Source organism: Ostrea edulis, chromosome 5, assembly GCF_947568905.1.
Source record: "Ostrea edulis chromosome 5, xbOstEdul1.1, whole genome shotgun sequence".
NCBI classification, from domain to species: Eukaryota; Metazoa; Mollusca; class Bivalvia; order Ostreida; family Ostreidae; genus Ostrea; species Ostrea edulis.
Window position 1 is genome coordinate 3,651,790 of NC_079168.1, and position 255,486 is coordinate 3,907,275.

Consider the following 255,486-nt stretch of genomic DNA (forward strand, 5'->3'; position numbering starts at 1 on the left):
AAGAATCTGAATCACTAGAAGGTAACATTACCATTGAGGAAGCCTCCAATACTCTTTACAAAATGAAATCCAATAAATCCCCAGGATCCGGTGGTTTTTCTCCTGAATTCTTCAAAAATATTTTTGAAATATATTGGTCTTTTTGTAGTTAGATCTATTATTTCTGGGTACAAGAATAACAGTCTCTCCATTACACAGAGTCATGTTATTATTACACTTGTCACCGAAAGGGGACAAGCCATGACAATATTTAAAGAATTGGAGATCAATTACTTCTTTATTAAATACTTCTTTTTTTTTTTTTTTTTTTTTTTTTTTAATAAAATTGCATCGGGCTGTATTGGTAATAGAATAAAAAGATACTTGGACAAAATAATTTATCAAGATCAAACAGGTTTCATCCCAAGCTGATTAAAATCAGATCCTTGACGCGCTCCTCTCCTTTTTTGTCGCTACAATCTGAACAAAATCAGCTCTCTATTTTTATTGTTTGCTAGCGCCTCGGTTTTCTATTTCAAAACATCTCTTAGCCTCGGCTTTTATATTTCACTCAACATTTCGAGATCGAGGAGGTTATCCTGCATCATCCACGAAAAAAAGAACTATTTATTTCTATTCTACGACGGCCCAGGAATATACAGCCGATTATTTACATATACAGTTACGAATTAGGTCACTGTGACGTCATGGCAGCTTCCGAAAAGGACAAGACTTAACATGTTTTTTGCTGACGAAAAAGTGAGATGGTAGGGTTTACTCTATTTTGAAAAATATTTCAAGAATATAAATTCTGCCACGGTTATTGCAAAGATCGAAGGAATGCCGCTGTCATTATTCTGCGATATACTAACTAATGATGAGAAAATTGATACACATCTCGCTTGCACTTTGTGTTTTGCTAATTCAATAATAAATTCGACAACTGTTAATTCAATTCTATAATCATGAAAATTAATCAATATGCAATGTATGGTCTAAAACAAATTTATAAGTGACTGAAGAACATTTCTCATTCAATGTAAATCCTCCCGACACGGGTTAGAATAGGTCGTCAGTATCCCTTGTTTGTCGTAAGAAGCGACTAAATGGGGCGGTCCTTCGGATGAGACCTTAAAAACCGCGCGAGGTCCAGTGTCACAGCAGGTGTGGCACGATAAAGATCCCTCCCTGCTCAAAGGCCGTAAGCTCCGAGCATAGACCTAAATTTTGCAGCTCTTTACCGGTGTTATAGAGCTAGACTCCCCCCCCCCCCCTCATAGTGAGATTTCCCCCGAAAATCTGGCTCTAAAGTGAGCCTTCCCCCCTGGGGGGAAGGCTCACTCTAGAGCCAAACTTCCCCCCAGAGCCAGCCTTCCCTCCGCGGAAGTCTGGCTCTAGAGTGAGCATTGCCTCTGCGGAAGTCTGGCTCTAGAGTGAGCCTTCCCCCGGTAGTCTCGTTCTAGAGTGAGCCTTCCCCCCAGCAGAATTGCTTTAGAATAAACCTTACCCCCAGGTGAAAGACTCACTCTAGAGCCATGACACCCTCTTGAAGTCTCGCTCTAGAGGGACACTCCCGTTTTCTTCCCCTCCTGTGCAAACTATGAAATAAATTTTACTTTATTGGACATGGAATTACCTACCTACCTACCTACTTACTAACCTCTCTACCTACCTACCTACCTACCTACCTATCTGAAGTTGTACACGTTTAAAAGCATAACCGATATTCGTACGCAGATGAGAAGAAACATAAATTCATTTTTCAAACTTCTAAAACTAACCAAGGCATATGTATTGTGTGGGTCAAAGTTCAAGGTGTATGGGTCAAACAAAATGACTTATCAGTTCCAATGTGTTTTATTCACCGTTTTCTTCTCTTGAGTTTAATGAACGACGTAAGCAAATTCATTTAAAGCCCTGATGAAAAGGTCATGGTATCTAAACAATCTCCATAAAGTGATAGTAATTTACCTGGAATAAATGAAAGGGGAAGTCCTGCTATGGGGGGAAGTCTGACTCAACAACTAGTGATAGAGTAGGTCTTTCCACGTGGAAGTCTGGCTCTAGAATGAGATTTCCCCGGGGGTTTTCCTGCTCTATAGTGAGCCTTCTCCCAGGGGGAAGGCTCACTCTAGAGCCAGGCTTCCGGGAGGAAGTCTCATTATGGGGGAAGGCTCACTCTACAACACCGGCAATGGCGAAAGTTTTCATACGAGTGAAAAATTCTCGAGCAATATAAACAATATACAGTCAATCAATATTTAAATTAATCGTCTGCATTCCGAAACTTCAGACATATGAGAATTTTTTTTAAAATTTTGTTACATTTTGAAAAGATGATTATAAATATGTACGTGAACTTGATCAATTTAAACTTTAAAAAATCTTAGATTTTTTTTCCTTCAAGCACATGTTTTGAATCATACACGAAAAATATTTCACTGACCGCTGGAGCTCAGTAGAGCGATCGCTTTGTGGACGAAAATTCGTGAGTTCGAGCTCCGTTTGTACCATGGCCTCCTGAAACCTAAGTCGTAAACATAGGAAGTAATTTCTCCTTCGTCATACGCTCGGCATTTAGAAGTGAGAGTCAAGGGTCTTTCGGATATAACCTTAAAATTAGAGGTCCCGTGTCGCGACAGGCGTGAACACGTCAAATAAACCTCAATGAACTTGTATGTAATTCGTCAAAAGCAATCAATCATTCAATCTTTAAAAATGAACCAAATTTTGAATTTTATTTAGATGAACACAACATAATTTAACACATACTAGAAAAGCTTTATTGTCTGAAAATCTAAAAAAGAATCCAAGGTAGTTCTACTAAAATTGTAATGGCTACTATATTGAAAGTTATAAAACTCCAAGTCCATTATCTCTTTAGTATTGGGAAATGCGATTCCCAGTCCAGCAATAGACCTTCTCTGTCTTTCGTTTACTGTGGTGCCTTTGACCACCACTGAACTTACAGGTGAAATTCCTGACGGAGGCAAAAGAATCTGGAACGTGTGTCTTTATGGGCAAAAACAATTTAAGGAGGGAGGAATGTTCTGGTTTGGGCGATATGGAGCGTGGATATTGACCTGGATAATTCAGTGGTTAGAGCACCTGACTAGAAATGCAGTGATCTCTAGTTCAAGTCCACGTCAAGCCATTATTTTTCTGCTTTCCTGTTACATATTGTAAAATATGTTGAAGTTTGTTTGCTGAACTGTTATGATTTTTGCTTTAAACATATCTACATGTTTACCCGATGAAGACATGGGGCTCACATTGGGTGTAAACGGTCGACAGCAGATGCTTACTCCTCCTAAGCACCTGCCCCCACCTTTGGTATGTCTAGAGTTCCTCATTTGCCGAACCCTTTATTTTGTATTCCGTTTAGGAGTTTTGAGATTGATCACTGTTTGTTATCTTCACCTTTCATTCAGACTAGCACCAGCTACGCAGCAACAAACACTGATAATATTGTTCTCAGTTTATACAAATGGGTATAATATTTGATTTACAAATGTTCAGCTAACTTCGAAGTGAATGATTGTCTGTCAAGGAAATTCCCTGGATATTCGAGATACGAATTGGATAGAATCACTTCTGCTAAGTCCAGCGGCATTTTGTGTGTCGGATATTTCTCAAGAAGAACAAGACTAAGAACATTTTCTCCGGCTCGAGAATAGAACGACACCATGCGTGCCATGTTGAATTCAAACATACACCAATAGGATTGAAGAAAATGTGACGTCACAATACACACAGTTCGTCTGCTATTCTGAATGGCATTCGATATATTGTCGGCAATGGCTGTGCCTGGAATAAAATCTCTGCTATGGAAGCACACTCTAAGATTACTGTTTCTTTCCAAATCGTTGATGACGTCAATTGCAAAGATTTCATTTTCCGCTGCATATGAAATAAAAGCGTCATACCTGTACGGTTTTGGGTCAGCTGTATCTGCGTTTGATTGTTTTACAGTGATGTAATACAGGTAGCGAAGGCGCCATCTAAACCGATATATGATCTTACAAATTACACTGATAGTAAATATCAAAATAACAGCAAACAATATGACAGTTAGAAGGGAATACTCTGCACATTGTTTGTGGAATTTCAGGAGCGTAGTGCTGTTTAGAGCGTGTTTTTCATTCTGAAAAACACATGTATAATTTTCAAAATTCAAAAACACGATATCGTTATGTTTATGAAGCCACATGATGAAATCGAAATGTTCACATCTGCAACTCAAAGGATTCCCATATAAGTTTACTTTTATCGGATGCGTGCCCGCTATTCCATCTATAGCTTCCTGAATATCTGTGGGTAGGGTCTCGATTTGGTTGTGAGAAATATCCAGGAGAGACAAGTATTTCATATGTTGAATCATAACTTCAAATTTTGTGATCTGGTTATGGGAAAGTCTCAGCTCCCTTAAATTGACCGTGGTCTGAAACATTTTACGTGGTAAAATTGTGATTTTATTTCGGGATATATTAAGAATATTTAGGCTCCGCAGGGATCTGAAAATATTCCCATGGATGTCTTTTGCAAAGCTATCACCTAAGATATTCTTAGATAGGTCTAGAAAAATTAGATTTTTACCATCTACGAAGAAATTTTCCTGAACTGTGGTGCAGAAATTGTTAGACATGTCTAAATGTCTCACTGGTTCTATTCCATACAGTGGAGTGCTCCATTCATACAATACATTGTTTTGAAGGGTCACATGAGACAGGTGTTTTCCAATCTTGTAAATATGATGACTCATTTTAAATTTCAAATCACAGTTATGAACATAAACCGTTTCCAATGACTGTGGAAGATAAAATGTATAGTTGTATGGATCAAAGTCGTACACCTTTGGCTCGGGTTCCCTTTGTTCTTGCTCAGTTTCCCCCGTAATACAATCTTTCTCTCCAAATCTACATGCTAAATACTCAGAATTTAGTTCAGGGATACGAGATTGGTAACTGAAGTCTAGAACTTTCATCGATTTCAGTTGACGAAGTTGAAAAGCATACAGTTCCAAAGTCAACTTGTTGTCGCTGAAATTGAGCACTGTTAAAGACTCAGGGAGTGTCGGTATCACATGAACGTTTAAATAGACAATTCTATTTGATGCCAGGGATAACGTTTTCAGACTGGTGTTTCTCAGACACTTGACGTGATCTGCAGTTAGGACAATACTAGGTCCGATTGGGCATTGAAGCTCGTCGAGGATTAGAGTTTCTATAAAGCTCTCCGAGAGATCACAAGAAATATTCTTTAACACTGACAACGTCAGTTCTCTGTTGCCAGAAACATCCAGATACCTTAACTGACTTCCATTAAGTGAGTGAGACTCCAGAACTTTAAGTTTGCACTTGGACATCCGTAATTCAATCAAATGTGGATACTCACGAATGTCGTGCCTCGTCAATCTGTCCAAGCTGTTTGCTGAGACATTTAGATACTTCAGTGTCTTCGGTAGATGTGAAGGAAACTTGGACAATACATTTATGGATAAGTCTATTCCAGCAATTGGATAAAATGAATTTGAGAAGTTTGGTGCATTCTGTAGATTCTTGTTGGAACAATCTGCGTAATATTCGCCCTCTATCGCTGAAATAGAACAATTACAATCACGGCTTGTAATACACGGATGAGCAAGTAACGTGGACACAATCCATTCCTGTACATATAGTCCAAAGACAACGGCAAAAAGTTTTACGGGCTCCATGAGATGTACGGGGGAATTAACATAAAAAGCTGGAAGTAATTGTTACTTTATAAAAAATGATGCAAAGATTGAGGAAGTTTCATCATAAGACTGAAACTATCAGTCATTTTGTTCACTAACAAAACAATTGATTGTGTCAATCACACGTATGATTCACATCTGAAAGCGATACTCATGCTTGCAACAATATTGAAGAATAGGTTAGTACATTACATCCTAGTGGCTGCAGACAAATTCACTATGTATCAATCTACACAATGTACGATCTCGGGAGCGGATCTGCCTATTGCTGTAAAATTAAACGATAAGGTTCTAGATTTTTTTCCGACGTAGATTACATAAAAACGTAATGTCAATGAGCATATCTGACAAGTTTAAGATATACTGAGTGAGTTTTTTCGTTCGTTATGTGTGGGGTCAAGGTGGTGAATTTAATCTGAAGAAATATTTTCTGTATACTAGACGTCACTCCGTTTACCTTATCAGTCTGGGGTAAGCGGTCGAAAGGGGATACTTAATCCTCCTGGGCACCTGATCCCACCTCTGGTATGTCCAGGGATCCTTATTTGCTGATTTCTGTTTTGTGTTGCTTATAGGAGTTGCAAGATTGGTCACTGTTCGTTATCTTCACATTTCATAGGGTTAAGCGGGCTCTCAGATTTGATTGAATTAGATTAGATATATTTCCATTACTTTCTCCTTCCAAATCAGGCCATTTTCAAGCATTACAAATTACATACATAATTGCATCATCGCTAGCCACTGTTACCAAGTCAATCTGAAAGACTAGAGTTGATCGGACAATTACATTGTATCTAAAGGGAGCTGCGTGGTTACGCATATTGATTGATTGATTATTGTTTAACGTCCCTCTCGAGAATATTTCACTCATATGGAGACGTCACCACTGCCGGCGAAGGGCTGAAAAATTAGGCCTATACCTATGTTCGGTGCTTATGGCCATTGAGGAAGGAGGGATCTTTATCGTGCCACACCTGGTGTGAGAGGGGACCTCGGTTTTTGCGGTCTCATCCGAGGGACCACCCCATTTAGTCGTCTCTTACGACAAGCAAGGGGTACTGATGACCTATTCTAACCCGGTGAGGTCAACAAAGAAGCGTCCATCAATTACAACAGCTAAATAGTGCCCAATTTGTTCTCAATCGGCAATCTTTATTTAAACGGATTATTCCGCTACGAGCACGCAATGACCTCCGAATGATTTTCTTTCCACTTCAAAAAAAATCACGGAAGCTCACCGATTGGTTGACCAATAAACATAAATCTTCCTGAAAAGGATGATTTTTTCTCTCGATCAAACAGCCACGGCATTTGACGTAGTGTAAACAGAAACAATAGGTGTGGATAGCGACGATGACATAAGTGCTAATTGAATTAGATTAGATATATTTCCATTATTTTCTATTTTGAAATCAGGGCCCTTTCAGGCATTGCTACACATAAGTGTGGATAAATGGGGCTTCAAAGAAAATTTACAGCATGGTAATTTATAATTACACTGGTTTGACTTTTTAAGAAACATGAAGAGTTAGATAAATATAATGCTTCATTGTATGTCGTAATAATCATTAAAGTAGTAACACCATGTATCCTAATGTGAAACAGAGAATTCAGAGTCATACTGTTAGAGGGAGAGATCAAAATCATGCGAGATGAAGATAACGAGCATTGATCAATCTTTTAACTCCTATACGCAATACAAAATAGATAGTTGGGCAAACACGGACCCCTGGACACACCAGAGGTGGGATCAGGTGCTTAGGAGGAATTAAGCATCCCCTGTTGACCGGTCACACCCGCCGTGAGCCCTATATCCTGATCAGGTAAACGGAATCATCCGTAGTCAAAATCAGTGTGCCAAGAACGACATAACAATCGGTATGAAACACATCAGACAGCATTTGACCCAATGCGAGGTTGTATCGACAAACTAGATCGTTATAACGATCTTAGAATTTGCGAAATGCTGACTTCAATGGAAACTATTGAAACCCTTGTACCATCTACTTGTTTTTCAGTAGCTTGCCTCGATTTCAAAATTTACCATACCCAGAACAAGCTCTTGCATATCGAATCAGTTAAGAGATATAAGAGATAGAAACACCATATGCAGGTGATAATGGAATATTGTTACATAAATATGGGAAGTTGACGATGGAGAAGCTGGACTAATCCCGTTTGTCATACAGTTGAGTTGTCAGTTTGCCGTTAATGTCTACTTTAATAAAATTTCTAAGTATGAAGCAGAAGTGGACGACTCTGTGATATCTTTTATTTCAAGCTCACAGGGATATATCGAATCGACACTTGAATGAAAGTTATCATTGTTAATAGTCGATATATATTGCGTACTCCTCCTAGGCAGCTGATCCCAGCTCTGGTTCACCGTGCTTTAACAATTAAATATTTCAAACTTCTTCATAACTACCATTGCAGTTCTTTTCAAATTTGGTATGAATCATCTTTGGGGCAAGGGAAACATAAATTGTAAATTTCAGAACTCCTACTCCCCTGGGGTCTTGAGGGCGAGACAAAAACTGTCAAAAAGTGGCAGACTAAATGCATAGTGATATAAAGAAGGAAAGGGTCTACCAAAATTGTAAATTTCATGAACCCCAGGGTAGGGATATGACCCCAGGGCGGGGCAAAACTTAGTACATAGTGTTGATAGTAAAACAAATAACACCTTCTTTAGTGCTATTAATACTAAATTGAAACTTAATGGATATCTAGAAAGAGCAGGTAGTGCTTTACCAAACTCTTAATTTTGATGATCCCAAGGGTAGATTATTTGGTATCAGGGTGGAGCGAAAATAGTTATTTTAAAATGTGTTAACAATGAGAACATTTTTAACTTCTTGATAACTACCATTCCAATTCCTTTCTTGTTTGGTATGAAGCATCTTTGGGACAAGGGGGACATCAATTGCTAATTTCAGAACTCCTGCAGCCCTGGGGCGTTAGGGGCGGGGCAAAACTGCCAAATGTTAATCAATGTTCCAAAAGCTTCTTCTCTAGAACCACTCATGTGTAAGAAAAACTAAATGCTTAACGATGTAGAGCAGGAAAGCCTCTACCCTAATGGTAAAGTTCATGATCCCTGAGGTAGAGATTCTGACTCCAGGATGGGACCAGTCTTGGTATATATAGTGTATAAGTTAAATGATATCTGTATTAATGCTATTGATACTAAATTGAAACTAAACAGATATTAATGAGTAGGTAGTCCTTAAACAAAAGTGAAAATTTCAGGATTCTAGAGGGTTCGGTTTCAAGCGGAAGCAAAATTATCATAGAGATTATTTTCTTTATCATTTAAAGGACTTCTTTAAGCTGTGATAAAATATTTAAACTAAATACATATTTAGGAAAAGCAGAAAAGAATGTACAAAAAATGATGAATTTCGCAACCCCAGGGTTTTGACTTTAGGGTGGGTCCTAATTAATGATATCATTTAATGATAGAACATATATTATATTATGTAAAACCTTTCATCCGTATTTGCCCTTTTGAGGTTATTGAAATTTAAGAACACATCTTGTTTTATACTGTTGCTGAATATTAGAATTTACCTTAGTTGTTTTTCAGAACAGGAAATTCTCTTGAGATTTTTAGCCCTTTGGACCAGCGATACTTTTAACTAGTACTCACGTGACCAATTAGGCCTATGGGTCTCTTGTTTTACACTTTAATGGACTAAAATAATTATACACATATGGTTTGAATCGAAGTAAAATGCTAGGTCAATAAATGTTTCTCCATATCTCACACCCATAGAGTAAAATAGCTTTTAATGTATTATCAAATACACGAAGAGATGTTTTAACATAGATAGTTAATTGTAATTACAAAAAATTCTGTATAACGGGATTTTCCGCGGGTCTACAATTTGGCGATTTTCTAGCTCAGAGGTATACAGCTAATTTTAACGGAATAAAATTTGGCCGACATGGAGTTCTAAACCACAAAATCTTATAAGCAGTGTAATGTTAATAACTTATCTGTGACACGTTTAAATTTCACCCTCATCAGAAACAAATGCCATAAAAACCCACCGCTGTATTTTATTTGAAACCTGAAGAGTGCTACATGTACCTATGACATGAAAATACTGTAATACGGAGTTATCTTTCTTGCTAAAATACGTATTATGATTGAATACATATTTGGGTGCAAAATCAGCCATTACAATTTTTAGCGATATGATACCCGACCACTAGATTAAGCCAAAATTATAATCACGCAAAAAACGGCTATTCAGTATTTCTGCAGTGTAAAATGCTTTCAATGCTCTTTTAGGCAAGTCTTCCTCAGCATATGAAAAAGTATATTGAGTCTAGAGAAAATCTTTAAGAAAAATAGATTCTAAAGCATGGTGAAAGAATCTAAAATTGCTTTTATAAAACTACTTATTGAATATGAGAAATTTAGTTTTCTCTACACTCATTTCCAGATTTCAATCATTGCTGAAGGGCTGTAGTTTATAAAATTTTGACCGTTTTCAATATAACAATATTTCATTATCAGGATACATACGACAGTTTACTACATTATAAGTCAGTTAGGGGTATATTCAAATTTCCCAAGCATGTCATTGATAAATAACACTTATTGTCGCTCTGCTTTACACCTTGTTTAATGTCAAAGTATTCATAACTTTTATTTCAATACAAGATTTGCTGAGACGGTACATACTTTTGATAAGGTTGTAAAATTTGGTTCCAATACATAGCCTTAGAAATTGTTTGTATGCCAGAATCAATAACTCTTTATGAAAGTCAACAAAGCAAGCATATATATCATACCTTCTTTGTCATTGCAAAACGTTTCGATGATATTCGTATAAATGTACTGAAATTAAAGATTGTCATGTTTTATTAAGAGATATTTTTCATGATTCAATTTTCAGATCTTGTGTGCTCGATATCAAACTGTTCTGTAAAAATTGTAAAATTTTGAAGGACCTAAACAAAATCAAAAATATCTTTCCTAAAGTATTGGATAGTCCTACATTAAGAAAATGATTTAAAAACCAGCATGGATATCCTTTAGACAGTACATCAGTGTATCATTCTTGTTAACAATATTATTATTGAGAGAGAGAGAGAGAGAGAGAGAGAGAGAGAGAGAGAGTAAATGTAGTGGATCCGGATCCCCTAGTCAACTCTTTGCATTTGAGTTTGAACAAAAAACGAGCCAGCTGTGTGTTTGGTTAATTTTCGTACAAGATACAAGGTATTTTATTAACCAATCAAAGGCACCGGAAGGCAAACAAAAAGAAATATGATGTAAGCATTATTTCACATAGAAATTCAACAATATTGCAAATCATATAACCGTAACCATCACCATTGTCTCGAGTGTTCATTATTAAATATGATTGTATTTGTGTACAAGTAGATGTTTATGCATGTACAAATCATATTTCTTCATTTAAAATGTTCCTTTCTATTTAATAACAAATAAATATAAACTCCATACACCTGCATGCACAGAAAAAATATATAACTTTATACATTGTTTCTTTTAATCTTTTCAAATATATCCCCAACAAACATAAAACTTCTTCCATGTAATTATTTAAGATCCATATTAGTTTTACAGTAGTCGTCAAAACAGGGAAATTTAAGCTGATTCTTGAGATAGTTTCCACTAATTGAAACCTCTAATTCTTATATTTTGAACAAACAAACAAGAAATGATGTTCGTCTTCAACATCCTGTATATCACATTGAAAGCATGATTTTAATCTAGGGTGATGTCCTGTACATGTTAAACTTATACAGTACCAATTTTGATGCACCAGATGCACATTTCGACAAATAATGTCTCTTCAGTAAATATGTACTCTTAACTGTATATCTTCCCTTTTCAATATTTAATTGATGTGCACAGTCTTCCTCCGATCGAAGTTATTAATAATAGTGTCCTCTTCCAAAGGTGCTCATGAATGCAGCACAAGTTCTTAACTTGCCATTGTTTGCTTCTCCTTTTCTTTCACCCAGAGTTATGTGTTAAAATATTTGAGAACTTCTTTTTAATGCAATAGAAACATTGCTTTGATACATCTATAATTTTAAGATCAGATAACTGATCTCCAACATAGTTTGGATGGATGCAAACCATAATGATTTATTTTAAAGACAGAGATTCTTTGACACTAAATATGCTTCCCTCAAAACGATGAAACTTGGGTTTTCTAGTCAAACCAGTTATTCGTCATGGTTATAATAATTTCATAATACAATGTAAATCGTACATTTAATCTGCCAATAATGTTATTTGCAAATAACATCAAGCAAATGAAAGATTCACGTAATGAAAGGTGAAGATAAAGAACAGTGACCAATCTCATAACTCTTATAATCATTGCAAAATAGATAGTTGGGCAAACACGGGCCCCTGGATACACCAGAGGTGGGATCAGATGCCTAGGAAAAGTAAGCATCCCCTGCTGATCACACCCGCCGTTAGCCCTATATCTTCATCAGGTAAATAGAGCTATGCGTAGTCAAAATCAATGTGTCAAAGACAGTCTAACAATCGGTATGTGAACAAGTCAGACAGCATTAGATCCAGTGATAGGTTTTATTTGCTAATTAGATTGTTATAACGAACATATCATTTGCGAAATGCTGACTTTAAACGAAACTGTTGGAACCCCTGCACAATCAACGTGCTTGTCATTAGCGTGCCTTGATTAAAAAACTGACCATACTCAGAACAAGCTTTTAAAAGATCTGGGAGCAACTTCTCTCTTGTATATGAACGGTATGGTATCTATTGGAATGTTGACAACCATGATTATTCACTGGTGGTGTTGGTATGTTGTTCAATATAGCATGCTTAGTTTAAGTATGCATTTGCTCCCAACATCTTTCATGTAAAGGATTTTTATTTATTTCTAACTATATCAATAAATATTCAGCTGATAACACACATCAACCCGAACTTTTGTTTACAACTAGGGCCTCTTGGTGTTTTCCAAAAATAAAGTGTTACGTAATATTCAACTGACGTCACGGGAAAATACCATGACAGAAATTTATGGTAGCTCAATCACAGTCAACACATAGGTAGTATTGTTTCAATATTTAACCGTAACAATTGTACTTTTACTTGTGATTTCAAAGTGTAATGTTGTCCCAAAATTAGTGTGCATTTTACTATCGAAACCCTTCACCTAGTTGCGTAACAGCAATAAGTTTGTTCTCAATACATTAATACAAAATTTGGTCTACAGGTGTTTTGCAAGCTGTGAAGTGAAGGATTCTTTGTCAACAAAATTCCCTGGATATTCCAGGTACGAATTGTACTGAATAAACTCTATCAAGTCCAATGGCATCTTGTGTGTCGGATATTTCTCAAGAAGAACAAGAATAAGAACATTTTCTCCGGCTCGAGAATAGAACGACACCATGCGTGCCATGTTGAATTCAAACATACACCAATAGGATTGAAGAAAATGTGACGTCACAAAACACACAGTTCGTCTGCTATTCTGAATGGCATTCGATATATTGTCGGCAATGGCTGTGCCTGGAATAAAATCTCTGCTATGGAAGCACACTCTAAGATTACTGTTTCTTTCCAAATCGTTGATGACATCAATTGCAAAGGTTTCGTTTTCCGCTGCATATGAAATAAAAGCGTGATACCTGTACGGTTTTGGGTCAGCTGTATCTGCGTTTGATTGTTTTACAGTGATGTAATACAGGTAACGAAGGCGCCATCTGAACCGGTATATGATCTTACAAATTACACTGATAGTAAATATCAAAATAACAGCAAACAATATGACACTTAGAAGGGAATATTCTGCACATTGTTTGTGCAATTTCAGGAGCGTAGTGCTGTTCAGAACGTGTTTTTCGTTCTGAAAAACACATATGTAGTTCTCAAAATTCATAAAAATTATGTTGCTGTGGTGTTGATGAAGCCATACAATAAAATCTAAATGTTCACACCTGCAGCTTAAAGGATTCCCAAATAAGTTTATTTTTATCGGATGCGTTTTCGCCATTTCATCTATAGCTTCCTGAATATTTGCTGGTAGGGTCTCGATTTGGTTGTGAGAAATATCCAGGAGAGACAAGTGTTTCATATGTTGAATCATAACTTCAAATTTTGTGATATGGTTATGGGAAAGTCTCAGCTCCCTTAAATTGACCGTGGACTGAAACATTTTACGTGGTAAAATTGTGATTTTATTTTGGGATATATCAAGAATATTTAGGCTCCCCAGGGATCGGAAAATATTCCCATCGGTGTCTTTCGCAAAGCTATCACCTAAGATATTCTTAGATAGGTCTAGAAAAATTAAATTTTTACCATCTACAAAGAAATCTTTGTTGACTTTGGTGCAGAAATTGTTAGACATGTCGAGATATCTCACTGGTTGTAATCCATACAGCCGAGCGTTCCATTCATGTAATACATTGTTTTGAAGTGTCACATAAGATAGATTTTCTCCAGCCTCGTAAGTAAGATGATTCAATTTGAATTTGAAACCACAATTGTGAATATAAAGTTTTTCCAATGATTGTGGAAGATAGATTGTATATCTTAATCTTTCAAAGTCGTATATGTTTGGCTCTCGTTCACTTCCTTCTCGCTCATTTTCCTCGGTAGTGCAATTTTCCTCTTTAAATGCACATTCTATATCCTCTAAATGTAGTTCAGGGACATAAGATTGGTAACTCAAATCTAGAACTTTTATTGATTTCAGCTGAGGAAATTGAAAAAGATACCACCCCCAATTCAACATGTTGTCACTTAAATTGAGCACTGTTAAAGACTCTGGGAGTGTTGGTATCACAAGATGGTGTAAGGAGACAATTCTATTTGATGCCAGAGATAGCGTTTTCAGACTGGTGTTTCTCAGACACTTGACAGAATTTTCCCTTAGGGGAATACTAGGCCCGACTGGGCATTGAAGTTCGTCAAGGATTAGAGTTTCTATTGAACTGTTCACCAGATCACACGAAATAGTCTTTAACACTGACAACGTCAGTTCTCTGTTGCCAGAAACATCCAGATACCTTAACTGGCTTCCATTAAGTGAGTGAGACTCCAGAACTTTAAGTTTGCATTTGGACATCCGTAATTCAATCAACTGTGGATACTCACGAATGTCGTGTCTCGACAATCTGTCCAAGCTGTTTGCTGAGACATTTAGATACTTCAGCGTCTTCGGTAGATGTGAAGGGAACTTGGACAGGTGATTTATGGATAAGTCTGTTCCAACAATTGGATAAGTCCAATTTGAGAAGTTCGGTGCATTCGATAGATTCTTGTTAGAGCAATCTGCGTACAATTCGCCCTCTATCTCTGTGAAAGAACAATTTGGGACGCGTTTTTTGAGACGCTGATCCGCCGATAATAACAATATAATCCATGATTGTAGTCCAAAGACAGCGGTCAATATTTTTATGTACCCCATTATATAAAAGGAGAAAGCATTAGTATGAAGAGGAGGAAGGAATTGTCATTTTATAACAGATGAAATATAGATTGAGGAAGTTTCACAGGTTATTTACAGCTCTCCCATAAGCAAATAATATCAGGAAGCGTTTGGATATTCAGTAACTCCTTTATCAAATCCAAGTACCTTATCGACTTAAACCGTATAGCTTGTCAACTGTAAGTTGAAATGTAGTATATTGGATATTCAGTAACTCTTTTATCAAGTTCCAGTACCTTGTACGACTTAAGCCATAAACCTTTTTAAGTTAAGATGTAACAAATGATACAAGCGGTCGCGATAGCTCAGTGGTAGAGCGTTGGTTACGTAACAGGGATGTCGTGAGTGAGTTCCGCTAGTACCATGTGAAAAATGCACCTTTTTATTAAATGACATCAAAGAAGAAGGACCACAATTTAAACTAGTCTTCTGTACTAATTGTGCTATCCTGTCTAAATAAAGAATTCATTATTAATTTATTATTATTATTATTATTTAAAATATTTGGCTTTTTCTCAACACAATGTTACCACACATTGAGTGGTATACTTAGAGGAACATAAAACCATTAAATCATATGATTTTATCAGCCATAAGTACAAAGTAACATCAGTAGTGTATGTCTCAATATGTCTCATGAATGTTATCAAATTATTCTAAAAGAATCCTTAATCATCTGATAAAATGTTAGAAATATGTCTCATCCTATCATCTCAATCAAATCTACTTGTATTTCTCGCCAATTTCAAGAACGTTCTCAAATAATTCGAAAACAATTCTAGATCATTTGATAATTCTCACATATTTGCCTCACAGCATTCCAATATTCTCAAATAATTCCAAAGGTATTCGCATTCGCTGATGAAATCTCAAAAGTGTATCATACTATGTCAATCAAATCTAACTGTATAATCTCAATATATCTCGCATTCTAAAGAAATATCAAATCGAATTAACCCCACTTAGACTTGTACATAATGTATCTTGTATTTTTAAAAACTGTTTATAATTATTAATCTACTAGTATCACACTTCTTAAAATACGTGAAAGTAAATTTCCTTTTCGCAAATTGTTTTCTTATTATACCTAGAACTTGTATTGTATTAATGTATCCAATCGATGGTGTTCCAGGTGAGGATTAAGGCCCTTTTCGTATCCACTGTACATTATGAATATCTATATATGTTATATAATATTAGGTAACAATTACTCTTTCTTTATACGACATAAAAACCCAGTAAGATCTCTTGGTCTTTAGTAGCGTAGCGCAGGGTAAACGATGAACTCTTTTGAGACGAGTTAAAATATCTTGCGCTATGGTTTTTTTTTTTTTTTTTTGTTTTTTTTTTTTTGCTTATATTAAACATTGAAATCAAATTTCTAAGTTTAACAGCATTGTCCCACCTAATGCAAGGTGAAGATAACGAACAGTGATCAATCTCATAACTCCTACAAGCAATACAAAATAGATAGTTGGGCAAACACGGACCTCTGGACACACCAGAGGTGGGATCAGGTGCCTAGGAGGAGTAAGCATCCCCTGTTGACCGGTCACACCCGCCGTGAGTCCCATATCCTGATCAGGTAAACGGAGTTATCTGCAGTCAAAATCAGTGTGCCAAGAACTGCTTAACAATCGGTATGAAACACATCAGACAGCATTTGACCCAATGCGAGGTTGTATTGACGAACTAGATCGTTATAACGACCATAGAATTTGCGAAATGCTGACTTCAATCGAGACTGTTAAAATCCCTGTACCATCAACTTGTTTGTCAGTAGCTTGCCTCGATTTAAAAACTGACTATACCCAGAACAAGCTCTTGCATATCGAATCAGTTGAGATATATAAACACCATATGCAGGTGATAATGGAATATTGCTACATAAATGTGGGAAGTTGACGATGGAGAAGCTGAAATCATCCCGTTTGTCATACAGTTGAGTTGTCAGTTTGCCGTTAATGTCTACTTTCAATAAAATATCTAAGTATGAAGCAGAAGTGGACGACTTTTCCCTGTGTTAATCTGTCTTCAGTAAAGAATGAAGGTCTGGGTAGTTGCATTGGTCTCGTTTCAAAGGCTAACCGACATGTTTCAAACGGACACAGCCATCAAGGGGCAAAATAATGATGATCTTTTCTGTGTTCTTAAAATTTCGCGATCAGTTAAAAGCTGATATAAACTTGGTCAAAATGGATGAATAGAAATGATAAATGTAGCGAAGTCGTGACTTTTTAAAATACAAACTTGAAATATTGTGTTGTGTATGTACATGTAGATCTACATGATTATATGTTTTTCAAGAACGTTTTCCCGACTTAATATCTGATTTAATTTGTAAAGGAATATATTGTGATATATGACACAATGACTATTCGATATTCAATTGTACAAAATTTCTGAATTACTCACAGCTCGCAAATACTACCGTAGTATCAACAAACATCGTTAGTCCGTTAATGGATGGGATCAATTTTTTTCTTCCATTTCTTACCTATGTTCTTTTCTGTTTGATGGGTAGGGGTGAAAAATTCATTGTGTATGTTGCTGCTCGCTAATACCTCTGTTAACGCCGGATTGTAAAACTTGTAAACCGTTAAATAAATCCTTTAAAAGGCCATCAATCATTTTATGACACAAAGATGGGGGATTTAAAATAATATATGTAGCTAAGATATTTTTTTAAATCGGGCAAATACATTAATTTCATCAAAACAAAAATTTCATAAACTTCTTTACAAGCAGTAAAATATTTGTTATAAATGTTTTGTACCACGAATTGATTAAGCTTAGGTAAATGTTTGTATAAAAGTTTACAAAGTGTTTCACAAGAATATTGTAATTCCGACACTATGAAAGCAACACCTATGGGCAGAGAATTTTACAAAATAAGCTATCACTGGCATTTTCACAAGAAAGAGGAGAGAGAGAAAAAACAACAGCTGAAGAACAAAAAAAGAGGTTTTACTGGAATAATTGCAAATGTAATTTTATCTTTTTACAGTTGTTTTCAGGGGGATGAAAACTTTAATGGGATCGGCTTATAAAATTATTTCTAGAGGTGACTACCAGAGTCAAAGTAATAAAATTGGAAAGGGTATATTTTTCAGAATTTGTTTTTCATTTTAGTTTTTTTTTTTTATATTTGTGAAACAAACTACTGTCACAATCGGTGGGGGAGAAGGTGTCAGACAATGGAAAATCCGGGGAAAGTGGTGGTACCCACAAGCGATTACTTGAATAGTTAAGTGTCTACGATTTCAAAATACGTACATGACTAAGTATATACATGAATATGTGACATATGAAGTTTACGAAACGATGGAACATGAGAATGACTTCCCGCTTTCAATAAAATTTCTGCTGCCCTAGTTCATAATACAAGATAAGCCTTTTGATTTTACAAATTAAATGCATGATATCAACTATGCATACAGTAGTTTACGTTCCGTTCCATTTTCCATTCCTCGTATTGGCAACACCTGATGATTGTTTTCAAAGAAAAAACTTTCAAACCTCGGGATCTCTTCCACCCCATACGGTTTTAATACACTGCACTACGCGTTACAAATCGTATTACAAAACATTTAGATGCTATTGTAGCAAAAGAATACTCTTTGTACTTTAAGGAAATATTGATGATACTGCGTCGCTATTTTGACAGAAGCGCAAATGCATGAGGAGGACATTGTCAATTTCTAACCAGAGTCATCGTTCCTTACACTATTTATTCTGGAGACTTCATAAATACACCGACAGGTGTCGTTGATTGGATGACCTTTGACTACCCTCCTAATAATCACTGGTGCATGCGCTCAGCGCTTAAAATGTTTGAATAGGATAAAGTCCGAAAACTGTCCAATCTGTGAAAGAAACAACTAGTATTCGCCCTTTGGTCCTCGAACATTTCTCTCTCGTACAGAATGAACAGTTTGCAGACTTTGTCCTTCACATGGATTAAATGTGGATATTAGGAAAATCCTTGTATAATAGGCATACAGTAGCATACTAGCATAGGAGTTATTGCCCTTGACAGCAATTTTTATTTTGAATAATTGATTGCCTATTGAAAATATAAACTTTTTCAGTATCAATAGTTTAGCAGACTTTTTTATGCAGTGAATAAAATTACTCTAAAAGATATATTTCTATCATGCGGAAAGTTTAATTTAATCTTTTTTGTAAAAACCTATAACATCACATGATGATCGATGAAGATTGAATGTTTCACTTTAAATATACCCAATGTGTCCCTCAGACACCTCACCTGAGCAAGTATGTTGTGAGCGAATAGTCATTTGGTCACACATTCCGACTTTGATTCGTATCCGAATACAAACTCGGGCTGCCCAATTGCAAGTCACATTCGAACGGAGAGAGATTCAACTCTTATATTAGTATTGTGACTTGAGAACTCTACCAAACAAACTCTGCCTAGTGTGGTTTGTTGCTTGGTTGTATATTGTTTAACGTATCGCTCGAGAATGTTTCTTTGATAAGGAGACGTCAAAATTGCCGACTAAGGGCTGCAAATTTTAGGCCTTTCCTCGGCGCTTATGGCCTAGTGTGGTAGCAATAGGTCGCTCTTGTAATGCCACTGGAAAGAACATTGACCTATTTGCCCTACGTAGACGGAGCGAAGACTATTTTAAACATCGTTGTATCAGGGACCTATTATTTTCTCGTAGTTGTGAAAGGCATCCAGGAACTTAAAAGACCAGTGATAGCAGTGACTTTGATATATATCAAATAAATGTTTCATTTTTGTGCATAGGAAATTGATTGAATTTTAATAAATATTTATTCATTATAAGGAAGAATAGTAAGGAGTAGTCCTTCTACGGCGATACTTGGCTGTCTGTGACAGAGATACACCGGAGTACAGCCACTCAACCCACAGTCTAGGTCATTTACACGTATTGTAGGCTCTCTTAATCCAGGCATAAGGTCAAAGTGAATCAAAATTACTCCTCAACTGCAGACGCACTTTACACACATAGAGTGAGTGTCGTTTTCTATGTTATCGTCCAACCGCCATCCTTGGGGTCCACCTCACGTTCGGTTCGCAAGACTTACATCTGTGTCATAATTGTCTTCCATCAGTACCTGGTTACTGCTAGAAAACTTAATCAATGAAAACCCATCGCAGTCTACCCGCAGTTAATTGCACTTTGTTCTCCATTGAGAGAGGAACGAGACGTAATAGACCGTGCGTATCCGGCAATGTGAAAACCAAATTCAATGACAGCAGAAAATCTAATCCCGGATTCTCAAGCAAATCCTTCAGAAGTCTGCTTTCGTTAACTCTTATGCCAAGTCTGACATACGCGTTCAAGAGAGTAAGCATGCGATCTATAAACAATTGAAAAATTAGACATATTTAATACCTGTTTCAATAATGTTAAAGGTAGTTTTTATCATTTTCCAGATATTTTGGAAAAAAGGTCCGTGGGATGTCCAGAAACATAAAAACAGTGTAAGATTTTGAATATCCCCTGTCATCTAAACCTACTTTCCTTTAACTGTCTTACTGCTTGTTGTAATTTTCAGATGGCGCCTTCTTTACCTGTATGACATCACTGTAAATCAATCAAACGCAGATACAGCTGACCCAAAACCGTACAGGTATGACGCTTTTATTTCGTATGCAGTGGAAAATGAAAACCTTTCAACAGTTTGGAAAGCATGATTTAGTAGTGTCCTTCCATAGCAGGAATTTTATTCCAGAAACAGCCATTGCCGACAATATATCGAATGCCATTCAGAATGGCAAACGAACTGTGTATATTGTGACTCACATTTTTTTCAATCATATTGGTGTGTGTTTGAATTCAACATGACACGAATAGTTTTGTTATATTCTCAAACAGGAGAAAATATTATTATTACTGTTTTGTCTTCAGAAATATCCGACACACAACATACCGATGGACTTGTTAGAGTTGATTCAGTGCAATTCGTACCTGGAATATCCAGGGAATTTAGTTGCCTGAGAATACTTCACTTCATAGCTTCCTCAACACTTGAAGACAAAATTTTGTAATGAGAACAGAATTATTACTGTTTGTCGATGGAGTATTCCAGTTTTTACGAAAGTTGGAGATATTTTCAATGCAAAGCGAAAAACCGAAGTAGTTTTGCAAACAAGTTTAGCACTCTCTTTTTCAACATAATACGGATGATTTTCATAGGAAAAATTTATTACATAAGTATGTTTTTGGTTTTGGGTAAATTCTTAATATCCTCATTAAACCCAATGTATAAATGTAAAATGGAGCTGAAAAATTGCCAAACACCTTTTATTCAGCTCTCAGGAATGTGTACTGATAATAAAATATATTTCTTTTTTTTTTAAATTGTTTTCACTTCAGAAAAAAAAAAATCAAAGTCCATGAACCAACTTTTTTTCCATTGAAAAATGTTACATAAATTTTCTTAGGATCTTTAAATGATAGATTAGAGATTTAAGAGTCATTCTCTGTAACCACTTAAACATTTATATAAGGGGTCCGGCACGCACTGTCACCGATTTTTTTCAAATTTGGCACATCGACTTAATCTGGCATAAGTAATGTAAAACCATCATAATTTGGTTGCTATGCAACTCTGTTGCCATGGTAACACGTGCATGCCATTCAGGTCACAAAAGAGTCAATTTTCGCATGAAAAATGACATTTTTCATTCAACTATACTGGATTAACCTGTTTGAGTTCTTATTTAATCATTATCAAATGATACTATATAGCATTTTTATTATTTAGTTTGATATTTAGTTAAAGGTTTGAATAATTCTGTTATATTTTCATTCTGTCTGGAAAAGAGGGTTGTTTGATACATTCTGAAAAAGCTAATTTAGAGGCAAATTTGAATGATGGATAAAAATTCCCGCATTCAGCTTGAAATCTATAAATGCTTGTACAACATACATTAGATATAGTACTATCATATAACAATGAGACATGTTTGGGAATCTATCATCTAAGCTGTGTTTCCATGGAAACAAAATGATGCATTTCGTCATGATATGACAGTATAGATGCATTTTTCAAAGTAATTCAAAATATAATTTTCTGTGTATTCAAAGTATATAATCTTAATAACCGATTGCTACTGATGTTAGATTTTAAATTTTAACAAGTGTAATATAAGAATTCAATTTGGTTGCCATGGAAACGAAAATTGCTATTTCTTTTCAAATTCGAAATCCATGCTAAATAATTTTTTAGACCCAAAAAAAAAAATGCTTTTATAGACAGATTCAACTGAAGTCAATGTTATAGTTGATACAATATTAATACTGATAGATAATTCATATTACATTGTTGCTATGGTAACAAAATATCATAAAACAGGAAACTTGATGTTCACATTCTTTTCAAGTAAATCTCATTTTGTTATACATCATGCATGTTCTTCAATCATAAACACTCTTAATTTGTAACAGATAATTAAATCAATGCATAGTTTTTGGTTTTTTTTTAATTTATTTTTTCTTCAAATGTGCATGATTTCTATTTGTGTATTGTACATATATCACATATTGCAAATGTATATCTTAAGAATTCATCAAAATAACTACCATATCTAGAAAATGCATATTTGAATATTTCAGTTATTTCAAACTATCATGTACATTTTTTCATCTTGCCAATCGAATTAAGTGTGACATTGAAATTGAATCATTGTTCTTAAAAATTGTTCAAGTTAAATAAACTAAATAAGATACATAAAGATTGTAATATATCATTGATTCATGAGGAATTACCCCCCCCCCCTCTCTGCAGTTCAATATTAGCTCTGCTTACTATGTATGTGCAAGAAATGTTACGCCAGTACCATGTATGAAATCTATTAAACTAACATTTTTTAATACATGACTTGACAATTTACAGTTACTTATGAGGAAGTATTTTGACCTTGACTCGTGACCTTGGCATTTGATTAAAAACAATTGAGGGCCTCTGTTTTCTAGAGTCTGGACGTTCATCATGGTCACTCGTTTAACGTATCTTTTTAAACATAGGTATGTGAATTATATTTCAACATCATAAGAAGACCTTGCTTGTAACTGTAAGATACAAATGATGTTCATATTGAAGTCATTTAGTATGCTGGGAAAGTCAATATCTTTAATATCTGACATCGTTGGAACCCACGGGTTGATTGGTTTATTATCATTTAACGTACCGCCGAAGAATTTTTCACTCATATGGAGACGTCGCCATTGTCAGTGAGGGTTGCAAAATTTAGGTCTATGCTCGGCGCTTAATTACGGCCTTTGAGCAGTGGGTTCCGATGATGAATATTTCATAATCGTATCCTATTATAAATGGTATACCTTTATTTTAGAATCATAGAGCCATTCTCTGTAACCACTTAAAAAAATTCGGCACGCATAGTCACCGATTTTCACGAAACTCACCTGAATGAAACATCTATATAACATATTCAAGAAAATATATTTAAAAATTAGATAGTGATCATGGTTGCTATGGAAACAGGTACAATTTTATCAAGTTTGGCCATTTTCTAGAATTTGGTAGTGTTGGCACAAAAGTTGAATATAAAAGATTATGAATAGTCTTAAAATTCTAATTTTCAAATTAAACTATAAAACAGATCCCATATTTGTCATTTAAGAAAAAAAAAATGAATAATGGACAATCCTAAGTGATTTTTATAATTGAACAAGTCTGTAAAATTGTGTTTAAATTCAATGGTTTTTATGTCTTAATAACTTTTATTCGCATCCACCTCAAATAAAGTAACACAAGTTTTTAAAACAACTAATCTATGTTCTTCATAGATCTAAACTAAAACTTTTGGGAATCTGCCTATTTCATACAATTTGAAGTGAATGATTGATGGGGGGAAATGCATTCTGTAACCAAGAGTTATTCCCCTTTGAAACTCTTCAACGTGATAAGGCAGTAAAATTACATAGAAACACATATGATATGGCGGGATAATGTCTTACTGCATGCTGACAGAAGTTTAGACGAAGACATGTGGCATTCAAAATATTCTCTCCACTCACCCACACGAAAGAAGAAGGTGTGAGAGACATATCTCCGAGTACCAGCGTTCTAGTAATACAGGTCATTATTCTATATACTTTGAAATCCATTCACAAGCCTAGAATTAATCAACTTGATCACAATCATTTGATGTCAAATGTTTTCATAGACATTGTGTACAATTATGGATTTCTCTATATCTGCCAATAGCATGGCACATATGATGCGCGTGCGTGCTAAATATTCACCCTTCAACTCGCCACTGCTTCAGTTGTATTGATATGACGTCAAAATGTAGACTGTGGCGTCACACATTACAGTACCAAGATCTACTTAGGCCTAATGCAGCACACTTTATTCTGTAGGGGATCGTATGACTAGGATGAAATTGAGATAATAAATGCAAAATCGTTATCATTATTTGTTTTATAATAGAATGAAATAATAGAATCATTAAAAAATTCTTCAATCTGACTGCAAGGTCTGTAATAATAAATTTTGAAAAAAAAGTTTTTAATCACCTCTTCAGAAGATATCTTAAAAGTTGAATAACAGATTTACAATAAAAATACAGTTATTACTGCAGTATGTATGTATTTTCATTCAGACACCATGTTACTTCCATAATTTTGTTCGTCATCTATATTCAAACTCATTTCAAATTAAATCCGTGCCATGGATTATCTTCTACTTGGTATTTCTATAAACTAGAAGATGTAGACTACTCAAAACCATAAACCAAATAAGAAATAAATTAATTTGAAATTTATTGGTGAAAGTAACACTTTGCATCCCAGCTCCAGAAACTTACTTACATAACTTTATATATAGTGTTCGCTCTTCAATGATTGTACATGATTTCATCTTCTTGGTCATACATTTTCCCTCCACTATAACATAATTAAAGTTAATCTAAATAGAGTGATAGAATTACACGCACAATTGCATGGATTCTATGCCACATTGACTTAGAAGAAACCGTACACCCGTTGAAATTAGTTTCATACAATTTGATTATATGCACATTACATGATAGTTATCTGAGCAATCTGAAATACAAAGAGTTATCAAGAGGTCTCAGAACCACTATTTTAAACTCCCTCGCACAAAGCAAGCCAAGTGTAAGCACAAGTGCCTAATCCGAACGATTACCACCTTCCGAACCAATGTAAGTGGGACCACGTTCAGGATTAATGTAAGTGGGACTACCCTTCTCCCTGTCGTCAGCTCCACCTGGTTTTACATTTACCAGACTGTTGCCTCTCATTGCCCCAAGGGTGGGGATACCAGGTTATGGGACTACTTGATCTTAGCCTACACTGTGGTACCACCTAATCCCCCACACAGGACATAGTTCTATACCCCAATTGTGATTGAACGCTTAAGTTTAAGCTACTCCGAAGGGTAGTTGTTAGATGTTTTATTGAAAAACACGTAAATCCCAGATTGAAAGTTGTTGAGAAAAATGTCGAAACCTGTTTTAGACAAATGGGTACCATAATTCCTAAATAGGAAAGTTTCTGAAAATATGATAGTTGTATCGTGGTTAATAAAACAGCCATTGACTTCCTGGGCAATAAACGTTTATATCCTTATTGACTGAGGCGTTTGTTATTGCTTTTAACACCTGCAGTAAATGTGGCACCATGCCAATACAATCTGGGTAACATTGAAGACAAATAATGCAGGTGGTACTGGGAAGAAGTACATTGTAGCTGTACATACAAAGTACACTGTCGATTCAGATGTAGTAAGGTCATTAAAGACTTATTGTATTAATACAAGTTTGGGTAGAGGTAAACGAAATAAATTGTCAGACACAGCCCTACCTAACTGGTCCCAGTGCATTCCCTTACGACCTAGCCACTTCAATGAAACAGGAAAATCAAGGTTATCTCCCCCCCCCCCCTGGTCTCTGGGTTGCTGTATGGTATCTTGCTCAAAACGGGGATTGAAGATTCAAGAATCCAAATTGTAGTAGTATCTATACGATTTGCATTAATTAACAGAAAATGAAATTAGTTTTGAGTTCTAATGAAACTTAAGTAGCAGTCCATGTAAGAATCATGCAGAATGAAAAATAGATAACACAGCTATAAATTTGATATTTCTGGAAAAATGACTAATTTTGAGGAAAATCGTATTTTTTTGTGATCCAATAAAAATGACTTTTTACTTGATGCAAGGCGAAGATAACGAACAGTGATCAATCTCATAACTACTATAAGCAATACAAAATAGATAGTTGGGCAAACACGGACCCCTGGACACACCAGAGGTGGGATCAGGTGCCTAGGAGGAGTAATCATCCCCTGTTGACCGGTCACACCCGCCGTGAGTCCCATATCCTGATCAGGTAAACGGAGTTATCTGCAGTCAAAATCAGTGTGCCAAGAACGGCTTAACAATCGGTATGAAACACGTCAGACAGCATTTGACCCAATGCGAGGTTGTATTGACGAACTAGATCGTTATAACGACCATAGCATTTGCGAAATGCTGACTTCAATTGAGACTGTTGAAATCCCTGTACGATGAACTTGTTTGTCAGTAGCTTACCTCGATTTAAAAACTGACTATACGCAGAACAAGCTCTTGCGTATCGAACCAGTTCAGATATATAAAAACCATATGCAGATGATAATGGAATATTGCTACATAAATATGAAAAGTTGACGATGAAGAAGCTGAAATCATCTCATTTGTCATAAAGTTGAGTTGTTAGTTTGCCGTTAATGTCTACTTTCAATAAAATATCTAAGTATGAAGCAGAAGTGGACGACTCTGTGGTGTCCTTTATTTCGAGCTCACAGGGATATATCAAATCGACATATGAATGAAAATTAAAATACTGTTGGAAGACCTAATCACGAAAGGCCACGAAGATATTGTCATTGAGGAACTCTAGCAGATTTTTTATTTCAACTTCAGAGTACTTTGCGTGGATAAGTTATTAACATTACACTGCTTCTCAAATTCTGTGTTTTAGAATTCCATGTCCGCCAAAATTTATTTCGTTAAAATCATTTGTATACTGATGAGCTAGAAAATCGCCAAATTTTACACCCACAGAAAAGCCCATTATACGGAATTGTTTGTAATTACAATTAAATGTTAAATCATGTATTTAATCATGCATTAAAAACTATTTTACTCTATGGGTGTGAGATATTGAGAAACATTTATCGACATAGCATTTTACTTCGACTCAAACCCTCTGTGTATAATTATTTTAGCCCATTAAAGTGTAAAAACAAGAGACCCACAGGCCTTATCGGTCACCCGAGTACTAGTTAAAAGTATCACTGGTCCAAAGGGCTAAAAATCTAGAGAGAATTTCCTGTTCTGAAAAATATCTACGGTAAATTCTAATATTCAGCAACAGTATAAAACAAGATGTGTTTTTAAACTTCAATACCATCAAAAGTGCAAATACTGATGAAAGGTTTTACATAATACAATATATGTTGTATCATTAAACGATATCACTAATTTGGCCCATCCTAAAGTCAAAATCCTGAGGTTGCGAAGTTCACCATTTTTTGTATATTCTTTTCAGCTTTTCTTAAATAGGCTTTTAGTTTTTATACTGTATCACTAGGGTTAAAGAAGTCCTTCAAATGATAAAGAAAATAATCACTATGATAATTTTGGTTCCCCTTGAGACCAAACCCTTTAGAATCCTGTAATTTACAATTTTGTTTAAGGATTGCCTACTCCTTCTAAATATCTATTTAGGTTCAATTTAGTATCAATAGCATTAATGCAGATAGTATTCAACATATACACTATATATACCAGGTTTGGTCCCATTCACCCTTGAGTCAGAAACTCTACCCCGGGGATCGTGAAATTTTCAATTTGTGTAGAAGACTTCCTGCTTTATATCGCTAAGCATTTATTTTTTCTAACACATTTGTGGTTCAAGAGATTTTTTGAAAATTGGTCCATGTTTGGCAGTTTACTATTGATGTCCCCCTTGTCTCAAAGATGCTTTATACCAAAATGGGAAGGAATTGGAATGGTAGTTATCAAGAAGTTAAAAATATTCTCATTGTTCACACATTTAATAACTGACTATTTTCGCCCCACTCTGATACCAAAACGTCCACCCATGGGATCATCAAAATTACAATTTTGTTAAAGGAATACCTGCTCTTTCTAAATATCCTTTTAGTTTCGGTGAATTTGTAATGTTTTCTAAAATTGTTTGTTTGTAAACATCAATCATACGTTGTTACACTCACTTGTAAGTATTATTATTTACATTTGAGACATTTCAAAAATAAGATAAACCTATATTTGCCAGTTCTCTTTGAATGTTTTCAGTCCAACTATCATTACAGGAAACTCGTTCATCATACCATGCTTTTAAGATAAAGTTATTTGATTGTAGTAATTCAAGCCAATACTTAAATATTCTAAGTTTCATTTTGATTGCTAGAGGAACTCTACCAAGTTCACAGTAAACTAAATTATAGCAGGTTTTACTGTTTACACCTAAAAGCTTTTTACAAAAGCCTATATGCACTTTCTCAACATCTCGAGCTTTATGAAAACCCCAGATTTCTGAACCGTATAATAAAACAGTGTTGATATAGGTATAAAAATTGTAACATTGTGTTTCTGTATTAAAAGGATGTTTTTTTCAAATTACTGGAAATTGAAAATAATGCTTTTCTCCCTTGTTCTGCGGCATGTTTCTGTGTTTTGAGGAATTTACCATTATAATTAAACAGTATGCCAAGGTAATTAAATTCATTGACAATATTTAAACATGAATTATCATCAGACCATGTCTCATCTTTAAGTTTTCCTCCATTCCTGAAAACAACAATTTTAGCTTTTTGTACATTAACATTTAATTTCCACTCATTGGTATATTTCTTCAGAGCAATTAACATTTTTTGTAAACCCTCAGGAGTTTCGAATATGATAACCATGTCATCTGCATACATTAAAAGGAATAAATGTATCATTTGAATATCGATACTTGAACAATGTTCCTTAATAAAGCTCATTTCAAAATCATTGACATATAAAGAAAAGAAAATGGGTGACAAAGTTTCGCCTTGCATTAAACCTGTGTCATTACAAAAATAATCGTCCCCAAAACCGTCATATTTTACACAGCTTTTAACATTATTGTACATTAACATACTGATATTGAATAACTTCCATTGTATACCTTCATTGAATATTTTATACCACAAATGAGATATATCAATTGAATCAAAAGCCTTCTGAAAGTCAACGAAACAACAATACAACCTCTTTTTACTGCCATTTTCCCATTCTATAACTCTATTATTTAAACTTGTAAACAATTTTCCGAAGCAGCTCACCAGAGAAATACCTCTATAGTTATTAGTTTCATTAATATTGCCCTTTTTAAATACCGGGACAATACAGCCTTTTGTTCACGACTCGGGGAAAAAGCCCGATACAAATATATCATTAAACAGCCTATGTAATATCGGTAATAATATATCGCTACATTTGGTAAAAACTTCATTCAAAATGTTTAAAATTATTGCTGTTACACACCTAGGTGAAGGGCTTCGATAGGAAATTGCAGAATGATTTTAGGTTAAAATTACACTTTAAATTCACAATTATAATTACAATTGTTACGGTTAAATATTGAAACGATACTACCTATCTGTCTCCGATTGAGCAACAATAATTTTCCCATATGGTAATTTTCCCTGACGTCAGTTGAATATTACATAACACTTGATTTTTGGAAAACAAGAGGCCCTACTTGTAAATAAAAGTTCGGATGCATGCGTGTTACTTGTACCAGCGGAATATTTATTGATATAGTTAGAAATAAATAAGATTCCGTTCGGTGTTGGAAGCAATTGCATACTCAAACTATACATGCTCTAACTGAACAACATAACAGTCATCAGCGAATAATTGTGGTTGTCCACATTCCTATAGATATCATTCCGTTGATATGGAAGACAGAAGTTGCTCCCAGAACTTTTTAAACGCATAATATATCTAAAACATATCGCAGAAAAATTCATATAGTTGCTGGCTATAGCAGATGGGCCAGTGTTTACGTATAATGAGGTTATCTATGCACATAAGTGAATTTTAAAAGGCGTCAGTCATTCAGAGTAGGGGTGATGTCAAGGTCACAATGTAGTATGAATATCTCCTTCGTGCATATTACATATATATATAAAATGAAGAGTGATTTGATATCATAAAGGAATAAGTTATAATTATTTGACAAGCATTTGACAAGAACTTTTTACATGTACATACAGCTCATCACTTGTTAACGGTAGTAATTAAAGAAGGACCAAATATTATCACACTTTCCTCACCATACAAGATACAAGATATTCTATATGAAAATACATATGTTCATACAATGGTTCTTTTACTGTTTTCAAAAATAAATTTTCCAAGCAAAAATGAAATTTCTTTCCTTTCATTATTCAAAATCCATATCAGTTTCTGAGTAGGCGTCAAAATAGAAAAAATTGAGTTGATTCTTGAGATGGTTTCCATCAACTGTAATCTCTCACTTTTATATTTAGGGCAAAGAAATAAGAAATGATGCTTGTCTTCAACCTACTGCATATGGCAATGAAAGTATACTCTTAACTCAGGGGGAAGTGCTTTATATCTTCCCTTTTCAATATTTGATTGATGTGCAGAAATGCGGAGTTTAGTTATACTCTTCCTCTGATAAAAGTTATTAGCAATGGAGAGGTAGTGTTCTCTTCCAAAGCTGTTCATGAATGTAACATCAATTCTTAGTTTGCCATTGTTTTGTTGCTCCTTTTCTTTGACCCACAGATTTATAAAATAATGTCTTATAATATTTGACAACTTCTTTTTAAACGAATAGGGACTTTGTTTTGATAAATCTATATTGCTTAGATCTATCCACCATTGTTTGGATAGATGCAAACCATGATGGTTGATTTTGAAGATAGAGGTTCTTTGACACTGAATATGCTTCCTTTAATAAGATAGAAGATGGATTATGTAATGTTTCGAGCCGAAACCAGTAATTCATCATGGCTTTGATAATTCGATAATACAATAGAAATCTTTCAAGTTCAGATAGAACTGCAAAATTAGTCGACTTTATCTGTACACCAAGGATGGTCTTGCAGGATTTATATGCAGAGTGTTGTGTACGTACATGTAGATCTACAAGATTATATGTTAAAGAAAGTTTTCCCGATTCAATATCTAACATTTACTGGAATAATTGCAATTGTAAATTCATCTTTTCACATTGTTTTCAGGGGATGAAAACTGCTCATTAATGGGATCGGCTATAGAATTATTTCTAAAGGTGACTACCAGAGACAAAGTAATCGAACTGGAAAGGTTATATCTTTTTCAGTATTTTTTCTTCATTTTTTTGTTTATATATGTGAATGAACATACCGGCACAATCGCAGGGGAGAGGGTGTCCGAAAAAGGAAAATCCGAGTAAAGGCAAATGCTTGAACAGTTAAATTATTACGATTTTGAAATACATACATGCATAAGTGTATACATGTATATATAACATATAAAGTATATGAAACAATGGAACATGAGGATAACTTCCCGTTTTCGCTGATATTTACAAAATGCGGATCACCCCATAATATCACCTACACATACATTAGTTTACGTTTCGTTCCATTTTCCATTTCGCGTTTTAGCAACACCTGATGATTGTTTACAAACAAAAAACTTCCAAACAGCGCGATCTCTTCCACTCCACTCGGTTTTTATATACTACGCTACGTGTTTCAAATCGTGTCACAAGACATTTGTATTATATTGAAACACAAGAATACTCTAAGTACTTTAAAGAAATATATTATACTGTGTCGCTATTTTCACAGAAGCGGAAAAGCATGATGACATTGTCAATTTCTACCCAGAGTTATCGTTCCTTACACTATTTATTCTGGAGACTTCATAAATACGCCGACAGGTGTCGTTGATTGGAGGACTTTAAACTATTCTCCTAATAATCGCTGGTGCATGCACCCAGTGCTTAAAAATGTTTTAAGTAGGATAAAGTCCGAAAACTGTCCAATCTGGGGAAGAAAAAACTATTATTCGCTCTTTGGTCTTCGAACAGTTCTTTCTCGCACACAATGGACATTTTTCGCATTGTGTCCCTCAGACACCACACCTGACCAGGTATGTTGTGAGCGAATAGCATTCGGTCATACAAGACGACTTCAGTTCGTATCCGAATACAAACTCCGGCTACCCAATTGCAAGCTCCATTCGAACGGAGAGAGTTTCAATTCTTATATGAGTATTGTAACTTATGAACTCTACCCAACAAACCCTGCCTAGTGTGGTTGGTTGGTTGGTTGTATATTGTTTAATGTTTCGCTCAAGAATTTTTCCTTTATAAGGAGACGTCAACATTGTCAGCGAAGGGCTGCAAAATTTATGCCTATGCTCGGCGCTTACGGCCTAGTGTGGTAGCAATACGTCGGTCTTGTAATGACACTGGAAAGAACATTGACATATTTGCCTTATTAACTCGGACACGAACCCATTTTGCCCTAGAGTAAACCTCACAGAACTTAGTGGCATGCAAGTCAGTCTGGCGTTGTTAGTCATTCAGATAATATTTGCTATTTGACTTGATATTTTGAAAATACTTTGAAAATGTTGGTGCTCAGAAATTAGAAATAACTACAACAATTCACCGGCGACGTATGGGGTGATTTTGATGATATTGATATCAGCTAAGTAGACGGGTACAGCCATGAGCGAATACCACTTTAACAAACATCGCTATATCAGGGACCCATTGTCTTGGACCAATTCCAATCTCGTAGTTGTGAGAGGAATCCAGAAACATAAGACCTGTGATAGAAGTGACTTTGATATATATATCAAATAAATGTTATCTTTTTGTGCATAGTAAATTGATTGAATTTTAGTAAATATTTATTCATTATAAGGAAAAGTAGTAAAGAGTAGTCATACTACGGCGATACTCGGAAGTCTGTGACAGAGGGACACCGGAGTACAGCCACTCAACCTACAGTCTAGGTCATCTACACGTATTGTAGGTTCTCTTAATCCTGGCATGAGGTCAAAGGGTATTCGAAATTACTCCTCGATTGCAGGTATACTATATAGGCTACCCGCAGTTGATTGCACTTCGTTCTCCATTGAAAGAGTGAGGCGTAATCAAAGGTGCGTATCCGGCAATGTGAAAACCAAAATCAATGACAACAGAAAATGTATTACCGGATACTCAAGCAAATACTTCAGAAGTCTGCTTTCGTTAACTCTTATGCCAAGTCTGACATGCGCTTTCAAGAGAGTAAGCATGCGATCTATAAAAAAAATTTGAAAAGTAAGATGTATTTAAGGAGGTATGCTACACCAGAGAAATTTGATGTAGATGAAAAGTGGAGGATATGTACAACAATATTTTGAAGTTGAAAACTTTCAAATTTACTTTATTTTGTCAAAAAATACAGTTTTAGCAGAAGGTAATATGAAGAAAAATTTAAAACCCCTCCTGGACTCTAACTTGCGACCAACAGTTCAGAAGTCGGTATGCTAACCTACTTCGCTACTTGGTTAGGTATTTAAATTGAAAAGGGAAAGTCAAATATTGCTGATATTAATTTTTCCTCCATGTTTTTAAAGGAAGTCAGCCATTATGACGATGTAGGGTACCTCCGTAATACCTGTTTCAATAATTTTAAACGCAGTTTCCATCATTTTCCATATATTTTGGAAAAAGGTATTTTCAACTTCATTCGTGGGATGTATAAGAAATATAAAAGCAGTGTAAGATTTTGAATAGCTTTTCCCTCTGTCATCTAAACCTACACTAGCTCTTTTAAGTGTCTTATTGCTTGTTGTAATTGTGTTATTTGCTATTAGTGTAATTTGTAAGATCATACGCCGTTTCATATGGCGCCTTCGCTATCTGTATTACATCACCGTAAAACAATCAAACGTTGAAACGGCTGACCCAATACCGTACAGGTATGACGCTTTTATTTCATATGCAACGGAAAATGAAACCTTTCAACAGTTTGGAAAGTATAATTTAGTAGTGTGCTTCCATAGCAGAGATTTTATTCCAGGCACAGCCATTGCCGACAATATATCGAATGCTATTCAGAATAGCAAACGAACTGTGTGTTTTGTGACTCACGTTTTCTTCAGTCCTATTGGTATATGTTTGGATTCAACATGGCAAGAAAGGTTTTGTTACATTCTCAAACAGGAAAAATGTTCTTATTATTGTTTGTCTTAAGAAAGATCCGACACACAAGATGCCGCTGGACTTGTTAGAGTTGATTCAGTGTAATTCGTACCTTGAATATCATGGGATTTTTTATGCTCGAAAATCCTTCACTTCAAAGTTTCTTTAATACCTGCAGACCAAATTTTGTATCCATATATTGTGAACACAATTATCACTGATTGTTGATTAAATATTCCAGTTTTTACGTAGGTCGGGGATATTTTCAATGCAAAGCGAAAAATCGAAATAGTTTTGCAAACAAGTTTAGCACTTTTTTACCATAAAACGGATAATTTTCATAGCAAACATTTATTGCATAACTTCATGTAAAATAGTACACCCAGGGAAGTTTATTTCTATCGAAATTAATCTCATACAATTTGGTTATATGCACAATACTTGATAATTATCTGAGCAATCTGAAATACAAAGACTTAACAACGGTTCTCAGAACCACTATATTTAATTTCTTTCGCACAAAGGAAGCCAACTGTAAGCACAAGTGCCTAATCCGAACGATCACCACCTTCCGAACCAATGTAAGTGGGACCACGTTCAGGATTAATGTAAGTGGGACTTCTCTTTGTCTTCAGCGCCACCTGATTTTACATTTGCCAGACTGTTGCCTCTCATTGCTTCAAGGGTGGGGAGACCAGGTTATCGGATCACTTGATCCTAGCCTACACTGTGGTACCACCCCCATTCCCTCCACAGGACATAGTTATCATACCCCCAATTGTGATTGAACACTGATGTTTAAGCTACTCCGAAGGGTAGTTGTTAGATGTTTTATTGAAAAACACCTAAATCACAGATTGCAAGTTGTTGAGAAAAATGTCGAGACCTGTTTTAGACAAATGGGTACCATAATTCCTAAACAGGAAAGTTTCTGAAATTATGATAGTTGTATCATGGTTGATAAAACAGCCATTAACTTCCTGGGTAATAAACGTTTTATAGCCTTATTTACTGACGCGTTTCTTAATGATTATACCACTTGCAGTAATAGGGGCACCATGCCAATACAATCTGGTTAACATTGAAGAAACAATAATGAAGGTGATACTTGGAAAAAGTACATTGTAGCTGTACATACAAACTGCACTGTCGATTAAGTTGTAGTAAGGTCATTAGAGACTTATTGTATTAATACAAATTTGGGTAGATGTAAACGAAGTAAATTGTCAGGCACAGCCCTATCTAGCTGGTCCCAGTGCATTTCCTTACGACCTAGCCAATTTAATGAAACAGGCAAATTAAGGTTATCTTCCCTCTGGCCTCTGGATTGCTGTATGGTATTCTGGCCAAAACGGGGATTAAAGATTCATGAATCTAAATTGTAGTAGTACTTAAAATATCTTTGGTAAGATGTGCATTAATTAACAGAAAATGAAATTAGTTTTCAGTTCTAATGAAACTTAAGTTGCAGTATACGTAAGAGTCACGAAGAATGAAAAATAAGTGGCGCAACTGTAAATTTGATATCTCTTGATCAATGTCTAATTTAGAAGAAAAAGGTATTTTTCACTTGATCTAATAAAAGTATGATTTTTATGCTGGAAATTTTCGGTAACTTTCAAATTCTACCATATCATCGGATCTCTTTGGAGTGAACAAGGAATACCACATATATTTCCCCAGATGACTCGGTCAGTTGTGTTGGATATAGGAACCCGATATAATCCCATATCATTACCATTCAAGATTGGCAATGTGCTTGTGAAGAAAAAAATTGGCTATGGGTTCTGGTGAAGGTAAATGTATATATAATATGTCTTATGGCGTGACCGCATTTACGGGCAGAGCAAAACGTATTGGCATTAGTATTTAGATTCATAACAGGGCAATGGTATCCCTAAGTTAGCACCTAACGGGTGAGGACAGAGCTACCTTTAGACATTTGATCCACCTATTCATTGAACGCGGGAAATATAACGCAACCGATGTAAAACAGTGTATGGTGACAGGATATTCAACGTCGGTGTTAAGAGAGAGACGTGGAACAATTGCGTTAATCGAGGAGTGATTACACATGATCAGGAAAATGAGATTTACAAGTTTTTCCGGATTTTATGTAACATCTCAGAACGACTTGAACTAGGGAAGACAAGATTCAAAATGGACAAATATATGTCGACGCGCTTGTATTCTAATAAACGCCATTTGGACCAAAATTTTCAAGTTTGATAGGTATGGTTTAATTTTTCAACAGTTATCTATATTTTCCTTTTAAACATGTATATACGTAGGGAGAGCTGCCCCCTCTATAAATCATAATTGTGCAATAATTACTCAAGATAATATATCATATGGTGGTGTGAGGGGGGTGTCTCTTGACCCTCATACCTTTAATCTACTACCTACATTATACTCCTGTTTGCTTTATTCTCAAACACATTGCAAACATTAACGTATGTGTTAATAAATCTAATTACTTACCCAATGGATAATTGTGATATTTTTGACCACGAATTAACTACATTTTTTGATAATCACCCATGCTGTCAGCAATACACTCTCGTGTCGTCACAACAACCCGACGTCAATATGACAACAAATGTTTCTGCAATGTCTGTTTTACTTGTTGTCTATACATTTTGGTCACTTGTGAATTTGATTATAAGGAAATTGAATTATTGACACCTCTGCAGGTGTACATTGACTGAAATCGTTTTACTGAAATTCCAGCTGTACAAGGAATATATTTACTGAAATTCTAAGAAGATTCCATGACTTGCTTGCCGTACAACTAACAACAGATTATGGACATGATTCCTGGAATTAGTACTTGAATGGGTCAGACTCAAATACATGCAAAATCATGTAGCAAAGGTACTAGTATGCATATCTGCTTTCTATATAAAAACAGTTGACATTGTAAATATACACATGTATATGTTTGATATACATTTATATTTGATATATTGTTGTGTTGTTCTATATATGTGAGTTGGAATATTAATTAAGTTTGCACCTATCAGTTACACCCATTGTTCGGTTGACAACGAACTTGGTATACTGATAAACCACAGAAAAAATATTCTTTTCCCTCGCTTGAATTGAACATTTAAGTCAGATTTTGTCTGTTGTCTGCTGTCTGCTTATAAACTTTTCAAATTTTCAACTTTTCCAGAACCACTGAGTCAATTTCGGTCAAGCTGGCAAAATCATCATTTAGGAAAGGGGATTCAAGCTTGTTGAAATAAAGGGTCATGCTCCTTTCAAAGAGGAGAAAATCACGAAAATGCAAAAATAGAATAGAGCCATTTAAAAGTCTTCTTCTCAAGAACCACTGACCAGAAAAATTCAACGAAAGCTTCCTTATATACAAATGTAGAGCAGATTTCGGGGATGTGGGGTAGGGGGGCCACAATAAGGATTAAAGTTTTAGGTGCAACTATATGGGAAAATCTTTATATATGGGCCAGGGTGACTATTGTAAGTGATGTTGCCCATGTTTAAAAAATCTTCTCAAAAACACTAGGCCAAAAAATGTTAACTTTTACACGAAAGCCTCCTTAACATACTGTAGACTCAATTGTGTTTAAATCATGGCCTTGGGGGTAGGGTAGGATCACCAAAGAGGATCAAAGTATATCGGAATTTCTTTTATAGATATACTTCTCAAGAAGCAGGGCTGTGTTTATACAAGCATCCCTAGTAACATGGTTAAGGCTATTGTATATTGCACTTTTAAGTTTGTTCAAATTGTGGCCCTGGAAAGTAGGGTGTGGTCACATTTTATTTGGGTATATGTATGGGACATCTTTAAAAATACTAATCTCAATAACAGAGGACCATGATAAGTCATATCAATATGCATGCATTAGCAGGTGTTCAAATTCATGTTTCTTCAATTAGGGGCCCTGGGAGTAGGGTTGAACCACAATTGGAGATTTATATTGGAATATTCAGGAAATTGATTAAAACAATTTTTAATTCACAGAGCCACACTAAATGAAGCATTCCTAAATTACATGTAAATTGTAACGTACTTGATAGTACAGTGTATCTTCTGGCTTAAATGGTAGTTGTTACAACAATATACAACTACGCGGCATTTTTCGTCATATTTAACATGTGTTCGTTATGTGGACTTGCTTTATTTTGTTATGTTGAAAGTTATGTGTCGTCAAGCAGGAGCCAGAACAGAAATTGTATGGTATTCTTGGCACACTGATTTTGACTACGGATAACTCCGTTTACTTGATCAGGATATAGGATTCACGGCGGGTGTGACTCTTCCTAGACATCTGATCCCACCTCTGGTGTGTCCAGGGGTCCATGTTTGCCCAACTTTCTATTTTGCAATATTGCTTATAGGAGTTATGAGATTGATCACTGTTCGTTATCTTCACCTTCCATGAGTATTGATAATTACAGTACCATATTGTTAACAGAATTCTATTGTCATAGACAGCAGCAAACATGTAAGTTTTATTCTTGAAAATTGTCCGAATGATATATTGTAATGTTTATTTGACTATGCAAAGGTTGAATTGTGGAAATAATCAGTGATTTTGTAAATGCTGTGCATGTCATTTTCAAATCGTTACTATTTTTAGTTTTGGAATGTTAAACTGTCGTGAATTAGATGATTTAGAATATCACAAATTATTTGTGCATAACGAACAAGATAAAACTGATTATCTATTGTTCAGTAATTGATACTATGAATAATACCGAGCGAAGCTCGGACGGGCCGAAGGCCCGTCCGCCAAGCAAGGCTCTAAAGGTAACACGTATACGTAAAATAAAAAATGAGAAAATCTAATCAAAGCCATTATGCTTTGTTCATTAGTTGCTTCTAGAGTTATTGTGTTTTAATTTAGAATGCCAAAAAATCAAGACTGACGTGTAATTTGTAATTCAAACACCCAATTTGTTAAAAATGAATGGTGTGATTATTATTGTTACAGTTTTTAGCCAATTATCAAATAGAAAAACATTAATACGACTAAATAAATAAGAATACACCATATACTTTCGGTTACTTTTTTACCATTTTGAATGTATTGGTTAATTTTGTTTAGTTTTAACAGTCTTTTGTTTTTTAATTGCAAACGGGATGTATTGTTGTTTATAATTGTTTGCTTTGAATATATATATATATAAATTTTTTAAATGAATCATAATCTATCGTACTTACGGAATTGTGATTATCACTTGGGATACGCTAATGACCATTTCATGCTTCGCTCGGTCCAACGGTCACGTCACACCGTATACATATTATACAATATCATTAAAACATAACAAATGGTTGTTGTACACAGCGTTCTCTAATTTGCGCATTAGTGTTCGATTTTCGGACGTGTAGTTTGCCCAATTCTATATTCGTAATACTGAATCGGATTTGTTTGTCACCGGAAACGCTTCACCGGAAGTGACGACAAAAGAGACTTGCGGCTCCTAAGTAGTGTGAGATATTATTAAAAACTCAGCTTTTTTGGGCCTAATTTAATCACCATGGGCAACATTTAAATCGATGTTGACAAATTTTCCAAGTTTTATATGTTTTCGCCACCAGTGCATACATATATAGCGATCTAAATACCCACATATAGCGAGGAAAGCGTGTATGAAATCGTCAATATTGCGAGTAAATAATGTTTATATGGGTCGCTGTCTACAAACTGTTTGGTAATGTTAATCCTTTATACATCTGTAATTGGTGCTGTTTTTATAAAAATAAACAGTGCAATTATTATTTATTTTTGAATTAGACAAATTATGATACATTACATTGTTGACAACTTGGCCATAGGCCAAGCTACTGTCACGTATGCATTTCGGAAAGAAGGAAAAAGAAAAACACACACAAATCAATAAAAATAATCAAATTCAAAGTGGAAATTACATTATTTAATTTTGATAAAGCTGCAATTTTATTATTATTTTTGAATTGTGATCTGCACGTCGTTAGGAAGTGGTAGCACGGCGTTATACTGACGCATTCAAGATATTACCAGTTCAATGAGGAAGTAATTTTATAATTCAATTTAAAGTTAGGAAATGTATTTATATAATCAAAAGTTCAATTATTTTGTATATTTAATTTTTTTTTCTAAATCTACCAGTTGGTAGAAAATGGAAGAACAAGTTATACCGGGTATGTTGTTACAAGGTGAGTGTCAGTTGATCCGAGTGTGTATTGAATTTGAAGACCAGAACAGAATTATGTTGTGCTTAGCTTCGATATATCTCGCAGTTTATCAGGGTCTCTGTCCAAGCAGTTTTTGAAAAGGTGACTGGATTTTCTTTAAGGTAAAGTACTTGCTCCAACAAACAATTATCAACATATCTTTTCTCATACCTTCCTTCGAAAAACACTCAGTCCAAATCCTTTCTAAAGACAACTAGTACACCCGAGCACGGCACGAAACATCTTAATGCAATATCATTTACAAGCTGTTAACGTGATAATTGGTTTTTTGTCGATTATATCTAATCTGTTTAAGAAATAGCTAATAGATGTTTTCAAACCCGAAGACGCTTATGACGTCACACATAATGGCGCGTAAAATAGCGAAAGTAAATATGCATATCGCAATGAATTTATTATTTTTTCGTTCGATGGAGGTATTCTACGGGGAAAAAAGACGACGGAAAACTGCATCATTGCGCGTATCGCATGCAAAAGTTTTCCGTCTTTTTTTTTTCGTGGAATATCTCCATCCAACGAAAAATTAATAAATTCATTCCTTATCATTTCCCTTTACCTCATTTAAGGTTTTGATTTTTTTTTAATTATGGTTATGACACACACTCTTATACAAGTATAGACCTGTAATCAATTTCTTCCTAGAATTCTTAACAATTGAAATAAATGTACTTTAAAACTTGAAATTTCTCACATTTATTTGGAGTACTGTAAAGTGATGTTGTCAATGGTAACCAAATAAGGCACTGTACACCTTGTCGATTACCAGATTTTAACAAAATTCTCAAAAAAGTCTTAAAATACATTGAAATGAATAATTATGACAAAAGAAAGTGAAACTGAAAACCTAACATGAATAGCTTTCTGTGTGGTTTTCTCGTAGACACGCACTTAATATTTTAAAACATTTATTTTATATGATAAAACATTATTTGATTTGAGTTGAATTAACGAGTTATTCTTGGACTACATTCTATGTCATTTCGAGATGGGCATAGTAATTTGTGAATACACAACTTTAAGAGAGAGAGAGAGAAAAAACGTTAGGCCTAATGGCGACTTCCACGAACTGTTGTTTACTGTTGAGCAAACGGGTTTCTTGTGGACTGAAGAATGCGGTTTTTAAAGGATGAGTTAGTGATAAGTCCTGCTGAGAGAAAATTTCTGAAATTTTGTTGAATGAAACTAGAATTAAGTGCAAAAAGTTCAATGTCGATGCTAATGGAAAACGTGGGATGCCAGGTAGGGTTCTCTTGAGGGTTGTCACGGCTTCCAGGTGGATAGGTGAGTGTTACAGAGGGTTTTTCGAGTTTTATCAGTGAATTCATATTGCGTCAGAGCTATTGTAACACCGTACGGAAGCCTCGTTTCGGTGCCCACTCATACACATATTATGTCGGAGTTCGAAACCATATTCGTTAAGGGCTGCAATATTGCAGTATCTCTGAGGCAGTGTGCGGTGTATCTGGTATTTGGGTTCGTGACATGAAGGAAGTTGTCGCAAGGTGCAAACTGGATTATTGTCATCTCCGGTTGAATACATTTAACTCTGAGCTCGGAATTGCAGAAGCAGACGTGTGTTCTTATATCGGGGGGGGGGGGGGGGTCGTTAAATTGTCATGTTTATTTCATTTTAATTAATCATTACTTACATTTAATATTTGTTTGGTTTTGTTTAATAAATTTACATAGATCGATAGAATTGTTAAGGTTTTCTTTTCAGGATTCCCTAATCTGTGTATAAATACAAAGCATCCAGAGGAATCCCCAACATTCCAATGCAAAGTAGTTCCGGCCATTTATGCTTTTTCGTTGGATACGATATTCCAATAATTTTTCAACCAATGAAACAGCGTGTAACATGTAAAATTAAATGATTTGAATTTCATCGCTTTCAAACTTGAAAGCTATCCAAAACATTTCATTTAAAACACATTTAAAATAGTTTTAGGCATGAAAAGAATTAATTTTGCTGAGAAAATGAAAAGGTTTAGAAACATGCGTTGTGTCCTTTAATAGATAAAACGTAGTCGATATATCAAAATGTCGCATTGAAAGCCACAGGAAGATATTTTTTCTTCTCACGTAAAAGTTTTTCAATAAATTGTGGTTCATAAGAATATAAAAACAGGTCTATATTCTTAAAGTTCAGATAACTGATCCAACATTGTTTGGATGGATGGAAACCATGACGGTTTATTTTGAAGATAGAAATTCTTTGATATTAAATATGCTTTCTTCAATAAGATAAAAGATGGAATTCATAATGTTTTAAGTCGAAACCAGTATTTCATCATGGCTATGGTGAATTAATAATACATTTTAAACCGTAGATTTAATCTGCCAATAAAATTATTTCAAAGCAACATCATTCGCATGAAAGATCCACTTAACATAATCAAATTACACGGAACTAATTAATTTAACAGGGTTGAACTTCCGCGGATGTATTGTTTCTTCCAAGTCCACGCGGCGTGGACGTCCGCGGAATTGTGCGTGTAATTTTATCATTCTGTTTGAATTACCTTTAATTCTGTTATAGTGGAGGGAAAATGAATCACACAGAGAAGATGAAAACGTGTAGAATTATTCAAGGAAGAACATAAAATACCAAGCATTGTAATACATGTTTGCCATGAAAACAGTTTTATAGTTATAGAAAACAACTATATGACATCGCAATCACAACGTACGAGTTCTAATAGTTATAACGTCAATATTAACCTTCATTTATGTGATCAAAATAAACCATCATGGTTTGCATCTATCCAAACAATGTTGGATCAGTTATCTGAACTTTAAAATATAGATCTATCAACAAAGTCCATATTCATTTAAAAAGAAGTTGTCAAATATTATAACATGTTATTTTATAAACCTACGGGTGAAAGAAAAGGGGAAACAAAACAATGGCAAACTATGAACTGATGCTATATTCAAAAACAACTTTGGAAGAGAACACTACCTCTCTATTGTTAATAACTTCGATCAGAGGAAGAATATAACTAAACTCCACATTTCTGCACATCAATCAAACATATTGAAAATGGAAGATATACAGGACTTCCCCCTTAGTTCAGAGTATGCTTTCAATGTGATATGCAAAAAGTCGAACATCATTTCTTATTTCTTTGTCCAAAATATAACAATAAGAGGTTAAAATTAATGGGAACCATCTCAAGAATCAACACAATTTTTTTCTGTGAAATTAATATGGATTTTGAATCATGAAAGTAAAGAAATTCATGTTTCCTTGGAAATTTTATTTTCAAAAACATTAAAATGAGCCAACGTATAAACATATGTATTTTCTTGTGCATGCAGGTTTTTGGAAGTTTATTTTTTGTTGTTACATACAAAAGAACATTTAAATGTATGAATCACAAGAGACAATGATACATGGTTATGATTATGCAATAAGCAATATTGTTCATTTTCTATAGAAATAATGTTTAGATCGTACTTCTTTTTATTATCAATGCCTTCAGGGGCACTTGATTGGTCAATAAAATATGTTGTATCTTGTGTCGCAGGGATAGTGTCAATATTTTGTCCTTATTTGATTACTACTGTTATCAAGTGACAAGATGTATGCACGTGAAAAAATGTTCTTGTCAAATGCTTGCCAAATAATTAAATATTATTCCTTTATGATATCAAATCACTTTCCCTTTTTATATATACATATACATGTAAGTAATATGCACGAATGAGATATTCATACCACATTGTGACCTTGAAAACCCCCTACTCTGAATGACTGACGAGTTTTAAAATCCACTTATGTGCATAAATAATCTCATTGTACATAAACAATGGCAAAGTTCGGGTGCAACTGCTATAGCCAGCAATTATATGAATTTTTCTGAGATGTGTTTTGGATATATTTTTGCGTTTAAAAAGTGCTGAGATCATCTTCTGTTTTGTATATGAACGGTATGGTATCTATAGGACCGTTGACAACCACGGTTATTCGTTATTTATTTCTAATTATAGCAATAAACATTCATCTGGTAACAAGCATGAACCCGAACTTTTGTTTACAACTAGGGCCTCTTGGTGTTTTCCAAAAATAAAGTGTTACGTAATATTCAACTGACGTCACGGGAAAATACAATAAGAGAAATGTATGGTAGCTCAATCACAGTCAACACATAGGCAGTATTGTTGCAATATTTAACCGTAACAATTGTACTTTTACTTTTGATTTCAAAGTGTAATGTTGTCCCAAAATTATTGTGCATTTTACTATCGAAACCCTTCACCTAGTTGCGTAACAGCAATAATTTTGTTCTCAATACATCAATACAAAATTTAGTCTACAGGTGTTTTGCAAGCTGTGAAGTGAAGGATTCTTTGTCAACAAAATTCCCTGGATATTCCAGGTACGAATTGTACTGAATCAACTCTATCAAGTCCAATGGCATCTTGTGTGTCGGATATTTCTCAAGAAGAACAAGAATAAGAATATTTTCTCCGGCTCGAGAATAGAACGACACCATTCGTGCCATGTTGAATTCAAACATACACCAATAGGATTGTAGAAAATGTGACGTCACAAAACACACAGTTCGTCTGCTATTCTGAATGGCATTCGATATATTGTCGGCAATGGCTGTGCCTGGAATAAAATCTCTGCTATGGAAGCAAACTTTAAGATTACTATTTCTTTCCAAATCGTTGATGATGTCAATTGCAAAGGTTTCATTTTCCGCTGCATACGAAATAAAAGCGTCATACCTGTACGGTTTTGGGTCAGCTGTATCTGCGTTTGATTGTTTTGCAGTGATGTAATACAGGTAGCGAAGGCGCCATCTAAACCGGTGTATGATCTTACAAATTATACTGATAGTAAATATCAAAATAACAGCAACCAATATGACACTTAGAAGGGAATATTCTGCACATTGTTTGTGAACTTCCAGGAGCGTAGTGCTGTTCATAGCGTGTTTTTCGTTCTGAAAAACACATGTGTAGTTCTCGAAATTCATAAAGACAATATTGTTGTTGTGTTGATTAAGCCATACAATAAAATCTAAATGTTCACATCTGCAACTTAAAGGATTCCCATATAAGTTTACTTTTATCGGATGCATGCTTGCTATTCCATCTATAGCTTGCTGAATATCTGTGGTTAGGGTCTGGATTTGGTTGTGAGAAATATCCAGGAGAGACAAGTGTTTCATATGGTGAATCATAACCTCAAAGTTTGTGATCTCGTTATGGGAAAGTCTCAGCTCCCTTAAATTGACCGTAGACTGAAACAGTGCACGTGGCAAGATCGTGATTTTATTCTGGGATATATTAAGAATATTTAGACTCTGCAGGGGTCTCAAAATATGTCCATTGATGTCTTTTGCAAAGCTGTCACCTAATATATTCTTAGATAAGTCTAAGAAAATTAAATTTTTACCATCTGCAAAAAAGTCTTGCTGAATATTTGTGCAGAAATTGTTAGACATGTCTAAATATTTTACTGGTTGTATTCCATACAACGTAGTGTTCCATTCATAGAATTTATTGTTTCCAAGGGTCACATAAGATAGGTTTTCTCCAGTCTTATAAATGTAATGATTCAATTTGAATTTGAAATTACAGTCGTGAAGATACAATTTTTCCAATGACTGTGGAAGATAAAATGTATAGTTGACTGGTTTAATGTCGTATACCTTTGGATTTAGCTCCCTTCGTTCTCGCTCAGTTTCCTCTGCATTGCAATTTTTCTCTCTATATGCACATTTAATATTTTCAAAATTTTGTACAGGTATACGAGATTGGTAACTGAAGTCTAGAACTTTTATTGATTTCAGCAGATGTAGGTGAAAAACATACAACCCCAAAGTGAACTTGTTGTCGCTGAAATTAAGCACAGTTAAAGACTCTGGGAGTGTCGCTATCACATGACAGTCTAAATAGACAATTCTATTTGATGCCAATGATAACGTTTTCAGACTGGTGTTTCTCAGACACTTGACGTGATCTGCAGTTAGGACAATACTAGGTCCGATTGGGCATTGAAGCTCGTCGAGGATGAGGGTTTCTATGTAGCTATCCACTAGATCACAAGAAATGTTCTTTAACACTGACAACGTCAGTTCTCTGTTGCCAGAAACATCCAAATATCTTAACTGGCTTCCATTAAGTGAGTGAAACTCCAGAGCTTTAAGTTTGCATTTGGACATTCGTAATTCAATCAAGTGTGGATACTCACGAATGTCGTGTCTCGACAATCTGTCCAAGCTGTTTGCTGAGACATTTAGATACTTCAGTGTCTTCGGTAGATGTGAAGGAAACTTGGACAGGTGATTTATGGATAAGTCTGTTCCAACAATTGGATAAGTCCGATTTGAGAAGTTCGGTGCATTCTGTAGATTCTTGTTAGAGCAATCTACGTACCATTCGCCCTCTATCTCTGTGAAAGAACAATTTGAGACGCGTTTTTTGAGACGCTGATCCGCCGATAATAACAATATAATCCATGATTGTAGTCCAAAGACAGCGGTCAATATTTTTATGTACCCCATTATATAAAAGGAGAAGGCATTAGTATGAAGAGGAGGAAGGATTTGTCATTTTATAACAGAGGAAATATAGATTAAGGAAGTTCTACAGGTTATTTACAGCTCTCCCATTGGCAAAAAAATATCAGGAAGCGTTTGGATATTCAGTAACTCCTTTATCAAATTCAAGTATCTTATCGACTTAAACCGTATAGCTTGTCAACTGTAAGTTGAAATGTAGTATATTGGATATTCAGTAACTCTTTTATCAAGTAGCAGTACCTTATACGACTTAAGTCATAAACCTTTTTAAGTTAAGATGTAACAAATGATAGAAGCGGTCGCGATAGCTCAGTGGTAGAGCGTTGGTTACGTAACAGGGATGTCGTGAGCGAGTTCCGCTTGTACCATGGCCTTATCAAACCTGAAAGGTAAACATATGTAGTGATTACCCTTTCGTCAAACGTTCGACATTTAGGAGTGAATTAGTGATTGTCACAAGTCTTTCGAATATAACTTTCAGCAAAGTACTGAAAGTACTGAGAAGCACTTGGCTTGGCTTGTGAGGATAATGGATGGATATAGAAGTTACTATAGTGCTATTAACATATTTTAAAAAAAATCAATAATTTGCTGCATTTCCTAAGGGAAGAAAACAATAGAATATTGGAAGTTTGGGACACATTTCTAAGCAATTATAAGTGCATGCTATACTAGTATTGAAGATGGGGGTTTTCCTATAAAACGTTTTTCATAAAATGGAAGAATGAAAATATCTTATAGCAATTTAGATTGTTGTTCGATCCAGTTCGATCCTTATTGTAAGAATGATTTATAACGTAATGGGACTGTTAAATTAATTAAATGACAGCATTTTACAGTGATATACATATTATGCAGAAAACGTTTGCTGGAATAAATTACAAACTCGTTTTCATATGTGAAAAATACACGTTTTTATTAAATGACATCAAAGAAGAAGTATATTTGGCTTTTCCTCAACACAAAGTTACCACATAATACCACTCAGAGGAACGTCAATAACCATTTATGCAGTTTCACCCCTCTAGAATCATAGATGCAATCTTATATTTGATCGTTGATTCTTCAAATAATATATCTTAGTAACAAATAAAAATGATAGAATAAGTATGTTGCAGTATTAATACACTTATCAATTAGCTCAACATACCAGTTATTAACGTCAGAAGATTACAGTTTTCCTGAAACAGCATTATCAAAAATTCACAAAGCTGGTTGTAACAATATAATAGTATTTATGAAACTGTTTCTTTAAAACAATATACAAAATGTTTGTGAAAAATAAAGGAAATTTATAGCATAATGGACTTGATAAATAAATTTATCAACAGGGGATGCTTACTCCTCCTAGGCACCTGATCCCACCTCTGGTGTGTCCAGGAGTCCTTGTTTGTCCAACTATCTATTTTGTATTGCTTGTAGGAGTTATGAGATTGATATTGCTCTTGGATTCAATTGAAACATATAATTGATTACTCACATATAACTTTGACTTTTGAAAATTCTATGGTTCACAAGATTTTTTACAATAACTATTGAAAAAGACTCAAACAAAATTTATGTTCCTGTCATGCATATAAAACTTATATGGTACCAATTTTGATGCACCAGATGCGTATTTCGAAAAATAATGTCTCTTCAGTGATGTTTAGCCTAAATTTTTGAAATCCGAAATAACAACATGCAACATAACATATAACAAAATAACAGCATAAATCTTATTAAATAATTGACATTGCAAAATCTTATGACGTCACACGAGGGTGGAAATACCTTAAGTGGAATGATAATATCAGCCATAAAGACAAAGTTACAAAGCGTTATTATAAGTGTATGTCTCAAAAATTTCATGAATGTTATCAAATTATTCTCAAAGAATCCTTGGTCATCTCATAAAATGTTAGAAATATGTCACATCATATCATCTCAATCAAATTTACTTGTATTTCTCAACAATCTCAAGAATGTTCTGAAATAATTCGAAAACAATTCTAGATAATTTAATAAGTTCTCACATATCTGCCTCACAGCATTCCAATGTTCTCAAATGATTCCAAAGGTATTCTCATTTGCCTGATGAAATATCAAAAGAGTAAAGTAATATCTCAATCAAATCTAAGTGTATAATCTCAATATATATCACATTCTAAAAAGGGGCTTCCGTGGCTGAGTGTTTAGAGCATCAAGCTCAAAATCACACGGCCTCTCACCTCTGTCGGCGCGGATTCGAATCCCACTCGCGCCGGTAAGTGAGAAAGTTTCCCAGTTTCTTTTCGGAAGGTCGGTGGTCTCTTCCCAGGTACATTGTATCTGGGTTCTCTCTTCCACCAATAAAAACTGGGCGCCACCAGATAACTGTAAAATTGTTGAGTGTGGCGGAAAACATCAATCAATCAATCACATTCTAAAGAAATATTAAATCAATTAATCCCACTTAGATTTTTACACAAAGTATGTTGTATTTTATAAAATTGTTTATAACTATCAATCTACTAGTATCACACTTCTAAAATACGTGAAAGTAAATTTCCTTTTCGCAAAAAAAATCTTAATTATGCCTAGAACTTGTATTATCTTAATGTATCCAATCCATGGTATCCTAGATGAGGATTAAGCCCCTTTTCGCATCCACTGTACATTATGAATATTTATATATGTTATATGATATTATGTAACAATAACTCTGTCTTTATATGACATAAAAACCCGGTACTTGAGGTGTCGTGGCCTTTAGTAGCGTAGTGCAGGGTAAATGATGAACTCTTTTGTGTATAATTGAAATATCTTGAACTATGCTTTCTTTCTTTTTGCTTTTATAAAAATTGAAATCAAACTTCTAAATTTAACAGCATTATCCCATCTAATATTTCCCCTTTTTCGATCTGTCGTCATTAAAGAATGAAGCTACGGGTAGTAAAATCTTGAATTGGCCTCGTTTCAAAGGACAGCCGACATGTTTTAAAAGGACACAGCCATCAAGGGGCAAAAGGATGATGATCTTTTCTGTCTTCATAAGATTTTGCGATCAGTTAAAAGCCGATATCAACCTGGTCAAAATGGATGAATAGAAATGATAAATACAGCGATGTCATGACTTTTTAAAAGACAAACTTGAAATATTGTGTTGTGTATGTACATGTAAAATGTATGTAGCTAGGATATTTTTTAAATCGTGCAAATACATTTATTTCATCAAAATCAAAATTTCAGAAATTTCTTTACAAGCGTTAAAACATTTGTTAAAAATATTTTGCACCATAGATTGATTAAGCTTAGGTAAATACTTGTATAAAACTTTACAAAGTGTTTTCCAAGAATATTGTAATTCCGACACTATGACAGCAGTATCTATGGGCAGAGAATTTTACAAAATAAGCTATCAATGACGATCACATATTCAGAAGAAAGGAGAGAGAGAAAAAACAACAGCTAAAGAACAGAAAAAGAGGTTTTACTGGAATAATTGCTAATGTAATTTTATCTTCTCACTGTTGTTTTTAGGGAGATGAAAATCCCTCATTAATGGGATCGGTTTATAAAATTATTTCTAAAGGTGACTACCAGAGTCAAAGTAATAAAATTGGAAAGGTTATATCTTTTTTCAGTATTTTTTTTCATTTTTGGTGGGTTTTAAATATATATATATATATATATATATATATATATTTGTGAATCATCATACCGTCACAATCGGTGGGGGAGAGGGTTTCAGAAATTGGAAAACCCGGGGAAAGGGGTGGTACCCACAATCGATTGCTTGAATAATGAAGTTACTAGGATTTTAAAATACGTACATACATAAGTATATACAGTCTACTCCGGATATAATGAAATTCAGGAGATCGACCTGAATTGTTCATTATATCCAAAGTTCAATATAACCAATGCTGAACTACACAAATATTACTACTGGGGGATTTATTTTAACTTCAATATAACAGATAGTTCAATATAACCGACTTCAATATAAGTGGAGTGGTCTGTACGTCTATGTATAACTTATGAAGTATACGAAACGGTGGAACATGAGGAACTTCCCACTTTCACTGAAATTTCATAACACAAGATAAGACTTTTGATTTTACAAAATGCTGATTACACCATGATATCAAACATGTTCCTTTCCATTTTCCATTCCGCATTTTAGCAACACCTGATGATTGTTTTCAAACAAAAAACTTTCAAACCGCGGGATCTCTTCCACTCCATACGGTTTTTATACACTGCGCTACGCGTTTCAAATCGTGTCACAAACATTTGCATGCTATTGCAGCACAAGAACACTCTTTGTAGTTTAAGGAAATATTGATGATACTGCGTCGCTACTTTTACAGAGGCGCAAATGCATGAGAAGGACATTGTCAATTTTATCCAGAGTTATCGTTTCTTACACTATTTATTCTGGAGACTTCATGAATATGCCGACAGGGGTCGTTGATTGGATGACTTTTGACTACCCTCCTAATAATCACTGGCGCATGCGCCCAGTGCTTAGAATGTTTAAGTAGGATAAAGTCCGAAAACTGTCCAATATGTGAATGAATCAACTTTTATTTGCCCTTTGGTCCTCGAAAATTTCTTTATCGCACAGAATGAACAGTTTTCGGACTTTATCCTTCACATGAATTGAATATGGATATTAGGAAAATCATTGTATAATAGACAATCCCCCGGGGGACTCTACAGCCCAGTATCTAAGTACTTCGTTACTAGCTTGAAAATACGGATGCATATTAAATTGCTGGGATAAAATATAGAAATTCATTTCAAAATTAAGGATATTTCCCTCATGCATAGCTCTGATCCTTGGATGAATTTGGCTCCAGTTTTTTGGCACTCTAGTTTTCCTTTTAGCTCTTACAACTTTTTTTGTCATTTCGAATTTCCAAAATTTCGGCTTCAGCATCACGGAAGAGACATTGTTGTTGATATGCGCATCTGGTGCATCAAAATTGGTACTGTATAAGTTTTACATACAGTAGCATACCAGCATAGGAGTTATTGCCCTTAACAGCATTTGTTATTTGGAATAATTGATTGCCTATTGAAAATAAACTTTCTCAGTATCAATTGTTTAGCAGACTTTTTATTTTGAGCAGTGAATGCAAGTTGAAGATAACGAACAGTGATCAATCTCATAACTCCTACAAGCAATACAAATTAGATAGTTGGGCAAACACGGACCCCTGGACACACCAGAGGTGGGATCAGGTGCCTAGGAGGAGTAAGCATCCCCTGTTGACCGGTCACACCCGCCGTGAGCCCCATATCCTGATCAGGTAAAATTCCTCTAAAAGATATATTTCTGTCATGTGCAAAGTTTAATTTAATAATTGTTTTGTAAATACCTCTTACATCACATAAGGATCGATCAAGATTGAATGTTTCACTTTAAATATACAGATTGTTTCCCTCAGACACGACACCGGACCAGGTATGTTGTGAGCGAATAGTCATTTGGTCACACAGGTCGACTTTGGTTAAAGCTGACATGAATTAATAAATACGTACACCTTTCTCATCTTATCCGCCATATTTCTCTCAGGTAGCCTAATTTACTCTACCCGTATATACCCCAAATGTGATTGTCACACCTGAGTGATTTTTCTAGGTGGACTCGACCAGTGCACATCTCCGATAGTAATATACAGGGAATGCGAAACAATAAAATAACATTTTAAAACATTATGCTTTGCTCAAAATTACAAAATATTTATTGTATACCAATGCAACATTCCGAAAGTTTAGATAATTTAGAAAAGATGCAAAAAAAGCTTTTCTTGCATACTTGCAAGTGCATGCAAGTATTTGCAGTTTATGAAATAAATGCGGAGAAATCATTTGCCAATTACATACTGATAGAATGGAATAAGCAAAGAGCATAAAATATATTATATTTATATCAATTCTTGCAACATACAGGTCCATGCCATATGCATAATATATAATGCACATAGTATATTCGCCAAAAAAAAAAAAATCGTATCAAATACGGACTTCTATTCAACAGGTATCGGAGATGTGCACTTACCGAAAATATTAGATTCTCTTTATTCTGATAAATCCACGAAACAAAATGATAAACTCCATTTGTATCTCGTTAGAACTTTACAACAAGTTGTCATTCCATTATACAGACTGCGACACACTTCACCCGTGCCAAATAGGGTGTATTCAATCGGGGGAGATGTCAGAGTCGAAAATTTTTCCTGTATTGAATGCTTGTCTGGTCGAGATTTTGCAGTTTATAGAAATCGGAAATCTAATCATATACACCGAGCATCTGGTTGGATATATTGCGTGCTCAATTCAAAATTTATCGATGATCATACACAAACTTGGATATACAAATAAGGGAATAATGATCGAAAATATACATCTGTTTAAAAATGCGGGTATTATATTTGCAATCCATAATAAACAGTTGATTACACAAAGACACATATAAAAGGAAATGTATAAACGAAAATATAGTTTTATTGTTTCTTTGGGAACCACATAATTATTTAAGGTCTCCGTATGTCCATATTCATTGATTGGACGAGAGAGAGAGAGAGATAGAGAGAGAGAGAGAGAGAGAGAGAGAGAGAGAGAGAGAGAGAGAGAGAGAGAGAGAGAGACTGTCCTACTTCGATGTACAATATATCATTTCACAGAAGGAAAGAAAATTGATCACTGATATAATGGTAAGCTTACAAGCATTAAAAATTTTCAGCTATTTAAAAATTTGTTATTGACAATATATTAAAAACTTACAGGAGTTGATGCTTATAATTGAATTCATTACAAATTTTTAAAAAAAATATCAGTTTGAACTGTGCATGTAGAAAATCCTTACTTTATATGTTAGAATAACGGAAAAAAGTAAATTGTCAAAAAAGTGGGGAGAGCAGACCAGCCCAGCCTCCCTGCCCACCCCAACCCCCTGTATACGTGCCTGAAACAACATCAATTCGTGTTGAAAGAAAGGTGCATATCTGCATTTCATTAAATTCCAAAGGAACTCGGATTTATGTGTTCCCCTATTGATTATTTTGTATGCAAGATTCGTTCCCTAATTTAGAATCATGCTTTCAGTCAGAGCAGAAATAAAATCATTTTGAAGTACATCTAGTTTGAATGCAAATGTGGGGTTCCTTCTTTTAATTTCATCAGACTCATTTGAACCCCCTCCCCCAAACTATGCAGCTTTGTTTTTATTGATATCTAAATCGGCATATGAATCCGGATGTAAATTATAATGTTTTTTCGTGATCATATAGATATGTTGATACATAGAAAATGTTGATACTCTTGCCTTTTGCATATCCTACCAATGCATTACAGTAGATTGACACTGTATCATATAAAAAAACATCAACACGAATTTTACTGATTTATGAATACTAACATCTTATCGAATACATTTGAATTTGAAATTTCGACGTACAGCGGTATGTCTATTTTCAGAATATATCCATTGCGCCAGATCTCCGTAATGAAAATAATCATTATGGCATGTTACAGAAACGTTAAAACACACATATGCTATAGTCCTGCAATGCATGCATGCGATTTTTCTGAATACATGTATTTATGTATTCGTGAATGAAGTTCCTACGCTTAAAACTATCTTGGCCTTTATGCATTTTGTTTTGTGATTTTGGTTTACCATTCCTTACACTGTGTAAATGAAGTAAAACTTGGTAAAGGGTGCAATTCTACACCATACAATTAGTATGCATGCATGTGTTGAAAAGCAAAATATACATGTAATAACCAGACATGTATCGTCATTTTTCATGGGGTGGGGGTACAACAGGAAGAAAAAAAATGGAAAATTGGATTCTTTAAAATTTCTTGCTATTTAAAATAATAATTAAAAAGATGAACGAAAACATCAATAAAATAAAACATAAAACCCAAACAAACCAAGATGTTTTATCCGATGTTCAAAGTACTAATGTGGGGGCGAAGGGTTACAAGAGACTTTTATTTAGACTGCCTCAATAATTTCCCCCTACACTTTATTTTCTTCCATCGTTGGGGGTGGGATGGGGTGGTTAGAGTCCTCTACTATGAGTGCGTCATAATATCTTCATTTTCTTAATTGGTGGCGATGTGTGTCTTCTACTATTATATCAGAACTTTCAAGCTGGGGTCAAGTTTGGGGGGAGGGGGTTGTCACCCAATATATTTTTTATTTGCATTACAAAATAGCGGCCTCTCACTTCTGTCGGCGCGGGTTCGAAACCCGCTCGCGCCGATAAGTAATCGAGAAAGTTTCCCAGTTTACTTTCGGAAGGTCGGTGGTCTCTTCCCGGGTACATTGTATCTGGTTTCTCTCTTCCACCAACAAAAACTGGGCGCCACCAGATAACTGAAAAATTGTTGAGTGTGGCGGAAAACATAAAAAAAAAACCAAATAAACAAAATAACAAAAAAGTGGATATTGTTATCAAAGGTGGGGGACAGACACTCTTGGCCCCTCCCCTTCATTCTATGTACCTTTGCACTTGACCTTTGTATTCGGGAGAGGGCCTACATATATAGGCTATGCCTGTTGATCAATCCTGTTGAGTTTCTCAATAAAATATGTTTAAATAAAAACAAGAGGTCCATGGGCTACATCGCTCACCTGAGTCACCTTGGTCCATATCAGAAGATTTTCCATATCTATTTGCATGTAAAACCGTAGTCCCTATTATGGCCCCAAACCTACCCCTGGAGGCCATGGTTTTTGCAAACTTGAATCTACACTATGTCAGAAAGCTTTCATGTAAATATGAACTTCTTTGGCCCAATGGTTCTTGAGAAGAAGATTTTTAAAGATTTTCCCTATATATTTGTATGTAAAACTTTGATCCCCTATTGTGGTCCCATCCTACCCCAGGGGGGCATGATTTCAACAAACCTGAATCTGCACTATATCAGAAAGTTTTCATATAAATCTCAGCTTTTCTGGCTTAGTGGTTCTGGGAAGAAGATTTTTAAAGATTTTTCCTATATATTTGTATGTAAAACTTTGACCCCCTATTGTGGCCCCATCCGACCCCCGGGGGCCATGATCTTAGCAATTTATAATCTGCACTATATCAGGAAGCTTTCATATAAATCTCAGCTTTTCTGGCTCAGTGGTTCTTGAGAAGAAGATTTTAAAAGATTTTTCCTATGAATTTGTATGTAAAACTTTGATGCCCCCCTTGAGGCCCCATCCAATCCCCGGGGTCCATGATTTTAACGAACTTGAATCTGCACTATATCCCAAAAAAAAAAAAAAAAAAACAACTTTGACCCCCTATTGTGGCCCCATCCGACCCCCGGAGGCCATGATTTTAACAATTTAGAATCTGCATTATTTAAGGAAGCTTTCATATACATCTAAGCTTTTCTGGCTCAGTGGTTCTTGAGAAGAAGATTTTTAAAGATTTTCCCTATATATTTGTATGTAAAACTTTGATCCCCTATTATGGCCCCATCCGACCCCCAGGGGCCATGATTTTAACAATTTAGAATTTGCATTATATAAGGAAGCTTTGATATAGATCTCAGCTTTTCTGGCTCAGTGGTTCTTGACAAGAAGATTTTTAAAGATTTTCCCTATATATTTGTATGTAAAACTTTGATCCCCTATTATGGCCCCATCCGACCCCCAGGGGCCATGATTTTAACAATTTAGAATTTGCATTATATAAGGAAGCTTTGATATAGATCTCAGCTTTTCTGGCTCAGTGGTTCTTAACAAGAAGATTTTTAAAGATTTTCCCTATATATTTGTATGTAAAACTTTGATCCCCTATTATGGCCCCATCCGACCCCCAGGGGCCATGATTTTAACAATTTAGAATTTGCATTATATAAGGAAGCTTTCATATAAATCTCAGCTTTTCTGGCTCAGTGGTTCTTGACAAGAAGATTTTTAAAGATTTTCCCTATATATTTGTATGTAAAACTTTGATCCCCTATTGTGGCCCCATCCAACCCCCGGGGGCCATGATTTTAACAATTTAGAATTTGCATTATATAAGGAAGCTTTCATATAAATCTAAGCTTTTCTGGCTCAGTGGTTCTTGAGAAGAAGATTTTTAAAGATTTTTATATAATTATCATAGGATCATGTCTCATCTTTAAGTTTTCCTCCATTCCTGAAAACAACAATTTTAGTTTTTTGTACCTTAACATTTAATTTCCACTCATTGGTATATTTCTTCAGAGCAATTAACATTTTTTGTAAACCCTCAGGAGTTTCGAATATGATAACCATGTCATCTGCATACATTAAAAGGAATAAATGTATCATTTTAATATTGATACTTGAACAATGTTCCTTAATAAAGCTCATCTCAAAATCATTAACATATAAAGAAAAGAAAATGCGTGACAAAGTTTCGCCTTGCATTAAACCTGTGTCATTACAAAAATAATCACCCCCAAAACCGTCATATTTTACACAGCTTTTAACATTATTGTACATTGACATACTGATATTGAATAACTTCCATTGTATACCTTCATTGAATATTTTATACCACAAATGAGATATATCAATTGAATCAAAAGCCTTCTGGAAGTCGACGAAACAACAATACCACCTTTTTTTACTGCCATTTTCCAATTCTATAACTCTATTATTTGAACTTGTAAACAATTTTCCGAAGCAACTCACCAGAGAAATACCTCTATAGTTATTAGTTTCATTAACATTGCCCTTTTTTAAATACCGGGAAAATACAGCCTTTTGTTCACGACTCGGGGAAAAAGTCCGATATAAATAAATGTATATCATTAAACAGCCTATGTAATATCGGTAATAATATATCGATACATTTGGTAAAAACTTCATTCAAAATGTAATCCTCGCTACAACTTTTGTTTAATTTAAGTTTACCCACCACCGTCTTAATTTCTGCTATATAGTAATCTCTCGATCCAATTCCTCATAGACTGCAGTTGCATTTGATGATACATTTTCAACTAATTCCTTGTTTTTTTTTAAACTAAACTTTTAAAATGCAGGTAAAATCATTACTACTTAAGCTTCTCCGTATATACATTGTAACATGTATATTTAACTGTCGAGAGACACGAATGAAAATAATTAAGTGTATCTTAAAATTGTCAGATATGCTCATTGACATTAAGTTATTATGTATTGCTTGTGGGAGTTATGAGATTATATCTCTAGATCCGCTCCCGAGATGGAACATTGTGTAGATTGATACATAGTGAATTTGTTTGCAGCTACAAGGATGTAAACTTCTAACCTATTCTTCAATATTGTCGCAAAGCACGAGTATCGCTTTAAAATGTGAATCATACGTATGATTGACACAATCAATTGTTTTGTTAGTGAACAAAATGACTTATAGTTTCAATTCTATGATGAAACTTCCTCAATCTATGCATCATTTTTTTATAAAGTTACAATTACTTCCAGCTATTCATAGTAATTCTTCCGTTCATCTTATGGAGCCCGTAAAACCTTTTGTCGTTGTCTTTGGACTATATGTAAAGGAATGGATTGTGTCCACGTTACTTCCTCATCCGTGCATTACAAGCCGTGATTGTAATTGTTCTATTTCAGCGATAGAGGGCGAATATTACGCAGATTGTTCCAACAAGAATCTACAGAATGCACCAAACTTCTCAAATTCAGTTTATCCAATTGCTGGAATAGACTTATCCATAAATTTCTTATCCAAACGCTTCCTGATATTTTTTTGCCAATGGGAGAGCTGTAAATAACCTGTAGAACTTCCTTAATCTATATTTCATCTGTTATAAAATGACAAATCCTTCCTCCTCTTCATACTAATGCCTTCTCCTTTTATATAATGGGGTACATAAAAATATTGACCGCTGTCTTTGGACTACAATCATGGATTATATTGTTATTAACGGCAGATCAGCGTCTCATAAACCGCGTCCCAAATTGTTCTTTCACAAGGATAGAGGGCGAATGGTACGTAGATTGCTCTAACAAGAATCTATCGAATGCACCGAACTTCCCAAATACGCATTATCCAATTGTTGGAACAGACTTATCCATAAATCACCTGTCCAAGTTTCCTTCACATCTACCGAAGACACTGAAGTATCTAAATGTCTCAGCAAACAGCTTGGGCAGGTTGACGAGGCACGACATTCGTGAGTATCCACATTTGATTGAATTACGGATGTCCAAATGCAAACTTAAAGTTCTGGAGTCTCACTCACTTAATGGAAGTCAGTTAAGGTATTTGGATGTTTCTGGCAACAGAGAACTGACGTTGTCAGTGGTAAAGAATATTTCTTGTGATCTCTCGGAGAGCTTTATAGAAACTTTAATCCTCGACGAGCTTCAATGCCCAATCGGACCTAGTATTGTCCTAACTGCAGATCACGTCAAGTGTCTGAGAAACACCAGTCTGAAAACGTTATCCCTGGCATCAAATAGAATTGTCTATTTAGACTGTCATGTGATAGCGACACTCCCAGAGTCTTTAACAATGCTCAATTTCAGCGACAACAAGTTGACTTTGGGACTGTATGTTTTTCAACTTCGTCAACTGAAATCTATGAAAGTTCTAGACTTCAGTTACCAATCTCGTATCCCTGTACAAAATTTTGAAAACATAGAATGTACATATACAGAGAAAAATTGCAAAACAGAGGAAACTGAGCGAGAAGGAAGTGAACGAGAGCCAAAGATGTACGACATTCATTCACACACCTATACAATTTATCTTCCGCAGTCATTGGAAAAATTGTATCTTCACGACTGTGATTTGAAATTCAGTTTGAACCATCGCATTTATAACACTGGAGAAAATCTATCTTATGTGACCCTTCGAAACAATATACTGTATGAATGGAACGCTCTGCTGCATGGAATACATCCAGTAAGATATTTAGACATGTCTAACAATTTCTGCACAAAAGTTCAGCAAGATTTTTTTGTAGATGGTAAAAATTTAATTTTCTTAGACTTATCTAAGAATATATTAGGTGACAGCTTTGCAAAAGACATCAGTGGAAATATTTTGAGACCCCTACAGAGTCTAAATATTCTTAATATATCCCAGAATAAAATCACGATCTTGCCACGTGCACTGTTTCAGTCTACGGTCAATTTAAGGGAGCTGAGACTTTCCCATAACGAGATCACAAACTTTGAGGTTATGACTCATCATATGAAAGACTTGTCTCTCCTGGATATTTCTCACAACCAAATCGAGACCCTACCCACAGATATTCAGGAAGCTATAAATGAAATAGCGGGCACGCATCCGATTAAAATAAACTTATTAGGGAATCCGTTAAGCTGCAGATGTGAACATTTAGATTTTATTGTATGGCTTCATCAACACCACAACAATATCGTCTTTATGAATTTTGAGAACTACACATGTGTTTTTCAGAACGAAAAAGTCGCTCTAAACAGCACTATGCTCTTGAAATTCCACAAGCAATGTGCAGAGTATTCCCTTCTAACTGTCATATTGGTTGCTGTTATTTTGATATTTACTATCAGTGTAATTTATAAGATTATACATCGGTATAGATGGCGCCTTCGCTACCTGTATTACATCACTGTAAAACAATCAAACGCAGATACGGCTGACCCAAAACCGTACAGGTATGACGCTTTTATTTCGTATGCAGCTGAAAATGAAACCTTTGTAATTGACATCATCAATGATTTGGAAAGAAAGAGTAATCTTAAAGTTTGCTTCCATAGCAGAGATTTTATTCCAGGTACAGCCATTGCCGACAATATTTCGAATGCCATTCGGAATAGCAGACGAACTGTGTGTTTTGTGACGTCACATTTTCTACAATCCTATTGGTGTATGTTTGAATTCAACATGGCACGAATGGTGTCGTTTTATTCTCGAGCAGGAGAAAATGTTCTCATTCCTGTTCTTCTTGAGAAATATCCGACACACAAGATGCCGCTGGACATGTTAGAGTTGATGCAGTGCAATTCGTACCTGGAATATCCAGGGAATTTTGTTGACAAAGAATCCTTCATTTCACAGCTTGCAAAACACCTGTAGACCAAATTTTGTATCAATGTATTGAAAAAAAAATTATTGCTGTTACACACCTAGGTGAAGGGCTTCGATAGGAAATTGCAGAATGATTTTAGGTTAAAATTACACTTTAAATTCACAATTATAATTACAATTGTTACGGTTAAATATTGAAACGATACTACCTCTCTGTCTCCGATTGAGCTACAATAATTTTCCCTTATGGTAATTTTGTGTGACGTCAGTTGAATATTACGTAACATTTGATTTTTGGAAAACAAGAAGAGGCCCTACTTGTAAATAAAAGTTCGGATGCATGCGTGTTACATGTACCAGCGGAATATTTATTGATATAGTTAGAAATAAATAAAAATCCGTTCGGTGTTGGAAGCAATTGCATACTCAAACTATACATGCTCCAATTTAACAACATAACAGTCATCAGCGAATAATTGTGGTTGTCCACATTCCTATAGATATCATTCTGTTGATATGGAAGACAGAAGTCGCTCCCAGAACTTTTTAAACGCATAATATATCTAAAACATATCGCAGAAATATTCATATAGTTGCTGGCTATAGCAGATGGGCCAGTGTTTACGTATAATGAGGTTATCTATGCACATAAGTGAATTTTAAAAGGCGTCAGTCATTCAGAGTAGGGGCGATGTCAAGGTCACAATGTAGTATGAATATCTCCTTCGTGCATATTACATATATATAAAAATGAAAAGTGATTTGATATCATAAAGGAATAAGTTATAATTATTTGACAAGCATTTGACAAGAACTTTTTACATGTACATACAGCTTATCACTTGTTAACGGTAGTAATTAAAGAAGGATCAAATATTATCACACTTTCCTCACCATACAAGATACAAGATATTCTATATGAAAATACATATGTTCATACAATGGTTCATTTACTGTTTTCAAAAATAAATTTTCCAAGCAAACATGAAATTTCTTTCCTTTCATTATTCAAAATCCATATCAGTTTCTGAGTAGGCGTCAAAATAGAAAAATTTGAGTTGATTCTTGAGATGGTTTCCATTAATTGTAATCTCTCATTCTTATATTTAGGGCAAAGAAATAAGAAATGATGCTGGTCTTCAACCTACTGCATATGGCAATGAAAGTATACTCTTAACTCAGGGGGAAGTGCTTTTGCAAGGTGAAGATAACGAACAGTGATCAATCTCATAACTCCTACAAGCAATACAAAATAGATAGTTGGGCAAACACGGACCCCTGGACACACCAGAGGTGGGATCAGGTGCCTAGGAGGAGTAAGCATTCCCTGTTGATCGGTCACACCCACCGTGAGCCCCATATCCTGATCAGGTAAACGGAGTTATCCGTAGTTAAAATCAGTGTGCCAAGAACGGCTCAACAATCGGTATGAAACACGTCAAACAGCATTTGACCCAATACCAGGTTGTATTGACGAACTAGATCGTTATAACGACCATAGAATTTGCAAAATGCTGACTTCAATCGAGACTGCTGAAATCCCTGTACCATCAACTTGTTTGTCAGTAGCTTATATCTTCCCTTTTCAATATTTAATTGATGTTCAGAAATGTGGAGTTTAGTTATACTCTTCCTCTGATAAAAGTTATTAGCAATGGAGAAGTAATGTTCTCTTCCAAAGCTGTTCATGAATGTAACATCAATTCTTAGTTTGCCATTGTTTTGTTGCTCCTTTGCTTTGACCCACAGATTTATAAAATAATCTCTTATAATATTTGACAACTTCTTTTTAAACGAATAGGGACTTTGTTTTGATAAATCTATATTGCTTAGATCTATTCACCATTGTTTGGATAGATGCAAACCATGATGGTTGATTTTGAAGATAGAGGTTCTTTGACACTAAATATGCTTCCTTTAATAAGATAGAAGATGGATTATGTAATGTTTCGAGCCGAAACCAGTAATTCATCATGGCTTTGATAATTCGATAATACAATAGAAATCTTTCAAGTTCAGATAGAACTGCAAAATTAGTCGACTTTCTCTGTACACCAAGAATGGTCTTGCAGGATTTAATATGCAAAGTGTCACATTTCAGTTTATTAAATAAGTTGTTCATAGTTACATTTTTATATTTAAATGGAAGTCAAAGGGTCAAAAGCTCTCCAAATTTCACAACCATACAGAAGAATAGGATCAATGGTATGATCAAATAAATAAAGGCTAATATTGATGTTACAACTGTAAGAACGTGTACGTTGTGGTTGTGACGTCATATATTGCGAAGCGCATAGAGGTACATTTAGTTGGGTTTTATAACTATAAAACGGTTTTCATAGCAAACATGTATTACAATGCTTGGTATTTTGTGTTCGTCCTTGAATAATTCTACATGTTTTAATCTTCTCTGTGTGATTCATTTTCCCTCCACTATAACAGAATTAACGGTAATTTAAATAGAATGATAAAATTACACGCAGAATTCCGCGGACGTCCACGCCGCGTGGATTTGGAAGAAACAATACATCCGCGGAAGTTAAACCCTGTTAAAATAATTAGTTCCGTGTAATTTAATTATATTAAGTGACTATTTCACTCGAATGATGTTGTTTTGAAATAATATTATTGGCGGATTGTAGAAACAATGATACATATTTTTACTTGATGTGATATAATCCAAACATTGTGGAGTGAGTTGAGTCGCCATATATACAGAAAGACTTCAGAAAGATTTGGTTTTAATGTGTCCAATATCATATTAGGTTAATTTCCATTGTGTTGTAATAACAAGATTATTAATTTTATAATCCTACATGTCAAGAACGAAACCTGGCTTTATTATTATGTCATATAAGATTAAAATACCATGTGGAAAAATATTCTTCAATACAAAAGTTTAAAATGTACAGCTTTGATAAAATGTGGACCAGATGAAAGTTTATTATTGATTGACTTTTTTACTATCTACTTTTCACTTGTGTTTGTTGGTATTTTATTCTCTCTCTCTCTCTCTCTCTCTCTCTCTCTCTCTCTCTCTCTCTCTCTCTTGTACGGCAAGTAACAACATATTTGATAATTCTATTAAAGAATGAATGAATCAGTGTGAGACAGTAGTATATGTATGTATATATGTGACAAAAATCGAATAAATTAAAAAAAAACCATTATTGGCAGATCAAATGAAAGGTTCAAAATTTATTATTAATTCATCATAGCCATGATGAAATACTGGTTTCGACTTGAAACATTGTAAAATCCATTTTTATGGTATTGAAGAAAGGATATTTAAGGTCAAAGAATTTCTGTCTTCAAAATAAACCTTCATGGTTTCCATCCATCGAAACAATGTTGGATCAGTTATCTGAACTCTAAGAATATAGACCCGTTTTTATATTCTTATGAACCACAATTTATTGAAAAACTTCTACGTGAGAAGAAAAAAAATCTTCCTGTGGTCTTCAATGCGACATTTAGATATACCGGTCAACAGGGGATGCTTACTCCTCCTAGGCACCTGATCCCACCTCTGGTGTGTCCAGGGGTCCGTGTTTTTCAAAGTATCTACTTCATATGGTATCATTTGAAGGGATCATTACATAAAAATAATCCATCATAGGAATTTTCAACATTTTATCTACTGCTTGATTTGTTGACATTCTTCATAAAATGATAAATATGGGCCTAGTCAAAAGTACTTTAAGAATAACTAACACTGAACACCTCCGCAATGTTTTGCTGATCTTGTTGTAAACCAATCACAACTTCTCGGCTTGTCGAAAAGACCCAAGAATGTGCTATTGGTTGTAGACCGTCGAATCGTCTATTGTGATGTAATGCCTTGTTCTTGGCGTTTCGTTCTGGACAATTCCATAAGACTGATTCAAGACGAAAATCACAGATTGAAGAAGCGAACAGGCATTTTATTTATTCAAAAATTATCGCAACTTATTTCTTCTGTACAAAATCAAGCATCGATATACAACAACATATTTACTTCAGGTTGTATTATCTTAAGTTGTCCTTATTGGGAAAAAAAAACCTGTCTTAGATTCACTAAAGAATGTCCATCACTTTACTCTCATTTTTACTATTTTAAGATAATTTATCGAAAAGGAAAGTAGATTTTTGATTAAATTTACGACAATAAGTGATCAAGAAAGAGTCTAGTATAGATTATGGACTTCACCTCACATATGATCCCAACTCTAGTATAACCAGGGGTCCGTGTTTGCCGAACTCTTTATTTTGTATTGCTTATAGGAGTTATGAGATTGATAACTATTCGTTATATTCGCCTTTCATATGGAACAATATTAAAGGTACAAGCAATAACCTATAGAAAGCGTTTCAGAGTTTATTGGCAAAAGGTTCGAATTTATACCTATAGATGAGTGAAAGAAAAGGAACAGCAAACCAATGGTAAACTAAGAATTTACGCTACATTAAAAAACAACAATACCTCTCTATTGTTAATGACTTTCATCAGAGGAAGACACTGCACATCAATTATATATTATATATTGAAAAGGGAGGATGTACATGTACAGGACATACCCCTGTGTAAAAAGCATGCTTTCAATGTGATATACAGGAGGTTGAAGATGAACATCATTTCTTGTTTGTTCAAAATATAAGACGTAATTAATTTAAACTATATTTATTCACAAAGTGAATGGGGTCGGGCAGTAGGCATAGCCTATTTAAGCCCTCTCCCTACATCAAGGTCAAGTGTGAAATGGAAATACATGGCACACACATATACAAATAAATAACATGTACACAAGAGAACAATCACATGAACGTAGAAATAGATGGAATAAGAAAGGTTTCGATAAATATGCACACATACATATGCACATATATACACATATAGAATGAGTAAATGAAAAGTAAAAGAAAAAATTGGAAAAAAACAACAAATAAAATGAAAAATATTGATACAATTTGAAAGAGAAAGAAAATATAAGATACTTAAAAGAACCATTTAGTTTCCAAGATATACTTTTGAACAATTTCAAAACATTTTTCATTGTATTTAAAACTTAAGCATTTTTCACCATATAATAGTAAATTCAGTGTTATAGGAACACAAAGTTGCATTTCATTGATGGACGAGATTAGCTTAGTTCTATGGTCAGCAAACTCAGGACATTTGAAGAAGAAATGAAAAGAATCGTCAGTATGGTGGCCACACCAATCACAAGTAGCACTATCTCGTAAGAAGTGGGATTTAAGATCTGCATTTAAATTACTTGCATTGTTTCTAAGTTGACAGTGCACAATGTTACCTTTACATTTACCAATATCAAAAGTTTATTGAGTTGTAAGCAATATAATTTATTCAAGGCATTTTTAAATGATGCAAGTGAGGGAATATTTCTAATGTGTATTGGCAGATCATTCCATAATCTGATTGCGGGGGGTAGAAAACTATTCATGTATGATGTGGTCTTAACTTTTGGAAGAATAAATTTGAGATTATCATCATTGTTTCTTAAGGTATATGAATGTTGAGGTGGTATATTTGAAAGCAATAGATCTTGTAGATATTGGGGAGCAATGCCATGTACTATTTTATAAAATAAAGTGAGTTAATTTATATGAAGTAGAGGTTTCAATGAATGGAAACCATCTCAAGAATCAATCGAAATTTTTCTGTTTTGACGGCTACTGAGAAACTTATATGGATCTTAAATAATTAAAGTGAGGAAGTTTTATAATTGCAGGGAAAAATGTTCGAAAACAATAAAAGAAACTTGTGTATAAACTTATATATTTTCATGTGCATGCAGAATTATGGACCTTATCTCTTTTTTTGTTAAATGCAAAAGAACATTTTTAAATGTATAGATATGATATGTACATGGACAACATCGGTCGCCTGAGTCACCCTGGTCCTTATTTAAAGATTTTCCCTATATATTCGCTTTGATCCCTATTGTGGCCCACCCTACCCCCTGCAGCCATGATTTGAACAAACTTGAAATCTGCTTAATACCAGGAAGCTCTTTGCAAGTTTCAACTTTTCTTGAGAAGATTGTTAAAGATTTTCCCGATATATTCGCATGCAAAACTTCGATCCCTTATTGTGGCTCCACCCAACCCCCTGTGCCCAAGATTTTAAGAAACTATCAGCCATAAAAGAATCCTTAATCATCTGATAAAATGTTAGAAATGTGTATCATCCTATCATCTCAATCAAATCTACTTGTATTTCTTGCCAATTTCAAGAACGTTCTCAAATAATTCGAAAACAATTCTAGATCATTTGACAATTCTCACATATTTGCCTCACAGCATTCCAATATTCTCAAATAATTCCAAAGGTATTCGCATTCGCTGATGAAATCTCAAAAGTGTATCATACTATGTCAATCAAATCTAAGTGTATAAGCTCAATATATCTCGCATTCTAAAGAAATGGTCAATCGAATTAATGCCACTTAGACTTGTACATAATGTATCTCGTATTTTTAAAAACTGTTAATCCACTAGTATCACACTTCTTAAAATACGTGAAAGTAAATTTCCTTTTCGCAATTTTTTTTCTTATTATACCTAGAACTTGTATTGTATTAATGTATCCAATCGATGGTGTTCCAGGTGAGGATTAAGCCCCTTTTCGTAACCACTGTACATTATGAATATCTATATATGTTATATAATATTAGGTAACAATTACTCTTTCTTTATATGACATAAAAACCCAGTAAGATGTCTTGGTCTTTAGAAGCGTAGCGCAGGGTAAACGATGAACTCTTTTGAGACGAGTTAAAATACCTTGAGCTATGTTTTTTTTTTCTTTTTGCTTATATTAAACATTGAAATCAAATTTCTAAGTTTAACAGCATTGTCCCACCTAATACTTTTCCCTGTTTCAATCTCTCTTCAGTAAAGAATGAAAGTCTGGGTAGTTGCATTGGCCTCCTTTCAAAGGCTAACCGACACGTTTCAAACGGACACAGCCATCAAGGGGCAAAAGGATGAAGATCTTTTCTGTCTTCATAAAATTTCGCGATCAGTTAAAAGCTGATATAAACTTGGTCAAAATGGATGAAACTTACTTTGTTAAACACCACTCTGATTCCACGCACAAGTACTCTGAAGTTGAAATAAAAAATATGCTAGAGTTCCTCATTGACAATATCTTCGTGGTCTTTGGTGATCAGGTCTTCCAACAGTCTGTTGGAATTCCCATGGGCATGAATTGTGTTCCTTTGTTAGCTGACCTGTTTTTATATTCATATGAAGCAGAATTTATTCAAAAACTTCTACGTGAGAAGAAAAAATCTCTCACTGTGACCTTCAATTCGACTTTTAGATATATCGATGACGTTTTGTCTATTAACAATGATAGCTTTCATTCATATCTCGATTTGATATATCCCTGTGAGCTCGAAATAAAGGACACCACAGAGTCGTCCACTTCTGCTTCATACTTAGATATTTTATTGAAAGTAGACATTAACGGTAAACTAACAACTCGACTGTATGACAAACGGGATGATTTCAGCTTCTCCATCATCAACTTCCTACATTTATGTAGCAATATTCCATTATCACCTGCATATAGTGTTTATATATCTCAACTGATTCGATATGCAAGAGCTTGTTCTGGGTATAGTAAGTTTTTAAATCGAGGTAAGCTACTGCCAAACAAGTTGATGGTACAGGGATCTCAACAGTCTCGATTGAAGTCAGCATTTCGCAAATTCTATGGTCGTTATAACGATCTAGTTCGTCAATACAATCTCGCATTGGGTCAAATGCTGTCTGACGTGTTTCATACCGATTGTTAAGCCGTTCTTGGCACACTGATTTTGACTGCGGATAACTCCGTTTACCTGATCAGGATATGGGGTTCACGGCTGGTGTGACCGGTCAACAGGGGATGCTTACTCCTCCTAGGCACCTGATCCCACCTCTGGTGTGTCCAGGGGTCCGTATTTGCCCAACTATCTATTTTGTATTGCTTGTACGAGTTATGATATTGATCACTGTTCGTTATCTTCACCTTGCATGATTAGAAATGATAAATGTAGCGAAGTCGTGACTTTTTAAAAGACAAACTTGCAATATTGTGTTGTGTATGTACATGTAGATCTACATGATTATATGTTTTTCAAGAACGTTTTCCCGACTTAATATCTGACATTTTAATTTGTAAAGGAATATGTTGTGATATATGACACAGTGACCAGTCGATATTCAATTGTACAAACTTTCGGGATATGCGGGAACGACCGATTATATTTGACGTTTATACACCACGGTCACGTGATAATAACCAATTGTAGGGCAAAGTTGACATCGATACATATGGTGTTTCGCTAACAGACGGTCCGTAAAGAGCTATGCGCAGTCCCACGATGACGATCCAAGTCATTATTGGTGCTTAGTACCTGGGTGTAAATTAGATGGAAGGGAAAATGCGCATTTAGACGCGTACCATTGGATGCAAGGCGTGAAGTTTTACCGATATCCTCAAGATATTCCCTAGATTTATTTCCCGCGCCGACTCGCATAATATAATCAATTGTATTATCCTATAAAATGGTTGTAGTGATTCCTTTCTTTCAAAGATAGCATTTAAATGCAGGAAATTGATAGCAATTGAAATATTCCATGTTTGTTTACTTTGTTGTTATTGTAATCCGGAAGTGACATGCCCTACAATTACGTTCAACGCGCGATAAAAGTCAGAGTGGATCCGTATGTCGAAAGTCCCGTATTGTACAAAATTTCCGAATTACTCACAGCTCGCAAGTACCACCGTAGTATCAACAAACATCGTTAGTCCGTTAATGGATCGGATCAATTTTTTTCTTCCATTTCTTACCTATGTTCTTTTCTGTTTTATGGGTAGGGGTGAAAACTTCATGGTGTATGTTCCTGCTCGCTAATACCTCTGTTAACGCCAGATTGTAAAACTTGTAAACCGTTAAATAAATCCTTAAAATGGCCATCAATCATTTTATGACACAAAGATGGGGGATTTAAAATGATTTATGTAGCTAAGATATTTTTAAATCGGGGAAATACATTAATTTCATGAAAACAAAAATTTCATAAACTTCTTTACAAGCAGTAAAATATTTGTTAAAAATGTTTTGTACCATGAATTGATTAAGCTTAGGTAAATGTTTGTATAAAGGTTTACAAAGTGTTTCACAAGAATATTGTAATTCCGACACTATGAAAGCAATACCTATGGGCAGAGAATTTTACAAAATAAGCTATCACTGGCATTTTCACAAGAAAGAGGAGAGAGAAAAAACAACAGCTGAAGAACAAAAAAAGAGGTTTTACTGGAATAATTGCAAATGTAATTTTATCTTTTTACAGCTGTTTTCAGGGGGATGAAAACTTTAATGGGATCGGCTTATAAATTTTTTTTCTAGAGGTGACTACCAGAGTCAAAGTAATAAAATTGGAAAGGGTATGTTTTTCAGAATTTGTTTTTCATTTTAGTTTTTTTTTATATTTGTGAAACAAACTACTGTCACAATCGGTGGGGGAGAGGGTGTCAGACAATGGAAAATCCGTGGAAAGGGGTGGTACCCACAAGCGATTACTTGAATAGTTAAGTTTCTACGATTTCAAAATACGTACATGCGTAAGTATATACATGGATATGTAACATATGAAGTTTACGAAACGATGGAACATGAGAATGACTTCCCGCTTTCACTAAAATTTCGGCTGCCCTAGTTCATAATACAAGATAAGCCTTTTGATTTTACAAATTTAATGCATGATATCAACTATGCATACAGTAGCTTACGTTCCGTTCCATTTTCCATTCCTCGTATTAGCAACACCTGATGATTGTTTTCAAGCAAAAAACTTTCAAACCGCGGGATCTCTTCCACCCAATACGGTTTTTATACACTGCGCTACGCGTTACAAATCGTATCACAAAACATTTAGATGCTATTGCAGCAAAAGAATACTCTTTGTACTTTAAGGAAATATTGATGATACTGCGTCGCTATTTTGACAGAAGCGCAAATGCATGAGAAGGACATTGTCAATTTCTAACCAGAGTCATCGTTCCTTACACTGTTTATTCTGGAGACTTCATAAATACACCGACGGGTGTTGTTGATTGCATGACCTTTGACTACCCTCCTAATAATCACTGTCGCATGCGCTCAGCGCTTAAAATGTTTGAATAGGATAAAGTCCGAAAACTGTCCAATCTGTGAAAGAAACAACTAGTATTCGCCCTTGGGTCCTCGAACATTTCTCTCTCGCACAGAATGAACAGTTTGCGGACTTTATCCTTCACATGGATTAAATGTGGATATAAGGAAAATCCTTGTATAATAGGCATACAGTAGCACACTAGCATTGCCCTTGACAGCAATTTTTATTTTGAATAATTGATTGCCTATTGAAAATATAAACTTTTTCAGTATCAATAGTTTAGCAGACTTTTTTATGTAGTGAATAAAATTACTCTAAAAGATATATTTCTATCATGCAGAAAGTTTAATTTAATATTTTTTTGTAAAAACATATAACATCACATGATGATCGATGAAGATTGAATGTTTCACTTTAAATATACCCAATGTGTCCCTCAGACACCTCACCTGAGCAGGTATGTTGTGAGCGAATAGTCATTTGGTCACACAGTCCGACTTTGGTTCGTATCCGAATACAAACTCCGGCTACCCAATTGCAAGTTACATTCGAACGGAGAGAGTTTCATCTCTTATATTAGTATTGTGGCTTGTGAACTCTACCAAACAAACTCTGCCTAGTGTGCTTTGTAGCTTGGTTGTATATTGTTTAACGTATCGCTCGAGAATGTTTCTTTGATAAGGAGACGTCAAAATTGCCGACTAAGGGCTGCAAATTTTAGGCCTTTGCTCGGCGCTTACGGCCTAGTGTGGTAGCAATAGGTCGGTCTTGTAATGCCACTGGAAAGAACATTGACCTATTTGCCTTACGAACTCGAACACGAACCCAAGTCGCCAATCTCACAGAACTTAGTGGCATGCAAGTCAGTCAAGTGTTATTAGTCAATCAGACAACATCTCTTATATATTTGACTGGAAATGTTTGAAAATACTTTGAAATGCTGCTCAGAAATTAGAAATATCTACAACAATTCACCAGCTACGCATGAGTGATTTTAAGGATGTTGGTATTACCTACGTAGACGGAGCGAAGACTATTTTAAACATCGTTGTATCAGGGACCTATTATCTTCTCGTAGTTTTGAAAGGCATCCAGGAACTTAAAAGACCAGTGATAACAGTGACTTTGATACATATCAAATAAATATTTCATTTTTGTGCATAGTAAATTGATTGAATTTTAATGAATATTTATTCATTATAAGAAAGAATAGTAAGGAGTAGTCCTGCTCAACCCACAGTCTAGGTCATTTACACCTATTGTAGGCTCTCTTAATCCAGGCATGAGGTCAAAGGTCAATCAAAATTATTCCTCAATTGCAGACGCACTTTACACACATAGAGTGAGTATCGTTTTCTATGTTATCGTCCAATCGTCCAATCGTCATCCTTGGGATCCACCTCACGTTCGGTTCGCAAGACTTACATCTGTGTCATAATTGTTTTCCATCAGTACCTGGTTACTGCTAGAAAACTTAATCAATGAAAACCCATCGCAGTCTACCCGCAGTTAATTGCACTTTGTTCTCCATTGAGAGAGGAACGAGACGTAAGAGACCGTGCGTATCCGGCAATGTGAAAACCAAATTCAATGACAGCAGAAAATCTAATCCCGGATTCTCAAGCAAATCCTTCAAAAGTCTGCTTTCGTTAACTCTTATGCCAAGTCTGACATACGCGTTCAAGAGAGTAAGCATGCGATCTATAAACAATTGAAAAATTAGACATATTTAATACCTGTTTCAATAATGTTAAAGGCAGTTTTGATCATTTTCCAGATATTTTGGAAAAAAGGTCCGTGGGATGTACCAGAAATATAAAAACAAGATTTTGAATATCTTTATCCTCTGTCATCTAAACCTACTTTCTTTTAACTGTCTTACTGCTTGTTGTAATTTTCAGATGGCGCCTTCGTTACCTGTATGACATCACTGTAAATCAATCAAACGCAGATACAGCTGACCCAAAACCGTACAGGTATGACGCTTTTATTTCGTATGCAGTGGAAAATGAAAACCTTTCAACAGTTTGGAAAGCATGATTTAGTAGTGTTCTTCCATAGCAGGAATTTTATTCCAGAAACAGCCATTGCCGACAATATATCGAATGCCATTCAGAATGGCAAACAAATCATATTGGTGTGTGTTTGAATTCAACATGCACGAATGGTGTCGTTATATTCTCAAACAGGAGAAAATATTATTATTACTGATTTGTCTTCAGAAATATCCGACACACAACATACCGATGGACTTGTTAGAGTTGATTCAGTGCAATTCGTACCTGGAATATCCAGGGAATTTAGTTGCCTGAGAATACTTCACTTCATAGCTTCCTCAACACTTGAAGACAAAATTTTGTAATGAGAACAGAAATATTACTGTTTGTCGATGGAGTATTCCAGTGTTTACGAAATTTGGAGATATTTTCAATGCAAAGCGAAAAACCGAAGTAGTTTTGCAAACAAGTTTAGCACTTTCTTTTCCAACATAATACGGATGATTTTCATAGGAAAAATTTATTACATAACTTTATATATAGTATTCGCTCTTCAATAATTGTACATGATTTCATCTTCTTGGTCATACATTTTCCCTCCACTATAACAGAATTAAAGTTAATCTAAATAGAGTGATAGAATTACACGCACAATTGCATGGAGGTCTATGCCACATTGACTTAGAAGAAACCGTACACCCGCGCAAATTTACTCCTGTTGAAATTAGTCTCATACAATTTGATTATATGCACATTACATGATAGTTATCTGAGCAATCTGAAATGCAAAGAGTTATCAAGAGGTCTCAGAACCACTATATTTAAACTCCCTCGCACAAAGCAAGCCAAGTGTAAGCACAAGTGCCTAATCCGAACGATTACCACCTTCCGGACCAATGTAACTGGGACCACGTTCAGGATTTATGTAAGTGAGACTACCCTTCTCCCTGTCGTCAGCGCCATCTGGTTTTACATTTACCAGATTGTTGCCTCTCATTACCTCAAGGGTGGGGATACCAGGTTATGGGACTACTTGATCCTAGCCTACACTGTGGTACCCCCTAATCCCCTACACAGGACATAGTTCCATACCCCCAATTGTGATTGAACGCTCAAGTTTAAGCTACTCCGAAAGGCAGTTGTTAGATGTTTTATTGAAAAACACGTAAATCCCAGATTGAAAGTTATTGAGAAAAATGTCGAGACCTGTTTTAGACAAATGGGTACCATAATTCCTAAACAGGAAAGTTTCTGAAAATATGATAGTTGTATCGTGGTTAATAAAACAGCCATTGACTTCCTGGGCAATAAACGTTTATATCCTTATTGACTGAGGCGTTTCTTATTGATTTTAACACCTGCAGTAAATGTGGCACCATGCCAATACAATCTGGGTAACATTGAAGACAAATAATGAAGGTGGGACTGGGAAGAAGTACATTGTAGCTGTATATACAAACTGCACTGTCGATTCAGATGTAGCTAGATCATTAGAGACTTATTGTACTAATACAAATTTGGGTAGAGGTAAACTAAGTAAATTATCAGACACAGCCCTACCTAACTGGTCCCATTGCATTCCCTTACGACCTAGCCACTTCAATGAAACAGGAAAATCAAGGTTATCTCCCCCTGGTCTCTGAGTTGCTGTCTGGTATCTTGCTCAAAACAGGGATTGAAGATTCAAGAATCCAAATTGTAGTAGTACCTATACGATTTGCATTAATGAACAGAAAATGAAATTAGTTTTGAGTTCTAATGAAACTTAAGTAGCAGTCCGTGTAAGAATCATGCAGAATGAAAAATAGATGACACAGCTATAAATTTGATATTTCTGGAAAAATTACTAATTTTGAGGAAAATCTTATTTTTTCTTGATCCAATAAAAATGACTTTTTACTTGATGCAAGGCGAAGATAACGAACAGTGATCAATCTCATAACTCCTATAAGCAATACAAAATAGATACTTGGGCAAACACGGACCCCTTGACACACCAGAGGTGGGATCAGGTGCCTAGGAGGAGTAAGCACCCCCTGTTGACCGGTCACACCCGCTGTGAGCCCTATATCCTGATCAAGTAAACGGAGTTATCCGCAGTCAAAATCAGTGTGCCAAAAACGGCTTAACAATCGGTATGAAACACGTCAGACAGCATTTGACCCAATGCGAGGTTGTACTGACGAAGTAGATCGTTATAACGACCATAGAATTTGCGAAATGCTGACTTCAATCGAGACTGTTGAAATCCCTGTACCATCAACTTGTTTGGCAGTAGCTTACCTCGATTTAAAAACTGACTATACGCAAAACAATCTCTTGCATATCGAATCAGTTGAGATATATAAACACCATATGCAGGTGATAATGGAATATTGCTACATAAATATGGGAAGTTGACGATGGAGAAGCTGAAATCATCCCGTTTGTCATACAGTTGAGTTGAAATCTTAATATATCTTAAGTTAGAACTGATTCGGTGGTCTTGCTTAGGACTATAAGATGTATCCTAAGTTTATCTTAGCATATGTCTTGCTCCTAAGGTGGCTTCCATAGCATTCATGTCGGTTGTTATGTTGTCCTATATCTGTGAGTTGGAATATTGATTAAGTTTTCACCTGTCAGTCAGACCCATTGGTCGATTGATAACAAAATTGGTTTACTGATAAACCACAAATCAGAAATTCCTTTTTACCTCACCTGGGTTGAAGATTTAAATGGGCTTTTGTCTGTCTGTCCGTCTGTTAGTCTGCTTGTAAACTTTTCAGATTTTAAACTTCGGTCAAACTGGCAAAAATATCATCCTTGAGAAGAGGGGATTTAACTTTGTTGAAATGAAGAGTCATGCTCCATTCAAAGGGGACATATTCAAGAAATATGGAATCATTTAGATTCACTGGGACCATTTTTTGTGGATTATTAAGATTTTACAGTTCCATTAGGATGCAATATGATGAATATGGTTTCTGGAAATTGAAACATTATATACATTCATTGTGGTTTGAAAGTGTGGAGGGATAAAGGTACCCATGGAATGTAAATTGTATCTCCACGAAAAGTAATTTCCACAGTAATCAAGAAATTGCAAAAATGGAGGATTGTTTTATCTCATCTGAGCTGAGAGCTCAAGTGAGCTATTATGACCACTGATTGTCCGTCGTCTGTCCGTCTGTCTGTATTTTCCTCTGTAAATTTTTAACAATTTCATGTTCCTCTCCTTGACCATTGGACCAATTTCAATCAAACTTGGTACACGTCATCTATGTGTAAAAGGGAACCAAGTTTGTACAAATAAAGGGTTATGCTCTCCTCAAAGGTGAAGTAATCACTAAAATGCAAAAATAGGGTGAAGCCATTTAAAAGTCTTCTCAAGAACCACTGCACCGGAAAAGTTGAAAATTACATGAAAGCTTCTGATATAAAGCAGATTCAAGTTTCTTAAAATCTTGGGCACAGGGGGTTGGGTGGAGCCACAATAAGGGATCGAAGTTTTGCATGCGAATATATCGGGAAAATCTTTAACAATCTTCTCAAGAAAAGTTGAAACTTGCAAAAGAGCTTCCTGATATTAAACAGATTTCAAGTTTGTTCAAATCATGGCTGCAGGGGGTAGGGTGGGCCACAATAGGGATCAAAGCGAATATACAGGGAAAATCTTTAAATAAGGACCAGGGTGACTCAGGCGACCGATGTTGCCAATGTACATATCATATCTATACATTTAAAAATGTTCTTTTGCATTTAACAAAAAAAAGAGATAAGGTCCATAATTCTGCATGCACATGAAAATATATAAGTTTATACACAAGTTTCTTTTATTGTTTTCAAACATTTTCCCCTGCAATTATAAACCTTCCTCACTTTAATTATCTAAGATCCATATTAGTTTCTCAGTAGCCGTCAAAACAGAAAAATTTGAATTGATTCTTGAGATGGTTTCCATTCATTGAAACCTCTACTTCATATAAATTAACTCACTTTATTTTGTAAAATAGTACATGGCATTGCTCCCCAATCTACAAGACCTATTGCTTTCAAATATACCACCTCAACATTCATATACCTTAAGAAACGATGATAATCTCAAATTTATTCTTCCAAAAGTTAAGACCACATCATACATGAATAGTTTCTACCCCCCGCAATCAGATTATGGAATGATCTGCCAATACACATTAGAAATATTCCCTCACTTGCATCATTTAAAAATGCCTTGAATAAATTATGTTGCTTACAACTCAATAAACTTTTGATATTGGTAAATGTAAAGGTAACATTGTGCACTGTCAACTTAGAAACAATGCAAGTAATTTAAATGCAGATCTTAAATCCCACTTCTTACGAGATAGTGCTACTTGTGATTGGTGTGGCCACCATACTGACGATTCTTTTCATTTCTTCTTCAAATGTCCTGAGTTTGCTGACCATAGAACTAAGCTAATCTCGTCCATCAATGAAATGCAACTTTGTGTTCCTATAACACTGAATTTACTATTATATGGTGAAAAATGTTTAAGTTTTAAATACAATGAAAAATGTTTTGAAATTGTTCAAAAGTATATCTTGGAAACTAAATGGTTCTTTTAAGTATCTTATATTTTCTTTCTCTTTCAAATTCTATCAATATTTTTCATTTTATTTGTTGTTTTTTTCAATTTTTTCTTTTACTTTTTGTTTACTCATTCTATATGTGTATATATGTGCATATGTATGTGTGCATATTTATCGAAACCTTTCTTATTCCGTCTATTTCTACGTTCATGTGATTGTTCTCTGGTGTATATGTTATTTATTTGTATATGTGTGTGCCGTGTATTTCCATTTCACACTTGACCTTGATGTAGGGAGAGGGCTTAAATAGGCTATGCCTACTGCCCGACCCCATTCACTTTGTGCATAAATATAGTTTAAATTAATTACGTCTTATATTTTGAACAAACAAGAAATGATGTTCGTCTTCAACCTCCTGTATATCACATTGAAAGCATACTTTTTACACAGGGGTATGTCCTGTACATGTACATCCTCCCTTTTCAATATATAATTGATGTGCAGTGTCTTCCTCTGATGAAAGTCATTAACAATAGAGAGGTATTGTTTTTTAATGTAGCGTAAATTCTTAGTTTACCATTGGTTTGCTGTTCCTTTTCTTTCACTCATCTATAGGTATAAATTCTAATCTTTTGCCAACAAACTCTGAAACGCTTTCTATAGCTCATTGCTTGCACCTTTAATATTGTTCCATATGAAAGGCGAATATAACGAATAGTTATCAATCTCATAACTCCTATAAGCAATACAAAATAAAGAGTTGGGCAAATACGGACCCATGGATATACCAGAGTTGGAATCATATGTGAGGTGAAGTCCATAATCTATACTAGACTCTTTCTTGATCACTTATTGTCGTAAATTTAATCAAAAATCTACTTTCCTTTTCGATAAATTATCTTAAAATAGTAAAAATGAGAGTAAAGTGACGGACATTCTTTGGTGAATCTAAGAGAGTTTCTTTTTTAATAAGGACAACTTAAGATAACACAGCCTGAAGTAAATCTGTTGTATATCGATGCTTGATTTTGTACAGAAGAAATAAGTTGCGATAATTTTTTAAAAAATAAAAAAATGCCTGTTCGCTTCTTCAATCCGTGATTTTCGTATTGAATCAGTCTTATGGAATTGTCCAGAACGAAACGCCAAGAACAAGGCATTACATCACAATAGACGATTCGACGGTCTACAACCAATAGCACATTCTTGGGTCTTTTCGACAAGCCGAGAAGTTGTGATTGGTTTACAACAAGATCAGCAAAACATTGCGGAGGTGTTCAGTGTTAGTTATTCTTAAAGTGGTTTTGACTAGGCCCATATTTATCATTTTATGAAGAATTTCAATAAATGAAGCAGTAGATAAAATGTTGAAAATTTCTATGGTGGATTATTTTTATATGATGATCCCTTCAAATGATACCATGATAACCAAAATCCCACTATCCATTTACTAGATATGAAATATGGTTATTATACATTGAAGACCTTAATAGGTAAAACGTAGTCGATGAAAGGTGAAGACAACGAACAGTGATTAATCTCATAACTCCTATAAGCAATACAAAATATATAGTTGGTAAAACATGGACCCCTGGACACACCAGAGGTGGAATCAGGTGCCTAGGAGGAGTAAGCATCCCCTGTTGACCGGTATATCTAAATGTCGCATTGAAGGCCACAGGAAGATATTTTTTCTTCTCACATAGAGGTTTTTCAATAAATTGTGGTTCATAAGAATATAAAAACAGGTCTATATTCTTAAAGTTCAGATAACTGTTTCGATGGATGGAAACCATGACGGTTTATTTTGAAGACAGAAATTCTTTGACATTAAATATGCTTTCTTCAGTAACATAAAAGATGGATTTTATAATGTTTCAAGTCGAAACCAGTATTTCATCATGGCTATGATGAATTAATAATATAATTTAAACCGTACATTTAATCTGCCAATAATAGCTTGTTTGTTTTAAATTTATTCGATTTTTGTCACATATATACATACATATACTACCCTCTCACATTGATTCATTCATTCTTTAATAGAATTATCAAATTTATGGTTACTTGCTGTACACAAAAGAGAGAGAGAGAAAAATAAAATAAAATAAAAAACCAACAAACACAAGTGAAAAGTAGATAGTAAACAAAAAACAATCAATAATAAACTTCCATCTGGTCAACATTTTATCAAAGCTCTACATTTTAAACTTTTGGATTGAAGCATATTTTTCCACATGGTATTTTAACCCTAGATGACATAATAATACAACCAGGTGTCGTTCTTGACATGTAGGCTTATAAAATTAATAATCTTGTTATTACAACACAATGGAAATTAACCTAATATGATATTGGACACATTAAAACCAACTCTCTCTGAAGTCTTTCTATGTATATGAAGACTCAACTCACTCCACAATGTTTGGATTATATCACATCAAGTAAAATATATGTATCATTGTTTCTACAATCTGCCAATAATGTTATTTCAAAACAACATCATTCGAATGAAATATTCACTTAACATAATTAAATTACACGGAACTAATTATTTTAACAGGATTTAACTTCCGCGGATGTATTGTTTCTTCCAAGTCCACGCGGCGTGGACGTCCGCGGAATTCTGCGTGTAATTTTATCATTCTATTTAAATTACCGTTAATTCTGTTATAGTGGAGGGAAAATGAATCACACAGAGAAGATTAAAACATGTAGAATTATTCAAGGACGAACACAAAATATCAAGCATTGTAATACATGTTTGCTATGAAAACCGTTTTATAGTTATAAAAACCCAACTAAATGTACCTCTGTGCACTTCGCACCATATGACGTCACAACCACAACGTACACGTTCTTACAGTTGTAACGTCAATATTAACCTTCATTTATTTGATCATACCATTGATCCTATTCTTCTGTATGGTTGTGCAATTTGGAGAGCTTTTGACCCTTTGACTTCCGTTTAAATATAAAGATGTAACTATGGACAACATGTTTAATAAACTGAAATGTGACACTCTGCATATTAAATCCTGCAAGACCATTCTTGGTGTACAGAGAAAGTCGACTAATTTTGCAGTTCTATCTGAACTTGAAAGATTTCTATTGTATTATCGAATTATCAAAGCCATGATGAATTACTGGTTTCGGCCCGAAACATTACATAATACATCTTCTATCTTATTAAAGGAAGCATATTTAGTGTCAAAGAACCTCTATCTTCAAAATCAACCATCATGGTTTGCATCTATCCAAAGAATAGTGGATAGATCTAAGCAATATAGATTTATCAAAACAAAGTCCCTATTCGTTAAAAAAGAAGTTGTCAAATATTATAAGACATTATTTTATAAATCTGTGGGTCAAAGAAATGGAGCAACAAAACAATGGCAAACTAAGAATTGATGCTACATTCATGAACAGCTTTGGAAGAGAACACTACCTCTCCATTGCTAAGAACTTTTATCAGAGGAAGAGTATAACTAAACTCCACATCAATTAAATATTGAAAAGGGAAGATATAAAGCATTTCCCCCTGAGTTAAGAGTATACTTTCATTGCCATATGCAGTAGGTAGAAGACCAGCATCATTTCTTATTTCTTTGTCCTAAATATAAGAATGAGAGATTACAGTTAATGGAAACCATCTCAAGAATCAACTCAATTTTTTCTATTTTGACGCCTACTCAGAAACTGATATGGATTTTGAATAATGAAAGGAAAGAAATTTCATGTTTGCTTGGAAAATTTATTTTTGAAAACAGTAAAAGAACCATTGTATAAACATATGTATTTTCATATAGAATATCTTGTATCTTGTATGGTGAGGAAAGTGTGGTATTATTTGATCCTTCTTTAATTACTACCGTTAAGAAGTGATAAGCTGTATGTACATGTAAAAAGCTTTTGTCAAATGCTTGCCAAATAATTATAACTTATTCCTTTATTATATCAAATCACTCTCCATTTTTTATATATACATAATATGCACGAAGGAGATATTCATACTACATTGTGACCTTGAAATCGCCCCTACTCTGAATGAATGACGCCTTTTAAAATTCACTTATGTGCATAGATAACCTCATTATACGTAAACACTGGCCCATCTGGTATAGCCAGCAACTATATGAATTTTTCTGCGATATGTTTTAGATATATTATGCGTTTAACAAGTGATGGGTGCAACTTCTGTCTTCCATATCAACGGAATGATATCTATAGGAATGTGGACAACCACAATTATTCGCTGATGACTGTTATGTTGTTAAATTGGAGCATGTATAGTTTGAGTATGCAATTGCTTCCAACACCGAACGGATTTTTATTTATTTCTTACTATATCAATAAATATTCCTCTGGTACAAGTAACACGCATGCATTCGAACTTTTATTTACAAGTAGGGCCTCTTCTTGTTTTCCAAAAATCAAGTGTTATGTAATATTCAACTTACGTCACGGAAAATTACCATAAGGGAAAATTATTGTAGCTCAATCGGAGACAGATAGGTAGTATCGTTTCAATATTTAACCGTAACAATTGTAATTATAATTGTGAATTTAAAGTGTAATTTTAACCTAAAATCATTCTGCAATTTCCTATCGAAGCCCTTCACTTAGGTGTGTAACAGCAATAATTTTTTTCTCAATACATTGATACAAAATTTGGTCTACAGGTGTTTTGCAAGCTGTGAAGTGAAGGATTCTTTGTCAACAAAATTCCCTGGATATTCCAGGTACGAATTGTACTGCATCAACTCTAACATGTCCAGCGGCATCTTGTGTGCCGGATATTTCTCAAGAAGAACAAGAATGAGAACATTTTCTCCTGCTCGAGAATAAAACGACACCATTCGTGCCATGTTGAATTCAAACATACACCAATAGGATTGTAGAAAATGTGACGTCACAAAACATACAGTTCGTCTGCTATTCTGAATGGCATTCGATATATTGTCGGCAATAGCTGTGCCTGGAATAAAATCTCTGCTATGGAAGCAAACTTTAAGATTACTCTTTCTTTCCAAATCGTTGATGACGTCAATTGCAAAGGTTTCATTTTCAGCTGCATACGAAATAAAAGCGTCATACCTGTACGGTTTTGGGTCAACTGTATCTGCGTTTGATTGTTTTACAGTGATGTAATACAGGTAACGAAGGCGCCATCTGAACCGGCGTATGATCTTACAAATTACACCGATAGTAAATATCAAAATAACAGCAACCAATATGACAGTTAGAAGGGTATACTCTGCACATTGCTTGTGGAATTTCAGGAGCGTAGTCCTGTTTAGAGCGAGTTTTTCGTTCTGAAAAACACATGTGTACTTCTCAAAATTCATAAAGACGATATTGTTGTGGTATTGATGAAGCCATACAATAAAATCTAAATTTTCACATCTGCAACTTAAAGGATTCCCATATAAGTTTACTTTTATCAGATGCGTGCCCGCTATTCCATCTATAGCTTCCTGAATATCTGTGGGTAGGGTCTCGATTTGGTTGTGAGAAATATCCAGGAGAGACAAGTGTTTCATATGGTGAATCATAACCTCAAAGTTTGTGATCTCGTTATGGGAAAGTCTCAGCTCCCTTAAATTGACCGTAGACTGAAACAGTGCACGTGGCAAGATCGTGATTTTATTCTGGGATATATTAAGAATATTTAGACTCTGTAGGGGTCTCAAAATATTTCCATTGATGTCTTTTGCAAAGCTGTCACCTAATATATTCTTAGATAAGTCCAAGAAAATTAAATTTTTACCATCTGCAAAAAAATCTTGCTGAACTTTTGTGCAGAAATTGTTAGACATGTCTAAATATCTTACTGGATGTATTCCATGCAGCGGAGCGTTCCATTCATACAGTATATTGTTTCGAAGGGTCACATAAGATAGATTTTCTCCAGTCTTATAAATGCGATGATTCAATCTGAATTTCAAATCACAGTCGTGAAGATACAATTTTTCCAAAGACTGTGGAAGATAAATTGTATAAATGGATGGATGAATATCGTAGATCTTTGGCTCTCGTTCACTTCCTTCTCGCTCAGTTTCCTCTGTTTTGCAATTTTTCTCTGTATATGTACATTCTATGTTTTCAAAATTTTGTACAGGGATACGAGATTGGTAACTGAAGTCTAGAACTTTCATTGATTTCAGCAGACCAAATTGAGAAGCATACAGTCCCATAGTCAACTTGTTGTCGCTGAAATTGAGCACTGTTAATGACTCAGGGAGTGTCGGTATCACATAAACGTCTAAATAGACAATTCTATTTGATGCCAGGGATAACATTTTCAGACTGGTGTTTCTCAGACACTTGACGTGATTTCTGGTTAGGACAATACTAGGTCCGATTGGGCATTGAAGCTCGTCGAGGATTAGAGTTTCTATAAAGCTCTCCGAGAGATCACAAGAAATATTCTTTAACACTGACAATGTCAGTTGTCTGTTGCCAGAAACATCCAGATACCTTAACTGACTTCCATTAAGTGAGTGAGACTCCAGAACTTTAAGTTTGCATTTGGACATCCGTAATTCAATCAACTGTGGATACTCACGAATGTCGTGTCTCGACAATCTGTCCAAGCTGTTTGCTGAGACATTTAGATACTTCAGCGTCTTCGGTAGGTTTGTAGGAAACTTGGACAAGAGATTTATTGATAAGTCTATACCAACAATTGGATAAATTAAACCCGAAATATTCGGTGCATTCTGTAGATTCTTGTTGGAACAATTGGCGTAAAATTCGCCCTCTATCGCTGTGAAAAAACAAGTAGAGTCACGGTTTATGAGGTTCTCATTCGCCATTGATAACAATACAATCCACAGCTGTAGTCCAAAGACAGCGGTCAAATTTTTTACGTATCCCATTATATGAAAGCAGAAGGCATTAGTATGAAGAGCAGGAAGTGATTGTCATTTTATAACAGATAAAATAGAGATTGAGGAAGATCCACGGTTTATCTACTGAGTGACAGCTTGGTCTTCCTTAATTGAAAATATCAGGAAGAGTTTGAATATTTAGTAACTCCTCTACATGTATCAAGTCCCAGTACCTTATCGCCTTAAGCGGTATAGCTCATCAACTGAAGTTCAATTTAACAAAAATGTAACAAATGATACAACCGATCGCAATATATCAGTGTTATAGCCTTGGCTTTGTAACCGGAATGTTGTGAGTTTAAATTCCCCTCAACAGTTCGGCATTTAGAAGTGAGAATAACAGGTCTTTCGGATATAGCCTTAAAACCGAGATCCCGTGTCGCGGTAGGCGTTGGCGAGTTAGAGAGCCATTATTGCTAAGTTCCTGTGGCAAGTTAGTGAACCATAACTGCTAAGTCGCTGATATGAACACAGGGATAAAAAAGTACATCATCACCCATAGCTGGCGTATATACCATCGCTTTGTCTACTCTAAAAATACACAACCATTAGTTATTCAAAATTTAGTGAGAAAAAACAGGATATGAATTTGATATATAAATAAAAAAGTTAATTCACCTCATACAAAATGGTCAGGACTACGAAATTTAAAAATTAGGAAGTCTTTAAAAGAAGGCAGGTTTTTAGTACATCGCTCTAAGGTTATTCCTGGCAGGAAAAGAAGTCTGGGTTTTTGTATACACAGGCTGGCATGATGTGCGCTATCCAGGGGTTTTGATACGGTGGTTTGGTACCTTTAGAAGAAATGCTGTTTCAAGCCTAAGTAATCGAGTTGGTGCATGAACATTGAGCAAATCCTGGAGATTGTCACACTCTTATTCCGTCAATTTAACTTCCCCCTTCATGTGTCCCTTTCACTTTGATCAATGTACCTATTGCTTACCTCAGACACTTCACTTTAACAGGTATACTAAATATTGTGAGCGAATAGTCATTTGGCAACTCATGGCGAATTCGATTCGTATCCGAGTACGAACTCGGGCTACTCAAGTTGCAATCGAACGGAGAGAGTTTCAACTCTTCTATGACGTATTGTGACATTTGAACTCTACCTAACTAACCCCGCCTAGTGGTTGGTAGGTTGAGTGTATATTGTTTATTTTTCACCCATATAGAGACGTCACCATTGCTGATGAAGTGCTTCCAAATTTATGTCTATGTTCAGCGCTTACAGACTATTATGGTACTCTTGTAATGACAATGCGGGTGTGTCAGTTTTCTAACGATTGGTATGATTGGTTGAAGAATTATGCATGGGAGTATGAAAAAACATTAGAATATTTATCCTACTACATGTAGCTCGGGCACCAACCAAAGTCGCCCCAGAGTAAACCCTTCAGAACTTAGCGTTATGCAAGGCAAAGATCACGAACAGTGATCAATCTCATAACTCCTAAAAGCAATACAAAATAAAACGTTGGGCAAACATGGAACCCTGAAAACACCAGAGGTCGGATTAGGTGCCTAGGAGGAGTAAGCATCCCCTTTCGACCGGTCACACCCGCCGTGAGCCCTATATATTGATCAGGTAAATAAAGTAATCCGTAGTCAAACTCAATGTGTCGAGAACGGACTAACAATCGGTATAAAACACATCAAACAGCATTTAACCCAATGATATGTTATATGGGCAAACTAGACCATTATAACGACAGTAGAATTTGCAAAATGCTGACTTTGAACGAGACTGTTGAAACCCCTGTACCATCAACTTGTTTCTCTGTAGCCTACATCGATTTAAAAACTTATCCTAAGCAGAACAAGACCTTGCGTATCGAATCAGTTAAGATATATAAACATCATATGCAGGTGATAATGGAATATTGCTACATAAATATGAGAATCTGGCGATGGCGATGCTGAATTCATCCCGTTTGTCATAAAGTTGAGTTGTTAGATTTGCGTTAATATCTACGTTCAATGAAGTATCTCAGTACAAAGCAGATGTGGAAGACTCTGTGGTGTCTTTTATTTCGAGTTCACTGGGATATATCGAAATATTGAAAATAATTATTGTTGATAAAACATCTTCATATATTTAGATGTCAAGTTGAAGGCGAAAACAAGAGATTTTTTCTTCTCATGTAGAAGTCTTTTAATAAATTCGGCCTCGTAAGAATATAAAAACAGGTCGGCTAACTAATGAGCATAATTCGTGCCCATGGGAATTCCAACAGACGGTTGCATCATGCTAGTCCATCGTTGTAAGAGGTCTATTAAAAGTTTACGTCTATGTCTACGTACTAAAGGTATAAAAATAACCAATTACATATACTCTGCTTTAGGTGACAACCTAGAATGATTATGGGTGAGTTTTGTTTGTAAAGACTAAAACCAGATCCGGACAAATAAGTTTTTTTTTTCTTTCGTCACCCTTAATTGATCTTTTTGTATTGAAACCAGTACAGGAAGGTTAAATATCCAGTTATGAGATTGATCAGTGTTAGATCTATATAAAATGGTGTGTTAGAGGATTTGCAATATTCTAATTTAACGACTATTCACAGTTAAAACACATCTCTTCAGCGGAGGAAAATGACAACAGTTGTTCAAGCTAAACATACCAATAAAATGATTTTGTAAACATCATGATGAAATTAATGGAATGTGTCAAAAACTTTGTAAAACATCCCAAAGACCCATTGGTTAAGGGGCATTTCTATGAAGTACGGTAAGTTGGTGTTAAACTTAGAAAATTCAAATAAAAACAGTTTAAAATCAATATGCTTGAGAAAATAAATTATTTACACCAAAACGATCTCAAGGAATATCGGAATCTTATTAAGAGATATTTCTAAAATCAAACAATATCTTTCTCTTCCTGGCTGAAAGATTTTGCTTTCTTAGGAGATCAAGTTTCTAAATTTGAGATTCGGAATGCTTCGATGAGTTAGGTTTTAACACCCAAAGTCAATAAAAGCGTGCAATTGAGGGTTTCAAAATCATGGTTTATCGACCATTCAAAATATATATGGTAACATGCCTTTATTAATGGTAAATATCTGTTGAACACTCACCTCAAATTGTTTCAAGTTAAGTATGACAGATTTTTTTTACAGTAGGTCAAAGTATGGTATATTTTTCGAGATTTTTCTCGCATGTAACCATCGTTACCGAGTCCTTGACATGATAATATGTAAGATAAACATTAATTTTCCATGTATTATTCCATAACTTGTATTGGAATTGACTGAGCATATATTTTTCTAATTTGCGAAAGACAATAAATACAGGTTTTCAAAGAAAATATTTAATCAACACAACAAGCAATTATCTGCTGTAAAAGTCAGCAATAAGATTTTAAGAGCGCAAAATAAACGACTAGATATCACTTTCAATATCTTTGAAATGGCAGAAAATAAAATTGATTAACAAATATTCTCGAACAGTTCAATATGTATGAAACATGAAAACAAAAGACTAGCAATAGATATAGAACGATAGCTTTTATGTATGTAAATGAAGTAGCGCTATAATTATGTAACGTATGTTTCAACACTTACACAACAGTACATCCATGAAAATATTATGCCAAAACGATGTCATCATCAGTTATTCTTTACGATTGATGTTGCAAAATCATAACGACATCACTTAATTCAATGGAAATACCAATTTTAATAGAAATATAACGTAGACAAGCAAAAAAAATTACCAAATGTGTCTTTTCTTCTGAATTTGTTAATTTGCAATAAATATGCTATTAAAACAAAAGTAAAAGATTGATGTTTCGCTATTCAAATGCTCATGATTCTTATAGAAATAACAGACACATGTTTTGAAACCTGGATTGCTCTTTGTTATAATAAACAATGAAAGTAACGTATATTTCTTATTTTTCCTTTCATTACTGTAAACACATCATTTCCATTCAAAAAATGGAAAGAAACATATTTACCCATTTCTAACAATCTGTTTACAATAATAATATAAAGAAAATGTTTAATTTCCCAACATTTTGATTAAATGTATACCGAATCTTATGTTTTTGTTGGTTATTTTGGATAACCTTTCCATAGAAACTGTCAGTATAATCCACCACGCGGTGTTATGAATGAATATTTAACGTGAACCTTAAGACATAGATGTCCCCTATTGATTTTGAGGTCAAAAGGACAACGGTTAAACTACTCTGGACATACGCTATTGTCCGTTGAGAAGTCTTTCCTTGATAGACATCAAACTTGAAACACTGGTGCCCCCTTATGAATAGATGACCCCCATTGGATTTCAAGTCACAAGGTCAAAGGTCATACAAAATTACTCAAATGACCAGTTGCTTATAAGTATTTTGAGAGACAAAACTTACATGTATCATTATGGTAGCCTTTGACCGGTAGTTAAACCTTTATTTTCACTGTCTATACAGACATTCTACCTTTTCAGTATTGCCACAAGGGGAGCATATAATATCATTTCTAAAACATTTTTTCATGGTTGTTCTTATGTTTTAATGCATTTTTTTTTCATGGTAGTTATTCTGTACTTCTCCTCTCACAAGCGCCATTTCTGAAAAAATAAATAAAAAATTAAGAACAAGTAGAATAATATTACGTAACGGAATTCCTGGTAACATACGTTACACTCAGATAAAATATTTTTTAATGATTTCTCTATAAGATTGCATAGAACAATCATCAGAGATTAGTCCCTTCATTTCTAAGATATATTATGAAAAGATGCTGAATTCTAGCAAATTGATAAATGTAGAGTTGCATAGTTACATGTATCATAAATAAGACAGTGGCAGAGAAAAACATGGTCTGTATTTCTTGCAGAGGATATCTGTATATGCTGGTGAATACGGGAACAATAACACATTTGTTTCTTCATAACATAGTTGATATTCAACAAACATATCGTTAATGATGATATTTTGTCAATATGTAGTTCAATATTTGATGTATAATCAAGCATTTCATTAAGTAGCATACGTTACTTTGAAAAACGTATGTTACCAGCGTTCTACTCAATGTAATTCTTACACCAGAGGAATTTCGAGATATTTGGAATACGATATACATTCTTTGATATCAGAAGAACAAATTAAGACCAAAACATTCCATCTGCTTAATCAATATTGTATATCAAACATTGCAGTTGTTGTAACAGTACTTACCGTAAGAGAAAATTAATCCTAATTCTCAAAGTTTAACACGTATTGACTTTCAAACTCAAATGTTCATAGTAGACATTCATGTCGTATACCACATCATGCAGACAGAGAGCAAATATACGCGGGAAATTGTGATATCATTCCTTTTAATTAATTTCTCGGTAACGAATGTTACATCACGAATGTTACATCTTGACACGTTTGTCAAATTTCAGACCAACCAATGACTTCTTCAAAAAAAATGTTTATATTTTCATTCTCTGTACACTACGAGATTTTCATAAAAGGGGTAACATTTGCTCTGCAAATACGTTTTCATAAAAAAAATTATTGTATCGTATGTTACATTTCTAAAATCAGAATGCAAAATTTTGAGAATAATGATGACTTCTTCTCAATGCCACATCCAAATATCGCTTGATGAATATTTTCCCAAAGTTTTTGAATATTTTAGCGCCAAAATAGATCAAAAACATAAAGATAATACGAAATCTTTGTTCGTACATTGGGTGTTTATTTGACCCTATGATCACATAATATAATCTGGCGACATGGAGTAATATATACACCACTGCTTAAAATCATACGCAAAAGGTGTTAAACTTTTATTGAATGAAAATTTAGGAAATACAAATGATATAAACGCAAAGAAAATTAAAAAACACGCTCTCAGATTTTTATATTTGCTTGTTCAATTTTAAAAATTGAGTCGGCGACAGTCACGTATGTTACAAAATTAGGGTATATACGCTTCCTACCAAGTTTATAAGTAAAGGGGAAATAAAAAGTATACCATGCCTAGGGATGCTATGGGTCCATGAATGTATAGCACACAAAATATATGATTTGATATAGCTTATTTTCTAATAAAGTGCCGGCGACATCGATTGCACTCTTTTATTGACTTTGAGTGTTAAAGTCTCTGAATCTGCAGTCAATGAGCTGAGTATTTCACAAATCATCAGGGATTGAAAGAACTTCAAATCATACGCTAATGTATCAACAAACTTCACTATTGAAAGATATGATTTAATTTTTGCCCAATTACTGGACAATATCCCATTGTGTTTTTTTTACAGGTCTCCATATCAAGGTGATCCAAACAACTATCGTGAAATTACTTTAACACATACAATGGATATTTTAGAATTTTCGCTCAGATGCATTTCTCTCTAAACATGATATGATATGTGACTGTTAACTTGAGTTTCTCAGATCTGTAAGAACTTATATCCATGTTAAGAAATATTATTGAAACGTTTTGTTATGACAAAGAAGGAATGGTATATGCTTGCTTTGTTGACTTTCTTACCGAATTATTAATTCTTGCTTAAAATACAAACTTTTTTAAAGGTAATGTATTGGAACCAAATTTTTACAACCTTATTAAAAGTATGCATAGTTAAAGCAAATGTTGTCTTGAAATAAAAGTAATGAATACTTTGAAATTAAACAAGGCATAAAGCAGAGCGATCATAAAACTTATATATCAATAACATGACTGAGAACTGGAAGATACCCCTGATACTAATATACTGGCTGATAATCGAACACAGTCTAAATTTGATAACCTACAGCCCTTTAGAAATGATTAATGTCTGGAAATGAATTTAGATAGAACTAAATTTCTCATATGTAATAAATCAAGTCGTTTTATTTCAAACAAAACTATTTTAAATTGTCTGACCATGCTTTAGAATCTATTTTTGTAAAGGTTTTCTTTACAGCCTCTGGTAATGTTTTATATGCTGAGGAAGACTTGCATAAAAGAGCACTGAAAGCATTTTAAACTGCAACAATACTGAATAGCAGGTTTTTTCATGGGGTGATAAATTCGGCTTATTTTAGTGGTCGGGCATCATACCCCCAATATTTGATAGTTAAAGTTGCACACAATATGTCTGTAATCATAATACGTATTTACAGACCCAATTTTAAGTTAACATCCCCCAAAGTTTACCTGTATCATGATCAATGATAAGCCGCTTGTTAATCAAACATTTAACGATAGATTTCCAGTGAAGTGACATCTGCAGCTACCCAAGAGAGGTGTTTTGATAACAATAATGATCAATAATTACCAGCATGCTTTAGATCGTGAGAAAGCCCAGGATATCAGAAATTTGATAGCATTGACCTTTCCACAACTGATATTTCCTCGTAATTCAAATTTTTTAAAAAGTCCCCCGGACAATGTGATATTAATGTCATTGTATTTTTTCTCCTTTATATACTTTTATTATGAATTGCACAATCAGAAATTAAACAATAATTTGCACTTTAATTTCTAAAACTTGTATATCCTATTCAAATAATTGCCATTAACAAGAGGCTCATGGGCCACATCGCTCACCTGAGTCACTTTGGCTCATATCTTAACATTTTCCATATATATTTGCATGCAAAACTTTAGTCTCTATTATGGCTCCAACCTACCCCTGGAGGCCATGCTTTTTTGCAAACTTGAATCTACACTATGTCAGAAAGCTTTCATGTAAATGTCAAATTCTTTGATCCAATGGTTCTAGAGAAGATTTTTTAAAGATTTTCCTTATATATTTGTATGTAAAACTTTGATCCCCCCTTGTGGCCCCATCCTACCCCCTGAGGCCATGATTTGAGCAAACTTGAATCTGCACTGTCAGAAAGCTTTCATGTAAATATCAGCTTTTCTGGCTGAGTGGTTCTTGAGAAGAAGATTTTTAAAGATTTTCCCTATATATTTGTATGTAAAATTTTGATCCCCTATTGTGCCCCCATTCTACCACCGGGGGGTATAATGTGAACAAACTTAAATATGCACTATATTAGGAAACTTTCATGTAAATATCAGCTTTTCTGGCTCAGTGGTTCTTGAGAAAAAGATTTTTAAAGATTTCCCCGATATATTTGTATGTAAAACTTTGATCCCCCCTTGTGGCCCCATCCTACCCGGGGGGCCAGGATTTTTACAAAGAAGAATCTGCACTATGTCAGAAAGCTGTCATGTAAATATCAGCTTTTCTGGCTCAGTGATTTGTTGAGAAGAAGATTTTTGAAGATTTTCCCATTATATTTGTATGCAAAACTTTGATCTCCCCTTGTGGTCCCATCTTACACCCGGAAGGGGGGGGCATGATTGGAACAAACTTAAATCAGTACTATATCAAAAAGATTTCATGTAAATATCAGCTTTTCTGGCTCAGTGGTTCTTAAGAAGATATTTAATGATTTTCCCTATATATTTGTATGTAAAACTTTTATCAACTATTGTGGCCCCACCCTACCCCCCTGGGGGGAGGAGCATGATTTGAACAAACTTGAATCTGCACTATGTTAGGAAGCTTTCATGTAAAAATCAGCTTTTCTGGCTCAGTGGTTTTTGAGAAGAAGATTTTTAAAGATTTTCCCTATATATTTGTATGTAAAACTTTGATTCCCCCCCTGTGGCCCCATCCTACCCCCGGGGGCCATGATTTTGACAAACTTGAATCTGCACTATATCAAGAAATGTCATAGAAATTTAAGCTTTTCTGGCTGGGTGGTTCTTGAGAAGATTTTTAAAGATTTCCCCTATATATTTGTATGTAAAACTTTGATCCCCTATTGTGGTCCCATCCTACCACCAGGTTCCATGATTGGAACAAACTTAAATCTGCATTATATTAGGAAACTTTCATGTAAATATGAGCTTTTCTGGTTCAGTGGTTCTTGAGAAGAAGATTTTGAAAGATTTTCCTTATATATTTGTATGTAAAACTTTGATCCCCCCTTGTGGCCCCATCCTACCCCCGGGGGCCATGATTTGAACAAACTTGAATCTGCACTATATCAGGAAATTCATATTAATTTAAGCTTTTCTGGCTGAGTGGTTCTTGAGAAGAAGATTTTTAAAGATTTTTCCTATATATTTGTATGTAAAACTTTGATCCCCTATTGTGGCCCCATCCAACCCCCCAACCCCCAGGGAGAGGGCGGGCATGATTTGAACAAACTTGAATTTTCACTATGTCAGGAAGCTGTCATGTAAATCTCAGCTCTTCTGGTCCAGTGGTTCTTGAGAAGATTTTTAAATTACCCAACCTTATTTTTACATTTTTGTTATTATCTCCCCTTTGAAAAGGACATGGTCCTTCATTTTAAGAAACGTGAAACCCCTTTACCCAAGGATGCTTTTGGTCATGTTTAAATGAAATTGGTCCAGTGGTTCAGGAGAAGAAGTCGAAAATGTAAAAAGTTTACAGACGGACAGACGACAGACGACGGACAACAGGCGATCAGAAAAGCTCACTTGAGCTTTCAGCTCAGGTGAGTTAATAATGTATGATAGCTTTATATTCATAAAAAGAAATTATTCATTGAGCCAATGAATGAGAATAAGAGAAAGACGGGGTGGGTATAGACTGTATGTCAGCTGTTAGAGATCACCATTATACAAATATTATGACCACATAAACTCTGCAGAAGGCCCTGTATACACAACACCCTGCATTCTTAACAATGACCATATATGAGCTACGCCCACGTCCAGTGATCCGTGAAGAAACCGTACGGAATTATTTTTGGGTCTTTAAGCAAGAAAGATAACTCAGTATTGCACTATTATGTCATAGGTACATGTAGCACTCTCAAGGTTTCAAAGTAAATATAGTGCAGGGTTTCTATGTTGTGTCTGACGACGGTATAACGTTTTATAGATAAGTCATTTACATTAGTATGCTTATTAAATTCTGTGTTTTAGAACTTCATGCCCGCGAAAACATATTCCGATAAAGTTATTTGTATACTTATGAGCTAGAAAATCACCCTTTTTTACGCCAGCTTCCTATACGGTATTCGTTTTGTTATTATAAGCAAATTTTAGAATACCTCTTACGACCATAGCATGTGTGAAATGCTGTCTATAAACGAGACTATTGAAACACATTTAACATCAACATGTTAGCCTGCCTCAATTCATAAACTGATAATACGCAGAACAAGCTCTTGCGTATTGAACCAGTTGAGAGATTAAAACACCATATTACCTGCATATGGTGTTTATATCTTTCAACTGATTCGATATGCAAGAGCTTGTTCTGCATATTGTGAGTTTTTAAATCGAGGTAAGGTACTGACAAACAAGTTGATGGTACAGGGGTTTCAACAGTCTCCTTTAAAGTCAACATTTCCAAATTCTATGGTCGTTCTAACGATCTAGATTGCCAATACAACCTATCATTGGGTCAAATTTTGTTTGACTTGTTTCATGCCGATTGTTAGGCCGTTCTTGACACACTTATAATGACTACGGATAGCTCCGTTTGCCTAATCAAGACATAGCGCTCAAGGTTGGTGTAATCGGACGACAGGGGATGCTTACTCCTCCTAGGCACCTGATCCCACATCTGGCATATCCATGGGTGTGTGTTTGCCAACTCTATATTTTGCACTGTTCGTTATCTTCATGTTTCCTTAATTCATAAAATATTCATTAAAATGATCGGAAAGAAATCTTCTGAAAAAAAATTACAACAAAACTACAATCGCCTAGTTTGATTCGATTCGTTTTCAGACAAATTGAGGTCAACAGAAAAGATCAATAATCATGGGTTGGGAGTAGGTACATACAATCGTTATAAACCCTAAACGCGCCAATTTGTAGTGGTGCAATTCCTCAGAAATAGTATTTTATATAGCGGGGAAGTGTATGACACACAAGTAACATAGAAAAAATGTTTACAAGAACAAAATACTGGTTTATGGGTTTTCCCCTCAAAATAATACTTCTTCCGAGACTTTTTCTTTAGCTCGCTCAGACGAATGTGCATACATGTAGTTATATCCACTTCCCCGGTGCCGGTGTCACACTTTAAGTGAAAAAACTTTAACATTCATTCGGAGAATTTAATTCGCATTAAACCTAAGTTAATGCGAATTAAAACTGAACCGCGTTCACACGGAAATTCTAATCAAAATTTACGTCGTGATTTGATGCGAATAAAAATTTACTTCGCATTAGCTCCGTGTGAATGCAAAGCGAAGATAATGCGCATTAAATGTAGACGCATGCGTAATGGCAAATTTGGGTCACATGCATCATACCCGTGGTCAGCTATATAAATATGTGTTAATGTTAGTTTTGTGGGAAAAACTAATCAAAATGATAATAATCACTAAAAACATATACAAACAGCATGTCATTAGATAGAATGTCAATTTGTGCCCTGCATAGGCATACTGAGTAATAAATATGGAAAGAATTCTTTTTAAATACGACAAAATTGTTTATAAAAAGTGATATGATTTTTCTAACAAATATGTCGCTCATTGTTAATTTGTTTGTACCATATGACGTCATAATAAACTTATAATACGTAAATAGTTATTAAGAAATGAAACTTATAATTCTTTGTTTGATGCATGTATCAAACGAAACATTGGACGGAAAACTTCATCAATGCGCGTAGTAGCGCATTGATGAAAAAGTTTTCCGTCCAATGTTTCGTTTGATACATGCATCAAACAAAGAATAATAAGTTTCATTTCTTATCATTTAATTATGTTTTTAAGATAGAAAAACAAATAGTTTCTCCCATCAAGAAGCTTGAATTAACGTTTTTGAAATGGCGCGTAGGAATACATATATATAAGAATGAAAACAACAACAAAACGGCATGGCTGTGCGTTCAGGTCAAGAATGGTTACTGTGCAGATATAAATGGATTATACGCCAAATTAAAAGTGCAATGGTTAAAAGCTGATTTAAATATAAAGGAAGATAACAAGTGGTGACTGGATTTATGCTGCATTGTGTTGGAGGAGACGTTGAACTAGCGAGTAAAAAGTTCAACACCTCTTCACCTATACAAGTTGAGGTTTGAGACATGTACATGTATGAAGAAACGAGTACCATCTGCCTGGTCTGCGACTCGACTGAACGTCTTCTTTTCTTAAATTCCTCTTGCAAAAGAACGGGCTCAAATCTATACGACTCCAACCTTAACTATTCGTGACTTGTCATGTTTACAGTGCTGCTGATGATATAAACCGGAACCGACGGTGTGACGTAATAAATTAAACTTCAATGGCCGCTCTCTTGGCGGCGGGTAATTTGAAATATAAGATACATTAATATTGATTTAATTGTTAAGCAAGGATTTTTGTTGTTAAAGACTGTAATTTATTATATCAATAAGTAATACTTTATTCATAAAGGCAACAATGTGGTTAGGGTTGCCTTTCAGAAATGAAACTTATGGTTCTTTATTTGATGCATGATGCGCATTGATGAAAAAGTTTTCCGTCCAATTTTTCGTATGATACATGCATCAAATAAAGAATTATAAGTTTTATTTATGATCATTTAATTATATTTTTGCAAATAGTTTCTCTCATCAAAAAGCTTGAATTAACTTTTTTGAAATGGCGCATAGGAATACCTATACGTAACAATGAAAACAACAATTAAAATGGGTGTGCGTTCGGGTGAGGTAGGCTAGAGTTACTGTGCAGAATTAAATGGATTATACGCCAAATTGAAGATGCAATGGTTAAATGATGAAATAGATATAAAGGAAGAGAACAACTGGTGACTGGATGTATGCTGCTTTGCATTCGAGACGTTGAACACTGGTTGTATCGTAGGAACGGTGGAATGCTACTCGGCTCCAGTGGCGGATTTAAGGGGGGCGCAGCCGCCCCCACCCCCACCCCACCCCACCCCCCACCCCCACCACCACCCCTACTAAAATTGTCAAATTGAAGGTAAATCGTGGTATCTTGTTTAGAAAAATGTACTAAACGATAAAAGAAGCAATACTTTCTTCCACTCCCGGAGAAATAAATGACAAAATCTTTTGATTTCTTGAATTACTTTATTGGGAGAACTTAATTTTTTCCAAAAAACCCTTAAAATTAGCGTCATTTCATTAATTTCACCTTATTGAAAATGATAGAAAATAGTACTAATGACTAAATAGGAGACATATTTCAAGCCCTATAACATCTGTAAAATCCAGGAGCTTCCGGGGGCTTCGCCCTCTAGGCCCCACCAGGGCTTGCCCCCCCCCCCCCCAACAACAACCCTGCCTCATAAATTAAAGTGGCGCCCCCTGTAACCGCAATTCCTGGATCCGCCCCTGGGCTTCATTTCAATATCAAGTAAAAAGTTCAACACCTTTTCATCTAAATTGCTCTCGTTGACTGAGCCTCATATAACGCAGTTCAATTTCATTAATATTTACCAGATCAAAAGTCGCTGCTTCCTCCGTCATGTTATCGAACTCGTAGAAGCAGACCATACATAGGCCTATCGTAATCTGTCTACTTCTACCAGTCAGTGTCCTACGTCATCAAGTTGACTATATTCTGACACGTCATCACTAGGCCTATGTCTTTTATGTGTGTTGTTTCTTTAAATTAATTTGTATTTTATTCACATCTTTGGTTGCGTTTATTTTTGGTAGCATCAAACAAATACATTTCGTTTACAATGCATGTATGGAAATTCCCGTTCTGTAAATAGCGCTAAAATTAGAACGGCCGTTAACGGGGATAATTCCAGGGAAAAGTAGTCCCGTGTGCTTAGTGCAGATGAACTCCGGACGAATGTTTTGTTTTGACATAGAAATCAAACGAATTTTTCATCCAATCAGCATCGTTGTTAAGTCATCACTTTAAAACTTATTAAATGATAGAGAAATCAAACGAATTTTTCAACCAATCAGCATCGTTGTTAAGTCATCACTTTAAAAGTTATTAAATGATTTATAAATTACGTCATGTGCAACAGTAGTCAGGGGAATGGTGAAAGAGACATTCGGATGTTTTAACTGGGCTCATGAAAAGCAATTTATTGTCTAGAATGAATGCTGGTCGTCAGAGAAAATAACAAGTAATTTCTTCAAAAACATGAAAAGAAACACGACAAATCTCCTTGTATGTAGATCGGTACCTTGTTAACAGATATAAAGTGTTTTGAATAATGAATTCTGTATAGTTGTACACAATATTCATTAAAATGTCAATAAAATAATTTTTAATGATATAATCTATTCTTTTATTTATTTCGTGCACCCTTTAATTTGGAGATGCATACGAATTTAATGTGCATTAATTTACTTCCCGTTAAATATTATCGCCATGTGAACGTTATTTAATTCGAATCAAATTAATGCGCATTATTTTACTTCGCATTAAAATTAATGCGAAGTAAAATTTAATGCGCATTTCTGTACATCTTCTTCAAACAAGGGGGTATGACTTACCTATTTCACAATTAGATGCCTCATGAGCAAGCCTTTCAATTTGACCTAGTGACCTTGATCTTGGACTTTGGCCTACTTTTAAATATATTTCACCTGGCGTTAGCTTGTGAACCACAGGAGATATAACTTTGATATTTCAAAATGGATTCTTCATGACCAAGCCTTTCATTTCTTACCATGACTTTTTACCCTGAACTTTGACCTAATTTCAAAAACTTTTAACCGTAGCTATACTCAGTGGCGGATTTAAGGGGGGGGGGGCGCAGCCGGCGCGTACCCCCCTAAAATTTTAAAATTTAAGGTAAATCGGGGTATCTTGTTTAGAAAAATGTACTAAACGATAAAAGAAGCAATAATTTCTTCCACTCCCGGAGAAATAAATGACAAAATCTTTTGTTTTCTTGCATAACTTTATTGGGAGAACTTAATTTTTTCCAAAAACCCTTAAAATTTGCGTAATTTTATTAATTTCACCTTATTAGAAATGATAGAAAATAGTACAAATTACTAAATAGGAGACATATATTTCAAGCCTTTAAAATCTCGGAGCTTCTGGGGGCTTCGCCCCTGGGCCCCCATTAGGGTTTCGCCCTCCAGACCGCCTGCCTCATAAGGTGGCGCCCCCCCCCCCCCCCCCGTAACCGCAATTCCTGGATCCGCCCCTGATACTGTTATATCTTTTAAAATAAGGAGGATATTGTAAGTAGGGCCACACTTCCCGGTGAACTATGTTGTCTTCTGACAACTCTCCTCACAAGTTACGATTGTACTTCCTATTGGTCTTAGAGAATCAAATATGAAAAGCGCTGTTGGGTTGTATACCAGCCAACTTTCCTTTCATCCTTTCAATAGAATTCAATATTTGGGTTTTATTTTACCTTCTTTATAATTGAACCACGTATCACGTCAATACCAAATACCTGTAATTCATAAAACCGTTGTTACCTCTTGTAAAATTTGGTCTCTTGTGTTATACTCAATGAATTATAGTTTTTATGGTTTAATGAAGCTAGTAAAAAATTCATATATACAGGTAGATCCTGCATTGGAGTCCATAGGTATTGCTAGTGGTGGATCCAGCGCCGTCACCCCGGGCGCACCCCCACCCTCTTATTTCATCAGAACTCCGTAGGTTGATGGGACTTCTCTAGTCTCCCATCAGGGCTTCGCCCTGGATCCACTGGGGGCTTCATGACAGCTCCTCCCAAATCCCCTAACTTTTTACAGAGCCTCCGTTCTGAAATTTCAGGATCCGTCATCCACTGTTGCATAGGAACATACCTTGTTAAGGACTGCCGATCCATTACATATTAACAAATTCATCAAAGATTATTCCGACCAAGCTATCACTACCAACATACACAGGCAAAAAGAATATTCCACATTTAATGTATTAATCTGTGGGGTGTTTGTATTTCCACAGACATTACAAAAAGAATATTCCTCCTTAATGTATTAATCTGTACGGCGTTTACTGTTTAATGTATTAATCTGTAGGGCGCTTGTATTATCACAAACATTACAAAAAGAATATTCCTCCTTAATGTATTAATCTGCAAAGTGTTTGTATCATCACTGACATTCCTCCTTAATGCATTAATATGTAGGGTGTTTATATCACCACATACATGACAAAAATAACATTGTATCATGAAATGTATACAGGTAATGAAAGGAAAAGGTAATTTGTTTAATCGATGAAAAGTAATATACAGAAAGACAACACATTTCAATGTTTACATATCATTGTATTAACAAACAACGTTCGCATTAAATTGAAAGAAAAAAGACAAAGATACTCCGATTAACTTTCTATACAAAGCAGGTCTTTTTGACACAAACGTGAATTCCATATGAGGAATTATAAAAATTGAAACGGCCCAGAATTATTATCATCAAGAAAGAAACATCTTATAATTGTTGTAATGGTGCCCAGTGCGTGGGCGGAATATCATTGCTCTCTGACATTATGATGCAAATTCTCTAAACAATTCATGTCTTCCATAGGACAGTTTTTTTATGCACCTATATGTGTATTGCAATTTTGCAATTCAAATTGCGTTCACTCATTCCAAAAATGGTGATGCTAATTGAAATGCACATTAGGAAAAAAAACTATTTCTTTAAATTTTAATTCTGCATAATATACGATTGGAATTTGTATCAAAGCGTTCCCAATGTGCATTTTCAATTTGCATAGCTCATTCATCTTGTGAATATAAAATCATTTCGAAGGTGCATTGGATGCTGACGCCCCACGTGTGACCGAGCATTTTAAATGATGTTAGTGATGTATTTTGTGTCGGTTTGTTTCCTAATCACGTGTCAAAATCACAGATGAAGTCAGTGAGTCTCTCCAAAGCTCTGTTATTCATATCGCAGGCGTACATCCCTCTGGTGGTGAGAAACGCAATGTCCACAATAGCTCTGAGGTCCCGGAATTTGTCCCCATACAGAAGTTTTTCGGAGGCCTGGGGTGGTAAGGCGTGGATCTCTTTGTGGTGTATCACAGCTACCACCACAGATCTGGAACCTTTAGAGAAAAGAAAGAAAATATTGAAACACTGTATGACAATTAAAACACCCCTCCCCAAACAGACTCAAAATACGAATAAAACTTCATTACATTCGGTCCAATTTATTCATTACATTTCGAAAAAAGTTCCGAATTCATCATCCACTGAAATATGATTTTTTTGATAAAAAGTTTATTTGTGAAGTTCTACATTTTCTTTTTTCAGTTTGCAGAATTTATACACGTTTAAACATGTCAATACCATGGTGATATTTGTAATTTTACAGCAGGTTGTCACACATACATTGTGGAAGACGTCGCATGAACTTGTACCGGGAGCTAACACAGGGGCTAAGCCCATTTTGGGCCCGAACACTGTGATACCAAAAATATAGATTTATGGTATCACAGTGTTCGGGCCCAAAACGGGCTTAGCCCCTGTGGGAGCTAAGATCACGCTGAAATTGACGAAACAAGCCACAAATATCAGACATTAGGGAGTTAGGATCACACTTACACGTGACATTTTGGAGAGCTTGCTCTACGTCTGTACCAAGCCTGGACGCGTTGATACAAAGAACTATAAGGGGTTTGTGGACGGGGACCATTTTGGCGTCATGTGTGGACATAATGTCCAGTTGTCTGTCCTTAATGGCCCCTAGGTGCTGCGTCAAGATTTCCTTTAGCTCGGATCTTACGGCAGTCGAAATCCGCTCATTCATTGACGGCGCATACATGTAAACTTGTACTGAAAATGTATGATCATACAATCACGCACTGAAATAATAAAGACTTTACAAATATTCTTTAATGAATAATATCCAAATGTTATAAATGTGTCTGTAAGAAACAGTCAATTCTTAAATCATATGAGTAGGCAATTTGTGAAATGTAAACCCGAGACAAGTGTTAAAAGGTAGGCAATTTGTATCGTTAACTGATTACATGTGTTGATAAAAATAAAATAATGGTATAAGGTAATAGTATATTGTATAGTGAATTAAATTAATAACACTCTGCTGTAGACTGCATTATATTCTTTTAATTTATGTGTTTACCACGCTCAACTGACTGAAATAAATCTCCCAACTTATAGGTTTTTTAAACTCCTTTTTATCACGTTTTCTCTCCTTTTTTTATCGCAATATTTTTATCCCTCTCCTCAAATTTTAAACAATAGATGAATAAATTGATTATGAACAGGTACAACTGTGCCTGTGTATCTTTATCGTGTAGTTCTCTCAGTTTAATGCAAAACAAAATATGTGTGCTATTTGAGGATCATTTGGAGAAACAACTAGATGTATACTATAACATCTTCAACAAAATGTATACCAACCTACCCTTACTATTAATAGAGTCGGGAAAGGGCCAAACACGATCTTATTAAAGATGACCTAACCTGGTTTTTTGCGAGAAGCCAACTCCAAATTCGTTATTTCATCCCGCAGCTCTTGGTTTTTATTCCTCAGTTTACTGGTTTCATTTTTCAGTTCTCCGTTTTCTTTCTGCAGTTTCCCGTTTTCATTAAGCAGTTTTGTGTTTCTTTCCTCCAATCCTCTGATTTTAGTCTTCAGCTCATGCTCCAAATGTCTGTTCCCCTCGTGTGAAGGTCGTGCTCCTTCCAGTAATTTCTCTACACTTTCCTTTCCCTCCTTTAGTTTTGTAATCTTGATGTTTTGAGATTCGACTTGTCTATGAAGAACTTGCTGAAACAACATGCGAAAGTTACTCTACTACATAGCTTTATAATTTTAGAAAGCTGGGATGTTTCATGTGAGTGTCAATAAAATAGATAGATAAAGCATAAACACACTACCGATGTTATAGATATTGGTCAGTAATTATTACAAAATCCTTAATTGTCTTTATTTTTGTAGGCAGGTACATTGTTAGGTGATTTCATTAGGATTATGAATTTGTAATGATATATTAACTAGTTTCGATGCTGGTTTGTATACAGTATCTTAAAGTATTGTTGGTGTAAGTGTAAACTTCTCTAGTTTGTTTCTAGAATATATTTTGTGCAAGTGATTGTACTTTTTTTAAAAATCATGTCCCATTCGAGAATTTTTCACTCATACAGAGACGACCCCAGCTGTAGGTGATGTGCCATCAATTTTAGAAAGGGTTCTTCAACGAGCTGGTCCAACACCTGCGGTGACATGGGGCCCCTGTCGTTTTGATGTTTTAGCCGAGAAACCAGTGACCTTCATATCTAATACCAGGTACTTATCATCACAAGAGAGATAATGCAATGACTTTATTCTCATAAACAAGTTTTACGGTGTTATATACAATACAAATCGGCATTTACTCATGTGTAGTAAACCTCTTAATTAACCCGGAGGTTGAACTCAATATAACTTGTAATTCCGTGGAGATCCGAGTTAGAATAGGTCCTCAGCACCCGTTGCTTGTCGGAGAAGGCGACTAAATGGGGCGGTCCTTCGGATGAGACCGCAAAAACAGAGGTCCCGTGTCACAGTAGGTGTGGCACGATAAAGAACCCTCCCTGCTCAAAGGCCAAAAGCGCCGAGCATAGGCCTAAATTTTGTAGTCCTTCACCGGCAGTAGTGACGTCTCCATATGAGTGAAATATTCTCGAAACAATATTCAATCAATAATATAACTTATAAGTTTACGTAATTTCAACAACAAAATTTTATCTGTTGAGTTAATGAGGTTATTATATTTAAATATTATTAGAATTTAAATGATATATTTCAGGTAAACAGAATTTTCGCATGGATGTAATATCGACAATACTACCTTTTAAAAGGTAATGATATTCATCCCCAATTTTATCTAAATCGCAAAATGTAAATTTTCTTTCCAATCGTGAAATATTATGTCATCTACCAGTTTCAATTGGTAGTTTGACATTACAACATCTATATTTACATGTACATATGTTTTTTGCATTTTTGTTTGGGAGGTGTTTGAGATAACTTTCTAAACGCGGTGTTGTTTTTAAAAATTCTATTTTTGATTGCTTTAGGCGAATTAGAAATATTTCTCTGCCATTTCTGTACAAATTGATCATACAATAATTCTATAAACAGTATTTTGTAACCAATTTACACTAGGGAATCTATGAGACAACCAAATCACAGGCACTTGTTTCTGTAAATGACTTATGACCTCTGTATACTAATAACAACACAAGGTAACTAGCTTCAAATGACACAGAATGGCACCCCCTGAGAATGTCGGCCTTTTGAGCTTCCAGGGAATATGCGATGCTATTGTATTTACTACCGTTGTATTGTACAATCATTCAACTTAAAAACCATGTATGACATGACTGCATTCATTGCCTCTTATCGCCGAAAACTGCAACAAAACATGGATTTTCCGTTTTATACCACGAAGTGCTATGTACTGATACCGCACAGAATGAAAATTGTATATTCGTTGTGTTGAAAAATAAAGTCTCATTGTTTTATTATCACAATAAATTGATACGATGTTTATTACCAAAAAATCTTGAACATATTGCTTTGTTAACAAAATAAAAATTTTGAATTGAAGACGCTGTACGCTATTTTTAGTTACTCAAAAAAACCCAAAGCTGTTCGTACGTTTCGGGATTTTACATGTCATCAGAAGATAGAAGCTAAGACCTCCCGAGTTGAGATTTAAAAATATTTTCGTGTCGGAATCATTTCTGATGAAGATAATAATGAAATTATGACTTACTGTAAATACAACTTCGTTAACTAGTATGAGAAATATTTCTGCCAATTGAATGTTTCATGCAGATCTATGGAAAGTCAGAGAAAATACAGATAAAAGATTATTTGGAAGTATGCAAAATAGAGCAAGGAAAGTTTTTTTTAGTGATGTGTTATTGACTTTGTGATATGTATTGATGTGGCAAGTACCTGTTGTTACATTGAAGTTTTATGAAACCCACCATAAGTACCAAGAACGCTGCAGGCACATATCAATGTTTTTCGGAGGCGACTGGCCAACCCTTAACATTAACTGTTATTTCCATGCATGCAAATGAAGATATATTGCGAGACTGACCCCTCCACTATTTTTGATAGTACTATGTAGTAGTGAATGAGAAGATATTAATGCATGTAAGCTTGAAAGTTTTGAATTGAAGCCCTGGAGCAAAGAATGACCCCTCTCAGCCTGAGGGGAAAAAATTAAGACAGCATTGACGAACACTGTGTGAACTCTGACAGTATTAGTACTTTTGAATGATTGTTAAACAATGTTATTTATTTTCATTGAGTGGTTAGTTTTTTATCTGTGTCAGAGTTAGACCCCTTTCTATATTTATGGTATCACAGAGTTCGGGCCCAAAACGGGCTTAGCCCCTGTGCTTTCTTCAATAACATAAAAGATGGATTTTATAATGTTTCAAGTCGAAACCAGTATTTCATCATGGCTATGATGAATTAATAATATAATTTAAACCGTACATTTAATCTGCCAATAATGGTTTGTTTGTTTTAAATTTATTCGATATTTGTCACATATATCCATACATATACTACCGTCTCACACTGATTCATTCATTCTTTAATAGAATTATCAAATTTGTGGTTACTTGCTGTACACAAAAGAGAGAGAGAGAAAAATAAAATAACCAACAAACACAAGTGAAAAGTAGCTAATAAACAAAAAACAATCAATAATAAACTTCCATCTGGTCCACATATAATCAAAGCTCTACATTTTAAACTTTTGGATTGAAGCATATTTTTCCACATGGTATTTTAACTCTAGATGACATAATAATACAACCAGGTTTCGTTCTTGACATGTAGGATTATAAAACTAAAAATCTTCTTATTATAACACAGTGGAAATTAACCTAATATGATATTGGACACATTAAAACCAACTCCTTCTGAAGTCTTTCTGTATATATGAAGACTCAACTCACTCCACAATGTTTGGATTATACCACATCAAGTAAAATATATGTATCATTGTTTCTACAATCTGCCAATAAAGTTATTTCAAAACATCATTCGAATGAAATATTCACTTAATATCATCAAATTACACGGAACTAATTAATTTAACAGGGTTTAACTTCCTCGGATGTATTGTTTCTTCCAAGTCCACGTGGCGTGGACGTTCGCGGAATTGTGCGTGTAATTTTATCATTCTATTTAAATTACCTTTAATTCTGTTATAGTGGAGGGAAAATGAATCACACAGAGAAGATTAAATCGTGTAGAATTATTCAAGGACGAACAGAAAATACCAAGCATTGTAATACATGTTTGCTATGAAAACCGTTTTATAGTTATAAAAACCCAACTAAATGTACCTCTGTGCGCTTCGCACCATATGACGTCACAATCACAACGTACACGTTCTTACAGTTGTAACGTCAATATTAACCTTCATTTATTTGATTATACCATTGATCCTATTCTTCTGTATGGTTGTGCAATTTGGAGGGCTTTTGACCCTTTGACTTCCGTTTAAATATAAAGATGTAACTATGGACAACATGTTTAATAAACTGAAATGTGAAACTTTGCATATTAAATCCTGCAAGATCATTCTTGGTGTACAGAGAAAGTCGACTAATTTTGCAGTTCTTTTTTTTTATCATGCTTGATTTTTAGACATTTACAATTACATCTACATAGATGATCTCACACACAAAATCACACACATGCAGACAATATCTTCCGTACAAAATGTTCTAAATGAACTAGTATTTGACAGCTACACGTAGGCATAATTTAAAGGTATTGAAATTATACATATCAATAAAATGATACTAAAAGTAATGATAACAAATATAACCTATAAAGCTTTGGTTTTTCATCACTTGTTATAAACAATATACATTTATTGCATGATAGTGAGGGAGATATGAAGATTTATTCACCCAAGAAAAATCATATTCCCCGAGGGCAACGCCCTGTGTATCTGAGACCCGCATATTTTCTCCCTTACGATCTATGGAAGTAGAATGACTTATTGTGACGTCACAATACATTTCGTCTACCTTTTATGAAAATTGCACGAGGCTGCCCAAGTGGTAAATATGATAGGGAGATGTTGTTTGAGAGGGAGATATGAAGTTTTGTCATCCCTGACACGTGACCGTCTAGACCAATCAGATTACGCGTTGCATGGAATTCTCATACTGAGGTATAATGATATCATATATTGACCATTTACTAAATATTTTGGATTTGCATCCAAACACATTTTCACAGTATTTTTCCATTTTTCTGTAGTACTTAAATAAATTCACTGCCTCAGAAAATGTTGACCTGATTCCTTGTGATCTGGAATAATATATAAACTTTTTTGATACTAATAAAAGAAAATTTTCTAAACAGCTTCCTTCTGTATTACCAAGAACGACTATTCTTCTTGAAATTTTATAACCATTTTCAATTGCATCAAACCATTGCTCAAAATCATTTCAAAATAAGTTGACATATACACATTTATAATGTATGTGAATTATTGTTTCTGCTTCACAATTACAAAATGTACACAAATTATTGTCTGAAAATTTAATTTTGTAAAGAAAGGAGTTGTTAGCAAGTATTCGGTATTTAAAGTAAATTATTTTTGTCTCTTTGTACATAAAGATGCATTTACAAAATAAAATTTCCAGTCTTTTCCTGAACTAGGTTCATCTAGTAAAGTTTCCCACTTATCCTGTTTACAGATTGGGGCTATGAACTCCTTTCCTTTCAATATTTGATACCAAAATTTAACATTGCATGTTGACAAAAATTTCTGTGCAATACATATTTCAATATGTTTATTATCTTCATGAATTTTACCTTCTTTCATGCAATGATATCTCTTTTGACTTTTGTAGGTATTTTTGATATTACATGAAAATAGTCTAAAAAGTTATTAATACCAAGCACTCCTTTTATTTCATTAAAACATCTAATGTTTCCATGTTCAGATACCAGGTCCTCTAAGTTGTTAATACCATTAACAACCCATTTTGTATAGAATGCTCACTTTTTACACAGCAAATGTTTGTAATATCTAAGCACAAGTAGGTTGATACATGTTCAGGATTTTTCTTAACCTTTACTAATGCTTTGATAACATCGCTCCAAAAATCATTATCAATAAAAACCACAAACTCTTAAAGATTTTCTTTTGTTGATTAAAAAATAAAATCTATATTCCTAAGGTTAAAAATGCAACGCAACAAATACTGCCAAGCACCTTCATATTTAGTCAGGTACCTATTAACCCATTTTAATTTGATATATAAAATTTATACGGTGCCAATTTTGATGCACCAGATGCGCATTTCGACAAATAATGTCTCTTCAATGATGCTCAACCGAAATGTTTGAAATCCAAAATAACTATGAAGTTTTAGAGCTATTTCAGGAAAAACCCGTGTGCCAAAAACGTGGAGTCAAATTCGTCATCTGAAAGGCGAATATAACGAATAGTTATCAATCTCATAACTCCTATAAGCAATACAAAATAGAGAGTTCGGCAAACACGGACCCATGGATATACCAGAGTTGGGATCATATGTGAGGCGGAGTCCATAATTTATACTAGACTCTTGCTCGATCACTTAATGTCGTAAATTTAATTAAAAACCTACTTTCGTTTTCGATAAATTACCTTAAAATAGTAACATGAGAGTAGAGTGACGGACATTCTTTGGTGAATCTAAGAGGTTTTTTTTAATAAGGACAACTTAAGATAACACAGCCTGAAGTACATCTGTTGTATATCGATGCTTGATTTTGTACAGAAGAAATAAGTTTCGATAATTTTTGAATAAATAAAATGCCTGTTCGTTTCTTCAATCCGTGATTTTCGTCTTGAATCAGTCTTATGGACATTTTTAGAACGAAATACCAAGAACGAGGCATTACATCACAATAGAGGCTTCGACGGTCTACAACCAATAGCACATTCTTGGGTCTTTCCGGCAAGCCGAGAAGTTGTGATTGGTTTACAACAAGATCAGCAAAACATTGCGGAGGTGTTCAGTGTTAGTTATTCTAAACGTACTTTTGAATAGGTCCATATTTATCATTTTATGAAGAATTTCAACAAATGAAGCAGTAGATAAAATTTTAAAAATTCCTACGGTGGATTATTTTTATGATTCCTTCAAATGATACCATGATTACCAAAATTCCTACTATCCATTTACTAGATATGAAATATGGTCATTATACATTGAATACCTTAATAGATAAAAAGTAGTCGATGAAAGGTGAAGATAACGAACAGTGATTAATCTCTTAACTCCTATAAGCAATACAAAATAGACAGTTGGGAAAACACGGACCCCTGGACACACCAGAGTTGGGATCAGGTGCCTAGGAGGAGTAAGCATCCCCTGTTGACCGGTATATCTAAATATCGCATTGAAGGCCACATAAAGATTTTTTTTCTTCTCACGTAGAAGGTTTTCAATAAATTGTGGTTCATAAGAATATAAAAACAAGTCTATATTCATAGAGTTAAGATAACTTATCCAACATTGTTTGGATGGATGGAAACCATGACGGTTTATTTTGAAGACAGAAATTCTTTGACCTGAAATATGCTTTCTTCAATACCATAAAAGATGGATTTTACAATGTTTCAAGTCGAAACCAGTATTTCATCATGGCTATGATGAATTAATAATAAAATTTAAACCGTTCATTTAATCTGCCAATAATGGGTTTTTTTTTAATTTATTCGATTTTTGTTACATATATACATACATATACTACCGTCTCACACTGATTCATTCATTCTTTAATAGAATTATCAAATATGTTATTACTTGCTGTAAAAAAAAGAGAGGGAAAAAAAACATTTAAAAAAAAAAAACAATAAACACGCGTGAAAAGTAGATAGTAAAAAGGTCAATCAATAATAAACTTTCATCTGGTCCTCATTTTATCAAAGCTGTATATTTTAAACTTTTGGATTGAAGCATATTTTTCCACATGGTATTTTAACCTTAATACAATATAATAATACAACCAGGTTTCGTTCTTGACATGTAGGATTATAAAAGTAATAATTTTGTTATTAAAACACAATGGAAATTAACCTAATATGATATTGGACACATTAAAACCAACTCCTTCTGAAGTCTTTCTGTATATATGAAGACTCAATTAACTCCACAATGTTTGGATTATATCACATGAAGTAAATATATGTATCATTGTTTCTACAATCTGCCAATAAAGTTATTTCAAAACATCATTCGAGTGAAATATTCACTTAATATAATTAAATTATACGGAACTAATTAATTTAACAGGGTTGAACTTCCGCGGATGTATTGTTTCTTCCAAGTCCACGCGGCGTGGACGTCCGCGGAATTGTGCGTGTAATTTTATCATTCTATTTAAATTACCTTTAATTCTGTTTTAGTGGAGGGAAAATGATTCACACAGAGAAGATTAAAACATGTAGAATTATTCAAGGACGAACACAAAATACCAAGCAGTGTAATCCATGTTTGCTATCAAGACAGTTTTATTGTTATAAAAAAAAACTAAATGTACCTCTGACCCCTTCGCACCATATGACGTGCCAATCACAACGTAAAGGCACCAGTTTTACAAAACAACTTACGACAAAGTCGCAAGTCTTAAATTGTATTACACTGTTATTACATTGAGTGAGTGAAGTAAAACTTTTCTAAGGCTTGATTTTCAACATTTTTAAAAAAAATATTTTGCATTTGGAGTGAATGATCTTACAATAAACTGGAAATTTCCAGTATGTAAAGTTGGCCTTAAGTCGTAAGTTCTTTTGTAAAACGCGCCCCTGGGTTCTTATAGTTATAACGTCAATATTAGCCTTCATTTATTTGATCATACCATTCTTCTGTATGGTTGTGAAAGTTAGGGGCTTTTAACTCTTTGACTTCATTTAAAGATAAAGATGTAACTATGGACAAAATGTTTAACATCCTGAATTGTGAAACTCTGCATATTAAATCCTGCAAAACCATTCTTGGTGTACAGAGAAAGTCGACTAATTTTGCAGTTCTTTTTTTTTTTTTTTTTTTTTTTTGTCATGCTTTATTTTTAAACATTTACAATTACATCTACATAGATGATCTCACACACAAAATCACACACATGCAGACAATATCTTCCATACAAAAATTTTTAAATGAACTAGTATTTGACAGTTAGGCATAATATAAAGGTATTGAAAATATACATATCAACAAAATGATACTAAAAGTAATGATAACAAATATAACCTATAAAGCTTTGATTTTTCATCACTTGTTATAAACAATATCATATATTGACCATCTACTGAATATTTTGGATTTGCGTCCAAACACATTTTCACAGTATTTTTCCATTTTTCTGTAGTATTTAAAGAAATTCACTGCCTCAGAAATTTTTGGCCTGATTTCTTGTGATCTGGAATAATATATAAACTTTTTTGATACTAATAAAGGAAAATGTTCTAAACAGCTTCCTTCTGTATTACCAAGTACGACTATTCTTTTTGAAATTTTATAACCATTTTCAATTGCATCAAACCATTGCTCAAAATCATTCCAAAATAAGTTGACATATACACAATCATAGAACATGTGAATTATTGTTTCTGCTTCACAATTACAAAATGTACACAAATTATTGTCTGAAATTTTAATTTTGTAAAGAAAGGAGTTGTTAGCAATGTAATTCATTAGTATTCGGTATTGAAAGTAAATTATTTTTGTCTCTTTTGTACCTAAAGATGCATATACAAAATAAAATTTCCAGTCTTTTCCTGAAATGGGTCATCTGATAAAGTTTCCCACTTGTCCTGTTTAGAGATTGGGGCTATTAACTCCTTTCCTTTCAATATTTGATACCAAAATTTAACATTGCATGTTGACAAAACAATTTGTACAATACATATTTCAATATGTTCATTATCTTTATGAATTCTACCTTCTTTCAATGCAATGATATCTCTTTTGACTTTTGTAGCTATTTTTGATATTACATGAAAATAGTCTAAAAAGTTATTAATACCAAGCACTCCTTTTATTTTATTAAAACATCTAATGTTTCCATGTTCAGACACCAGGTCCTCTAAGTTTTTAATACCATTATCAACCCATTTTGTATAGAATATCCACTTTTGTACACAGAAAAAGTTTGTAATGTCTAAACACAAGTAGGTTGATACATGTTCAGGACTTTTCTTAACCTTTACTAATGCTTGAATAACATCTCTCCAAAAATCATTATCAATAAAAACCACAAACCCTTGAAGATTTTCTTTTGTAAATTAAAAAATAAAATCTATATTCCTAAGATTAAAAATGCAACGTAACAAATGCTGCCAAGCACCTTCATATTTGGTCAGGTACCTTTTAACCTATTTTAATTTGATATATGAAATGAAAGAGGGTAGGTAAACCATGTTTAACCCTCCATCAATAATGAGTGTATTTCTTTTTACCTTTTCTGAAGAGAAAGTCGACTAATTTTGCAGTTCTATCTGAACTTGGAAGATTTCTATTGTATTATCGAATTATTAAAGACATGATGAATTACTGGTTTCGGCTCGAAACATTACATAATCCATCTTCTATCTTATTAAAGGAAGCATATTCAGTGTCAAAGAACCTCTATCTTCAAAATAAACCATCATGGTTTGCATCTATCCAATTTTTGTTCCTATTCGTTTAAAAAGAAGTTGTCAAATATTACAAGACATTATTTTATTAACCTATGGCTGAAAGAAAAGGAGCAACAAAACAATGGCAAACTAAGAATTTATGCTACATTCAGGAACTTTGGAAGAGAACACTGTCTACCTCTCTATTGTTAAGAACTTTTATCAGAGGAAGAGCCTAATTAAACTCCGCATTTCTGCACATCAATTAAATATTGAAAAGGGAAGTTATACAGGACTTCCCCCTGAGTTAAAAGTATACTTTCATGATATGCAGGAGGTTGACAACCGGCATCATTTTTTATTTATTTGTCCTAAAAATAAGAATGAGAGGTTACAGTTAATGGAAATCATCTCAAATATCAACTCAATTTTTTCTGTTTTGATGCCTTCTGAGAAACTGATATCGATTTTGAATAATGAAAGGAAAGAAATTTCATGTTTGCTTGGAAAATTTATTTTTGAAAATAGTAAAAGAACCACTGTATAAACATGCGTATTTTCATATAAAATATCTTGTATGGTGGGGAAAGTGTAATAATATTTTGTCCTTCTTTAATTGCTACCGTTAGAAAGTGACAAGCTGTATGTACATGTAAAATGGTCTTGTCAAATGCTTACCAAATAATTATTTTATTTTATTTTTTATATATATTATTCATTTATTTCCCAGAGCCTACTCTATAACAATTTTAAAATAACTAACTAATATAATAGGGCAGCTGCCAGGGATGGGGCCCTGACTAAGCTCCCTCAATATATAACAAAGTTTTTACTAAAGTACCACGCAGGGTACATATTAACTAATTTAGATGTACATTAATTGAATACATAAATTTCATTGCATGTCAGAGTAATATTGTCATAGTAGACATTTAAATATATAGGTTATACAGTATTCATATTGTATGATGATCAATGTAACAATGAGTTAGTAAATTACAACAATGCCATAATGTTAAATATAATAAAGCTAGGGATTTTCTTAAAACATAATACCACTCATGCTGCCTCAGGGTCCACACACACACAAACTAGAGTCCAGAGATGACCCTAGGGCAGCCTAGCCGGGAGACCATTTTCTCCCAGTAGAGGTGGATTTATATCATACGTAAAACTACATTTACATAATTAAATACATGTTGTACGTGAACATATCGATTACAAATAAATACAGACATATGAATAGTAAGAAATATATGTATATTAATTAAAAGTATGTTACAATACTGATAATGTCTCACACATTGATTTAATTTTATTAAAGTTTATCCGAAATTCCTAATATAATGTCTATATAATTCGAGTTATGAGTGTTACATTTCTTAAGTACTTTATGATATGTTAGCAATTCATATTTTATATGTTGTTTAACTCTTTCTTGTGTTTCATTTTTGCTCTTGAGTCTACATAACATTTTGAATTTGTATATACGATAAGCAATGAAAGAAATTAAAATATTAAGAACTGATATTTTGTCATTTGTTTCCTGATAGAAGCCAATAACAATATGTTTCCAGCTAATTTCAAATTTTAATGAGGAACTTATCAAATTCCAAATATCTTTGACATTTGAACAATCAAATATTAAATGTTTACAATTTTCTGTTTCATTTGGACATGAGTTGCATTTACTGCTTATATCTTGGCAGCATTTACTTAAGAATAAATTATTGCTGAGCAAGTTGTTCAGAAGTTTATAGTTGAACTCTGCAACCTTTTTATCAAAAATATTTGCAATTTTATGTCTATATATTTTTACCCATGATGATTTACACTGAATATGAAATTCTCTTTCATAGAATGACTGATAAATAGGTGTACGTGATTTTTTATTGCATAAAATTTTGTAAAAATCCCTCGCTTTCAGTACGGTAACAAACTATTAAACTTAAGCAAAGGTATTTCAAAAAATTGCCAAATAATTATAACTTATTCTTTTCTGATATCAAATCACTCTTTCTAATACATATGTAATATGCACGAAGGAGATATCCATACTGCATTGTGACCTTGAAATCGTCCCTACTCTGAATCGATGACGCGTTTTAAAATTCACTTACGTGCATAGATAACCTCATTATACGTAAACAGTGGCAACGTTCGGGCCCATCTGCTATAGTCAGCAACTCCATGAATTTTTCTGCGATATGTTTTAGATATATTATGCGTTTAAAAAGTACTGCGAGCAACTTCTGTCTTCCATATCAACGGAATGGTATCTATAGGAATGTGGACAACCACAATTATTCGCTGATGACTGTTATGTTGTTCAATTATAGCATGTATAGTTTGAGTATGCAATTGCTCCCAACACCGAAAGGATTTTTATTTATTTCTAACTATATCAATAAATATTCCGCTGGTACATGTAACACGCATGCATCCGAACTTTTGTTTACAAGTAGGGCCTCTTCTTGTTTTCCAAAAATAAAGTGTTACGTAATATTCAACTGACGTCACGGAAAATTACCATAAGGGAAAATTATTGTAGCTCAACCGGAGACAGATAGGTAGTATCGTTTCAATATTTAACCGTAACAATTGTAATTATAATTGTGAATTTAAGGTGTAATTTTACCCCAAAATCATTCTGCATTTTGTTATCGAAGCCCTTCACCTAGTTGCGTAACAGCAATAATTTTTTTCTCAATACATTAATACAAAATTTGGTCTACAGGTGTTTTGCAAGCTGTGAAGTGAAGGATTCTTTGTCAACAAAATTCCCTGGATATTCCAGGTACGAATTGTACTGCATCAACTCTAACAAGTCCAGCGGCATCTTGTGTGGCGGATATTTCTCAAGAAGAACAAGAATGAGAACATTTTCTCCTGCTCGAGAATAAAACGACACCATTCGTGCCATGTTGAATTCAAACATACACCAATAGGATTGTAGAAAATGTGACGTCACAAAACACACAGTTCGTCTGCTATTCTGAATGGCGTTTGATATATTGTCGGCAATGGCTGTGCCTGGAATAAAATCTCTGCTATGGAAGCAAACTTTAAGATTACTGTTTCTTTCCAAATCGTTGATGACGTCAATTGCAAAGGTTTCATTTTCAGCTGCATACGAAATAAAAGCGTCATACCTGTACGGTTTGGGGTCAGCTGTATCTGCGTTTGATTGTTTTACAGTGATGTAATACAGGTAGCGAAGGCGCCATCTAAACCGATATATGATCTTACAAATTACACTGATAGTAAATATCAAAATAACAGCAACCAATATGACATTTAGAAGGGAATACTCTGCACATTGCTTGTGGAATTTCAGGAGCGTAGTGCTGTTTAGAACGAGTTTTTCGTTCTGAAAAACACATGTGTACTTCTCAAAATTCATAAAGACGATATTGTTGTGGTATTGATGAAGCCATACAATAAAATCTAAATTTTCACATCTGCAACTTAAAGGATTCCCATATAAGTTTACTTTTATCGGATGCGTGCCCGCTATTCCATCTATAGCTTCCTGAATATCTGTGGGTAGGGTCTCGATTTGGTTGTGAGAAATATCCAGGAGAGACAAGTGTTTCATATGGTGAATCATAACCTCAAAGTTTGTGATCTCGTTATGGGAAAGTCTCAGCTCCCTTAAATTGACCGTAGACTGAAACAGTGCACGTGGCAAGATCGTGATTTTATTCTGGGATATATTAAGAATATTTAGACTCTGCAGGGGTCTCAAAATATTTCCATTGATGTCTTTTGCAAAGCTGTCACCTAATATATTCTTAGATAAGTCCAAGAAAATTAAATTTTTACCATCTACAAAAAAATCTTGCTGAACTGTTGTGCAGAAATTGTTAGACATGTCTAAATATCTTACTGGATGTATTCCATACAGCGGAGCGTTCCATTCATACAGTATATTGTTTCGAAGGGTCACATAAGATAGGTTTTCTCCAGTCTTATAAATGCGATTATTCAATCTGAATTTCAAATCACAGTCGTGAAGATACAATTTTTCCAAAGACTGCGGAAGATGAATTGTATAGATGGATGGATGAATATCGTAGATCTTTGGTTCTCGTTCACTTCCTTCTCGCTCAGTTTCCTCTGTTTTGCAATTTTTCTCTGTATATGTACATTCTATGTTTTCAAAATTTTGTACAGGGATACGAGATTGGTAACTGAAGTCTAGAACTTTCATTGATTTCAGCAGACCAAATTGAGAAGCATAAAGTCCCATAGTCAACTTGTTGTCGCTGAAATTGAGCACTGTTAAAGACTCAGGGAGTGTCGGTATCACATAAACGTCTAAATAGACAATTCTATTTGATGCCAGGGATAACGTTTTCAGACTGGTGTTTCTCAGACACTTGACGTGATTTGCAGTGAGGACAATACTAGGTCCGATTGGGCATTGAAGCTCGTTGAGGATTAGAGTTTCTATAAAGCTCTCCGAGAGATCACAAGAAATATTCTTTAACACTGACAGTGTCAGTCGTCTGTTGCCAGAAACATCCAGATACCTTAACTGACTTCCATTAAGTGAGTGAGATTCCAGAATTTTAAGTTTGCACTTGGACATCCGTAATTCAATCAACTGTGGATACTCACGAATGTCGTGTCTCGACAATCTGTCCAAGCTGTTTGCTGAGACATTTATATACTTCAGCGTCTTCGGTAGATTTGGAGGAAATTTGGACAAGAGATTTTTGGATAAGTCTATTCCAACAATTGGATAAACTAAACCTGAGATATTCGGTGCATTCTGTAGATTCTTGTTGGAACAATTTGCGTAAAATTCGCTCTCTATCGCTGTGAAAGAACAAGTTGAGTCACGGTTTATGAGGTTCTCATTTGCCATTGATAACAATATAATCCACAGCTGTAGTCCAAAGACAGCAGTCAACATTTTTACGTATTCCATTATATGATAGGAGAAGGTAGTAGTATGAAGAGGAGGAAATAATTGTCATTTTATAACGGATAAAATATAGATTGAGGAAGATCCACAGTTTATCTACTGAGTGGCACCTTGCTCTTCCTTAATTGAAAATATCAGGAAGAGTTTGAATATCTAGTAACTCCTATACATGTATCAAGTCCCAGTACCTTATCGCCTTAAGCGGTATATCTCATCAACTGAAGTTCAATGTAACAAAAATGTAACAAATGATACAACCGATCGCGATATCTCAGTGGCATAGCGTTGGCTTTATACCTGGAATGTTGCGAGTTTAAGTCCCCCTCAAATGTTCGGAATTTAGAAGTGAGAATTACCGGTTTTTCGGATATAGCCTTAAAACCCGAGGTCCCGTATCGCGGCAGGCGTTGGCGAGTTAAGAGCCATTATTGCTAAGTTCCTGTGGCAAGTTAAAGAACCATTACTGCTAAGTCGCTGATATGAACACAGGGATAAAAAAGTACATCATCACCCATAGCTGGCGTATATACCATCGCTTTGTCTACACTAAAAATACACAACCATTAGTTATTCAAAATTTAGTGAGAAAAAACAGGATATGAATTTGATATATAAATAAAAAAGTTAATTCAACTCATACAAAATGGTCAGGACTACGAAATTTAAAAATTAGGAAGTCTTTAAAAGAAGGCAGGTTTTTAGTACATCGCTCTAAGGTTATTCCTGGCAGGAAAAGAAGTCTGGGTTTTTGTATACACAGGCTGGCATGATGTGCGCTATCCAGGGGTTTTGATACGGTGGTTTGGTACTTTAGAAGAAATGCTGTTTCAAGCCTGAGTAATCGAGTTGGTGTATGAACATTGAGCAAATCCTGGAGATTGTCACACTCTTATTCCGTCAATTTAACTTCCCCCTTCATGTGTCCCTTTCACTTTGATGAATGTACCTATTGCTTACCTCAGACACCTCACTTTAACAGGTACACTAAATATTGTGAGCGAATAGTCATTTGGCAACTCATGGCGACTTCGATTCGTATCCGAGTACGAACTCGGGCTACTCAAATTGCAATCGAACGGAGAGAGTTTCAACTCTTCTATGACGTATTGTGACATTTGAACTCTACCCAACTAACCCCGCCTAGTGGTTGGTAGGTTGAGTGTATATTGTTTATTTTTCACCCATATAGAGACGTCACCATTGCTGGTGAAGTGCTTCCAAATTTATGTCTATGTTCGGCGCTTACAGACTATTATGGTACTCTTGTAATGACAATGTGCATGTGTCAGTTTTCTAACGATTGGTATGATTGGTTGGAGAATTATGCATGGGAGTATGAAAGAACATTAGAATATTTATCCTACTACATGTAGCTCGGGCACCAACCAAAGTCGCCCCAGAGAAAACCCTTCAGAACTTAGCGTTATGCAAGGCAAAGATCACGAACAGTGATCAATCTCATAACTCCTAAAAGCAATACAAAATAAAACGTTGGGCAAACATGGAACCCTGAAAACACCAGAGGTCGGATTAGGTGCCTAGGAGGAGTAAGCATCCCCTTTCGACCGGTCACACCCGCCGTGAGCCCTATATATTGATCAGGTAAATAAAGTAATCCGTAGTCAAACTCAATGTGTCGAGAACGGCCTAACAATCGGTATAAAACACATCAAACAGCATTTAACCCAATGATATGTTATATGGGCAAACTAACCATTATAACGACCGTAGAATTTGCAAAATGCTGACTTTGAACGAGACTGTTGAAACCCCTGTACCATCAACTTGTTTCTCTGTAGCCTACATCAATTTAAAAACTTATCCTAAGCAGAACAAGCTCTTGCATATCGAATCAGTTGAGATATATAAACACCATATGCAGGTGATAATGGAATATTGCTACATAAATATGAGAATCTGGCGATGGCGATGCTGAATTCATCCAGTTTGTCATAAAGTTGAGTTGTTAGATTTGCGTTAATATCTACGTTCAATGAAGTATCTCAGTACAAAGCAGATGTGGAAGACTCTGTGGTGTCTTTTATTTCGAGTTCACTGGGATATATCGAAATATTGAAAATAATTATTGTTGATAAAACATCTTCATATATTTAGATGTCAAGTTGAAGGCGAAAACAAGAGATTTTTTCTTCTCATGTAGAAGTCTTTTAATAAATTCGGCCTCGTAAGAATATAAAATCAGGTCGGCTAACTAATGAGCATAATTCGTGCCCATGGGAATTCCAACAGACGGTTGCATCATGCTAGTCCATCGTTGTAAGAGGTCTATTAAAAGTTTACGTCTATGTCTACGTACTAAAGGTATAAAAATAATCAATTACATATACTCTGCTTTAGGTGACAACCTAGAATGATTATGGGTGAGTTTTGTTTGTAAAGACTAAAACCAGATCCGGACTAATAAGTTTTTTTTTTCTTTCGTCACCCTTAATTGATCTTTTTGTATTGAAACCAGTACAGGAAGGTTAAATATCCAGTTATGAGATTGATCAGTGTTAGATCTATATAAAATGGTGTGTTAGAGGATTTGCAATATTCTAATTTAACGACTATTCACAGTTAAAACACATCTCTTCAGCGGAGGAAAATGACAACAGTTGTTCAAGCTAAACATACCAATAAAATGATTTTGTAAACATCATGATGAAATTAATGGAATGTGTCAAAAACTTTGTAAAACATCCCAAAGACCCATTGGTTAAGGGGCATTTCTATGAAGTACGGTAAGTTGGTGTTAAACTTAGAAAATTCAAATAAAAACAGTTTAAAATCAATATGCTTGAGAAAATAAATTATTTACACCAAAACGATCTCAAGGAATATCGGAATCTTATTAAGAGATATTTCTAAAATCAAACAATATCTTTCTCTTCCTGGCTGAAAGATTTTGCTTTCTTAGGAGATCAAGTTTCTAAATTAGAGATTCGGAATGCTTCGATGAGTTAGGTTTTAACACCCAAAGTCAATAAAAGCGTGCAATTGAGGGTTTCAAAATCATGGTTTATCGACCATTCAAAATATATATGGTAACATGCCTTTATTAATGGTAAATATCTGTTGAACACTCACCTCAAATTGTTTCAAGTTAAGTATGACAGATTTTTTTTACAGTAGGTCAAAGTATGGTATATTTTTCGAGATTTTTCTCGCATGTAACCATCGTTACCGAGTCCTTGACATGATAATATGTAAGATAAACATTAATTTTCCATGTATTATTCCATAACTTGTATTGGAATTGACTGAGCATATATTTTTCTAATTTGCGAAAGACAATAAATACAGGTTTTCAAAGAAAATATTTAATCAACACAACAAGCAATTATCTGCTGTAAAAGTCAGCAATAAGATTTTAAGAGCGCAAAATAAACGACTAGATATCACTTTCAATATCTTTGAAATGGCAGAAAATAAAATTGATTAACAAATATTCTCGAACAGTTCAATATGTATGAAACATGAAAACAAAAGACTAGCAATAGATATAGAACGATAGCTTTTATGTATGTAAATGAAGTAGCGCTATAATTATGTAACGTATGTTTCAACACTTACACAACAGTACATCCATGAAAATATTATGCCAAAACGATGTCATCATCAGTTATTCTTTACGATTGATGTTGCAAAATCATAACGACATCACTTAATTCAATGGAAATACCAATTTTAATAGAAATATAACGTAGACAAGCAAAACAAATTACCAAATGTGTCTTTTCTTCTGAATTTGTTAATTTGCAATAAATATGCTATTAAAACAAAAGTAAAAGATTGATGTTTCGCTATTCAAATGCTCATGATTCTTATAGAAATAACAGACACATGTTTTGAAACCTGGATTGCTCTTTGTTATAATAAACAATGAAAGTAACGTATGTTTCTTATTTTTCCTTTCATTACTGTAAACACATCATTTCCATTCAAAAAATGGAAAGAAACATATTTACCCATTTCTAACAATCTGTTTACAATAATAATATAAAGAAAATGTTTAATTTCCCAACATTTTGATTAAATGTATACCGAATCTTATGTTTTTGTTGGTTATTTTGGATAACCTTTCCATAGAAACTGTCAGTATAATCCACCACGCGGTGTTATGAATGAATATTTAACGTGAACCTTAAGACATAGATGTCCCCTATTGATTTTGAGGTCAAAAGGACAACGGTTAAACTACTCTGGACATACGCTATTGTCCGTTGAGAAGTCTTTCCTTGATAGACATCAAACTTGAAACACTGGTGCCCCCTTATGAATAGATGACCCCCATTGGATTTCAAGTCACAAGGTCAAAGGTCATACAAAATTACTCAAATGACCAGTTGCTTATAAGTATTTTGAGAGACAAAACTTACATGTATCATTATGGTAGCCTTTGACCGGTAGTTAAACCTTTATTTTCACTGTCTATACAGACATTCTACCTTTTCAGTATTGCCACAAGGGGAGCATATAATATCATTTCTAAAACATTTTTTCATGGTTGTTCTTATGTTTTAATGCATTTTTTTTTCATGGTAGTTATTCTGTACTTCTCCTCTCACAAGCGCCATTTCTGAAAAAATAAATAAAAAATTAAGAACAAGTAGAATAATATTACGTAACGGAATTCCTGGTAACATACGTTACACTCAGATAAAATATTTTTTAATGATTTCTCTATAAGATTGCATAGAACAATCATCAGAGATTAGTCCCTTCATTTCTAAGATATATTATGAAAAGATGCTGAATTCTAGCAAATTGATAAATGTAGAGTTGCATAGTTACATGTATCATAAATAAGACAGTGGCAGAGAAAAACATGGTCTGTATTTCTTGCAGAGGATATCTGTATATGCTGGTGAATACGGGAACAATAACACATTTGTTTCTTCATAACATAGTTGATATTCAACAAACATATCGTTAATGATGATATTTTGTCAATATGTAGTTCAATATTTGATGTCTAATCAAGCATTTCATTAAGTAGCATACGTTACTTTGAAAAACGTATGTTACCAGCGTTCTACTCAATGTAATTCTTACACCAGAGGAATTTCGAGATATTTGGAATACGATATACATTCTTTGATATCAGAAGAACAAATTAAGACCAAAACATTCCATCTGCTTAATCAATATTGTATATCAAACATTGCAGTTGTTGTAACAGTACTTACCGTAAGAGAAAATTAATCCTAATTCTCAAAGTTTAACACGTATTGACTTTCAAACTCAAATGTTCATAGTAGACATTCATGTCGTATACCACATCATGCAGACAGAGAGCAAATATACGCGGGAAATTGTGATATCATTCCTTTTAATTAATTTCTCGGTAACGAATGTTACATCACGAATGTTACATCTTGACACGTTTGTCAAATTTCAGACCAACCAATGACTTCTTCAAAAAAAATGTTTATATTTTCATTCTCTGTACACTACGAGATTTTCATAAAAGGGGTAACATTTGCTCTGCAAATACGTTTTCATAAAAAAAATTATTGTATCGTATGTTACATTTCTAAAATCAGAATGCAAAATTTTGAGAATAATGATGACTTCTTCTCAATGCCACATCCAAATATCGCTTGATGAATATTTTCCCAAAGTTTTTGAATATTTTAGCGCCAAAATAGATCAAAAACATAAAGATAATACGAAATCTTTGTTCGTACATTGGGTGTTTATTTGACCCTATGATCACATAATATAATCTGGCGACATGGAGTAATATATACACCACTGCTTAAAATCATACGCAAAAGGTGTTAAACTTTTATTGAATGAAAATTTAGGAAATACAAATGATATAAACGCAAAGAAAATTAAAAAACACGCTCTCAGATTTTTATATTTGCTTGTTCAATTTTAAAAATTGAGTCGGCGACAGTCACGTATGTTACAAAATTAGGGTATCTACGCTTCCTACCAAGTTTATAAGTAAAGGGGAAATAAAAAGTATACCATGCCTAGGGAGGCTATGGGTCCATGAATGTATAGCACACAAAATATATGATTTGATATAGCTTATTTTCTAATAAAGTGCCGGCGACATCGATTGCACGCTTTTATTGACTTTGAGTGTTAAAGTCTCTGAATCTGCAGTCAATGAGCTGAGTATTTCACAAATCATCAGGGATTGAAAGAACTTCAAATCATACGCTAATGTATCAACAAACTTCACTATTGAAAGATATGATTTAATTTTTGCCCAATTACTGGACAATATCCCATTGTGTTTTTTTACAGGTCTCCATATCAAGGTGATCCAAACAACTATCGTGAAATTACTTTAACACATACAATGGATATTTTAGAATTTTCGCTCAGATGCATTTCTCTCTAAACATGATATGATATGTGACTGTTAACTTGAGTTTCTCAGATCTGTAAGAACTTATATCCATGTTAAGAAATATTATTGAAACGTTTTGTTATGACAAAGAAGGAATGGTATATGCTTGCTTTGTTGACTTTCTTACCGAATTATTAATTCTTGCTTAAAATACAAACTTTTTTAAAGGTAATGTATTGGAACCAAATTTTTACAACCTTATTAAAAGTATGCATAGTTAAAGCAAATGTTGTCTTGAAATAAAAGTAATGAATACTTTGAAATTAAACAAGGCATAAAGCAGAGCGATCATAAAACTTATATATCAATAACATGACTGAGAACTGGAAGATACCCCTGATACTAATATACTGGCTGATAATCGAACACAGTCTAAATTTGATAACCTACAGCCCTTTAGAAATGATTAATGTCTGGAAATGAATTTAGATAGAACTAAATTTCTCATATGTAATAAATCAAGTCGTTTTATTTCAAACAAAACTATTTTAAATTGTCTGACCATGCTTTAGAATCTATTTTTGTAAAGGTTTTCTTTACAGCCTCTGGTAATGTTTTATATGCTGAGGAAGACTTGCATAAAAGAGCACTGAAAGCATTTTAAACTGCAGCAATACTGAATAGCAGGTTTTTTCATGGGGTGATAAATTCGGCTTATTTTAGTGGTCGGGCATCATACCCCCAATATTTGATAGTTAAAGTTGCACACAATATGTCTGTAATCATAATACGTATTTACAGACCCAATTTTAAGTTAACATCCCCCAAAGTTTACCTGTATCATGATCAATGATAAGCCGCTTGTTAATCAAACATTTAACGATAGATTTCCAGTGAAGTGACATCTGCAGCTACCCAAGAGAGGTGTTTTGATAACAATAATGATCAATAATTACCAGCATGCTTTAGATCGTGAGAAAGCCCAGGATATCAGAAATTTGATAGCATTGACCTTTCCACAACTGATATTTCCTCGTAATTCAAATTTTTTAAAAAGTCCCCCGGACAATGTGATATTAATGTCATTGTATTTTTTCTCCTTTATATACTTTTATTATGAATTGCACAATCAGAAATTAAACAATAATTTGCACTTTAATTTCTAAAACTTGTATATCCTATTCAAATAATTGCCATTAACAAGAGGCTCATGGGCCACATCGCTCACCTGAGTCACTTTGGCTCATATCTTAACATTTTCCATATATATTTGCATGCAAAACTTTAGTCTCTATTATGGCTCCAACCTACCCCTGGAGGCCATGCTTTTTTGCAAACTTGAATCTACACTATGTCAGAAAGCTTTCATGTAAATGTCAAATTCTTTGATCCAATGGTTCTAGAGAAGATTTTTTAAAGATTTTCCTTATATATTTGTATGTAAAACTTTGATCCCCCCTTGTGGCCCCATCCTACCCCCTGAGGCCATGATTTGAGCAAACTTGAATCTGCACTGTCAGAAAGCTTTCATGTAAATATCAGCTTTTCTGGCTGAGTGGTTCTTGAGAAGAAGATTTTTAAAGATTTTCCCTATATATTTGTATGTAAAATTTTGATCCCCTATTGTGCCCCCATTCTACCACCGGGGGGTATAATGTGAACAAACTTAAATATGCACTATATTAGGAAACTTTCATGTAAATATCAGCTTTTCTGGCTCAGTGGTTCTTGAGAAAAAGATTTTTAAAGATTTCCCCGATATATTTGTATGTAAAACTTTGATCCCCCCTTGTGGCCCCATCCTACCCGGGGGGCCAGGATTTTTACAAAGAAGAATCTGCACTATGTCAGAAAGCTGTCATGTAAATATCAGCTTTTCTGGCTCAGTGATTTGTTGAGAAGAAGATTTTTGAAGATTTTCCCATTATATTTGTATGCAAAACTTTGATCTCCCCTTGTGGTCCCATCTTACACCCGGAAGGGGGGGGGGGCATGATTGGAACAAACTTAAATCAGTACTATATCAAAAAGATTTCATGTAAATATCAGCTTTTCTGGCTCAGTGGTTCTTAAGAAGATATTTAATGATTTTCCCTATATATTTGTATGTAAAACTTTTATCAACTATTGTGGCCCCACCCTACCCCCCTGGGGGGAGGAGCATGATTTGAACAAACTTGAATCTGCACTATGTTAGGAAGCTTTCATGTAAAAATCAGCTTTTCTGGCTCAGTGGTTTTTGAGAAGAAGATTTTTAAAGATTTTCCCTATATATTTGTATGTAAAACTTTGATTCCCCCCCTGTGGCCCCATCCTACCCCCGGGGGCCATGATTTTGACAAACTTGAATCTGCACTATATCAAGAAATGTCATAGAAATTTAAGCTTTTCTGGCTGGGTGGTTCTTGAGAAGATTTTTAAAGATTTCCCCTATATATTTGTATGTAAAACTTTGATCCCCTATTGTGGTCCCATCCTACCACCAGGTTCCATGATTGGAACAAACTTAAATCTGCATTATATTAGGAAGCTTTCATGTAAATATGAGCTTTTCTGGTTCAGTGGTTCTTGAGAAGAAGATTTTGAAAGATTTTCCTTATATATTTGTATGTAAAACTTTGATCCCCCCTTGTGGCCCCATCCTACCCCCGGGGGCCATGATTTGAACAAACTTGAATCTGCACTATATCAGGAAATTCATATTAATTTAAGCTTTTCTGGCTGAGTGGTTCTTGAGAAGAAGATTTTTAAAGATTTTTCCTATATATTTGTATGTAAAACTTTGATCCCCTATTGTGGCCCCATCCAACCCCCCAACCCCCAGGGAGAGGGCGGGCATGATTTGAACAAACTTGAATTTTCACTATGTCAGGAAGCTGTCATGTAAATCTCAGCTCTTCTGGTCCAGTGGTTCTTGAGAAGATTTTTTAATTACCCAACCTTATTTTTACATTTTTGTTATTATCTCCCCTTTGAAAAGGACATGGTCCTTCATTTTAAGAAACGTGAAACCCCTTTACCCAAGGATGCTTTTGGTCATGTTTAAATGAAATTGGTCCAGTGGTTCTGGAGAAGAAGTCGAAAATGTAAAAAGTTTACAGACAGACGGACAGACGACAGACGACGGACAACAGGCGATCAGAAAAGCTCACTTGAGCTTTCAGCTCAGGTGAGTTAATAATGTATGATAGCTTTATATTCATAAAAAGAAATTATTCATTGAGCCAATGAATGAGAATAAGAGAAAGACGGGGTGGGTATAGACTGTATGTCAGCTGTTAGAGATCACCATTATACAAATATTATGACCACATAAACTCTGCAGAAGGCCCTGTATACACAACACCCTGCATTCTTAACAATGACCATATATGAGCTACGCCCACGTCCAGTGATCCGTGAAGAAACCGTACGGAATTATTTTTGGGTCTTTAAGCAAGAAAGATAACTCAGTATTGCACTATTATGTCATAGGTACATGTAGCACTCTCAAGGTTTGAAAGTAAATATAGTGCAGGGTTTCTATGTTGTGTCTGACGACGGTATAACGTTTTATAGATAAGTCATTTACATTAGTATGCTTATTAAATTCTGTGTTTTAGAACTTCATGCCCGCGAAAACATATTCCGATAAAGTTATTTGTATACTTATGAGCTAGAAAATCACCCTTTTTTACGCCAGCGCAAATGCTTCCTATACGGTATTCGTTTTGTTATTATAAGCAAATTTTAGAATACCTCTTACGACCATAGCATGTGTGAAATGCTGTCTATAAACGAGACTATTGAAACACATTTAACATCAACATGTTAGCCTGCCTCAATTCATAAACTGATAATACGCAGAACAAGCTCTTGCGTATTGAACCAGTTGAGAGATTAAAACACCATATTACCTGCATATGGTGTTTATATCTTTCAACTGATTCGATATGCAAGAGCTTGTTCTGCATATTGTGAGTTTTTAAATCGAGGTAAGGTACTGACAAACAAGTTGATGGTACAGGGGTTTCAACAGTCTCCTTTAAAGTCAACATTTCCAAATTCTATGGTCGTTCTAACGATCTAGATTGCCAATACAACCTATCATTGGGTCAAATTTTGTTTGACTTGTTTCATGCCGATTGTTAGGCCGTTCTTGACACACTTATAATGACTACGGATAGCTCCGTTTGCCTAATCAAGACATAGCGCTCAAGGTTGGTGTAATCGGACGACAGGGGATGCTTACTCCTCCTAGGCACCTGATCCCACATCTGGCATATCCATGGGTGTGTGTTTGCCAACTCTATATTTTGCACTGTTCGTTATCTTCATCTTTCCTTAATTCATAAAATATTCATTAAAATGATCGGAAAGAAATCTTCTGAAAAAAAATTACAACAAAACTACAATCGCCTAGTTTGATTCGATTCGTTTTCAGACAAATTGAGGTCAACAGAAAAGATCAATAATCATGGGTTGGGAGTAGGTACATACAATCGTTATAAACCCTAAACGCGCCAATTTGTAGTGGTGCAATTCCTCAGAAATAGTATTTTATATAGCGGGGAAGTGTATGACACACAAGTAACATAGAAAAAATGTTTACAAGAACAAAATACTGGTTTATGGGTTTTCCCCTCAAAATAATACTTCTTCCGAGACTTTTTCTTTAGCTCGCTCAGACGAATGTGCATACATGTAGTTATATCCACTTCCCCGGTGCCGGTGTCACACTTTAAGTGAAAAAACTTTAACATTCATTCGGAGAATTTAATTCGCATTAAACCTAAGTTAATGCGAATTAAAACTGAACCGCGTTCACACGGAAATTCTAATCAAAATTTACGTCGTGATTTGATGCGAATAAAAATTTACTTCGCATTAGCTCCGTGTGAATGCAAAGCGAAGATAATGCGCATTAAATGTAGACGCATGCGTAATGGCAAATTTGGGTCACATGCATCATACCCGTGGTCAGCTATATAAATATGTCTTAATGTTAGTTTTGTGGGAAAAACTAATCAAAATGATAATAATCACTAAAAACATATACAAACAGCATGTCATTAGATAGAATGTCAATTTGTGCTCTGCATAGGCATACTGAGTAATAAATATGGAAAGAATTCTTTTTAAATACGACAAAATTGTTTATAAAAAGTGATATGATTTTTCTAACAAATATGTCGCTCATTGTTAATTTGTTTATACCATATGACGTCATAATAAACTTATAATACGTAAATAGTTATTAAGAAATGAAACTTATAATTCTTTGTTTGATGCATGTATCAAACGAAACATTGGACGGAAAACTTCATCAATGCGCGTAGTAGCGCATTGATGAAAAAGTTTTCCGTCCAATGTTTCGTTTGATACATGCATCAAACAAAGAATAATAAGTTTCATTTCTTATCATTTAATTATGTTTTTAAGATAGAAAAACAAATAGTTTCTCCCATCAAGAAGCTTGAATTAACGTTTTTGAAATGGCGCGTAGGAATACATATATATAAGAATGAAAACAACAACAAAACGGCATGGCTGTGCGTTCAGGTCAAGAATGGTTACTGTGCAGATATAAATGGATTATACGCCAAATTAAAAGTGCAATGGTTAAAAGCTGATTTAAATATAAAGGAAGATAACAAGTGGTGACTGGATTTATGCTGCATTGTGTTGGAGGAGACGTTGAACTAGCGAGTAAAAAGTTCAACACCTCTTCACCTATACAAGTTGAGGTTTGAGACATGTACATGTATGAAGAAACGAGTACCATCTGCCTGGTCTGCGACTCGACTGAACGTCTTCTTTTCTTAAATTCCTCTTGCAAAAGAACGGGCTCGAATCTATACGACTCCAACCTTAACTATTCGTGACTTGTCATGTTTACAGTGCTGCTGATGATATAAACCGGAACCGACGGTGTGACGTAATAAATTAAACTTCAATGGCCGCTCTCTTGGCGGCGGGTAATTTGAAATATAAGATACATTAATATTGATTTAATTGTTAAGCAAGGATTTTTGTTGTTAAAGACTGTAATTTATTATATCAATAAGTAATACTTTATTCATAAAGGCAACAATGTGGTTAGGGTTGCCTTTCAGAAATGAAACTTATGGTTCTTTATTTGATGCATGATGCGCATTGATGAAAAAGTTTTCCGTCCAATTTTTCGTATGATACATGCATCAAATAAAGAATTATAAGTTTTATTTATGATCATTTAATTATATTTTTGCAAATAGTTTCTCTCATCAAAAAGCTTGAATTAACTTTTTTGAAATGGCGCATAGGAATACCTATACGTAACAATGAAAACAACAATTAAAATGGGTGTGCGTTCGGGTGAGGTAGGCTAGAGTTACTGTGCAGAATTAAATGGATTATACGCCAAATTGAAGATGCAATGGTTAAATGATGAAATAGATATAAAGGAAGAGAACAACTGGTGACTGGATGTATGCTGCTTTGCATTCGAGACGTTAAACACTGGTTGTATCGTAGGAACGGTGGAATGCTACTCGGCTCCAGTGGCGGATTTAAGGGGGGCGCAGCCGCCCCCACCCCCACCCCACCCCACCCCCCACCCCCACCACCACCCCTACTAAAATTGTCAAATTGAAGGTAAATCGTGGTATCTTGTTTAGAAAAATGTACTAAACGATAAAAGAAGCAATACTTTCTTCCACTCCCGGAGAAATAAATGACAAAATCTTTTGATTTCTTGAATTACTTTATTGGGAGAACTTAATTTTTTCCAAAAAACCCTTAAAATTAGCGTCATTTCATTAATTTCACCTTATTGAAAATGATAGAAAATAGTACTAATGACTAAATAGGAGACATATTTCAAGCCCTATAACATCTGTAAAATCCAGGAGCTTCCGGGGGCTTCGCCCTCTAGGCCCCACCAGGGCTTGCCCCCCCCCCCCCCCAACAACAACCCTGCCTCATAAATTAAAGTGGCGCCCCCTGTAACCGCAATTCCTGGATCCGCCCCTGGGCTTCATTTCAATATCAAGTAAAAAGTTCAACACCTTTTCATCTAAATTGCTCTCGTTGACTGAGCCTCATATAACGCAGTTCAATTTCATTAATATTTACCAGATCAAAAGTCGCTGCTTCCTCCGTCATGTTATCGAACTCGTAGAAGCAGACCATACATAGGCCTATCGTAATCTGTCTACTTCTACCAGTCAGTGTCCTACGTCATCAAGTTGACTATATTCTGACACGTCATCACTAGGCCTATGTCTTTTATGTGTGTTGTTTCTTTAAATTAATTTGTATTTTATTCACATCTTTGGTTGCGTTTATTTTTGGTAGCATCAAACAAATACATTTCGTTTACAATGCATGTATGGAAATTCCCGTTCTGTAAATAGCGCTAAAATTAGAACGGCCGTTAACGGGGATAATTCCAGGGAAAAGTAGTCCCGTGTGCTTAGTGCAGATGAACTCCGGACGAATGTTTTGTTTTGACATAGAAATCAAACGAATTTTTCATCCAATCAGCATCGTTGTTAAGTCATCACTTTAAAACTTATTAAATGATAGAGAAATCAAACGAATTTTTCAACCAATCAGCATCGTTGTTAAGTCATCACTTTAAAAGTTATTAAATGATTTATAAATTACGTCATGTGCAACAGTAGTCAGGGGAATGGTGAAAGAGACATTCGGATGTTTTAACTGGGCTCATGAAAAGCAATTTATTGTCTAGAATGAATGCTGGTCGTCAGAGAAAATAACAAGTAATTTCTTCAAAAACATGAAAAGAAACACGACAAATCTCCTTGTATGTAGATCGGTACCTTGTTAACAGATATAAAGTGTTTTGAATAATGAATTCTGTATAGTTGTACACAATATTCATTAAAATGTCAATAAAATAATTTTTAATGATATAATCTATTCTTTTATTTATTTCGTGCACCCTTTAATTTGGAGATGCATACGAATTTAATGTGCATTAATTTACTTCCCGTTAAATATTATCGCCATGTGAACGTTATTTAATTCGAATCAAATTAATGCGCATTATTTTACTTCGCATTAAAATTAATGCGAAGTAAAATTTAATGCGCATTTCTGTACATCTTCTTCAAACAAGGGGGTATGACTTACCTATTTCACAATTAGATGCCTCATGAGCAAGCCTTTCAATTTGACCTAGTGACCTTGATCTTGGACTTTGGCCTACTTTTAAATATATTTCACCTGGCGTTAGCTTGTGAACCACAGGAGATATAACTTTGATATTTCAAAATGGATTCTTCATGACCAAGCCTTTCATTTCTTACCATGACTTTTTACCCTGAACTTTGACCTAATTTCAAAAACTTTTAACCGTAGCTATACTCAGTGGCGGATTTAAGGGGGGGGGGCGCAGCCGGCGCGTACCCCCCTAAAATTTTCAAATTTAAGGTAAATCGGGGTATCTTGTTTAGAAAAATGTACTAAACGATAAAAGAAGCAATAATTTCTTCCACTCCCGGAGAAATAAATGACAAAATCTTTTGTTTTCTTGCATAACTTTATTGGGAGAACTTAATTTTTTCCAAAAACTTAAAATTTGCGTAATTTTATTAATTTCACCTTATTAGAAATGATAGAAAATAGTACAAATTACTAAATAGGGGACATATATTTCAAGCCTTTAAAATCCCGGAGCTTCTGGGGGCTTCGCCCCTGGGCCCCCGTTAGGGTTTCGCCCTCCAGACCGCCTGCCTCATAAGGTGGCGCCGCCCCCCCCCCCCCCCCCCCCGTAACCGCAATTCCTGGATCCGCCCCTGATACTGTTATATCTTTTAAAATAAGGAGGATATTGTAAGTAGGGCCACACTTCCCGGTGAACTATGGTGTCTTCTGACAACTCTCCTCACAAGTTACGATTGTACTTCCTATTGGTCTTAGAGAATCAAATATGAAAAGCGCTGTTGGGTTGTATACCAGCCAAATTTCCTTTCATCCTTTCAATAGAATTCAATATTTGGGTTTTATTTTACCTTCTTTATAATTGAACCACGTATCACGTATCACGTCAATACCAAATACCTGTAATTCATAAAACTGTTGTTACCTCTTGTAAAATTTGGTCTCTTGTGTTATACTCAATGAATTATAGTTTTTATGGTTTAATGAAGCTAGTAAAAAATTCATATATACAGGTAGATCCTGCATTGGAGTCCATAGGTATTGCTAGTGGTGGATCCAGCGCCGTCACCCCGGGCGCACCCCCACCCTCTTATTTCATCAGAACTCCGTAGGTTGATGGGGCTTCTCTAGTCTCCCATCAGGGCTTCGCCCTGGATCCACTGGGGGCTTCATGACAGCTCCTCCCAAATCCCCTAACTTTTTACAGAGCCTCCGTTCTGAAATTTCAGGATCCGTCATCCACTGTTGCATAGAAACATACCTTGTTAAGGACTGCGGATCCATTACATATTAACAAATTCATCAAAGATTATTCCGACCAAGCTATCACTACCAACATACACAGGCAAAAAGAATATTCCACATTTAATGTATTAATCTGTGGGGTGTTTGTATTTCCACAGACATTACAAAAAGAATATTCCTCCTTAATGTATTAATCTGTACGGCGTTTACTGTTTAATGTATTAATCTGTAGGGCGCTTGTATTATCACAAACATTACAAAAAGAATATTCCTCCTTAATGTATTAATCTGCAAAGTGTTTGTATCATCACTGACATTCCTCCTTAATGCATTAATATGTAGGGTGTTTATATCACCACATACATGACAAAAATAACATTGTATCATGAAATGTATACAGGTAATGAAAGGAAAAGGTAATTTGTTTAATCGATGAAAAGTAATATACAGAAAGACAACACATTTCAATGTTTACATATCATTGTATTAACAAACAACGTTCGCATTAAATTGAAAGAAAAAAGACAAAGATACTCCGATTAACTTTCTATACAAAGCAGGTCTTTTTGACACAAACGTGAATTCCATATGAGGAATTATAAAAATTGAAACGGCGCAGAATTATTATCATCAAGAAAGAAACATCTTATAATTGTTGTAATGGTGCCCAGTGCTGGGCGGAATATCATTGCTCTCTGACATTATGATGCAAATTCTGTAAACAATTCATGTCTTCCATAGGACAGTTTTTTTATGCACCTATATGTGTATTGCAATTTTGCAATTCAAATTGCGTTCACTCATTCCAAAAATGGTGATGCTAATTGAAATGCACATTAGGAAAAAAAACTATTTCTTTAAATTTTAATTCTGCATAATATACGATTGGAATTTGTATCAAAGCGTTCCCAATGTGCATTTTCAATTTGCATAGCTCATTCATCTTGTGAATATAAAATCATTTCGAAGGTGCATTGGATGCTGACGCCCCACGTGTGACCGAGCATTTTAAATGATGTTAGTGATGTATTTTGTGTCGGTTTGTTTCCTAATCACGTGTCAAAATCACAGATGAAGTCAGTGAGTCTCTCCAAAGCTCTGTTATTCATATCGCAGGCGTACATCCCTCTGGTGGTGAGAAACGCAATGTCCACAATAGCTCTGAGGTCCCGGAATTTGTCCCCATACAGAAGTTTTTCGGAGGCCTGGGGTGGTAAGGCGTGGATCTCTTTGTGGTGTATCACAGCTACCACCACAGATCTGGAACCTTTAGAGAAAAGAAAGAAAATATTGAAACACTGTATGACAATTAAAACACCCCTCCCCAAACAGACCCAAAATACGAATAAAACTTCATTACATTCGGTCCAATTTATTCATTACATTTCGAAAAAAGTTCCGAATTCATCATCCACTGAAATATGATTTTTTTGATAAAAAGTTTATTTGTGAAGTTCTACATTTTCTTTTTTCAGTTTGCAGAATTTATACACGTTTAAACATGTCAATACCATGGTGATATTTGTAATTTTACAGCAGGTTGTCACACATACATTGTGGAAGACGTCGCATGAACTTGTACCGGGAGCTAACACAGGGGCTAAGCCCATTTTGGGCCCGAACACTGTGATACCATATATATATAGAGAGAGATTTATGGTATCACAGTGTTCAGGCCCAAAACGGGCTTAGCCCCTGTGGGAGCTAAGATCACGCTGAAATTGACGAAACAAGCCACAAATATCAGACATTAGGGAGTTAGGATCACACTTACACGTGACATTTTGGAGAGCTTGCTCTACGTCTGTACCAAGCCTGGACGCGTTGATACAAAGAACTATAAGGGGTTTGTGGACGGGGACCATTTTGGCGTCATGTGTGGACATAATGTCCAGTTTTCTGTCCTTAATGGCCCCTAGGTGCTGCGTCAAGATTTCCTTTAGCTCGGATCTTACGGCAGTCGAAATCCGCTCATTCATTGACGGCGCATACATGTAAACTTGTACTGAAAATGTATGATCATACAATCACGCACTGAAATAATAAAGACTTTACAAATATTCTTTAATGAATAATATCCAAATGTTATAAATGTGTCTGTAAGAAACAGTCAATTCTTAAATCATATGAGTAGGCAATTTGTGAAATGTAAACCCGAGATAAGTGTTAAAAGGTAGGCAATTTGTATCCTTAACTGATTACATGTGTTGATAAAAATAAAATAATGGTATAGGGTAATAGTATATTGTATAGTGAATTAAATTAATAACACTCTGCTGTAGACTGCATTATATTCTTTTAATTTATGTGTTTACCACGCTCAACTGACTGAAATACATCTCCCAACTTATAGGTTTTTTGAACTCCTTTTTATCACGTTTTCTCTCCTTTTTTTTATCGCAATATTTTTATCCCTCTCCTCAAATTTTAAACAATAGATGAATAAATTGATTATGAACAGATACAACTGTGCCTGTGTATCTTTATCGTGTAGTTCTCTCAGTTTAATGCAAAACAAAATATGTGTGCTATTTGAGGATCATTTGGAGAAACAACTAGATGTATACTATAACATCTTCAACAAAATGTATACCAACCTACCCTTACTATTAATAGAGTCGGGAAAGGGCCAAACACGATCTTATTAAAGATGACCTAACCTGGTTTTTTGCGAGAAGCCAACTCCAAATTCGTTATTTCATCCCGCAGCTCTTGGTTTTTATTCCTCAGTTTACTGGTTTCATTTTTCAGTTCTCCGTTTTCTTTCTGCAGTTTCCCGTTTTCATTAAGCAGTTTTGTGTTTCTTTCCTCCAATCCTCTGATTTTAGTCTTCAGCTCATGCTCCAAATGTCTGTTCCCCTCGTGTGAAGGTCGTGCTCCTTCCAGTAATTTCTCTACACTTTCCTTTCCCTCCTTTAGTTTTGTAATCTTGATGTTTTGAGATTCGACTTGTTTATGAAGAACTTGCTGAAACAACACGAGAAAGTTACTCTACTACATAGCTTTATAATTTTAGAAAGCTGGGATGTTTCATGTGAGTGTCAATAAAATAGATAGATAAAGCATAAACACACTACCGATGTTATAGATATTGGTCAGTAATTATTACAAAATCCTTAATTGTCTTTATTTTTGTAGGCAGGTACATTGTTAGGTGATTTCATTAGGATTATGAATTTGTAATGATATATTAACTAGTTTCGATGCTGGTTTGTATACAGTATCTTAAAGTATTGTTGGTGTAAGTGTAAACTTCTCTAGTTTGTTTCTAGAATATATTTTGTGCAAGTGATTGTACTTTTTTTTAAAAATCATGTCCCATTCGAGAATTTTTCACTCATACAGAGACGACCCCAGCTGTAGGTGATGTGCCATCAATTTTAGAAAGGGTTCTTCAACGAGCTGGTCCAACACCTGCGGTGACATGGGGCCCCTGTCGTTTTGATGTTTTAGCCGAGAAACCAGTGACCTTCATATCTAATACCAGGTACTTATCATCACAAGAGAGATAATGCAATGACTTTATTCTCATAAACAAGTTTTACGGTGTTATATACAATACAAATCGGCATTTACTCATGTGTAGTAAACCTCTTAATTAACCCGGAGGTTGAACTCAATATAACTTGTAATTCCGTGGAGATCCGAGTTAGAATAGGTCCTCAGCACCCGTTGCTTGTCGGAGAAGGCGACTAAATGGGGCGGTCCTTCGGATGAGACCGCAAAAACAGAGGTCCCGTGTCACAGTAGGTGTGGCACGATAAAGAACCCTCCCTGCTCAAAGGCCAAAAGCGCCGAGCATAGGCCTAAATTTTGTAGTCCTTCACCGGCAGTAGTGACGTCTCCATATGAGTGAAATATTCTCGAAACAATATTCAATCAATAATATAACTTATAAGTTTACGTAATTTCAACAACAAAATTTTATCTGTTGAGTTAATGAGGTTATTATATTTAAATATTATTAGAATTTAAATGATATATTTCAGGTAAACAGAATTTTCGCATGGATGCAATATCGACAATACTACCTTTTAAAAGGTAATGATATTCATCCCCAATTTTATCTAAATCGCAAAATGTAAATTTTCTTTCACATCGTGGAATATTATGTCATCTACCAGTTTCAATTGGTAGTTTGACATTACAACATCTATATTTACATGTACATATGTTTTTTTGCATTTTTGTTTGGGAGGTGTTTGAGATAACTTTCTAAACGCGGTGTTGTTTTTAAAAATTCTATTTTTGATTGCTTTAGGCGAATTAGAAATATTTCTCTGCCATTTCTGTACAAATTGATCATACAATAATTCTATAAACAGTATTTTGTAACCAATTTACACTAGGGAATCTATGAGACAACCAAATCACAGGCACTTGTTTCTGTAAATGACTTATGACCTCTGTATACTAATAACAACACAAGGTAACTAGCTTCAAATGACACAGAATGGCACCCCCTGAGAATGTCGGCCTTTTGAGCTTCCAGGGAATATGCGATGCTAATGTATTTACTACCGTTGTATTGTACAATCATTCAACTTAAAAACCATGTATGACATGACTGCATTCATTGCCTCTTATCGCCGAAAACTGCAACAAAACATGGATTTTCCGTTTTATACCACGAAGTGCTATGTACTGATACCGCACAGAATGAAAATTGTATATTCGTTGTGTTGAAAAATAAAGTCTCATTGTTTTATTATCACAATAAATTGATACGATGTTTATTACCAAAAAATCTTGAACATATTGGTTTGTTAACAAAATAAAAATTTTGAATTGAAGACGCTGTACGCTATTTTTAGTTACTCAAAAAAAACCAAAGCTGTTCGTACGTTTCGGGATTTTACATGTCATCAGAAGATAGAAGCTAAGACCTCCCGAGTTGAGATTTAAAAATATTTTCGTGTCGGAATCATTTCTGATGAAGATAATAATAAAATTATGACTTACTGTAAATACAACTTCGTTAACTAGTATGAGAAATATTTCTGCCAATTGCATGTTTCATGCAGATCTATGGAAAGTCAGAGAAAATACAGATAAAAGATTATTTGGAAGTATGCAAAATAGAGCAAGGAAAGTTTTTTTTAGTGATGTGTTATTGACTTTGTGATATGTATTGATGTGGCAAGTACCTGTTGTTACATTGAAGTTTTATGAAACCCACCATAAGTACCAAGAACGCTGCAGGCACATATCAATGTTTTTCGGAGGCGACTGGCCAACCCTTAACATTAACTGTTATTTCCATGCATGCAAATGAAGATATATTGCGAGACTGACCCCTCCACTATTTTTGATAGTACTATGTAGTAGTGAATGAGAAGATATTAATGCATGTAAGCTTGAAAGTTTTGAATTGAAGCCCTGGAGCAAAGAATGACCCCTCTCAGCCTGAGGGGAAAAAATTAAGACAGCATTGACGAACACTGTGTGAACTCTGACAGTATTAGTACTTCTGAATGATTGTTAAACAATGTTATTTATTTTCATTGCTATAATTAATTGCTTGTTAACCTCTACGAGCCCCCCCCCCGCCCCCCTCCCCCCCGGAGGGCCCTTGATTGGTGAATAAACAATAAACATAACGTAATGATGTAACCACATAATATAAAGAGCTATCGACATAACGTAATGATGTAACCACATAACATAAAGAGCTATCAACATAACGTAATGATGTTACCACATAATGTAATGATGTAACCACATAACATAATGATGTAACCACATAACATAATGATGTAACCACATAACATAAAGAGGTATCGACATAACGTAATGATGTAACCACATAATGTAATGATGTAACCACATAACATAATGATGTAACCACATAACATAATGATGTAACCACATAACATAAAGAGGTATCGACATAACGTAATGATGTAACCACATAACATAATGATGTAACCACATAACATAATGATGTAACCACATAACATAAAGAGGTATCGACATAACGTAATGATGTAACCACATAACGTAATGATGTAACCACATAACATAATGATGTAACCACATAACATAATGATGTAACCACATAACGTAATGATGTTACCACATAACGTAATGATGTTACCACATAACATAAAGAGGTATCGACATAACATAATGATGTAACCACATAACGTAATGATGTAACCACATAACATAATGATGTAACCACATAACGTAATGATGTAATCACATAACGTAATGATGTAACCACATAACATAATGATGTAACCACATAACGTAATGATGTAACCACATAACGTAATGATGTAACCACATAACGTAATGATGTTACCACATAACGTAATGATGTTACCACATAACGTAATGATGTAACCACATAACGTAATGATGTAACCACATAACGTAATGATGTAACCACATAACGTAATGATGTAACCACATAACGTAATGATGTAACCACATAACGTAATGATGTAACCACATAACGTAATGATGTAACCACATAACGTAATGATGTTACCACATAACATAATGATGTAACCACATAACGTAATGATGTTACCACATAATGTAATGATGTAACCACATAATGTAATGATGTAACCACATAACGTAATGATGTAACCACATAATGTAATGATGTAACCACATAACATAATGATGTAACCACATAACATAATGATGTAACCACATAACATAAAGAGGTATCGACATAACGTAATGATGTAACCACATAATGTAATGATGTAACCACATAACATAATGATGTAACCACATAACATAATGATGTAACCACATAACATAATGATGTAACCACATAACATAATGATGTAACCACATAACATAAAGAGGTATCGACATAACGTAATGATGTAACCACATAATGTAATGATGTAACCACATAACATAATGATGTAACCACATAATGTAATGATGTAACCACATATCATAAAGAGGTGTCGACATAACGTAATGGTGTAACATAGATAACGTAATGATGTAACCACATAACGTAATGATGTAACCACATAACATAAAGAGGTATCGACATAACGTAATGGTGTAACATATACATGTATAACATAATGGTGTAACCATATCCTGGCGTTACCGGTTTTCGATAGTGTAATACAATTTTTACAAATTTGATATGTTCAGTGTTTTATTTCTCACCTTAATTCTATCTGTTCTGAACAATTGACCATATTTAATACATATATACTGTTTTTTGCGTAAAACTATCAAAATCCCGGTAGCATTTCAACTTTCTTGAGATCCGCCATGATCAGGGTTGTTTTGAGTGACGTCACCTATTTTCGATAGTAAGTATGGCGCGCTGTTAGTGTTAAAACAACATGAAATAAAGTCTTTTCTAGATTATTTTTTCAATCAATTTGAATATACAAAATAAATTTGAATTCATAATTAACGACATTAAACAAATTTATGAAGTTTTTTTTTTCTCTCAATTGATTGTGTAAAATTAATTTGCTTGCAACGTATTGCAGTTAAAAATGTTAAACACAATGGGGACATTTTATCTGTGTGTCTCTTCTGATCACCTTTTCCTTGACACAGAAAGAAAGGTGGACCCAATGTCCACAATGGCACTGTCCCCACCCTACAAACTCAATGTAAGGCTTAAACTTCAACTGTTCTGGCTCCAGTTTGTCACAAACACAACATCGTTCCTCATCTGCTATAGATTCCTCATCTGACAATGCAGGCAAAAGATGTGATTCAGAAGTAGAAGTGAAAACTGTTGAAGGACCTGCTTTCTCATTAGATGGTGAATATTTGCCTTTTTTCTTCAATTAATTTCCCCTTTCCTTTTCCCTTCCCTTTGATTGATTTTTCTGTTGACTTTTCATTGTAATCCCGAATTTTTTCAAACACTTCTTGTTCTGTGATGGCTTTCCCAGCAATGATGGTACTCAGATTTCTTCTTGGTTTCTTGGCCTTCCCAGCAGCTAATAGAACTTCTCCCCCACGTTTGTTAAAAAAACTTTCGGCTGTAGCTGAAATGTTCTCATCAGTGGTTTCAGATGTTGTTTGAGCATTGATGATGTCTGCCTTGCCTTTGTATACAAGAGATGGTAGAGTCTTGTTTTCACTGATTGATGATGAATTCAGAGGGTATATATCAGTTCTCCTGAAGGCTGATCTTAAATTCTGAGGACTAAGGGCTGTATCATACACTTTTCACACCATCCTGCACACATCATATCTTGTCACAGAGCGACCAACACTTTGGCGCATAAATTTGTGAGCTTCCTGCTGATACAAGGTCTCAAATGGCCCAAAACATCCAACATCCATCGGCTGCAAAAGGTGACTAGTGTGTGGCGGCAATACAAAAAGAATAATGTTATTTTCACGAGGCCATTGGATTAAAGATAAAGAAGTATGGCTTCTGTGTCCATCATACAAAAGAAGAATTGGCTGCTCTGGGTTCCTAGACTGGACATATTTGGTGAAGTGGTTCTTAATATAACTATTGAAAATGTCAGTATTAGAATAGCCTGTATCACTCATGGATCCATCACGGCCAGTAGTATCACCGTCAAATAGTTCCGGTAGCACTCGCTTACCTGGAAACATCAGATAGGGAGGAATACTGGATCCCAAAGCATTACCACACCCTAGTACAGTTATTGTTTGTGGTCTCTCAGAAGTCACGATTTGTGCTGGCATCCCTTTAGCTGAAATGATGTTTGGAGGCTTTGATCCACCAGTATTGATTCCTTTTTCGTCAGCATTGAATATATGTTGGGGTTTATCCCTCAGTCCATGTCTGTCAATGATAGTTTCTAGTTCTTCAAAGTACTTCTTGATGCATTCTGGTGACGCAGCTTTTGCTCGAAGTTCTGATAATCCTGATGGTTTCACGGCATGAAGTTCAGGCCACCTTTTCATGAAGTTGTAGTACCACTTCATTGTCAAGTCTTTACCCTTTTCTCTGATACCTAGATCTGCAGCATAATCAGATGCTAGATTCAACACTTCTGCCCGAGTGTATCCATATCCTATCTCTGACATGGTCTTCACATGCTCTACCATGTAGGATTCCTGTTCCTGTGTAAACAGTGGTGGAGGTCCTGACGAGACACACTCAATACTAATACGTCCATCTACCCTATCTCTTAAAGTTGTTAAGGGGACTTGAAAACGTTTGGCTGCACCATGGACACTCATACCATCTTTAACCGCCTGGAATGCATTGTCTAATGCTTCTGGACCATAATTCTTATAAGTTCCTCTCTGGACGGAAAATATCTGTAAACAAATAAACAATGAATTAATATCTGCAAACAAATAAACAACGTATCAATAAAAACAAATTTTAAAGCAAAGATATTTTTTTCAAAATGTATGGTAATATGACTATAACGCGCTTCCATAGTTTTTATTTTGAAGCGAGAGTTTACCCAAAGTGAGGCTTATCTATTTTTAGAACATAACGTTGAGTTGATCATCAGACGACAGCATATCTCGATTAGGCGTTGTTTTCAACTAAAAATGGTTGGGGTTTTAGTGTGATTTTTTTTTTGCATTAAGGAAACATGGCGTTTTCTGAACCTATGCATATAGAATTGTAGTCTTACCTCTCTGAAAGGCATAATTCTTGATATTTTCGGCTATCTGACACTTGTTGCTACTGACGCTGATTATGAGGAAAAAGTTCCGAAAAATGACGTCACGATTTCCGAATGATCGTTAAAAATAAAAACCTATCGAAATTAGGATACTATCGAAAACCGGTAACGGCACAATATATATTTATATTACGAATTGCATTTTCCTCTATGAACCAACCAATTTCAGCTCGCGGCACAATCCGTTCATATTGACTATGAACGGATTATGCAAACTCCCCGTCGAGGCCTCATTACGTCACCTACGAATAGACCTCTCAATCCTATGTGACGCAGTTCTGTATATTGTGAGTCCGCGATTATCACGCAGGCAAATAACACTAATGAAGTAGTTCGTAGTTAAAAGTTTGAAGATATTGACATTAAGAGCATTAATATAAAAGTATGAATTTTATTTTAAACATAAAATGATCAAAAGATCATTAAAAAGTAGGGAAATTCTGTTCAAATTACTGTGTAAATTAATGAACTTATTTGTTTACGTTCTTGTTTTGAAAGTTGTTTACGTTTGACGTTATGTTTTTTCGTCATTCTACAGTGACGTCACACAGTACCTAAGCACCTAAGAAATCGCTATCCCATAATGCCTAAATGGAAGAGTTTGGTTTGTAAGCAAACGAACTCTGGCGGAAGTTTGCGGATTATGAACTAGTTTAAAGCACGTGACTGAGAGAGCGTAATGATTTGAAAAAATACAACATGTGTTACAAAGATCTCGCAAGTCACACCTCGGATTAAGATTGTGAACTTACGTGGATTATCATCCCAACATATATAACGTAGTGATGTATAACCACATAACGTAGTGATGTCACCACATAAAGTAAAAAGTATCGACATAACGCAATTCCCAGCAGGCACGCGACGTTGTTTCAACGTTGAGAATAGGTTGAATATTGGTTGCAACGTTGAACAACTATAATTCAACGTTGTTTCAACGTTGAAGTTTCAACGTCGAAACCACAACGTTTTATCAACGGTGAAACAACGTTGAAGATATAACATATTTTCAACGTTGCATGTTCGTTGATATTTCAACGTTGAAAGAACGTTGAAGGTATGACATATTTTCAACGTTGAATGTTTGTCGATCTTTCACGTTGAAACAACGTTGAAGGTATAACATATTTTCAACGTTGAATGTTTGTCAATCTTTCAACATTGAAATAATGTTGAAAGTATAACATATTTTCAACGTTGAAATGTTTGTCGATCTTTCAACGTTGCAACAACGTTGAAGATATAACGTATTTTCAATGTTGAATGTTTGTCGAGATTTCAACGTTGAATCAACGATGATGATATAACATATTTTCAACGTTGAATATTTGTTAATATCTCAACGTTCAAACAACGTTGGTTATTCAACATTGAAAAAGTGACGCGGATTCAATTATCATTCAACGTTGTTTCAACGTCGAAACATCAACGTTGAGGATGTAACAAATTTTCAACGTCAAAACATCATAGAATGCACAACCTGTTTTAAAATTTGTTGTTTTGACATTTTAAAATGTATATGAATTTTCAACCTTTGGCTATTCATATATAGTTATTGTGTGTTTTAATTATTATTTAATTTACAACCAATTGCGTAGAACATGGGTAATTCTCTTGAATTTTTTCTCCTTTTCGAAATTCTTTTATTACTTTTCAGCAGTATGACTCTTCAGTTATACATTTGTAATCTATATTGTTCATATGCAACATTGTTTTTCATTTGTTTGAGTGTAATGTACGGAAACAATATTATGATTTCTTTTTCTTTATAAGCTTTGTAGCATACAAAGGAAGGTGTAGGGAATATTGCATATTTGTTAAATGGTTTTTCCAATCTTTTCAACCTGGCGATAGAGAAGACGTGTCTATTGTCGGACACCCCGACATAAAATTCTTTTTTTAAACTTAATTACTTAACCTTACCAATTTTCCCACTGGAAACAATTTTCGTTTTTCGGGTACCCCTCCCCCCTTAAAATCCTGCAGCAGGCATTTCACGAAGCTACCTTAAGACTAATACGCGTCCTTAGTATGTCTACACATCCTATTCCTAACTGGGAAGTCAGTTTCTCGAAGCTTTTCTAAATTTAGGGCTCGCCATACATGTAAGTTCATCCTAGGACAGCATAACACTTGTCCTAGCTAAAATACCATCCTACGTTTGTATAAACATGGCGACAGCCGCGAAATTGAAGCGAAAAGCTCGCAGAAACCGTTAAAAATATTTTTGTTAAGGACAACCCGCAAGATTGCTTAACTGTGAGGAAGTACAGACTTTCGCGGTTTTCATAGCCTCTGTCGTTTTTTTCTACCTCATGTAGTATGTAGAACTTGAATTTTCCCCAGTTGAACAATTTGGGTTCCTCCTCTTACTCATGATAATACACTAATCCGCACAACTCACAAATTAAATTCAGATCGGTTTGATTTTTGTCGGAAAAACGATTGTTTAATTATTGTTATTAAAGACCTTGACATGAGTACGTGTACGTAAGTCAAGGTATATTCGTTCGATTTCAAACTATCGTACACGAGTATTGCATGGCTCAGTGGTATTGCATTCATCGTGAAAAGAAATGATAATAAACTATTAAATTAAACACGCATGTATAGGTCCGAGTATCACAATATCTGTTTGTTTTACTACTTTATCAAATGATCTTAAAATTTCTTCGTTTATAACATATTTATATTGAATTCTCGGTATTTATATTACAAATATTCATATAAATGAATATGTCTTTTCTCTCAATGTGTGTGTCTAGTTTTGATTTGCTTAATCGGAAATATATGACGAATATCATGTGTATAAATACATGTAAAGGAGTAATAATAACAATAATCTGAAATGCTGATCAGAATAGGACTTGGTGAACTGATTCTGATGTGTGTTAGTTATTTTGTTATCAATACCCTTTGAAGAATTTATCAATCACTGTTATTCAGATCAAATTAATGTTTGAATTTATTTCAGGGAATAAGCAAAAAAAAATGTCCTAACATTGTAACTGCAAAAGCTAGATTAATATAATAAAAATAGAATTTTGCGTAGATATGCAACCAGGAAAATTAGTATCCATTTCATAGCGATACTTTCAACTAATGCTCAAATGACCGTTAAGGTCTTTGGGCCGCTTGTTACTAATTTGAAATAACAATATTTAATAATTTGTTATAGCGAATTGATAATTTGAAATATCTAAATAATTAATCAAATTACAAATTGATGATTTGTTATAAACACATTCATTGATAATTTGAAATAACAAATTGATTATCTGTTACAACAAGTTAGCATTGAGATAACAAATTGATAATGTGTTATATATAAGGCCTATATATGATTGATTTTGTATTGTTTAACGGGAGGATATTTCATTCAAATGGAGATGTCACCAATACCGGTGAAGGGCTTCAAATTTATGAATAATTGATTTGTTTTATAACAGATTGATAATTTGTTGTAACAAATTGCATGATGATTTGTTATATTCCAAATTGATAATTTGTTATAATTCAGATTAATGATTATATATATTATTTTACACAACAAATCATATGAATCTGTTTATAACAAATTATTAATTTCTTATAACAATGAAACGAAAAAGAATACTGCTGCCGGCCCTAAATATTTCCGTATGTTCACGAAATCATGTAATCCCTTCTGGGTGCTGAGATTTTTAAACGTGCGCATGCGCAAAGTTTGGCGGCTGAAGAGAAAAGGTGCAAGAAACGTGTTGGAGAAAGAAAGAAAGAATTGTGATATCATTAATTAGCAGTCAAGCAGTGATCGAGGATATATTTAAGGTAATTAACAGTTCTTTATATTTCCAAACTTTATATAAAATTTACCATGAAATAGTACATACTGTTAGGCCTACTTGTTAATGCTAAATTATATGTACATGTATATACTCCATCTGCACCTATAGACCTATATGCTCAGTGCTAAGGCGAGGGGATGCGAACAAAGTGTTTGGGGACGAAATAAAGGGATGGAATTGATGACACCAGTTGTGTGTGTGTGGTGGTTTTGAGGGGTTTTTTGTGTGTGTTTTTTATTTGCGATGATTTGTTAAGCTTATAAACGCATCAAATCCAAGTAGTTTTCGCAAGACGCATAGGGTCTTTATAGGCCTACATTTAGATAGGATTGCGCCTCAGCTGAGTAAATGATTTATTACCCCTTTGTCATCGATGTTGGATTCTTTTCATGGACAAAGCCTAACATACAAAATTCATGCCGAGAAAATCGACAATTTAGGGGAAGCGCAGTTACATGTAAAGATAAGCGATGGCTGCTCTGTCCGTGCATGAGGATGCGAATGATGACACCATGTGGTTTTATTGCCCCTTTTTCTTTTTGCTGGTCTTATCTCCAAAACTTGTACACTTTCCAAGGAATGTTTATTAAAACGACTATAAGGCATGGAGAATGAAAAGATACCAGGCAGGCACTACATGTACATACATAGAATTCGGGGGATGGGGGTCTTTTTTTGACAACATTCATTTTTCATTATTTCCACATACAAATAAAGATATATTTGCGTTACTGAGCAACGTTGATATCTGACGTTGAAACAACGTTGATATGTGACGTTGCTTCACCTTTCATATGAAACCAAAATTCAACGTTGATTCCACGTTAGAGAGTGACGTTGTTTCAATGTTGATTCAACGTTGAAGTGCCTGCTGGGAAGGCTGATTTACACTTTAACTTAAGGCAGTAACAGCGTTCCATAGTACGACATATTTTACCCGTCTTGGATGTAGATAAATCAACCTGATGACTTGTAATAATTTGTAGCTTATCGCCAGTTATCGCCAGAGTCAATAAACTGATTGTCGATCTGGTTATCATAAAACTTTATCATAAAACCATGGTATTTGTTGTAAGTCAGCGAAAAGATGTCAACATGGTGTAAATTTTATGCTCAAAATAAATAATTTTTGACGATATCGTTTCATTAAATCAACTAAATGTCTAAATGAAACAAACACCTGTACACACAGGCTCAGTTCTATTGAAGCAAATGTGAAATGGTCGTCCCGGCCCACAATGGACCGGGCCTACCTTAATCATGGCGATATACCTGTCCGGTGTCAATCTCCGAGATAAGGGTTTTGAGATCAGAAAGCTGCTTTTTGAGTTCCTGGTCAACGTCTTGCTTTGAAAAAAAAGATCCCATTACGATATGCCCACAGTTAGTCTGTATTTTCAACTTTCGCTTTCGGTTTTGTTTTGTTTTTTTACGGATTTACATGGGCCGTACTGTATTTTAATATTACAAACATTGACAGACTTCCAGTTACGATATTGTATTGTTTTGTGAAGGTTCTCAGACTCAAGTCAATGCATTGCATTTGAATTACTTTAAAAATCTAGGAAATATCTTATATAGATCGAATGCACTAACCAAGTGAGGTAATTTATTTGTACTTAGAGATTGACCAATCCAATGACTGACCTTTATATGTTTCGTGGCAATATACTGTGATAGACTGATAGATTCTCCATATATATCTAAATACTTCATTCAAATTACAAACGCTAAGTTTGAACTAAAACGTATTGAATTGTCTCAAACAAATCTTTAATCTCATCATTCAATTTGATGCTTTTATTTTCAAACACATTTTCTGTTTCTTTAAATTCTACCGTCACGGAAATTCTTTAGTCCATTTAGAAAATAATTTCAACCTTTCTTTTTTATTTCTACTTCATAAGCCCTACTTTGTTTCTTCCCAACCTTTTCCTTTTTTTTTTCTCTTGGGACATCTTTCCTTGAGAACGAAAAGTCGTATTTGAATATAGAGACATTTCCGCACATATTTCAACAACGAAAAATGGCTGTTTACGACGTAATTTATTAATTTGATAAACACTTTCTTATGAATATTTAATTCAATTAAACTGGTTTTTTTAAAAATAAAAATGAATTCAATTTATATCTATTTATCCGAAACATAACTTTACACACACATTAACTGTTAACATTGAGTAGATGTCGTAAAACATCACTTCCGACTACGACTTATTTATTAGAACTAAAGATAGAGATTATGTCACCATACAGTTCAAAATTGCTCTCAAACTCTTTGCAGTTATTTTTCTAGTTGAGAATAAAATATCTTCTGGTTTAAAGTAAAGTTTCTTGTTTATTTTTTTAACACGACCAGTCAGACTAGTAAATCGACATTTTACCCAACCGGACCTATCATTTAGTAGACTCAGTCGGTCGGACGTGCCTTAGTGTCAAACCCTGGAGATACAAAAACGCAATTGTCCCTCTTTAGCGAGATTAGCTGCAGAACTGTAGCTCTCTGAAAAAATAGTGTGACGGACAGAGCTACAGATCCACCCCTTATAAAAACCTTCGATTTACGGCGCACAAAAAACTGCGCACGGTTGAGGCCTGATATAAATAATTTCATATTTAATTCAATGGCCTAATTCAAACAAATACTATTCTTGATATGGTCAGTTTAATGTATACCAATGGCTAATATAATAAAAATTTACACTTTCATGACTTTTATTCGTATTTACATAGCTAGTCTATAATACATGTATACATCTTGTACCCACCGAAGCATTCAATAAAACACTGAACATACCTCCATCGCAGAAGAGCTGATATCTCGGAAGTTGCGTATTGAAATTACTTATTTACATTTTCAATGTAATTGATCCCATTCCTGCCTATGAACACCTCTTTTAAAGTGGGTAAAATTATACAAAATAAACCTATAGTTCTTTATTGATTTTACAGTTTTTCATTTGTGTCACCACAAAGAAAGAAATGTAGTTTAAATTGCAATGATTATTTTTGAGACATTTTATTTAATTACTTCACTGTGATTAAACAAGTTTTACAACAATCTCAGCATGCAATGAACATAGCTCATATCGTTTGATGTTCTCTTATGTATTTCTGAATGCAGGGCTATGCAAGATGTAACAAAAATGCAGTGAATTTAATCATAATTTTTATTTTCAAATATATTTAATATTATTCTACCAAACACAGTAAAATAAAAACAAAATATATTGGTATAGAAAATGTAATTCAAAAAATTGAGTATAATGATTTTATTCACTGCTGGTTGTCCTTCATTTCTTCAGGTGATATTTATAGAAAGGAATATCACGGGTAGCGTTTACTGATTTGCAAGAAAAACAATGAAAAGTGAGAGCACTTCTCTGGCAGTCTTTAAAACATCACTAGTTAGGCCAAAATAAATATATGTGTGTTTCCTATTTCACTTTTAATAAAAATATTAGGTAGTTTAGGTACAACATTTCATGTCTTACCCATCATCAATACATGTGCCTTATACATTGTACAATCAGGTATGTGCAGTACTTAAGTCAATCGGGTGAAAAACACAAGTGGTGTACCATGGGTAAATTAAGACAGAGGATCTGAAAGAAATATAACAGACTTCCTTGTTAGTTTCTGACTGCTGTGTCTATTTACAATGTCAGATGAGCTTTAAATTTAACATTTTCAAGGCATCCTATGGGTTATCAAATCTCGATATGTCATACAATTATAGTGTTAAACAAACTTTTTTGTGTTAGCATAAAGATTGACTTTGTGCTACTTTGAAAACTCCTCAAGAAAATGATAGTGACAATGAGCTCCAGGACTGAGGTAGACATTTAAAAGCCAGACAATGTCAAAACATAACTACCTGGTCAAGTTGGTACAATAGTATATAATAATTTTTTAATGTTTGTTTGAGTAGACCAAACAGTAGTTGGGTGACTTGTCATGTTAGTTGAGGTAAGTTTCTATGAAGTCACACATTTCGAAGAATTGCTCTAAAGTTGGAGTTTTCTTGCATTTGAAAATCCTTGAATGTGCATGATGAGAGAATTTTCTTCTTTCATTTAAGTTTGATCCGAGATGTGAAAAATCTTCACAGGAATAAAAATCAATATTAATGTAACATTATACTTGACATATTCTTATGTCCACTTTCAAATGTCATTTATTAATCAATATCATGGGCCTTTGCCAATTATTGTACAGTTATTGTGTTTCTTCCAATGATAAAATACATGCATTGTTATTATTCAGAGCTGTATAAAAGTTAACGTGATTCCCCTTTGAGGACTTAAAGAAGGATGGCGCATTACAAGGGTGCAGCATCGGAGGGTGGAAGAGCCCAAATTCTGTTGAAGAAACGTCAGAAAGAGCAGGAAGAGATTGAAACCAGAAAACGCAAAATAGAAGAGGAACTGAAGATCGGAAGCATCCAGAACAAGTTTGCTTCTCATTATGATGCAGTGGAGCAACAGCTCAAGTCCAACACAATAGGTGAGGCCTCTTAACTTATATATATTCCAAAAGCCAGGGTTTTCATCCACTTCCCTAGCAAGACAGACTTCAATCGGAAATCTCACAAAAACATTTAATATACTAGGTATACATACCTAACACATCCATTCCTTTTTGCACTCTTTTGCTTCCCATTAAAATTTCATTTACAGCTTTCAATTGTTACAAGTTTTCATGTTTCCTTCATTTATAGAACTGATGAAAAAAGTTGAGGTCAATTAAAACTTTTACTTCTCTAGAACCATTGAACCAAAAAATGACATAATGAGACGATGCCTCTCTTTTTACCTCTACCATGGAGGTAATATTTGGTCCGGTTTTTGTGTATTTTATGTCGACAAAATTACATAAAACCTAAAGGTTGACCATCACTGGAATTTCTGTGAGAGATTGGTTTTATGAATGTCAACTTTACAGCAAGAGTTGATTAAAATTTGGTGTACAACTTCATTCAAATAATGGCCGTTCACTAAGTGTTTCACCCTAGTGAGGGTCTGGTTTTGTAGTGAAGGGTCCAATGTTTTATGAGATTCATTGCTCAGCTTTCTGATATGGAACATGGGTCTCTAATTCATACTTACGAGTGCACTGAAATATACATTAATCAGCTGATATCAGAATACGCTATTGAAACTACACTAATTCATACTTACAAGTGCACTGAAATATACATTAATCAGCTGATATCAGAATACGCTATTGAAACTACACTATTCAAGGACTTACTGAAGGGATGCATGAAGACAATAGTATTTGCTTGAAAGTTAAACAAATGTTATACTCTCAACAACCTAATGTATATATTAAACTTAATGCAAAAATTTCAATTTGCAAGAAGAAGGTTCTTTCAAATTAAATTAAACAATGTTTATCCACCTATGATATTTAAATCCATGCAATTAATACTAGCTTTAATGATTGCATAATTGGGATTGATAAATTATGAGATACAAAAACAATTTTACCAGGTCTTGTAACACTGGATGAAATGAAAGCAAAACAGGAGGACGTAATTAAAAAGAGACAGTCACAGTTAGCCAAGAAAGACGCAGAAGCGAGACTCATAGAGAAAGAAAGACAGAGAAAAAAGAAGAAAGAACAACAAAAGGTGGGTTCTCAGAGAAAAATTACCATCAGTGAATTGTGCTGGTGAATGATGGTTGATTGCTTTGGCATTGCTGTGTTAGTATTTTGTTAGTGAATATTGATGATGAAATGTTGTGTTAGTATTTTGTTAGTGTACTCTGATGATGAAATGCTGTGTTAGTATTTTGTTAGTGAACACCGGTGATGAATGTTGTGTTAGTATTTTGTTAGTGGACACCAGTGATGAATTGCTGTGTTAGTATTTTGCTAGTGAATACTGGTGATGAATTGTTGTGTTAGTATTTTGTTAGTGAACACCGGCGATGAATTGCTGTGTTAGTATTTTGTTAGTGAACACCGGCGATGAATTGCTGTGTTAGTATTTTGTTAGTAAACACTGGTGATGAAATGCTGTGTTAGTATTTTGTTAGTGAATATCGATGATGAATTGTTGTGTTAGTATTTTGTTAGTGAACACTGGTGATAAAATGTTGTGTTAATATTTTGTTAGTGAACACCGGTGATAAAATGTTGTGTTAGTATTTTGTTAGTGAACACTGGTGATAAAATGTTGTGTTAGTATTTTGTTAGTGAACACCGGTGATGAATGTTGTGTTAATATTTTGTTAGTGAACACTGATGATGAATGTTGTGATAGTATTTTGTTAGTGAACACTGATGATGAATGTTGTGTTAGTATTTTGTTAGTGAATACTGATGATGAATGTTGTGTTAGTATTTTGTTAGTGAACACTGATGATGAATGTTGTGTTAGTATTTTGTTAGTGAACACCGGTGATTAGATGTTGTGTTAGTATTTTGTTAGTGAACACTGATGATGAATGTTGTGATAGTATTTTGTTAGTGAACACTGATGATGAATGTTGTGTTAGTATTTTGTTAGTGAATACTGATGATGAATGTTGTGTTAGTATTTTGTTAGTGAATACTGATGATGAATGTTGTGTTAGTATTTTGTTAGTGAACACTGATGATGAATGTTGTGTTAGTATTTTGTTAGTGAACACCGGTGATTAGATGTTGTGTTAGTATTTTGTTAGTGAACACTGATGATGAATGTTGTGTTAGTATTTTGTTAGTGAACACTGATAATGAAATGCTGTATTAGTATTTTGTTAGTGAACACCGGTGATTAGATGTTGTGTTAGTATTTTGTTAGTGAACACTGGTGATAAAATGTTGTGTTAGTATTTTGTTAGTGAACACTGATAATGAAATGCTGTATTAGTATTTTGTTAGTGAACACCGGTGATTAGATGTTGTGTTAGTATTTTGTTAGTGAACACCGGTGATTAGATGTTGTATTAGTATTTTGTTAGTGAACACTGGTGGTGAAATGTTGTGTTAGTATTTTGCTAGTGAACACTGGTGGTGAAATGTTGTGTTAGTATTTTGTTAGTGAACACCGGTGATTAGATGTTGTATTAGTATTTTGTTAGTGAACACTGATGATTAGATGTTGTATTAGTATTTTGTTAGTGAACACTGATGATTAGATGTTGTATTAGTGTTTTGTTAGTGAACACTGGTGATAAAATGTTGTGTTAGTGAACACTGATGATGAATTGTTGTGTTAGTATTTTGTTAGTGAATATCGATGATAAAATGTTGTGTTAGTATTTTGTTAGTGAACACCGGTGATAAAATGTTGTGTTAGTATTTTGTTAGTGAACACTGATGATAAAATGTTGTGTTAGTATTTTGTTAGTGAACACTGGTGGTGAAATGTTGTATTAGTATTTTGTTAGAGAACACTGATGATAAAATGTTGTGTTAGTATTTTGTTAGTGAACACTGATGATAAAATGTTGTGTTAGTATTTTGTTAGTGAACACTGATGATAAAATGTTGTGTTAGTATTTTGTTAGTGAACACTGATGATAAAATGTTGTGTTAGTATTTTGTTAGTGAACACTGATGATAAAATGTTGTGTTAGTATTTTGTTAGTGAACACTGGGGATGAAATGCTGTGTTAGTATTTTGTTAGTGAACACCGGTGATAATATGTTGTGTTAGTATTTTGTTAGTGAACACTGGGGATGAAATGCTGTGTTAGTATTTTGTTAGTGAACACCGGTGATAAAATGTTGTGTTAGTATTTTGTTAGTGAACACTGATGATAAAATGTTGTGTTAGTATTTTGTTAGTGAACACTGGTGGTGAAATGCTGTATTAGTATTTTGTTAGTGAACACTGATGATAAAATGTTGTGTTAGTATTTTGTTAGTGAACACTGGGGATGAAATGTTGTGTTAGTATTTTGTTAGTGAACACTGATGATAAAATGTTGTGTTAGTATTTTGTTAGTGAACACCGGTGATAAAATGTTGTGTTAGTATTTTGTTAGTGAACACCGGTGATAAAATGTTGTGTTAGTATTTTGTTAGTGAACACTGGTGATGGATGATAGTTGGTGGGTTTAGCTTAACAGAAAGGGTCTAATAACATAGAAAAGAATCTTTATTCATTAAAAAGTAAAATAATGATAATAGGAATATACATTTGAAAATTGGGAATTTTATGTAAGAAACATTCAATATACTTTACACTTTTCAGATTGCTAGTCTCTCTTTTGACCCAGATGAAGAGGAAGACATTGAAGAGTCCGATGAAGAGGAAGTCGAAGAAACAGGAAAGAAAAGAAGACTTGGTAAGTAAACAATTTTGATTCATTAAAGTTGTTGTTTGTAGAGATGATATGTTAAATAAAGCAAACTAGAACATTTGAAATGTTAATCCAGAACATCTCATATTAAGGTCTTGATATAATTACTACATACTAGTATATATGAAGTTTTTTAACCAAAATGTGAATGTTGACAGGTAAAAATCCAGATGTTGATACGAGCTTCCTTCCAGACCGAGACAGAGAGGAAGAGGAAAACAAACTCAGGTACATCAATCAAATGTAGATCAAAGACTATTTACTTAAAACATGACACACACACACACACACACTCTCTCTCTCTCTCTCTCTCTCTCTCTCTCTCTCTCTCTCTCTCTCTCTCTTGTGTCAAAAGGTTATAGATGAAGGCAACATACAGTAAATGAATACAATAGTTATTATGCAAACAGGCAAAAACCCTTGTGATTTTTCAGCTTTATATTTTGCAAGGGAAATTTCCCATTTGGCAGTGCTCTCCTTTCCTTTTTGTGATGTATTTATAATATAGAATAAAGTCAATTATTCAATGTCATCAATAGTAAATGTATTTATTATAGTTGTGTTGTATAATTATTAATTTTTTGTTGTTGTTAGGGAGCAACTTCGCCAGGAGTGGGAAAAGAGACAGGAGAGGATGAAGAATGAGGAAATCGACATCACGTACAGTTACTGGGACGGCTCGGGTCACAGGCGACAGGCACGAATGAAGAAGGGCAACAGCATTCAACAGTTCTTACAAAAATGTCTGGAGAGTTTGCGACGAGAATTTAACGACCTGAAAGTTGTCTCTGTCGACCAATTAATGTATGTGAAAGAGGATTTGATTATCGCCCACCATTACACGTTTTATGATTTCATTGTCACCAAGGCTCGAGGTAAAAGTGGCCCTCTGTTCAGTTTCGATGTTCACGATGATGTGAGATTGGTTAGTGATGCCTCTGTGGAAAAAGACGAATCGCATGCCGGGAAGGTGTGTTTAAGATCTTGGTATGAGCGGAACAAGCACATATTTCCAGCAAGTAGATGGGAACCATATGATCCGGAGAAAAAGTGGGACGAGTACACAGTGTCAGACAAAAACGCAGCCAAAATAACCGTTAAGTGACAGCTTTTATAACGGTTGTATAGTACAGTAAATGTGATGTTATTCATAAGAAGGATCGGAAATAAAGAACAGGGTGTATTGTGCAGTCTCATGACACAAAAAATCTTAAATTGATTTTATCTGAATCAGTTGAAAAGTATGATTCTGGATTTTATTGAAACTGTATTCCTTTTAAGAACTTGTGAATACAGCAACATCCATTACCATGAAAGATTGGGATTTATGTTCCAAATTATTTAGTATTGTCATGTTTTCAGTACAATATAAAATGTGTTTCATTTGTCATGATTTTAAATACATGTATATCTATGAAAATATATCTGTTCTGTGTTGTTGTTGGCAAAAATTTACAAAATCCATTCATACAAAGTACTCGTAATTCTAGTATAGATCTACAACACATCATATTAGTTTTCTTGGATTTTTCAGTTTTGATTTGCACATAATTATGTCACTTCCCTTCAGATTACTTGGTTAGTAAACACAAATTGTATGTTTTATTTGTCAGCTTCCAATGGCAGATTTGAGGGAGCGCAGCCGGCGCTCACCCCCTTAAAAAATTTAATTCAAGGTAAATTGTGGTCTCTTGTTTAGAAAAATGTAAACGATAAAAGAAGCAATAATTTCTTCCACTCGCAGAGAAATTACAAAATCTTTTGATTTATTGAATTACTTTTATTTGGAGAACTCTGAGTGACATTTTTTTCCAAAACCCTTAAGATTTACATCATTTCATTAATTTCACCTTAATATTAAAAATGACAGAAAATTGTAAAAATGACTTCATAGAAGACATATTTCAAATCCTATAAAATCTGTAAAATCCAGAAGTTTCTAGGGACTTCGCCCCCAGGTGCCTCCACCATGACTTCACCCTGGACCCACAGTCGATGGGCAACAAGGCAGCTCCCAGATCCCCTGCCTCATAAAGTTGCGCTCCCCCTAACCGCAATTCCTGGATCTGCCCCTGGCTTCATCACAAATATCAGAAATTATCAGTAAGTTGTGATAGATACAATGTGCATCTTTTCCGTTACTTAAATATTCATCTTTCTTACCTGAACTGCCTTTCTCAAACAGCATTTGAATGTATGAAAATTAATAAAACTTGTTGCATGTATAAAAAAAAAAAAAAAAAGAGAGAGAGATTTAACAGTTTGATACTGAATATTAATTTCTTGTTTGAATATGTAACAATCACATGTAATATCAACCCATTGCAATATATGGAATTTATTGACCACGTACATTGTACATGTCATATTGAATCAACTACAAACCATGTTATTAATGAAATAAGTGCATTTTTTAATTAATTTATAATTGATTAAAATTTCATATGCCTATGGTTTTATTTTTTAAACCACAACTCACTTTTATGATCTGCAAGCTTGCATGTGCATACCTCATTGACAAAACGTCAAAATTGTTTCATTTATAAATGGGATTCGTGTGCCTGCATGTGTGACTTATATACTCATAGTAACAGCTGATATAGAGATTTACATGAAGTATAACATCGCAATGGCCGCTAACTAATAGATCACAAATCTTTACATTTTGTGTTGGTTGCACAGGGCAGTCTCATACTACCCATAGTCCTCTGCGTCTCCGCACTTGTGTGCAAACGACCTCTGGCGGAAGTTTGAGGGCAGTCTAAACCTGAACACAGAGATGATCTGCGTATATAATTCTGTATGTAGTATGAAAAGGTAAGGTAACCGGAATAACCATTAGGACTGGTTCAAAATTTTGAAATATTTCATCTGCATTCGGAATTGTTGATTTCCGGAATTATAACGCTTCCCTTTACTTCATATAGACATTTTAAGATTATTGATCGCTTTTGTACTTCCGGTTAGAATTGATACTTAAGAGTACGGTAAGAAAATACTGAACTTAGTGAAAGTTCCCATGGAATTATATGTCATAAAAGATATACCGTAGTGCTTGTAACGAAATATCCGTTTATTTACCTAACCCTTTATATCTTTGCGAATGTGATATGTTAAACCACAGGCACCTGAATTAATGCCAATAGAATTTAGAAATCCAGGTGCAGGTGGTGAAACACAGTCAGGCCTAGTATATATTGTATACAAAATAAATTTGGTACATGCATCGTTGTAGACTGACATCAACTCCTTTCTCACAACCTAGCCGTTAATCTTGCTGAACTTTCTATTTATGAAAAATACAATAATTCTACTTCTCTTGATCTTTTAAATTTGCTTCTATCTATTTTTTTTAAATTTGGGTTTGTTTTAATGAGAAGTTGAGAACCAATGACGTAACGTACACTGATAGATTTTTTAAGCATGTTTTATATCTGTTAAGGACGACACGGAGCCAAAATAGTACACTACAGTGATCCCTATTTTTGCTTGTGCATTCATTGGACAATATTCCCAATCTGAAATTCATGCATCCTTCTGAAAGTGCTAAATTCATGCATCCTTCTGAAAGTGCTAAATTCATCACTGAAATACAATAAGAATTCATATGGAAAGTGTTGATTGTTCACTTTGTATTTCAGAAAGGTAAAATGCCTCAAGGAACAGAGATATGTATCTTGTCTGGTTAAAATATACTGTGAAAGGTCCAATCGCATCATCAAGGAAGAATTGGATTCAAAGGTAAAAATTGAATTACCACATTTATGGAGAAAAAACCCACAATCCGTTTGAATTGCTTTTCATGTTTTCTTAGTCAACTTCCATTAATTTATGATACTTCCAAGTAGTCAAGTACTGGTGAAGTTGACCTTGAAAATAATGACCAACAAAACAACATAAAATATAACTATATATATCATGTGGGGAATCAATTTGAATTACCTTGACCTGAGATACAATGACCAAGGTGATGTGTTAAGAGTACTTGTACACTTACTGACCAGGTGCAGATTGTCAGTCTCAACACCAGCCACGCATTATGATACTTTGGGAATAGGAAGACAAGCCAACACAAAAGAAATCAAACAGGCATATATTTGTCTCTGTAAAAAAGTAAGTATTTAGTAAACATGGTAAAGAAATTCACAAAGACTGTGTAATTGTCATGATTTTGAAACTTATAGTATACATGTAGTATTGCATGTACATGTGATATTACTGACCAGCATAATACATGTACATTTATATAAATGTTTTTATCTGATATATTCCCTTGTTAAAGAAAAATCTTCATTTGACTATAGGCCTCATAGCTGCATTGAAATTTCAGTTGCACCCAGATGCTAATCCAAGTGACCCTCAAGCACAGCAAAAATTTATCCAACTTCAAGATGCTTACAATATACTGAGTGACCCTAAGGAGAGAGCAAGTTATGATGTGCAGATGTACAAGGAGCTGCATTCAAGGGCAAATGTCAAACAAACATATACCACGTAAGTAAGATCAAGAATGACGTAATTTACGTTTGTTCATAAATATATGACACAGTACTGTAGTAAACATGGATAAAGCAGATTGAGCTTGCAAAGTCCTCTCCCATGCAAAGACCAAAGGCAGGCGTATTTTCAGATATTCTGTTAATAGCTCAGGTGACCTATTGCAACTGGTCTGTATCCGACATGCGTCGTCCATCGTGCGTTAACATTAATTTAACATTTTTAACTTCTTTTTGATAACTACCATTCCAATTCTTTTCAGATGTGGTATGAAGCATATTTGGGACAAGGGGGATATAAATTGTAAATTTCAAAAAAAATTCTTCTCTACTACTGCACATGTAAAAGAAAAACTAAATGCATAATGATGTAGAGCAGGAGGGTCTCTATAACAAACTTGTAAATTTCACGATCCCCGGGGTAGAGGTTCTGTCCCCAGGGCGGGGCCAGACTTGATATGTGTAAAACACTTAAATAACATCTTCTTTAGTGCTATTGATACTGAATTGAAACAAAATTATTACAGTGATTATTGTCTTTATCATTTGAAGGATCGACTTTTTGAAGTTTACTGATACAGCAACTCCGGGGTTTTGACTTTAGGGTGGGTCCAAATTAGTGATATCGTTTATTACGTAAAGTCTTTGTCAGTATATGCACTTTTAAGGGCATTGAAGTTTTAAGAACACATTTTTATGCCCCCGAGATCGAAGGGCCTATTGTTAGCTCACCTGAGCTGAAAGCTCAAGTGAGCTTTTCTGATCACCCGTATTCCGGCGTCCGTCTGTCTGTCCGTCCGTCTGTAAACTTTTCACATTTTCAACTTCTTCTCAACAACCACTGGGCCAATTTCAACCAAAGTTGGCACAAAACATCCTTAGGTAAAGGGAATTCTAAATTGTTAAAATAAAGGGCCAGGCCACCTTCCAAGGGGAGATAATCAAGAAAAGGTAAAAATAGGGTAGGGTCATTAAAAAATCTTCTTCTCAAGAACCACTGGGCCAGAAAAGATGAAATTTATAGATAAACTTTATTAGGTAGTGCAGATTGTAAATTGTTAAAATCATGGCCCCCGGGGGTCAGATGGGGCCACAATAGGGGATCAAAGTTTTACATACAAATATATAGGGAAAATCTTTAAAAATCTTCTTCTCAAGAACCACTGAGCCAGAAAAGCTGAGATTTATATGAAAGCTTCCTTATATAATGAAGATTCTAAATTGTTAAAATCACGGCCCCCGGGGGTCGGATGGGGCCACAATAGGGGGTCAAAGTTTTACATACAAATATATAGGGAAAATCTTTAAAAATCTTCTTCTCAAGAACCACTGAGCCAGAAAAGCTGAGATTTATATGAAAGCTTCCTTATATAATGCAAATTCTAAATTGTTAAAATCATGGCCCCCGGGGGTCGGATGGGGCCACAATAGGGGATCAAAGTTTTACATACAAATATATAGGGAAAATCTTTAAAAATCTTCTTCTCAAGAACCACTGAGCCAGAATAACTGAGATTTATATGAAAGCTTCCTTATATAATGCAGATTCTAAATTATTAAAATCATGGCCCCCGGGGGTCGGATGGGGCCACAATAGGGGGTCAAAGTTTGTTTTTTTTGGGGGGTTTTTTTCGGTTTTTTTTTTGGGTTTTTTTTTTATATAGTGCAGATTCAAATTCGTTAAAATCATGGACCCCGGGGATTGAATGGGGCCTCAAGGGGGGCATCAAAGTTTTACATACAAATTTATAGGAAAAATCTTTTAAAATCAACTTCTCAAGAACCACTGAGCCAGAAAAGCTGAGATTTATATGAAAACTTCCTGATATAGTGCAGATTATAAATTGCTAAGATCATGGCCCCCCGGGGGTCGGATGGGACCACAATAGGGGGTCAAAGTTTTACATACAAATATATAGGAAAAATCTTTAAAAATCTTCTTCCCAGAACCACTAAGCCAGAAAAGCTGAGATTTATATGAAAGCTTTCTGATATAGTGCAGATTCAGGTTTGTTGAAATCATGCCCCCCTGGAGTAGGATGGGGCCACAATAGGGGATCAAAGTTTTACATACAAATATATAGGGAAAATCTTTAAAAATCTTCTTCTCAAGAACCATTGGGCCAAAGAAGTTCATATTTACATGAAAGCTTTCTGACATAGTGTAGATTCAAGTTTGCAAAAACCATGGCCTCCAAGGGTAGGTTTGGGGCCATAATAGGGACTACGGTTTTACATGCAAATAGATATGGAAAATCTTCTGATATGGACCAAGGTGACTCAGGTGAGCGATGTGGCCCATGGGCCTCTTGTTTTGAATTGTTTTGGCACTACTATCAATTAAATGATACATGTGTATAACCCTTTTAAGTTTTTCACCACCAGAGGCATATACATGTTTCTGAAACATTTCTCTTAGTAGTCACAGCACAGAGCACATGTCTGAACAGGAAGTCATGCAGAGGTTTTACAAAAGACATCAGGAGATTTACGAAGAATGGGCCAGGAAAAACAAAAGTCAGTCCAGCACCAACACACACCAACATTGGAATGAGAACAGACAACAGGCATATGACGACCCCAAGGAGTGGTCTGGGCCAGGGAATTTCAATCCACATGACGAGGTGTCATTCAGAGTGTATCGGTATCTGAGTATGCTGTCTGTCGCAGACTTATTCCTCATCACTGCTTTTGGGAAGGTCATCTCTCTGTTCCTGATGATGTACCTTTTATATTCTTATTACAAAAAATTCTAGTGGCCATGATCCTTACAGTTTGTTCTTCAATGATTTTCATTTATTAAGTTATTGACATGTATGTTAAAACATACTATAATTTCTGTTTGACAATTTAAGTTTATTTAATAGCTCTGTTTACTATGATTCAAATAAAAATTTGTTTTATATATTTTGGACAAGATTAACAACTTGTGAATGTACATTGTATATTACAGGAAAATGTTATCATGTATATGTAATTGGTAACATATTGACAGGATACAATGTGTTGTAAGTGCCAAGTAATATATTTATAGACTTGCTTTGTATTTTGAAATTGTTGAATTTTATTTTGAATAAAAATATAAGTATAATTTTATCCAAGCATTATAATATACATTGCACCATGAAAATTGCATACCAGGGCTTTAATCTATGTTTACATTCTGCCGACCCTCATATCAGTCTTAATGATTTATACAATAGTAAGGAAAATCATGTGATACAATTGACCAATCAACAGATTGTTGTTCTTCTTACATTTTGGTCTAAATGCTAGCTGTAGTAAACAAAAATGTATGAAGACATTATTTTCGTCAATACAAGAAAAGTTTCACTACAAAGTAATGAGATTATTGAAATTCACAAAACAAACATACCTATTTCTAGCTTTCATGTCCAGTAAACCTAATGCGTACAAATGTACACAATGTGGTTCTAGATGAAGCCTTTTTTTACACTATATTTGACTGGCCCTTTAGCTTCTATCTATTGCACATAACAATTTTGGAAATTGATGGGAGCTGCCAAATTTAGTGGAGATTAAACTTGGGGATTCGAGAATGAAAGTTTGGCCCAAACGAAAGGCGAAATACAAGCACATTTCTTGAAAGAAGACAAACAATTTTTTGCTCAGTACACTACAAACTTTATATGACATTGGCCAAGGTTACAACAATACATAAGCTAGTTATGTAATTTTATATCATAACCCTGTTGTATTTAGATTAATGTTTCAGACTTTGATATTGTATCTGATTTCAATCATTCCATTTTTTATGTCTACTCCGAAGTCCTATACATTTGCCTGTGACATATGCATCTGGACACCATAAATTCTTGTGTTTAATGAAGAAGTTAAGATAACAGTTATCAATCATATAATTTTCACAAAGAATGAAAAATAATTAAGAGTAGGGCAGACATGGACCCCTGGACACACCAGAAGTGAGATCAGGTATCTAGGAGGAGTAAGCATTTCCTGTTGACCGGTCACACCTGCCTTGAATCCTATGTTTTGATCAGGTAAATGGAGTAATCGGACCTAATGACCAGTTGTTTAGTAAATTAGATGGTTCTAACAATCATACTTTATTTAACTTCAATAATCTACAGCAGACAGAATTTAATCATGAATACAAATTGCAGTCAGTTATTACTGTGTCGGCAGTTCACATTTTCAGTCCTTTGATTATTTTCAGTGCCGCATGAAAGAGAAGTTGCCTGATTTATATAGGTCAGACGTGGGCAGCATAAGTGTAATTTATGTGCGATACCTTGCAGTTTGCTGGCCATGTTCTATTTTTAATTACTCGAACTATCAGGTGGACATGATGTATGTCAGGTGGTTCTACTATCAATACATGTATACTAGGACATTCAGGTGGTTCTACTATCAACATATGCATACTAGGACACTCAGGTGGTGCTGATAAACAATGTTGGATGGTTCTACTATCAATACAAATATACTAAGACATTCAGGTGGTGCTGATAAACAATGTCAGGTGGTTTTACTATCAATAGATGTATACTAGGACATTCAGGTGGTTCTCCTATCAACATATGCATACTAGGACATTCAGGTGGTGCTGATAAACAATGTCAGGTGGTTCCACTATCAATACATGCATCACCAGGACACTCTTGTACTGATAATGAATTGGGGGTGAAGTTTTGAGTTACAGGTAACAATTTCAGGATGATGAGCAACTTCCTTTATAACCGTAAATGAAAAAAAAATAGATTCCTGTCAATTTAGCTTAAAGTTAGTGAATTAACGTGACAATTGATCTGTAAATCATGTGTTCGAAACTTGCAGGGGTTGTAATTTTTCCCCTTTGATTGATTTCTACTAAAACTGCATATTTTTCAATAAATAATGAGTAAACAAAGTAAAATTTATTTTATATTTTCTCCACTTTCCATTTATAACAGTTTTCTCTCATGTGATACATGCTTCTGTCAGTGCCGGGTGTCAGGGTGTTCATTGTCATCTACTGTCAGTGTCAGGGTGTTCATTGTCATCTACTGTCAGTGTCAGGGTGTTCATTGTCAGCTACTGTCTTCTGTCAGTGTCAGGGTGTTCATTGTCAGCTACTGTCAGTGTCAGGGTGTTCATTGTCAGCTACTGTCTTCTGTCAGTGCCGGGTGTCAGGGTGTTCATTGTCATCTACTGTCTCCTGTCAGTGTCAGGGTGTTCTTTGTCATCTACTGTCTACTGTCAGTGTCAGGGTGTTCATTGTCATCTACTGTCTCCTGTCAGTGTCAGGGTGTTCATTGTCATCTACTGTCAGTGTCAGGGTGTTCATTGTCATCTACTGTCTCCTGTCAGTGCCGGGTGTCAGGGTGTTCATTGTCATCTACTGTCTCCTGTCAGTGTCACGGTGTTCTTTGTCATCTACTGTCAGTGTCAGGGTGTTCATTGTCATCTACTGTCTCCTGTCAGTGTCAGGGTGTTCATTGTCATCTACTGTCTTCTGTCAGTGCCGGGTGTCAGGGTGTTCATTGTCATCTACTGTCAGTGTCAAGGTGTTCATTGTCATCTACTGTCTTCTGTCAGTGTCAGGGTGTTCATTGTCAGCTACTGTCAGTGTCAGGGTGTTCATTGTCATCTACTGTCTCCTGTCAGTGTCAGGGTGTTCATTGTCAGCTACTGTCTCCTGTCAGTGCCGGGTGTCAGGGTGTTCATTGTCATCTACTGTCTTCTGTCAGTGTCAGGGTGTTCATTGTCATCTACTGTCTTCTGTCAGTGTCAGGGTGTTCATTGTCAGCTACTGTCTTCTGTCAGTGCTGGGTGTCAGGATGTTCATTGTCATCTACTGTCTCCTGTCAGTGCCGGGTGTCAGGGTGATCATTGTCATCTACTGTCTTCTGTCAGTGTCAGGGTGTTCATTGTCATCTACTGTCTTCTGTCAGTGCCGGGTGTCAGGGTGTTCATTGTCAGCTACTGTCTCCTGTCAGTGCCGGGTTTCAGGATGTTCATTGTCATCTACTGTCTTCTGTCAGTGTCAGGGTGTTCATTGTCGTCTCCTGTCAGTGTCAGGATGTTCATTGTCAGCTACTGTCAGTGTCAGGGTGTTCATTGTCATCTACTGTCAGTGTCAGGGTGTTCATTGTCATCTACTGTCAGTGTCAGGGTGTTCATTGTTATCTACTGTCAGTGTCAGGGTGTTCATTATCATCTACTGTCAGTGTCAGGGTGTTCATTGTCAGCTACTGTCTCCTGTCAGTGCCGGGTTTCAGGATGTTCATTGTCATCTACTGTCTTCTGTCAGTGTCAGGGTGTTCATTGTCATCTACTGTCTTCTGTCAGTGTCAGGGTGTTCATTGTCATCTACTGTCTTCCTGTCAGTGTCAGGGTGTTCATTGTCATCTACTGTCTCCTGTCAGTGTCAGGGTGTTCATTGTCATCTACTGTCTTCCTGTCAGTGTCAGGGTGTTCATTGTCATCTACTGTCTTCTGTCAGTGTCAGGGTGTTCATTGTTATCTACTGTCTTCTGTCAGTGTCAGGGTGTTCATTGTTATCTACTGTCTTCTGTCAGTGTCAGGGTGTTCATTGTTATCTACTGTCTTCTGTCAGTGTCAGGTGTCAGGGTGTTCATTGTCATGTACTGTCTTCTGTCAGTGTCAGGGTGTTCATTGTCATCTACTGTCAGTGTCAGGGTGTTCATTGTCATCTACTGTCTTCTGTCAGTGTCAGAGTGTTCATTGTTATCTACTGTCTTCTGTCAGTGTCAGGGTGTTCATTGTTATCTACTGTCTTCTGTCAGTGTCAGGTGTCAGGGTGTTCATTGTTATCTACTGTCTTCTGTCAGTGTCAGGGTGTTTATTGTCATCTACTGTCTTCTGTCAGTGTCGGGTTTCAGGGTGTTCATTGTCATCTACTGTCTTCTGTCAGTGCCGGGTGTCAGGGTGTTCATTGTCATCTACTGTCTTCTGTCAGTGTCAGGGTGTTCATTGTCATCTACTGTCAGTGTCAGGGTGTTCATTGTCATCTACTGTCTTCTGTCAGTGTCAGGGTGTTCATTGTCAGCTACTGTCTTCTGTCAGTGTCAGGATGTTCATTGTCAGCTACTGTCTCCTGTCAGTGTCAGGGTGTTCATTGTCAGCTACTGTCTTCTGTCAGTGCTGGGTGTCAGGGTGTCCATTGTCATCTACTGTCAGGGTGTTCATTGTCATCTACTGTCTCCTGTCAGTGTCAGGGTGTTCATTGTCATCTACTGTCTTCTGTCAGTGTCAGGGTGTTCATTGTCAGCTACTGTCTTCTGTCAGTGCCAGGTGTCAGGGTGTTCATTGTCATCTACTGTCTCCTGTCAGTGTCAGGGTGTTCATTGTCATCTACTGTCTCCTGTCAGTGTCAGGGTGTTCATTGTCATCTACTGTCTTCTGTCAGTGTCAGGGTGTTCATTGTCAGCTACTGTCAGTGTCAGGGTGTTCATTGTCATCTACTGTCTCCTGTCAGTGCCGGGTGTCAGGGTGTTCATTGTCATCTACTGTCTTCTGTCAGTGTCAGGGTGTTCATTGTCATCTACTGTCTCCTGTCAGTGTCAGGGTGTTCATTGTTATCTACTGTCTTCTGTCAGTGTCAGGGTGTTCATTGTCATCTACTGTCTTCTGTCAGTGTCAGGGTGTTCATTGTTATCTACTGTCTCCTGTCAGTGTCAGGGTGTCCATTGTCAGCTACTGTCTCCTGTCAGTGTCAGGGTGTTCATTGTCATCTACTGTCTCCTGTCAGTGTCAGGGTGTTCATTGTCAGCTACTGTCTCCTGTCAGTGTCAGGGTGTTCATTGTCATCTACTGTCTTCTGTCAGTGCCGGGTGTCAGGGTGTTCATTGTCATCTACTGTCTCCTGTCAGTGTCAGGGTGTTCATTGTCATCTACTGTCTTCTGTCAGTGTCTGGGTGTTCATTGTCATCTACTGTCTCCTGTCAGTGTCAGGGTGTTCATTGTCAGCTACTGTCTCCTGTCAGTGCCGGGTGTCAGGGTGTTCATTGTCATCTACATGTCTGGGTGTTCATTGTCATCTACTGTCTCCTGTCAGTGTCAGGGTGTTCATTGTCAGCTACTGTCAGTGTCAGGGTGTTCATTGTCAGCTACTGTCAGTGTCAGGGTGTTCATTGTCATCTACTGTCTTCTGTCAGTGTCAGGGTGTTCATTGTCATCTACTGTCTTCTGTCAGTGTCAGGGTGTTCATTGTTATCTACTGTCTTCTGTCAGTGCCGGGGTGTTCATTGTCATCTACTGTCTCCTGTCAGTGTCAGGGTGTTCATTATCAGCTACTGTCTCCTGTCAGTGCCGGGTGTCAGGGTGTTCATTGTCATCTACTGTCTTCCTGTCAGTGTCAGGGTGTTCATTGTTATCTACTGTCTTCTGTCAGTGTCAGGGTGTTCATTGTCATCTACTGTCTTCTGTCACTTTTTTGTTATGTATGTAATCTCTTTCAACATGTAAATTCCTGATAAACACATAAAAAACGTGAAAACATTAATCAAGGTAAATACTAAGAAAATGTCCTGAAAAGTCGCCTCCGACGATTGTTTATGTTCAATGAAAGCATCCACAAGAAAAGCAAAAGGTCCGAGCATGTTGTTGAGTTTTTGATGATTGAAGGCGTGATGATGATGAGGGTAGTCCTTTCTATCTCCGTGGTTGGTGCTGTTTCTATGTTGTTTGATCCAATCATCCTTCTCTGGTTTCCTTCTCTGTCTGGCCCACTGACCATACAAATCCTCCTGTTGTCTGGCCTGACTTGACCACTGTCCATACTTGCCCTGTTCTGTACCCTGACGCTGCCAGTAATTGTAATCAGTGGTTTCCTGTTTATGATGAACGGAGTTCCATTGCCTAAATAAGATGTACAAATTGTGGTGGCTTACATTCCAACATGATTTTGTCAAGAAAATCTCCAAAATAATAATTTACGTCAATGACATTACAAAGAACACAGAACAATAATGTTAATGTCAAAATGCCATTCCGACTACTAAGTATAGAAAGCATCCATGGTTCTGACAAGAACAGAAAGTTCTACAAAATATGATATCAGAAAGATCAACACCTCCAGAAAATTACACTGAAATTTAATGTGAATATGAGATTTACAGCTTTACAAAGTTTCATCTTCCAGTTTATTTTGGTTTTAGAACTATTACATGGAAAGATTTGTGAATGTACAATAATGAGGACTAATACTTCTGAAAATTTATAATATCACACAGTCAATGTTAGGATTTGGGGGGATGCAAGATCAAAGGTGAAAATAATGAACAGTGATCAATCTCATAACTCCTATAAGCAATACAAAATAGAGAGTTGGGCAAACACGGAATCCTGGATATACCAGAGGTGGGGTCAGGTGCCTAGGAGGAGTAAGCATCCCGTTGACAGAGTCCTATATCTTGATCAGGTAAACAGAGTAATTCGTAGTCAAAATCAGTGTGCCAAGAATGGCCTAACAATCGGTATGAAATATGTCAGATAGCATTTGACCCAATGATAGTTTTTGACAAACTGGATCATTATAACAACCATAGATGTAATCTTTAAAATTTGTTTACTTTTGGGATATTCAAGTCATGCACTTAATTTCATACAATAACGAAAAAATTTATCAACTACGTAACAGAGGATTATAGCAAAACATGTATTTACAGTAAAACATGCTTATAACGATTGATTGATTGTATATTGTTTAATGTCCCTTTTGTGAATCTTTCCCTTATAGGCTTATAATGAACATGCTTATTATTACCAATTCATGCTTAATGCAGTGTTATTTCTTCCCCTTTGAGAGGAAAATAACGAAAATTTTATTCTATACAATGAAGTTTGGATATAACAAACTGTTTCATTACTCTGGTATCGTTGCAAACCATGGGTTATTGGTTTGTGAAAAAGAATGGAACAATAGCCCGTGGTTTGCGACTATGTGATCCTGGAGGTTCACTATAACTGTGTTTTGCTGTATAATAAAGTTTGGTTATACATGTAATGAACTGCTTTCCTGACGCTGGAGGTTTGATATAACAGTGTTTTACTGTATCATGAAATTTGGTTATAATGAAATACTGTTTTAATGAGCTGTTTTTTTTGCTGACACAAGAGGTTCACTAACCATGTTTTACTGTTTAATGATGTTTGGTTATATTGAACTGGTTTTTGCTGGCCCTGGTGGTTCATTTTAGCCTTGTTTTACTGTATAATGAAGTTTGGTTATAATGAACTGTTTTTTGCTGACCCTAGAGATTCTCTATAATCGTGTTTTACTGTATACAAATTAACTCTCATAATGATTAACAATAGTTATAATATTTCTGGCCCACTGGTTTAATTGAAATTATCAATCCTACTTTCAATTTCATATATATATTATCTCGCATTGGGATGAAGGGTGTGACTTTTCATTTCACAATCTTCAATACTTTATAGCCAAGCATACTTAAATTTCATAAAATACAGATAAAATGTATTTTACTTCTGAAGATTGGTTGAACACATTGTCTTTAGTTATTATGACATTGATGGTATGCAATCCAGAAAGCAAGCTCGTGTACTTCAGCTGTTGGGAAATAATGAACTAATCTTAATTTAGACGTGCATTTAGTGAGCTTACCTTCAATAATGCTTTCAGTGAGCTTACTTTGATTTGGGGTATGCCATGTAGATCTGTCTGTTATAGCGAGCTCTTTCCTTGGGGTCATTCAGCACCAGGTAGGCTTCTTGAAGGCGGACAAACTTCTGCTGGGATTGCGAGTCCCCTGGATTAAGATCTGGATGATACTGAAATAAAAATATGAATTTAATTAAAATGCAAATCTCAATATTACCCTAGGGGAAGAGGAACATCAAATTTTTTTCCAAAAGCTGAAAGTTGTTTTGCCACTTGACGACCAATCAGCAGTGTGTTCTGTATGTGTATTCCAGGTTCGCATTATGTGACCTTTTTGATTCTATTTGTTAACCTCTCTTCTTGTCTTTCAGTTGATTTAACCTGCAGCGTTTTGTGCTATATACTTTTATGTTGTTGCTGTGTGTATGGAGCGCCACATTAACATAAACTCAAATAATTGAAGATATCTTCAATTATTTGAAGATATCATCAAATGAATTGATCCACGCAACAATTTAATTAAAGATCTCTTCAAATAATTAATGATATCTTCAATTCTGAATTATTGTGCACATTAATTGAATTGATGATAGCATTTAAAATTCTTCAGCTGAATTGATGCATGCTTTAATTGAATTAATGATCTCTTCAAATAAATTAATGATATTAACAATTGAATTGATGAGCGCTACAATTCAATTGAAGAGAGCAATAATTAATATAATATGTGCGCATTAAATCAATTGATGAGAGCAATAATTGAATTGATGTGCGCATTAATTCATTTGATGAGAGCAATAATTGATCTAATGCACGCATTAATTCAATTATTGCTCTCTTCAATTGAATTAATGATATCTTTAATTCATTTGAAGAGAGCAATAATTCTTTCAGAGAGAGCAACTATACAATTAAAGATATCTTCAATTCAACATATCCACAATTGAATTAATGATCTATTTAATTTAATTGTTGCTCTATTTAAAAGAATTGATGCGCGCATTAATTCCTTATACAAAAACATTGTAAATAATTAAAGATATCTTCTTAGCTCTAAATTAATTATTGCAAGCAATATTTCTACAAAATTTATGCGTGCATTAAACCAATTATTGCTCTCATTAATTCAATTGATGTGTGCTTTAATTCAACTGATGAGAGCAATAATTGAATTGAAGCGCGCATTAATTCATTTGATGAGAGCAATAATTGATTTATTCAATTAAAGAGAGCATGGTATCTTCAATTATTCGAGTTTATGTTAATTTGGCGCTCCATATGTATGGAGCACCAAATTAACATAAACTGAAATAATTGAAGATATCTTCAATTATTTGAAGATATCATCAATTCATTTGATGCACTCAACAATTAAATTAAAGATCTCTTCAAATAATTAATGATATCTTCAGCTGAATTGATGCACACTTTAATTGAATTTTAAAATGATATCAACAATTGAATTGATGTGTGCTACAATTCAATTGAAGAGAGCAATAATTGATATAATGCACGCATTAAATCAATTGATGAGAGCAATAATTGATTTAATGTGTGCATTAATTAAATTATTGCTCTCTTCAATTGAATTAATGATATCTTTTTTTTAGAGAGAGTTACTATATAATTAAAGATAGCTTCAATTCAATATATCCACAATTGAATTAATGATATCTTTAATTGAATTGTAGCTCTCTTTAAAAGAATCATTGATGTGCGCATTAATTCCTTATACAAAAGCATTGTAAATGATTTAAAGATGTCTTCAATTGAATTAAAGAGATCATCAAATTATTTATACAGAGCTCTAAATTAATTATTGCGAGCATTATTTCTACTAAATTGATGCTCTCATCAAATGAATTGAAGAGAGCAATAATTGAATTAATGCGCGCATCAAATCTATTATTGTTCTCATTAATTGAATTAATGCGTGCATCAATTGAATTGATGAGAGCAATAATTGAATTGAAGTGCGCATTAATTCATTTGATGAGAGCAATAATTGATTTAATGCGCGCATTAATTCAATTAAAGAGAGCAATAATTGAATTTATGATATCTTCAAATAATTGAAGATATCTTCAATTATTTGAGTTTATGTTAATTTGGCGCTCCATACATATGTGTGGGATTACTTACTGGCACATTATACATGAGACAAAATGTTGTCAGTCTGTTATATTCTTCCACGTTCAACCAAACTCTTACAATGATCTCTGCATTACATAGAGTTTATAATAAGACAGACTATGATTATAATCAAGTGACCTTGACCTGTCTTAAATGACCTTAATGGAGGGTTTAAGACAAATAGTTTGTCAAAAGCAACCTTTGTGACAATTAGCATGAACATAGAAAGTTTCTTCTGTTGAATCCATCAAGAGCAAGTGATAAGGAAATGCTTTAATTCTTATAGCAGAGCTTTCAGTTTATAATCCAGTGGCAGATTTAGAGGACTGGTTACTGGGGATGCAACATTCCCTCCCCTTTGATAGAAAAAAGATTACAAAATGGTATATTTTTGCCATATTTGACCTTCAATCCCCCCTCTATCTTTTTATCAAAAAGGTACAATCTTTAGTAAAAATCCCCCACCCCCTTTGAAAATTTTCTGGATCTGCCCCTGTGTAGTCTATACATGACTTTTTGGGGGGGGGGGGGTGTTTCAATGATTATAATTTTGTATTTGTCCCCAAATGACCTTTTCTCCAAATTGCTATCAGCAACGGTTGCGACAGTAATTCACAGACTGACACTGCATGACTTGTGGATTCAGTGTTCTAACTAGTTGCCTACCGTTATATTCATTTATCCAGTATAAGATAAAAATTAAGTAATGCACATGTGCTTGAAAATTGTCATATTTGGGGTGGTGGTGGTTTTATAATGTATCGTTTGTGGTACTTTTGGTGTGTGTGTTTATAGGGGGGGGGGAGGTATGGTAAATAAAGTAGAAATTTTCCATTAGTCCCACACTACTAGAGTACAAACCTTTTTGCACTGGGCTATATAAGCAGCCTTTATCTCTCTGCCATCTGCGGTCTGCTTTATTCCAAGTATTTGGTAATGGGTTTTTGATTGCAATGATGCACATCTTCTAAAAAAAAACAAATCAAAAACAAACCCTTAGATAACTTATTATCTAAGCTGTTTTAAGGTAGTGATTGCATGGGTCATTGATAATTAATGAATCTATGAATTTTTTTAATTTTTACATATTTGTAGTTGACAGTATCTGTAACTCATTATGAAAGTATCATGTAGGGTTTTTACGGAAATTGTGACGCTACGGTTGTCATAGTAACCCCTCTTGTCAACTTTCTGTAATAAATGGCACAGGTGTTTCAGATGGTGTTTAAAAATGATACAAAAAGAGTAAGTGATACAAATTTTATATGTTAATTCACACTTTTTTATTTCTCTTAAGATCCACGTTACACAGTAGACTCCCTCGATTCCCTCTTAGATGACGATCTCAAAGTGGACGATGGGGATATTTGTAGCAAAATAAAGTGTTTTAAATCCATGTATAGTGTACTTAGGAAAGATATGATTAAAATAATCAGTATTGTTTGCTTAAAATGACGCGTTTACATAACCCGCGTTTCCTTGGCCTAACGGTTTCCCTTGGATATTAGGCTATATATCCTGACCAGAACTTTAGATTTATGTGCACTAACACCATATACATTTTATGAAATTTATAGCATTATATATTATTATTTTAGGTGGAAAGGATAACGCTTTAGCGGCCGGAAACCATTGCGTCTACAGACGGACGGACAGACAGACAGACAACCCGATTCCAGTATACCCCCCCCCCCCCCCCCCCCACAACTTGTTGCGGGGGGTATAATAAAGGTTTTCCCTATAATATTTATTTATATAGGCAAATTTTACTGTATTGTAAGTATTTCAAAATATATGTTCACTCAAATGTATTTAATGCATAAGTCTATTTAATTTCCTACAAAATTACCTTGATGTGAATTTGTTTATATTGAGAGTAATTAATGTATCACGTAATCAACAATTCTCAACATGGTATCACGCAATCAACAATTCTCAACATGATATCACGCAATCAATAATTAATTCTCAACATGGTATCACGCAATCAATAATTCTCAACATGGTATCATGCAATCAATAATTCTCAACATGGTGTCACGCAATCAATAATTCTCAACATGGTATCACGCAATCAATAATTCTCAACATGGTATCACGCAATCAATAATTCTCAACATGGTATCACGCAATCAATAATTCTCAACATGGTGTCACACAATCAATAATTCTCAACATGGTATCACGCAATCAATAATTCTCAACATGGTGTCACACAATCAATAATATTCAACATAATACCCATTTATTTTCGGAATCCATCCTTGACCTATTATATGTAATCTTTTGACCCAGCAATCAATAAATAATAGATTAAATTTGATCTGTCTCGTACTATAATAGGGTTTGTATAGTCATGATATTACTACATTTAATTTCAGAATATACACACCTTGTTAGAAGAACCTGAGCGAGGGATATCTTGCGTAACAGCTTACAAGGTACTGGACAGAAGCACTCAACCATAACTTAGGCGCTTCATCCCCGTGACATGCAGCATCTGCCTGACCTGCGATAAAACAGCTCTGATATACTAAAAACTACCTGTGTATGACATTCGTGAATATGATTGATTGAATATTAATGTTTAACATCCCTCTCGAGAATATTTCACTCATATGGAGATGTCACCATTGCCGGTGAAGGGCTGCAAAATTTAGGCCTATGCTCGGCGCTTATGGCCTTAGAGCAGGGAGGAATTGTGCCACACCTGCTGTGACAAGGGACCTCAGTTTTTGTGGTCTCATCCGAAGGACCACCCCATTTAGTCAGTTCATACGACAAGCAAGGGGTACTAAGGACCTATTCTAACCCGGCTCCCCACAGGATTTCGTGAATATGTCATTGTGGATGAAATTGATAGATCTATTCATTGTGCAGTGTATCAGCTAGCATCTGCATTTAGAGCATTACATGATTACTATGTCAACATGTTATATTATTTTAAAGATGCCCATGGGTGCATGACAATGATCACCTGAGTCATCAATAGAATATATACTAGAGGATATATAGTAAACCTGTATTGAAAATTTAAGATTTCATTTTGTTAGTTTCATTTCCCTTTATAAACCCCTCACACATGTATGCATACAGATTTAAGCAGAAATATGCCACACCAGAGAAATTTGATAGGGATGAAAAGTGGAGGATTGTATATATAACAATATTTTGAAATTAAAAACTTTCAAATTTACTTTACTGGTAGCCAAAAAATGCATGCAGTTTTAAAAGGAAAAAGTTTAAAACCCCTGCTGGATTCAAACCAGTGACCTATACAGTTCAGCGAATATTCGAACTCTGAAAGGAATATACAAATATTGCTGCATGATTTTTATATTTTCAAATTCATTCAATTGGTTTAAAAGGAAGTCGGCCATTATGATGATGTAGAGTACCTCCTTAGAGCTATATGTGCCGTATAAATCTTCAGATATTATCGTAGGAATAAGAAATATGTGTTTTATATTAAGCTAATAATAATAAGTTATATACTTTTTAAAATTTAACTATCGGATTAAAAAGTTATCAAGCTAACTTCCTACTTGTAATTACGTATTCTCCGAGCCGGATAGGGAATGCCCCATTTTCAAAATATTCATGATCACGTACGTGATGTTGCAAACGGAATTTGAAAGTCAACAATAATTACATATGGAAATGTGAAAGCGTGTGGACAGCTTGCAGGCTGTTAGCGGGGCACATTTAGCAATTTAATAAAAATCAGACAGAAACATTAGGGTAGAGAGAACCACTTAAAGCAATGGCAGGCAAGTTAAATATCATAATATTTAACACAATCTCACCGTACAACTACACACTGTAAATCTCCCATGGTGTTTCTATAATATTTTTCTCTTAACTAATGTGCTTGCATGCATATATCCAACGTCAATCCTTCATTATAAATATATATATATGTGTGTATTAAAAAATCTTCGTTTTCTCCTTACATTGCGTAGACCAGTACACCTTTAATATAATAGTACCCATATATAATTTGTGGAAATTTCAAATATTATTATAAACAAGTAATATAGTTTTTAACATTTGAACAAATATTATACTGTTTAATACAGCATGGGCACATATGAATTTAACAGTGCATGTTTAATCCACGGTGTTTTTTTTTTTTTTTATACAATCTGAGCAAACTGGTATATACTGATATATACTCTATATACGTACTACAAACAGATTTATACCATTTGCTCAGATTGTGCTAAAACGCTAGCTCAGTGATTTAATCAATATTTCATTATTGATACAAACAAATTTTGCGGTGTCTGTGGTTTTGTCAATGTATCTGACATAGGCCCCATATAATGAAATACAATAACCATCAAATCTAGGCATACATACGCTATACACCGGCCTTTATGACAAAAGCCTTACACAACTTGTTCAATCCGTGATTAATCCGGAAAGGTTTTAATTTTAGTCTTTCCCATTCCACTTCTTGTTATGGGTTGAACTTGCTCAAGGTTTCGAAGCTCATATCAAATAAGTTTCCAAATGAAAGTGCTTAGGTCTGCTGCTTTGGACATTTTATAAAGTAAGAATTAATTTGGATTTGACACAAAATCTTGAGAAATGAAGGTACACAAGTTTTCATTTATTAAATAGTTGTATAGATCTACATATTTTGCAATCACCGCCGTGCAATGTTCGATCAGTTGATGTTACACAATATCATGAATTTGTATTTGTTATTGCAGGTCAGTGAAGATGTTGACATAAATTATGTTTCATTCAACATGTTCAATAAAGAATCATGCACATACGTTTAAACATACTTCATGTTGGCAACTGGTTTCGAGGTAAATTGAAATTAATCAATTAAAAAGAATGCTGTATATTATGATTGTAAGAAGTATATTGATTATCAATGATTCTTGATATTTAGAAACAGTAGCTACAATACCAAAGGTGCCTGGATCAACAGGGCTTGATGCTAACTTTTTATGTCACCAGTCCAGCCGGACTGATGGGGTATAGTATCAACCAGTCCGCAGAAAAAATTACCAGTCCGACAGAGTTTTCCAGAAATAATTAAACATATTCCATTAATGTTATCAAAATGAAATTTAATTAAATATGCCTCAGACAATAATGTAACACTTATGTGGGATTTATAATTTACGAGTCAGATTCGTCTGATATCTACAGGTCGAAGTAGATATATGCCAAATGTGTGTATAAGATTCCATAAACTGTATATTTTCCAAAATGATGCTTTAGAAAATTAACCAGTCCCATCGGACTGACTAAAACAAATGTCAGTCAGTCCGCCAGACTTATAACCAGTCACAGACTGACGGGCATATGTTAATTTCGAGCCCTGATCAAGGATATTGTACCGTAACATATGTAAACACTGAGGGAAAATAATAATAGCCTTTATTATACCCCCCGAACGAAGTTCATGACCTCTGTATGACCTTGAACCTTGACCTCAAGGTTAAAATTAAAGGGTTTTTTACGATGGATTCGTGTCCGGGCTATAACTTCTTTGTTCTTTGACATTGGCATACCATATTTGGCACACAGGTGGATCACCATGAGATGATGTGTAAAGTACCATCATGACCTCTATATGACCTTGACCCTTGACCTCAAGGTCAAAATTAGAGGTTTTTTACAATGGATTTGTGCCCAGGCCATAACTTCTTTGTTCTTTGACATGGGCATACCATATTTGACACATGAGTGTATCACCATGAGACGATGTGTCGGGTACCTTTATGACCTCCATATGACCTTGACCGCAAGGTAAAACTTAAAGGTTTTTACAATGGATTCGTGTCAGGGCCATGACTTCTTTGTTCTTTGACATAGGCATACCATATTTGACACATGAGTGTATCACCATGAGACGATGTGTCGGGAACCTTCATTACCTCTATATGACCTTGAACTTTGACCTCAAGGTCAAAATTGATTATAGGGTTTTGACATAGTCATACCATAAGACATGGGTGTATCCCTGAGACTATGTGTCAGGTACATTCATGACCTCTTTATGACCTTGACCTTTGATCTCAAGGTCAAAATTATAGGTTTATACCATGGATTTGTGTTTGGACTATATCTTGCATTTTCTTCTACAAAGGCATACCATATTTTTACACTCAGGAAAGAGGTAATTTATACCTATTAACAACACCCTTTGGGAGATTGGGGTAAGCGGGGGGTAGTCTTAGTGAGTATTGCTCACAGTACCTCTTGTTTATCCAGGATAACACAAATTAGCATATAGCTAGTTTCCATTGTGGTCCTGCTTTAAAACATATACACAAACGAAAAATTACAATCTAAAATTATTATCTAAACATGAATATGATATAAAAGGAAAAGGGGGAAAATATAGCATAAGACACACCTAATTAGGGATAAAATTATTACCAAAATATGAATACATAACATAAAAGGAAAGAAGAAAAAATAGCATAAGACACACGCACATACAGTGCCATATCACAACTACATTTGGCAAATGTGAACCATGAAATGGGAAATGTGAACCATGAATAATTATTTCTTCCGATTTATGTTGTCTCTGTCTTCATTAGGCCAAAAAATATATATGTTGATTTACACTTTCCCTACCTACCCTGAAAATTTCTGCTGACCCAAACAAATTTTTTTCCATTCTCACAGAATTTGCAAATGTCATCACTACAACAAGAGTATATTTATTGACTTATTTATCAAGTTATTTATTATGCTCTAATACTAGACAAATTCTAAAACATCCAAAACACAGAAACAGTTTTTGTTTACAGTAAAGTGAAGATATGTATTGATTCATCATATAAATTTTATTTGATTACTAAATAATCGCTTCATTTTATGCATAGTAGAATACTAGATCATTAGAAAATTATTCAGCCTATAAAATTAGAAAGAAAAAAGAACTACCTACCTACCGACCCTTAAAAATTTTGAGGTGAAAGTGGAAACCAACATATATTTTTTTTGGCCTTTATGTGTGTGTGTGTGTTTAGCTTAAAACTAAATACGTCATTACCACAGAATGTTAATTTAGCCATGTTTTGCAGTACAATATCCTAACGCAGGTGCCTATGTACAATATTCAGTGGTCTTCTCCAATTTTTATAACAGACACATCGATCCACTTTAAACATCATTCCTATTGTATTTATATTGAAAATAAATATTGAAAGCATTGTTTTACTTTCAGGGGAAGGCTACAAATCTTTGTGATTTATTTTTGGATAGAATGAGCTTTCAGAGAACATTAATAATGTATAAACCTTTAAAAACAAACAGTTGACATTAAATGTAAAATTTATGAATTTTTAACTATCTTTGGTGGAAATCATTATATATCTGCTGGGAAGATACTGTTTCAGTGATTGTAATAACAACAAAACAATCACAACAAACAAACGAAACAAAGATTGAATTATTGGTGGATAAACAATTTTCATTTATTTTTACATGCTTTCATTAATTTGAAATGATTGTACAATTTTCAGACACTGCTTATCCTCATATTCAAGAACACATTATGAAACATTAGGACTGCAGAAACAAGCCAGTGGAAAGGAAATCAGAGCTGCATACATTCAGTTATGCAAAAAGGTATGTGGATCCAGTTATATCACTCATGTCTGCTTTCTTTTATTGCATTTTTTTTTAAACTTCGAAAAAATTTTGTATTGATTTTATATATTTTAAGATATATATATATATGCATTATATATTGCATTGTGATTATTTCACATTTAGAATTCATCATATATGTATATGTAAATTACATTTAAGAATAAAAAATATACTGAAAGTCGGGTATTAAAGTAGTTTAGTCTTTTTTTCCAGTATCACCCAGATGCAAATCCAGGTGACCCGCAATCGCAGCAAAACTTTGTGCAACTTCAGGAAGCTTACAGTATACTTACTGATCCCAAGAAAAGAGCAGATTATGATGTCCAGTTAAATAGAAATAATTTCAGGACAAACCGAACAGAGTAAGTCTGGCAAAACAAAACAGCTTCATGGAGAGCTACCAAACATGGTTTATTTATTCCTCAAGATGTCTAAATGTCTCATCCTCTGGATTTTACGCCTCGAGATGTTGAGATCTTACTCCTCGAGATGTTGAGATCTCACTCCACACGAGATATATAGATGTCTCATCCCCAAGACCTTACTCTTTGATGTAGAAACTGTGTGTTGGAGAAATTGTGTAACATATACATATATTAATTATACATGTACAGTAAACCACGATTACAGTGAATACACTAATAATAATAATAAACATGTTAAAGTAAACGTGCTTATAATGAATTCATGTTTACAGTGAAACACGGTTATAATGAACATGTTTATAATGAATTCATGCTTACACTAAAACACTGTTACAGTGAACATGCTTATAATGAATTCATGTTTACAGTGAAACATGGTTATAATGAACATGTTTATAATGAATTCATGCTTACACTAAAACACTGTTACAGTGAACACGCTTATAATGAATTCATGTTTACAGTGAAACATGGTTATAATGAACATGTTTATAATGAATTCATGCTTACACTAAAACACTGTTACAGTGAACACGCTTATAATGAATTCATGTTTACAGTGAAACATGGTTATAATGAACATGTTTATAATGAATTCATGCTTACACTAAAACACTGTTACAGTGAACATGCTTATAATGAATTCATGCTTACACTAAAACACTGTTACAGTGAACACGCTTATAATGAATTCATGTTTACACTAAAACACTGTTATAATGAACATGCTTATAATGAATTCATGTTTACAGTAAAATATGGTTGTAATGAACATGCTTATAATGAATTCACGCTTACAGTAAAACATGGTTATAATGAATTCATGCTTACACTAAAACACTGTTACAGTGAACATGCTTATAATGAATTCATGTTTACAGTGAAACACGTTTATAATGAACATGCTAATAATGAATTCATGCTTACACTAAAACATGGTTACAGTGAACATGCATATAATATTAAAATTCATGCTTACAGTAAAACACAGTTACAGCGAACACACTTATAATGAATTTACGCTTACAATAAAAGATTGTTACAGTGAACACACTTATAATGAACTCACGCTTACAGTAAAACACTGTTACAGTGAACACACTTATAATGAATTCACGCTTACAATAAAACATGGTTACAGTGAACACACTTATAATGAATTCACGCTTACAGTAAAACATGGTTACACTGAACACGCTTAATAAAAAGAATTCACACTTGCAGTAGAACACGGATACAGTGAACATGCTTATAATAAATTCACGCATACACTAAAAAATGACTACAATGAACATGTTTATAATGAATTCATGCTACATTCAAACACTGTTACAGTGAACACGCTAATAATGAATTCACGCTTACAATAAAACATGGTTACAGTGAACATGCTTATAATGAATTCACACTTACAATTAAACATGGTTACAGCGAACACGCTAATAATGAATTCATGCTTACAATAAAACATGGTTACAGTGAACATGCTTATAATGAATTCACACTTAGGCCAATTCAACTTAATTAGTAGATTATCATCCAGGGTCAGCAAAAAGTATGGGGCGGGTGGGAGGATTTTATTTTTTAGTTTTTATTTTCTGAGAAAAATATTAAAGACAAACGATTTTTTTTTTCAACAGATGTGCATCATTTAATGCCAGGTGGATATCAATCTATGCTATTTTCACAGATAAATTCCAGGTTAAGCTTTAATTTCAAACAGAATTATACCTAACTTCTTCAAGATTTACGCCTGTAAGAACGCGAGAAATTAAGAAAACCATATAGATCTATTTTCTTCACGTGGCTTTCCACGTTGCTATACCGGAAATGTAAACAAGAAGTGTAAATACCGGAGTCGGACATGAAAATATTCTGGATTTCGCAAGTTTTGCAAAATAAAAAAATTCAGGGCGGGCCAATTTTTGAGGGGCGGGCGGGGATAATAATCTATCAATTAAATTGAATTGGCCTTACAGTAAAACACTGCTACTGCGAACACGCTTATAATGAATTCACGCTTGCAGTAAAACACTTACAGCGAACATGCTAATAATGAATTCATGCTTACAGTAAAACATGGTTACACTGAACACGCTTATAATGAATTTACACTTACAATAAAAGATTTGTTACAGTGAACACGCTAATGATGAATTCACGCTTACAGTAAAATACTGTTACAGTGAACACACTTATAATGAATTCACGCTTACAGTAAAACATGGTTACAGTGAACACACTTAATATAATGAATTCACACATACGGTAGAACACGGATACAGTGAACACGATTATAATAAATTCACACATACACTAAAAAATGGCTACAATGAACATGTTTATAATGAATTCATGCTTACATTAAAACACTGTTGCAGCGAACACGCTAATAATGAATTCACGCTTACAATAAAACATGGTTACAGTGAACATGCTTATAATGAATTCACACTTACAATAAAACACGGTTACAGCGAACACACTAATAATGAATTCATGCTTACAGTAAAACACTGTTACAGCGAACATACTTATAATGAATTCATGCTTACAGTAAAACATGGTTATAATGAACATGCTCATAATGAATAAACACTTACAGTAAAACACTTTTACAGCGAACACACTAATAATGAATTCATGCTTACAGTAAAACACTGTTACAGCGAACATACTTATAATGAATTCAGGCTTACAGTAAAACATGGTTACAGTGAACACTCTTATAATGAATTCACGCTTACAGTAAAACATGGTTACACTGAACACACTTAATATGATGAATTCACACATACAGTAGAACACGGCTACAGTGTACACGCTTATAATAAATTCACAGATACAGTAAAACACAGCTACAATGAACATGCTCATAATGAATAAACACTTACAGTAAAACACTTTTACAGCGAACACGCTAATAATGAATTCATGCTTACAGTAAAACATGGTTACAGTGAACACAATTATAATGAATTCACGCTTACAGTAAAATACGGTTACACTGAACACGCTTTGAATTCGTGCTTTCAGTGAAGTGATTTGCAATTTTCATTCCCTTTAGTTTTGAAACATATTATGAACTTTAATACTGGATATAACAAATTCATTTATAACAAATCAAAACTTATTCATTACCAGCATTTTATTTAATTGTACAAGATGATGATATGACAACTGTGTACTGTTTTATAACCTCCTTTTTATTTCAGATACACTCGAAGTACAGGGTATCGTTCAGAAGATGATTTTGTACAGAGTTACTACCAACAGCGAGCTAGACAACAGAGAACAGGCGATATGTACAATGATTTATACGATGAAATGATAAGAAAAAGCGAAGAAGCAAGACGAAAGGCATATGGTGAATATTACAGAGACCAAAACAGTAAACAGAAAGCATATGAGGACTTCTACAAAAACCAGGAAAGAAGGCGGAGAGAATTTGAGAACATATATAAAGAATATTATCAGTATCAATCGCCCGGGTACATGCGAGGCAACCCACGGAGTGATTATAGTAGAAAACAACAGTACCACCCTCACCCTTATACCTCACCATTCGGGAATTTTCTCTTCACGTTTATATGGCTCTATATTGCTATCAAAATATTGATGTCATTAGTATGGAGTAATGGTATGCTGAATTTTTTTCCTGACCTTTTCTTTTTACTGTCAAATTACTCTTTCATTTATCACTTCTCTGTTACGTTTATATACGAGCAAATTTATTATTCAAATAATATGGAAACATGATTGTAATGACAAGGAGATTTTAAAAGAAATTTCCTATTGGGAAACATTTATTGATTTATTGTTATGTTTCTGACTGTCAGATGATTTCAGGCCTTCAAGCAAATTTGATAAAAAAGATTAAAATGTGATTTGATTTTTCAATTCAAAAATCAATTCAAACATTACATTTTTAATAATAAATAATCATACAAATGCATGTTCAACTTGTAGCCTAAATATACATGAACAACTTTTCGTAATAATTTTTTTTGCACCGTTCTGTTTTTATTTTTAGGTCACTCAGAAAGAGACAGATAACATAAAGGTACTATATACAATAAGTTGTATGACATAAAGGTACTATATACAATAAGCTGTATGACATAAAGGTACTATATACAATAAGTTGTATGACATAAAGGTACTATATACAATAAACTGTATGACATAAAGGTACTATATACAATAAGTTGTATGACATAAAGGTACTATATACAATAAACTGTATGACATAAAGGTACTATATACAATAAGTTGTACGACTGATGATGTTGACTTTATATATAGTAAAACACACTGATAGCGAAGTGCAGAGGACAAAAAAGTTGGATTCATTGTAAATGTAATTTGTTATATCCCATAAGATTATATGGTTTTGAATTGCAGGAAATGAAAATCACTGAATAAGCATGAATTGATTATATAAAGCATATTTGTTGTGACAAAATTTTACTGTATACTGGTTGGCATGTAGTGTTTATAACCCCGGGAACTGATGAACATCCCAGAGGTGAATGACCTGAATTATTCCAATAATAATGGAGACTCATTTATTGTCCCTTGAAAACTTGAAGCTTTGAAATGTTATAGTTAACTGAGTTTACAGAAATCATATAGACAAGAATTATATTTTATGCCCCATTTAACAAAGAGGGGGCATACTGTTTTGCACTTGCCGGTCTATCTGTAGACCAAGTCTTTTCCACTTAATATCTTAAGAACCCTTTGCTTGACAGACGTTAAACTTTGTACACTGGTACATCTGATAAAGGAGTAAATGACCTCTTGATTTTGAGGTCACATGGTCAAGGGTCAATCCACTCTGGACATAGGAAGATATTGTCTGCTCAATATATTGAGAAACCTTTGTTTGAAATACATCAAACTTGGTACATGGTAAGGAATAGATTAACCCTATTGATTTTGGGTTTGCATGGTCAGAGGTCAAGGGTCAAACTGGACATAGTAATATATTGTCTATATGCTTGATTGGCACCAATCTTGGTTCACTGGTACATCCTAAGAAGTAAATGACCCCTATTGATTATGAGGTCACATGGTCAAGGGTCAGTCCACTCTAGAAACAGGAAGATATTGTCTGCTCAATATCTTGGAATTGTTTTGGCACTAAATGATACTTGTGTATAACCCTTTTCAATTTTGCTCCACAGGGGCATACAGAATTTGTATGAAATAAACAAATTATGTGTTATAAAATATCATATTGTTTTTCTTTGTGTGCGTTACTTTATTTATAGTTTATATAATATTTCATTTACAGGGCAATTTTCAGTTCCAGTTGTATGGAATTTAACAGACTCGAAAGGACATCATGAAATAGATATTTTGTTCTGTTGTTATTTGATATTGATATATATATATATATATTTTGAATGTCTGATTAAATTTCTATTAAGTATGGATAGTCTGATGTTCTTCAATAAAACCTCATGTCTGAAGGACAGAAAAGACATATAAAAAAGCGGAAAAATCCAGCAAATTTTCAAACAACTTTGGGGGGGGGGTGTCATGTCACAGCACCCCCAAAATGGCGTAATATAACCTTTTTGATATTTTTTCCATTTACAATTCCATACTCCCCACCCTCACTCCTGGTTTGCCTCTGAAAAGTACACTAGTTAACTTGCATTTTATGATAAAGGATTAATTATACTTGCCTGTTTTCCCCTAATGAAACACATGGCAAACTGTTCATTATTGCGGCAGGAATATATATTAATTTGCTGCGTACACATATCATTTGCAAAAGAGATCTGTCGTTAAAATATATGTGCCTCCCAAAAAAAGTTTGCGTTATATAGTTCCGATTTATAATTTAATCAACATCATTTAATCAAATTCAAAGTCATTTTTTAATTTCAAATTATCAATATCGTGTCGAATTTCACTTTCATGTACATGTAGTAGACCATCGTCTCCAGAGAGAGGAACGAAGCGTAATCAACTGTGGGTTTCCGACGATGGTAGTAGACGTATTTATGATATTCTTTGTTATCAATAACATTTACCGTATATACCTGTCGAAAATACAATTCGTAAAACAAACGTAAGGTCAGTCCAAGTGCACAATGCAAGCTGGTATTACAAAACACTTTAGAAAATAATTTTGTGCATTCTTTTCTTTTTGAAATTGACAAGAAACCCTGTTTCCATGCACAGAAAATGGTGATAAAACCCAGGAGGTTATGGGGATGCCCCCCCCCCCCCCCCCCCCCCCCCCCCCCCCATGTACCAGGGTTTTGCCATGGACCCACTGGGGACCTCAGGTGGCCCCCAGACTCCTAGCCGTACATTGCTTACACTTTTTCTAGCTACGCACCTGTAAGATATTCAATGTATAACAAGTTGATGGAGCTGGGGGTTTCACCAGTCTCGATTGAAGTCGGCATCATTTGGTCAAATGCTGTCTGACGTGTTTCATACCGATTGTTAGGCCGTACTTGCTACACTGATTTTGACTACGGATAACCCCGTTTACCTGATCAGGATATAGGGCTCACAGCGGGTGTGACCGGTCGACAGGGGATGCTTACTCCTCCTAGGCACCTGATGCCTCCTATGGTGTGTTCTGGGGTCCGTGTTTGTCAAACTATCTATTTTGTATTGCTTATAGGAGTTGTGAGATTGATCACTGTTCGTTATCTTCACCTTTCATTAAGGTACACAGAGTGTATATATTCTGTTATCCATAGGCGGAATTGAAGGTATGACGATATTTCAAGGTTCTTTGGTTGTTAATGACGTACGTAAACCCAGCAACCAAATATATTACCACTCAAAACCGGTGTGAATTTACCCGCAGTCATCTTTTTAAACTTACTTCCTTTATTTGTATGCCCATGATAGCTAACTATAGATCCTAAATTCCTAATACAGCTTTTATTAAGTGCTATATAGCACATATATGCATGGTCATCCTCGACAGCCAAGGACTGGGCTCACGACCCACTCCGTTCACAAGGATTTCTAGCGAAGATGGTTTGCTGAGGTAATTTTAAAATTAGTAAATAACATAAACAAACGTGTATTTATACAGGACCCAATATTTGAATGTGAAATAACATATAAACAAACATCTAATTCGCTATGTCCTTATAAAGGACCAACGTAAAATAACGTAAACAAACATTTAATTCACTATGCCCTTATACAGGATTCAATACTTGAATATAATAAACAAACATTCAATTCACTATGCCCTTATACAGGATTCAATACTTGAATATAATAAAATAACAAACATGTCTGTAAACTGCAGTTGCGTGATAAAACTACAACACAGATTGAAAGTTCACTCAGCCGTAGAGATTTTCTGTATAAATTCAACTGAATGCAATTAACGGGAAAGCTATACAATAGAAAGTAATGCAATGGAATGTAGTGGCCCTGCAAAACATTAAATATCCCCGACTTTAGAAATATATGCATGATGCAGCAAACGTATCAATTGCAGTAAACATAAATGATATAATTATAATCTTCACAACACATATCTATACATGCTAAACGTATTTTCTCAATATAAAATATCTGAAACACTCTTAAATTTAATTTATAAAGTGATCTCTGCTGAACCTTCCGACTATTACAATTAAGCTATAAAATTAAAATTATTCACACTTTATATTTACACTAATTATAATAAAGGTATTTAATTTACCGAAATTATGGACTTTTGGTCGTTTTGATGTTTTATATCGTGTACAATTGTGTACTCTGCTAATCTAAATTGAACATGCAAATTGTTAGTTATAAGCAACCTGGATCCAAATAAATATCGCACCATATGAATGAAAGTTGAACATACCCAAATGCTGAATATATATATGTAAGACTCTACAGTGCAATGGTCGCTCCAAAGTGCGATGGTCTGCGTCAAAGTGCTATGGTTTGTTAACGTTACGGACGCCAAAGTGCGATGGTCACGCCAAAGTCCGTTCAATAACGTTTGTGAGGGTCTTTCAAAATAAAACCGATCGAAGAAATGCAACATGGACGACAGCAACAGCAAGGCCACGGTTTACACTGTTGAGGATAGTGAGAACGGCAAAGTACATTTGTTGTCGAACTATCTACTTCGCCCAAACATTCTTTAATTCATGATCATTTATTACTTTGACGTACACGTATTTTCCTTGGGGCATGCTATGATACAAAACATTCTATTCGATTTTGTGTTGGAAAATGTTGTGTTTAATATCACAACTAAATGATAATATAATATTAGTTCTTATTCTTATTTCTCTGCATGAAATTTGCACTGATATTTTGGTGAAACAACACACGGTTGGTTCAGTCTGTACCAAAACACTGTCTCGTTTACAAACCAATGGATTTCGGCGTGTCACACCATTGCACTTTGGCGTGTCAGATCATCGCACTTTGGCGAGAGTGTGGACCATCGCACTTTGGCGTGTCACACCATCGGGGTTTGGCGCAGACCATCGCACTTTGTGGAGTCCCATCGCACTTTGGAGTCCTACATATATACCAATGTTCACCAAACTCCTATTGGAATAGAATACTATTCTGCCTTTCTATCAAGTGGCATGGGACTGATTAAATATGAATAAAGTTAAAATCAAAATTGTAAAACTATGTACATGAAATTTCTGCTTCGCTCCATGTCCTTATGTACAGGAACCAATTTATGAATGTGAAATTACATATAAACAAACATATAATTCGCTATGTCCTTATACAGGACCAATACTTTGAAAGACATATCACAAAGGGGCTACTTTAAATAGTTAGAAAATGAGTCTGAGAAGATAACTAAAGACGGTGTGGGGTCCATGGCCCTGGATTTGCCTGTGTTTGAAATAAAACGGAAAACGTGCAAAAATCAAGCATTCGTTATCTTTCTTTTATGAAAGAGGCCCACAGGATTTATCGGTCACCTGAGTATCAAACTATTCTGATGCAAGGGCTACGAAATCAATAATAATTTGGAATCAAAAATTATTTTCCTGTTCTGCATATCTAAACTAAATTGTAATATTCAGCAGCTATACAAACAATTTCAAGATGTGCTGTGTTACACACACCCGCTCCCCGAAATTTAAATGTCCATACTAATGAAAAACTTTAAAATACATTATGTATTAGATTAACACTATATATGACTATTTTATGGACCCACCCTTGGAGGTAGTGTCAGAACCCTGGTGTTGTGAAATGTTTTTTGCTTTTCCTATATCTACATCCCTGACATGAGGTAGATAGGTAGATTAGTCCACAGACACTAGTATGGATACTATAGTATTTCACAAGTGGTCATCTCAAAAGCTGACAGAAGGTAGAAACTGACTATTCAGAACGACTTATGAGGGGGGTCGGTAGAGAAATAACATATTTTGGATAAATTATTGATTCTGTATAAAAATGATTTCGAGTCATTTTAGAAGCGGGGAGGGGGGGGGTATGTACAAGCTATCCACACTTCAGGTGCCTGTGGTTTCAAGTACCTGGTCTGATATAAATTGAAACAAGAAAAAAAAACTAATATATGATAAATAAAGCATAACGACAGCTCTCGGGAGAATAAATAGGACAGCCGATAGTTTTTACAATCGATCCGGAAATGTCATATTGTGACAGGGTTTCAATTTTAGTGTCCATCTTATTATATCCGGTTGCTGTGTCCTGTGTTTCATAAAATGGTCAAAGTCATGGTCATTTTCGTTAAAAATAGACCCAGCTCTTGTTTTTCTTCGATTGTACAGTTGCAACATAAAGATAATCTGACAAAGGTATATTTCAGCACTTTGTGCAATTTATACTACAGTTGCATTTTACTTGCAGTCACACGAGACTTTTTACAGACTGTGATGTCAGTCTCACTGCATGCTGCACTGCCTTGCAGAATTCGACCAGTATGCTTCTTTCTTATTAGTGTCCATTAAAGTCGTGATTATGTCGTTGCTTGGTTCAAAATATTACCGCCTGAAGTAAACTTTTATTAACTTTTTACATTTTGAACAAATAGATGTTGATTGTTTACGAAGACAGTTCTTATATCATGCACATTTCAGTTATCTGATCTGCACGTTCATCTTAATGCCTGTGATTTGGTGAAAGATTCATACTCCAATAGGGTGGAATGGACACCTTTACCAACTTCAAATTCAGGTACTTATGCTTATTGCTTGTAGACTTATTTTGACGAATTGTTGCCACATACTGCACAATTTGCAATTTGGTGAGAAAGGCAGGCGAGCACTGTAGGCCACTTAAAGACTTCTTGTTTTTGTTAGCTCACCTGAGCTGAAAGCTCAAATGAGCTTTTCTGATCACCTATGTCCGCCGTCTGTCTGTCTGTCTGTAAACTTTTTACATTTTCGACTCTTCTCCAGAACCACTGGGCCAATTTCAACCAAACTTGGCCAAAATAATCCTTGGGTGAAGGGCTTTCAAGCTTGTTCAAATGAAGGGCCATGTCCCTTTCAAAGGGGAGATAATCACAAAAATGCAAAAATATGGTGGGGTCATTTAAAAATCTTCTTCTCAAAAACCACTGAGCCAGAAAAGCTGAGATTTACATGATGCTTTCTGACATAGTGCAGATTCAAGTTTTTTTAAATCATGGCCCCGGGGGTAGGATGGGGCCACAAGGGGGGATCAAAGTTTTGCATACAAATATATAGGGACAATCTTTAAAAATCTTCTCAAGAACCACTGAGCCAGAAAAGCTGATATTTACATGAAAGCTTTCTGACATAGTGCAGATTCAAGTTTGTTCAAATCATGGCCCCCGGGGGTAGGATGGGGCCACAAGGGGGGATCAATGTTTTACATACAAATATAGGGAAAATCTTTAAAATTCTTCTTCTCTAGAACCATTGGGCCAAAGAAGTTGACATTTACATGAAAGCTTTCTGACATAGTATAGATTCAAGTTTGCAAAAATCATGGCCTCCAGGGGTAGGTTGGGGCCATATTAGGGACTAAGGTTTTACATGCAAATATATGGGAAAGTCTTCAGATATTGGCCTAGGCGACTCAGGTGAGCGATGTGGCCCATGGGCCTCTTGTTAAAGGAACAAATGCCTAAGTTTCTTGTATTACGGGGGTGTATAAACAATAAACATGATAAAGCACAGAGTAATAATAATTAATTTATATAAGCTGAAATTTATTACTACATACTTATATCATTCACTTTTAAAGGGGTTTTACCACGATTTTTAATGTAATTAAAATCAGAAGGAGTAACCTTAATAAAGCACGTTTCTGCTGTTATATTGTTTCATTACTCCCAATAATTGATACAAACATGCATTTTATCTGCATATATTCAAAGCTTCCGCTTCTCAAATCGTCACTAATGAGCTACTAGTCACGTGATACGTCATGACGTCATACGTGTCAATGTGCTGCAGCAGCTATGTATATGTGTGTGTGAATAGATTCTATTTGAAAGTCATAAATTATACAGAATGGATAGTTAATGTTCCGACATCGATGACACCCCGTTAGTATTTAATATTCCGCCATACATATTTGAACCTGCCGCTGAGCTAAATCTTAAAGAAATTCCCTCAGCAAACATTTATATTAGCCTAATACTACATCGACATTGACCACTCGGACGGAGATCCTGCTCACAGAAAGGATGGAACGTTTTCAACTTTTGGTAAATATCTGAATGACACATTTCGTTTGCCAACATTTTGACTGTGTTCCCTTGTAGATCATAATATTTTTAAAGCATTAGAGGTCAGTATATGTAGAGTGTAACATGCATTAGCCAATGCTAATCTAATTAAAATCAGTTCTTCTCTAACCGTTACACTGGAGAAGGTAGAGAAGATTTGCTATTAATTAATAAATTGATGCATTAACCTACAAAGTGTCGACGGAAACAGCCGATTTACGGATATCGATTTAATTTATAATTTTATTTTTCAAAGGGGGAGGGGGGGGGGGGGGGGCAGCCGGATTTTAAAATTACCAATCTGATGAAAATCTATCGACTTCTTAAATCGTATAGTGTGTGTTTAAGAGGGCGGGATAGAGAGAGGGGGGGGGGGGGAGAAATGGGGCCAATAGTCGTAACCTCTACCTTAGAATCGTCCCTCTCATTACTTTAAAAAAAAATATAGGGGGGGGGGGGGCTGTCATTCATTATATTGTTGCAATTTTTTTTCACCATGTTGGCACGCACCGTCATTTTTTAAAAATAAAGCCGCCGTATTTCAGCATTTTTGACGATTATTATCTGGCATTTTTTCGACTTTTTCATTTTCTTACTATTTTAATCTGGGAGTGGGGGGAGGGATCATTTTTGTTTCTGACTTTTTAAAAATTGGTGGTTTCTCAATATCAGAGAAATAAAAGTAAGAGATTAAAATTTGGGACCTGAAATGGCCGTTTTTGTTTTATGTTACACATTAAAAATATTCATTTAATGTTGACAGCCAAAATTTTGACCTTCTGAATACAAGAATAAAAGCAATATTTAAGCCTTAGGGACTGGTTCACGATTTTTGATAAAAATATTTTTCATTTTTTATGTTAAACATTAAAAATATAACTTATTTGATATTGACAGCCAAAATTTTGACCTTTTGAATGCAAGAATAAAAGCAATATTTTAGCCTTAAATCTATGTTATGTAAACAAAGACTCACTTTTTATGTATACAAACAAACCAGTGAAATATTGATTTTGTAATATAGAGCATCTTAATTTTGCGTAGTCACAAATTTTAACGTTTAGATGACACATTTTACCCCCAAAATGCTTGAAATGCGAAAGATATAATAAACTTAGATCGATATCCATTTCTTTTGAAAATATCGTAAACAATAACATACCAAAATCTTTGTTTACAAAACAAATGATAAACTCTCTAAAATTAGCTTCTGTGATAATGTATAGCCTTAATTTTTATGTAAAATCATTGAAACACATTACACCTTAGATTCTGATCATTAAAAGTGAAAAGGAAAATTTGGGGGGAAATCGTGAATCAGTCCCTTTAAATCTCTGTTATGTAAACAAAGACTCTTGTCTTTTTGTGTTTACAAACCAGTGAAATTTAAGTATTGTAATTTAAAGCATCTTGATTTTGCACAATCAAAAATTTAACTTTTTCATGACACATTTCACCAAAAGAATACTTGAAATATGATAGATATAATAAACTTAGATTGATATCCATTTCTTTTGAAAACGTAAACAATAATATACTGCAATCTTTTCTTACAAAACAAATAATAAAATCTCTTATATGAGCTTCTATAACAATTTATAACCCTTGATCAAGTCTTTTGTAAAACCTTTTAAACACATTAATTTAGACAGTAGATTTTGATCATTTAAAGTGGAAAACAAAATTTGGGGGTAAATCGTGAATCAGTCCCATTAATGGAAAAATGATGATTCTGTCACTATTACTAGTCTGAAGAAAAACACTATATTACTTGAATCACTGTTGGAGATAAATGTACTTACTGCTTTTACAAACTTTTTTTCAGGCCTAAACAAATGGTGGAAAACTGATTCCATACATCATGTATTGTATCAAATCTGCGATGTATAAAAATGCCACCGCCTTAAAGCCGAGTAAAAACTTCCAAATTGTCAAAGGGTAATGATCTATGATAAACTTTTCTTATACATATCATGCATAACTTCATTCACTGCAGGCTTGTATATTTTTTGTATGAATTCAGTATACAGTGGAGCCTCGTTAATCCGGACACTTTGGTTCCCAGCAAAATCGTCCGGATAAATGAAGCGTCCGGATAATTGAATCGCATATTTTCTATCTTTACGTAACCAATATGTGCCTACTTTATTGATGCATATTGAATTAAACAAATTCTATCATTGGATTTGACCATTTGCATTAGTAAATAAATTATGATAATGTTAACATTTACATGTATTTCAAAGCACTAAAATTTGATGTACGTGTTCAGTGTATTTGCCTGTGCTTACATTGTACATACATATGATCCCTACAAATAAATATACAAAACTGTGTACCGTATGCACTAAAACAAATAATGAAGCACTTTATGTAACTATAAGTAAATATCATTCGTAACTAACATAATCATTTACACTTCAAACAATTTCATCACACTTTTACTTCTTAAAGAGGCCGGTAATTTCCATGCATCTGTCACGATTCACGGGTTCGGCGGTCTGTTAAAACAATCTTCATCATCCAAAGTTGATATATTAGAATTTCGTGATTATCATGTCAGTTGACAACATTCTTTAACCAAAATTCAATCTGCCAGAATTTATATTTCTTATTCTATAATTATCCAAGACAATATCGGGAGAACAAAATCATTTAAGCTCGTAATATCAAAACATACTACTGCTTTGATCTAGTCACACGCACCTATTATTTTCATGATGCGATAAGAACGGAACAAAACTCGGGTGAAACTAACATTACAGGTACATACAGAATTTAATTGTCATTGTCCTTAAAATGGTAATTTTCTCACTTCTACCCAGAGTTTAAAAAGTTCTACAACATCGTCACAAGAATCAATCGTACACAAGTACATTCTACATGCGTGACATTCTAAACGTTAAAACCTTATACTACATATACATGTGCATGAACATACATGCATATTTCAAGCCAATCAACAGTATAAAATCCAGAATCTAGAAGTATAATCTACACTCTTTAGATTTGAATAAGCCGATATCAATTTGCGAATCAGTACAACTGATATGTGTAGCAGTTTAAAAAAAATTATTATTACGGCATGATGTTTAATTTATTAATACTATTAGGGTATTGATCAAGACTATAAAATAACATGCTACAGATTTATTTACAAAATTCAACACTACACGCAATAAAGATCTTATGTGCAAAAATTGGCAATACAATGTCTCGATCGGCACGTGCTATCTAACGGACTTATCATCACACATCACCTAATTGGAGGGAGGTATTGACACGGTACAGGTAATCGCTTCAATTAGACAATTTGGCTTGTTTTCTTTATAATTTTCGCCATGCTAAAATTGTCTGACACAGACCTTCCCTAAACAAAATTACCGTCCGGATTAACGGTACAATTTTCAATGCATTATAACGTTTTGTAGTAAAAAGTGACCGTCCGGATCCGGAACGCGAATTTCCGGATTAATGATGCAAAATAATGTATAAAAATTCCGTTCCCTAGAAAAATCGTCCAGAAGGTGAAGCGTCCGGATTAATGGCGTCCGGATTACCGAGGCTCCACTGTAAATAAATTTCATGTAAATTGTGATTACTCTAGAAAATTTGAGTTCATGTGCAAATAAGTCAGTCGCGTTTCATTAAGCTGGTTGGAGTCTAAAAACACTTATGTTGTAATAATGTATTTTAGCACTTACATATACAAAGTTATAAATAAATCATTGGAGCTACGATCAATTGCTATTTTCAGACAGTTTTTATGGACCACAAGCAAGGTACCTAGGACAAATTATGAGATCTTGGGAGTTAGAGAGGATGCCACAATTAAAGAAATAAAAAATGCCTACTTTGATTTGTGCAAAAAGGTAAAAAAAATATATATATATATATTTATAACCATTAGCAAAAATAATTAAGTAAAATTGGTTGATTATGATTAATATTGATTAAGACAAACTTGACTGTTGTTTTCTAAATGTTGAAGTATCTTCATTCGATTTTAGACCCATCCAGACAAAAATTCAGACACAAAGAATGCACAGAACTTTATGGAATTAAATGAAGCGTACAACATTTTAATCAGTGACAGGAAAAGATCTCAGTACGACAATAAACTAAGAATGTAGGTACCGTGTTATTTATGTGCATTTGTAAATTTATGTAATCAGCGACATGAAAAAATTATTATGTACATATATATCATCAAGTAGGAAACAGATTTATTTCTAATATTTCATATCAAAACACAACATACATTTTGCGACTCATTGGAATTAAAAGGATGCTATTATTATTGGTTGTGTGTACTACAGACTGTATATACTGTTAACTAGCATTATTGGTCGTGTGTACTACAGACTGTATGTAGTGTTAACTAGTATTATTGGTTGTGTGTACTACAGACTGTATATAGTGTTAACTAGTATTATTGGTTGTGTGTACTACAGACTGTATATATAGTGTTAACTAGCATTATTGGTTGTGTGTACTACAGACTGTATATATAGTGTTAACTAGCATTATTGGTTGTGTGTACTACAGACTGTATGTAGTGTTAACTAGTATTATTGGTTGTGTGTACTACAGACTGTATATAGTGTTAACTAGTATTATTGGTCATGTGTACTACAGACTGTATGTAGTGTTAACTAGTATTATTGGTTGTGTGTACTACAGACTGTATATAGTGTTAACTAGTATTATTGGTTGTGTGTACTACAGACTGTATATAGTGTTAACTAGTATTATTGGTTGTGTGTACTACAGACTGTATATAGTGTTAACTATTGTTATTGGTTGTGTGTACTACAGACTGTATAAAGTGTTAACTAGTATTATTGGTTGTGTGTACTACAGACTGTATATAGTGTTAACTAGTAGTATTGGTTGTGTGTACTACAGACTGTATATAGTGTTAACTAGTATTATTGGTCATGTGTACTACAGACTGTATATAGTGTTAACTAGTATTATTGGTTGTGTGTACTACAGACTGTATATAGTGTTAACTAGTGTTATTGGTTGTGTGTACTACAGACTATATAGTGTTAACTAGTGTTATTGGTTGTGTGTACTACAGACTGTATATAGTGTTAACTAGTATTATTGGTTGTGTGTACTACAGACTGTATATAGTGTTAACTAGTATTATTGGTTGTGTGTACTACAGACTGTATATATAGTGTTAACTAGCATTATTGGTTGTGTGTACTACAGACTGTATATAGTGTTAACTAGTATTATTGGTTGTGTGTACTACAGACTGTATATAGTGTTAACTAGTATTATTGGTTGTGTGTACTACAGACTGTATATAGTGTTAACTAGTATTATTGGTTGTGTACTACAGACTGTATATAGTGTTAACTATTATTATTGGTTGTGTGTACTACAGACTGTATATAGTGTTAACTAGTATTATTGGTTGTGTGTACTACAGACTGTATATAGTGTTAACTAGTATTATTGGTTGTACTATATAGTGTGAACTCTTATTATTTGCTTTACAGAGAAAAGTATTATGCTGAAGGAGGGATGCCTTTTGATGAAGTCAAAGACACTGTTAATTATGCTCCTTTCCTGAGGATTTTCATCCTTATTGTTTATGTGATGGGGTTAACTCAGTTTGGTAAAAAGTAAGTTTTGAGGTTGTAAAAGAACTATGGCACATATAATACTAATGAAAGAAGTAGGTACAGTTTCTAAAGTCATCTGGCCCAAAATATCGATGATTTCACTTGGAGCTCAAACCCTGGCATTCAAATAAGGAATAGATTAGCAAACCCAAAATTCGCTCAGTTTGATCAGCAAAATGATTTGTGTCATATGACAAGAGCTTGAAGTTGGCATAAAATTGCAAAAATGCCATTTTCAATGAAAATATCCACAAATTCAGGTGGTTTTCCTTTCAGAAAACATACAGCGCATGCGTCGAGCAAATTCATATTCAAGCATGTTTTTCATCTTAAAATAATAAACAATATATATCATTTTCATTTTGCTCGACAAATGTGCACATCTTTTCCTGATCAATAATCTGTATGACATATATATTTGACAGTTTTCAGGCTTATTTTAAGAAAAAGGCGGGAAATGTTTTATTCATGATGTTATAATGCTATCTATTTAGGAATATCATTCTGATTTTGTTGACATAGTATACCTGGCATATATTTTACTTTCTTAAAACGCTGATTAAGGTTAATTCCAGACACATTTTATAGAGAGAAAATTTTGGGGCCTTTTTTATGTAGACAATCGTACCTTGTTCTTTCTATGTTATTCTATCAGAATTATAACGTCAGAAATTTTTGAAGTTCATATTGGAATTTCAGTGATGAAATACTATACTTGATAGTATATAGAATTACATTATGTTTCATATATTACATATTCTTATTTCTATAGATCTCGACAAAATGGGAATCTCCGAGATGAATGGAGACCTTTGGAATCTTCCAAATGAGTTTCCTTCTATAGCAGTGTCAGTAAATATGTTACGATGATGTCCAGAGCAACAAATCAATGAACTGATTTCATATGTAACAGTAATTAGATTCTAATGGACATGTGTCATGTTTTCCAAAAAAACATGTTTCTTTAAAACGTATTTTGCATTTGATGTCATTTAAATTAGGCACAACATTGTTATAAAATGAAGATATAGATATATATTTGAATTATTTTTATTGGTGTTTGTTGAATTGTTGACAGTAAAGATACTGAAAAATATAAGTGTTATTGTAATATATCACAGTTCAATATCAGAAAATCATATTTAGGATTCATCCATGTCAGGTCCAAGCAAGGCTTTCCTTTTCAAGTATTCTTCAAACATCATGGTGTATCGATTAATGAATGCCTTCCTTAACTGTTCACTAGAGGACACGCGTTTCTGCACTGAAGTGTTTATTTGAGATATCTTGACCAAGTCGAAGCGTGGGAAAATACTGAAATACATAAATGTAAATACAGGGTATGAGTTTATATTTAGACTTCTCAATACACTGTGAACTTTATAAATCTTAAGTAGCAGTGAAACAGCTGCTGTATGACAACATCTGCATCAATTTGTGTGTTGTATTAATTGCCATTCTAAAACTTGGAAGTTCTCTCTTTCGCTTTATATTACTTTCTATGTTAAAACAATTATGAATGGCATGAAATTCTTATATGTTATACCAGATGTGTGTTATTGATACATGTAAAATACTTTGAAAAAATTCATATTTCACAAAAAAATTTGCAAAAATTACTCAAAAGTTCCGATAGTTACCCATGCGCATCTTGATTTTTTTTAATAAAATCTGATTCTTGAAGTTTGTCCTCTGAAATTCCACCAAAGAGAGCCATATGAAGAATAGAAAGGCAATCGGACTTGTTCAGTCGGAGACTAGTGCACATGTTCAGGATGGCAAAGATTATCAGTTCACCAAACTTCTCGCTGGTCAAAATCACTCTCTCTGTAAGCAAACAGATGCACATGTAACAACTGATACTACTTTTTACAACACATAATTTAAAAATTCTCAATGTTTTTGTTTTTTTACCAGACATCAAATTTCCAAAAGGACAGGTCTTTTCTACTGTAACTGGATTCTCTAATGCTGTGTTCACATTTTCTGAACAGTCCCAAGAATTTTGTTCACTTTCTGTATTCCATGACAGGTCGGGTTTGAGAATGTTATTAGTCAGTAAAATTTGTTTGAGTTTCTGGAGAGAGTGAGCAGCCACAAAGCTGTAGATGATGGTGTGAGTTGGAATGTGGACTTTGATTTCCTCTGCCACGACTTGTATGTGAGACGGTAACACACAGATGAACACCAGTTGGGAAATGGAAACTAATTTAATATTGTCATGAAAACAGTCAACTCCTTTATTCTGTAGGTATTCTGGAAAAGAGTTACATAGTTATTCAAACATTGTTATGGCATCTTTGATTTGGTCTCTAAACCCAAATCATGAAATAGTGATATTGTACATCAGTGACTTTAATATGAACGTATTGTTTTGTAATAAAGGAAAGTTTTGGGATGGAATCGAACTTGGGACACCTGCATTACTAGTTAGGTGTGCTAACCACTGAACTATCCAGGCCAATATCCATGATCCGTATAGCCTTAAATACTACATTCCTCCCTCCTTTATTTTCCTTCACCCTCGAAGTCACAACCCAGATTCTTTTCACCCCTGGCAGGACAATCTGCAAGTCCAGGAGTGGCCAATGGCACCAAATGTAATATTTAGGAAAGAAGATCTATGGCTGGACCAGGAATCAAACCCAGAACCCTAGCATTACTAGGCAGGTGCTCTAACCACTGAGCTACCCAGCCTGACTACCACGTTCCACATAGCCCCAACTACTACAGTATCAATGGGATAAGGTAAAAATTCTGAAAACTTATTTTCCCTCTCCCTACAATTAATGGTGAGTGGAAAGGGAGAAGGATGCTTTAAACTAGACTGAGATTTAAGTCGTAAGACCCCTTGATATCTATACACGGGTGTTCTACAAACCGAGCTCTCTGACCATTGGCAATCAAATTGGTGTGGGTGCTATAGGTATATTCCACTTGTGTGAGTGCTACATTCAACCTTTTAAATATCTTTACCCCTTAAGAAATTATCAGGCTTTTCATTTGTAGACCATTTTAACCTGTTAGTTCCAGAGGCATGCCATTGTAACTTGAAGGGATTAAAATAATGCAAAGGACCAAACTGATATTTGAACCTGGAACTTACACTGTAGAATCATTAGATTTTGTGGAGGCTCAATTTTTGTGGGTACCCCTAATCTCGGCAGAATATTTGGACTGATGCCTTCACCGATGAAGGCATCAGTCCAAATATTCAGCCGAGTTGAATCTCGGTCAAAATTACTCCTGACCAGCAACCTACTGCCAGGGCTTTTGAAAAAGTGACTGCTGCAAATTCAAGCATACTGATTAACACAATACATTTCATCATTAATCATTGTGTAGTGGTCAGTTGGGTTTGATTGCCTGACTAGAGATTCAGGGGGCCTGGGTTTGAATCCCGGTCTGGTCTGTCACATTTTCTCCTTGAGTAACAACTGTATGGAGATAACAAGTTGCTTCAGTTATACCTAGGGTTTCTGGTCTCCTTGTCGACACTTTGAGGTCTTTGGGATTCACTCTGCCATATGTCAACAGGCAGTGGGCCAACTGGCTGCCAAGGCGACCACAGCCAATGATTCCCACCTTTAATGGGTCCCGTGCATCCTTATCCTGCAATATCTTGGCTGTCATCTTCTGGGGACTTTTCATCTGTTTCTTTATTTGCCTGTAACAGAACCATATCTGCTCATCTTGGAGTATACATAAAAAACCAATACATACAAAAAATACATATAGATCTATAAAAGATGCATTTATCATGATTTATAGATGTATACTTAAAATTTAACGTACTCTTTATAAATATATTAACAAATTAAAACAAACTATTTAGCAAAGATGTAAAAGTCTCATTTTCAAGGCATAAATCGGAGTATTAAAATTTTTCGTTAGAATAATAAAAAAAATAAATAACACTTTGATTCGCGAATAACGAACGAAGATATATGGCCGGGCACCTTGCTTCATGAAGGATGTTCGCAACAAACGTGGCTTGTGCACATGCAGTAACTGTCAGGGCATGCGATCTTTTCCTTAACACAAGCAACTGTTTCTCGGCATCATCAAGTGCACTTTCAAACTGTAAACTCTCTAAATTATGTGTTATATCGATTGGAGTTATGTCGACGGCAGATTTTTGAAGTCTTTTCATGAGCGCCATTTTGTATCTATGAAAGCTCAAGCATGCGTACTAGGGTACTATTTTCTTAAAGCGAGCGGTAAATGCAGTACGTCTGAAAGCCTAAAGGCAGAAAGTTTCTGACTTTTTTGTTTTTAATGATTTTTTTTAAAAATTCTTTGTGCACATATATCATACATTGATGTTAGCAAAAACAAAACATAAGCTGAAAATATGTTGGACAGCGAGTTTTCAATATTTCTGATTTGGAGTAATGTAAAGTGTAGTTTTGATTTCTACATTGAATTAGGAAATGAAAAAGAAAAACTGGGGTAGTAATGTTTGTTATTGAGCTGCAGTGTTCTAAACATGACCTTTTTGCACTTAAAATTTACTCAAGATTTATGCTATTAAACTTGATTTGTCTGTTGGTGTCAACTCAGCATAAGCAACACAAGTAAATCATTACATAAAACAGATACATAACCATGTCTTCTAACAGTACATATAAAAAAACCAAAGTTTTTAAAAATACAAGTAATGGAAATCAATAATGACCTTTTTGCACTTGATATACGAAAAAATTCATGATTTCAAATTTGAGAGTTTCTTAAAATGTATTTCACCTAGGATTTAACATCAAAGTATGTGGGAAGACCATGTTTTATAGAAATATTTTTAAAAGAAATTATATCTTCATACAAATGCCCTTCATCAGCAATGGTGTATGGAGCGCCAAATTAATATAAACTCAAATAATTGAAGATATCTTCAATTATTTGAAGATATCATCAATTCAATTATTGCTCTCTTTAATTGAATTAATGCGAGCATTAAATCAATTATTGCTTTCATCAAATGAATTAAAGGGAAAGGCAACCCTAACCACATATTTGCTTTTATGAATAAAGTATTACTTACTGATATCGTAATTGACAGTATTTAACAACAAAAATCCTTGCTTAACAATTAAAAATCAACATTAATCTATCATACATTTTAAATTACCCGTCGCTAAGAGAGTGGCCATTGAAGTTTAATTTATGACGTCACACTGTCTATTCCGGTTTATTTCATCAGCAGGACTGCAAACATGACAAGTCACGAACAGTGAAGTTTGGAGCCGTATAGATTTGAGCCCGTTCTTTCGCAAGAAGAAATTGAGAAAAGAGTCGCAGACAAGGCAGACGATACACGTTCTTCATACAGATGTCTTGAACCTCAACTTGTCATTACGCAAATAATGGATCCACAGTTTACGTAGTCTTTTCTTTTCGAATGACTTGGTTGGGTCGGGAATTTCGAGAAAAAAAACAACACAACCTTTTTTCACATCTCCTCTTTGCATTAGTGTAATTAACTGCTTGCCAGGAAGGCATCAACCTATTTATTCGTAAGATCTACCACATGCACATCTTTGATGATCTCACAGGTGCTTGGGTTCAGGACCCCCCCCCCCCCCCCCCCCCCCCCCCCCCCCCCCCCCGAATAAGCTACATGAGTTAATTAAATTAATTTTTTTGTTGAAAATATTTTTAATGCATGTCAACGTCTTGTATACCCATAAAGTCCAAAATACATGTAATTCAAAATAAGCCCTTTAGAAAAAAAAACCCTCACTGGTTATTATAAGTTCTGTTATAATAACCAGTGAGGGTATTCTTTTAAAGGGCTTATTTTGAATTATTTTGGACTTTATGGGTATGCAATATGTTGTTGACATGCACTAGAAATATTTTCAAGAAAAAATAATTAAATCAACTCATGTAGCTTATTCGGAGATGTGGGGGGGGGGGGGGGGGGGGTGTCCTGAACCCAAGCACCTGTGGATGATCTTAGAATCTCATCAAAACCGGAACAGACGGTGTGACGTCAAAATTATTGATTTTTGTGGTCTTGAATACAAAAGATGCTTTAAAACTGCAAAAATCATTATAGTTTATAATTCATATATTGGTATAATACTGATACTGTCCATCCACTTGTATATATACATGATTAGCAATTCATATATGTTTGTACTTGTTTCCCCAACATGCTGCATCCACACGCAGTTTACAGTCTATGTAACCTGTAGTTAATGTTGTAAACTTTCTTTCTTTTTTGAATTTCCTTCTTTATAAAATGTCTTACTGTTATGCCCTCTGGGCCCAAAATTGGAATAAATTTATCTTATCTTATCTTATCAAAAGAGTTACACATCATGGCAGGCTCTATAGATCGCGGGAATTTCAATTTTTGACGTATTCAAATAAGTACTGAAGCTTATCTAGGCCATATATCAACAGTATAGTATGACAAATCTTTATCATGCAAGGTGAAGATAATTAACAGTGATCAATCTCATAACTCCTATAAGCAATACAAAATAGATAGTTGGGCAAACACGGACCCCTGGACACACCAGAGGTGGGATCAGGTGCCTAGGAGGAGTAAGCATCCCCTGTTGACCGGTCACATCCGCCGTGAGCCCTATATCCTGATCAGGTAAACGGAGTTATCCGCAATCAAAATCAGTGTGCCAATATGATTAATCCTATTTATCATGTAAAAATATTTTGGGTTGCATTTCCCTTTAAGGTGGGTCCTTAGTCCTGGATGTTTGGGGTTTAGGTAGCATTTTTTTGTTTGGAATCAATAGATTAACATTCAGAGTAATAAGAAAAGGCAAATTAGTTAAGGATTTCCAGATTTATTTTCATTACAGACACTACTGAAGTAATGTACCCCTATGTAGATTTTTATGAAATTCATTGGAAACAGTTATCTGTTGTTATTTTAAAATAAAAACAACAACAAAAATTTTAAATTGCATTTATTTATCAGGAAACATGTCAATAACTAAAACACATGTCATTTTCAATATGTTCATCAAGTTTTAGTATAATAAGTGCAAAATTATTGAATTAGCCTTATTCTCCAAAATGTTAAAAAACAAACATGGACACAATTTCCTTATAGCATGGTTTACATATCATTTTTTCTGTTTATATTAGTAGATGTACATCTGTTATAGTTATTTATGAAAAAAAATCCATACCTTTCCTTAATAATTTCAAATCTATAGCTTCCAGAGTATGTACATTTGTATACCCCCATAAAAACCCTAAGTCTGGCACCATACAACTCAGCTATTCAAAACCACTCATGGATTAAAATTTTATGTAATTTCATGAAAAGACAGAGATAATAATTCCTTATCACCTTATCACCTTGGTAGAATGTTTGTGAAAAATATAGGAAATCTATTGCATAATGGACTTGATAAATAATTTAATGAAAACAGAGTTATTGTCCTTGGATTCAATATTTTGAAACGCATCATTGACTATTCAAATATAACTAAGACTTTTGAAATATTTTATGGCTAACAAGATTTTTTACAATAACTATTGAAAAAGACTCCAACAAAATTTATGTTCCAGTCATTAAATTATTGACTTTGCACAATCTTATGACGTCACAGGAGTGTGGAACTATGTTAACGCGCGCTTCTATTAAATTATTGCTCTCATCAATTGAATTAATGCGCACATCAATCGTTATAATAATGGAACTCTTAAATTGGGCTGAAAGCGTCTTTTTGATTGGACAAATTCGCTTAGGGTCTTCCATGAGCCCCCAATCAAATTGCTTCATTAATTATTAATCATGAGAACGAGCGAGTAGGAATGAATGGACCCACGGGTGATGGAGAGAGGAACGAAGCGTAATCAACCGTGGGTTTCCGACGATGGATTCTTGATTCTCTGAATCCTTGATCTACTTTTGGGCTAAAAATAGGTCAAACATTTTTCCGGACTTTTTTTCATTACCGATACAGTTATTGCCCTGATATTTAGAGTTAAAGGCTTCCTCTTGGAGGAATGCAAGTTCAGTTTGCATTTCAGCTGGAGTGGGCCATCTTTGACCTACTTTTTGGGGAAAATAGGTCAAACAGTTTTCCGGACTTTTTTCATTACGGATACAGATATTGCCCTGATATTTAGTCAAAGGAAGGCTTCCTCTCAGAGGAATACAGGTTCAATTTACATTTCAGCTGGATTGATCCATCCTTGACTTACTTTTGAGCTAAAAATAGTTTTCCGGACCTTTTCATTACAGATACATATATTTCCCTGATATTTAGTTACAGGCTTCCTCTAGGAGGAATGCAAGTTCAGTTTGCATTTCAGCTGGATTGGACCATCTTTGACTTACTTTTTTGGGAAAATAGGTCAAACAGTTTTCAGGGCTTTTTTCATTACAAATACAGATATTTCGCTGAAATTTAGTCACAGGCTTTCTCTTGGAAAAATACACGTTCAGTTTGCATTTCAGCTGGATTGGTCCATCTTTGACCTATTTTTTGGAAAAATAGGTCAAATAGTTTCCCGGCTTTTTTACATTACAAATACAGATATTGCGCTGAAATTTAGTCACAGGATTCCTCTTGGAGAAATACAAGTTCAGTTTGCATTTCAGCTGGATTGGTCCATCCATGACCTACTTTGGGGCTAAAAGTAGGTCAACATTTTTCCAGGCTTTTTTTTTTCATTACGGATACAGATATTGCCCTGATATTTAGTCAAAGGCTTCCTCTCGGAGGAAGACAAGTGCAGTTAGCATTTCAGCTGGATTGGCGCACTATGACCTACAGTACTTTATGGGTAGAAGTAGGTCAAACAGTTTTCCAAATTTTTTTGGTATGGTCATAGCTATTGCTCCCTCTCAGAGAAATACGTAATCATTTCACATTTCAACTTAATTGGTGCACCATGATCTACTTTAGGGCTAAAAGTAGATCAAATGGTTTCCTGGACTTTTTATCATCATAGATATAGATATTGCACTGATATTTTGTCACAACCTCACTCTCAGAGAAATACATAATCAGTTCACATGTCAGATGGATTGGTGCACCATGACTCATGCACTTAAAGGCTTTCCTATTTAGAATGTGTGTTGTATCAATTCAGAGTGCACAATATGCTTCCAGGTTGAATTTCACTGTCCAACAGGTGTATATTGTACTACTCTTGTTAAGATTTATAATTCGTAATCCACTTTAATCAGTGTTGTATATTTTATTTTCGTGGACTACTTTAATAATGGGGGGTGGGGGGTTGTCGGCGTTTACACAAACGTAGGGAGGACCCAGACAAATCCACAGGCACCTGTTCAAAGTATGGATACTACTGAACACCCACCGGAATAATAAAATTTGGTATAGAAGACCAATCTCTAAAGCTTACAAAAAGCATGAAACGATTACATAAATCGAAAGAGAGATGTGATAGACAGGAAATCCACACATTTCGGAGAAATTACCTCCGATATACATGTATATATATAATTAAATTTAAAAAAAGCAGAAAAATATATGCAGTTCCAAAATATATTCAAAGCACTTTGTATACAATATTTGTATTCACCTGAGGATGGATGTTAAAATCCAGAAAGTGCTAGTGATTTGAATATATTTTGGAACTGCATATTTTCCTGCTTTTTTATTTAATTATTTTGACTGTGTGATATCAACTCTTTCTATTTGGATTATATATATATAAGTATCAGTATCCATACTTCAGGTGCCTGTGGACTAATCTACTTCACGTCAGGGATGAATGGAGCGCTAATTAATAGTAGCCATCGCTTATTCTCTTAATTGCGGTCACCGATTTATAACGGTTTCCCTACACCATAGATTCTTGTTATGGTTAACATCTATGTTAAATAAAATATCCATATATGAAGCAGATGTGGAAGACTTGGTGTTGTCTTTTATTTCGAGTTCACTGGGATATTTTGAATCAACATAGGAATGAAAATGATTCTTGTTCATAGATAAAACGTGGATATATCTCAAGTTGAAGGTCACAGTAAGGGATCTTTTTCTTCTCGTGTAAAAGCGTTTGAATGATTTCTGCCTCATAAGAATATAAAAACAGGTTGATATGATAAGACTGCCAAGGAGCACGCCATTGCCCTGCTTATAAATGAGCACCCCAGCCTCTCTATGGTGCATCCGTCCACAACATCACTGCCTTCTCTAGAAAGAGGAGCACCCCTCTCAACACATTCAATTTGTTGGTCCACCACTCCAGATGGCTGACCAAAGTAGCGTTGATTGTCCACCACTCCAGGTGATTGACCAGAGTAGTGTTGTTGGACCACCACTCCAGATGACTGACCAGAGTAGTGATGATTGTCCACCACTCCAGATGACTGACCAGAGTAGTGTTGTTGGACCACCATTCCAGATGGCTGACCAGAGTAGTGTTGATTGGTCCACCACTCCAGATGACTGACCAGAGTAGTGTTGATTGGAATCCGACACAGTAAGCAGTCCCTGTGTAATTGCTACAGCTCATTTTCTATTAATGAAGCTACTTTTAAAAACATACTCTTGTTCTGTGTTGTTGCAAAACTGCATTGTTTGGTGGGGTATTTAACCAAAATTTGCCCTATTTCTTGTTTTCATTTTCCATCATCACAATTTTTTCAAAGTAATGTAACAAGTGAAGTCTGTTATAAGATTGCCTTTATTTTCACATGTGATATTTTCTAGATCACAAATTTAAAAAGTTTCAGTCAAGCTTAAACAGTAATAACTACAGAAAATACACTGTACTTTAAAAAAAATTCTTCACATATTTAACAATGCCTTTATGCAAATCCAGCATTAAAAGACTTATTTCCGAGACCTTGTACTTCTTCTGGGTCGAGTCTCGACCTCAGATGACCTTGACCCCGATGACCTGGATTCCGATGTCTTCGATCTGGTCCTTGTAGTCTTTGCAGAGGTAGCGCCTGCTGATTCTTGTGACTGAAATTAACAACACCACAGTTTTAGACAATAAAAGTAATTACTTATACGAAACATGCATGTATTAATACAACTACGATGCATGATAATTAGATACAATCTCATAGGACATAAATGCCCCACCAAACGATACAGTTTTGCATCAACACAGAACAGGAACACATTTTTCAAATTAATATCAAAGTAGCTTCGTTAAGAAAGAACGAGCTGGACAAAAAACAGCTGTAGACACGAAGTTAGACAGAATTCAAATCTACTGTAGATACATAACAAATTCTCGTAATTACAGCTTCTGTGATCAATATTTGTTGTTTTTTTTACTGCACTGAATTCAGAATTAATTAATCCATTCCCATATAAATAAATTGTTAATAATTCATGATAATAACACAAACCACTGGTTGAGGTAGGACATCAATTTGACTTGTACTAAATATTATTCATCAAACAACCAAAAAATAACACTCAGCAATAGACACATGTACAAAACTAGCATTCTAAGATGAACTACTGGAGTAAGTTTACTTCATGAAGCAATTTTTCTACTGACTTAATTCACCATGCCAATAAAGAGAACGATACAGTCCACAAATCAACAACCACAGCATGCATACAACTCATCAGCTTCACATGCACCACAGATTAAAGTGTGCACAGTTAATGGACAATTTGTTAAAACTGACCTAATTAAAGTAAACTTAATCAAACCACACAGAAAATGCACAATCAACATCCTCAGCATGCATGACACCTGTAAGTCGATTAAGCAGAAAATATACATCCCATTTAGCATTTCTAGCATGCATAAAACTTGTTAATTACAAAGATACAAGTAAGTTTTATTATGATATCCTTCCCTCCAATCTAATTAAAATCAAATCCTGTGACCTGCCAACTTCGTTTGTGTGTGTGTGGTGAACTGAGCCAAGGGAACAAGGATCTTATTTTTAGTTAGACTGGTGCCATTTGGGGTGTAGAAAAAAATTAGCAAACCAAGAAAGGTCAAGGTCACAAAGAAGATCAAAGCCAAACATGCCGAGCATGGTCTCACCAAGATCAGGAATCTCATGATGGCCTCTTCTATAGTATCTTTAGAAATGAGCTCAACACAAGCTGCGACGGACAGGTGAAGAAAAGCAACAAGACAGACATGACCAATACTATACATCTACATGTCAAATAGGGGCAATATAAAATATATCTGTAGACATGCAATCATATTTCAACAAACATACAAAGGCTTTGCCCCCTTTTTCAACCATCACCATTCGGAAAGAATCTTTGTGATTTGAATAAACTTCAAACAACCTTCTTACCTTGCTAGAATTTAATCTAAATAATTGTAAACATTATAAGAATAATTTAATAAACTTCTCAAAACCGAAGGCAATCCAATAAAAACAGTTTACTGTTGTCTAATGTTGATATATGAGTTACAGAAGCTGACGACATGTCTACTGTTGATATACGAGTTACAGAACCTGACGACATGTCTAATGTTGATATATGAGTCACAAAAACTGACGACGTACAGGTGTCTAATGTTGATATACATGTATGAGTTACAAAAACTGATGACATGTCTAATGTTGATATATGAGTTACAGAAGCTGACGACGTACAGGTGTCTAATGTTGATATATGAGTTACAGAAACTGACGACATGTCTACTGTTGATATATGAGTTACAGAAACTGACGACATGTCTACTGTTGATATATGAGTTACAGAAACTGACGACATGTCTAATGTTGATATATGAGTCACAAAAACTGATGATGTAAAGGTGTCTAATGTTGATATATGAGTTACAAAAACTGATGATGTGTCTAATGTTGATATATGAGTTACAGAAACTGACGACATGTCTACTGTTGATATATGAGTTACAGAAGCTGACGACATGTCTACTGTTGATATATGAGTTACAGAAACTGACGACATGTCTAATGTTGATATATGAGTTACAGAAACTGACATGTCTAATGTTGATATATGAGTTACAGAAGCTGACGACATGTCTAATATTGATATACGAGTTACAGAAGCTGACGACGTACAGGTGTCTAATGTATACAGATGTCTATTGTTGATATATGAGTGGGGGACATACCTTATCGGCCTGCAGGTCACTGGTGACAGATGTGTCCATGGCCTCCTCTGCGATAGCGAGGGCATCCTCAGGGGAGTCCATCTCATCCATGTCAGCCTCAGCTTTATCCTACAGAAAATTTACAGTGTTAGAAAGAGTGCAAATGACCAAGATATCCTGTATTATTGAAGGTCGGTTTACAAAATGCCAGTAATCTCAAGGGATAAATTAACTAACGCTCACGCAAATCTTATTAGAACATTGGATTTGCTGACCTCTGTTGACCTCTTTTTAGTCAATCTTTTCCTGGATGGTGTTTCCTTCCTTTCACTCTCTGATAACGCCCTGCCCTGTGACTCCCGTCGCTCTCTGTTTTCCGTTACCTGTCTGGTCAGGTCTTCCGCTTCAGGGGGCTCTTGCTTCACCTAAACAATATAGAAACTACATGTTGAGGTCATACTCAAAATGAAATTGATGATACCTCATTTTCAATCATCAAGATAATTTTGCTAAAAGGCAACATTCTAATTTCGTAATGACCGTTTTCATTGAACATACACTGTACACATGTAAATTTTCATTGGTGTCCTTGTTGAGCAAAATTAGGAAATAAAGTAATCAATGATTCAGAAGTTAATTTTATCTCCATGAAGGAATACAGAATATATGTCCAAAAAATATTTGCATATGTACTAAAAAATGATTTTAGAGGGTGCAGGGGGCAAGAAATTTTATTTAATGACACGCAGAGTATTTCTTTGCCTTTACAGTTAAGAGTTGAAAAAAAGGCTGTTAATCAAATTCTACCAAACCAGTGCACATGTGGCAAAGTAGTAATGAAAAACCAAGCCATCGATATAAAATCATTAACAATTCATACACATGGAGGAATTTTGTTATTGCAGTAAATCGTTGAATGTATTCAATTATAGCATATTCACCTGAACTAAGACTGAGCTAATAGTCTGAATGGATTGGACCGTCTGTATGGACTGCGTCTCCATGGGAACAGGGTTGTTTTCGACCTTCACTGCAGTAACTTGTGGTGCTGAGGGTGTCAGGACCGTGGGAGTAAGCGGAGTGGGGACAGGCGTGGCTGGCACAACTTCCAACTGCGACAGGGTGGGGGTCAAATCGGGCGGGCTCTCCAGCACCGCAATCACGGACTTGGGTAAGTGGGCTTTCTGAAATTTCAAGAGAGTTTGATAAGATACTTCTCGTCAAGCTTGCATGAAGATAGAAGTGAAATAAAAATTGATGACAACCATTCTGAGTTGTGAGAAATTATTTAAGTAATCTACATCCTTGTAAAAAATCTATTTTACTTATATTTTAGAATAGTATGAAATAAGATACAGCCTGGCAATATCTATTAAATCCATAACAACTACACATATGTAATAAGGGCTTAATATGTCCCCAGATACACAGAGTAGGAAATAACCTGATTCGGAGCGAAGGAGTTGACATGATTCAGCAGAGGCTCCCGGAGGTCCGGACAGCTCTCAAACACACTCTTTAGCTGGGCGGACTTCAGCTGTAGTAAAACTGCAAAGGATTGGGGCTTCATCTTCTGACAACAGCGGATAAATCCTTCCCAAACTTTCTTATTCCTCCATACCTACAGAACAGGATAGTAATGAGGTCTCCATGATATTCAGCCCAGTGTCATGGAGGCCGCAGTGTTTAAAACCATGACCTCTTGAACAATATTACTGAATTAACATCTTGAGATAGAAAAACAGACTGACAATGTGAATCCCACATAATGTAGACATTTAGCAAAGTCAATCCCACATAATGCAGAGATATTGAGCAAAGTCAATCCCACATAATGCACAGACATTAAGAAAAGTCGATCCCACATAATGCAGAGACGTTGTGTACATATGGGATCAATATTCCATGTACAGTATACAGTTAAAGTATATTATTGAGAGAGTCAGCTAAGATTTCAGGTCCCCGACAGTAAGCCTGTTTCCTGAGGTATAGTCGAGGCAGAGAGGAAGCCTGTTTCCTGAGGTGAAGTCAAGAGAAATGGGCTTGCTCTAGGTTAACTGGAATCTTGCTGACTCCCTCAATGATAGACTTCAACTGTTTAATTATACCAATACAAACACTAAAACCAAAATAAAACTTAATACAATCAATAGGGCTACTTCCCATGATTATTGTCGTTTGCTACCATAACTGGTTCTTATACAGGGACCAATTGATTTGTGATGCTATTCCATTTTATGAATATTCATGATTCCATTCGGAACTTATCAGAACATTCCATAAGATAAAAGGAAGCTGCTACATGTAAGTGTTCCGAATAGGTGTGTATCAGTTCATCAAAATTGTCACACTTTTTGAAGGGAACCATTCATTTTACAGTGATTTACGAAGAATCAGCAAAATTTGTCAACTTACATTGTGGAAAATCAGTAGAGGCATAACAATACTTAATAATGTCAGCAAGTAATTTTAATGATGCTAATTCCTTAAAACCACCCACATTTTAACAAATGTAATAGATTACTTCAAATACTTTTCTTAAAGTAATTAAATACTCTTCAATTAATACTTAAAATTCATTCTTGTAAGATCCCTATCACACAGAATTTGTACATGCAAACAAGATTTCAGTTTACGATACCTAACAGCTTGTCGCGCGTGTCTTACAAATAACTTGAATGAAGTTTTATCAACCATCAATTGCCCCACCACTTGAACGGAGTGGCAAAGAATTGACTGCAGTAAGGAGGGGTACCTCTTTAGAAATGAGCCTCTGCAGGATGTTCAGGATGAATCCCATCAGTCTGGGATACATTGACAGAGACTGGAGGACTGTCCTCATGAAGAGCGTGGGCAGAGGTTCCTGTTCCATCAGCGTCTTCATCACCACAGCCAGGACCTCCTGTGTGTAGATGTTCTTCTCACTAAAGCACAGATTGGTGGCTGGAAAACAAACAAGCTAGTACTCTGTATGGTTACATGTATATATTAACATTTCCGATGTTTTTGCCTTCGATATCTACAAATTGAAATGATAGCCATTTCCTCATAAATGTGAATGATGTGCTTATGAATCTTGATAAATATAGTAAGACTATTCTAATGAATAGGAATATTCAGACAGAAATGACCAAAACTGTAAATATAAAACATAGATTTAATTTTTGAAAATATGAGAGTAAGAATTTTAACAGCAACGCTTCACGCCAGCATAGTTTTCATGACACGCGTTAATGATGTATGCTGGCCTAAAGCGTCAAAGTTCATGCCCTCATATATTTTCAAAATTTAAACTTATTTCTTACACGTATTCACTTAATTCAATTCAATTTATTTATTGACATCAAAATGTTGGCATACAGTCAAAATAACAAAACAAATGACATAAACCAAAATGAAAAAAAAAATTATGGCATAATGACTATAGCATATATAAAAGTTGATTATAGAGACCTAGCTCTGCTATAATCATTTTGGGTTAAAAAAGAAATACGGTATATTTGATTACAGGAGAGGGAAAACCAATCAGTTGTGGATGTATTTCTCGGTCAGAACAACTACACTGTACATAAGACATATATTTTTTTTACATTTATTTATTTTTTTTCTGGAGGGATTTGAAAGTTAGAGAGCATTAACACACCTTTGATGATTGTTTTCATGTCACACTTGGCTGGGTCTATGTTGTGCAGCGCTATTAACAGATCCACTGGGGTGAGAGGAGATGTGTAATTAGCGTCGCTATGACCACCCAGCAGACGGTTGAATACTTCCTTGACAACAATGGGGTTCAACTTGATCAGTTTTGGCAAGGCTTGTATAACTTCATCCTGAACAAAACAACAAAGAAACAAATTGTAAACATACATCTTTCATGAAATGAAAAGCATTTTTAGAGTATAAATAGTATATCAATGAGATCTCTTTCAGATTATTTTTGAAGACTTCTAACCCTGTTCTCTAGAGCATACTTAAACTATGATACTAAAAATATTCAACAGAACGTCAATTTTCAAATACTGTAACAATGATAGCCAGTTTTTTTCGGTTTACCTTGAAACAGATTTTCTCAGGTTACCTTTGAGAACACAATGATAACCAGATTTTCTTGGTTTACCTTTGAGAACACAATGATAACCAGTTTTTCTCGGTTTACCTTTGAGAGTATTGAGAACTAGATTTTCTAGGTTTACCTTTGAGAGTCCTGTGAGAACAGGTATCAGGAATCTGACATCTGGCACGCGTTTATGATAGAGGTCACGAACTCTCTCCACCAGCTCAGGGGATGGAGAAGCTGGAAACATGAAAAAAAATCAGAAATGTCACCATATTGTACAAACCCTATCTGAATTACACATCCCATTCAAAGCTTATCTTTCATTAACTAAGTCTTTCTTCACTTCATTGTTGCAGAGATATTTTGCTTCATTTTTAACATGTACGTACCTTTATCAGTGAGGATGTGGATGACTCGAGTGACCAATGTTTCTGCTCCTTTAGGACAGCTTTCCACTAGTGTCAACAGTTCTGGTGACTTCATTCCCATTCCCTTCACCTACAAACATCAATGCATCAATAAAGACAAACTCAAGAGTCTTTTACACTTTCCATCAATGCATGATTTAAATACATGCTCAGAATTTTCATGCTTTCAATTTTTGAAAATAACTCCTTTAAAACATATTTATAAAAAGGATTTCCTCTCCATCAAACCCAGCAATGATTATTCTGATTTTCTCCTGTTTTAAGTGATCAGCACCAAAAGTCACATACAGAGTATAAGTATCACAGAAACTTCTTTACAGAGCTCTCTGGCATATCCAGCAAGAGACCCAGACCTTAATGGTCACCCAAGTATTACAGCCCATACAGCTTCAATATGGAGTCCTTTGTGCACATGTTTATGATCTTTCAAAATATGCATACAATTCCTATTCATTTACAGAAGAAGGAATATGGAAGTTTAAAGCATATAAGTAATTTTCACTATATGGCCATATTGCCCACCCTAGGGCCTGAACCCCTGACCCAAAAGCCACCAATTTCACAATTTTGATAGAGGGCTTCATGGACATCATATCCATGCATTTAGTGTGGGAGTAGAGAAGAAGATTTTTGAAAATATACCATTTTAGCATATTCAGCCCTGCCCATGAGGCCCCAGTGTGGTAAGGCAATAAATTTCACAACTTATATTCCTCTTATCCTAAAGATGCTTCACAGCAAAAATGGAAACAATTTGCCTGGTTGTTTTAAAGAAGTTAAAAATGTGAAAAATTTAATGGACGACGAAAGACGATGGACGAAGACTAACGGCAATAGATCCGAGTGACTCAGGTGACCTAAAAATCAAAGACTGATCATTTTATGAGTCCCCCCAAGATTTGTTCTGTATGCATACTCAATGATGTGTACTTACGGCATTTTTCTGACATACACTGTAACAATGACACATCCTCACGAGATTCTCTAACATAACAAGGACAATTGTACTCACGAGATTCTCTAACACAACAATGACACATATGTCTATTTACGGGATTCTCTAACAATGACACATGTACTTACAGGATTCTCTAACAATGACACATGTACCTACGGGATTCTCTAACAATGACACATGTACTTACGGGATTCTCTAACAATGACACATGTACTTACGGGATTCTCTAACAATGACACATGTACTTACGTGATTCTGTAACAATGACACATGTACTTACGGGATTCTCTAACAATGACACATGTACTTATGTGATTCTCTAACAATGACACATGTACTTACGGGATTCTCTAGCGCCCTGAGGATGATTCTCTTAATGTCTGCTCCAGCAGAGGTGTACACCATGGCTAATCTAAAATACCAAGAAAAATTCAACACATTCGTCTCGTCAAAATACAAACCACTCACACAGATTTCTCTAATAAAAGTGAACGTTCATCCAAAGGAAATTATGCAACTGATTATATGTGTCAATTAACATAATTTATTTTCAGCGAGCTATATTAACGAGAAGAAGACTGTTAGTATCCATGTTACTGTCGACTTACTGGTGGATGAGCTTGTGATTGTTAGGTAGCAGGCCGAGGTACAGGAACAGACACATCTTAATGGTGTCCTCAGTCCACATTTGTAAAGCAGGATCATCTAGCAGTACAAAACATACATTGTATACACGTACAGAAATCTATGTAGTTTTATCAGTACATGTCTCATATAATTGTCTTTTGTGCTTGATACTGCGAACAAAACATGAGTTGTTTGAATAATAAAAGTTTTTACTAGCCAGCAAACAAGTGGAGTTGTTCCATTTCGAATTGACCAAACAAATTGAAATGCATACTTGACCTACTATTGTTAAGTTCTAACAATTTATATTGCAACACTTACTTTTACTTTTGCCTAACATTTCTGTTGGTGGTTTTGTTAACAAAAGATTCTTCAACATCTTTGAGGCATATTGCTGCAAAGTCAAAACAAGAATTGTATGTTTGAATTTAGTCAGCATGAAAAAAAATCTCCACACACTGAAATGCAGATCACATTATCTAACTGTAACTGAGCACCACAATGCAAAACATCCAACAGGACTTGTTTATAAAACTCGACATTGAACCCCGTGTGTTTTATAGGAGTGTTGCACACTCGCATACAGACTTCACATTACCACATCCCTTAATACTGTTGTGAGGTGTTAACAATCAACATCAGAGCCTACATTGCCATAAGAAAAATAACTCTCAAATGAAGCCATTCAAACACAATAATATTCTACATCAAATTCTACAGAGAGGCCCTATCCAGGTCAATTAAAGGTACATCATTTTTATATGTCTCTGATATTGACCATTCTTGCCATCTACAATAAAGGCAACAATTTGATGAGTCCTTGACTGTATACTTCGTTATTGACCCCAATGTAGGACTGACATGACCCCAATATTTGCTTTAAGGACCCACCTCTATATAGGGTCTGATGTGTCCCTTCTCATACAGCTGTTTACTGCAGCGGATGGCCGTGGCCCTGACATCTGGCATGTCATGATGACAGGACATCAGTAGGACCTCCAGGTACCGCAGTCGGTGGGCGGGTCTCGTGAGGATCAGCTGACGTAGAGTGTTAATCCCACTCTCCACTCGCTCCTACAACAGTCATAAAAACCAGAACTTTACAAATCTATAATAATTTCAGGGAAGAGAAGTTTTACATAATTTTTGTTTGATTGTGAGGCCAGTCGTAGATTTAATGAGGTTAGCAAATGAAATGTGATAAATGTAATTATTCAGAGAGCCTAGATCTGCATTCCATGCTTTCTGAAAACGAAAAGCCTCATAAAATGTGACTTTTCAGTCAGTTGAAAGAAAATGATGGGAAATCCACGCTTACTTGACATCAATCATTGAAATAGGTCACGGTATGATAGTGGTTCATAGCTTCACAACCGCTAGGTCCCGGGATCGATCCCTAATCCCGGTGACTACACTAAATTTGTATCTTTCTTTCGAGATTACCATTATGCTTACAGTGCATGTTAAGTTTGATCAGACTTTCCACTGAAGAATACAAGCAAGAACACCAAATACCGAACCCTTAATGAATGTATGGTGACTAGATTCAAATCATTTGTAATCAAAGTATGGGTGCACAAAATCAAACACAAATCAACTGATATCTTAATGTCAAATCCAACAGGAAGAAAAACTAGAAAAATATTAAACCTCCTAAATAGTTTAGAATTGCTAACATTCTTTATGCTGTATACATACAATGTAAATTAAAATGTATGTACATTATACAGAATGTTTGCAGTGAGTTTATTTCTTAGATGAGAGAGAAAGTTCAAGACACTTAATTCTGAAATTCAGCATATCAGCATTCAGGTACTTTTCGATCATAATTCTCTCAGATTTAAAAGGTATGGTTGCAACAAAATTTTTAATAACAATTTGCAGAGACTAATAGGCAGACAGAAAAGTGGATTCCTATGTATAGTATACACACCAGAAATGTACCACCAAATGAAGGTCTAAAGACAGCAACATCTCTTAATGAATAACAAAGTTATTTGTAAGTTTAGAGATATCTGTTCTACACGTACCTTGTCAGTACAATATTTCTTCAGGATCTGAATTGCATTGTCTGTGATAGCTGGAGCCTCCAAAATCAAACGATGAAAAAATCTGAAGAAAATCAGAGATTTTCAATAATAATCCATGACTTTTGAATAATTTCCAAAATTTCCAGGTGATTATCATTGCTTTCTACGAAACATACCCTTCTTTGGTGCCGAGTTCTGTCCGATCCAACAGGCCCGACAGAAGCCTGGTCAGACATTCGTCGTAACTTGCCAAGGATGACCGCTCGTTTCGCAGATTGGATGCACAGAATCCCTGACAGTTTGCATACTCTTGATACAACCATGCAAATGCTAGATCCGCCCGATTACGAAGATCGTCAAATATATACTCCAGTAACACTGCAACAAATATAAGGAATAGGCGATTATGATTTTGAATTCAAAATCCAACCCATGAATAAAATTGGGATAAAAGTGTGTAATTTTAAATTAATTCTCCACAAAATGCTCTTACAATTTTTCAGTTCTCCTCCAAACTGTGATACCAAACTCGTGAGCAACTTGGTTCTGGCTGAAAGGGCATTTCCTAAAGATGCACTCTCTGAAAAAGAAAGAAAATATGCCCACAATGACTAAATCAAACATGATAAGCAAGCATGTGCATGACAATGTCCTGTAAATCAAACCAAACTTACTCTCAGCCTCTAAAATTCTCTTCACTGAGGCAATGGTCATTTCATCCAGCTTGTCCCTGTCCATGTCTGTGGTTACAGATGAAAGCTTGAACTGCTTGATTCCTGTCCTCACGGAACGGATTTGCTAAAACAACAGAAACATTGTATACAGAAACATTTTTACTGTAGATTAATATTCAATGACTTCCAAAATTGAGAAGTCGTTTTAAAACTGCTGTGCATATAAAATTTATAAAAACCATAACATACATAAAACTATGTAAAATTGATTTAGACAAGAAATTGATAAAATTATTTTGGAAAAAAAGGTTGAAGTTTTACTTATCATAATTGAATACTGTTACTCCCGGAAGACCCCCCCCCCCCCCCCCAAAAAAAAAAACAACCCCATATTCAAATAAACATTTGACACTCACGGGAGCTGCTGGAACGTTGGCCATCTTGGAGGATGAGGCTGCCAGCGGCTCAGTCAGACCACCTAAACAAAACAAGAATAATATAGAAACAAAGTATAGCTAAATAAAGAACAATTAAACAAAGAAAATGTGTGTTAACATACCAGTAGATACATGTACAAGTTACAGTACCCGCAACGTTATTCTTGACATGATAAACGATAGAACAGGATACACGCACGATAGGATAGGATACACGCACGATACGATAGGATACACGCACGATACGATAGGATACACGATAAACCTGATAAACGCAAAACCTGATAAACGATCTTCACGATAGACCTGATAAACGCAAAACACGATAAACGATCTTCACGATAAACGGAAAACCTGATAGAAATGTTGTAAATTTAGAAACGGTTTAGACGGAACGAAATTTTGATACCTACAACATAATTACATTATGTTTACATTATGTTGATAATGATATTGAAGGATTTCAATGTTCATTATATACCTACATTACGGACAAAGTGGATTTCTTGTTTCCCGCGTTCTCGCGATGGGAAAAAATCTAACGCAGTATTCTATAGGTAACTCAGGAAAACCGCGTTCTCATCGCGGGATGACTATCAGCTACCTGTCCCCGTTGCGGTAACATTTGTTTAAAACATTGATCGGTTTTGTACCATATAATTTCTTTAATCCACGGTTGTACGTTTTTTTTTGTTTTTTTTTTAATGCCATCACAGCTAAAATTTAAAAAAAATAATGAAATATATACGGCATTGAATTCATTATTTGATATCTATATGAATTTTATCAGCCAATGATTCTAAAACTTATATTGTCACCTAATGTTTAATATATAGATTATACAGGGAATTAACTAAATGTAATATAATGTAGTGATATCATGCTTCAGTAGCTCTCTTATGCTAATGTATATTACCTTGAGTATGAAATAAAACCAAGTAATATTGTGCGTGTAGCGAGGAGGGGGTTATTTTGCATCAAGCTCTTAAGTTCACGGCTCATTCAACATCTCAAGTTATTTTCATAACGACCGCTTTAAAAAAAATCAACCGCACTACACCTGTTAGATATTTTTACACTATGATTGATAATTGATAGTCATAAGTAATTGGAATATATTTATTTGAATTGATATTTTGTTAACAAAACATAAATATACTGTTTAAAAAACATAAACAAAACCCGGCTTGTTTTAAATTCGCAATTTTGAAACGCTTAGTGTGTAAAAAAATTCAAATAATCATCAAAACCAACATAAATTTCCAGTATCTACACGTACGAGTATTGGTACATGTGTACATGTACAAGGTATATAAAAAAACAACAACGATGACAGCGGAATCGTGCCCAGTTGAGCAGAATTTTGGGGGATGCAACACCCTTGCACCCTTTTAAAACTTAATCTTCTAAATGTGTGAAATACAATGTCCCTGAGAATGTTAGCTGTCAAAACACGGGTGATACACAAAATCAGATATAAGGACGCGCACAAGTTCAGCAGTTGCTATATAAGTAGCATACACGTGGAAAAAAAAATTGGAAGAAAAAGAACCATTATTAAAATATACATGTATGTGATAAACAATGTAATTTACTGATTTTTCCTTTCAAATCGGAACTCCCTATTTTTCTGTTAGTGTTAATTACAAATAACTGTTTCTAGACAAACAAATGTTTATGAACTTCAGAAGGAGCTTTAAGATTTACTGTGCTCGGTTTACTGTCCTACTTTCCAGACTACTTAGAATTAAATTGTGATAAATTTTCACTCTCTCTCTGGACAGACAAATAGCTCTTCTTCTGCCTTAAAATCGACAACTTTATGTTCTCCTTCAAATATACCGTCTTTCCTTGATTCCTAAAAATAGCTTCTTTAACAAAACGAATAAAGGTTTCGGAAAGTATCGTACTTTTTCATTAGATTTTATATACGATCCCGATAGCTTCCAAAGCTACACGATAAACGATTTTCACGATAAACGGAAAACCTGATACACGCAAAACACGATAGAAAACGGAAAACCTGATACACGATAGGATAGGATACACGCACGATACGATAGGATACATGCACGATACGATAGGATACACGCACGATAGAGCACGATAGGAATGTCAAGAATAACGTTGCGGGTACTGTATAGCCACACTAAGTCATTTCACAAATCATCATCACAGCCACTTTTCCCATAACTTTGCTTTGTGTCTAAGGGCAGTACCTGATCTTAAACGTTAGAGATTCTACAATTTCTTCTCTACTATTACTTCATACCTACAACAGTCTGCATTATAACTATTCACTAACTACAACAGTCTGCATTATAACTATTCACTAACTACAACAGTCTGGATTAAAACTATTCCATACCTACAAAAGACTGGATTATAACTATTCCCTACCTACAAAAGTCTGGGTTATAACTATTCCCTACCTACAACAGTGTGGATTATAACGATTCACTAACTACAACAGTCTGCATTATAACTATTCCTTACCTACAACAGTCTGGATTAAAACTATTCCATACCTACGACAGACTGGATTATAACTATTCCATACCTACGACAGACTGGATTATAACTATTCCCTACCTACAACAGTCTGGATTATAACTATTCCATACCTACGACAGTCTGGATAACCTGTTTGGGAGATGTAGGCTGGTACTCCGGAGATGCTCCCCCATCCTCTTCGGAAGCCTCCTGTTAAAATAAACTTTCGTCAAAACCTGTATTCCAGTTTATACATTACATTGCACATATATGTCAGACTGTTTTTATAACAAACTGTCATGGACAAATATACCCATGTATCAATGGTCATTTCCACATTTAAGCATATGTAGTAAAACTTTACAAGATATTGAATATTAATTGCTTTTAGTCCTAGATGATTTGTTTGAACCACAATTATTCTACCTCTAGCTGGACCTCTGCAATACCCTTTCCCATTCCTGCTGTGGTCAGTTGATTGGCCAGAAGTCTACCCATGTGTTTGATCTGTCCCTCAGTCCCTGCTGCAGCAATAGGGGTGTACGTCGCTTGAAAGTGGGGAGGAAGTTGGTCTGGCAACATTACCTGCAGTGGGCAGTATGTTTTTTTGATAAGCAAACAGTAGTATCATGGTTCTCTACATTACAAAAACAGCAGGGAAACTTGAAGCAAGACTTCAAAAAGAAGTAGTGCATTAAATAGAATGTGAAAATAGCATGTAAGTTGTCATATAGCAACCAATTGTGAATATTCAAGTAAATAGAATGTGAAAATAGCATGTAAGCTGTCACATAGCAACCAAATGTGAATATGTAAGCTGGATACATGCACTGTCTGTCTATGCTTGCACTATAAGGAATAAGTGGTAGCAAAAGGCTTACAGAACACAACACTAACCTCTGTCACTTTGTTTTTACAAACACACACAGAAATCTCATAAACTGTAGACCTCTTTCATAATTTGCCACAACCCTCCCCCTCCCAAAAAAACCCAAACAAACTATGTCATAATTTGGCCTGACTAAACTCTACACAATTTGTGCCTGCATATTGAATTTAAAAATTACTCTATAAATATGTCTTTAAGTTTAATGACAATGACCTATCTCTCTGTAAAAACTAAAATTCAGACGCTTATGTGACTTCACAAGGACCCCTTATTTGAACATGATTCAACACTACTTAGATGAGATTGTAGGCCAAGTTTATTAAAAATTAAAAACTGTTTTGAAAAAGAAACTGAAAATCTGAAAAGTAAAAGGACACAGACAAGCTTTGATCATAAAAGTTTTTGTTTCATGTCAGCATTAGATAGTGTATGACTAAATAATGAAATACAGACAGAATGAATCCTGATATTTAAACAGAAAACATACCATGCTGATGAGGACAAGATCTGCGACATTCTGCGGATTCAGACGGGGGATGATGTCCTCTGCTGTGATGTCTACTGCTGTCTGTCTCTGTTTTAATGTGGCAGGAGCTTTAACTTTAGAACGGTCCACAAAAGGTGTCATCCCAGCATCATCGTCATCCAACTCCATCTAAAACATAGTCATTATCATCATCACCCAACTCCATGTAAAACATAGTCAACATCATCATCACCCAACTCATCTAAAACATAGTCAACATCATCATCACCCAACTCCATGTAAAACATAGTCATTATCATCATCACCCAACTCCATGTAAAACATAGTCATTATCATCATCACCCAACTCCATGTAAAACATAGTCATTATCATCATCACCCAACTCATCTAAAACATAGTCAACATCATCATCACCCAACTCCCTGTAAAACATAGTCATTATCATCATCACCCAACTCCATTTAAAACATAGTCAACATCATCATCACCCAACTCATCTAAAACATAGTCATTATCATCATCACCCAACTCATCTAAAACATAGTCATTATCATCATCACCCAACTCCATGTAAAACATAGTCATTATCATCATCACCCAACTCCATCTAAAACATAGTCATTATCATCATCACCCAACTCCATGTAAAACATAGTCAACATCATCATCACCCAACTCATCTAAAACATAGTCAACATCATCATCACCCAACTCATCTAAAACATAGTCATTATCATCATCACCCAACTCCATGTAAAACATAGTCAACATCATCATCACCCAACTCATCTAAAACATAGTCAACATCATCATCACCCAACTCCATGTAAAACATAGTCATTATCATCATCACCCAACTCCATGTAAAACATAGTCATTATCATCATCACCCAACTCCATGTAAAACATAGTCATTATCATCATCACCCAACTCATCTAAAACATAGTCAACATCATCATCACCCAACTCCCTGTAAAACATAGTCATTATCATCATCACCCAACTCCATTTAAAACATAGTCAACATCATCATCACCCAACTCATCTAAAACATAGTCATTATCATCATCACCCAACTCATCTAAAACATAGTCATTATCATCATCACCCAACTCCATGTAAAACATAGTCATTATCATCATCACCCAACTCCATCTAAAACATAGTCATTATCATCATCACCCAACTCCATGTAAAACATAGTCAACATCATCATCACCCAACTCATCTAAAACATAGTCATTATCATCATCACCCAACTCCATGTAAAACATAGTCAACATCATCATCACCCAACTCCATGTAAAACATAGTCATTATCACCATCACCCAACTCCATGTAAAACATAGTCATTATCATCATCACCCAACTCCATGTAAAACATAGTCATTATCATCATCACCCAACTCCATGTAAAACATAGTCATTATCATCATCACCCAACTCCCTGTAAAACATAGTCAACATCATCATCACCCAACTCCATGTAAAACATAGTCATTATCATCATCACCCAACTCCATGTAAAACATAGTCATTATCATCATCACCCAACTCCATGTAAAACATAGTCATTATCATCATCACCCAACTCCATGTAAAACATAGTCATTATCATCATCACCCAACTCATCTAAAACATAGTCAACATCATCATCACCCAACTCATCTAAAACATAGTCATTATCATCATCACCCAACTCCATGTAAAACATAGTCATTATCATCATCACCCAACTCATCTAAAACATAGTCAATATCATTGTCATCACCTTTGAAAATTTCCACCACAAAATTTGGTTTTAGAATATGTAGGTTGACAAAATATAAATCTAGGGTACATTTGTCTGTTTTAATACCTTAACTTTAATCATGTTAAAAAAAATGAATGAATTTGACGAATTTCTCCTTCATATGCCATAAAAGGGTTCACAAAACTGTCCTAATTCTAGCTGGTTCACCGATTACAAAGGTGAAATCCAAAACAGTTAGATGATAAATTGCATTTAAAGCTACCATAGAAAATCATAATCAATTTAGTTACCATAGACACACATATTACGTGCCGTTAAGTGGTCATTTTAGCGAGAATCAAATTTTGCGATTTGTCCATAAATTATGGGTATATCTATTTAGCATGAGCTAATTTTAGCGACTTTATAATTCCAAGAAAGATGGCTATTACCTCCAATATGGAATAAATTGTTAGCGATATTCCATTTTAGAGATCACAACACTGTCGCTAATAATGCCAAAATTAAATTCTTGCTAAAAATTCTACTTATACAGTATTTTGGTCTGGTCACCAATAAAATCAAACTAAAAACTAACCACATTAATTGTATACATTTCATTTCATTAAATTTCATAGGTATTAAATTTTGTGGATTCTTTCTTTCTTTCTTCAATTTATGGCCCACAAAAACAACAAAAATTGGTGTTCAATAAAAATGATGAAACAGCCTTATCTCATAATTTACATATAAAGAGCAAGTGTGATTCAAATACATTTTATTCTGGAGGATTATATGATCTGACATCTTCCAGCAGATTAAATACTACAAGGAATGTCTTCTGGAAGACAGGATTACCTCTGCTTCAATCTTGGCTTTCTTTGTGGACCCCCCAGGTTCCTCTGCTTTCCTCTTCCTACTCTCGTCAATCTTTGGCATGTTCTTCATTACCTTCAAACAACACATTTAGTACGTTAGACCCTACATCAATCTTTGGCATGCTCTTCATTTACATTAGAGATTACATTTCCCTCAATTTATTATCGTCATTTCATGAATTATGCAGGTCTATAAAATATTTTTCACATTCAAGCATAATGACATTTTTCTTCAATTTTCGAACTCATGTTAAATTGGTTCACAAATAAATAAAGACTTTGACAACATTTCGGTGTATTTTTCTGCATTACCTCTGAGTTTGTGGCCCCTAAGTCCGTAAGAAGAGTAGTAATCTGCGTGATATAATCCACAGATGCCTTGTGTTTCAGTAGCGACAACATATGCATCTTCATATTTTTACGGACGCTGCTCACTTGAGACTTTGCCAGGGTGGGTGGTAGATTCACTAATGCAAAAAATAAATAAATATCATTTTTTAAGCCAGTCATGAAATTCTAAATGCAGATTACCAAGAGAGGCCCATGGGCCACTCATTTAAGCAGTTGCATTTTCTGATGTGAAAATTTATTTCACTATTACACATGTGACCTCTCCAACCCTCCAGGGTCTCAATGTGAACAAACACCAATCTGCATTGCACAGGGATGCTTGTTCATCAGTTTGACACAATGTAGAGTTTCTAGATAATTATGATGCACTGGAGGCAGAGATGGACAGAGATAAGAATTTGAATAAATCAATCTCCAAATGGATCATTACCTTAGTAAAAAATAACAATAATGACATGCACCTGTATAAAACAAAGAAAACCCACCTCAATTTTAGTATTATTTCATGCATTTTTCTATGTATTTATTGTTCTTTGTTTTAGTTTGTTTTACATGTAAAGCGCTTTAGGGTAATTGTCTTTTAGATAAAGTGCTATATAAATGTATAATATCAATATATTCTGTTCTTAAATTTGAAAAAAGACACTGACATACTTAAATGAATAATTCTTGAAAATTGCTAGTGAATTCCTCATTTTGCTAGTAGATTTGATCTAACACAAGCTAAATTGTGCTTGTGGTAAGAAAAAAACCCAATAACTCTTCGGTATTCTATCCCGCTGAGGTAAAGCTTGGCCAAAGAACCAGATAACTAACTTATGTGCCCATTAACAGCAATTAAAATCTGAAATGTACTTATCTCCATAACTTATGTAGTACTTAGCTTTACAATATATCATATAGTCTCAAAAGACTGCACAACTTTACAACATACCCTGTAGAGTCTCAAAAGACTGCACAACTTTACAACATACATGTACCCTGTAGAGTTTCAAAAGATTGCACAACTTTACAACATACCCTGTAGAGTTTCAAAAGACTGCACAACTTTTCCAAAGAAGAATGGCCTCTGTTTGGCAATGGTGGTCAAGCTTCCCATGACTGTCATTAAATTTATACTGAAAGAAAAATCAAGTACATATGTTATATTTGTCAAGTATGCATGTAACTTATACATGTATACATTTCTGCAAGAAAACCTGCGAAAAAATGTATGCTAGCTGGTTGGAATCACTACCTGGATATGTGAGATGAACCTTGGAATTACTTACCTGGATATGTGAGGTGACACTTGGAACTACTTACCTGGATATGTGAGATGAACCTTGGAATTACTTACCTGGATATGTGAGGTGACACTTGGAACTACTTACCTGGATATGTGAGGTGACACTTGGAATTATTTACCTGGATATGTGAGGTGACACTTTGCATTACTTGTCTGGATATTTGAGGCGATGTTTGAAATTACACCTGGATATGTGAGGCAACACTTGAAATTACTTACCTGGATATGTAAAGGTGATGCTTGGAATTATTTACCTGGATATGTGAGGCGATGCTTGGAACTGTAGGAGTGTGTCAAACATTTGTTTTCCCTGCTCCTCCAGACGCTTCAGTTTCAGGATCTTGTTATCTTCTGGAACAATTTCCAATGTTACATCAGCTTCAGGCTTGGAAGATTTTGGCATCTCAGATTCCTACAAAAAAAAAAATAAAAATCATGGTTCTAGGTGAGACGGTTAAGTTTTTCAAAAGTGGGTCAAACTCCAAGGTGAAGGTCATGAGCTCAAATATTTTGGTACTAAAAGAAAGTCTTGTCACAAGGAGTACACATGTGAAAGCCCTAGCAACATGTATTGAAAAGTTATGGCCAAGGTTAAAGTTTTAGTGGACAAACTCTGCCACAAATTCTTTTCATCCAAAGAATCGGTCACCCTTTAAAAGAAAACACGAAACCTTAGCCGATAGATTTATGTAGTTTGAATGTAAATCAGAGATTAGTTATCGGACTTTAATTTGATACATTTGAGATGTCAGACTTTGGATCAGGGTTTGGTTATCATGTTGTAATTAACGATTACAGGTTAATGGCCGACATGCACTCTTTGCTGTAGATAGATGACACTTACTGCTGTTTTCCGGGATAATACTAGGATGACTCCCTCCATGAACTTGACGACATGAGTTCTTATTCTACAATCATGTAAATAATGTATCAAGTATAGGTAATATAAATTTTAACACTTTAAGCTGCATAGTTAAGTTAATATCTTGACATCATTTTTTTTTTTAAATATCTTTTCCAATCTACATGTATGTAATTTTTCTGGTGATGATGTACATGTATGTTGTTTAGGTTTATACATTAATTGTAAACAGTTTTCACGAAATCATCTTGATGAATGTGACATTATGTGTCCATTTAAAGTATCATTTTTCTGGCTGCTTTAAAAATAAGAAATTACAAAAATAACAAATTAAGGACTCTATAAATTCTATTCTATCTCATGCTTTTGAAGTAATACATGTACATCATTCACATGTAATGGCAAAACAATCCCATCATGAGCCAGGGAAATCCCCCTGAGGGGAAATCCCTAATCCAAGTGTACACATCTTACCCATCATTTTCCGAGTCTATCAGCTCAAACATTCTGTTCTTTAGCGACTTCATTGTCTCCCACACAAACGACCTCTCCTCCGTTATAGTTTTTGCCTTAGCTAGCCACTACAACAACAATTAAAATAGGCCTAAGTTTGACACAAAGTACATGTACTTTAACAATTTGCACATAATCTCAGTACAAAGAAAATTTAACATTCCATAGAACAAATAAACTACATATGCATGTTTAGAGGAGAAATCAATAGATTCTCCATGTTTTAAACCATACTACAGTAAATTGTGTTATAGCAAACATGCATATAGCAAATTCATACTTATTGTGAAGTGATAACTATTTCCCTATGAGAGTAAAATAACCAAATTTCATTGGATATAATGAATACTGGTTATCATGAACTGTATTTCGCTAGCCTTGGAGGTTGACTATAACTGTGGTTTACTGTATTTGTCACTAGAATGACACATTCTGATTGGCTAGCAAACTGGAAGTAAATAACCATACCAACAAATGAAGCCAGGAGTAAAAAAAAATTTCCTCACTATAGATATTTCCATATGCAAATACTTATATTTTGACATCACAGTCAAAGGCCTGTTACATCGGTTAGATATAGTGGAAATAAATTCCCAACACCATTCATTATTTAAATAAGGCAGGAAAATATTCACTATTAGGATTACACTGTATGTAGGAGATAAATTTATCACTGAGATTACAAAGGAATAAAATTTATAATTTAGATTAAATAGGAAATAAATAATGACTTGTAGAATTGTAGGAGGGACAGAATTACTTGTTTTTAAAAGAAATGTGGGATACAGTGACTTACCTTTATAATGACTGTGTAGACTTGTGGGAGATACAGTGACTTACCTTTATATTGACTGTGTAGACTTGTGGGAGAGACAGTGATTTACCTTTATAATGACTGTGTAGACTTGTGGGAGAGACAGTGATTCACCTTTATAATGACTGTGTAGACTTGTGGGAGAGACAGTGATTTACCTTTATAATGACTGTGTAGACTTGTGGGAGAGACAGTGATTTACCTTTATAATGACTGTGTAGACTTGTGGGGGAGACAGTGATTTACCTTTATAATGACTGTGTAGACTTGTGGGAGAGACAGTGATTTACCTTTATAATGACTTTGTAGACTTGTGGGAGAGACAGAATGACTTTCTTCTGTACGTTGACACTGTCATCTTGTAGCAGAATCTGGAGACAAGGCAGCATCTTGTTTAACAACTCTGGATCTTTTTTGCTACAAAGAGACAAATCAGCAGTGATGAAGGTGTTATCTGAATGCCCATCACACACAACTTACTAAGCACTACACACAATACAGAACTCATTTCAATACCATGTATGTAACATTGACAAATAGAAAAATATAAGTAAATATAATTAATATTTGTGTCAACTCACCTGAAATAAATGTAAAATAATGCATGTTATTGTAACAGACTGTAAAATAATGCATGTTATTGTACCGGACTGTGTAAAATAATGCATGTTATTGTACCGGACTGTGTAAAATAATGCATGTTATTGTAACTGACTGTAAAATAATTAATATACACTATGTTAGTCAATAAAATGTTGAAAAATTGGAAATGCAATTTGTTATTTCTCAAACTACTTTTGTTGAGTAATGATAATTCAATAATCATAGAATCAAAATGATGTAAATTCTCCTCTAAAGTAATTAACTCTGTGTTTAACATGGAAAACACTGGGGCTACTTACCACGCTTCCTCCATGAATGTGATGACGTACTTCTTCACTTCAGCAGATCGGTCGCTTTGAAATGCAAGCATTTCCTATAACAATAATTTCAAAAACAATTACTATTCATTATTAAGAATCTAAAATAAAAAACAAACAAAAATTAACACATGTATAAAATAAATATCTAAAAGAAACAAGTAAAATTCAATTCTATATAATAATCTTTCATATTCTAATTTCAGAAATATATACATAATGAATCTCACTTATTCTAATTTCAGTAATATATACATAATGAATCTCACTTATTCTAATTTCAGTAATATATACATAATGAATCTCACTTATTCTAATTTCAGCAATATATACATAATGAATCTCACTTATTCTAATTTCAGTAATATATACATAATGAATCTCACTTATTCTAATTTCAGCAATATATACATAATGAATCTCACTTACATCTAAGAAGTTGTCTAATAATGTTGGATCTTTATGAATTATTAATTCCTGGACCTGTAAACATTCATTATTAGAAGCATCATCTCCATAAACAAATTCACTCTCATCATAACACAATCATTGCATTGTTTCATCAACTAAAATGACACTACATGTACCTGTCTTAGAATGTTGATTTTCTGTGTATCCTTCTGCACGAGTGAAGCTTGATTAACAAGTTCTACCACCTGAAAATTATATCAAACAAGGTTAAATCCTGGTACATATACTAATTCTAAAAATAAATAACCAATTATCATTATTACAAATAATTCCATCACATATTATATATACATTTATGAAAGCCAAGTGTGATTTTAGCATGAATTCCGTATCTGTAACATAAGATTATATAGACTGACCTCATAAACAATAATACAACAAAAAATCTTCTTTTTGTATGTGTAATTCATAGATATGAACCAATTTGTGCCACAGGCACTCATCAAAAATATTGGAACAGTATCAGCTTACTTTTTCAACTCATCACATGATTTGTGCATTATACTGTTCAAATACTGTATGATTATGTATCTATTTTATGTAATGATTGATTTGCATTGCTTATGTTGTGTTGACACCAACAGACAAATCAAGTTTAATTGAATAAATTGTAAGTGCAAAAAGGTGATGTTTAGAACACTGTTGCTCAATAACAAGTGCTGCATCCCCAGTTTTTCTTTTTAATTTCCCGATTCTCCATCAATGTAGAAATCAAAAGTACACTTCCCTAAAAATTGTCATTACTCCAAATCTCAGGTGCGAACCACTTTTAACTTAGAATTACAGTAATCACACAGGTCTTTGTTTCAAATATATAGGTTTTTCTTTTCTTTAAAAAAAAAACAAAAAAACGGTTATTATTCATGCATAAACTTTCACTCAGTTACATTTGATCAAGATTAGTTATTCCTAATAGTTATTAGGAATCCTATTTTCCATTTGATAAGGGTCATTTTATTGGACCCAATTTAGGGAGATTAATGGCCCTGATCATTCATGATTCATCAGTACTAGTAAATTCAATTTTCCCTGATCTTTTTATCATTCCACCTAATGTAGTAGTTCTCGTCTAAATTGCAGTGCTGAACATCGAGTATGCGAGCTGACATTGCAGGTGTGTTATACTGGCTGGGTACAAAATCTCCTACCTATCGCTTTATCACTTAGTTTGTGAATTAACATCAATCTATGCAGTATTGAATAATACATAGGTATTGAATCTCTGTGTGTATATACACCCACACACAAGCCCTACACACATATCACCGAATATAGTAAACAAAACATATCATGCAAAAAAGTTGCAGAGGGTTGTTAACATTATGGGGATGATAAAACTTTTAGAATACATTATTGTTTAATTTCCTCCATTATGGGGACTTTGATAGTAATAGTAGACTACAGTCAGTGGTATAATGGTTTACCTTGTCGTATGTAGATACAGACGCCGTGTGCGTATTTTCCTCATCCATGAAGAACTGCGCCGCAGTAGATCTTCTGCTTTCTTCTGTCATTGTGCTGTGATAATTTACAAAACAACGTGATTAACGTATTACGATATCATTTCCAATATTCGGTTATATATCAATTTGCAATGATAATCCATGAAAAAATGAAAAGAACTTTCCGCTCCGACGGAAGTTGAATTTACATTACAATAACGATCCCGATAGTAATTCATTCTTAGTCGATCCCGATGGGAAAGAAAGAAAACGGAAGGCAGAAAGAAAAATCTTTTAAATTAATACGATCTTAGATAAATCTGCTAAATTCTAAACTCGTTGTTGTAGCAGAGAATCCCCGGTAATACGATCTTAGATAAATCTGCTAAATTCTAAACTCGTTGTTGTAGCAGAGATCCCCGGTAATACGATCTTAGATAAATCTGCTAAATTCTAAACTCGTTGTTGTAGCAGAGAATCCCCGGTAATTTTTTCCATGGGTTAAAGTTTCCTGTTTCCGTGGTTTAGAGTTTTTCATGCACAAAATCAGTAGACCTATCAGGGGCGGATCCAGGAATTGCGGTTACGGGGGAGGGGGGGGGGGCACTTTATGAGGCAGTGGGTCCAGGGCGAAGCGGTTGAGATTCAGCTCGGTTGAATAATTGGACTTGACACCTTCACCGAATCTCGGAGCAGTCCTTCATAATTCATGTCTGGAAATTTACTTTCAGCTAAGGCCAGTTCTAGCAATTAATATGTGCACTTAGGTGACACTATTGTTCGCTTCACAGTAATTGATAGAAGTGGCCGAAGCTGAAAGTAAACCAGCCATGAATTATGAAGGACTGCTCCGAGATTCGGTGAAGGCGTCAGTCCAAATATTCAGCCAAGCCGAATCTCAACCGAGATTAGGGATCCATGGGGCGAAGCCCCCGGATTTTACAGATTTTATGGAGCTTGAAATATTTCTCCTATTTAGTCATTTGTACTACAGGTGACTCTCGATAACTCGAAGTTCAAGGGACCTTGATAAAACTTCGAGAAATCGAGAGTTCGAAATTCGGAAATTTCGGTATGGTTTCGGTACTGTATGGTTCAAATTTTTACAGTAACCGGAAATCCATACCAACAAGATCATATGATATCGTTTTGACATGTTTTCCTTCCAATCGGAACTCCTCGAATGTCTCGCGCACTCGACATAGATCTCGGATGTAATACGATGGCATCCATGAGCGAATTTGATGCATTGATCTATGTCGAGTGCGCGAGACATTCCAGGAGTTCCGATTGGTTTTCCATCATATTCGTCAGGTAGGAGTCAAGTCAACTCGTACCCTGACCGACTCGTACCCAGGTCAACTCGTACTCAATAGGTCAACTCGTACCCAAAAGGCAAAAGTCAACTCGTACCCAAGAATCTGGTTACGAGTTGACTCCTCCTCTTCAATTGATGACAACTCGTACCTAAGCGATATGTCACTTATATGCGCATAGATATATTGCATTATGGGCAGATTCTTGGGTACGAGTTGACTTTTGCCTTTTGGGTACGAGTTGACCTTTTGGGTACGAGTTGACCTGGGTACGAGTCGGTCAGGGTACGAGTTGACTAGAAATCGTCAGGTACTTTAGGTAGCAGGGGACAGTTTCGCACTATAGGCCCGGTCAACTTTTTCAAAAAATGGAATTACCCCGTATTTGAAGTGATATTACATGTGTAAAAATGTGTACAATAATTTTAGGATGCATGTCAAATGTAGCTGAGTGCTTAGTAAAAATGTTGATATACAACATGTAGGTGTCACCATGATTCCTAGCATATAGATGGGTGCAAATACGAAACTAAGACACGTGGTCAGTTGCTGAAGAAATTCCGGTGAAAACATGCAGGGTCTAGCAAAAGGTCTGTAGCTGTGAGGGAAGGTGGATGGCCCCATATGAGAGGTAGATTTTTGAGAAGGGCAGATAGGGTTCTTGATTGTGCACAGTGTCTAAATCCCCATGTTTGGTACTGTGATGGTGTGGGGGTGGTGCGGATTAGCCCAAATGAGGGAAAATCAAAGCAAAAAAGGGGAACCTGCTCAGAGCATGTTTTGTGCACCAGCACCAGTATTTATAGATTACATGTAAGTTAGGGTCATAATTTATTAACTACACTAATATGAAATACAAGTATGGACATAAAAGGGAAATATGATTTTTCATTAGTCTGTCATAATCTGACTTTGGTGTATACCCCCTATCCACATGTTTCAAAACCAAAGAAACTGTCCCCTGCCACCTTAATATCAAAATAAAAAACCTTAATCTTTTTAAGGTCTTCCGTAGCAACGGAAGACCTTCTACTTATTGTGCTGGTTAAGATTATTCTTATTATTCTTTTTTTTTTTTTTTTTCCCTAGACGCTAACTTTGAAGCTTCATATCTCGCTCATTCCTCAACCGATTTTGCTCAAATTTTCAGCTTTAATACATTTTACTAAAGACTTTCAAAATACTTTTAAACATTTTGGATATTCTCTTCCGCTTGCGAGTTATTTCCCTTTTAGTGAAATTTTAGGGGCTTTGGTTTCCAGATAAAGGCTCCGAGACTATAATAATTGGAGCAGAGAAAACACTGAATTGGTAAAGTAGAAGCATTGTAGTTGTGCATATCATATTTTGTTTTTTGATTTCGCCATTTAAAATGGTGATAGAGAGGGGTCAAAAATCAGGACGCCTGAAAGAGCGAAAATTTGCATATAATTTCCTTTGTATCTTTTAAACTAAAAATATTTTGTTAAGACATGTAGAATAAAAGTTGTGTAGAATTTCAAGAGCTTTTATTTGACACCAGTAAAAAGGGGCTGGCCCCTTCAATTAGGGATCTACGGCCCCTAAAAGTTTTCGCTTTATAGCTCAAAAACGGCAAAGAATTCGATATGGCTTCCGATGGAAAAGTTGTTCTTTAACATCTTATTTATCTCATGAAATTGTTATTTTGTTCGAATCTTGTGTTATATTAGAGTAAAAAGCTATACCCGTAAACAAGTAGCCATTTTCATTTGGCAAGTGAGCGAGAACTCTTCATGCGTATATCTGAAATAAACTTGCTAAAAATAACATACCTGACTACAATAGATACTAATATTCATTTTAAATAAGGTTTTTAACATGCTCTGTGGTTCAAATACAAATTATTTAGTGATACATTTCTCTTTTTCTTTCGTTTTAACATAAACAAACCTTCAACAACAACAAAAGGAGAGAGATAAATTATCTTTTATTTGTTTCATATTAGAATTAAAATAAGTAATATACATAAAAATAAAACGTTCAAACGTAGAATAAATCATGGTCAATAACTGCAAGCTGTTTACATTCTTCACGGTCAGCGTTGTTTATACAGTTATGTAACCCAACTCTCGCCTTGCTCGCAGGTGGCCAGAGTGACAAGCTTGCATAATCAAAACAAAAACATCGAAGCTTTCGTCCATCGCATAAATAAACACATCAATTACTGGAAAATTATGTTTGAAATCATTTTGAATCCTTTTACATTATATCATACTTAATTAACAATTATATTATGTTTTATTTCAATTATAAAGTAATTGTAAAGATGCTACCGCAAACATTTCGAGTTAGTGATCAATGGACCTCATAATATTTGTGTCAAGTTATACATACATTTAAAAAAAACTGCACAATTTTCCTGATTATTTATCGGGTTGTCATTTTCCTCACAATAAGTTTACGGTAAGGGTATGTGACGTTTCTAATTGTCAGAAAAAATCGTACTAAATAAAATGAAGTAGTTTTAAGTTTTATTAACTTATAATTGTCTGCATACAGAAGGATTTATTTGTCGGTTCATTTCATTTCATCTAAATACAATCATGCGTGCAAGTAGATGCGGTTTTTATAAGTGAAATGAAAAAGGCAAGAGCGCCCCAAATATATATATACATCTCAAGCGTCTTATTGTGTTTAATTTTGGAGATTCATCACATGTGGACAAGCAATCTGTGATTTAACTCTACTTTAGCCAGTTGATACACAAGCTTTCTGCATTCTCTACAAAGTGAAAAAAATGGATCCTTTTTGTAAGCATAACAAATAATTTATAAACTTTATTTTTTAAATCACGGGTTCTTATCATGATTATACCAACTCTAAACATGTATAGAAAATCATCAGAAATCCACATCGAATCAGTCTCATTTCATTCAGTCATTAACTGCAAGCATTTTACATACACACCGGGGTTTGTTCTTGTTTACAATTACGTAACCCATGGCTCGATTGCCCGAGTTCGGAGCCATCGCATGTGTACCAGCGATCAGCGGCAATACATGTACACACAAAAACATTACCGTTTTAATGTAATTTGCAAACACAACGATTTACAGAAAATTATGTTTTTAATAAAATCGGATTTTTCAAATGATTGGTGGAAGGACAAGAAGTTCCAGTTCCCACCCTCCAATATTTTTGCCAACATATGCTTGACAGTATACAATACAGATCGTTAATTTACGGTCATGCCCTTTCCAGGCACGTAAAACCCGGGGGGGGGGGGCAGGAAACCTAACGTTTTACTGTTAATTTACTATGAAAATGGTCATGGGAAGGCCTGTTGCCCCCCCCCCCCCCCCACTTTTGTAATGAAATGCGCTAATGTTATGTAAAGAACAAATTTTTTGGTGTACAGAAAAGTTGGAACCTACCCCACCCCACCCCATCCCACCCCCCCGAAATAGGATTTTTGACTTTGGGAAATTGTCCGTTTTCTTTCTTTTTTTTTTTTTTTGCTTGTCAAAGATTTTTTGGTAAGTGGAATTTTTTTTTCTGGCTGCCCCCCCCCCCCCCTTTCAAAAACGATGTTACGTGCCTGCTTTCAATCTGCCTTATGTCTACTTCTTTTGTTTTTACCTATTGAGGATTTTCTGTTTGGTTGCCTGCCTCTAACTATATTGCTTTCTACGGACTTGACTCGTGACTCTTATAATGATAGTACGCTGATGGAAATGTCTTTGCGCGTTCATTTCGGTGTTGAAAATGAATACACTTGCCGGTCAATGGAAGGTTTGGATTTAGATTTTTTAGAAATAAAAATTGAGATAGGACTTTAAATTGATACATCATTTTATATATGAAAAAACCTTATTAAGATTTACTTATTAAAGAATTGATTAATCATATTTTCCTGTTGAAACATGAAAATTTGAACACAGATTCTGAATTGCATACATGTATTACTTTAATTTATAGTAATTCAAAAAACCTGCTTCCTGGGCTTCGAGATTTCAAGGCCAGAGCAGTTCAACAACAAAGATGTCGACATTTTCAAAGACCTGTATAGGACGTAAAACATATACAATAGATCATATAATCACTGGGATGAACTCAATGAGAAAAAAAGCAATTGTTGCTTATCAAAGTTCGAGGGGGGGGGGGGGGGGAGGACCTCCAAAACACACTCACAATTAAAGTGTGGAACTCGTAAGTTGATAGATCTATTGATTGTGTCAATATGTTCAAAACAATAATTAGAGTTTCAATTTTCGGTCATCTGGCGGGAAAGATAATTTCCTTTAGATATTTTTTTAAAAGTGTGAGAACTATAGGGTCAGTGAAAAAAGGTGCTATTATATTGTAAATTACATTCTTTAGGCCTATAGGTCATAAGCACTGTATATCAAAATAAAACACGTGTTACTTACGATTTGAATGACAGACACTTTTCTGATACTAATGAAATGAAAATATGTGTTCTAGAAGGATGTGCGCACGTAGTATCGGGGGAAGGGGGTGGGGTGTGAGAGGAGAAGCTTGTCCCCTACGCTTTTTTAATTACGATTTGAATGACGGACATTTTCCTTATTTAATGACCCCCCTCCACACACACACACACACACATACAATCACACATACACTATACTCTGGGAAACCTTTTAATTAATTTTTTTTTTGCATTGTCGATGATGTCGAAAATATGTGTTCTTGAAGGATGCGGGCACGTAGTGTTGGGAGTGGGGGTGTCAGAGGGGAGGCCTGTCCCCTCTGCTTTTTTTTCAAACATAAATATTACTGTTATTCTACTAGGAAGATGTTCATTGACAGTCCAGTCCCCCACTTTTTTGAAAAAACAGGTTGCATTTCAATGGAAAACCGTCACCGTTATTGCCCATTGCACCTTGGTGAAAAGCAATGTTTTTATGATATCCACATCATAAAACACTACTTTTCATAAAACCTTCCCATTAATATCTGACAATCTAACAAAAGAGACTGTCTCTTCGAGCCGGAAGAACAGATAGCAATATTACCGAACACTAATTATAGTTCCAGCAAACAAAGTTTAAGATATCACCAAGTCCGCCTATCCATGCAAATGTGCCCAGACCGCAACTTTTAAAAATACACCGTAAGCTCAATCTTCACATAAAGATTATTAATGACAATAACATAAATAATCTTGATGTAAGGTCATTTGCACCATTTCTAAAGGTCTAAAAGTTAAAAATTGATTAGAGTCTTAATAGATCTAACTAATGGCAAATTTTAATTAATATTGAAAGAAAAGTTTCCATATGATCAAAGAAAGTGTCCTGGCCTTGACCCATGCTCATATTGTCAAGTTCACTTTTTTGAAAATACAAACCCTGTCCTGACCATATGCTGTAATGAAGAAACATTTAGATTTCATACTTACAACATATTTTCATGTTAATTGAGGCTGCATTAGGACCTGACCCAAGGACATATGGTCAAGTTCAAGGTTTTTATGTCACACAGCTCCGACGGAAGACCTCTCGTTGCTTTGCAACGAGCTTTGCTCTAGTTTTAATGTATTTATTTGTTCTTTAATCATGCTTAAATAGGCATACAAAACCAAGTTCCGATGACCTTTTACTATGGCAAACTAAACAGAGCACAATGTTATGTCGCTTTACCCAAAACAAAAATTCTAACGAATGAGTAGAACGATGTTTTAGAGTAACTTTACACAAAGAACAAACTCGAGAAATTTAACAGTCTGTAGATCTCTAAATTATGTATAAAACTTACCCTCTCGTTGTCACGTCAAAACAAATTATAGATTTTATTCATAGTCGGATTATATATAATATTAATCATCACGCCTCAAAATCCCTGTGTAAACTGACCAATTATATACTCAAGCGTGTCACCTCCTCAAAGAAGCACCAGTGCTGTTTCAGCTATGTAAACACCTAATTACCCCTCCGGCATTCAACAAAATCCAGGTAAATTATTACACGCTTGGGTAACGGTGGGTATACGCTACCACCACTTCGAGAGATCGAGAGTGAAAAACAATGAAACGTGTTTTACGGGACCCAACTTCACTTCGAGAGATCGAACGTTCGAGAGATCGATAGTAAATTTGCTTTGTTATATAAAGAGAAAAATTGGAACCATGATTTCACTTCGAGAGACCGAGAACTTCGAGCCATCGAGAGTCACCTGTATTTTCTATCATTTTAATAAGGTGAAATTAATAAAATGACCCAAATTTTAAGGGTTTTTTGGAAAAAATTAAGTTCTCCCAATAAAGTAATTCAAGAAATCAAAAGATTTTTGTCATTTATTTCTCCGGGAGTGGAAGTAATTATTGCTTCTTTTATCGTTTAGTACATTTTTCGAAACAAGATACCGCGATTTACCTTAAATTTGAAAACTGCCTATACTGGAATTCCTCTGTTGCGGAAACCGATCTGGGTTAAAAAATTTCCTCCTCTCTTTTCCGTAGTATTATTTCTGGAAACCCATTTTTATTGCAAGAAACTCTGACAATGTCTAAAACATTTCTCTCTGAATTTTGTTTCTCGGGAAAAAGCAAAACTACGATTGGATTTTCTTAAATAATTTTTCTTCCATAAAATATTTCCAAAAGCAAACTCACTCGTCAGGTGTTATAACAACGGTTGTTGATGCTGATTAAACGTCATATCAACATGATCATCCCACATTACGTTCATAGAATTGCCCGTATTTTTAGCTCTTCTCTCTGGGTTTTTTCCCCAGTGTGTTACTTGAAGCCATCTGAGCATTACATGTACCACTCTGCGTGCATGTCCTCTGAATGCACGCTTTATATGTCACAATCAAGTTCAACTACACCGCAGTTACTTCAAATTACACCAAGATAAAAAAAAAAAAAAAAAAAAAGTATAAGATTTTAATATCACACACTCAATTTCAAGTAATCAATTACCATCAATTTGAAAATAATTAACTTTAATAAAAATTGAACTTCGGTATCTCAAACATCGATATCTCAAACGCACAAGAAATGAGTTATGACGTCTGTATACTAATAATAACAACACGTAATTACCATTACCATTTTATATGTGATCAAGCATTAATATTCATAACTTATTTAGAGGAACAAGTGTCTATGCTTGAATACCATGGACATGTCGAAGTGGGTTGGAAATCCCAACTACATTTTCGTTATGTATTTTAACCTCATTATCTCGAAGTTGTTTTCTCGGACCCATGCATCGTGCTCAAGATAACGAGGTTTGACTGTTCTAAAAGCACTCAAGTTCCACATTTCAAGAATTGCAGTTTTGAATATTTTATCTCGTAGAACATAATACGGATTGAGCAACAGAATATAACCCCTGGTTTTGGTAAATTGCATGAGAAAAATTATATTACAATAGTGTAAGAACAACATTACTTGGCATACAAAGTAAACTCAATCAAAGTACTGAAAGTACTGAAACGAGGTGACGAACGATGCACAATGTCACAAAGATACTAATGCTATATATACTGCATATCTATTCTGTCATATACAATAAATCACCTTCTTGGAGCAATCCACTCTGCTAGCGATTTTTCAATTTTCATTACACCTCTTCCAAACTAAACAGAGCACAGTCTTATGACGCTTTACCCAAAACAAAAATTCTAACGAATGAGTAAAACGATGTTTTAGAGTAACTTTACACAAAAAGAAGAAACTCAAGGAATTTAACAGTCTGTAGATCTCTAAATTATGTATAAAACCTACCCTCTCGTCGTCACGTCAAGAGAATTTATAGATTTTATTCATAGTCGGATTATATATAAATTTAATCATCATGACTCAAAACCCCAGTGCAAGGTGTAAACTGACCAATTAGCTAATTATATACTCAAGCGTGTCACCTCCACAAAGAAGCACCGGCGATGTTTCAACTATGTAAACACCCAGTTACCCCTCCGGCATTCAACAAAATCCAGGTAGGGCCCAAGCGGAAATTATTACACACTTGGGTAACGGTGGGTATACGCTACCACCACTTCGAGAGATCGAGAATGAAAAACAATGAAATGTGTTGTACGGGACCCAACTTCACTTGGAGAGATCAAAGTTGGATCGATAATAAATTTGCTTTGTTATATAGAGAAAAAAATCGGAACCATGATTTCACTTCGAGAGATCGAAGTTCGAGCCATCGAGAGTCACCTGCTAGTAAACGTTTTTAAAAAAAAATAAATTGTTAAACAAGAGGCCCATAGGCCACATCACTCACCTGAGTCACCTTGGCCAATATTTAAAGATTTTCCCTATATATATTCGCATGTAAAATTATGATCTCTATTATGGCCCCAACCTACCCCCCGGGGCCATGATTTTAACAATATCTGCACTTTGCCGGGAAGCTTTAATGTAAATGTAAACTTCTTTGGTCCAATGGTTCTTGAGAAGATTTTAAAAGATTTTCCCTTTATATTTGTATGTAAAACTTTGATCCCCTATTGTGGGCCTGGCACCAACCTACCCGCGGGGGCCATGATTTTAACAAACTTGAATCTACACTATGTGCGGAGGCTTTCATGTACACGTAATTGTCTTTAACACAATCATTCTTGAGAAGACCATTTGCAATTGCCTTTTGCTGAAGTTAAAGATACAATAGGTAATTGTAATAATAAAAATGTTGTTATTCGTAATCAAGGTAAGGGAGATAAGCCCTGGTTTGATGATACGTGTAAGAACCTTTTGAAAGAGTATAAACGCATTCTTTACAATTATAATAAATGTCAATCTCATGAGAATAGGATAACTCTTTTGAATGCCAAGAAAAAGTATTTTAAAAATACGAAATTAAACTCAAACGGAAATATAAAAAACACGAGGGTGATATGTTAGAGTATTCAAAGAAACGGAATCCAAAGCATTTTTATCGTTTATTTTCAAAAAGAAAAAGCAAACGTTTAAAATAGTAATCTAACTAATGAAGATTTCTACACACACTTCAAGGACCTTATCCAAAACAATATGAATAATCCTTCGGATAACACTAGCGCTGTATATGATAATGAAGTTGTGTATGATGAATTGGACAAAGAAATCACATGTAATGAAATTAGAAAAGCAATTGGAAAGTTGAAATTAAACAAAAGTTGTAGCGAGGACTTTATAATGAACGAAGTTTTTATTGTTTGTGAAGATATTTTGATGCCTATATTATACAAGCTGTTTAATAAAATTTTAGAGTCCGGTTTATATCCTGAGGTATGGACAAAAAGTTGTATTGTTCCTTTATATAAAAAAGGTGATATTAATGATGTCAATAATTACAGTTGCTTCGGAAAATTGTTTACTGGTTTTTTAAATAACAGAAGTTTGGAATGGGAGAAAGAGAACAATATATTAACAGATTCGCAGTTTGGTTTTAGATCCGGATGTTCTACAGTTGACGCCATGTTTATTTTACAATCATTAATTAACAAAATAATAAAAAGCGTTCGTATTGTTGCTTTGTAGATTTCCAGAAGGCCTTTGATTCTGTGAATAGATCAAAATTATGGTCCAAACTATGTAATGTTGGTATATGGGGAAAGTTACTCAAAGTCAATAAGTCGCTTTACAGTAATGCTAAGTCATGTGTTAAATTCGATGGATTTTTGAGTGAATATTTCAATAACGAAACTGGGCTTATGCAAGGTGAAGTGTTATCACCCATACTTTTTGCTTTATATGTAAAGGATTTTGAAATAAGTTTTATACGTGGAAATTGTGCAAGTATAGAAGTACAATTAATTAATATTTTTCTTTTAATGTATGCCGATGACATGGTGATTTTGGCTGAGACACCAGATGGTTTGCAGGAAATGTTGAATGCATTACATGTTTATACTAAAGATTGGAATTTGACTGTTAACATATCAAAAACAAAAGTTGTTATTTTTAGAAATGGGGGCATTATAAGGAATAATGAAAAATGGATTTATGATGATCAGAATATTGAAGTTGTCAATAATTTTAAGTATTTGGGAATGTTGTTTAACTATAATGGAAAATTTTTACAAACTCAAAAGCATGTGGCTGAACAAGGGCGAAAGGCGTTGTTTGCAATATCTAATACATTGAAAAGCCATTACTTTAATGTAGAAACCCAATGTTCTGTATTCGATACTTATGTACATAACATTCTTTCATATGCATGCGAAATTTGGGTTTTTCACAAGGCACCTGATGTTGAAAAGGCTCATCTTATGTTTTTGTAAAAAGTTACTGGGAGTAAGTAAGCGTACAAATAATAATGTTATCTATTGTGAATTAGGACGGTTACCTCTATATGTCAGAAGAAAAATGTGCATTTTTAAATACTGGTTAAAACTTAGAAATTCAAATAACTGTATTTTAAAAGAATGTTTTGATTACATGATTTTGAATAAGGACAATTGGGTTATAAGTATAAAACAAGAATTGTCTGAATTGGAATTAACATATTTATGGGAAGAATCGGGATTTGGCCAGAATACACACAAGGTAATTGAACAAAAATTGTTAGATATATATAAGCAAAATATTTTTTCATCTTTTTTAGATTCACCAAAATGTTTTTTTATATCAACACCTTATTAATAATTTTTGTTTACAGTTCTATCTTAAAAAAACCGATTGATCCCAATTCATGGAAAGAAATATATAACAAAATGTCGGACGTCTTCACACTCTTTGAACATTGAGAAGGACAGGCATAAAAATATTTCAAGAAATAATAGGATTTGTACATTCAAAAAAAATTTATTACAAGAAACCCAGTGTCTTTAAATTAGTAAAACGTCTTAGTGTAAATACTACAAATTAACTCAATAATTTAAGAAAGTTCCTACAACAGGCTACAAAGTTTCGATCTTCATGTAACTTATGAATTCTGTACTTGCTACGACATATTATTCACGTGTATTGTTATATGTATGTTGAAATGCATTAATTTTATATCCTCAAAATTGTATCTGTATGTCTACTCACCCTCTACTGTCTTATTTGTATATATTTGTAAATATTTTGTATCATAACCGATGAGCTGTATAGCTTAAGGAAATAAAGAATCTGAATCTGTAAATAAACCCATCCTATTTTTGCATTTTTGTGATTATCTCCACTTTTTCCTTCATTTGGGCAAATTGAAAAGCCCTTCACCCAAGGGTGCTTTATTGGCCCAGTGGTTCTGGAGAAGAAGTCGAAAATGTGAAAAGTTTACAGACAGACGGACAACGAGTGATCAGAAAAGCTCACTTGAGCTTTGAGCTCAGGTGACCTAACACTTGTCTTACTATATACAAAATATTCACAAGGTATATCACACCGCCATTTTGATTTCCTTTCTTACGAGCTGCATCACTTGCAATTTTCGGCGAAAAGTTCGATATAATATGATAATTAAATCCTATACCGTTTAATAATAATAATATTAATAATAATATGTATTTATATAGCACCCTATATGACTATAAATAACCACTCTAAAGCGCTGCATACAATAAAAATGATACAGCATGTTATAAACGTAGTAAAAGGAAATTATGATAGCATTAAGACAGATAATATCAAAACAATGCTAGAAAAACATCAATAATGTGAAGTAAAATTACTAAAATTTAAAACATGATATGCATGAAAAAAGTTCCACGCCGTACAATCAAATGATATAAAATACAATAGTTGAAATAAATATACAATTATACACTTGAAAAAGTCATGTTAAAATGATGGTAAAGAAACCATAAAGATTTAACCACCTATAATACTAATAATATGCAAGTCTAAAAAGATGTGTTTTTAAATGTTTTTAAAAAGTGTTCAAATTCTGACAACGGCGGGGGGTATCAGGCAGAGAGTTCCAGAGTGTAGCTGCTCCACATCCAAGCGCCTGTTTCCATATGTGGAGGTTCGACATCTAGGTCTAACTAATGTCAGTTAATTTTCAGATCTTAGGGAACGATTCGGTTGGTAAACAGTGATCACCTCCTCCAAGTATTTTGGTGCCATCTTCTGAATCACCTTATATGCGTAGAGGATAATTTTGTATTGGCTGCGCCTGTCAATAGGAAGCCAATGTAAAGAAATCGGCACTGGAGTTATGTGATCACTTCTCTTGGAACGAGTGATGATTCGTGCTGCCATATTTTGTATCCGCTGCAGTTTTGCCAAGCGGAGCATTGGCGTAGTCGAGCCGAGATGTCACGAGGGCACATACTAGAGTCTTGCACGCATCTTCTCTGATGAGCGATCGTATTCGTCCGATGTTACGTAGTTGATGATAGCAAGCACGAGACACAGATGAGATTTGCTTTTGCATGCAAAGTGTCTTATCAAACCATACACCTAGGTTCTTCACAAACGGTGTCTCACTGATAATAGTGTCGGCAAAGTTCAGATGGTATGATGGTGAGTCAGTGACTATGGTTTTCGGTGAAAAAAACAATGAACTCTGTTTTGTCCTGATTTAATTTTAGCATGTTAGCGGACATCCACATCTTGAACTCTGTTTTGTCCTGATTTAATTTTAGCATGTTAGCGGACATCCACATCTTGAACTCTGTTTTGTCCCGATTTAATATTAGCATGTTAGCGGACATCCACATCTTTATTTCGTTCATACAAGCCTCAAGGCGGCAAGCAGTATTTTGCCAGTCATGTTTAGGTTTGAAGACTCGATAGGCTTGTGTGTCATCTGCATAACAGTGAAGTACAACATTGTTTTACGACATATTCCACCAATGGGTTTGGAGAAAATGGCATAGAGCCGAGGTCCTAGGACAGATCCTTGTGGTACGCCGCAATTGAGACGAAAATCATCGGAGAAGGTAGATCCTATGGCCACTTTTTGGGTCCTCTCTGAGAGATATGACTTAATCCAATAAGGACCGAGCCAGAAATACCAAAAGCAAACTCGAGACGTCTTATCAGAATAGGATGATCGATGACATCAAAGGCCGCCGAAAGATCTAACATGATTAATGCAACGCTGGAACCACCATCTAATGCTGCTACAATGTCGTGGTGGACACGAAGTAGAGCTGTCTCCGTTGAATGGCAGGCACGGTATGGTGACTGTACATTGTTGTGTAAATTATTCAACTCTATGTGATGATCCAAACGTTTCGCAATAATCTTTTCAAGAATTTTGGAGAGAAACGGGAGATTTGAAACAGGTCTGTAATTCCGACATTCCTATGTATCTAGGCCTGATTTTTTTTTAATGAGAGGACGAACAACAGCTTGTTTAAAGGATAATGGAAACACAGACTGACTGAGTGATTGATTAATAATGTTTGTAACTAGGGCAAGAACGCTATCTAGACATGTTTTCAGTAAGGACGTTGGTATTGAATCCAATTCAAAGGATTTAGGAGGTGCTGACATAATGACTTCAATGATTTCATCTTGTAATGCTGGTTCAAAAGTTCGCAGATGCACACCGGCAAACTCTTAATCGACACATAGTGGGTCAACATCAAGCTGTATGTCTTGACACAATTCCCTCTAGATTTTTTGTATCTTAGATTGGAAGAAATCACCGAAAGTATTTACCAGGATGTCTTCACTCCGATGAATTGGCAACACAGCCTCGGCCTTATTACCCATAAGTTTATTGGCCAGGCAATATAAACTTAGTTTCTGATCTTTAGAGGCAACTCTGCCAATGTCATATACCTCTCGCATCGTCATGGAAATAAAGTCCATTTATCGGTTATAATCACCCGTCAAACATCGTCTACTGCTTTCCAAATGCGACAAATCGGCAAAGGGAGGGCGGAATTGAACATGATTTTTGGATAGCCCTTTTTTCATTGATTGATAAAATCATAAGCATCTTTTAAGTTGTTTTTTTTTTGGGGGGGGGGGGGGATAAGATATAAGTTCTCCCAATAAAAGTAACAATAGGCAAATAATCAAAAGATCTTGTCTTTCATTTCTCTGAGAAGGGAAAATGATGGCTTCTTTGACCGTTTATTTTTTTTCTAAGCAAGGGACCATCAATCAGAACTCCTCGAATGTCTCGCACTTCAAGTTTCGACAGCAAGAAGTGGCAGATTTAAGGAGGGCGTACCCCCCCCCCCCTCCCCTTCCATAAGATAAACGTGCTCCCTTCAATTGAATTCCTCGAATGTCATGCACACTCGACATAGATCTCGGATGTAGATGATATCCCGTTCTCTCACCAGAGGGCGATACGCTACGCTCCACAACAGCGCCCTCTGGTGAGAGATTGATGGCATCCATCAAACTCCCCGTCGAGGCCTCATTATGTCACCTACGAATAGACATAACGAACTCTGGTGGAAGTTTGCGAATTGGTTTGTGAGCAAACGAACTCTGGTGGAAGTTTGGGCATCCATGAGATTGTCAATTATGACGTCACAGCCTACCGCACTACGTTACGTACGTCATAGCTAGCATTGCATCAAATTCGCTCATGGATGCTATCCAAACTTCCGTCAGAGTTCGTTTGCTCACAGAGTTCGTAGGTGATGTAATGAGGCCTCGACGGGAAGTTTGGGATGCCATCGTATTACATCCGAGATCTATGTCGAGTGTGCGAGACATTCGAGGAGTTCCGATTGAAGGGAGCACGTTTATCTTATGGAAGAGGGGGGGGGGGGGGGGGTACGCCCTCCTTAAATCTGCCACTTCTTGCTGTCGAAACTTGAAGTTGGATTCTGTTTATACACGCAAATGAACAATAGTCTATTAAGAACAGGATTTCGACGAACAAAGAAAGATAATTTTGTTTTATTAGGCATCTCGGGTTAGAGTATATTCTAACATATATCCGCAAGATGTTTAGTCGACACATTAGTCTTTCCATGAGTGACTTCCAATAGCAAACTTGAAATTTTATTCTTAGGTGGCTATATATAGGTGTGTATTGCTTTCATGTGTACGGATAACTGTTGAACTATATTACAACCAAATTTGTACATTTATTCATTCATTTTTGTATTGTTGAAAGGAATATTAAATATTGAATTATCCGGCCTTTATCCCCCCCCTTTTTTTTTAATTTTATTATTTTTATATATTTATTTATTGCTGGATACTGTATCAACTGTATATACATGTATATGCCCTGTGTCGCCACTATTGTAAATCTCATGTTTGATTATAGCTTAACGAGTTGTCTTTTAAATGTAGAGGATTCACCCTGTAAATTTTAATATCTATTGTAAACTGCATACTAGAGTATGCACATTCAAGTATTTCGTTAAATAGTCGAACCTGCTTTCAGGGAATTCGTGATCGATACATTCGCACGCTGTGGTCAGGCCTATAGTTTTGATTAACATATAAGATACCAGAGTGGTTTTGTGTAGTCTGGTGTTGAACTCTGAATTTTTTAAATCGTCCATGAATTCATCATATCGTATTTTTAAATGCCAATTCAGACAGGCACGGGATAAACTCTTATTTTCCCGCAAAAATGTCAACTTTGGCGGGGTTTCCGGTTGGTGATGCAAAAGATGAAGACCATTTCCGAGGGATTGATTAACAAACGGTATGGGGAAACTGAAATGTTTTGAAATTCTCTGGGCAGAGAATAAATCTGTGTTTTACCCTGGAGAACGTGTAGCAGGCTGCGTGGTGCTGGACCTCAAGAAAGATGTGAAGCTCCGATCTCTCAGAATCTTTTTGAGGGGTGTGGCTAAAGTTCACTGGACTGAGTCCAGGAACACGGGCACCCGACTGGGGTTATATACCGAACACTACAATGCAGAGGTGGAGTACTTCTTTAAAAGACAAGTCTTGTTCGGTGGAGGTACATGTTAGTCGATAAGAACTTAAGATGCATGCACGCGTGTATTCATTTACTGTGATTTAGTCAGCTCTGATATATATATATATATATATATATATAGCAGCTGAAATATTGGTCATTAAAACAAGCTATTTTCTATTTTTTATTCAGAGGTCACAGATGGAAGAGATCACAATCTGGAGGCGGGTCATCATGAATTCAATTTCACTTTTGATTTACCAATGGGGTATGATTCACTATAACCAGTATATATACATGTATAATGAATATGCATGTTCATCATTGCAAATGAAATATTGAATGCGATAGGTTTAAAAAGTAGTATATTATAATTTATATATGAATTTTCATTTAGCTAACCCTGCTTATGTATATATGGAACTGACCTAATGGAGAGTCGTAGACTGAACCACTACCACCAGGGGGCAGTTCTTACAGTGTCAGCGTGTTGCACTCTCTTTTCCTCTACAACATTATTCAAATAGTGTAATACAGTGAAAACTGCCGAATCCAACACCTGTCTAATCTGTTTTACTATGCATTCCAACCGTTACTTTCATTCTCAAATTTTTCATTGTTTTTACGTGTCTATTCCTGAACACACTCTGTATTCTGACCCCCCAAAAAATTGTCTCCCGGTGCCTGTCTGATTAGACAGGTTTCAATGTTTATACCTCATTGTATGTTACAGATTCAGTGAAACTAGTCTAATCTGGATAGCAAGCAATACTCTATACATGTTGATACCATTCAACAGACATTCAATCATATACCAGGAATATGAATTTTGCAGCATAAAAAAATCTTTGGATTAGACGTCAGCATCCAGAATGTAGAGTAATATACAGTAAAATATATCTATCTTGAAGTCCGAGGGACCTCGAAAAAACTTCGAGATATCTGGGGGTTCGAGATATCCAAAATCGATCTTGGGATTATTTTTTTTTGAAGGAGAATATTTGATGCATAGTATGGGATTTGCATTATAAACAACAACCCCTTGCCATTTCTTATAGTTTAATACAAGTTGATAAATTAATATTGTGGAATTTCAATGACAAACATTTCGGTTTTTTTAATATACATGTATATAAACATCCAATTGAATTCACAATGCGTTTCAAAATTAAGATGATCGTGCCTGTACGTATGCTTACTTTAAGTTTACTGATGTCCAGGCTCGACTGGGATGTAGTTATTGCGGTGTAATGAAAGAACCTATCATGTAAGAAACAAAAAAGACGGATTTAAAAAAAAACGTTTAAATGTTTCTTAAATAGATTTTCGTGTTTTCTCGGTACTAGCTTTAATGATGAAGCGTGTATTATTAAATGCATTATCGTTATTAAGAGCATTACCTTCAAGCGTACTTCGACAATTTTGTGCGTTTATCTAACCCACATGTTAATGATAGAGCATGTGTCATTCAAAACACCATCCCTGGAATCGGGTGTGTTAGTTCATAATTGGCGGTGAACTTTAGCCGTAATGTTGGAAGGCTTCACTAATCACCCAAGCTGTTGAACCATTTATTGCGACCTGGGTCTACTAGGAAAAGGCTAGCGTGGATTAGCGGTCATTAATTATAATTGATGTAGCCGCGGGTGTGAATGTGTGACTTAACGACACCCGGTATGGTAAGCAGAGCGGAAAATCGAGTGCACTTCGAGATAAACCAGGTGAATTTAGGGTATGGGACCTTGAAAATACTTCGACATAAATGGGGTATTTGAGATTACTGTGTTCGAAATATCAGAAGTTTTTTTTAATCATTTATATAGGGAAAACGGCCGGGACCGGCGGTCGACTTCGACTCAAGCGGGGTATTCGAGATAAACCATATTCGAGATACAGATATTTTACTGTATATTTACATACTCTGTGACATGCAATGTTTGGTACTGAAATATGTATACAATTTACACTATTAGACAAGTTTTATTTAGAAATGTACATACAATTTACACTATTAGACAAGTTTTATTTAGAAATGTACATACAATTTACACTATGAGACAAGTTTTATTTAGAAATGTACATACAATTGAAATCTTAGCCTGGTCTCCTTTATAGTTTTATTTACTTGTAAGATTAAATTCATGAAATTGCATTTAAAACAAAGCTTTTAAATGATATGCAAATGAAAACTTATAAATGGTCTGAAAATTTCATTTTAAAATGTAAAAATACAAACCACACACAGGGTTTGACATTTACTTTTTTTCAGCACTAGACCAGTCGGGCTACATCAAATGATTTTTACTAGACCTGACTTTATATCCACTAGCCCTGACCAACTTTCCAGAAAAAACCCTGATATTTTCTCCATATTTAAATACTTCATGTAAATGACAAACGTTTACGACGTATTTTATTAACTTGATAAACACTTTATTACAGTCAATTCAAATAAACTGTTTAAAATTAACATTGAGTAGATGTCGTAAAACATCATTACCGACCGTGCCTTACTTATTAGAACTAAAAATAGAGATTATTCCACCACACGGTTCAAGATTGGTAGTTTCTTGTTTATTATTTAACACGACCAGTCGGACTAGTAAATCAACATTTTACCCGACCGGACCTATCATTTAGTAGACTCAGTCGGTTGGACGTGCCTTAGTGTCAAACCCTGCACACAGGAGCGAATTTAAAGCTGTGTAGCCTGTATGAATTGAGTCAATAAACTATGTGTGATGGAGATTCAAGTTATAATTCTGTTTTGTTTTGCAGTGGGATCTCCACATCATTTGAGGGTAAACATGGCAGCATCCGGTACTGGGTAAAGGCAGAGATTGATAAGCCGTGGTCATTCAACCATAAAACCAAGAAAGCCTTCACGGTCATCAGTCCCATTGACATCAACCGTCCTGAGTATATGGTCAGTGAGCACTAAGCAGGTCAAATTGATTACTTTTTTGCAGTGAACTGACATGCTGCATATTATGTATGAAATGTAAAAACACCACCTGATACTTGCATTTTTCTGAAGTCGTGTGATTGGTAAAAATATACTAGGAATCTCTTGCACTAAACAAAAACTTACAAAATAGACTGTTATCACAGGTAACATGGGTGGTCATGACATTTTCTGAATGTTCACTTTTTTACAGACATTAATGATGTTTTACAGACATTACTGATATCTTGTTCTGCATCTTTGCTAGTCAAGGGTTTTTGGTCCACTCCACTCCCCATGAGCGGAGTGGACTGAAAACCCTTGGCTAGTGAAGATGCTTGTCCTTGTTGCTCATTAATGAAGGATATTTTTCACAAAGTACTGTACATGGAAGTAGAATGGATTTTGATCTTCAAATTCAGAACTTCGTGGAAAGCAGTGTTGAGAAGACGTTATGTTGCTGGTTTTGTACATCTGGGCCAGTGTCTATCACAGCACGAACTGACAGACGGGGTTACTGTCCAGGTAAAGAATACTAATTATCACAGCACGAACTGACAGACGGGGTTACTGTCCAGGTAAAGAGACTAATTATCCCAGCACGAACTGACAGACGGGGTTACTGTCCAGGTAAAGAGACTAATTATCACAGCACAAACTGACAGACTGTCCAGGTAGAGATACTGAGTATGAAGTATTGACATTATTGTACCTTGTCATTATTTTGCCTGTCATTATTCCATCTGACATTAATTTACATGTAATCACTTTACCTTGCCTTGCGTTATTTTGTCAACATTTTACATGACATTAATTTACCTGACATTATTATACCTGTCTTTACTTTACCTTGTCTGATGTTATTTTACCTGTCAGCATTTTACATGATACAAATTTAGCGGACATTGATTTACTTTGTATCATTTTATTTTACCTGTCAGCATTTTACATGACATTAATTTACCTGACATTACTTTGCCTTGTCTTACATTATTTTACCTGTGAATAAAAATTGCATTACATTTACATCCTGTGGACATGTTTACATTATAGACCTCCATTGACAGGTGAATCCATCCAGATATTTGCCGAATTCAGCAACCATTCTTCCCGTACGGTGTTGCCTCAAGCCACACTTTTCCAGTCACAAATCTTCTTTGCTGGCAACAAGTCAAAGCTACGGAAAACCAGGTTTTGCACCATTTCTGGTATGTGGTATCATACTCCTTGGCTTATTTTCTAGGTATTTATGATTTTGATGAGTCCCACATAAAGAAATAAGGAGTTCTTTGTATTCACTCTGTCACAGCGGGTTTTTCCTACCATATGGGAATGGTACTGATACCCATTTCATTGGGGTAAAATAGCATCAAAATAGAACAAATTGGAAATTTTCTTTCATGTCAACAATGGCATTTGTTTTAAAATGAATACTGAATAAACGATATTATAAAGATAAACAAGTAGTCATTGTTCACAGTTTTACATATAAGCAATATTCAATACAGTTAACATTAACAGGTTCCCCTGTGGGATGGGAGTGTGTTGGTCTCATCTATATATACAACACAACTAACATTAGTGATGTACCGATTGTCGCCGACTTTCGATTGTCGGTCGCTATAATTGAAACGATGTAAATAATCGATTGTCATTTTGAAAATAGAAAATCGCCGATGTCGGTATTTTTTTTATAATACGAATATTCCTGCCACGAATTAACTAAAATCCAAAATGGCTGACGAAGCTGAATCATCCGATAAGATTGAATATTGTTTAACGTTTCTCTTGAGAATCTTTCACTCACATGAAGGAGGGATCTTTATTGTCTCACACCTGTTGTGACATGGGGCCTCAGATTTTGCCTCTTACAACAAGCA

General features: G+C 34.9%; 14 protein-coding genes across 26 annotated transcripts in view; 5 read left to right on the forward strand and 9 right to left on the reverse strand.

Annotated features, from left to right (window-relative positions):
- Positions 1–2,703: 2,703 nt before the first annotated feature.
- LOC125652264 (toll-like receptor 4) lies at positions 2,704–5,853 on the reverse strand. The gene has a single exon (XM_048881315.2). It carries the CDS (start codon positions 5,690–5,692, stop codon positions 3,485–3,487), a length of 2,208 nt encoding a protein of 735 aa, XP_048737272.2. The 5' UTR covers positions 5,693–5,853; the 3' UTR covers positions 2,704–3,484.
- A 6,437-nt stretch (positions 5,854–12,290) lies between these two features.
- LOC125652270 (toll-like receptor 4) lies at positions 12,291–15,156 on the reverse strand. Its single transcript, XM_048881323.2, has one exon. It carries the CDS (start codon positions 15,154–15,156, stop codon positions 12,952–12,954), a length of 2,205 nt encoding a protein of 734 aa, XP_048737280.2. The 3' UTR covers positions 12,291–12,951.
- A 28,719-nt stretch (positions 15,157–43,875) lies between these two features.
- LOC125652267 (toll-like receptor 4) lies at positions 43,876–47,152 on the reverse strand. The gene has a single exon (XM_048881320.2). The coding sequence runs from the start codon at positions 47,150–47,152 to the stop codon at positions 44,948–44,950; it is 2,205 nt and encodes a 734-aa protein (XP_048737277.2). The 3' UTR covers positions 43,876–44,947.
- A 35,364-nt stretch (positions 47,153–82,516) lies between these two features.
- Positions 82,517–84,658, reverse strand: LOC125652265 (toll-like receptor 4). The gene is made up of 2 exons (XM_056164466.1): positions 83,794–84,658; positions 82,517–82,962 (listed from the first exon to the last, which is right to left on the reverse strand). Exons 1-2 carry the CDS (start codon positions 84,656–84,658, stop codon positions 82,517–82,519), a joined length of 1,311 nt encoding a protein of 436 aa, XP_056020441.1.
- Positions 84,659–100,805: 16,147 nt separating this feature from the next.
- LOC125652271 (uncharacterized) lies at positions 100,806–148,771 on the reverse strand. 4 transcript variants are annotated; one of them, XM_056167049.1, is made up of 4 exons: positions 148,608–148,767; positions 103,054–103,360; positions 102,169–102,399; positions 100,806–101,669 (listed from the first exon to the last, which is right to left on the reverse strand). In XM_056167049.1, exons 1-4 carry the CDS (start codon positions 148,701–148,703, stop codon positions 101,455–101,457), a joined length of 849 nt encoding a protein of 282 aa, XP_056023024.1. In that variant the 5' UTR covers positions 148,704–148,767; the 3' UTR covers positions 100,806–101,454. The 4 variants fall into 4 exon arrangements, with proteins under 4 accessions (XP_056023024.1, XP_056023026.1, XP_056023025.1 ...); XM_056167051.1 differs by having other exon boundaries at positions 148,589–148,695; XM_056167050.1 differs by lacking the exons at positions 100,806–101,669; positions 102,169–102,399; positions 103,054–103,360 and adding exons at positions 134,281–135,143; positions 135,651–135,881; positions 136,537–136,843 and having other exon boundaries at positions 148,608–148,771.
- Positions 141,690–143,714, reverse strand: LOC125660656 (uncharacterized). Its single transcript, XM_056167048.1, has one exon. The coding sequence runs from the start codon at positions 143,045–143,047 to the stop codon at positions 142,055–142,057; it is 993 nt and encodes a 330-aa protein (XP_056023023.1). The 5' UTR covers positions 143,048–143,714; the 3' UTR covers positions 141,690–142,054.
- LOC125652269 (protein FAM50A-like) lies at positions 146,868–157,055 on the forward strand. Of its 2 annotated transcripts, none has more exons than XM_056167047.1 (6): positions 146,868–147,318; positions 151,602–151,841; positions 152,831–152,970; positions 155,527–155,620; positions 155,794–155,863; positions 156,230–157,055. In XM_056167047.1, exons 2-6 carry the CDS (start codon positions 151,649–151,651, stop codon positions 156,738–156,740), a joined length of 1,008 nt encoding a protein of 335 aa, XP_056023022.1. In that variant the 5' UTR covers positions 146,868–147,318; positions 151,602–151,648; the 3' UTR covers positions 156,741–157,055. The 2 variants fall into 2 exon arrangements, with proteins under 2 accessions (XP_056023022.1, XP_056023021.1); XM_056167046.1 differs by lacking the exon at positions 146,868–147,318 and adding an exon at positions 148,796–148,939.
- Positions 157,056–158,556: 1,501 nt separating this feature from the next.
- Positions 158,557–163,227, forward strand: LOC125652276 (uncharacterized). 4 transcript variants are annotated; one of them, XM_048881331.2, is made up of 5 exons: positions 158,557–158,622; positions 159,277–159,376; positions 159,640–159,748; positions 159,966–160,129; positions 162,551–163,227. In XM_048881331.2, exons 2-5 carry the CDS (start codon positions 159,306–159,308, stop codon positions 162,885–162,887), a joined length of 681 nt encoding a protein of 226 aa, XP_048737288.1. In that variant the 5' UTR covers positions 158,557–158,622; positions 159,277–159,305; the 3' UTR covers positions 162,888–163,227. The 4 variants fall into 4 exon arrangements, with proteins under 4 accessions (XP_048737288.1, XP_048737289.1, XP_056023032.1 ...); XM_048881332.2 differs by having other exon boundaries at positions 158,577–158,622; positions 162,554–163,227; XM_056167057.1 differs by having other exon boundaries at positions 158,616–158,692.
- Positions 163,228–167,782: 4,555 nt separating this feature from the next.
- On the reverse strand, positions 167,783–177,296 carry LOC125652275 (dnaJ homolog subfamily B member 9-like). Its single transcript, XM_048881330.2, has 5 exons — positions 177,236–177,296; positions 175,266–175,382; positions 173,735–173,840; positions 170,771–170,910; positions 167,783–168,975 (listed from the first exon to the last, which is right to left on the reverse strand). The coding sequence occupies exons 2-5, from the start codon at positions 175,337–175,339 to the stop codon at positions 168,543–168,545; spliced, it is 753 nt and encodes a 250-aa protein (XP_048737287.2). The 5' UTR covers positions 175,340–175,382; positions 177,236–177,296; the 3' UTR covers positions 167,783–168,542.
- A 22-nt stretch (positions 177,297–177,318) lies between these two features.
- LOC125652273 (chaperone protein DnaJ-like) lies at positions 177,319–186,369 on the forward strand. 4 transcript variants are annotated; one of them, XM_056167054.1, is made up of 7 exons: positions 177,319–177,472; positions 177,592–177,693; positions 180,376–180,481; positions 180,719–180,867; positions 184,146–184,570; positions 184,964–184,993; positions 186,230–186,369. In XM_056167054.1, exons 2-6 carry the CDS (start codon positions 177,617–177,619, stop codon positions 184,984–184,986), a joined length of 780 nt encoding a protein of 259 aa, XP_056023029.1. In that variant the 5' UTR covers positions 177,319–177,472; positions 177,592–177,616; the 3' UTR covers positions 184,987–184,993; positions 186,230–186,369. The 4 variants fall into 4 exon arrangements, with proteins under 4 accessions (XP_056023029.1, XP_056023028.1, XP_056023031.1 ...); XM_056167053.1 differs by having other exon boundaries at positions 177,319–177,428; XM_056167056.1 differs by lacking the exon at positions 177,592–177,693 and adding an exon at positions 177,780–177,865 and having other exon boundaries at positions 177,347–177,472.
- Positions 186,370–190,587: 4,218 nt separating this feature from the next.
- Positions 190,588–199,361, forward strand: LOC125652277 (chaperone protein DnaJ-like). The gene is made up of 7 exons (XM_048881333.2): positions 190,588–190,721; positions 191,004–191,100; positions 194,451–194,563; positions 196,383–196,497; positions 196,636–196,754; positions 198,142–198,267; positions 199,040–199,361. Exons 3-7 carry the CDS (start codon positions 194,487–194,489, stop codon positions 199,095–199,097), a joined length of 495 nt encoding a protein of 164 aa, XP_048737290.2. The 5' UTR covers positions 190,588–190,721; positions 191,004–191,100; positions 194,451–194,486; the 3' UTR covers positions 199,098–199,361.
- LOC125652268 (NADP-dependent oxidoreductase domain-containing protein 1-like) lies at positions 199,302–202,449 on the reverse strand. The gene is made up of 5 exons (XM_048881321.2): positions 202,227–202,449; positions 201,738–201,934; positions 200,182–200,523; positions 199,908–200,094; positions 199,302–199,581 (listed from the first exon to the last, which is right to left on the reverse strand). Exons 1-5 carry the CDS (start codon positions 202,427–202,429, stop codon positions 199,410–199,412), a joined length of 1,101 nt encoding a protein of 366 aa, XP_048737278.1. The 5' UTR covers positions 202,430–202,449; the 3' UTR covers positions 199,302–199,409.
- A 6,443-nt stretch (positions 202,450–208,892) lies between these two features.
- On the reverse strand, positions 208,893–233,869 carry LOC125651433 (symplekin-like). 3 transcript variants are annotated; one of them, XM_056167040.1, is made up of 33 exons: positions 233,625–233,869; positions 232,317–232,385; positions 232,159–232,212; positions 231,712–231,785; positions 231,100–231,226; positions 229,957–230,063; positions 229,465–229,528; positions 228,875–229,032; positions 228,353–228,450; positions 227,294–227,448; positions 226,962–227,054; positions 224,368–224,535; positions 223,418–223,576; positions 223,123–223,201; positions 220,478–220,539; positions 220,062–220,185; positions 219,881–219,967; positions 219,564–219,765; positions 219,388–219,469; positions 218,249–218,431; positions 217,679–217,751; positions 217,339–217,435; positions 217,073–217,142; positions 215,734–215,842; positions 215,481–215,581; positions 214,931–215,117; positions 214,043–214,230; positions 212,732–212,908; positions 212,229–212,471; positions 211,563–211,712; positions 211,309–211,416; positions 210,247–210,308; positions 209,064–209,195 (listed from the first exon to the last, which is right to left on the reverse strand). In XM_056167040.1, exons 1-32 carry the CDS (start codon positions 233,712–233,714, stop codon positions 210,276–210,278), a joined length of 3,771 nt encoding a protein of 1,256 aa, XP_056023015.1. In that variant the 5' UTR covers positions 233,715–233,869; the 3' UTR covers positions 209,064–209,195; positions 210,247–210,275. The 3 variants fall into 3 exon arrangements, with proteins under 3 accessions (XP_048735970.2, XP_056023015.1, XP_048735971.2); XM_048880014.2 differs by lacking the exon at positions 210,247–210,308 and adding an exon at positions 210,512–210,527; XM_048880013.2 differs by lacking the exon at positions 210,247–210,308 and having other exon boundaries at positions 208,893–209,195.
- A 15,828-nt stretch (positions 233,870–249,697) lies between these two features.
- Positions 249,698–255,486, forward strand: part of LOC125650716 (arrestin domain-containing protein 3-like) — a 17,801-nt gene continuing 12,012 nt past the window's right edge. Inside the window, exons 1-5 of the mRNA XM_048879233.2 lie at positions 249,698–250,704; positions 250,855–250,930; positions 253,441–253,588; positions 254,029–254,131; positions 254,674–254,814. Coding sequence (XP_048735190.1) covers positions 250,446–250,704; positions 250,855–250,930; positions 253,441–253,588; positions 254,029–254,131; positions 254,674–254,814 — 727 coding nt within the window. The 5' untranslated portion in view covers positions 249,698–250,445. The remainder of the gene's footprint in view (positions 250,705–250,854; positions 250,931–253,440; positions 253,589–254,028; positions 254,132–254,673; positions 254,815–255,486) is intronic.

Bases quoted from the DNA above. Each gene is read 5' to 3' on its own strand.
- LOC125652264 (XM_048881315.2), bottom strand. From the start codon at position 5,692: ATGGAGCCCGTAAAACTTTTTGCCGTTGTCTTTGGACTATATGTACAG.
- LOC125652270 (XM_048881323.2), bottom strand. From the start codon at position 15,156: ATGGGGTACATAAAAATATTGACCGCTGTCTTTGGACTACAATCATGG.
- LOC125652267 (XM_048881320.2), bottom strand. From the start codon at position 47,152: ATGGGGTACATAAAAATATTGACCGCTGTCTTTGGACTACAATCATGG.
- LOC125652265 (XM_056164466.1), bottom strand. From the start codon at position 84,658: ATGGCGAATGAGAACCTCATAAACCGTGACTCTACTTGTTTTTTCACA. The intron at 82,963-83,793 runs GTGATTTGAAAT...AATCAAACGCAG, and splicing joins AAAATTGTATCTTCACGACT to ATACAGTTGACCCAAAACCG.
- LOC125660656 (XM_056167048.1), bottom strand. From the start codon at position 143,047: ATGAGTGTCCATGGTGCAGCCAAACGTTTTCAAGTCCCCTTAACAACT.
- LOC125652271 (XM_056167049.1), bottom strand. From the start codon at position 148,703: ATGGGATCTTTTTTTTCAAAGCAAGACGTTGACCAGGAACTCAAAAAG. The intron at 103,361-148,607 runs GTATATCGCCAT...ATGTTGTTTCAG, and splicing joins CGGAGATTGACACCGGACAG to CAAGTTCTTCATAGACAAGT. The intron at 102,400-103,053 runs GTTAGGTCATCT...ATACATTTTCAG, and splicing joins GGCTTCTCGCAAAAAACCAG to TACAAGTTTACATGTATGCG.
- LOC125652269 (XM_056167047.1), top strand. From the start codon at position 151,649: ATGGCGCATTACAAGGGTGCAGCATCGGAGGGTGGAAGAGCCCAAATT. The intron at 152,971-155,526 runs GTGGGTTCTCAG...TACACTTTTCAG, and splicing joins AGAAGAAAGAACAACAAAAG to ATTGCTAGTCTCTCTTTTGA. The intron at 155,864-156,229 runs GTACATCAATCA...TGTTGTTGTTAG, and splicing joins GAAGAGGAAAACAAACTCAG to GGAGCAACTTCGCCAGGAGT.
- LOC125652276 (XM_048881331.2), top strand. From the start codon at position 159,306: ATGTATCTTGTCTGGTTAAAATATACTGTGAAAGGTCCAATCGCATCA. The intron at 159,377-159,639 runs GTAAAAATTGAA...CTTACTGACCAG, and splicing joins AGGAAGAATTGGATTCAAAG to GTGCAGATTGTCAGTCTCAA. The intron at 159,749-159,965 runs GTAAGTATTTAG...TTGAAATTTCAG, and splicing joins ATATTTGTCTCTGTAAAAAA to TTGCACCCAGATGCTAATCC.
- LOC125652275 (XM_048881330.2), bottom strand. From the start codon at position 175,339: ATGGTTGAGTGCTTCTGTCCAGTACCTTGTAAGCTGTTACGCAAGATA. The intron at 170,911-173,734 runs GTTTGTACTCTA...TTTTTATTTCAG, and splicing joins ATATAGCCCAGTGCAAAAAG to TATCATCCAGATCTTAATCC. The intron at 168,976-170,770 runs GTAAGCTCACTG...CATCTTATTTAG, and splicing joins ATGGCATACCCCAAATCAAA to GCAATGGAACTCCGTTCATC.
- LOC125652273 (XM_056167054.1), top strand. From the start codon at position 177,617: ATGTTTCATTCAACATGTTCAATAAAGAATCATGCACATACGTTTAAA. The intron at 177,694-180,375 runs GTAAATTGAAAT...TACAATTTTCAG, and splicing joins TGTTGGCAACTGGTTTCGAG to ACACTGCTTATCCTCATATT. The intron at 184,571-184,963 runs GTATGCTGAATT...TTTTATTTTTAG, and splicing joins GTCATTAGTATGGAGTAATG to GTCACTCAGAAAGAGACAGA.
- LOC125652277 (XM_048881333.2), top strand. From the start codon at position 194,487: ATGTATTGTATCAAATCTGCGATGTATAAAAATGCCACCGCCTTAAAG. The intron at 194,564-196,382 runs GTAATGATCTAT...TGCTATTTTCAG, and splicing joins AACTTCCAAATTGTCAAAGG to ACAGTTTTTATGGACCACAA. The intron at 196,755-198,141 runs GTAGGTACCGTG...TTTGCTTTACAG, and splicing joins TACGACAATAAACTAAGAAT to AGAAAAGTATTATGCTGAAG.
- LOC125652268 (XM_048881321.2), bottom strand. From the start codon at position 202,429: ATGGCGCTCATGAAAAGACTTCAAAAATCTGCCGTCGACATAACTCCA. The intron at 200,524-201,737 runs GTATAACTGAAG...ACTCTTTTCCAG, and splicing joins AAGGAGACCAGAAACCCTAG to AATACCTACAGAATAAAGGA. The intron at 200,095-200,181 runs GTAAAAAAACAA...GTTTGCTTACAG, and splicing joins TTTTGGAAATTTGATGTCTG to AGAGAGTGATTTTGACCAGC.
- LOC125651433 (XM_048880013.2), bottom strand. From the start codon at position 233,714: ATGACAGAAGAAAGCAGAAGATCTACTGCGGCGCAGTTCTTCATGGAT. The intron at 212,909-214,042 runs GTACCCCTCCTT...CCTGTTCTGTAG, and splicing joins AGAGGCTCATTTCTAAAGAG to GTATGGAGGAATAAGAAAGT. The intron at 212,472-212,731 runs GTTATTTCCTAC...TTGAAATTTCAG, and splicing joins ACTCCTTCGCTCCGAATCAG to AAAGCCCACTTACCCAAGTC.